We start from the raw sequence: 285,165 nt of genomic DNA, 5'->3' as shown, positions 1-285,165 counted from the left end.
CTTCATCTCCTGCCATTTATTTTACTCCGGCTTACCGTATACTTAATGAGCTCGCTCAGAATGCAGAGCATCATGGTCAGGCTCATTCTCCCAACCATACAGAACATGCAGCCTCGGGGTTTTTGTGACAGGCTTTCCCACCCTCGGCATGGAGATCTGTCGTTTCTGCCTTCCCAAAAGCATTCTTTCATGGCTCTCTCCCCATCTTCGATGTTCTGGTTATTGTGACTCCTTGGAAATCCCTACATTCATCTTCCAGCTTTCTCCTCCCTGACTAAACCCTCTCTGTCTCCTCTCAGTCCTTCTCTTTCTCTACAGGGACGGTCTCTGTGGAACTGTCTGCGTCTGGATTCTGGGATCACACACATTTGACTTCGTTCCTCCATTTCTAGTTCCTCCTCCTCCCTCACTTGTTGGCTCTATCCCTGACCTCTGACCTCTGACCTCTGACCTCTGACTGGAGCTGGTGTAGCACATATCAGACAGGCACTGGCCACTTGCTTCTCCGTTCATTCGCATGACGGCGTCATCCACTTTGTCGGGTGTAAAGTCACCATTTTTATATGATGACTTATCTGTGTCTCTCCAGCCTAGGATGCTACTTTGTCTCAGAGAATGGCCTATCCATTCTTCCAGCTTTCCAGACTACCAACTCCAATGGCGCCTTCATCCCACCCCACATTTGCTGGCAGACTCTATTGACTTTTTTTCTTCAAAAGAGATACAGAAGTAGAATTAAGTGGTGGAGAGAGATGTCTCCTAAATCCCAGCGGGCTTGCCTGGCTTACAACTTGGGTGCTCTGCAGGAAGGCTGAGTCTGTCTCTTTAAGGCATGGAGCATCTGGCCGTAGCTGTGTGGTACCCTTCTGTGGCCTCCTGGTCTTCTGTCCCCAAACTGAATACTTCTTCCTCTTCCAAAATAGTTTTCTTCTCTTAATGGTGCTTTTGAGGAATATCCTTGTACATGAATCTTTCCCAACTTGTCTGTAGATATATTTCTATAAATGAAACTTCTGGGAAAAAGAGTTTCCTAATTATCTTCCAGAGAGGGCGTTCTGGGGTGCAAGCCCACAAGCAATTTACAAGATCGCCTGCTGTCTTCTCCGCCCCAGCAACTCCAGGAATTTTCCTCCTTTTAATCTTTGCCAATCTGATAAGGGGAAACGATTATCTCACTGTTGCTTTAATTTGCATTTCTTTGATTACGAGGGAGATTGGACTCCTCTCCAGACTCTCCCTACACTTCTTCAGTCAGGTTTTGGAGCTAAACTCGGGGGCCTTACGCGTATTCCCGTTCAGTTTTATCTCACTGGGATTAACCGAGCATTCCTTTCTCTTGAGATAATTTTGGATCCCAATGTTGCAATTCCAACAGATTGGCCATCCTTCCCCGTCTGGGGCTATTTGCACAGTCGATAAGAAGCTATCTTTGGCCTCATCCAAGTTGTTGATAGAATGCTAAGGAGATTAAAGCCAAGGACAGAATTTCTTGGCATGCCACAAGAGAATTCTTTGGAATGACACTGTCCTATCTATTGGATCCCATATCACCATGCCCTAGAATTTTAGTGGTATAAAGAAGCCTTTACCTGGGACATAGGACATGGGCACAAATTCTAGTTCTGGCCCTTTTTAGCTGTGCAAAACAGTGTTTCCTTCCTTAGAGATACGCCTCGAGCTTCAGTAGGCTTTCGTCACTGTGTTTTGGTCCATCAGAGTTTCAAAAAAAAAAGTAGAAAAACCACCGTGAGCAGCTTGGATGCTCGCTGCACTCATTTTGTTTCCTAAAACTTTCAAAGGCATTCGTTAGGGAGTCAAAGTCACCTTCCTATATACCAGCCAAGCATGGGCGTGACCTCTTGCTACAGAATTCTGCCTAGAATCAACCCTAGACGTCACTGGTCTCACTCGAGATCTTAAAATCTCAGTTTGTGAGGATGTGGCTCAGTTGATAGAGTGCTCAGCTAGCATGCAGGAGGCCCTGGGTTTAATTCACAAGGCACACATTCTCAGAACTGGGGCGGCAGAGGCAGGAGGTGGAGGCAGGTTTATTGTCAGCTGTAGATGTGCTGGCTCCATTATGGCCCAAGCTATAGTCATCTAAGAGAAGGGCACTTTAATTGAGAAGATGCCTCCATAAGAACAGGCTGTAAGCAAACCTTGGAGCATTTTCTTAGTGGCTGATGAGCCAGCCCACTGTGGGCGGTGCCATCCCTAGGCTGGTGGGTCTGGATACAGTAAGAAAACAGATTGAGTAAGCCAGTAAGCAGCACCCCTCCATGGCCTCTGCATCAGCGTCTGCCTCCAGGTTCTTGCTCTTGTTTGAATTCCTGCCCTGTCTTCCTTCAATGATGGACTACAATGTGTGCCACATAAACCCTCCCCTCCTGAAATTACTTTGGTCATCATGACAATAGCAACCCTGACAAAGACAGCAGAGTTCAGGAACAACCTGAGATATATGAAATCCTGCCTCAAAAAAAAAAAATCACATAAATCCAGCTTGTTGCCTCTGGGCTTCATGGCTCATCACAGCACCCTGATGTATCAGAGGTGCTCAGGATCCCCTGTCAAAGCTTGTCTGTCCTAAGCTCCCTTTCAAGTCATGCATGAGAAAGCCTCTGGGTAGACCTCCTATCTTTCAGGCTCAGACGGGACAGTGTGATAGGAGAAAGGTTCAGAAGAAAACGGGAGTAGTGGTTCACTCTTGTAATGCCGGCACTTGAGAGGCTGAAACACAGTTGCTGTAAGTTCAAGACCAGCCTGGCTCTGTCAAATGGTTTCATCTGAGAACGAGAAAAGTGTTTTCAAGGCCAACAAACAGCAGCAACTGAAACCATGAGAAGCCAAGACAAAACAGCTTCCACAGCCCTGCAAGAGAAAGTGTCAGCCTACCCAAGGATATCACCCCAAGCACGTTACACCCTGAGTCACTTCAGAATCGAGGCCAGACACGATTATTCCCAGGAAAGAACAGATGTTCACTCCATGTAACAGACAAGAACGAAAGGGGACATTGGGTCCCCATTTAACTGATATGATGACAGGATCACCCTGATCTCTTGGCTTCTTTTTTTTTTTTTTTTTTAGATTACTTATTTCTATTTTATGTATATCAGGGTTTTGCCTGAATAAATGAATGTGCTCTGTGTGCATGCTTGGTGCCCACAGAAGCCAAACGAGGATGTCAAGTCCCCTGGCTCTTGAGTTACAGACACTTGTGAGCCACCTCGTGGGTGCTGGGAACTGAAACCAAGCCCTCTGAAGAGCAGCCAGTGTTCTTAACCACTGAGCCATCTCTCCAGCCCCCTCTTCTAGATTCTTATCCTCACACCTGGAAAACAGTTGCTGATACAGTGCCGTATCCGACCTGAGGCCACAAATGGCCCAGGATAGTTATAAGTGCTGTCTAAAGCAAAATTATTGAACTTGCTCAAAACTTTGTGCTATTTTGTGAATTTTTTTTTTTGCTTGCTTGCTTGTTTGTTTTTGTGACTCAGTTGCAGGTGGCAATGTCATGTTGCAGTGTCCCAAGACTGAGCACACCTGGTGCTGACAGTCACTTTCTGTACTTAGCCGTACAAGATGTCCAAAATTCCTTATTGCTGTGTCTGCTCTAGCTCACTGGTGGTAATGAGGTTGCCCTGCCCTGGGGGATGGTGTCCCCTATAAAACTCACATGGAATTTAATCCCAGCAATGCGGAAAGGCCTTTGGGAGGTGACCAGAGTGCCACCATTGGGAATTAGATGTTCTTAGGGACGGCCCAGAGGGTGTGAGTCAGGTGTCCTTTCCCTCCTGCCTTCTGTCCCATTAGGAAGCATAAGGAAGGCTCTCGCCAGACACCAAATGCTACACCTGACCTCTAATTCCTTGCTTCCAGAATGAGGAGAAGTAGATGGCTAGTATTTATAAATTACTCAGTCATTGCTATTTTGTCATAGCAGGACAAGCAGACTGTGGCCGAGGCTTGTCAATTTTCGGCTGTGCCCTGGAAAAGCTCTTTGTGATTGATGCATACGGATCAACCCTTTAGTCCCAAGGCACAGAGCAGGGAGAGTGAGCTGTCCTTATAAGCGGTTGAGCTGGGACTTAAACTCAAGCAGTCTAGTTCCAAGTTGTAGGCACTACTGAATGTTAGTGTCCCACTGTTCTATCTGTAAATGAGGCTATGGGAGGAATAATTAGATATTATTTCTCAGAGCTGGAGAGATAGCCCAGTGGTTAAGGGCATGGCTGCTCCTTGTAGAGAACCCAAGTTTTATTGCCAGCAGCCATGTTGGGTGGCTCTCAGCCACCCATAACTCTAGCTCCAAAGGGAGTTGGTGGCTTCTTCTGGGCTCTGGGGTTTCTTGCAGACACACACAATTTTGTTAAAAAAAAAAAAAAAACTCTTTAAAAGAAGAGAAATTATTTCTCTCCCAATGGATGAAAGCATACTGCGAGGTGACCTCATACACTGGAGTGCAGGCTCACTGTCATCTCCTGTACAAACCACACAGAATGAGCAAGGGAAATGGGGAGCACAGCTCACAGTCTCTGACTAACACCAAGGCGAGCGTGGACACTTACAGCAGGTGTCTATGACCGCAAACAGGACACGCCAACACCAGGACCCAGATCCCAGCCTGGACTGCGTCATCATGAGACAGGCCCACACCATACAGCCCCTGCCCCCGGGAACATCTGACTACTGAGACAGATGTGGCCGGGATCCGGTGTCAGCCGGTGGTTTCCCAGTACCATCTTCCAGATACTGGACTGCTCTGCCTCCCAGGATGATAGCTGGAATCTGAAAATGTAAGTAAGGCGTTTTAATACAAATCGTTTCGAGCACGGCCAGGCAATTGGCTTCCGATGAAGCTGGCAAGAGATGCTCATGAACTCATTCTGGTTGACACCCTTCGAGGGGCTCTTGCCAAGAGCAATTGGCCGCTTCGTACTCATGAAAAGATCGGAGCTGTTTCCACTCCACCAGGGTTAGGCCCGCTGGTATCTGATTCAGTGTTTACTTCATGAATGAGGTCAATTCCCAGCACAGCTGGGGCTCAGGAGCAGGGACCCCGGTCAGCAGACCATGTCCAGGTCACCATTCCACCCTCTGTGTTAGCCTTAGGGCACCCAGGTTGCGGCTCAGCTGGCTTAACCACACCCCTGGGTGTTCTCTGGGGTCTGGCTCCTCTGTCTACTCCCTGGAGAAGCAGAGCCCAGCCTGATGCAGCCTCCACACGAAGAAACCACAGCCAAGTTTCCCACATGCCTTGCTTCCTTCTGCAACCTGCCCCTTTGGTATTGCCACACTGTACTCCTGGCCACCCCCTCAGGGGCTGCAGAACTGCCAGGAAACAGGGTTTATTTTAGTCGTCACCCCCACCCCCACCCCCTGCCACCCCTCAGGATAGCTCTACATGGGTGAAATGAGAGTGACTCAATGTCTTGAAAGCCACCCTCAAAGGTGAAGACATCTCACAGGCCAGAGTGCCCTCTCTGCCTGTCCCCCACAGAGACAAGGACAAATACAAAATCTCAAAAGGTTCAAAACATGCCTTGTAAGGACACACGTTGGGCTGGGGCCGAGGCTCAGTTGGTACCGTAGCTTGCCTAATGTTGCTTGAAGCCCAAGATGGAACCCCAGTCTCAAAGTGTAGAGGCAAAAGATCAGAAATTGACTTAGCAACACAGTAAGTTTGAGACAGCCTGGGATACATAAGACCTTATCTAAATAAATAGTCGTGGACAGATGGAAACAGAGGCCCGGCTTGTCTTTTTTCTTTTCTTTTTTTTCTTTTTTTTTTTTCCTTTTGGTAGGTTCTCTTTGTAGTCCTGGCTGGTAGACATCTGCTTTCTGAGTGCCGGGATGATTTACGGTGTGTGCCACCACGCCTGGCTCCATATTCCTTCCCATTCCTTTTTAAAAAGACCCCATTCTCCCAGTGACAACAGTAATCCCTCCATGAGGGTGGGGCACTCAGGACCTAACACTCTTAAAAGGCTTAAACACTCAGAACTCAGGAGGCTGAGGCAGGAGGATTGTGTGTTTTAAGTCATCTTGGGCTACATAGGAAGAACATGTCTCAAACAAAGAAACAAACTTAAGAGTATCTCACCCTAAGACACTTCTGCATCAAAGATCAAATTTCCAATGCATGATTTTGGGGGGATTTGCTCCAAACTCTAGCAAGCCCTGGGCAAAGTTTGTACCTTTGCTCTCTTCAATCTCATGGCTAAAGCCTCCTGCCTTTGGCAATGTACATGGCCCTGCTGAAGTTCATAAAGTAGCCCGGGTCCTCCAAGACTCTAACCCACAGACGTGCGCAGGGTTCTCCCAGCAGATCTGAACTAATTTTCGTTTGAAAAAGTCTTTTAAGAGTTTTGAGTGACCCCAAAGTAACCTCTTGATTTCTGTTTTGAAGGGAGAATATTTCCAGATCTGAGTGGCCGCAGGGCCAACACTAGACATCTTGGTTTTGTGACCTTAGCCCCACCCACTAAGCCTCTGCCCCGCCTGATTGCAGAAATGGACTTGAAGCAAAGACTTGTTGCAAAAGAAAAAAAAAAAAAGAGGTCTGAGATTTGAGATTTGCCCCATCAAGTCTTTTGAAACCAAACTGTCTACATTTTTAAGGGCTTGATGTCATAACATTCCCAAGTAAGACTACATTTTGAAAAAAACAGTGGTGTTTGTGTGTGTGTGCGCGCGCGCGCGCCTCTGTGTATGTGTTTGACTGTGTGTGAGTGTCTCTGTGTATATACGTGTCTATGTGTGTGTGAGTGTGTGTGTGTGTGTGTGTGTGTGTGTGTGTGTGTGTTGGAATGTGAGACGTTTAGCATAGACCTTAGGAAATCAACTCTTGAAATTCGAAATTTGAGATTCGTGGACAGAATGGGCCACGAGGCTGTGCTTGCCTCGGTGAGCTCATGTGATGTTGAGTCGGCCTGGGATTGTCTGGAAGTTAAATGTGAGCCTTCCGAAAAAGGCCAGTCCTCCCCGTGCCAGCTGTTGTTATTCTAAGTGCACTGTAAGCTGACATCTATTTAAAGTCTTCATACCTGGTTCGGGAACACTTCTTGTGTTCCGCTGAGTGCTCTGGACCTTGGACTTCTTTTCCAGCACCAGTTCTATGTCCAGGGTGCTTCCCTCTGCATGCTGACTGGAAAGGAAGACAGATGTGTGTGTGTGTGTGTGTGTGTGTGTGTGTGTGTGTGTGTGTACATATCAAGATCACAGTCATTTGTCTATTGCTGAAACTGGTCACAGGTAGAGACTAGATGACCCTACAAAGGGTGCTGGGGCTTGCTTGGGACAGAGGGGCCAGAAGACTGGATGAAGAAAATTGCTATTGTCACACTAGAGAGAAAACTATCTACTTTACCCCCTCACCCAGTACTTTGGATCCAGCATGCCTATATTAATAAACCCACATGTATAAACCTCAGAGGCCTTTGGAGAATCAGGTCTTGAGAAAGGAAGGAAACCCCAAAATGCTTCTACAAATAAAGGCTTTCACCATCAAACCTGGAGACCCAAGTTCAATTCCCCGAATCCACCTGGTAGGAGAGAACTGAATCCCATAAGTTGTCCTCTGACCTCTACACACACCACCAGCACCAGCACCAGCACCACCACCACAACCACTAAATAAGTATACTAAAAGAAGAGGAGGAGGAGGAGGAGGAGGAGGAGGAGGAGGAGGAGGAGGACAAGGAGGACACAGGAAGGAAACTTTCAGAGATCAGTTAGCCGCTGCCGGCAGGTGTTGTATACATGGTGCCACTGGCTTATAATCCAAGCACCCAAAAAGTGGAAGCAGGAGGCTCATCCTGGGTGGCTACAGAAGAAGAGAAGGGGAGGAAGAAAAGAAGAGAGAGGAAGAGAGACATGACAGAGAAAAGGAGTCTAAAGCCTGAACTAGAGTCAGAGCAGGGAAGCACTGAAGGACTCTGGCTTAACATCCCAAGATCCCTCATTCCTCTAGCAATCTCTCCCAACCTCAGAGCCTCCCCTCCCCTCCCCTCCCCTCCCCTCCCCTCCCCTCCCCTCCCCTCCCCTCCCCTCTGTCTACCCTCTCACCCTAGGCGACTGGAAAGAACAACTCTGACTCTGAATGGCACAGTAGAGCCAGGTGCCTGGACTGGCAGCGGATCTCAGACCAGAGCAAGGCCATGACTGTGGGGTTTGTGCCGGGCTCTTCGCGGTGGTCTTGCAGAGACGGGGCCCTTGGACTGAGGGGAGCAGAGACATTCCAGAGATTTTTCACGTGCAAACAGATATTTCCTTTGTGAGTTTCTAGACTAAATAACACTCCCTGTGTCTAAGGATCGGTGTGCTCTGCTGACCTGGGCCGGTTCTCTGCCGGTGGGAGGAAAGGGGAGCCCTCCTCCTCTGCCCACAGATTTGGAGCCAGAGATGGGGAAGAAGTAAAAAAAAACAAAACAAAAAACAAAAAACAAAAAACAAAAAACAAAAAACGGTGTCCTTATAAGAAAATACCTTCTGCTGCCACATATCTCCTTCAAACACTGAGGAAGTTTGTTGGCAGACCTTGGAGACAAAATGGCAAAGACTTTTCTAAGAAAATGTACCCAGCCCTCTTTACACATCTATATAGGAACACACTTAGCCAAGTTTACTTTCTGAGGGCGAGGGGTCTCATGTATCCCAGGCTGACCTCTAATTTGATATATAGCTGAAGGTGACCCTGAACTTCTGAATCTCCTTCCTCTCTGTCTTGAGTGCTGGGGTTACAGGCATGTACCACCCCACTGCACTGGGTGGAAGTGGTGCTGGGGGTGGAGCCTAGTGGTGCTGGGGGTGGAGCCTAGAGGTGTTGGGGTGGAGCCTAGGGCTTCATGCACCCTAGGGAAGGACCCCCTCAACTAGCCTTGCCATCTAGAGCAGTTTCAGGGTCACAGTCAAATGTGCAGACAGTAGGGAGTTGAGATTACCCACCCTGCACATGAGCTCCTGGGCCATAAACATCCTGAACCCACTGGGACATCCCGTGCCCATGAAACCACGTGACCGCACTGTTATTGCCCCAAGTGTGTATATCACATTAGGGTTCATTGTCAGAGTTTCACAATCCACAAGTATACTTCTGCTTCATTGTATCCTACAAGGGAGTTTCAGTGACCAATAAATTGTGTAAGCCGAGGCTGCATCCCAACCCCAGGCCACTCGGGATCTGTTTCCTGTTTCCACAGTTGTGTCTTTTCCAGAACGTTGGAATCAGAATTAGACAGACTTCTTCCACAGCGATGTGTGTCTCCTTTCTTCTCTTCTCTTCTCTTCTCTTCTCTTCTCTTCTCTTCTCTTCTCTTCTCTTCTCTTCTCTTCTCTTTTCTTTTTTCTTCTCTTCTCTTTTCTTTTCTTTTCTTTTCTTTACTTCCTCCTTCTCTTTTTGAGACAGAGACTCACTATGTAGCCTTGGCCAACCTAGACTTAGATCATATGGACCACAGGGACCCTGAAATCATAAAGATCTGCTCAACTCTGCCTCCCAAGTTCTGAGTTCAAAGGCATGCACCATCACACCTGGCTGCACACTCACACCTGACTTTCTCTTCATATTTCCATGGCTAAACCTCTGATTTTGCTATAGTAGTGACTAATTATCTAGATGTAGTGATTTTCTTTTCTTTTTTTTTTTTTTTTTTTTTTTTAGTTTGTTAACAAGGGAAAGCATCCCAAGAATAGCAGGGGGCTGGTGATCTTAAAGTAAGAAGAAGAAAAAAAAATCCAAGAACTTAGATTCTTAGTGAGTTTCACAATTTATGAATAAATTGTATTATAATAAAGGCTGTAATAGAATAAAAGCAAATCTGGCTTAAATAGAATAACTTCTAAATGGAATTTTTAATTTATTATATGTGTAAGTGTTTGCATATGTGTGTGGGTACACACAAGCCGCCGTGCACATGTGGAGGTCAGAAGACAACTTGCAGGGCTCAGTTTTCTTCTTCCAGCACATGAGTTCCGGAAACTGAACTAGGGTTGTCAGGCTGGACCTTTATCTGCTTGCTGAGCTATCGCCCTCTCAGGCTGCAGTAAGCAAACCATGGCACCAGAGGGCGCCTGACTCACGTAGTCCATAAGAACAGCAGAGCAGGGTATCTTAGCAGGCAGCTGAGGTACAGGTGAGCTCAGCTTACACTGGCAAGCTAAGCAAAGGGTGCCCTGAAGGAGGCCTCCCTCCCTCCTCTCTCCTCTTTATGTTATTTGTGTTCTTTCTTTGTTTGTTATTGTTAGGGGGACAATGTTATGACATGGGGTTCAGAGGGCAGCTTGAGGTCATTAGTTCATTGTTACACAGATCAAGCCCAGGTGCTCAGGCTTGCAAGGCAAGAGCGTCTACCCACTGAGCCATCTCCCCTCTCTCCTGCTCCTGGGGAAGAAACTGAAGCAGGAAGGAGTGGTACAAGTTTGAGACCCGCCTGGGCTACACAGAAAGTTCCAGATCCATGTCTTAGTTTACTGCTGTGAACAGACATCATGACCGAGGCAACCCGTATAAGGACATTTAATTGGGGCTGGCTTACAGGTTCAGAGGCTCAGTCCATTATCATCAAGGCAGGAGCATGGCAGCATCCAGGCAGGCATGGTACAGGAGGAGCTGAGAGCTCTCTATCTTCATCTGAAGGCTGCTAGCAGAAGACTGACTTCCAGGTTAGAATGAGGGTCTTATAGCCCACACCCACAATGACACACCTGCTCCAACAGGGCAGGAGGGCCTTGCTCAGACAAGGGTTAGTTCAAGGGCTAGCCTGGGTTATATAAGAACTCATCAAAAAAAAAAAAAATCAAGCCTAAATAAAGCCAATCCTATCATGAACAAAAGCTACTCCTTCCTGTTCACACTCCCCCCTATAAGAATCCAGCTGGAACCAGTGCCTTGGCTCCCACTGAGCCTCACTGTCTCCAACAGTGGGAGCTGACTGGACCGCACTAGACAGTGTGTTAAACACCACCAGGGCTGCTGAAGCTGTCTCTGCCAGATTCCTAGGAGGACTGCGGGGGTTTCCTAGCCCGTGGGAAGCAGGGCCAGCCTGTGCCTGGAGGCTGAGAGGGGGGAAGTTGGGCAATGCTTCTCCCTCCCACTGCCCGCACAGCCCAGGGCTCTAACTTCCCAAGTTCCCCAGGTCCCTGTGCCAAGGCTGGGGGGTATTTATAGTGCTGGCACATGCCGGGGGAGCCAGCAGAACAGCTGTTTTCTGATATGGGAAAAGGGAGCGATCTCTACTAGGAACTGTAGGAAAATGAGCCCAAAGAGGTCTGCCACTCAATGCTGCCCTCTCTGGGGAGGGGGCTTCAAATCCTGCAGCAACAGCATTTCCCACCCTCACGGCCCAGACAGTTGGTTCAGCTGGTGGCCCCGAATGCCAGGTGCTGAGTGGGCCCTGGGGCCAGGAGCATAAGGCCTTGTTCCTTACAGTGGCCAGGAGGAACAGTGTCGTGGAAACCATGAGTGAACATCCATCCAGTCCTAGGGAGCAAGAACCCAAGAGTCAACATAAGGGATGCAGCTATTCCTGGAGAGTGATGGCGGCGGGTATCAGGAGGGAGGGGGATAATGGGGCGACCCCAGGGCCAGCCAAAGTTTACCTGGCTTTTCAGGATTCATGTGAGAAGGTCAGATAGAATGGAGATTTGTGGGTCCACCCACAGACCTACCCATCCCCTCCTGGGGATCATAGAGGTTGGATACCTCTTCTGGTAGCATCATCTACATGCAAAGATGGTGCAGCTACGCCAGCTGCCTAGCAGAGAGTTGGAAACCACACAGGCTCACACACATGTACATACATACATACACTTACAAACACACACACACACACACACACACACACAGGACTAAAATGAGGATTAGAGCTGGAATAAGGGTCAGGGTTGAGGTAAAAGGTCAAGGGCCAAGTATGTAGATTCTCCCAAGATAGAGTTCTGGGGGGGGGGGGGGGAGTAAACTCTGTACTGCAGGTGATATCCAATCCAGAACCTTCCGCTCTGCAACACACACACTGACACTTCCCACACACCCAAACATGCACACACACACACACACACACACACACACACACACACACACACTGACACTTCCCACACACCCAAACATGCACACACACACACACACACTGACACTTCCCACACACCCAAACATGCACACACACACACACACACACATACACACACACACTGACACTTCCCACACACCCAAACATGCACACACACGCACATACACACATACACACACACACACACTGACACTTCCCACACACCCAAACATGCGCACACACACACACACACACACACTGACACTTTCCACACACCCAAACATGCACACACACACACTGACACTTCCCACACACCCAAACATGCACACACGCACACTGACACTTCCCACACACCCAAACATGCACACACACACACACACACACACTGACACTTCCCACACACCCAAACATGCACACACACACACGTATGTTATATATATTTAGTTCTCCCAAATGCTCTTCTGGGCATCCTTCACTCATGGGGTCCTGTAGACAGCATGATCTGTGACTGGAGGAATTCTTTCACCAGGCCACCCTCCTCTGTCTGGTACCAATGCGGAGTAAGCCCCATCTGTGTTGGCTTAAAGGCCTTAATTGCCGTCTCCTACTTAACAACTAACAGTGACCAAAAAAGAAAACTACCTCCTAAGAGAAGGTGCCCCACTGTCGGGATGGCAGCTTGCGTCAGTCTGATTGAGAGTGGTACCCAACAGCTTTCTGCCAGGGCCATGTCTTGAGAGGCTGTTTTTGTTTTTGTTTTTTTGGAGGAGGGGGTCTTTTATCTTGTTTTAATCTCTGGCAGGTTTGGGTGTTTGTTTTATGACAGTCTCATGTAACCCAGGCTGGCCTCAAACTTGCTATGTCTTAGGATAACCTTGAACTCGTGCGCCTCCTGAGTACAGCTGCCTGGATTTCAAGCATGCACCATCGTGCCTGACCCCCAGGGAGTCTCTTAATCATGCAGAGTCCCATGCTGTCCTCGAAGGGGCTGGGGCTGGTTTTTAGACCTAAATTGAAATGGAAATACAGGAGAGAGGTCAGTTCCTGTTATACTGATATTGAGGATGTTGCCAAACTCAAAAATTGCTCATTTTCCCAAAGAAAAGTCAGTTCCCCCTAAGGAGATCATTTGGCTCTCTGGTAGGAATGGTGAAGGCTAGGCTTTGGCGTTCTGAACTGTGAGACTCACCAGTGAAGGTGTGCCTGGACAGAGGTCAGGACAGTGATAAAGGAGGGTCGTGGCGCCCTCTGGTGAGAATAGGACCAAATGCACCCAGAGGGCATCCCACTGAGGGGACCTAGCCCCACCATGGGGAAGAACAAGATCCATAGTTCCTCCTGTGGCCACTCAGAGCTCACACCTTCCCTGATGGAGCCACTTAGACATGATATAGATTCCATCCAAGAAAAGAGGGAGGTGTCCATCTTAGAGAGAGAGAGAGATGAACACACTCTACAAGGGCTGAGGCCAAAGGAAAGTCAGGAGACTGAAGGCCTCTTGTTCCCAGGAGCCGCCCACAGTCGCAGGAAAAGAGTCCCTCCTCTGTCCTACCCAGACATTGCCACAGGGGCCATGGGTTTCCTACCAAGCTGTGTCTGCACAGACATCATGGATCATCGAAGTTGAACCCATATCTCTGTACTCCCATAACAAAAGCACACAGGTTGGATGGCTGAATGGTTGGTCCCCAGAAGATTGAGAGGTTCAGAGTATCTGAGAGAGAGCATGGCTTCTACACATCAACACAGGGCTTTCCCCGGCTGCAGAGGAAATGTGCACAAAAGGCCAAAAGAGAGATTTGATCCTTTCATGACCCAGTGGGATGTCTAGAGGAAGTTCCTGGGAGTTCTGTACACATCTGTACACACGCTGCTGGAATCTCTCCAGACTCAGGTTTGCACGCCTTTCCAAATCGACTTCCATCAATGACACACCTGTTAGCACATAGCCTTGGTATGGAGTGCTCTTGGTGGGAACTGAGAGCCATTAGAGATCTGCTATACACACCGTGCAGGTGATAGGTTTCGTGGCAAACCCCACTCCCCCGGATGAGCATCCCAAGATTTCTGGATGGGTCATCCCTGGTGGCTGGAAGGGTTAGGGAAGACAGTCCTCACTATGCCCTGATGTTCACACCTGGAGGAGGCCAGCACTTCCTCCTCAGAGAGAGTCTGAAGGACCATTAGACAACTCTCAGAAATCCATGGGATTCTGCCCTAGCATAGGCTCGCTAGAAAAAACCCACAGGGTGTGTTGGCTTTCAGTATTCATACACCCAATTTTGTACATTATTTTTCTTGAAGTTTAAAAATACTGGCCATCAGACTTGAAAAGGTCTGTGGTGGTTAAATGGGAACATTCCTCAGCTGGGATTTAGAATCGCCTTGGAAATAAACCTCTGGTAAGGACTGTAAGGGAGTCTGTGTTCATCATCGGCCTTCCCTAACACGATGACTGTAATCCTCAAACTGTGAGCCAAGATGGACCCTTCCTCCTTGCATGGCTTCATGCCAAGCATCTTGTCACATCAATGAGAGAAATAACTAATACCAAATCCTTCTATATTTACTGAGAACAAGAAACGGGGCTGTGGGGAAGAGCCTTGGGAGTCTTTGTGAACTATTCCTGGGGGGACACAAACAAACATCTACCCACTCAACCCTAGAGTGGTGTGGTGGTTTGAATAGGAATGGTGTGTTTGAGTGCTTGGTCCATAGGGAGTGGCACTATTAGGACTTGTGGCCTTGCTGGAGGAAGTGTGTCACTGTGGGAGTGGCCTTTGAGGTCTTGGAAGCTCAAGTCAGTTCTCTTCCGATTGTGTACAAATCAAGATAGAGAATCTCAGCTCCTTCTCCAGCACCATGTCTACTTGTGTGCCACCATGCTGCCTGCCATGACAATAATGGACTGAACCTCTGAACTGTGAGCCAGCCGCAGTGAAATGTTTTCCTTTATAAGAGTTGCCGTGGTCATGGTAGCTCTTCACAGCAACAAAACACCGAGTTTACAGGGCTTACTTACAGACCATGAGTGAAGGGATACATACGGGACTGTGGATGACCCACACATAACCACAACAGAAACTCTCACAGGTCACGGATGGTGACTTCCCACAGCTGCATAGCTGGTGCCTCCCCTCAGCAACCTTCCACCTTTGGTATATGCTAGCATCTCAGAGAATAAGCAGAAGCTGAGGCAGAATAACACACAACTGGGAATGGCTGGCATCTCAGTGACTCGGAAGGGAAAGCCGATGGGATCTACCTTAGTGAGGGTCTCTGGCAGGTCACCCAGCTACTCTGATTACGATGGGGATGGCTGTTCTGATTACAATAGAGATGTGCATTTGGTAGATACTACACTCTGACCTTTGAGTCCTCATCTTTCCCCACGATATGATGTGTGGTAGGTAACTGTCTCTTAAGACACTGGTGGGCTAAGCCTCAGGCTGACTGCAGCTCCTCTAGAGAACCCACCGATACTCGCAGCATGCCATGTTGCTGAGCTGTGACAAATTTGTTGAACCTTTTTACTTCACATCTCTTCCACTTGGATGGGTTTGTGGGGACACAACCTCAAGGAGTGCCTTGTCACAGAGCTAAGCAAGCTCAGGACTGCCCACGCTGGCACACCTTCATCACGGCACACAGGGAAACTGCAACTTCTCTCAGCCTCAGGTCTCCTCCCACTCATCCTAGCAACCACTAATTCATGCCTTCTTGGATCTGGCCACTCCTCACACTTCATGTGACACAATCTTACCTTACTGGATGTGTCCTGGTCAGCTTTAACTGCCACCACGCCTGGTGGCCAGAGTGCTTTATCACGGACAGCATCACAAAGGAAACTAGAACAGTGTCTTCGGTGCCTGGCTTCTCTCCACTGCCACAACATCATGAAAGGTCATTCCTACTGTAGCCTGTGTCCACTCTTCCTCGTTATAATTGAGGAAGTGTCTACTGTGTGGCTACAACTCATTAGCTTATTACTTCATTGGCTGACGGGCATTGAGGTTGCCCACCACTTTCTGGCTATCATATGAATAATGTCACCATGAACACTTGTGTACACAGTCTCCTTTGCATGTCCATTGTCATCTGCCTTTAATGCACACTTAGGAGTGAAAACTCTGGGATGCTAACTCTATGTTTAACTTTCAGAGGGATGGCCAGGCTGTTAGCACTCTCTTTACTTTTTCTGATCCCTAAAAGTTGGTCAGTGATGTTGAACAAATAACAGTATTGTCAGATCTTTCCAGGAAGATTCTAAACAACACTAGTAAAATGCCAGTTCCAGCTAGAAGTCAGCAAGCCACACACAGACCTTGCTTTAAAGGCACCAAAGAAGTGCTGGAGGAAAACTACGACGTAGCCATTGCTTCTGATGGGATGGTCACTAAGTCCTGCCCTGAGCACTGGTATCTGGCCATTATAAAGCCAGCTCAGACCCAAGCATTTAAAGCAATATCCCAGTAGAGCCCTGGCCTAACATGCACAAGGCTCAAGGTTTGATCCCCAAGACTGAAATTTTTAAAATAAATTTTAAAACGCCCAGCACTCGGGATGCTGAGGCAGGAGGATGAAGGGTCTGAGGCCAGCCTGAACTATATATTGAGATCTCGCCTCCAGTTAAACTCAACAGCACTGTGATGACTAATCTTGGCTGTCAACTTGACCACATCTGGAAGCAACTGAAACCCAAGCAGCTGGGCTCACCTATGGGAGGTTTTTCTTGAACTGGATTGTCTGAGATGAGAAGACCTACCCTAAATCTGGGGCCCCCATATAAGAGGACGTGAAAGGACGAAGGTTTTGCATCTTATTGTTACCCTCACTCTTGCTGGTGAGTTCATCTGCTGTGCTGTCTTTCTCTGGTATTAGAACCTACGTCTTCAGAATTACAATGGAGAGTGAAGACCAGATGAGATGCCCAGCCTTATGGACTGACCAAGTACCAGATTTTTGACCTATCTGTCAGGAGACAACCATAGTGTGACTAGCCAAACCACAGCCTGTAAGCCATTCTAATAAATCCCCTATAAATAGGACATGTTTTCGTTCTATTTGTTCTGTTCCTGCAGAGAACCCTGACTAATACAGACTCCCGCGTATCAGCTTCGTGTGTCACCACCAGTGTGACAGGCCAGAAGGATGAGCAGGCTCTGTGTGGGGTCTCAGCCAAACAGGCGAGTCTGTTGGGAGAAGCTGTCCTCTCCGAGCTGTGTAAGAACCCACCTCCGTTCAAATATGCACAAGCCCCAGCTTCTCGAAGTTGTAGGGCTGGACTGGGGTTTCCTCTTCCCAGCTGGCTGTTTGCAGGGGTCACCCTTAGCAACTGATAGAGCTTTGATTCCTTTATCTTCAATCCGCCCATCTTCAAAGCAGGAAGGGCACCTCCACTACTCTCAACTCAAACCTCCCTGGCTTCCTCTTCTACAGCCCACCAGTAACATCTCCTTGCTCTGACAGGCTCAGACCTATAGGATGCTGTCAGCTTTCCTGTCCCATAGCACAGCACCCCTCTCTTCACAGATTAGACAGTGAGGAGAGGGATGTCTCTAGGTCTCCGTCAAGCACAGGAGATGCCCGGGATGTGGACAGAGCAGAGCTGCATATGTGCGAGTCCCGGGCTCTTTGAGGAGACGGCTGTCTAAAACTCGGGCTTCTGAAGAGCTTGATAAGAACATCACACACGTATGACTGGGAAGCTGGAAACAGCACATACTTAAGACATAACGTAAATAACTCGTGACACATACACACACTCTGGTAATAAGCCCCATTATCACAATAAGACATAGATCATTCAAACCCTCTCCCATCCTGTTTGCTCCCTCAGTTCCAAGCAGCCATAATCTGCTTTCCATTCCTATAAATATGTCTTGAGCTTTCCAGAAGTGTTTACAAGCTTAACTGTGCACTGTTGTGGGTTGGCCAGCTCCTCTGCTGCGTTCCGACCCCTGGGATCTCAGAGGATAACTGTACTTGAAGATATTCCTTGAAGTGATAGTGAAGTTGTCACAGTGTAACCTGAATCAACAGGATAGGTAGTCTTCATTTAAAGACATAATTATTTTATAACATGTATGTGTGAGTGCCTGCATGAATATCTATCTGTGTGCTTTGTGTATACCTAGAACCCACAGAGGCCAGAAGAGGATATAAATCCCCTGGAGCTGGAGTTAGAGATGATTAGGAGCTGCCAGTGGGTGCTGGGAACCGAGCCTGGGTCCTCTGAGAAGGCAACCAATGTCCTTAACCCTTCAGCCTCTAAATCTATTTTAATTAATGTTTTTTTATAGCACTGGGTATGTATAGATCAAGGTATTTGTTTTGCATATGTGTACAATTGTTCCTTGCCTACAGGAGAATTATGTCTCCTTAAACATAGGTAGAAAATATTATTAGAAGTCAAAATGCATTGAATACATCTAAAAAAAAAACTGAACCCCTGAATTTGACACTCCAGAATGCCAGATGACATCAGTTGTTTCCATTATGACTGTATGGTTGATAATGCCCAGCCATGGAAAGATGGAGGGAAGGAAGAAGGGAGGAAGTAGGAAGAGAGGGAGGGAGGGAAAGAAATAAGGAGGGAGAGAGAGGGACAGAGGAAGAGAGAAGGTGGGAGAGAAAGAGGGGGAGGGAGGGGGGAGAGAGAGGAGGGGAGGGAGGGAATTTGCAAAATCTTAGACCAATTTAAAAACTGACCACCTTTAAAAAAAAAGAATTGACCTCCTAATGGTAAATAAACATTGTAACTAAGCTATAATTTATACAGCATAAAATTCACTTTAAGATCGGTAAGATGGCTCAACCCTATACAAAAACTTTTTAAAAAGAGTCCAAAAGCTATATATGCTAAGATACCCATGACAGTATTGCTTGTATAAGTGATAAATAACAAGGAGAGCAAGAGAGATGGTTCAGCCAGTTAAGGTCTTGTCACCAAGCCTGGTGGCCTGCAGTCCATCTCTGGAACCCAAATGGAGGAAGGAGAGAACGGACTCTCTCAAGTTGTCCTGTCCTCCACAGACACACAGGTCCATGTACACACAAACACATAAATGTCATTTAAATTCTGTCAAGTTGTCATGTTCAAGTCTACAACTCAGTGGATTTCACTATAGTCACAGCCTGTAGCCAGAACACCACACACACACACACACACACACACACACAACCTCGTCCCGTCTGCAGTGGTCACTACTCACACACACCCCAATCTACCCAGCAGCTGCTAACCTCCGGTGTGTATCTGTGACTCCGCCTGCTTCAGACGTTTCATATAAACGGAGCCACCCGACCTGCAGCCTTTGTGTCTGGCTTGTTTCCCTGGGCACAGTATTTAGAGGAGCGCTGCAGGTCAGAGCAGACATCCAGACAGTATTGAGTCTACAGTGCCTTCAAACATGGACAGACAAACCAGGCGGGGCTGCCCTGCAGAAGCTGCTTTCCGACTGAAAGCTCAGAAGTCCCCTTTCATCAGACCAGCTTTAATCTTCTTCCAAATAAACTGTGACATTAAAGTCCAGGCACCTGTGGCTACAGCCAGCTGGAGTTTGGGACTGACAGCCTCCACAGAATCTGCTGCTGAGAGGTTATGCCCTGCCCTGGCTGCCCAGAGGCCAGCCTGGCCATCAGGTGTGTTGCTGTGGCCTCTACTGGCTGTGGAGTAAGGTAGCAGTTTCAAGAACTCAAGAGCTTTTACCAAAAGTTCTTTACAAATCAGGCAACTAACATTGCCCATCTCCCGCCTGACGCCCCTGGGCTGAGCAGACTAGAGAAGGGTGTTCTCTGGGATTCCTCGATGGCTGCTCCTCACACAGGAGCCTAGTCCCTGGCCCCTTTAGCTGGCTGGCTGACTCCTAGCCCATTCTATTTCATGTAGTTAAATCTCAAAGATTTCCTGATTTTTCTAAGGGCAGACAGTGAAAACTGACCATGAATCCTGGGGGCGCTTTCCTCTCTAGGGACACCCCTCCCATGACAGTGACCAACTCATTTCTCTTTGCTTGGAACATTGGGGGTTTTAGCACAGTCCTACATCTGAGACTCTGCTCAATCCCAGGCAAATCAGGATGTTTGGGCACACGGCTTCTCACTTCATGCTCTTCTCCTTTGCCTGAAACACACACACACACATTCATACTCACACACACACACAAACACATTCATACACACACATGCATGCACACTCATACACATACATACACACATGCTTATATACACACAAACACACACACACGTAAACACTCATATACACACATACACACATGCTTATATACACACAAGCACACACACATAAACACCCACATGAACATAAAATAATGCCACATCAGGGCAGAGGGGACAGGCTCAGTGTTTGCTACAAAAAAAGGTTCTGAGTTCAGATCTCCAACAGTTATATAAAGAACTGGGCACAGGGCTCCGTGCCTGTAACCCAGGCCCTGGGAATGGAGACAGGTAGGTCCCTGGGACCTGCTGGCCAGCCAGGCTAGCTGAATGAGACTTAAATGAAAGACTCTGTCTCAAAAACTAAGGGGGTGGGAGGGTCTAGAGAGAAGGTTCAGCAGTTAAGAGAGCTTGATGCTGGAGTTCACTCAATCAGAGCACACACCCACCTGCAACCCCAACTCCAGTTCCAAAGCCCTCTTCTGGCCTCTGTGGACATCAGCATGCACACACATGCATGTGTGCACACACGCACATGCAAACAATAAGATAAATCTTCAAATATATTAATAATTGAGGAAGAAACCAAGTGTCATACATACACATGTACATACACAAACGCATGTGCACATGTACACACACATAAACGCGAGTGTGCACACACTCACACACAGGCACATACACACACACACAAAACACCATAAAATATAAACTAAAAGGCAAATCTAGCTGAACTGGGATTTTTGTCTTCTGGCTGACCTGCCCGTGGGCAGCCTTTGAAGCTGCTGGCAACCGCTTTGCCAGCTTCCTCCCCACGTGAGAACGACGGGGTACTCCAGCCACTTCCAGAGCCTAGTGCGTGGACACGGGGGGTGGGGGGGTGTCTGGAATGGAAGGCACTGCACACACAGTGGGGCTGAGCCCAGTCCACAGCAGTGGCTAGCGCCTGCCTGCCAGACAGCCCTGCACTCCTCTGGTTCTGATTAGGTGACAGACGGCACTCGGAACCCAGCAAGCCGATGATGAAAGCTGTGAAGGGAACATTGTTATACGACTTTTCATAGTTTCCCAAGTAAATGTTCTACTCACTGCCGCTTGGATTACTAAGGCCTTGGAAGCAAATGCAGAGATGTGTTCCCAAACAGATGCCTCGCTTCTCCTCTGTCACCTAGGCACTGACATTGTTGTCAGATTGTTTTCCTGGGTCCGCCCATCCTCTCTGCTCAGAACATTCCCTCCGAGTGATCTCCTGGCACCTCCTCGGCCCGGCTTGCAGCCACCTCATTTCCCAGCTTGTCCATGCCAGCTCCTGATGTAGCAGGCGACTTGCCACAGGCAGGTGACCCAAAGGTCCCCTCGGTGCTGCTGCAGGAATGGTAGCAGGAGGGAGGCAGGGCAGTCCTGCCAACCTCTACAAAGGACAGTCCACCCAATGTGCCACCCCCATGCCTGTCCTATAGCATGCAGGCTCTTGCAAGGGCTGTCTGGAGAGATACGCAGAAAAAGTCTACACCCCAGTGGCCCTTGGGCCCTCACTGTCTTTATTACTGCTTATAAAACCCAGTAAACAGATGGTTTGGTTTAGAGAAAATATGCAGCCAGGATTATTTTAAAAAGAAAAGAAAGAATGAGGAGAGAACAGGAAGGCAGGGCGGCTTGTAGAGCAGCAGCCTAGAGACAACTGGTAAACCAAGCCCCATGGTCCTGCATATGTCTCCTCGTGAGGCTGTCCTCACTGAGTCTGGGTATCCCCAAAGAAATCAAGCTAGCTCCCATTCCAGGTAGGATCACATTCCACCTCCCCACCACCCCTCGTCCTACAATCCGTGTCACATATGCACATGCCATTGTGGGGAAATAAGTTCAATGGCATTTGGGGCCAGAGAAGAACATGTGTACTCTCTTTGTTTGCTTGGTTGGTTGGTTAATTTTTTGGTTTTTTTGAGACAAGGTATCTCTGTCTAGCCTTAGCTGTCCTGAAACTCACTTTGTATACCAGGCTGGCCTGGAACTCACAGAGATAAGTCTGCCTCTGCCTCCCAAGTGCTGGGATTAAAGGTGTGCACCACCACATCCACTCTACATGTGTGTTAGCTTTTGATGAGGTTGGTCACGCAGAAGATGTCCATAGAGGTAGAAGGGAAGGAAAAATCAGCAACCTTGGAGATCTCTCCAAGGAGTAAGAATCAGCATTTGGGTTTCTTTTCTTCTACTATGACAAAATATCCTTGGGGGAAGCAGTGTAGTGGGAAGAAAGGGTTAATTTGGCTTACAGTTCCAGGTTATAGTTCATTGCTTTGAGGATGTCAAGGCAGGAATTCTGGCAACAAGTTGTATAATCAAGGACAGAAAGAATCATTTCATCTTGGCTGGCTTGCTTTCAACTAGCTTTCTCCTCTCCTATACTGTTCAGAATTCCCTACCTAGGGAGTGGGACCCCCAGCATGGGCTGGGTTTTTGTGCTCAATAATTTTAATGTAAACTTAACACAAACTAGAGACATCTGTGAAGAGGAAACCTCAATTAAGAAAAGGCCTCAAATGCCGGGCGTGGTGGCGCACGCCTTTAATCCCAGCACTTGGGAGGCAGAGGCAGGCAGATTTCTGAGTTCAAGGCCAGCCTGGTCTACGAAGTGAGTTCCAGGACAGCCAGAGCTATACAGAGAAACCCTGTCTAGAAAAAAACAAACAAAACAACAACAAAAAGAAAAAGAAGAGAAAAGAAAAGAAAAGAAAAGAAAAGAAAAGAAAAGAAAAGAAAAGAAAAGAAAAGAAAAGGAAAGGAAAGGAAAAGCCTCAAATAAGAAAAGCTAAGCAGTAATAGTGCACACCTTTAAGCCCAGCCCTTGGGAAGTAGAAGCAGATGGATCTATGTGAGTTCAAGGCCAGCTTGATCTACAGAAGCTACACAAAGAAACTTGTCCCGTTGAAAAACCAAAAAGGAAGGAAGGAAGGGAGGGAGGGAGGGAGGGAGGGAGGGAAGGAGGGAGGAAGGAAGAAAGAAAGAAAGAGTCTCCATAAGATTGGGTTGTAGGCAAATCTGTATGTAAGACATTCTCCTAATTAATGATTAATTAATGGGAAAAGGTCCAGTCCATTGTGGATGGTCCCATCCCTAAGCTGACAGTCCTGGGTTCTATAAGAAAGCAGGCTGAGCAAGCCATGGGGAGCAAGCCAGTAAGCAGCACCACTCCATGGCCTGCATCAGCTCTGCCTCCAGAGCTGCCCTGCCTGAGTTCCTGCCCTCGCTGCTGTTGATGATGCACTGTTCTATGGAAGTTGAGTGAAATAAGCCCTTTCTTCTCCAAAAATTGGACATGTCATGGTATTTAATCATTACAATGATAACCCTAAGGAGGACAGAAATTCAGTACCAGAAGTGGGATAATGTGACAGACCTGGCCATGTATTTGGGGAAAGATTTTGTAAGGACTTTGGGACTTTGGGCTAGAAAAGCCATTGAGTATTCAGAGCTTGGAGAGCTCTTCTCTGGGAACTTGGAAGATAAGAAGATTGAGAGCAGTGCAGATGAAGGGGGCCTGGCTTGTGAAGTTCCAGAGGGAATTTTAAGAGTCCCTAAATGGCTTTATCAGAGCCGTTTGCTATTTTGAGCTAAGAATCTGTGGTGTCTGATCATCTGGGGCTGAAGACTAAGCTGTGATTATCAAGATATCATAACCACTGAAGTGAAACCTTTGCTTACTGGGACAATTGACACCGGTCAGCTGGAACTAAGAAACCAGCAGTGATGAAGAAGAGAGCAGTATCATTGAAGTGAAATCTTCTGGGAAGTGTTTCCTCAGAATGCTATCTTCCAGAGGCAGCAAGCATTGGACCTTGTGCTGGCAGCTGAACTTGGTAGTGTGAGAGTCACCCAGGTGGTACCAGTTTTGAAAGCATGAAGGGATCGTGGACTGGAGCTGAGGCTTGGCACTGGGAGAGGCCATTGGTGAAGGCGCAACCTCAGTAGCAGTTGAAGGCCCCCAGGTTGAAGGAGTCATGCAGAGAAGGTGAGGTTCAGCACCATGTAAATAGCCCAGAAGATGATATGAGCAAAAGTTCAGTTGCAGCCAGGGGCCCCAGCATTTTGGAGATGCCGATACCATGAAATGACCACCAAGAATGGCAGCAGCCATGGAGTGGAGCTGGCCGGAGCCTAGAAGACAAGCTGTGTATGTAGCAAAGGGCCAAGCCAGAGAAGTGACCTAGGCCTTTGGAGTAGCCCAGAAGACCATGAGTGAATCCCAGACATTGGACATTAGATGGTTTACAATGCTAGATTATACTGTTGGGTTTACTTTAATCTGATTGTGACTGTGCCCTGACTTTCCCCTCTTGAAATAAGAAAGAAATCTAACTTAATTTTTATTTTATCAGGAGCTTACAGTTGACAAAATTTTGATTTTAAAAGATATTTTGGAGTTTTTTTTTTTTTTAACTTTTCAAGTGAATTTGTGGGACTTTTTAAGTTTGTAAATGCTTTTTTGTTGTCGTTTATTTGGTTGGGTTTCTCTGTGTTACCATAGCTGTCCTAGAACACACTCTGTAGACCAGGCTGGTCTCAAACTCACAGAAATCCACCTACATCAGGTGGAATTAAAGGCATGGCACACGCCAGCTTGGAAATACTTTTTTTTGGTTTTTTTTTTTTTCGAGACAGGGTTTCTCTGTATAGCCCTGGCAGTCCTAGAGCTCACTTTGTAGACCAGGCTGGCCTCAAACTCAGAAATCCACCTGTTTCTGCCTCCCGAGTGCTGTTGGAAATACTTTAGGTTGTGATGTTTATATTAATATGTGATCTTGGGGACAAATGAGAAAAGAAAGGTTGTGGCTTTAAAGTGATATGTTTGTGTGTCAAGTTAATAAGGGGTCAAATGCACTGGCTGGTTTTATGTCAACTTAACACAAGCTAAAGTCAACCTAGAGGGGGGTAACTCAATTTTTAAATCCATACAATCAGACTACAGACAAACCTCCAGGGCATTTTCTTAGTTGGTGACTGATGTGTGGGGGTACAGCCCACAAGGAAGCAGGCTGAGCAAGCCATGAGGAGCAAGCCAGTAAGCAGCACCCCTCCATGGCCTCTGCATCAGCTGCTGCCTCCAGGTTCCTCCCTGACTGAGTTCCTGTCCTCACTGCTGGTGATGAACTGTTCTATGGAACTGTGAGTGATATAATCCCTTTCCTCCCAAGTTGCTTTGGTCCTGGTGTCTTACATTAGTAATGACACTAACCAGGACAATCTTCCTACATCAGTTAATAATCAAGACAATCCTATAGACATGCCCGTAGGCCAAAATGATCTAGATAATGCCTCGTTTAGATTCACTTCCCAGGTGACTCTAAGCTGTATCAAGTTGATAGCTAAACCAGCCAAAAGTGCCGGAGACATGGTTCTGTGGTGAAGAGCCCATACTGCCCTTTCAGAGTTCAATTCTCAGCACCCACATCAGGTGACTCACAGCCATGGACACTTGCACTCATGGGCGCATACAGACACATACACATAATTACACACAAGGACTAATTGTATAAACAAAACAGAGCAGAATAGGCAGCGAGACCATGAACGCCCTCCAGGAACAGAGGGGTTGAAGCTGCTGGCTGGCACATAAGTGAGTCTCTCTGAAGTGGGACCAAGATAACACCCCCACATCCTAGCAGGACCCCTTCCCTAACCCACAGCACCTCCCAAGGAGAAACCACGGATGTGCCGTCTTTTTTCATTTGTATTATACTCCCGAGTGGCTCATGAGGAGTAGTGCCTCATCTGAAAAGGAAAACCCACAAGAGGCTAAAGGGGGCCAAGCGCCACTCTGGACGTTCTAGAAAAAAATTCCCAAGAGCCAAGGGTATCCCTGAAGCTCCAGGCAGGGGTCCTGTCACAGCCGGACAGAGGTGCTGGTCCTCCAGCTAAGGCAGAGCAGGAGGAAATGAGACTGAGACAAGGCAATGTCAAGGAAGCGGGAGGATCATGGCACTGTAGAGTCCCCCTGGAGCAGAGCACTCTGGGAAGAAGGCTATTTGCATAAGGCTCTCTCAGTGTCCACGGTCTGTGCCAGACAGCCAGAGTTCACCACGAGCCTTCCACAGAGCACAGAAGCCTAGAGTGAGCACTGTAAAATTTTACACGTCCCCTGCTGCTGTGTCTGCCTTACTTTCTGATTTCTTAATTTATTTATGGGCATGTGAGGAGGTGTAGGCAGGAGTGCCCATGCCACAATGCGCATGTGGAGGTCAAAGGACAATGTGCGGGAGTCAGATCACAGATCATGTCGATTCTGGGAAACAAAGTCGTCAGTCTTGGCTGCGGTAGTTTGCTTGCTCCGCCATCTCTGATCTGGCATAGTGGCTTTTGGTTCGTATTTAAAATATACATATTACTTAGTCGTTGAATCTGTTGATAACGATAATAAAATCAGGACCTGTATTTTTTGCTTGTAAATGACACTCCAGGGTGTGTGTGTGTGTGTGTGTACATGTATGTGAATGTGTGTGCATTCGTGTGTATGCATATACATGTGTGCATGTATGTGTATTATGTGAATGTGCGTGTGTGCGTGTATATGTATACATTCATGCGCGCGCGCGCGTGTGTGTGTGTGTGTGTGTGTGTGTGTGTGTTTTGTATTTGTATTGGGCCTGTATTTTGGGTTTGGGTTTGGTTTTTTTGTGGGTTTTTTTTTTGAGATTGTAATTTAATTACATTTCTCCCTTCGCTTCCCTCCCTCCAAACCCCTCTGCACCCCTCCTACCCTCCTTCAAACTAAAAGCCTCTTTTCTCATCAATTATTATTGCATACATATATGTATTTGTATATTCACATATGTATTCCCAAATATAACCTATTGCATCCATACAATGATACTTTTGTGTCTGTTTTCAGGGCTGACCGTTGGCCCTGGATGCCAAACGGCGTGCTCTTCTCTGGGGAAGTCAACCACCTCTTCTGCTCTCAGAGCTCTCAGTTCCAGTAGCTCTTGGTGTGGGGATGAGGCCTTGTGGGATTGTCCCATCCTGGTTTGTATGTTTGTTGATGTACTTTGGCTTGTGTGTGGATGGTCACATAGTGAGACTTTACCCGTGTAGCTTCTGAAGTTCCTAGGAGGTACAATCTCACCACAAACTCTCTTCCTCGGGCCCTTATGATCTTTCTATCCCTCTTCCTCAATGTTCCCAAGCCTTAGGCATGGGAGTGGTTTTGTAGATTCATTCAACAGCATTGGGTTCTATAACTCTTCATTTTGATTGGTTGGTTAAGGCTTTCTGTAGTGGTCCTCATCTGTCTATAGGGCCTGTCTCATCTGTATGTTGGACCTGTGTCATGTGTCTGTAGGGTCTCTGTTGTCTGTCTATAGGGCCTGTCTTGTCTGTCTATAAGGCCCGTCTCATCTGTCTATAGGGCCTGTGTCATGTGTCTGTAGGGCCTGTCTTGTCTGTCTATAAGGCCTGTTGTCTGTCTATAGGACCTGTCTCATCGTCTGTTGGGCCTGTGTCATGTGTCTGTAGGGTCTCTGTTGTCTGTAGCGCCCGTCTTGTCTGTCTATAGGGTCTGTGTTGTCTGTCTGTAAGACCTGTGTCATCTGTAGGGTCTATATGGTCTCTATCTCCCATCTCACTTTTTAAAGTAGGCTGCTATATTTCACAATGGCTGAAGACTGTAATTATCAGAGCTTCAAAAGGCTGGTCTTTCAATTTAAACAGTTAGAGACTCCCTGGCACCATGAATAGACATCCCCTCCCCAACTATGGGACAAAGGAGCCAGAGCTGTTCTAAGGATGTACTGCCCAGACAGCGAGGAGCCACGGGGACAAAGCACGCCTTCCAGCAGCTGCTGCAGCCCTGTATTGACAAGGCATCAAAGCAAGAGTGTGAGGTTACCCTGGGCTCCTACTGGAAGCTGCAAGGACTTCTGGGAGCCTCAGGTCTTAGAAGACCCTGCCTGGGGTTGTGACTTTATCCCCCTGCATAGGTAGACACAGACCCAGGAAAGCTCAGCTGCAAGATGCATGTATAAATGATGCTTTGTCTTTCTTTCTGTGTGTGAGTGTGTGTGTGTGTGTGTGTGTGTGTGTGTAGTGTGTCTATGTATGAGTGTGTGAGTTTATATGTAGTGTATGTGTGTGAATGTGTGTGTATGTAGTGTTTCTCTGTGTGTGTCTGTGTATATTGTTTGTCTGTGTATGTATATGTGTGTATGTGTAGTGTATCTATGTATGAGTGTGTGTGTAGTGTTTCTGTGTATTAGTGTCTGTGTATATAGTATGTCTGTGTGTGTGTGAGAGTGGTATGTCTGTGTTAGTATGTCTGTGTATGTGAGTGTGTGAAGTGTGTCTGTGTATGTGTGTGTGTGAGAGAGTGTGTGTGTGTGTGAAGTATGTGTATATGCTGTGAGTGGTGTGTCTGTGTGTAGAGTGTGTGTGTGTGTGAAGTATGTGTATATGCTGTGAGTGGTGTGTCTGTGTGTGTATCTGTATGTGTGTGTGTATGAGTATGTATGTAATGTGTCTGTGTATGCATGTGTATGAGTGTGTGTGAAGTGTGTCTGTGTATGTGTGTTTGTGTGAGGGAGTTTGTGTGTGTGTGAAGTATGTCTGTGTATATGTGTGTGTAGTGTCCATGATGTGTGCATGCATGTTCACATGTAGGTGAACTCCACATAAGGAAAGTGTATGTTGAGACACAAAAGTTGATTATCGGACATTGGAAACCTTCCTCTATCAGGCTCAGTGGAACCTCTGTCTCCTCCACCTTCACCGAGAGCCATTACAGGCCAGCCACTGTGCCCACGCAGCACTTACCTTGACTCTGGTGACTCAAACTCTACTCCCTTTGCTTAGTCAGCAAGTATTTTAATGGCCAAACCATCTCCCCAGCACAGACCTGAAGCATTCCCAAAGCCATACACCCCAACACCATTTATCAGCTGAAGCAGATCCCCCACAGCCAGTGGCTCCATTTGTCCTCCAATCCCTGACCTGGAGGGAGTGAGCAGTGTGGCCGAAGCTGAGAAACACTGTTGGCTTCCACACACTTAGGACAGAGTGGATAATCCGATTCAAAACCAGGCTGTGGTGAGAAGTTAGGGTAATACTTCTTGCCCAGGGGCTCCGGCAACTCCCAAGGGTCGATCACACATTGACCCTCACAAAAATGTGCTGACTAAGCATAGGTTCTGCTGGGGAAATTCACACAATCGCCTAGAGCAGTACACTGAACAGTTTGTTCAGTTTTTGCTTGCATATTATTCTTGACAAAAAAAAAAAATTTTTTTCAAAAAGTCAACAAAGTTTAACCAGCACAGCAACAGTGAAAATGTTAACAATGAAAATGTTAATATTCTGCTGGTGTTCAGAGCATCGTGCCGAAGGACCACATGAAAAAAATAATAAAAAATAAAAAGCCAACCAGTTTCTCTGTCCGAGAAACCGAGGTTTGTTTTTTGGGTCACTGTTTTCCCAGGTGGTGTGGAGGGGGTAGGGCGTGACTCATTTTCTTGGCTCCACCCCTTTGCCCTCATCCCAACCATGTGGCTGGCTGGGGTCCAATGGCTGGGAGGTTTGGGCTGTTGCCTAGGAGATGCTTAAATATTGGCCTCGAGTTATGATGGTAAAATAAATGAGCAGGAGCTTGGGGAGCGCCAGCTCGCCTCGCCAGTGTTCCAGATCCTGGTCAAGGTCTGCGGACCAACTTGGCACAGCTGTAGTGAAGGCTGTAACCCTCTCCTTGGTGGATGGAGGGCAGGCTAGGGTTTCAAGATGCCTGGATGTTTGGGATTCCATGTTGGATGCTACATTTCCTGTCTTAGCGGGCTCTGCTAAAATTCTAGTTCAAGGTCGTAAGTAAAGACCACAAATCCACAGCCTGGGAAAAGTGTTCTCTCTCTCTTTCTCTCTCTCTCTCTCTCTCTCTCTCTCTCTCTCTCTCTCTCTCTCTCTCTCTCTCTCCCTCCCTCCCTCCCTCCCTCCCTCCCTCCCTCCCTCCCTTTCTAAGGAGAGGATATGCATTATGGCTGCCAGCAGACACCTTTACTCCCAGGTAAGAGTAACAAGGCCAGGCTCCCTGGGACCTCGCACGAGTCTCAGAAGCAGAGCACAGAGTGTGAATGAGGGTCCTGGGTCCCCACCTCAGCACTGCCAGCTGACACATCACACTCCAGGGCAGGAGCTGCAGAGACGGCTCAGCAGTGAGGAACACTTGCTGCTCTTGCAGAGGACCACAGTTTGGTTGCCAGGACCCAAGTCAAGTGGCTCACTACCACCTCTAACTCCGGTTCCAGGGGACATAACACCCTCTTCTGGCCTCTGTGGGCACTGGCGTTCGTGCACATACCCACACACATATACAACTTGAAAACAAATCAATCTTCAAAGAAAGAAAGCCAGGCGGTGTTGGCACACACCTTTAATCCTAGCACTTGGGAGGCTGAGGCAGCTGGATCTCTGAGTTTGAGGCTACAGAGCAAGTTTCAGAACAGCCAGGGCTCCATGGAGAAACACTGTCTCAAAAAACTATAAGCTAGAGAGAGAGAGAGAGAGAGAAAGAGAGAGAGAGAGAAGGAGGAAGGAAGGAAGGAAGGAAGGAAGGAAGGAAGGAAGGAAGGAAGAAAGAAAGAAAGAAAGAAAGAAAGAAAGAAAGAAAGAAAGAAAGAAAGAAAAACAGATTTTAAAACTCAAAAATCTAGAGACTGACTCCAGCCCCTCCTAGACCCAGGGCAGAGTGAGGATCCTGGCCCAGGGTTTACAGCAGACTCGGTCTCAAAATAAATTCTTAGTTTCAGACTGCTCCTATTCCAGGATGCCCTTTGGTTCAGAGATGTAGAGCCTCTGGGCCTCAGTTTCCCCATCTGTAAACCATCATTTTTTACAGGCAAGAGGCAGGAGGGACTGAGTCTTGCAAAGCTGATCCCAGAGTGCTTGCTCTTTGCAGCTGCAGCAGCTGCGTAGCTTGTATTCCAGAGTTTATGATCCCATTGCCCTCTGGGAAGTGGAAACCATTCACCTCGCCCCAAAAGCATCTAACGTCTTGGCCCAAATGTCTGCTTGTCCTGCTTGTTGGCCCGAGTGTGCAGGGGAGGGGTGGAGACAGCTCCCTCTGGGCAATGCTGAAGCACTGGGCGGTACTGGGAGGCTTGCTGAGTGTTTGACAACCAGCATGAGGTCACTGCCCGCCTCCCTCTGGGGTGTGATGTGTCAGCGATGGCCATTGGCCTACATGCCATGACTCAGGGTGGTAAGCATTCCTCCTGAAAGCCTCAACCCAACCCTGCTGCTGCCTTCCCCAGCTGCAGACTCTGCCCTCTCCCTCTGGCTCTGTCCTTCCAGGGCTCCAGCCAGGAATGCTAGGCAAAACACTATGTCAGCTTGAGTGACTACCCTTGGAGACCCAGGGTGTTCCTTGTGCTACCTGGGTCCCCTGCAGGGTCACAGGCTGTTCCCTGAAAGCTCACATAGATGCCTTGATGTTGCCCACAGTGTCCTCAGGAATGGTGGCACAGGCGATTCTGGATTTTAATGAGCATCTACTGCGTGCTCTAAGGCAAATGCTTGAGAGACAGCAATCTCCCTCTCAGGAATGCTGCCACCAATCACAAATTACCATAAACTGGGTGTCTGAAAACAACAGAAAAGTATCACTTCCCATCAAGCCAGAAGGAAAGAATCGAGGCATCAGCAGGTCTGTGTTCTTTGCGACACGCGACACTGCGGGGTTGGGAGGAAGCTATTCTGGCCTCTCCAGCCTGTGGAAGAACAATTTCCTCAGCTATATTCTCCAATCTCTGGTCTCAACTGGCCTCCTCTTCTCTCTTAGCCTCTGGGTCCAATCCTCTTCATAGGAAGACATCAGGGATGGGATGTAGAGGTCACGCAAATCCAAGATGACTGCATCCGAAGCTCTCTAGTCACATCTGCAAAAGCCCTACTCCTGAAACAGGTCATTGTCATAGACAATCTTGTGTCTTCCCTCAATATCAAAATGTATAAATAAACAAGCCAGCCACAATTTGCCAGGTGATCCCAGTCTCACTTGGTAGCTGGCTGGCAATCGCAGGTTGTCTGATTCTAATCGTAATTACTAAACTCTCAGACCACCTATCACAATATAGTCGGGATGTCTAAGAGAGGGTTAAAGAGGCAGCGTAGGTCAGACAGGCAGTGCTGAGTTGGAAGCAGAGCCAAATGCAAGCTGAACAGGTCTGGGGGCGGCGGGGGTGGGGGTGGGGGTGGGGGACAGGGGACGGTGGGATCTGCAGGGGACTGGAAGGCTCGGAGCCATCAAACACAGGGTCAGCTTGAAGAGGGCTGAGTGCTACAGGCAGGAAGCTGCATTTGAGCAGGAGACCAGGCTGCAGGCAGGAGGCCTTTGCTGCAGTAACTTTCATGGACCAGTGACTCTAGCACGCATGCACATTTGTCTCACCTCCCTCTCCCCCCCCCCAACCCCTTCTCTTATAATCCTGGCTGAGGGCTTCCATCTAGCAGGAGTGAAAAACACCTGTGGCTGTGGTTTCTAATCTGCTTAGGTGCAGCCTTGGGTGTTAGTATTTACTGGAATTACCAATCTGAGCTTCCTGGGGCTGGTGCCAGAAGCCGATGGCAGCTTACTGCTTTACAGTGCGGAGTAGGCCAGGCATGGTGGTGGTAGTGTATCCCTTTAACCCCAGCACTTGGGAGGCAGAGGCAGGTGGATTTCTCTAAGTTTGAGGCCAGCCTGGTCTACAAAGGCAGTTCTAGGACAGCCAGGGCTACACAGGGGAAACCTGTCTCAGAAAAGAAAGAAAGAGAGAGAGGGAGGGAGGGAGGGAGGGAGGGAGGGAAGTAGAGAGAGAGAGAGAGAGAGAGAGAGAGAGAGAGAGAGGTGGGGTAATTTCTTTCCTGGTACTTATACTGAAAATGTAGCTTAGACCAAGGATGATGCTTTAAAATTTAAGATTCATTTTACTTTTTTTTTTTTTGAGTTTTACGCTCAGGAATACTTTTGCTTGCATGCAATATCTGGGCACTATGTGCATGCCTGGTGCCTTTGAAGGCCAGAAGAGGGCACAAGATCCCCCTAGAAATAGAATTACAGATGGTTGTGAGACTTCATGTGGGTACAGAAAGTCAAACCCAAGACCTATGGGAGAGCAGCAAGTGCTCTTGATCATGCAGCCATCTCTCAACCCCTATTTTTATTATTTTTATTTGTGTGTGTGTATGCATGTATGTATGTGTGTGTATGTATGTGTGTATGTGTGTATGTATGTATTATGTATGTATGTATGAGTATATGTATGTGTGTATGTATGTATTGTGTATGTGTGTACGTACGTATGTATGTATGTACGTATGTGTGTATGTATATGTGTATGTATGTATGTATGTATGTATGTGTGTATGCATGTATATGTATATGTATGTATGTGTATATGTGTATGTATGTATGTGTGTATGCATGTATGTGTATATGTATGTATGTGTATGTATGTGTGCATGTATGTATGTGTGCATGTATGTATGTGTGTATGCATGTATGTGTGTATGTATGTATGTGTATGTATTTATGTATGTGTGCATGTATGTATGTATGTATGTGTGTGTGTATGTATGTATGTATGTGTGTGTATGTATGTGTGTGTTTGTGTTGTGTGTGTATGTATGCATGTATGTATGTATATGTATGTGTGTATGTGTGTGTGTATGTGTGTGTGTGTATGTATGTATGTGTATGTGAATGCCAAGTGTATGTGTGTGTATGTGTGTGTGTGTGTATGTATGTATGTATGTGTATGTGAATGCCAAGTGTGTGTGTGTGTGTGTGTGTGTGTGTGTGTGTGTGTGTGTATGTGTGTGTACGCCCAAGGGAGTCAGAAGAGCACATCAGGTCCCTTGCAGTTGGAGTTAGAGGGAACCATGGACTTCTCACTGCCAGTGCTCTGGAAGAGCAATATAAACTCTTAGTCACTGTCATCTCTCAAGCCAAAGACTGTTGCTTTATAAAGTGAATTTAGCCCAGAGTGGCCCCAGCCTACTGATACGTCATACAGTAGAGAGGAGCTGGAAGGAGGCCCAGCTCAGTCCCCCTGTCCTATCCTGAGCTTCTAAGAGGCCTTGAATTGTGGGTCACTGCAGCTGTGACTCTCCCATCCAAGTACTAACCAGGCCCGACCCTGCTTAGCTTCCGAGATCAGACGAGATCGGGCGCGTTCAGGGTGGTATGGCCGTAGACCAGCTGTGACTCTCAATACCGCTTTGACATCTAAGGAGTCAGAGGAGGAGGTGGCCCATCGAGAGTCCCTTGGCTATAGGTGGGGAGGCCAGGATTTGAACCTGGATGGGATCCTCGTTCTGTCTCCTTCAGAATCCACACCAGAGAGGGTTTCAACCCTGCCACCATCTGACAGGGCTGAAAGTGGGAGGAGCTATCAGCACCCAGAAGCTAGGGGTGGTCCCATCCCTGAATCTTCCTTTCTCTTTAGGTAGGACACAAGACCTCAAACAGATCTTATAAAGCCATAATGAGATTTTGAACCAATGTACCCTTAGCATTGTATGGTGAGGTAGGCTCAGGAATCCCAGAAGCCTCTATTGAGGTAAGACCTGAAGCTACAGCGAGCCCTCCTCCAGCTCGGAGCAGGAACCACGCACACAGTGCAGCCAAAGGGACTGTTTCCCATGCTCTCAGCAGATGAGCCCAGCACTAGCCTGCTGGGGACCAGAAGTCCTGCCTCCACCAGCTTGCGGGGAGGGAGAGAGTAGGGTTCAAACTGGATCGAAACATCCATTCCTGGAGGCATCGGTCTGCTCCTTCAGAGAGCCACCGACAGCTCTGAGTTCTGCCTAAACTCCAGTGTGCAGAATGTACACAGGCTCAGAGAATGAGGTAGACCTGTTCCCTGCAAAATTCCAGCGTGACCTTGCCCAAACCAGCCCTTTCCATGGTGGCCTCACCAAGCACCCCCAGTGCCAAGTGAGGCGGGAAACCAAAACTTCCAGTATCCCCAGCCAGCTGGAGCACTGTGGACCCTGAATAGGTACAGCCCCTCCCGGACCTAAAGCCAGAAAGAAAACAGGTACCAGTGTTTGAGTGTCCCCAGGGAAGCACAAGTGCCACCTCTCCCCTGAACAAGATGTCCTTGGCACCAAGCTGAGCCTCGCTTCACCAGATCTCATGAAAATACACGCCTCTGCCTCTGGACAAAACACCCAGGCATTTCCGTGTCCCTGCAGTGGGCAGTGACCCTGCCAGGGCCACGCCCTGCATTACCCGGAGAGTCCCCTCTGGCCAAAACCCACAGTGAATCCCAAACAGCAATCACAGAAGGAAAGAGTCACAAACCCCGTGGCCCCGGAAGGTGGTGAGCACCCCAAGATGCCTGAGATGGGGGGCAGGGAGGATGGTTTCTTTTTATTTTGTATCGAGATGATACTTGGTAATATAAAATTCACCATTTTAAAATGAGTAATTTGGGGCTGAGGGTGTGGCTCAGAAGCAGAGCACTTGCTTTGCGTTCATGAGACCCTGGATTTGATCCCCAACACAAAGAAAGACAGAAAGAAAGACAGAAAGAGAAAAACGGGCTGGAGAGATGGCTCAGTGGTTAAGAGCACTGACTGCTCTTCCAGAGGACCTGAGTTCAATTCCTAGCAACCACATGGTGGCTCACAACCATCTGTAATGGGATCTGATGCCCTCTTCTGGTGTGTCTGAAGACAGTGATAGTGTACTCACATGCATTAAATAAATAAATAAATAATAAACAAACAAATCTAAGAGAAGGAAAGAAAGAGAGAGAGAAACCTACAAGGTGAACAACTCAGTTGCGTTTGACATAATTCAGAGCACTGTGTAAACCACCACCCTACCCAGTCCTCCCAGAACTATCATCACCCCAAAAGGAAACCCCATCCTCATTAAGTGGTTACCTCATCACTATCAAGAGTCTCTCTGGAGTTTCTAGTCTGTATATCTCAGACAATCGAAACTAGAAGATGTCTCACCAGACAGCCCTGCCCCAGCCTGCTTGCACCCGCTCACACTCACTGCCGCCACCCCCCTGCTGCCCACATCGAAGCATCTTCATTTTACAATCCTTTCTCTCCGCTCACATGGCTGCCCTGCCCCCTCCCTCCAAGAGCAGCTCACACCTCACATCCTGTCAATCATCACCTTGGTCACGGAGGGGCGGGGAGAAGTTAGTGACCCAACCTCAGCCCAAAACAACCTCAGCGCCATGCCGGAAAGGCCCGGCAAGGGGCAATGTCTGGATCCCTTATCGGCAAGCTTCTTGGGGTGCTGGGACAGAACTCGGGGCATCGTACACTTGTCAGCCACCCTACCTCTGAGTATTTGTGTGCGTGCACACACTTGGGAACGCACAGTGAGCATTGCGTGGTGTACAGGTGGAGGTCAGAGGACAACTTGTAGGAGTCGGCTCTTTGGCTCTTTCCTTCTGCGGTGTGCGTGATTCGAGGGATCGAACTCGGGCCGCAGTCACCTTCATTCGCTAGCCCGGCAGACACCCACTGTTATGCACAGGGGTACCTACATCCGGCTCTGCCTGAAGTAGAACCAGCCTTTGACAGTTTACCGTGAGAAGCGTTTGCCGTCCTCTGTGTGTGTGTAAGCTACATGAAGCACGCATCTGTTGCTGGAGGAAACAGGGTGGCCGTAGTTTCCGGCCGCAGCTTTACACAGGGTTGTGAGCCCTTTTAACTGAGAGCATGCAGAAGACAGCAGAATGGCAAGGTCTAGTGCTGGATGGCCAATGCTATCTTCTAGGCTGCCTAGTGGCCATAATGCCCAAGCACATATACCGGGCCGAAAGATGGTCACTGTGCGTTTTGGTGGCATCAAATTTTCTGGAAATTTCTCCAGGAACAAGTTAAAATACCTAGGCTTTCTCCAATGGCAGATGAATACCAACCCTTCTCAGGACTCATGCGACTTCCAAGTCCTGCGTTTTCTGGCACATGGTGCAAGCAAGAAATGCTGCCCCGAAAGACCCAGTGAGGCCAGGTTGCCCTGGACAGCATCAAGGTATTGAATGGACCCCTCTACCTATGACAAGAAAAAGCAGATGGTGGTCCCCACTGCCCTCATGTTGTGCAGATGAAACCTCACCAGAAAGTTTGTTTTCTAGGGCATGTGGCTCATGAGGTCACCTGGAAGTACCAGGCCATGAGAAACAGAAGGATTCCAATTCCAAAGTACCCATTATCAGGAGAAGCAGCAGTCTAGGAAGTGATGGAAACAACAGAGAAGAACACGGACGAGAAAATCAGTAAGCTCACAGCTCACAAAGACTCTCAGGACCAATGGAGTCCCGTGAGCCTAAGACTCAGAGAAAAGGAAAGAGAAGCGCATTACCTTCTTTCAGTTTGGTGAGGCTTGAACTCATGGCCTTGCATATGCTAACACGTGCTCTGCCACCAAGTTACATCCCAGCCTTACCTGGTGTCCTTGATCTTCCCAGCATCATTCAGGCCTTATAGTCCATGCCTCTCATTTAATCTGGCACCCTCAGCTGCCAGATTCTGTGTACACTTGGCATGCATAACCACACACACACATGTACACACACCAGCACACACACATATATATATACACACACACCACACAGAAGCACACACACACACACACACACACACACACACTCTCTCTCTCTCGCGCGCGCGCACCCTTCCCTGCCTTTGGGTCTTCTTCACTCTTGTCTCCACTTCCCAGAATGCTCTTCCTATCTCCCCACAGACCCATGTGCTTACTCAGTCTTCCACCCTCCAGTCAGGCATTACCTTTCCCATAAGCCTCTCCTCTATCAGCAGCCATGGCTATGAGCTCCTCACACCCCTGCCTATGATTCAGACTCAGCCTTCCTTCATCCGTCCACATCCAGGCCCCCTTTCTCAGCCACTATAAAGGCTGCCTCTGCTGGTGCGGGGGAGGGGTGTCTCTAGCTGACAAGCTACCTTGTAGGCTTGACAGGCCGCTGGAGGACAGAGTGTCTTCCAGCTCCATCCATGTGACACGGGTACCCTGACTCCAGAGCAAACTCTGCTGAGGACTGACAGCGTTCATACAGAAAACCTTCAGGTCAGCCTGGCCCTCATGGGACCCCAACAAAGCATTCCCCTCTCTATTTACAGGCCTGTAGAAGCAGCTCCCAGAGTCACACGTGTCCCTTGGGAGCAGCGTGGTGGCTTCCCCCACCCAGCAAACAAGATTTGACACCTGTCCTTGTGTGAACAGCTTGTTCCTGAAGGGAAAACCAAAACAATGAGTCAGACTCTAGGTAAAGGGCCCGCTCATTCTACCAGCGAGAGGGAACACGGTCACAAAGAGGACAGCTCGTGGCCCTTTCATAAACAACAGGCCAGAGAGAACATTCCAGATGGGGTGGGGACCTTCTGAACTCACAGGCTTGCTCGTGACTGTTGGCTGTGATGGGAGGAGGGACTGTTGCAGCTCTAGAAGCAGAAGTGGGTCACGAGCCAAATGGTCTCTTCCCTCACACATACACAGGTGACTTCCGGGGAATGACTCCCATGGGGTCCTGACTTCTGTCTGTCTTATTCATCAAAGGATCCCCAGTATCCCAAATTTTATGTCACTGAGGGCTGGAGAGATGGCCCAGAGAGTGAAGTACTTGTCGTAGGAGCACACGGACCTGAGTTGGGGCCCCCAATACCCATAGAAAAAGCCAAGCACAGTGGCTCGTGTCTGTAGCCCCAGGGAGGAGGAGACAAGAAGATCCAAGAAGTTCACTGCTCAGCCAGACTGGCTGAATTAACTAGCTCCAGGTTCAAAGACTGACCCTGCCTTAGCAATAACTCGGAGTGAAACTGAAAAAGACACGTGTGTTGACCTCGGATGCATGCACACTTGCACACATCCATAAGAACACATGCACACACACCTAACACACATGAATATGCAAACACGCACACACACCACACAAAAGATGTCAGAAATGGTGTGCTAGGACTCGGCCAGCTGGCTCCCTTCTCAGCTGTCTGGTCCAGGCTCCCAGCTCATTGCATATTGTCACATTCAGACTAGATCGTCCCTTCAGGCAATCCTCTTCCAGAGCCTGCCTCACCTGCCTTCCAGGTGACTTTAAAGCCAGCCGTGTTGTCATGCAAGATTATCACAGATCTGAATTTGAACCATAGCACATTCAAAAAATAACTTTCCCCAACCATTAGAAACGATGTAAAATTCCCCTTCATCTTACTGCTCTCTCCAAAACCAGAAACGGGCTGAATCTGGCCTGCAAGCCGCTGCTGACTGACAATGGCCGTGGCCCAAAGGCTCTAATCCAGACCCAAGTCTCCACGTGCTCTGCCAATCAAATCAGACATCCCCCCAAACCATGAAGTCCCACTTAACATCCACAATGCTTAATTTATGTCTCTCTTGTGAGTTCTTCTAGAACATTCTTCCTCCTTCCTTTTCAAAACTGGCTTTTTTTTTTTTCCTCAAATCAAATGTCCCCAATTCTGGGAACTTCTGAGACTCCCTATGGAGTCCGAATACTCTTCTCATTTCTGCCTGAGTGCCATACAGAGGATGGCACCATGCTTGCTGCGCAGTCTGCTGATCCTCTGTTCCTTGCTCTCTTCTGTCAACCTCAAAGCTCCCTGGGGATCCTCGTACTCTACACACACAGCCTCGTCCGTGTTTGCAACATAAGAGATACTGGCAAGTGCTTGTCACATCACATCTGCTCTCTCCGGCTCCTCCCCTTCTGTGTTTCCCACACTCTGGGACTGGCCACCTGAAACCTCGAGTCTGAGAGTCTTCATCCAACTTCACCTCCTCTGAAAATCACCCCACATCAAGACCTTCATACCATCCATGGGGACAACCCCCAGATTAACATATCCAGTCCCGGCTTGAACACCAGGACCAGACTGTCATGGCTGCTCTTGGCGTCAGCTTCCTAGTGACGGCAAATACACAAAGGGTAAGACACACAGCTGTCTGATAACTACATGAGGCTGGTCAGAAACACAGACATGCCTTTACTTCACGGGGTGGGGAAGAGATTCTAGAAGTAAAAGAGCTGGCCAAGTGGGGTGCGGAGTTGTGCCGGATTGTTCTATGTCAAATTGACAGTCTAAAGTCATCGAGAGAAGCGGGGTACTTCTATTGAGGAACTGCCTTCATAAACAAACTGTGGGCAAAACTGTAGGGCATTTTCTTAATTAGTGATTGATAGGGGATGGCCCAGCCCTTTGTGGGTGGGGCCACCCCTGGGCTAATGGTCCAGGGCTCTATAAGGAAACAGGCTGAGCAAGCCATGAGGAGCAAGCCAGTAAGCAGCATCCTCCGTGGCCTCTGCATCAGCTCTGCCTCCAGGTTCCTGCCCTGCTGAGTTCCTGCCCTCGCTGCTGTTGATGATGCACTGTTCTATGGAAGCTGAGTGAAATTAATCCTTTCCTCCCAAGTTACCTTTGGTCATGGTGTCTCATCACAGCCATAGCAACCCAAACTAAGACAAGGTGGGCTCTTCTGTGGGAGCTTGGGAGTGGACTGTGGTAGTTTAAGAGAAATGTCCCTGTAGTCTTGGACATTTGAACACTTGGTGCCCAGTTGTTTGAATGGAATTCGTGTGGTGTGACTTTGCTGGAAAAAGTATGTTACTAGGCTTTGAGATCAAACTCCCCAAACCACTTCCAGTTTCCTCTGCTTCTTATCTGTGGTAAAGGAAGGGTTCTCAGCATCCTCCTGCTGCCTGTGGCCATGTTCCTCCAGCATCCTCCTGCTGCCTGCCACCATGCTCCTCCAGCATCCTCCTGCTGCCTGCCACCATGCTCCTCCAGCATCCTCCTGCTGCCTGCCACCATGCTCCTCCAGCATCCTCCTGCTGCCTGCCACCATGCTCCTCCAGCATCCTCCTGCTGCCTGCCACCATGCTCCTCCAGCATCCTCCTGCTGCCTGCCGCCATGCTCCTCCAGCATCCTCCTGCTGCCTGCCACCATGCTCCTCCAGCATCCTCCTGCTGCCTGCCGCCATGCTCCTCCAGCATCCTCCTGCTGCCTGCCGCCATGTTCCTCCAGCATCCTCCTGCTGCCTGCCGCCATGCTCCTCCAGCATCCTCCTGTTGCCTGCCGCCATGCTCCTCCAGCATCCTCCTGCTGCCTGCCACCATGCTCCTCCAGCATCCTCCTGCTGCCTGCCGCCATGTTCCTCCAGCATCCTGCCACCATGTTCCTCCAGCATCCTCCTGCTGCATGCCACCATTTTCCTCCTGCTGCCTGCTGCCATGTTCCTCCTGCTGCCTGTGGCCATGTTCCTCCAGCATCCTCCTGCTGCCTGTGGCCATGTTCCTCCAGCATCCTCCTGCTGCCTGTGGCCATGTTCCTCCAGCATCCTCCTGCTGCATGCCACCATGTTCCTCCAGCATCCTCCTGCTGCATGTCACCATGTTCCTCCAGCATCCTCCTGCTGCATGTCACCATGTTCCTCCAGCATCCTCCTGCTGCCTGCCACCATGTTCCTCCAGCATCCTCCTGCTGCTTGTGGCCATGTTCCTCCTGCTCCCTGCCACCATGTTCCTCCAGCATCCTCCTGCTGCATGCCACCATTTTCCTGCTGCCTGCTGCCATGTTCCTCCTGCTGCCTGCCGCCATGTTCCTCCAGCATCCTCCTGCTGCCTGTGGCCATGTTCCTCCAGCATCCTCCTGCTGCTTGTGGCCATGTTCCTCCTGCTACCTGCCACCATGTTCCTCCAGCATCCTCCTGCTGCATGCCACCATGTTCCTCCAGCATCCTCCTGCTGCCTGCGGCCATGTTTCTCCAGCATCCTCCTGCTGCATGTCACCATGTTCCTCCAGCATCCTCCTGCTGCATGCCACCATGTTCCTCCAGCATCCTCCTGCTGCCTGCCACCATGTTCCTCCAGCATCCTCCTGCTGCCTGCCACCATGTTTCTTCAGCATCCTCCTGCTGCCTGTGGCCATGTTTCTCCCGCACACTGGACTCACACCTCTGTAATCTCGAATAACCCTTTCTTCTGTAAATTGCCCTGGCCTTGGTGTGTTACCACAGCAGCAGAAAGTAAATAATATAAGTAGCATATACCTGTGGTCCCAGCACTCTGGATGCTGAGGCAGAAGGATGAAGAACTCATAGCAAGAATTATCCAAAAGAGAAAGGGAAGGGCCAGCCAGGTGGCTCCTTGGATAAAGGCATTTGCAGCCAAGCTCGATGACTTGAATTCCATCCCTAGAACCCGCATAAGGACGTTCTCCCACAATTGCCCTCTGACCTCCCCAAGCACGGTGGTGCATGCATACACAATTAGAATTCGATAATTTGGAAAAACATGGTGCACGCCTTTAATCCCGGCACTTGGGAGGCAAAGGCAGGCAGATTTCTTAGTTCGAGGCCAGCCTGGTCTACAGAATGAATTCCAGGACAACCAGGGCTACACAGAGAAACCCTATCTGGAAAAACCAAAAATAAGGAAAAAATGGGGAGAAAGGAAGGGGAAAAGAGGACGCAAGAACGGAGGGAAGGCAGGTAGCAAGGAACAAAAGAGTAAGTTAGGAAAGGGGGAGGGATGGGAGGATGGAGGGAAGGAATGGAGGGGGAAGAGGAGCCTAGAAGAACTGGTCAAATGCCTGTCAGTTGACTAAAGCCTTTAGTCACCCCTAGCTGGCCGTGCTGAACGCACCTCTGACCAGTGTCACCAGGCTAGAGTCCATGTATAACCTGGAGGGCCAGGCTGCAAAACCAACCAGTGCTTCCAAAAAAGCTTGAGAAGGAGGCAGTGTGTCTGGGATGAGCAGAGATGGGAGGGATGTTAGCCCCTTAGCATCTCCACAGCCCTCCTGGGGCCACTGCTCTCCTAAGCAGGCTCTGTGCCCAGAAGTCCTATCACTTCCTCTCCTAACACCTGCCAGCTCAGCTCCCCCACGCTCCCCACCCCCACCCCAGCCCCACGGCTCCTCTAAATCAATCCAGAGGCCAAGTCCTCTCATCTCGCCTCATCAGTGGGCCCTCCAGCCTCTCCATCATTTTTATTGCCTTTTCCTGGCAAAACTCCCTCCAAAATTATCAGCAAACTCCACGTGGGAAGGCCTAAGAGAAAATCCCCCTGGTAAGGACTGTCTTCTCCTCTCCCAGAGCGCTTTTCTCAACTCTAACGTTCCTCCTCAGCTGATTACAGGCGCGACTTGGGCCAGATGGGAGGACCCATGATTCCGTGATTCCCTTGGGCTTCTGCATGTCTGAGCCTGCATCCTCTCTCTCTCTTCCCCTCCTCTCAACCTGCAGCCTCCCCCCCCCCCAATCACCCTCAGCATCGCTGTGTTCCTGCACCAAGCACCTTCACCCTAGATAGCCAAGCCAGGGATCCTGAACCACGGGGCCCACCTGCTTGCTCACCAGCATCCTAGGACTCCCGTAAATGTCTGCGGATCATGCTCCACCCAGCCAGAGCGCTTTAGCACACGATCTCGTTTCATCCAGAAGGACATTCAGGGCTCCATTATAGGGAGGTAGGCACAGGTTCTGGCGGATTAAGTAACAGCAGGCCTCGATCAGCGGGGCAGGAAGTAACAAGACTGCAGACCAAGGTCTCACCTTTCCCAGGGAACCCGAAATCAATCCCTCGGTGCTGTACCGGGGCAGCACGAAGTGTGTAGTGGGGATGGGACTCTAACTACTGCTGACTCAGCAGGTAGCAACCCTGAGCTCCCAGTCGCTGGTCCAAGCTGGGTTAATTACACTTTACGGAAAGTATTCCCTGGTCTCCTTCCCATCTGACACCCTGGTTCTTACTGATTTGGGTTACAAATCTGATTCTACCTCTGGCCAAGAGAGGTTTTCTTCTTCTGGGTAGAGCTTTGCATTGCATTAACCCTTTAAAATTAGCAAGTCAAGGGCCAGCAACACGGCCCTTGGGTCTTTCTGCCAAGCCTGAGGCTCTGAGTTCAATCTCTGAGACATTTAAGGTCAAAGGAGAGAACTGACTCCTGCAAGTTGCCCTCTGACCTCCACATACGTGTCCACACGAGCGCACACAGGAAGGAAGGAGAAGTGTTGTTAAAGTTACACATCTCGGCAGGCCGGTGAAATGATCAGGGTCAAGGCCCTTGCGGCCAAGCCTGACATCCAGAGTTCAATCCCCAGGACCGACTTGGTGAAAGAAGAGAACTGACTCAAAGTCGTCCTAACGTCCTGTGGCACACTCACACACACATTTGTACAGACACACATAACATGTAAAGATATAAATGTCTCAAAGTCATTAAAATTAAACAGGTCAAGCAAAAACATGTGCAAATATTATAACGGCACTATAACTGTAAGTGATAAACAACTTAATATCCACTAATGAATGAGTGAGTACAGACCACACATACTTAGGGCATTATTCATCCTGAAAAGAGCTAATGCTCTGACACCTAACACACGGGTGAGCCTTTGAAGTCTATCTCGGAGAGGAGGAAGGCAGAAGCTGAGAGTCCCCCAATGTGTAGCCCACGGCTATGAAATGCTGAAATGCACAGGGTACACAGACCCACAGAGACAGAAGAAGGCACAGTGGTTTCTGGGGGCTGAGAAGGAAGATTCCCTAGAGGCGGGACTTCTGGGTCAGAGGTAACTCTACTCAAGTCTTTGAAGCATCCAAATCCACGGAAAACCTAGCATGGAAGGATGCAGCTGACATCCTCGAATCCCCATGTGGAGATGGCAAGAAGAGATGGCTCAGTTCCAGGAGGCTAGCACACGGGCCAGCTAACTCGCTTACACAGCGGGAACAACACAGACCCTGTCTACACAATGCATTCACGCACGCGTGCGCACACACACACACACACACACACGCACTAAAGTGTACATTTTCAATAGGTGGATTATGTGATATGTGAGTTATACCTCAACAAAAGTGTTCTCCCTCTCGCTCTTCCTTCCCCCTCCCACATGGAAACCAAAGGTTCTCAAAGTGACACTCAGAGTCAACCGCGTTTCTCAGCTCATGGCCTTGGCCCTGACTTTGCAAGCTTTTGAGCAAACGGGCCTATCCTATATGGATTAGCATGGTCTCGGGCGCCCCCTGGTGGGCAACAAGCATTTACTCCATTGCCAGATGCGGGTGCTGGTTGCCTGTGGTTGACTGAATTGCCCCTCAGTCATCTAAGCCTCTTTGAACACCAAGAACGCTAGTCCTGCCTACTACATAACATTTAAAGGTTTTTAAATTTCTGGTATATTTTTTAAAACAACTAAAATAAATTTAAAACACACACACACAACTCTAGTCTCTTTTCACCCTGATCTCTGCCATCTCCCACAACAGCGTCATCTTAAAGCTGACTCCAGAAAGCATTCTAGGCCCACTGTAACTATTTAATCACAAAAGATCAGGAAACCAAGAGACTCTTGCTGCTCTGTGAGAGGACTTAGGTTCAGTTCCCTGGGCCCACAAAATGGTGCTCGGTCACCTCTGACGCCAATTCCAGTGGGAACTGCTGGCCTCGGATCAGATGGCAACTACACTTATGCTCGTACATACACATACACACACAAGCATACACACACTACACACAAAGACACACACTACACACACACATACACACACAAGCATACACACACTACACACAGAGACACACACTACACACACACATACACACAAACACACACATAGCAACTGCATTCATTCACACACACACACACACACACACACACACACACACACACACACACACAATATAAAGAAACCTTGATACTGCCATACTTATTACTGACATTAGAGCCGGAGTCCAATACTGATACCACTGGACGGCCTCACCAGTGATAAAAATATTAGCTATTTTTTAATCTGTCTGCATCAGAATCTCCTGGTCTTTAGGGTCTCTGTCCACCTTTACTCTCTCACTTGGAACCTGTTGTTAGGATGAGAACTGTGTCTATTCTAACCCAACCTTTGTCCTCGTGAACAATGGAGCAAGCTGACTGTTTCACGGTTAAAGCCAGGGGGGTTCAATGGTCCCCAGATCTCTGTTTCTGTTACTTTTATCATTTAAAAATATTTTTTTCCAAGCAGGGCCACATGCAGCCCAGGCTAGCCTCAAATTGTCCATGTAGCCAAGGGTGACCTTGAACTTCTGACCCTATCCTCCATTTTCTGGGAGTGTAGGCTTGTACTACCATGTCTGGCTTTATGTGATCCCAGGGATGGAACTCAGGTCTCTTTACATCCTAGACAAGCCCTCCCACACCGAGATACAGTCTCCTAAGAATGGTTTTTAAAAACAGATATTGGGAGCTGGAGCAATGGCTCCGTGCTTAAGAGCCCTTGTTGTTCTTGCAGAGGACCTGGGTTGAGTTCCCAGCACCCACACAGTGGCTCACAACCACCTGTAACTCCAGTTTCAGGGGACCCAACACTGTCTTCTGGCCTCCAAGAGCAGTGGATAAATGTGGTACCCTTATATGCATGCAGGCAAAGCATTCATAACATAAAATTAAAATAAATCTTAAGTCTAAAATAAAAAACAGAAACCACACAGGTGCTGTCATAGAGAAGTTACAAGCTCCACATCTTCTTTCAAATGATGTCAACCTGACACTTGTATCTAGAGAACTCTGGGGTTTCTGGGCAGCTAAGGACTCTGTTGCTGACATATGCCTTTAACCCCAGCACTCGGGAAACAGAAACAGGAGGATCTCTGAGTTCGGGGCCAGCCTGGTCTACAGAGTGAGTTCCAGGACAGCCAGGGCTACACAGAGAAACCCTGTCTCGAAAAACAAACAAACAAACAGGGCTCTATTTTTGGACGCTTCTGGTGAGACAAAGGGGAGAAAATGGGGCAAGAAGGGGAGCCCTTCTCTGTCTCTCTCCTTCTTGCTCCCTAACTTGACCTAAGTCCTAGGAGCCCATGACCCCTTCTCACTTAACTGTCTCTCTGCCCTGATTTCAATGCTCTGGAATATTCTCTTACCCCCAACCCTTGATCACCTACCCTGTACCCTGTTTCTGGTCACACCTCGATTTCCAAGGAGACACCAATATTCTTAAATCTACACATGACCACCTCTGGATGGGTTTCTCAGTTGAGGTGTGGTCCACTCTGCTGATGTTGGTTATAGGCAGATAAAGGCATGTTCCTTTAGACTATCCCCCACATATGTCCATCAGTCTTATCCTGTGATGTGAGAGGGAAGGAGAAAGCTGAGAGAAATGCAGCCAGGGCCCTGGGGACACAGAAAAAAGCTTCCCAGACCGATGCAGTCCGGCCCTAAGTACCTCCATGGCTACCTTTCCTCTGCAGCCACCTAAGGACACAGTGGCGCCAGAAGGAGCCTCAGGGACCCATTTAGTCCTCGCTCAGTGCATGTACTGGCCTCTGGGGGCAGCTCGTGTTACCTCTGTGTTTTCAGGAAGCAGAGATAGGGGAATGGGTTTATAGTGATTCAATTTAATGAGGATCCCAGTCAGCAAGGAGTGGGCCATGCACCTTAGGTCTCAACTGCCCTGTCCAGGGGACAGAGACCACCTGTCCTTGCTTCTCAGCCACTGTCAGTCCTCTTGATTGTCCCTGTGGTGGTTTAAATAGGAATGGCTCCAATGGTCTCATGTGTTAGAATGCTTGGTTCACGGGTGTGACACTATTAGGAGATATGGCCTTGTTGGAGTCAGTGTGGACTTATTAAGGAAGTGTGTCACTCTGGGGACAGGATTAGAGATCTTCTATGCTCAAGCTATGCCTAGTGTGGCTCACAGTTTCCTTTTACTGAGGAGATGTAGAATGCTATGCTCCCTTCCCCAAGGAAAACATACAGACCTCAGGCTGCCAGACTCCAGGGCATAGGAGGACTACCATTGGCCATACATTTCCCTGTGGTATAACAGGTACCCCTTATTCTTTCCCCCCACATTCTTGGAGTAGTATATTTTCATCCCCCCAATCCTCTCTGGTCCCCTTGATACCCAGGCATCAGAAACAGCTTGGCTTTGTGACTCCCCACTCCCTTCCCCGAGCCTTCCTCTGACAGCCCAGCTACATGAATCCTCCTTCCTCCGAGATCTGTAGAAAGACGGGATCCCCACATGCCTCGTGGGCCAGAACTTTCCTCAGAGACTGTGCCAGGCTGTGTCATCTGTCTGTCTGCCCATGGAATTAGTGACCTAATAGACGGTCCACCTCAGTGTCCCCCTTGAATCCCAACCCCCAACTTTTCAGTAGTGAAGAACTAGGGTTTGGCCGGTTAGCTGACTGGTTTTGTTTGGACTTTGGGACTTTTGTTGGTTGTTCACTTGGGTTTTGGTTTTGAGACAGAGCGTGCCTATATAGCCCAGGCTGGCCTCGAACTTTTGATCCTTTGCACAGCCTCTTAGGTGCTGGGATTGCAGGCAAGCACCACCACACCAGGCTTTTCTGTTCTTTATAGACTACTTTTTCGAGGCAGTTTTAGGTTCGCAGCAGAGAGCTGAACCCTCCGGAGAAACTGCACACTTCCAGCCCCAGCACCCCACAGCCATCTGCCATGGCCACAATCTACACTGACAACATCAGTTATCTACCGAAGTCCAGAGTGCTTTGGGGCTGGCTTTTGATGTCTGTGATGAACAGTTATTTTCATCAACTTGACCCAAGCTAGGATCACCTGGGAAAGGAAACATCAATAGAGAAAATGTCTCCATCTGACCAGCCTGTAGATGAATCTGTAGAACATTTTCTTGATTGATGATTGATATGTAATGGCCCATCTCACTGTGGGTGGTGTTGCCTTTGGTCATGGTGTTTATCACAACAACAGTCAAACCAGACAAGCAGCAGGTGCTCCTGACGGCTAAGCCAGCTCCCCAGTTCCCGTCTGTAGATTTCCCTATGTGGATCTTGCACAGATCTGTATCTTAATATTTCATTTTTGAAGTTCTAATACAATTGGTAATAGTTTTAAGCTTTTTATTACATTTGTGCATAATTGGCGGGGGGAGGGGCGGTGTGTGTGCTATAGCGCACATGCGCCCATCAGAGGATAACTTGCAAGAGTCAGTTCTCTCTTTCCACCGTGTGGGTCCTGGGAATCAGATTCAGGTCACAGCCTGTCTTAGTCAGGGTTTCTACTCCTGCACAAAACATGGAGACCAAGAAGCAAGTTGGGGAGGCAAGGGTTTATTCAGCTTACACTTCCACATTGCTGTTCATCACCAAAGGAAGTCAGGACTGGAACTCAAGCAGGTCAGAAAGCAGGAGCTGATGCAGAGTCCATGGAGGGATGTTCCTTACTGGCTTGCTTCTTCTGCCTTGCTCAGCTTGCTTTCTTATAGAACCCAGGACTAACAGCCCAGGGATGGCACCACCCACAATGGGCCCTCTCCGCTTGATCACTAATTGAGAAACTGCCTTACAGCTGGATCGCATTTCCTCAGGGAGGCTCCTTTCTCTGTGCTAACTCCAGCTTGTGTCAAGTTGACACACAAAACCAGTACACAGTCTTAGCTGCAAGTGCTTTTACCCAGTGAACCATGTCGCTGACCTAGTAGTAATATGCTTTTGTTGAGGGCTCTTGGTGCCGCTTCTAGGAATTTGGCATTTGTCACTGGGCTCGAACAAGGAAGTCGGCTCAGCTAAGCATGTCAGAAACGGTGACCACGGGGCTTTGTTTACTGCTTTGCTGAATTAATGCCTTGTGTGATCTCTTTGCTGACCACTTAATCACTATCCCGTGTGATCTCTTTATTCACTACTTGGCTTGATTGCTTTGTCTTTGATCTAAGAGCTGACCATGGTTTTTGGATGTATCTAGGCTATTTCAGCCTCAGTGCAGACTGGAGTCATGCTATAATTTTGTCTAATTGTTTTTCTTCTTTTCCAATCCTCACTCCCTTGCTTTAGACCCTGTTGACTGACTGAGCTGTCTTGGCCATGCTTTTAATTTCAAATCCCACTTGTCTGATACATGCATTAGGAAGGTAATGACTTTATCTACGCGTGCTTGCAGGGAGCCAAGCCAATCCAAGACTTCCTTGGAAGCCCGCATGACAAGACAAGGGGAGCATCTCTTCCTTGGCCTTACCAGGAACGGATTTGGTGAGGCCTGCAACCTGCTGCAGCCAATGCCTCAGGGGAGTCAAGGTTGTCATGGTTTCTGGGGTCTGGACTCTTCCCCCTGGGAGGTAGTTATCCGTCCTTGGGCAGCTGTGTCTGAGGCATCCTGTGTTCTCTTTGCCAAGACTGTCTGACCTGTAGCTTGGCCGTTCTCCCCCCTGTAAGTAGTATATAAGATGTTATACTTAATCCTCCTGACCCCAGGTATTGCCTTTGTGTCTTCTCTGCTTCTTAACCTGATCCTCACACACAGCACCTCATTCGGGACCCTTATTTCTGCCGGTTTCAGGTCAAATGTTTGTCTTATAACCTTTCTATGCTCACTGTATTCAGTTTTTTGCTAGTTATAGGAACTGGAGGAGGAGGAGGATGAGGAAGAGGAAGAGGAAGAGGAGGAGGAGGAAGAGGAGGAGGAGGAAGAGGAGGAGGGGGAGGGAGGGGGAGGGGGGAGGAAGAGGAGGAAGAAGAGGAGGGGGGGAATCTTTTATGCTATTCCCTTTCTTGTCTTATTGCATTGGTTGAAACTTCCCGTACGGTGTCAGACAGTAGTGATGAGCTGGCCTTGTGCCTGCTGTCTGCAGGAGAGCCACCAGCTTCTCGTCTTCCACTCTGGGATCGGCCATGCTCTGTGGATTTTTATTATGATGTTGAAGTTCCTTTCCATCTCTTAGTTGCTGAGCATTTTACCCCATGTAGTTTGTGTTTTTGCCACATGGTGTTTTGGTTTGGGTTTTCTGTCTGTTTGTTCTTTGTTTTTGTTTTTTTTTTTTATTTGTGGTTTGGTTTTTGGTTTTTTATTATTGTTTTGTTTTGTCTTTTTCTTTCTTCAGTCTCTTCAAACAGTGAATTTTATTAATTGGCTTTCTAATACTGAGCCAGCCTTACATGCCTAGTAAACTCCCTCTTAGTTGTGGTGCTGGGTCCCTTTGCTGACACTCCTAGCCTATAATGACTTTCTAGCCTTGGGCTGAGCCTGTGACTGGAAGGATCGCCTTTTTCCCTCCACAGGCCTGTTTTCATTATTTCATTAAAGCCTAAGCCACAATGCACTGCTCTGCTGTACCTGGGCCTTGTCCCTGACTCTGCCAGCTTGAACCAGCTTGAACCAGGGCAGGTCTAATCTTCCTACTGAATCCATACCCCATACACTGTGCAATCTGGGTGCATTCCGGGCTCCATAGCAGAGCCCCCACCTCCACCCACACCCACACCTCCACCCACACACAGCCTCCTCAGAGCTTCTTATTGTTTTGTTTTTGTTTTATGAATACACACTAGCTCTCTTCAGACACACCAGAAGAGGGCATCAGATACCATTACAGATGGTTGTAGCTGGGATTTGAACTCAGGACCTCTGGAGCTCTTAACCGCTGAGCCATCTCTCCAGCCCCCCCCCCCCCTTCACGGCTTCTTACCTCTCTCTAACTCTGAGCTCTTTGAGCTCTGCTACAACCCAGAGACCACAGCAAGCGGCCTCCACAGCGCACACATTTCCTGGGAAACTGGGCTGATCCTTCATCCTGCTTCTGGGAATACAAAAAAGTAAACCAGATCCAGCCAGCCACTGTCCTCAGACCCTGCAGTGTTGTGGAAAGAGATATGAATGAGTCACAGAGGAGTCAAGGTCAGATCCGAGAGGCAGGGAAGTACAGCAGCCAATCCCAGCGCCCTTTAGCGGCTATCCTGTGCGGCTACCCAGGATGCTGCTTGCAGCTTCGATGACCTCTCCCTGGCTCCGGCGCTGATGCCAGTCAGAGCTTCCCCGCTTTCCCTTCCTTTCCATTGTAAACACATCAACGGCTGACCACTGCCCGAGACCAGTCATCACTATTCAGTTTAAAAACCCCCTGAGAGACCATGGAACCGGCTCCGTCAATGCAGCGCCTGCGGCCCAGCACGAGGACTTGCGTTCTGATGACCAATGTCCTTGTGAACACATCGGTCATGTGATGCACATCTAGAGTCCCAGGACTGCCAGAGGTCTGGTACCCGTGGACTTCTGGAACTCACTGGCAAGTCAGCCTAACAAAGTTACTAAACTTCCATGAGAGAATCTGTCTCAAAAATATGAAGACTGAGTGAAAAAAAAAAAAAACATGTACTCTTAATTTCTGCCTTCTACACACACAAACACACACACACACACTTCCCTCTGAGGCTAAGGAAAGACAGCTGCACCTGGCCCAGCCAGCTCTCCTCAGAGCTGAGAGGTCAAAAGTCTGACATTTTTTGGACCCCACACAAAAAAATTAATTCCTAGACTGGAGAGAGACTCAGCAGTTAGAACACATGGTAGGTTTACTGTTTGGTTCCCAGCACCTATAGGAATGACTCATGACCACCCGTAATGCCAGCTCTGAGAAATCTGCCCTCTTCTGGCCTCTAAGTTACCTGCATTGTGCTTTTGTGCGTGCATGCACCCCACACCCCCACACCCACCCATGCACTCAAAAATTTAAAAATAATAAATATTTTTAAAAGTTTCAACTGTATTATAAAGTCTGCCTGGGTGGTCTTTATGAAAAATAGTTCGTGATTTCTTTTGTAGAAGAGCCCCCACCCCCACCCCCCACCCGTAAATGGGAAAATCCTGGCACCATCTTGAGACGGTGCTGAAAGGCGCTTTCTCTGAGGACTTCCTTCTGACTTGTAAATTAAGAACAAAGCTCCATTCTGCCCCTGTCTAAAGAAGGACACAGTTAGGGGCAGATGTTTTAAGGGTCATCCCCCACACCATGAGCCCACGTTTGATACTCATGGTCGATATATTTGTCCCAAGGGATAGTGGGATAAAAGTCAGGCAGTGGTAAACAGATGCTGACCCATTCATTGTTTGAGCTGGGATTTGTTCAAGTGCAGATTCTCACTGAGGGGAAAGGGGCGTGGAGAGAAAAATCAGAGCATGAGACAAACAAGTCCTACCCCTGCTCAGACTCACTAACAACTAGACCTGTTGCCTAGAGTGCGTGACTGCAACAGGAACCACCCACCAACAAGAGTCCAGTGCCTCCCCCACCCCCAAGGGACTGATGGCTCCCAGGCTAGCTGGGAGGAAGGCTGGGAGCAGAGAGAGGCAGCCCCATGTGACTTCCCGGGAGCCTGTTTGTTTATTCTGGTGAGACAGGCAGACAAACTCCCAGCTGGCCTGGGAACTGTCACAAAGCTACAGTTACTTGCCTCTGACCCCTGAACTCCAGACCTGCATCTCTCTTTTCCTTTGTCATTTACCATTGTTGCTGTTGGCTTTTTGAGATGGGATCTCTCACTCACATGCAGATGGTCCCTTGTTGAAAGGAGCATGTGAGAGAAGAAGAGACAGCCGCCTAGAGCGTAAGACAGTCTATGACCTCCCAACATTACCACAGAGGACCAAAATTCCAACCACTGAGGGACACGCTCATGGCAGGGACCAGTTAACAGATGAGTTGAGGGTCACTAAATCTAGTTCTTTCCACACCCACTGGTGACAGTGAGAAGATGATACCAGGGAAGGTGCCATGCCTCACTGTGGAGGCTGCTCTACCTCAGGAGCTGTGTGGCACTTGCCTCAGATGGGCTCTGATGCTGCCAGGCTGGCTGCTTGGATCCTGTTCCTAACTCTGTAGCCGCAATAGTGTCTTCATCTGGCTGAGCCAGAGCCCTGCAGTGCTTGCTTGCAAAATTCTCTCTCTCTCTCTCTCCCTCTTTCCCTCTCCCTCTTTCCCTCTCCCTCTCCCTCTTTCCCTCTCCCTCTCCCTCTCCCTCTCCCTCTCCCTCTCCCTCTCCCTCTCCCTCTCCCTCTCCCTCTCCCTCTCCCTCTCCCTCTCCCTCTCCCTCTCCCTCTCCCTCTCCCTCTCTCTCTCCTCTGTTTGTGTGTGTGTGTGTTAGGTGGTAGGTGTCTTCCTCTCACTGTCTTCTCCTTTGAACCTAGAGCTTACCATTCATCTAGACACCATGGCCAGAAAGTTCTGCGATTGGCCTATCTCTGCCCCCCTAATCCCCAACACCCTCCTCCCAACCCAATGCAAGGATTATAGACAGGGACCATCATGCCCGGCTTTCGCATAATGTTGGGTATCTAAACTTAGGTCCCATGCTTGCCCAGTGACCATTCTACCCACTGAACCATTCCTAGTCCCTGCTTGGGTTGGTTTTTTTTTTTAACAAAACAAAACAAACAAACAAAAATCAGGGTTTTTCTTTGGCCTAGAGCCTGCCAATCATGCTAGGCTTGGCTGGCCAGCAGTCCCAGGAACCCTATCTGCACCCCCAGCACACCAGAGCACCTAGCTTTTAACCATGGGCTCTGGGGATAGAGCCCAAGTCCTCCTGCTTGCAGCAAAGGCAAGCAGTTTGCCAGCTGGGCTTTCTTGCCAGCCCTTTGCTCCCTTCTTATTCCCATGCAATCCCCTTCACCCCACAGCCTGAGACTTGGGGATACCTATGGCATGTCACTAGAGTTGCATACACACCCTTGGGTGAGCTTTCAGTAGGCCCTGTGCCAGCCGGCTGGAAGGACTCCACCCAAACTACTGTGTTCATGAAAGGGACTCAGACTCTGACTGAAGTCCTGGGGGGATTTATAGAAACACCTCTGTTATGAATAACTCTAACCTAAATGAATATTTCCTGGGGCTGGGGTATACAGCTCAGCTAGGCTTGGCTGGCCAGCAGCTCCAGGAATCCTATCCAGCATGCACACCCTAGGTATGATCCCCAGCCCCCAAAATTAATTAATTAACTAGTTAGTTAACTAATCAGAGGGTTTTGTTTGAAGTTGGGCTTTTGCTAAACAGTTTTATCGAGCTGTTATCCAGGTGCCCCACAATTCACCAGTTTCCCTTGTAGCATCCAATGCCATCAGTATCTTCATGGAGTTACACAACCTCCACAATCTATTTTCAAACATTGCATCACTCCTCAAACAAGCCATACCCCGTAGCCATCAGCCCAGCATACTGCTCCCACCCTCCCCACCCCCCATCCCCCGTCTAGCCTTTGACGCTAATCCACTTTCTGTGTCTGCGTTTGTTCACTCCGGACATAAATAGAATCAGATATTATGTGGCTTTTAGTGTCTGCTTCTTTCACTTAGCAGATATCTTCCAGGTTTCTCCCACCGTAGCAGTCTCCGGAACATCTTTCCCTTAAGCTGAGTCATGTTCCGTTGGGTGGTAACAAACCGCATCTTCTTTACCCATCTGTTCCGTTAATGGGCATTTGGGTTGCTTGGCTGTCTGGCTTTTAGGAACACCGCTGCCGTGAGCATTTCTATAGGCAAGTTTTTAAAGTACTGCTTCTCCTTTGCAATCACCAGTCAGGAATGTACCGAGGTCCTCAAGAGACTGGTTGGCTAAGGGTATAAACCCCAAAGACTTCACAGAGGGTCGGGGGGCAGCTTAAGACTCCAGGGTCCAATGTGCTTGCAAGTGTGGAACTGTGAGGAGTGCAGAGTTGCCCCTGCCCATCCTCACTGCCCCCTCCAGCTCACGCCCTCCTGTCGGGGGAACCTTGATGGTACCAGGCACTGGTGATTTGGGGATCCGCTGTATGAATGACTTTAGGTCTGGTGGCATATGGTTATGTAATTCATGGTCAGGTCTGTGTGCTACTGTTACATAGGCTTCTTAGAAGCACCCCTAGATGCCGTCTTGTTGAGAGGCAAGGACACTAGGTAGGCACAATATCACTACCTTGAACTTCATGCTCCTGTCTCCACCTCCGGAGTGCTAGGGTTAAAGGTGTGTGCCACTACTCCTGGCATATGCCATGCTGGGGATAGAATCCAGGGTCTCCTGTATGCTAGGCAAGCACTCTACCACCTGCTACATCCCCAGGCCCCAATCATCTTTGTAAAGACTTTTAACTTTATGTGTACCAGTGTTTGGTCTGTGAACCATCGGCATGCAGTGCCCAAGGAAACTAATAGTGTGTCAGAGCCTTTGGAACTGGAGCTACAGATTAGCTGCCATTTGGGTTCTGAGAATTGAACCCAGGTCCTCTGCAAGAGCAGCCAGTGCTCTTAACTGCTGAGCCCTGTCTCCAGCCCCATTTTTAAACGAGAAAATAATCATATATTTTAGCATGTTGGTGTTATACTGTTGCATAACAAACTACTTCAGGATTTAGTAGACTAGGGGCTACATAGGACACAGTGTCCCCAGAAAAACAAAAAATCGGGCTGGAGAGATGGCTCGGTGGTTAAGAGCACTGACTCTTCTTCCTGAGGTCTTGAGTTCAATTCCCAGTAACCACATGGTGGCTCACAACCATCTGTAATGGGATCTGATGCCCTCTTCTGGTGTATGTGAAGACAGCTACAATAAACATATACATAAAATAAATTTAAAAATCTAAAAAAAAAAAGGATTTAGTAGACTAAATAGTAGGTATTCTTTTTTTGTTTTGTTTTGTTTTTTGAGACAGGGTTTCTCTGTATAGCCCTGGCTGTCCTGGAACTCACTATGTAGACCAGGCTGGCCTCGAACTCAGAAATCTGCCTGCCTCTGCCTCCCAGGTGCTGGGATTAAAGGCATGTGCCACCACTGCCCAGCATAGCAGGTATTTTAACAGATGACAGATCTACAAAGTGGCAGTTCTGCTGACTGGGCTGGCTTCTGCTGTTGCCTGGCCTGGGCTGGGCTGCCTGGTCTAGGATGGGCCTGTGCTCACTTCCAAAGATGGAAGGGCAATCGTGGGGAGGGGTGGAGCTTCCTAGACCACGGGTCTGGTGTTTTCCAATGTGCGAGCCTGCTGCACAGACTTCTCTACTGAGGGGATCTGGATTCAGGTTGGAAAGGTCACTTAGAGCCGTGCGTGAAAGCAGAACATTATGACAGGTGGCGTCTGTGATAGAGAAGAGCTGTGCATGTCACAGAGGACAAAAGCAACTTCTACCCAGAACTTAAGGGTGAGCCACTGCCACCTGGCAAAACTCATTTTTTTCTTTTCTTTTTCTTTTTTTGTTTGTTTGGTTTAGGTTGGATTTGTTTATTTGTGAGACAGGGTTTCTCTGTAGCCATGGCTGTCCTGAAACTCCCTCTGTAGACCAGGCTGACCTTGAACTCAGAGATCCACCTGCCTCTGCCTCCCAAGTGCCAAGTGTCTGGATTAAAGGCATGAGCCACCACCACCATCATTATTTCATTTGTGTATATGCTTATGCCACAAGTATGCAGGAATCCTTGGGTCCAAATCCCAGGATAAACCAAGCTTGGTAGTAGCAGAGGCTATCCTTGGGTACATAGTGAGTTCAAGCCAGCCTAGACTACATAAGACCCTGTCCCAAAACAAAAACAAAAACAAAACAAAAAAACAACCTTCAAACAAAAAAAGAGTAAAGTTAAATCGAGCAGTGGTGGCGCACGCCTTTAATCCCAGCACTCAGGAGGCAGAGGCAGGTGGATCTCTGTGAGTTAAAGGCCAGCCTGGTCTATAAAGCATGCTTTAGGACAGCCAGAACTACACAGAGAAAACCCTGGGACAAAAAACAAAAAACAAAAATAAAATAAAAATAAAAATAAAAACAAAAACAAACAAACAAAAAAAGTGAAGTTGCCTAAGCATAGAACACTGAGGCCCCGCATGCGGTCCTGGCATTGCCAACTAAAAACAAACAACTCTCAGTTCTTAAGTCACTTTGAAAATGAGCGGAGACTGAGACTGGAGACAGGAAACTATTGATAAACACAGTGTTGGCTGGTGACGCCACGTTCCATGGGATCCAGAGTCCTGCACAGGTGTGCTGAGATCAAATAACAAGTGCACAGACAACCTGACCTTAGCGCTCCCTGGCTTAAGCTGGGCGGGAGGTGGGGGAGGGGGAAGGCTGGGGAGGTGGCTCAGCACACGTCAGAAGATTAGGACCTGCACCTGCCTCCTGCAAGCTGTCCTCTAACCTACCTCCACAACACGCTGTTGGACACACACACACACACACACACACACACACACACACACACATACACACACACACACACACACACACTTGATTGACAGGACTCCACAGACCCATGGCTGGATGCCAGGGGATCAGAAAATGATTGATTTCCTCCTTGAGGACACGCCCTCAGCACCATGCAAATTAAAAACAAAACAAAACAAAAATAGGGCTGGCGAGATGGTTCAGAGGTTAAGAGCACTGGCTGCTCTCCCGAAGCTTCTGAGTTCAAATCCCAGCAACCACATGGTGGCTCACAACCATCTGTAATGGGATCCGATGCCCTCTTCTGGTGTGTCTGAAGTCAGCTACAGTGTACTTAGATATAATAAATAAATAAATCTTTTTTAAAAATTTAACTTGGCACCATGGTGCAAATTTGTAATCCCAGCACTTGGGATGCTGAGGCAAGAGGACCAAGAGCTCACAGTAGGTGTTCTCAGCCTTCCCTGCACCACCCTCTAATGCCAGCCAAGTGCCGCCTCTCACTAGCCGAGCTCCAGCCAAAGGGCGGGGTGGGGGTGGGGGGTAAGTAAGGAGGTTCTCATACCATGGCTCCTACAAAGCAGACTGCCCACAAATCCAGTAGTGGTAAAGCACCCAGGAAACAACTGGCTACAAAAGCCGCTCGCTAGAGTGCGCCCTCTACTGGAGGGGAGAGGAAACCTCATCGTTACAGATCTGGTACTGTGGAAACATAGGGGACAGAATCAGGTATTGGCAGTTTCTCCACGTTCATTTGTGAGTGAATTTTTAATGCAAATGCAAGATGTAAAGCATTAATGCAAGAAAAATGTTTCAGTGAACACATTTCAACAGTTCAACTCTAGAACAATTATAAATAGACCTGTTAAATTTTTCTGGACACACACACACACACAAAAATTTTGGACAATGCCAGCATTTGGATTTTTAAAAAATAAGTAAATTTCTTATTGACGGCAGCAACTAAATGGTGTCTGTAGCATTTCTATCATCCAGTGGATTCCATACACTCACTCTACTTTTCTAACTGAGTTGTCCTTCATGCAAGTACATGTTTTTAATGTTGTCTGTCTTCTGAGCTCTTCCTGTAAGTTTGCTACTAAAATACATTAAACTATTTAAAAAATAAATAGAGCTCACAGTAGCCTTCCCTATGCAGCAAGTTAGAAGAACCTGGGTTACTTGAGAGCCTGTCTCGAAATGTCTCAAAAGGTTGACTGACTAGCATGTCACATTATAGTGGCAGCCACCTCTGGCTACAGGGAGCAAATGGTCTGTCTGTCTGGGCATGAGTGGAGCCATGAGGTTTGCACAATGCCAACATTGTGTTTCTTTGATTGAGTCCCCCTGGGTAAGTGATGAGTTTGGAGAGCTTGTTTAAGGAAGTCGTTGAAGTTAAATGCGGTCATAAAGCAAAAGAAGAAACTCCAGCAGGGCACACATCAGAAAGAAGGTCACATAAGGACGCAGAGAGAAGGCAGCCAGGAAGGAACCCCTCGCAGAATCCAGCCCTGTCCACCCTTGATCTCAGACATCAGGCCTCCAGCTCTTGGAGGAGGCACAAGGGTCAGCCACTGGAGCTCCGGTCTGGGAGAACACGTGAGCGGAATGGATGCATTATGTAACCTGCCATTTCCAGCTCTGGGGACAGTGACGTTTACATTGTTGACAGTTGTGTTCCTCAGCCAAGCTGGCTCTGGAGCTGTGAATGCAGAAATTCAGAAGCAGTTTCTGAATGTCCTGCAGCTCACCACTGTAACACAACTGTACGGTGTGAAATACTCTTTGAAGCCCCTTCCAGGCATTGAGAAACAGCATCTGCTTACAGCTTCCTGTGGGAAGCAGGCCATGGGCACTAACTGACGTGTGTAGCTCAGGTGAAGAACATATGATGCTTAGCTTGGGGTGCGGGGGCTGGTTATTCAGCCTTCCATTGTTTTGATCCTCTGAGATAATTGCTGATATCAAATATGAGTCGTAAAAAATATAAAACTTAAGTTGAAGCATCCCACCTCTCTTCCTCCTGGGAAATGATAACTAGACGTGACACCTGCTCACAGTCACTGTCCCAGATACTCTTCATAGGGGCTTGTGACCAATTCAGGAACAAAACACTTCTAAGGTATAGGTATGGGAGTGTGACCAGCGTAAGGGGCCAAGTCCCCGCCCCCTCATCTTTAACAACCAGGATAGAAATGCCAGCTTGAGTTCTCTATTCAGAGATGGGCTCATCTAGTGGTTGCCTGAGCAATGCTGGCACAGCCTCTCCTGGAAGATTATCTGACCCCCATCCCCCTTCCATCCCCAGAGGGAAAGCCCTAGAGCAAAGGACAGCTGAAGGAAGAAACATCTCCCGGGACAGCAAGTTCCCAGGAACACTTGGGGCCCAGCCAGTACAAGCCAGTCTCTCAGAGAACAACAAATGGGGTGACAAAAGCAAGTGGCACGAAGTGTATGCTCAAAAATGATGGGTGCAGCCAGGCAATGGTGGCACATGCCCTTAATCCCAGCACTCAGGAGGCAGAAGCAGGTGGATCTCTGAGTTCAAGGCCAGCGTGGTCTATAGGTCTATAGAGGTAGTTCCAGGACAGCCAGGGCTACACAGAAAAGCCCTGTCTCAGACACACACACACACACACACACACACACAGAGAGAGATTGAGAGAGAGAGAGAGAGAGAGAGAGAGAGAGAGAGAGAGAGAGAGAGGCCAAACAGCCCCACTTTTACCTGGCTGGCATCTGTTGCTAGGTAACTGTTGGGCGGAGCCAGGAGGAAATGCTAACACTGAGAGTCTATCTTTTACTCAGGATACCTATCCAAATATTGATCTCACAGGTGTGCCCAGTAGTGCGCCCAGGGCCTACTAGCTGGCAGGGCATCCTTTGACCTAGTCCAGTTGAAATTCAGTGTCACAAGAACCAAAGAGTACAGAGCCTTGTAGGTCACACAGCAGCAACCCCATCAGCAACCAGGCTTCTGGAAGATCTCAGACCTGGAGTGTAGGTCCCTCCTACTTACTGACATTGACCCCAGCTGCTTCTCTCCCCTTAGTTCTTCCCCCACCACTCTCTGTCTGCACCCCCCACCCCCACCCCGACCCCACCTCCACCCTTCAAACCCCCAACTCACCAGGCTTCAGCCACACTGGCCTCTGTCTTTCTATCTCTTACGTAATCCCAGCTTCCTTCCACCTTAGGGCCTTCACACTTCCTGTTCCCACTGGTCAGACTCCCCAGCCTCTTACCAATGTAGTTTCTCTGCATCCTCTGTGTCTCAGCCCCATGTCAGCTCTGCACTCTCCCCAAAGGGAATGTTAGCTGTTCACAGTGATTGCATCTTTACTGCCTTCCTGCCTGCGCTGAATTCAAGCATAATTTAATGAACCTTTATTCCTTTGTTAGCAGTTGATCTCTACCGCTAGATAAAACTGCATGAGGGAGTATTTCTTACTCACACCGAACACTGGGTCTGACACTGAGGAAGAATTCGGGTAGAAGCTGTGTGTATATGTATGTAGAGTGTGTGTGTGTGTGTGTGTGTGTGTGTGTGTGTGTGTGTGGTGTACGTGCAAGTACACACACCTGAGTGTTTACATGTGTACAAAGGGAAATGTTGGGTGCCCTGCTCTCTCTTTCCATGACTCCCATGAGACAGGGTCTCTCGCTGAACCTGGAGCTAGGCTGGCAGCTAGCAAGTCCCAGCGATCCTCCTGCCTCCAACCTCCCTAGAATCTAAACTCAGGTTCTCATGGTTCTTACCCACTGAGCCATCTCTCCAGCCCAATACTCCCCTACACATACATGCGCGCACGCACACAGACACACACACAGACACACACACATACACACACACACACACACACTCACACACACTTTTGCAGAGCTGGGGAATCAAATCCACTCAGAGCCTAGCACATGCTCAGTGTGAGCAGAGCTCCGCCCCTGCCCTATGGCCTACTTTATTCAGCAAAATGAAACCATGGTTTCCCAGTGTCTTTAAGGGCTGGCACTGGAGATAAGGTGCCCCTGTCCTGGTGGAACCCACAGGTCAGTGGGCAGGGCCTTGGGGCAGAGCCATGAAAGCTGCAAGGGAGGAGTGGCAGCGTCCCAAGGGAGCAGGAAAGGCCACTTCTAACCCTTAGGAGCCAAACCACACGAAGCAGGTCCTTGGTACCTCAATCCCTTCCTCTGTGAATGGGGGACTGTGATAATGTGGTTTTGTTATTGTGAGTGAATCCACATGAGACAGATATTCTCTCCATGTGACCAGATGCTGACCTGACAGGCCTGTCCCCTCCCCTTGCTTGTATCCAGAGTATCGGCTTCTTTCACATGGAAACCTCCTTACTCTGTCCTGCGTGCACTGCAGCCGTGCCAAGGCTGCGACTGGAGCCAGCTCTTTGGAAGGACACAGACACCGATCATTTCTACAAGCTAATGAATTCTTTAAATCCTTGGGACTTAGCGGCCCTGGGCAGCGTGCTTTGATCCCCTCTTTCAGAATAACTGGGTCTAGAAAAATAAATACCCATGAAGGACTAGGACCCTGTGGGGGTTTGGGGGGCACAGAGGGCTAGCGATGTAGCCCGTGAGAAGAGTGGGTTGCCTAGCATGCATGAAGCCCTGGGTTCTGTCCCTAGCACTGGATAAGCTGGTGCAATCTGTCATTTGTATGCTAGAAAGATGGAGGCAGAAGATTCAGAAATTGAAAGTCACCTTCGGCTAGATATCAAGGTTGAGCCCCGCCTGGTCTACACAAGAGCCTTTCTTAAAATAAACAAACAAGCAAGCAAATGACAATTGCTCATGGCAAAGTGTCTTGGTGAGCCTGAGGCTGTTCTGTCTCACCTACAACACAGGGACTTTTGTATGTGTCACTACCGGGGTCCCTGATTGGGACCTAGGACTTTTTACTTTGAGTGCTTGTTGGTGTCGGACACTTCAGTTCCTGGTCTGCCAGAGGGAACTCTTAAATGCCGCCCTGTGCAACTGCGGCGAAGCCACCAAGCAGACAGAGCCCTTCAGCCTTACCCACAGTCCTTACTTTCTGGTTTGCCTCTAGGCAAATGCTTAGCAGAATAAGATGAGGATACCCAGATTTCAGCACCAGTGGCTAGGAAAGCCAGCTGCCGGCAGTTGTGGATCTAGGATCGGGCACTTTGACTCTGAACCTCTAGGTTGGCCACAGCTGGAAAGTGTAACCAGGTCAGGCTTGGTTTTGGAGCCCAGCATCATCATCAGAAACTTTAGTGTTGAGGTGAAATATAAGCTGTGGCCTCTGATGACCTAGGCTCAGCTGTGATGTGCATATGGAACGCCCAGGTCAGAGCGGTCATTAGCCCTTCCCTCCTGTCTACAAGAACTATGCCCTCCCTTTCTGTGCAGGCCCCTCGCTGGTTCCCGTCAGCCATTTGTCTCCCACAGAAGCCTTGGCTATCCCATCCTCAACCTCAGCTTGTCACTTAGAGTCACTTTACAGCCAGCCATTTCCCACCATCTCAGGCCAGTGACCCTGGTCTCAGGGTTGTCCTTTCTTGTCTGCACCACCCACCTAATCTCAAGAACCCAGCCTTAGGCTAACAGATTCCTTGTCCACATGGCCTCCAAGATGGTCTGTCTTGGTCACCCCTTGATCCTTCCAGAACTGCTCAGCAGTTTCCATTGCTCTTGGGATAGAACGGTAACCCCATGTTCTCTTCCTCTCTCTTTCTGCTATTCTCCAGCCCCACAGGACTCATGACTTGCCAGCCTTTCTCTCCAGGCTCCAGGCCTTACCCCAGGATGCTCTCTATCCCTGGGTCACTATCCCAACCCTTGACAATCAATCTTCAGGTACCCCTTCCTCAGAGAGACCCTCCCAATGTCTCCCCAGAGGAATTCGATGACTTGCTGCCTTCAGACCTTTTAGGGCTTTTGCAACCTCTGAGACTCTCCATGAAGCTTGTGTTCTGGAGGTCAAGTCAGATTTGTAGTGGAGAAAGGGGGCAAATCAGCATTCATTGTGTGCAGACATGAATTAATGGGTGAATGAATGAATGAATGAATGAGATCTGTTCTGTTTCCCTGCTCCTCGGGGTTGGATGCTGCTGTGAATCTAGGTATCATTGTATCTCCAACACAAGCTAGCCATATTAATGCCCTTGCTTCAGCATCCCTCAGAACTGAAGGCAGGCAGCCAATGCTGGGTGCCAGGCTAGGGAGTAACAGGTCTTCTCCTGTGGTGGTTTGAATACGTTTGGTCCCTGTCTTAGTTAGGGCTTTACTGCTGTGAACAGATACCATGACCAAGGCAACTCTTATAAGGATAACATTTAATTGGGGCTGGCTTACAGGTTCAGAGGGTCATTCCATTATCATCAAGGCAGGAACATGGCAGCATCCAGGCAGGCATGGTACAGGAGGAGCTGAGTTCTACATCTTCATCTGAAGGCTGCTAGGAGAATACTACCTTCCAGGCACCTAGGATGAGGTTCTAAAAGCCCACACCCACAATGACATAACTACTCCAACAGGGCCACACCTTCTAATAGTGCTACTCCCTGGGCTGAGCATATACAAACCATCACCTTCCATTCCCTGGCCCCCATAGGCTTGTTCAAAATTTTGAGTCTATGGGAGCCACACCTAAACACAGCATAATGCAAAATATATTTAGTCCAACTTCAAAGGTCTCTAGCAGTCTCAACAATGTTAGAAGTCCAAAGTTCATGGTCTCTTCTGAGATTCATCTAATCACTTAACTGCAATCCCCAAAGCAAGACAGGAAACCAGCTGGGCAAACTCCAAACTTTGTGTCTCCATGTTTGATTTCAAGGCAGTCTTCACATCTCCAACTCCTTTTTCATCTTTGTCGACTGCAACAAACTTCTTTCTCCTAGGCTGGTTCCACCACTCCCTGTGCAATGTTCCTCAGCAGAGCCCACAGCTCTGGCATCTCAAACATCTTGATGTCTCCAAAGCAACTTTAATGTTACAGTTGCTTGTTTCAATATCTGGGCTCCACACATGGTCTTCTGGGCTCCTCCAAAGAGCTAGCATCACTTCTCCAGCTCTGCTGTCTGTAGCACTCTAAGCTTAGGTTGATCCACTCCAGTGCCACTGCTGTTCTTGGTGATCATCCCATGGTACTGCATCTCCAATACGCTGGGGTCTTCTGCTGCAACTAGGCTTCACCAATAGCCTCTCATAGACTCTTTTCATGGTGCCAAGCCTCAAATCCTTTGCATGATCCCTTCAGTCCTAGGCCATCAACTGTAACTGTACCTTCACCAATGGCCTTCCATGGTCTCTCAGTCCCAAGCCTCAACTGCTCTTCATGACCCCTTCATGTCTTCAAACCAGGGAGTGGCACTATTAGAAGGTGTGGCCCTGTTGGAGTACTTGTGGCCTTATTGAAGGAAGTATGTCACTGTGGAGGTGGGCTTTGAGATCTCTGTGCTCAAGCTCTGCCCAGTGTGGAATTCCAGTCTCCTCCTGACCGCCTTCAGATCGAAATGTATCCAGAACGGATTCTCCTTCAGCATCATGTCTGCCTCCATGCTGCCATGCTCCCCACCATGATGATAATGAACTGAACATCTGAAATTGTAAGCTAGCCTGATTAAATATTTGCCTTTTTAAGAGTTGACTTGGAGCTGGAGAGATGGCTCAGCTGTTAAGAGCACTGACTGCTCTTTCAGAGGTCCTGAGTTCAATTCCCAGGAACCACATGGTGGCTCACAACCATCTGTAATGGGTATCAAATGCCCTCTTCTGATCTATCTGAAGACAGTGTCAGTGTACCCACATACATGAAATAAATAAATATTTTTTTTCTTTTTGGTTTTTTGAGACAGGTTTTCTCTGTATAGCCCTGGCTGTCCTAGAACTCACTCTGTAGACCAGGCTGACCTCGAACTCAGAAATCCACCTGTCTCTGCCTCCCGAGTGCTGGGACTAAAGGTGTGTGCCACAACTGCCCAGCAAATAAATAAATCTTAAAAAAAAAAAAAGTTGCCTTGGTCATGGTGTCTCTCCACAACAATAAAACCCTAAGACATCTCATGTCAGAGCCACCATTCCTCTTGTGCTGAGGGTCCTCAAAGACCTTTTTGTCACTTGGTGTAGCAAAGATCCACGCTGAGAGCCAGGGAGCCCAAACTGGGAGAATAATGTGACTCACATTAACTGGGTGCTTCCTCTAGGAAATCCCAACAATTACTGATCGTATGTAATCCTTACTGTGCCCTAGGAAGTAGATGCTATTGTGGTCCATCTCATTATAGCTGGAGAAGCCACTGCTCAGTGGCTCAGTGGTGGGCTCAGAGTCCTCAGATGTGAACCCATGTGTCCTGACTCTCCAGGGGGTTGCTCACCCTCTATACCAGCTCAGCATCTCTCTGCAGGCCCAGACAGCTGAGTGCTGAGTTCATTTCTGACTCTGGACAGGACAATGTACTTAAATACTCTGTGTGTTACTTAAATACTCTCTCTCTCTCTCTCTCTCTCTGTGTGTGTGTGTGTGTGTGTGTGTGTGTGTGTGTGTGTGAGTGTGTGTGTCTGTCTGTCTGTCTGTCTCCCTCCTCCTTCCCTTTCCTCTTTTCACTTTCTCTCTCTTGTATGCATATTTCTTATATGAGTATGTTCGTGGGGGGGGGGGAGGGTGCAGCATGTGCATGTGTGTGCATAAGCCAGAGTTTAGAATCAAGTGTCTTTCTCACCCTTAAAAAGACAATGCCTTTCTCACCCTTAAACAGACAACAGAGTCTCTTACGGAACCTGAAGCTGATTGGTCCAGGCTGGATGGTTGATGAGCTCAAGGGCTCACCCTGTCTCCACCCCCTTGGCACTGGCACTGGGGTAGCATACACACATCATCAGCCTGGCCTCTACATGGACACTGAGAATCCAGACTCAAGTCCTCATGCAAGCAGGCACCTTAATATGACATCTCCCGGCACCTAATCTCGCTTCGGCTTGAATGAAGGAGGATAATAAGAAGCCATGGGTGGTTGGGAGGCTTGCATAGATAAGGTGTACGAAGGGCTGCTGTGCTGTCAAGACTCCAGGCACAAGACTGAGGACCTAGCTCAGTGATGGAGTGCTCACTTAGCACAGGTGAGACTCGGAGGAGAAGAGTGCTTGGGGGCGATGAGCAGGGACAGAACGTTTGCCCCGTGTGCCTGGCGTTGAGAACTCACCCACAGTCGGTGTCTGGACATCAGATGAAGTGAAACAGATTCAGAGTCCTTCTTCTGCAGTTGTAAAACCCCAAAGTCACAAAGGCGAGAGATTAACCCTGTTGGCATCAAGAGGCGACCTGGCAAGACCTCCTCTGGCAGCACACCCTGACCTTTCCTGGCCACAAAGCTGCTTAAAGCGTGCTTATAAAGTCCCTGCATGTGACTACTCAAAACACTTGCTATCTGAAAATGGAGTGCTGCCCAGAGTCAGACACATACGCTATCCGACTTCTGGAAAACCATTACAACGCAGACTTGTAAAGCACGGCCAGGCTTCTGCTGTCAGACGCTCACCCTGAGCTGTTCCCCTGACCGTAGCTTTGTGTTCATGATGCCCTTTGGACCATGGCTGGCATGCAATAGGATCTCTGTCTGTCTTTCTCTCTGTGTTGTCTGTCTGTCTGTCTCTTTCTCTCCTTCTGACTCTCTGTCTCTGTCTCTCTGTCTCTGTCTCTCTGTCTCTCTGTCTCTCTGTCTCTGTCTCTGTCTCTGTCTCTCTCTCTCTCTCTCTCATTTTCCAAAATGGTTTTTCTCTGTAGCCCTAGCTGTCCTAAAACTTGCTCTGTAGATCTGTAGACCAGGCTGGCCTTGAACTCAGAGATCCACCTGCCTCTGCTTCCTGAGTGCTGGGATTAAAGACATGCGCCACTGCTGCCTAGTCTGTCCTTTCTTCTTTTAGGACTATAACATTCTTAACATTTTTCTTCACAGCCCAGCCTAGTCTCTCCTGTTTGAAACAAAAGTTCTTTTTTAAAAAAGATGTATGGGCTGGAGAGATGGCTCTGACTATTCCTCTGTAGGTCTTGAGTTCAATTCCCAGCAACCATATGGTGACTCATAACCATCTGTAATGGGATCCGATGTCTTCTTCTGGTGTGTCTGAAGACAGCTACAATGGTGTATGCACATACATAAGATAAATAAATAAACCTCAAAAAATAAAAAATAACAAAGATTTATTTGCATGTGTGTGTGTGAGAGAGACAGAGACAGAGACGGGGGGGGGGGGGTACAACATATGCTTGCATGTGCCTGTTAAGGCCAGATGAGGATATCAGATTCTCTGGAACTGACAGTTACAAGCCACCCAATAGGTACTGGGACCAGAACCGGTTCTCTGCAAGAGCAACAATTGCTCTTAACAGCTGAGCCGTTGCTCCTTCTCTAACACGGTCATTATTAATCCTCACTCTAAAGCACCAGCTAAAGGAGCCACCTGACCCAGCAGGTGGAGAAACAGAGGCAAAGGTGACTCTGGTCACAGAGCCTTGCCTCTGCAGCCTCTCAGAAGCTGAAGCCTAGACAATAGCAGGAAGAAGAAAGGAGACCTACCCACTGGCCAGCCTACAGACATGGGCACAGAGGTGCCAGCCACTCCTTTGGGTGACCCCTGAGTTTTCAACGTCATTCAACATAATAGGAAACACAAGTACGGACTCTTAAACTTGACTTTATTCTAGAGGTAATTTCCTTCTAAGAAACAATCCGAACAGGAACAGGGAACTCTCAGAGAGCCAGGGAAAACAGGTTCCAGCCTGGCAGACAGAGGAGACTCACAGGCCGCCCTGGCTTTCCCTTGCCAAGCAAAGACAACGTTGGTCTTTCATTAACGAGAAAGCTTGGTTTGTAGAATCTCACTAGGACCACAGCAGCGGGAAATCTGGCTCAGGCTGGATCTGGTTCAAAGAAAGAGATGGGGGAGTGAAGAGGCCCAGCGTTTGTGTTTACCCCATTCACACACACACACACACACACACACACACACACACACACACTCACACTCACACTCACACACACACTCACACACACTCACTCACACACACATTCACACACACACACTCACACACCTCTGTTACTACTCTCCTTGCCCCCAGATAGAAACCATTCTCACTGGCTTTCTCTCGGTTGATTATACAGGAAGCTACCAGAAGCCTCCAGAGAAAGAAATGACCCGGCGCCCTGCCTCTGGTGCTCACAAAGCAACAATTCCTCACAACTCCCCACAAAGCAATGAAACCCCCAAGCCACTGCGGCGGTGGCGTGGCGAGTCGTTGCCTGCCTGCCTGCCTGCCTGCCTGCCTGCCTGCCCGCCCGCCCGCCTGCCTGCCTGCCTGCCTGTGCCGGCAGCTTCTGCAGGAAAACAAGAATTAGAGAATTAGAGGCTTGAGAGACAGCAGTAAGGGGAAGAAACAAGACGGAGCCTGCATCGGGTCAAGGGAAGTCACTGGCCTTGGAAACCTGATTGGGGAAGGACACTTTTCTTCTTCCACCCATCAAGTCGGGGTCAGCAAACGAATGGATGGGTAACACATACTTAGTTTGGCATCTCTGAACTTGACATGTGGTATATTGTCCATTTTGTATTTATTTATGTTAGCGGCTAAACCCAGGGCCTCGTGGGCACTAAGCACATACTGTACCACTGAGCTACACCCCACTCCTGGGCTAGTAGTACAGGTAGCTGGCCTTGCTTTTTTTTTTTTAATCTAGTCTTCACTGAGATGCAACGTACATACAATAAAATGTATCTCTCGTAAAGAGGACGTACTTGGGTGGTAGTGGGGACAGATTTCATATGGTCCAGAATAGCCGCAAAATTGCAACGTAGTCAAGCATGACCTCGGAGTCCTGATCCTCCTCTCCTGCCTCTCTGCTTCCTGAGGGCCGAGGTTAGAGGCACGATCCAGCATTCCTGGCAAATTTACACTTTCTTTCCTTTGGATACAGGGTCTTACGTATCCTAGGTTGGCCATGAACTCACTGTACAGCAGAGGATAACTCTGAACTTCTGGTCACCCTGCCTCTATCTCCCAAGTGCTGGATTGAAAGCGTGTGCCTCCATGCCCAGCCTCAGAGTGGAACTTTCTATTGCTTTTATTCTCATTAGGTTTCTACAGCTATGAATCAGAATAAAGGACATTTTTCTCGACTCTTGGAAGTTTCGTTCAGCTTCTAATACGCTGGATGGTTTTACGTCAACTTGCTACACACTGAAGCCGTCTGAGAGGAGGGAACCTCAATTGGAAAATGCCTCCATAAGATCAGGCTGTAGAAGCTGGAAGGCAGTGGAGCTCACCTTTAGTCCTAACACTCCAGAGACAGAGGCAGGCAGATCTCTGTGAGTTCAAGACCAGCTTGGTCTACAGAGCTAGTTGGACAGCCAAGGCTCTACAGAGAAACCCTGTCTCAAAAACAAAACAAAACAAAACAAAACAAAACAAAACAAAACAGATCAGGTTGCAGCAAGTTTAGAGGGCTTTTCTTAACTAATGATAGATCTGGAAGGGTGTAGCACATTGTGTGTGGTTCCACCCCTAGGCTGGCGGTCTGGGTTCTAATAAGAAAGAAGGCTGAGCAAGCCTTGAGGAGCAAGCCGGTAAGCAGCACCCCTCCCTGGCCTCTGCATCAGCTCTGCCTCTAAGCTCCTGCCCTGTTTAACTGCTTCCACTGAGAGCTGTTGTGTGGAAGTTTGAAGGGAACAATCCCTTTCCTCCCCAAGTTGCTTTTGATCGTGGTGTTTCAGCACTGCAATCGCAACCCTAAGTAAGACATGTAGTCAGCCTTTCCCATCCCCCACCCCAGGCAGCCAGCCACTCATTTGTCTAGTGGGAGTCAGTCCTCCCACCCTGCCATATTATATAAACAGAACCACGGATTCTTTTACACCTGTTTCTTCCTCATTTTCTGATTTTTCTTTTTCTCTCTCGATGCTATTATAATGAGATTTTTTTTTTCTAAGTTACGTTTGTTTGCATGTGCGTGGGCATTTGTGTGGTGTGGCACATGTTTGGGGGTGAAAGGACTGTTTGCAGGGCTGTCTCTCTCCCCACACTGTGTGGGTTCGGGATGCCGAGCTCATGCCATCAGTCTTGGTGACAAGTGCCTTAACCTGCTGAGTCATCTTGTTGGCCATAAGCCAATTATCTGCAAAAGGAAGTTTCTTTCCTACGTTGTCTTTACTTCCTGTGACCTGGCTGAATTTGCCAGTTCGTCTGAGTTGTTATAGAAATCCCCTGGGATTTCGTAAGAGTTACATCATCTGCCGCTGAAGAGACTTTTACTTCTCCCTTTGAGACAGACATGCGCAAACTCAGGCCTGTTGCACAGAAAGTCAATATCCAAGAGACCAGTGTTGAGGAAGAGACAGCAGAGCTCCCTGGGGTTGCTACATCCCTGGACTGACATCTCCAGACTGCCTTTCAGCCTTTGTAAAGGAAGAGATGTTTACAATGAGAACCGAGAACCGGGTTAGGAACTGCCTGCAGAAGCAACCTCCCTAAGAACGTGAGTCGGTAGCCTGGTGTTTTGACACCTACCGGAGGTGAAACTCTCCTGGCAATCACCATAAATACAAGTACATGTGTATGTGCATATTTATATGTGTATACATATTTGCATAGTGAAATGTGATCATATCTACCCCATTTCCCCACTCCTATGTTCCTTCAGCCCCTTTCCAACCCCCTGCCCTCCCCTCTCTCTCATGCAGTCAGTGCTGCTTATGTGTGCGCGGGTGTGAGGTCATGCTCTGGAGCATGGGAAACCTGCCAGTGGCCTCATCCTAAGAAGTGGATGAGTCTTCCTCCCCTGGCGACGACCCCACAGCCAATGGCTCCTCAGGAAAGAAGCGGAGGCTGGACACCCCATCTACGATGTCTGTGCCAGCTTGTTGGCTAGTTTGGTGCTGTGCAGGTGGGTCACCACAGATGCTGTGAGCTGACTGGGACGTCCCTGTCACATCCAGAAAACAACATTCCACGTCTCCCTCTTCCCCAACGCCCCATGGTGGTGGGGCTAATGGAGACGTGCCGTCCCGAGCTCTTCCTCTTTAGAACAAGGGACTCAGACTGCAGAGTGAAGACACACCCCGAGGATGGAAGAGAATGGGAGTAAAGCAAGATGGAGCCACAGCCACAACCTATCCTATAATCTTTGTGCCTTCCATGTGTGTTCTTAACTGACTGTACAGGCTGGGACCCTAACCCAGTGCAGCGATGGAGAAGAGTTCGAGCTCACACCTGTGCTGCTAACCTTGGGGGATGGGCGGCCACTGGCCACCATAAAGTATGACGTCAGCTGTAGGCTTGTTCCAGACAAAGTCTCATGTAGCTCAGGCTGGCTTGGAATTCCTGATCCTGTAGCCTCTACCTCCTGAGTGAAGGACCACGGGTCAGACAGGTAGGCAGGGAGGAAGGGCAGCGACGCTCTAGGTAGATTAATATGCTCTCCACTTAGACAAAAAAAGGTGGTTAGCTTTCTTGAAGACAAGGGTTTGCTGCCTGTTTTCCTGCCAGGGAGAACTTCTCAGTGGCATTTTTGAAGAAGGGTACGCTAGATTGGTTTCCTATGCTGAGGACCAATCAGCTTCTCCTTCTTTGTCTAGATTACTGGCCCTGTGCTAGCCCAAACCAGCCAGTCCTGATGCAAAAAGGGAGCCAGTACCCCCCAAACATAAGAATGTTTGTCTCTGAGATTAAACTCCGACACTACCTTAGGTCTCCTTCCCACCTAAGAAGCTGTCTCTCTATGTGCTTTGTTCTCTCTCTCTCTCTCTCTCTCTGTGTGTGTGTGTGTGTGTGTGTGTGTGTGTCTGTCTGTCTGTCTGTCTGTCTGTCTGCGCACGCACTTCTGCTTTTAATAAAACTTGGCTGGCCGGGCCGGGCAGTGGTGGCCACGCCTTTAATCCCAGCACTTGGGAGGCAGAGGCAGGTGGATTTCTGAGTTCAAGGCCAGCCTGGTCTACAGAGGGAGTTCCAGGACAGCCAAGGCTACACAGAGAAACTCTGTCTCGGGGGGCGGGAGGGAACCACTTTGGCTGAGGGAGCTGGAGAGATGGCTCCCTGGTTAACAGCACTGGCTGCTCTTGCAGAAGACCTGAATTCACTTCCCAGCCCCCACATGGTGTCTCATGACTTTCTGGGATTCCAGTTCCAGGGAGCCTGATGCTCTTTTCTGTCCTCTCAGGGGATCTGGCACACAGGTGGTACACAGATATGCATGCAAGCAGAACACCCAAACACATAAAATAATTATTTTTAATTGGCTGTGGCAAGACTTGGCTTTTCCCACTTTCTTATTTTTTACACAGACAGAGAAAAATAAGAGGTTTCTACAATCCTCGGTGACTCGCCGCGACAGCAAACAAGGGTTAGGATTATAGGTGTGTACTGCCACGCCTGGCTTAGACAGCAGGAAGATTGCTGAGTCCTTTTTATCGAGAATAGTGTGCACTCGTGACAAACACTTTCTGTGTTTATTGACACTCTCCCTTTGTTCTTCTGTTAATCTGCTATGGTATATTATTGATGCTCCCATGTTAAACCAGCTTCATGGTTCGGGATTATAAGCCATTTGCTCATATATTTTCTGTAATTGCTGAATTTAATTGTGTATTTTGTTGTTTTTAGTCTTGTTTTTGAGAAAAAGTTTTATATAGCTCAGGCTGGCATAGAACTCACTGTGTAACCAAGGATGACCGACCTCTTACATTCAGGGATTACAAACATATACCACCATGACCATTTTTATTTATCTATCTATCTACCTATCATCTATTTTTATGCATATGTGTTTTGCCTGCATACATGTCTGTGTACGACTGTGTGCCTGGTGCCTTTGGAGGCCAGAAGAGAGGGCATTGGATCCCATTGGACTGGAGTTACAGGCAGTTGTAAACATAACCTGTACATGTGGATGCTGGCAATCTAACCTGGATCCTCTGGAAGAGCAGCCAGTGCTCTTAACTGCTGAGCCAGCTCTCCAGCCCATGCTCGGGTTTTCATGCCATGCTGGATTCAATACACAATGCTTTGTGCAAGCACACTGCCACTGTCCCAAAGCGAAGGATTTGTGTCCATTTCCATCTCTGCTGTACCCAAGGAGCCTGAAGTACTGATTTAAACAGTAGATGTGTTAAACAACGGAAACCAACAGCTCTTGCCATGTGGCATTGCTGAGCCAAATAACTTATTCACAGATGTCAACAAAAATTCCCAGACTTCCCTCTGAAAATGCTGCCCGAGTTCTTCCTTCCCAGCAAGGGACACACCAGGGAGTAAATTCAAGTGGTTCACAACCTCCTGCTGTAGTTCCGTAGTACAGGTGCTGTAGTCAAATCCTTCCAGGAAACAGGAGCCAAGAGGGACTAGACACGCTTCACGAGGAGGCCAATCTCTGAGCTGGCTTAATACTTAGTCCAGGGAGGAGGAAGGAGAGGTACTGTAGGTCCAGCAGGAACCTGCGCAGTGGAGGAAGGCTGGCATCCCGGAATCAGAAACAGCTCATTCAAAAACTCTGAGGCATGACAGAGCGTTGCATCAGCCACCAATTTAGCTGTTGACCTTGGGTGGATGTGTCCTGCTTGTCTACGAGAGGGAACAAAACAACAGGGCTGCCAACAACATGGGTCTGCAGTGATAGTGGACGTGAAGGACCTTGGAAAAGCTCTCGCAGGCAAGCTGCCTTGCTGACAAGCAGGCTGGAGTCTCAGCTGTGTGTCCAGCTCAGCACTGCACTGGCAGGCCCGAGGAGAAGAAGCCAGGAGACTGGCTCTGCCGAAGGGTTAGAGCCAAGGAAAGGGGTGGGTTCCCAGGGTGGCACCTCCTCTGGTTTAAAGTCCAGTCTAGGATGGGGCATGGCGCGGTGCTTGGGTGGCTGAGGTAGGCAGGCAGAGTTCTGTGAGTTCAAGCTTAGCTTTGCCCATATAGAGAGAGTTGCAGGCTGGCCAGTGCTACATAGTGAGACCTTGTCTCTGAACAGACAGTCAGACAAATAGACAAGCAAACCCCAAAATCCTGCACAGAGAGGGACAACTCCCTTCTAGTTAACAGCCTGGCAGCACCCTGCTTAAGTTCCCCACTACCCTACAAACCTCCTTTTACTGGGGCTGGAGAGGTGGCTCAGCCTACCCTTGGAGAGGACCTGAGTTCTGTCCCCAGCACTGATGTGGTGGTTTGGGACTTTCTGTAACCCCAGATCCAGGGGATCTGACTGCCTCTTCTGGTCTTCTTGGACACTAGGCATACATGTGATATATTTATACACATAATTTTTTTTTTTATTAAAAGACTTAAAAATCAGCCGGGCAGTGGTGGCGCACACCTTTAGTCCCAGTACTTGGGAGGCAGAGACAGGCAGATTTCTGAATTCAAGGCCAGCCTGGTCTACAGAGTGAGTTCCAGGACAGCCAAGGCTACACAGAGAAACCCTGTCTCGAAAAACCAAAAAAAAAAAAAAAAAAAAAAGACTTAAAAATCTATGTCAGCTAAAGTAAGCTCTCATTTCCTAAGCAACGAAAGCGAAGGATTTGGTAGATACAAGAAAGATGAAGAATCTCACCTTTTCCTTTCCTTTGTCCAATATTAGAGTGTAGCTGGTATGGATCCTCCCACATGGAGAGCTCCGCTCTACCACTGAACTCTATGCCCAGATTTGGATCGCTGCTATGCCCAGCTCTGCCTGGCAGCAATGGCTTTACTATAGAGCAATCACTGTGTTTGCAGGTGACTGAGCCTAGCAGTTGTTTCTAAGCAATGCCCACTATCAAATACAGATCTGCCGTGTTTGCTCACAGCTCGCCTCCTACTCCAGTTTCCCTCTGTGTACACACAGGACGTCTGGCAGCTCAGCCGGTTAAAGGCGGTGCTTCTCATCAGATGTGGGAGACGGAAGACAATGGGTTGGTGTGTTCTGCATCCGAATACTCTGGAAGGTAAAGGAGCAAAGGAGTGGCCTGTGGGGACAGCTTCCTCTCAGCTGCAGAGTTGGTGGGACACACACAGACCTGGAGTCCCTAGCAGGGGAGGGGGAAGGAAGGAAGGAAAGGATGAGTTCCAAGACTTGTCAGAGCTAGAAGTGTCAGAAGCAGAAGAAGGGAGAAAGTAAGAAAGAGGGAAGAGAGGGAGGGAGGGAGGGAGGGAGGGGAAGGGAGAGAGTATGAGTCAGTTTAGAAGCTGACATTAATGGCCTTGGTGCCTGTGCAGAATATAGAGTCACTACCAGGGCAGGGAACAGAAGAGACTGAGCAGGCTTGGGGGAGGAGTAGAATGATCAGTTCAATCTAGGACATTTGTTTATTAGTTCCCTGGGCAGTACTAGGTGGCAGGTACCGTGACAGGAACAATCTGTTAAGAACAACCATGAAGTGTAAAAACAAGGCCCCCCACTCCCATGGAGCTTGCATTCCAGAATGGGACAAACAGTTTGAATAAAACAGAGTGAGTACACGAGCCCACATGGAGTCACCGAAGCCATGTGATCAGGGTGCTGCCAGGGCAACCAGGCAAAGCCCAGCCAAGAGCCAGACCTGGAGGTAAGAAGATGCCAGGCTCACTGTGGCAGTGGTCCAGGATATTTAAGGGGAGGAGCGATCTGGGTCGCTCAAGTCCGAGCATCAGCGCACACAGTACAAAATTCACACTGCAAAATACATACCAAATATAATGCTATTTATAGAAAGATCAAGAACACACAAAACACTAAGGGTAGGCTAGAGGAGGGCAGGCTGTTTAGGTGACGTGTTTTTTTTTTTTTTTTCCTATTTAAGCTCAGAGCTGTGAGATGTAATATGTAATCACCATACATGTTTATACATGGAAATATTACAGAATGAAATTCTTAAAAAGATCGGGAGCTCAGGGTAAATGTACTTGCAGCCAAATCCGACAACTTGAGTCCAATTCCTGGGACCCGTGAGGCATGGTGGCTCATGCCTTCAATCACAGCACTCAGGAGGCAGAAGCAGGTAGATCTGTGAGTTTGAGGCCAGTTTGGTCTACACAGTAAGTTCCAGAACACCTAGAACTACACAGAGAAACCCTGTCTCAAAAAACAAGTCAATTCCTGGGACCTGCATGATGAATAGGCAAAACTGACTCCTGCAAGCTGTGCTCTGGTCTTCACCATTAGACAGTGGCATGTGTGAACCCATGACATCCCTTAAAAACACACAATAAAAACCACAAAAAACAGCTGGGTAATCTCAGCACTGGAGAGGCAGAGGCAAAAGGATCAATGTGACTTCGAGGTTATCTTGGTCTACATAGAAAGTTCCAAGGTGCTGGGTAGTGGTGGCGCACGCCTTTAGGCCCAGCACTTGGGAGGCAGAGGCAGGCGGATAAAATGTGAATTTGAGGCCAAGCTTGGTCTACATGGCAAGTTCCAGGCAGTCCAGGACTGCAATGTAAGACTGTCTTAAAAAAAAACAAATCACACACACATAAACATAATTTTAAAAAGAAGAAAAAGAAGAAGAGGTTTGGAGCATAGGGCATGGTTACACACTCAGTTTCCAGCCTCTGAGAAGGACCAAGCAGCTTTGACCAGTTTGCTGGTCATCCTCTTATTATCCTGAGCAGCCCTTCGGGGCCTGATCCCGCCCCGCGTTGCACGACCGCCACGCCCACATCCACCTGCCGTCCAATAGGCGTACGGGATCCGGGCCCACACCTCCGCCGCGCCGCGCCCCGCGACGTCACGGCCCGGCCTCCGCCACGTGACGGCCGCGCGCTAGGCTCTCTGCCTAGCGGCTGGAAAGCGCCGCAGAGGCCGCTGACTGGCCGGGCGCGACGCCGCGGAGGGAGCCGGGCGCCTGGGCCTCCCGCGCGCATGGGCGCGTCGGCGGCTGCCTGAGGAAGGCAGCGAAGCCAGCGGAGCTCAAGACCTCGCGCGTCCCACGAGCGGCTGCGGCGGGCCGCGGAGCCGGCGCGGCCATGGCGACGGGCACTCAGCAGAAAGAGAACACGCTGCTTCATCTCTTCGCCGGCGGGTGAGTCTGGGGCCCGAGCTGCTCTCGCCTCAGCCCCGGCCTTCTCCCCCTGCGTGCCGTGGCCTTGGGAATCCGCGTTTCCCGTCCGTCGCGGACTGGGGTGAAGCCAGGACGGGCAGCCCAGGAGGGTCGTGGCTTCGGCGTCCCCACCGCGGGGTCAGCCGGCACGGCGGCTTTCCACCCGGCGCGTCCGCGGTCCCATCCCCCACCCACCGGCCGCCTCTCGCCGTATTCTCCTTTTGAACAATTCCTGGCTGGTGTGACTGTCACCAGGGGCGATCGCGCCGAGCCCCTGTGGCTCCGGCCTCCTGGCGTTTTCCTGATCACGCTGCGGTCACTCACCGCTGCAGAGGTGCGGATGCTGGAGGTCCCGGGGCAGCTAGCCCAGGAGGTACTGCGCTGGGTCAGAGCTGCGGGCAGGTGTCGCAGGGCAGCCCGTGGCCTGCCCTGCGGAGTATGGGGGGTTGGGGGGGAACGGATGCTGGTCTGCACCACGTGGGACGGTAAATGGGGACCTCGGAAGGTTGGTCAGTGCTAATCGATCCTAAAGCACCTTTCAGTGATTTTCAGTGGAGGAACACATCATGATAGGAGGATACAACTAGGAGCTGAATTAACCCCCTAAAAAAACGAAAGTTTGGGGTTTTCTTTTTTAAATAGTATTTTTCTTTTCCTTTTGTCATAGCTGCTAGTGGCTTGGGACCCTTTTGGTGCTGGTTTTTCAAACTATCTATGGAGCTGTGTCCCCAGCCCTGGGGTCATGAAGAGCTCTTTGAGATTTAGCCCAGCTATTTAAGTTTTACATAACATGCAGCGTTTTTCCTGTGTTATCATCTTCACTTGAGAACTATAACTGGACCTAAACAGTTCCATATACTAGAAAGTAATGGTTAATGAAAGGGTTATCCAGAAAATAACGGTGATGAAAGGGTTTCTGGTGCCTTGGTCCTTTTACCTGGCAGGCTGGCAGTACCTTTCACCCGTCAGATAGCTTTAATGGTTGTGCCTAGGCAGGAGGAATTTCTTGTTCATCCATTTCTGTCAGGCCTTCATTCCTCCTATCCATGTCTTCATTGGTATTAACCTTTGAGAGTAAGCCTTAGAAGGCACCCTCACTTTATATAAATGTGTCATCCCAGGGAACTTAAAGTCTGTTAGGCATATTTTTAAAGCCAAGAGAAATAAGTTTATACTCAATGGGTTGTTTTGTTTGTTTGTTATACTTTTTCTTTTCTTTTCTTTTTTAACTGAGTGGTCTCTTATGTTGTATGTCTGCCTGCTCTTAACTGGGGGAGTTTCAGAGTGGCCTGTGTTGAGGCTCACTACTATAGTTGATGACCCTGTCTGGATGGATTTCCCTGCACACCCTTCACAGTGCCCTCTGGCTGCCAATTCCAGCCTCTTACGTGCTGATAGAGAATACTGCAATGGGCAGTGAGGCTTGCGGGACTCATTAAGAGGCAGGGAGTTTATTAGTGCTGTGCCTGAAGCAGTGGTGTTTAACAAGTTCTGGTTCCTTCATTAGCCATTTAAGATCTCTGTGCTTGCAGATGAGAAAAGAAATGAACCCTCAAAAAGCTGCTTTCAGAGCTCTAATTGGATTTTAGCCTAAAACACCTTTTAAGGTAGAGCATGAAAGGAGTCAGTATAAAGAGGGCACAGACTATAGTTAAAAGTTGTCAGCCCAGGGGTCTGGTAAGCCCTTTCCTCTGTTGTTAGCTGGCATCTCTCCAGAGAGCTAAGTTCAATGCCTTTGAGAAGTCTGAGATCTTGCTTTTAAAATCTGTTGGTTTCCCTTGTTTGTTGAATAATCATTGAAGGCTATGTTCCCAAACAGATTTAACGATATCCCTGATTATAATAATATAAACAAGTTTTGTTTTTTGGAGACAAGGTCTAGAACTCACAGAGATCTTCTGTCTCTGCTTCTACCTCCCAAGTACCACGATTAAAGATATGTGCCACCAGGTCCTGGTAATACACTTCTACTAGCTATCAAAGGCTTATAAATTAATATAACCAGTGAAAATCTATTTTAGATCCTGGAAAAAAAACAGACTGCACCAAAACAATTCATAGTCTTTTTTGTTTGTTTGTTTGTTTATTTTTGGTTTTTGGTTTTTCCAGAGAGGGTTTCTCTGTGTAGCCCTGGCTGTCCTGGAACTCACTCTGTAGACCAGGCTGGCCTTGAACTCAGAAATCCGCCTGTCTCTGCCTCCCAAGTGCTGGGATCAAAGGTGTGTGCCACCACTGTCCGGCCAACTCATAGTCTTTAATTTTTTTTTTCTTAAAGGAACAAGTTTCTGGATTATTTCCCAAGATTATTTCCTATATTAACATATACTAGTCAGATTTTCAGTGTAGCATGTTGCCCTCAGAGAAGAGAACAGAAAGGCCACCACAGACCAAAATCTAGAAATAAGCACTTTGGGAAAGGTTCCGAGTGTATATATGCCCCAACCCAATTTTATACTAACTTTAAATATAAGATTGAGTTGTTTCTGTTTGTTTATTTTGTGTGAGCAGGTCTGGAATTCACCGTATAGCCCAGGCTAGCCTCACACTCCCAGCAATCCTGCCTTAGCCTTCTAAGTACTAGGATTCCAAGGCATGAGCCACGTTGCCTGGCTGGCTAAAGCCCCTGCCTGCTCTTCACTTTGTTTTCTTCATAGTGATGTATTGATTTCCATTGTAGTGTATTTCTGAGTACAGTTTACCTTTAGTACATCTCTGTTTAATATTCAGTCCCAAGTTTATGAAGAGACCGGTGAGGGCAAATCCAATTTTTAAGCCCATATGCGAGTGGGTATCCGTGAATAAATACACCATCACAGAGTGAACGGCATAACTTATAGCAAGCTCCTAAACACACCGATGACATCTTTCTAATCGCCACTTTGTCCCTTCTCGTGCGCTAGAAATCATACCTGTGGAGATACAGCTGCTGAGCCAAAATATCTTTTAGATTTGATTTTATGTGTATGGCTGTTTTGTCTACAGCTATATTTATGTATTACATATAAGCCCTATGCCCATCAGGGGCTAGAAGAGAGTATTGGATCCCCTTGAACTGGGTCACAGATGGTTGTGAGCGGCCATAATCAAGTCTGGTCCTCTGGAAGAGCGGCATGTACTCTTAACCACAGAGCCATCTCTCTAGTCCCAAGCGGTCTCAGCATTTTCGTTTGCCTCCTAGCGTGTGCTGCATCTGTGTGGATGAGGTTCGTTCTGGCATTAACAGTACCTATAAGGTTTGTGCTTTCCTCAGTGTCAGTGTTGTCAAAGCACTCAGACATTGTTACTCTAACAAATAAAGATAGAACTTTAATTTCTTTTGAAATCCCATTTTTTTTAATGATGATTCTTAATGTTTTAACCTTCCTTGTAACCCACCACCCACCAGAGGTAGTGGGAAAAAAAGGATTGGGGATTGGGGGTGGGGGTGGAGGGGATCTTTGGAGCAACTCTGGTCTGTGTTGTCTGGAAATCAGCAATTCATATCACAGGTTAGCAGGCAGCAGCAGCTTGATCAACTCACAAACACCTCATTGGCTACACCAGCAGTCCAGTTAGGTAGAGTCAGGTTAGCAAAGAGCAGTGACTTGACCTAGCAGAGACAGCCAGGCCTCAGCCTTGGCACAAGTCAGCAGGAGAGACCAGCAGGAACACCAGGAGAGGTTCTTGGCTGTGCCTCTCAGGGAAGTGAAGATCAGTGAAGACGTGAGACCCACAAGCATTACACAGCTACCTCTATAAGCAAGCCTAGGTTAGCCTTCACCACTGTCCATCAAGACCTATTTATACCCTTCAGTGTCCGCTCCAGTGAAACATTCCTTCATGAGTCTGCCTTAGCCTTTCACACCTGTGTCCACTTTAACTACATGTTTTTTTGGTTTTGGTTTTGGTTTTAGTTTTTTGAGACAGGGTTTCTCTGTGTAGCCCTGGCTGTCCTGGAACTCACTCTTGTAGACCAGGCTGGCCTGGAACTCAGAAATCCGCCTGTCTCTGCCTCCCAAGTGCTAGGATTAAAGGTGTGCACCACCACTGCCCAGCCTTTTAACTACATGTTTGCTCCAGCAAAACACCATCCAACCAACTTTCCAAAGAACCCTTAAGTTTCCACTTCATAAAGACTACCATTCCTTTCTGTGGTTTAAACCATCCCATTAAGAAAAAAGGACAGGTGTAGTCTACAGAGCAAGTCCAGGACAGCCAGGGCTTCTGTTACACAGAGAAACCTCATCTGGGGGGTGTTAAGGGGGAGATGGAGGGAGAGGAGGAGTCCACTAGATTTCTCCGAAGTGGCCCTTACTTGTGAATTGATTTGCTTTCAAGGGCCTGGGGGACTTGTGTTCTGGTAACAGTGGCACCCTTTGCCTGCAGTGCTACCAAAGAGTGGTGACTAGATCTGCTCTGTGCTGGAGATGACTGGACAGCTGGATTAATCTATGGTAGATTCAGAGATTGACAGTCTGCATTAGATACTTTCAGTCTTACTATTTATGGTGTGGCTTTGTGTAAATGTTATCATACTATACAATTACATGACCTTTAAAATATTTTTTAATAGGGGCCAGGAAATAACTTTATTAGTAGATTGTGTGTTTATTATGACAGTGGCCCTGGGTTCTTGGTTCAATCCCCAGCGTGCTCCAAAAAAAGGCTTTTAATGGGAATATAGTAGATCTTTAAGGTCTGAAAATGTGTAGCCCCTGATATTTTCAGAATATATTGTCTTCCCACAGATCATTGACAGCAGCTGACAGGTGCACTCGGGCACTATGTTGCTACCAGTTTAATCCTGGTTACTTTGCAGCATTACAGAGATGGCTGTTCCCTTGTCTGGGACAGTGTAGAGACCATTCAACCTTACCTGCAGTCTGAGGATAGAGCTCACTGCAAAGCAGTGCTAGCAGACACAGTCCTTGGTTGCATCCACTGTACTACCCAAGACCGACAAACAGTAACACATGCTTACAGGAATTATTAAGCAAAGATAATGAGCAATATTTTGATCAGGCTATGTATATACTATTGTGAATATAATTGATGTCCTCATTTAGTATATTTGTATATATGAAAAGTATTTTTTGTTTTGTTTTGTTTTTTAATTTGGTTGGGAAATGCCCAATAGAATGGAAGTTTCTTCTTCCTCCTCTTCCTTTTCTTCCTTCTCCTCCTCCTCTTCTTCCTCCTCTTCCTCCTCCTCCTCCTTTTTGTACAAGACAGGGTTTCTCTGTGTAGTCCTGGCTATCCTGGAACTTAACTCTGTAGATCATGCTGTCCTTGAATTCAGAGATCTACCTGCTTCTGCCTCCCTAGCATTTGGATTAAAGGCATTCGCCACTACCCCCGACCCTCACTCCTCACTCCCACCCCCAGCTAAGGATGAAAGTTTCTTGGGCCCAGCAGGTTACAACTACCAGTCAGTATTAAACAATTTAATACCGACTTATTAACTTAACTCGGGTATAAATTGTTGTGGTCTAAATAAAGAGAAATTACTTTATTGCTGTGTTACACATTAATATTTGCTGAAACTATATTGGTATAAGGTATGCTAATTTAGATTTCTCTTATTGTGGAAAGATATGATTCTTCTTTATTTGGGATGCTTTTTTTTTTCCTCCTTTTTTGGGGGGCAGGGAGGGGGGTGTTTTGAGACAGGGTTTCTCTGTATAGCCCTGGCTGTCCTGGAACTCACTTTGTAGACCAGGCTGGCCTCAAACTCAGAAATCCTCCTGCATCTGCCTCCCGGGTGCTGGGATCAAAGGCATGCACCACCATTTCCAGCTCTTTTTTTTTCCTCTTAAGATTTATGTATTTAATTCAAATGATATGTTCTCACTGATAAGTGGATATTAGCCCAGAAACTTAGAATACTCAAGATATAAGATACAATTTGCGAAACACATGAAACTCAAGAAGAACGAAGACTAAAGTGTGTAATATATACCACTTTGCCCCTTCTTAGAATTGGGAACAAAACACCCATGGAAGGAGTTACAGAGACAAAATTTGGAGCTGAGACAAAAGGATGGACCATCTAGAGACTGCCATATCCAGGGATCCATCCCATAATCAGCCTCTAAACACTGACACCATTGCATACACTAGCAAGATTTTGCTGAAAGGACCCTGATATAGCTGTCTCTTGTGAGACTATGCCGGGGCCTAGCAAACACAGAAGTGGATGCTCACAGTCAGCTATTGGATGGGTCACAGGGCCCCCAATAGAGGAGCTAGAGAAACTACCCAAGGAGCTAAAGGGAACTGCAACCCTATAGGTGGAACAACGATATGAACTAACCAGTACCCCGGAGCTCTTGTCTCTAGCTGCATATGTATCAAAAGATGGCCTAGTCGGCCATCACTGGAAAGAGAGGCCCATTGGACTTGCAAACTTTATATGCCCCAGTACAGAGGAACGCCAGGGCCAAAAAGTGGGAGTGGGGGGGTAGGGGAGTGGGGGGGAGGGTATGGGGAACTTTCGGGATAGCATTGGAAATGTAAATGAGGAAAATACCTAATAAAAAACATTAAAAAAGAAAAAAAAGATTTATGTATTTTCATTTTATGCGTATGAGTGTTTTGCTTGCCTATATGTATGTGCCCCGTGTGCATGCCTGGTGCCCACTGAGGCCAGAATGGAACAGGAGTTACAGAAACAGTTATGAGCCACCATGTGGGGGCTGGGAACTGACCCTGGGTCCTCTGCAAGAGCAAGCAAGTACTCTTTCACCACTGAGCCATCTTTCTAACCTTAAGAGAAAGTTTTCTTTCCAAATGAAATGGAATAGAGGACATATCATATAAAGGAAAACCATCTACTTCCAATTGTTTTTGCCTTCGTAAAATGAATATGCAGTTTGCTATTGGCAACTCATAAGCCTGATGTCAGATATTAAGTAAACTTACCAGAATATTGTATTGTATGCCAAAAGTAACTAATATTCTTCAAGTAATGATTATTGAAGTATCAGAGAAGAGAGAAATTCCCACAGAGTAGAGGGTTGCAGAGCACCTACTGGGATTGTTTGTTGGTAGAGTCCATTTTGTACCTACGCGTAGCACATGAGCATGGAAATCAGTTACCACGAGTTGGGTAGTGGTTTATTGTACATAGCACATTGGGGCCTAAGAGGTAGCTCAGTGGGCTTCCTGCTGAGCCCAACAACTTGAGTTCAAACCTGGAGACCCACATGGCAGGAGAGAACTGTGAGTTGTCCCTCTGACATCCATACATGCACAGCAACATGGCCACCCACCCCCACATTAAATAAGTAAGTGTGATACAAGTTTGTGGGGCAGCACAATGGTTCAGGTGACAAAGGCACTAGACCTGACAATCTGTTTAGTATCTGGGACCAACGTGGTGGAAGGAGAAAACTGACCGATTGCCACATAAGCACCACACACACACACACACACACACACACACACACACACACAGTGGAAGGAGAAAACTGACCAATTGCCACATAAGCACTACATACACACACACACACACACACACACACACACACACACGCACGCACACGGTGGAAGGAGAAAATTGACTGATTGCCACATAAGCCGTACATATACACACGCACACACCCGCACGCACACACACATACGCACGCACACGGTGGAAGGAGAAAACTGACCAATTGCCACATAAGCACTACACACACACACACACACACACACGCACACACACACACACAGGGTGGAAGGAGAAAACTGACCGATTGCCACATAAGCACTACATATACACAGGCGCGTACACACACACACATGCACACGGTGGAAGGAGAAAACTGACCGATTGCCACATAAGCACTACACACACACACAGTATTTTAAAAATAATAAACTTTTTTTAAAATAAAAAGCACTTTGGCTTTGATTTTAGTGCCAAAGTGAGTGGGTATATGCTCAGGAAGCAGCATATTTTTACTGAAAATATATATGTAAAATTTCCTGATTATTGAAATTCTGAGGTGAAAGGTAATTTATGTACATAATTTAAATTTTTTTTGCCCTCTTCGCCTGCTTTCCTTGTGGGACTGAGCAACTGCTAGATCCTTGGACTTCCATTCACCGCTGCTGCTGACCATTGTTAGGGAGTTGGACAACAGACTAAGAAAGGAATTCTAACTTCAGGAGGAGACAAGAGGAAACAGACATAGGAGAAAAGGCCTGTGAAAAACTTACCCTGTGAAAGAAATTAAATTAACATCCAGGAGGTCTCCACATAGTTATTGGAAATGTAACCTCCTCCACGGGACTGCTGACTGCCCATTGAACGTTGTCTGCAATAGTAAACTTCCTGTGAGCTTTCTTGCAAAGTTTAGGTGTAGATTTAGGACTTGTAGCTGTAAGCAAGAGGAAATCTACTCTTGGAGCAAGCTCTCCACCGTTACTATGGAGCCCTGACTGCTCTCCTCCCAGTGATAACCATGTGGTCCTCTCACCTGCATGCAGTTCCTCTGTCTCCACCACTGAGTGGGTCTTGAGTTTCAGTTATGGGACCAGCTTGAAGACACACCCATCGCTAAACCAGTCATTGCTCTAAGGGAATTTATGATGAGTATCCTGGGCCAAATCACATGCTCTTCTCTGGACGACAGTGAGGTGGCGTACATAGTATCATGTTAATGGGTTTAAGTGAGTCAGAGTTAAAAGTAGAAGTGGCCTTGGTCCCATTCCTAGTGTATGGCTTAAGAGACAGACCTGGTTAGGACCGAAGGGCCATATGCTAGGAGGCTGCCAGCAATGCCACCACCCTGTTTACACTGTCTCCAAGATGAGCTTTTTGTCTTGTTGTTTCGAATGGAGCTTTCCAGCTTTGACAGGGTGATTGCTCTCCCCTGTGCGTTTTAGGATGTTTAGCAGCCTACCAGTTTGCTAATGACATTACTTCAACAACCAAAAGTGTCTTGAGATGTGGTCAGCTGTCACTGGAGGTGGTAGCAGAATTGCCTAGGCTAGGAACCAAGTCTAAAATACTGGTCTCAGATTTTGATCACATGGCCCTAAGATTGCAATGTTCTTGCATTCCTCCATATGTTGGTATATATGTATATAAAGGTCAACTTTTTTGTTTAAAGACAATTCTGTCTTAGTTTGGGTTTTACTGCTGTGAAGAGACACCATGACCAAGGCAAGTCTTATAAAGGACAACATTTAATTGGGGCTGACTTACAGGTTCAGGGGTTTGGTCCATTACCATCAAGGTGGGAACATGGCAGCATCCAGGCAGGTATGGTGCAGGAGCTGAGAGTTCTACAGCTTTTTTTTTTTTTTTTTTTTTTGGAAACAGGCTTTCTTTGTGTAGCCCTGGCTATCTTTAAACTCACTCTGTAGACCAGGCAGTTCTCAAACTCAGAAATCTGCCTGCCTCTGCCTCCCAAGTGCTGAGATTAAAGGCATGCACCACCACTGCCCAGCCTAGAGTTCTACAGCTTTATCTGAAAGCTGCTAGCAGAATACTGGCCTCCAAGCATCTAGGATGAGGGTCTTAAAGCCACACCCACAGTGACACACCTACTCCAGCAGGACCTTCTAATAGTGCCACTCCCTGGGCTGAGCATATACGAGCCATAACACTCTCGTAGAACCTGGAACTCAACAATTTGGCTATCTTAGCTGGCCAGTGGGCTTTTTTGTAGTTCCACCTGTCTCTGCTTCTTCATTACCGTGGTTACTTGTGAGGCAAGCATTTTACACGTGGGGCCATCTTCCCGACTCTTGCCCTGTATAGTTTTAGTACCCGACTCTTGCCCTGTATAGTTTTAGTACCCTCTTTATTTTACACATATAAGATTAAGTTGTAAAAATTTAAGTAAATTTTCTCTCCATATTTTCTTTTAAGATTTATTTATTTTATGTATATGAGTACACTGTAGCTGTCTTCAGATAAACCAGAAGAGGGCATCAGATCCCATTACAGATGGTTGTGAGCCACCATGTGGTTACTGGGAATTGAACTCAGGACCTCTGGAAGAGCAGTCAGTGCTCTTAACCACTGAGCCATCTCTCCAGCCCTCTCTCCATATTTTCCTTTTAAAATTTCTATTTGTCAGTTAGGTGGTGGTAGCAAACACGTTTCTTTAATCCCACTTGAGATGCAGAGGCAGGTAGATCTCTAAATTTGAGGCAGGCCTGGTATATAGTGAGTTCTAGGACAGCCAGAACTACACTCAAAACAAAAAACAAAAACAAAACAATCTTTAAATTTTGGGAGTGTGTGTGTGTGTTAGTTACAAGTGTATGACAAATGTGTGAGTACCTGTGGAGACCTGAAAAGGGTATCAGATCCTCTGGAGCTGTTACAAGCTGCTGCATAGTGGATGCTGGGAAACTAAGTTTGGTTTTTACAGTAAAAAAAGTTACAGTTATGAAGTCATATCAACAAAGTAATTTTATGGTTAGGAGTGACACAATATGAGGAACTGGATTAAAGAGTTGTAGCATCAGGAAGGTTAAGAATCACTGACTTGGGCCGGAGAGATGGCTCAACTGGCTGCTTCCTCTTCCAGAGGTCCTGAGTTCAATTTCCAGCAACCACATGGTGGCTCACAACCATCGGTAATGAGAGCTGATGCCCTTTTCTGGTTTATCTGAAGACAGCTACAGTGTACTCTTATAATGAAATAAATAAATCTTTAAAAACAAAACAAAACAAAAACAAACAAAAAAACCCCACTGACTTAGGAGATCAGTGGTTTAAATATTCCTATCCAGCCGGATGGTTCATGTTGGATATGACTTCCTGATGTCTGAACAATGCCTGAACATGCTCTGCTGAAGGGCCGTGTGTTCCAGGGAGGAAAGTCCCTATTGTGTGGATGCTGACTTTAGATGTCTCTGTAGCCCATCCAGCATGGTTTGTAGATAGTGTCGTGGAAGAGAAGGTGGAGAGAGGAAGTTTAGGATAAACAAGTGTACTGTCTTGAAGGAAAGTGTTTAAGGTCGGTGTAGTGGCGCACACCTGTGACTCACTGCTCAGGATGCTGAGGCAGGAGAAGGTCTGTGAGTATAGCCCAGAGCATCTGCCTAGTTGAGCCTGAGATCATTCTTGTACCAAGAAGAAATGTGTTTAAAAGGAGTTCAATTTGTTGTGAAGGGCAGAAGTGAAGCTTTCATGTGTTTTCTAGACGATTCATGGCGAGTCTCATGGTGAGAGTGGATGAATATCCAACAGTGGAAATTGATTGCAATACTGTGTGGAGTTACAGAAGGATGGCACCAAACTGTTGACAAGTGGCCATGTGGCATCTGAGCTGACAGGCCATTGTGAAGTGGTTCTCTTTAGTTCTGGAGCCTCACCTAATATTTTTCAGTCCTTGAAGTTATATGAAATGCACACAGGCACTCTGTTTTAAAGAGGAAAAGACGAGATGTCAATCACATTTGCTGACAGATGTGTGCTGCCTTCTGATCCTGCTGTGGCCTCTCTCCTGCAGGTGCGGGGGCACAGTTGGTGCTATTTTCACATGTCCACTAGAAGTCATTAAGACGCGACTGCAGTCTTCGAGACTAGCTCTTCGGACGGTGTATTACCCTCAGGTTCATCTGGGGACCATTAGTGGAGCTGGAATGGTGAGACCAACGTCTGTGACGCCTGGACTCCTACAGGTTCTGAAGTAAGTGCAGCCCAGTCATGCAGGCCTTCCCTGGCGCCCGCCTGTCCACCTTATACAGCCATAGCACATGGGTGGAGGGAGGACTCTGGGGATCAGGCTCAGGTTGTCAGGCTTGGTGGCAGTTGTCCTTACTCACTGTGCCACTGTGCTGGTCAGATGGGTGTTTTGCTTGTTTGTTTTTGTTTTTAATTAATTAAGTCATTTTTAAGTGTACACTGGTGTTTCGCCTGCACTGTGGAAGGTGTTGAGTCCCCTGGAGCAGGAGTTACAAGCGGTTGTTAGCCACCGTGTGGAAGCTGCTGGGAATAGAGCCGCGGTCCTGTGGAAGAACTGCCAGTGTTCGTAACCACTGAGCCATCTCTGCAGCCCTGGTCAGATTTTTTAAAAGTTGCTGCTGAGGAGGATCAAGGTTTCAACACTGAGCGAGTGGATTCCCAAAAACAGGTGGTTAGTGACAGGCACAGGAAGGACCCAGCTGGGGTGTGTGAGGCAGCTCGGAGCTCAGTGAGGACAAACAAACAGTATCTGTGGTCCTCAGTGACTGAGAGAAAGCTTCCTGTTTGTCCACCGTGAGATGGAAGTGGGTAAGTGTTCAGAAGAACCGCTTCATATGCGGAGTTAACATTTACTCTACGTGAGAACCCGTTACCCAAATGCCCGAGCTACCCGCTGGACTAGGCCTGTAAGGTAAATGTGAATGCTTCTCTTCTGCAAGTTTTATGGGATGTGTATTCTCCGCCTCTAGATTCTCCTAGCTCCAGTAGCCCCACCTACATGAGTTTCACAGTGGAAACCAAAGGAAAAGGGCACTTTGTCATTGAAAACTCAGGAACCACTTCCACACCACACAAAAGCCAATACTTCACCACAGACCCACAGCAGTGGTTGGTTGATACAGTCAGGGGCTGTGACATCACACACTGCCACTTCCACATGAATATCCGTTTCTACTATGGTCAGGTCAAAATGTTAACCATGGAGTTAGGTCAGGTTCTTAGGACAGTGATGCTGCCCAATTAAAAAGGTTGTGCGTGCACAGTTGTCTCGCTCACTCAAGCTCTATTTCTTTAGCCTGTTGTGTATGTTTTTAGGATGCTCCTGCAGCGTGGGCTTGCTGTCAGTGCCTTTCAGGTTTTAAAAGGATTCTATTGATTTTTCACCTCAGCCTTAAAGATTAGTGTCTGGACCTCAATTACTCCCATTTTCGAGAGGAAGACGTGCAAGTTAACGATTGCAGATGCCAGAACTGTGTTTATTGCACGTCCCATTTCTAGGACAGTTTGGTGTAGCTACGAGCAAAGTAAACCAAAACCACAACAGCTCAGCTCACAGCTGGGCTATGGCCTCCTTCAGGTCCTGTGGAGATGTAGCTGGTGCTAGCCCAGAGATTCTTTTTATTATTATACATACACTGTAGCTGTCAGATGTGCCAGAAGAGGGCGTCAGATCTCATTATGGGTGGTTGTGAGCCACCATGTGGTTGCTGGGATTTGAACTCAGGACCTTTGGAAGAGCAGTCAGTGCTCTTACCCGATGAGCCATCTCACCAGCCCCTAATCCAGAGATTCTAAGAGCAGGGCCTCAGCCCTTTCGTTAGCTGCTGCTTCGGCTTTCTTAGCTGTGGCTGCTGTCATACCACCTCACCTCCTGCTGTAGCAGAGTCCCAGGGCTCCCTCAGTGACAGCTGTCCCCCAGCAGTCTCATTAGTCACCTGTGAGGAATGGGGTTTCTCACACCTACCCCCTGCTGCCTATATAGACAGCATGAATGTCTTCAACTCATACCCAACAAAAGTGCGCAGACCAGAGCTCTTGCCCTGCTGAGCCCTGGGCCTATTTGGTTAAAAGAAGCCGTATTCTTGTAGCTATAGTTCTGGGACCTTGGAGCCACTCTGGAGACTTCTCTCCACCCACAGTAAATCCTGTTAGCTCTGCTTTCAAAGTGTAGAACAGGCTAGCGCTGTCCTGATGAAGGCTACATTGCCATGGCTGTGCGGCAGTGCTAGCGCCCTAGCTGCCCTGGCCTGAGATGTAGCCATCCATACTCCTCACTCTGCTCAGCAGAGCAGCCAGAGGCCTCTGCTCACTTCCCTCCTCCAAGCAGCCCCTGGGCCTGCCGGCTCTTCACTCAGCAGTCCTGTGGCTCTACTGTTCCCCTCCAGCCTCCTTGTTACTTTAAAGGCACAGGAATGGCCATGGTGGCATACGCCTTTAATCTCGACACTCAGGAGGTAGAGGCAGGTGGCGCTGTGAGTTTGAGGCCAGCCTGGTCTATACAGAGAGTTCCAGGACAGCCAGGGCTACACGGTGGGACCCTGTCTCAAGAATAAATTATAAAAGCACAGGAACATAGCTAGCACAAGTTCCGTGTGCCAGACATTCTCTCTGGCTTTGACACCTTTGCAGGTGTATCCTGCAGTGATCTGGTTATTTAACCTGAGCTCCTCCACCCATCACCCACCCACCCACCCACCCACCACCCACTCATCACCCACTCATCCACCCACCCATTCACTCACCCACCACCCACCCACTCACCCAACCACCCACTCACCACCCACCCTGCCTTCCTCCTTCACCACAGCTCCATCCTCCACAGCACAGGTCACTTATTTCCTGTTGTTTGTCTCCTCACTCTCACCCCACCCTGGAAGGTGGGCGGTGTTTTGTTTTGAATAATAAAGTGTCCTCAGGCTCCTTAGAACGTTGTGTGTGACTGGAGGAGCACTCGGTACCAACCAAATGATTTTTAGAAGTTGGGCAGGTCAGTAAAGGTCATGGGGATGGCTTGCTGGCCTCCCTCCCTCAATGTAGACTCGTTTGTGTTGCTGTCGTTAGTGGGTGCTTTCCTATGCTCTTTAAGGTAAGGTTTGCAGCAGGGTTTCTTTGTATGGTGAGTCCTAATTCCCATCTGAAGAAAGCCTGTCCTTAGGCTGTGTGGATGTTCTTGTGGACAAGATCCCAAAGTAGTGAACAGTGTCCTGCCGTGGCAGTGAGGACAGCGAAGGTAGCTGCTTTGTAGTCAGCCATCTAAGCCAAGCCCAGGGGTGACACACTACCAGGACAAGCCCCAGACCTTTCCTGTATACCTGGGTTTAGTTCTGTTTTGTCAGGTATCTCTTTTTTTGAAAAAAATATTTTTAAGTGAGGATTTTAATTACTGAGGTACCTTATTATTTTATATTTTAAGGTCTTTTTAAAAGTTTTAATAATTTTCAAAAACTTAAATGCATGCCTGCATGTGTGTGCATACTACACATTCTTGTAGGTGGCCAGAAAAAGGTGTGGAAACTCCTGCAGCTGGAGATTTACAGGCTGTTGTAAAGTGAGCTACCTGACAGAGCTGCTGGGGACCAGCAAGAGCAGCGTGACTAACCCCTGAGCCTTCTCCAGCATCCTTTTTCAGTCTGAAAATTAATGTCCGTGTCTTTCAGAAACTGCCTCGCTCAGGTAGACACTGAGATGAGGTGCTTGTCTCTCCTGTGCAGCCGGGTCTAACCTGGGGACAGAGTGACAGACTCCATCAAGTCTCTGACCTCTTTTGACATGCTTTTCCAACATGAAAGGGCAGATGCCTGTGGGAAAGTGAGCCTGGCTCCTACATTGGTCTCTCAAAACTGTATGCTCTGTATAGTGGGAACTTGATTGTTCCAGAAGAGTTTATAAACACCCAGATAGGGCAGAAGTTCAGCTTATATAACAGGCCTGACTTGTTGCCACTGTTAAACGTGTAACTATGGAGACTGTCTTTCTTCAGCTCTTACAAGGCACAAGTCACTTGAGGACACATGCTCCGCGATGCATTATGGATGAGGGCTCCTGGCTTCCTAGAGCCAGGGGTTCCCTTAACTTTCTGAGATAGCTTCTCGGTGGCACAGGGCTCATTGCTGGAGATCAGTGAAGCCTGCACGCTGTCAGGTGGAGCAGCATTGGGATCGCTACCACTCGCTTTGTCACTGGGTGTGCTCACCCCAAGGTGCTACCAGAGACTTGTTTTGTTCAAGGAGCTTGGCCTGTAAGAAACAGTCCTCTCTTTGAGGAAGATAATAAAAATAAAGTGTTTTAATTGAAAGCATTAAGTTGTGCCTGATAGAAGCCAGAAGGCTTATTTTTGGCCTGTGACTCCAGTGAAACTCCCACGAATTTCATTTTGAAGCACTGTGTTCATGAAGGCCTAAGAACTGTTGGCTCTAGTCCTTGATTTTTATAACTTTACATGCTATCACTTCAGCCTCAGCTGTTATGGCCTGTAGAAAGAGCTGTTGGTGCTGTTGGTTTCATTTTATTTGGTTGGTTGGTTGGTTGGTTGGTTGGTTGGTTGGTTGGTTGGTTGGTTTTGGTTTCTCAAGACAGGGTTTCTCTATGTAGCACTGGCTGTCCTAGCACTCAGAGACCCACCTGCCTCTCCTCCCAAGAGCTGGGATTAAAGGTGTGTACTACTGCCCGACTGCTGCTGCTGTTGCTGCTGCTGCTGTTAAAGAACCCCTTTTGTTTTCAAATAATTTCAAATAGTAGAAGTTATAAGAGCAACACAGATGACTTGCTTGTGGCATTTTTTGGACACACCAGTTTTTAACGTGTTACTGTCTTGCTTTGTCATTTTGACCCTGTGTTCATTCATAAACTCCTCTGAACCATTTGAAAATGAGATTCAACACTCTTTTTGAATGTGCACATACATACACACTTAAAAGTAAGTTTTTTAAAAAGCAGGTTTTGGTAGACAGTGGTGGCACACGCCTTTAATCCCAGCCAGCACTCAGGAGGCAGAGACATGCAGGTCTCTGTGAGTTTGAGGCCAATCTGGTCTACAGAATGAGTTCCAGGACCACACAGCAAAACCCTTTCTCAAAAGAAAAAAAAAGGAAAGAAAGAAATGTCATCTGTTCAGTCTGAAGTATTGCACACATGTAACCCAGTACCTAGAAGCTTTACACACATGTAACCCAGTACCTAGAAGTCTTACACACATGTAACCAGTACCTAGAAGTCTTACACACATGTAGCCCAGTACCTAGAAGTCTTACACACATGTAACCCAGTACCTAGAAGCTTTACACACATGTAACCCAGTACCTAGAAGTCTTACACACATGTAACCAGTACCTAGAAGTCTTACACACATGTAACCCAGTACCTAGAAGCTTTACACACATGTAACCCAGTACCTAGAAGTCTTACACACATGTAACCCAGTACCTAGAAGTCTTACACACATGTAACCCAGTACCTAGAAGTCTTACACACATGTAACCCAGTACCTAGAAGTCTTACACACATGTAACCCAGTACCTAGAAGTCTTACACACATGTAACCCAGTACTTAGAAGGCTGAAGCAGGAGCATAGCAAGTTAGAAGCCAGCCTGGACTACGTAGTGAGACTGTTTGCAGAAATAATAAAATCATAATAATATAGTGGGGCCCAGGTTATAGAAACCTGAACCTGGAGTCTCCTGCATGCAAGGTAAGTGTGAGTGTATATCTTAAGCCAGGGGTTTGCTGCCCTGAACTCACTGTGTAGTGTGTGCAGACCTTGAACATGTGATCTTTCTGTCTCAGCCTCCTGAGAAGGCGAGATTTCAGACTGAAGTAAGAGGAACTGAGAATTCACCGGGAGTGGTGGTGCACGCCTTTAATCCCAGCACGTGGGAGGCAGAGGCAGGCGGATTTCTGAGTTCGAGGCCAGCCTGGTCCACAAAGTGAGTTCCAGGACAGCCAGGGCTATACAGAGAAACCCTGTCTCGAAAAAACAAAAACAAAAACAAAAAAGAGGAACTGAGAAACAGGATCAGAGCTTTCCTAGACAGTCTTTGTAGCATTCCTGTCTGACTCTACAACCTTCTGATGTTATATTCTACAGAGGGAAGTAAGAGTCAGGGGCCTTCTAAACAAACACTTTATTCCTTCAGGGCGACACTGTGATGCTTGGCTTCTTATTGCCCAGATAAGCCTTCCTCAGAGGTCTTGGCTTGTTTTTGAGACAGCCTCGTGTAGCCCAGCTAGCCTCAGACTCTATATAGCCAAAGATGACTCTGAACTTGTCATCTTCCCGCTCCTGCCTCCCCAGGGCTGTAATTACAGGTCTATGCCACTGCACCCTGTTTGTTCTGACGATACACTAGGGCTTCACGTTCTCCAAACACTCACCTAAGCAGCCACATCTGCAGCTATTGAAGTCAAAAAGATTCTAAAGCGATGTCTCTTTCTTACTCAGATCAATCCTGGAAAAGGAGGGACCAAAGTCACTCTTTAGAGGCCTGGGTCCAAATTTGGTTGGAGTTGCACCATCAAGGTAAGCATGTAACTGCCGAGCGAGCGAGCCCCAGTGCAGTAGAGTGACACTGCTGAATGGCTGTTTGTGTTGCCTAACCAAGTCTGACGTGAAGAAGCAGTGGCAACCGTGGGTTCCAGTCTCTGTAAGGGAGAGTTTCTTACCTTGAGTGTGCGGAGGACCAGTCCCTGGGTGTGGAAATGCCCAGGGTTAGAGTGCACACAGATCCCTGTCTTCGGCTTTCTTAGCAAGATGACTTCCTGGTGACTCATAGGAACATCAGTCTGAAGGAATTCCAAAGGCGCCTAGGGTTTACTTTCTATAACATTACATCCTTGGATTTATTTTATTTATTTATTTATTTTTGGTTTTTCGAGACAGGGTTTCTCTGTATAGCCCTGGCTATCCTGGAACTCACTTTGTAGACCAGGCTGGCCACGAACTCAGAAATCTGCCTGTCTCTGCCTCCCAAGTGCTGGGATTAAAGGCATGCACCACCACGCCCAGCTATTTTATTTTATTTTTTAAGATGTATTTATTTATTTAATATATGTACGTACCCTGTAGCTGTCTTCAGATACACCAGAAGAGGGCATCTGATCCCATTACAGATGATTGTGAGCCACCATGTGGGTGCTGGGATTTGAACTTAGGTTCTCTGGGAGAGCAGTCAGTGCTCTCAACCACTGGGCCATCTCTCCAGCTCATTGTCCTTGGTTTTTTAATTCTTTTTAAAGGCTTCATAGAATCGCGCTATCCCTGCACGGTAAGCTGTTGTCTCCATTCACCTTTTTTTTTTTTAATATTTATTTATTTATTATATGTAAGTACACTACTGTAGCTGTCTTCAGACACTCCAGAAGAGGGCATCAGATTTCGTTATGGATGGTTGTGAGCCACCATGTGGTTGCTGGGATTTGAACTCAGGGCCTTTGGAAGAGCAGTCAGCACTCTTAACCGCTGAGCCATCCATTTACCTTTTTGATGAGAATACTGGTCACTTTCCAAATGTTTATTATCCATGCATAGATAGTGTCTCTGGATGAAGTTATGGGCAGTGCTAATAGACAGGAACTGTGTGTATAAAAGGGACGAGTGGCAGTGTTGTCACGGGCCAAAGTCCTCTAATGATAGACTTTAAAGGTTTTCCTTGCCTTTTCTATTTTGAAATCTGGCCAAATTCCAGTGCTTTATTCTATAAAATAAGATTGGTATGTTTGCTTGTTTAGATAGACGATAAAGAGGTTTTCATCAAAGGTTATATATCTCAGAGTTACTCAAATGGAAGAAGAGAGAGAACAGTAGAACAACAAAGGGTTACACTGATTAGAACTTGCCCCTGTGGGAAATCTGTTACTTTTCCCTAATCCTGATTTCTTGGAAGGCCAAATGACTTGGTAACACGAATGGCAACTTCAGCACAAATGATTACTATCACCGCAGCCACCACCAGCACCACCACCGTCCCAACTCCCTTTCTGTCTTTCCTGTGGGGATATGGTACCAGAACTTAGTCCAAACCAGTGGTCTCCTGGGATCCTGTTCAGCAGTAGTCAGGATCCTTAGTTGAAATAGATTCTGTGATTGACCTGCTGTTCAGCAGAGGCAAAGAGAAGCAGCGCTCCTGCATCGCAGAGATGAAGCACACCTCCCTAGTCACTGTAGGCAGTTCACAAGATGAACACAAGATGAAAGCAGAGCTCGTTAAACAGTGCACCTGTAAAATGACAGTCCTCACTCCCACTCAGATGATTAGCATCCATCCAGAATAAAGAATGTGAAAAGAGCTAGGCAGTGGTGGCCTACACCTTCATCCCAGCACTCTGGAGGCAGAGGCTATGAGTTTGAGGCCAGCCTGGTCTACAGAGTGAGTTCTAGGACAGCCAGGGCTACACAGAGAAACTCTGTCTCAATAAACAAACAGACAGAGTGTGAAAGGACTTTTATGTGTGTTACCAAAAATCTTATTTCTCCTCTGTTATCCTGGCCATGGCTGTCAGCACTTTCTGGAATTTCTGGAAGGCATGAACATCCAGGTGCAGTGGCAGCCTGGGTGTGAGCCAGCCTCTTGTTTCCTTGCTGGCTAAGATCATTACTCTCTTCTGTGGTCTCCTCTTTGGGATAGATGGTGCAGAGGGACCTGTGTACTTTAAAGTGCAGTAATGCTTTAATGGTTTTCTCTTTTTGTCCTACCAGGGCTGTGTACTTTGCATGTTATTCCAAAGCCAAAGAGCAATTCAATGGCATCTTCGTGCCTAATAGCAATACTGTGCACATTCTCTCAGCTGGCTCTGCAGGTATGTTCCCTAGCAAGTGTTGTTTCGTTTTGCTTTCTTTTTTTTTTTTTTCTTTCCAGGAATTAGATGTTAACTCCCTGCCTCTTTTGACCCTAAAACCATTTTTAAAGCTTTGTATTGGAGTTTGTAGAACATGACTATTAGCAGTTTATAAACAAATTTTACTTTTCTGTTCTTCATCTTCCTGATTTCCCTATTGAGTTGTAATGTGGAGTGAGAGCTGCTTTCTTTCTGATTCCCCAAGGTATCTGGGGTGCATCTGCCCTGCACAGCTCACTTGCACAGCAAGAATCAGGGTTTTATGTGTTGTGTGGTACTTGAGGCTGTACCTAAGGCCTTATGCCTCCAGATGGTCTGTTTTCTTCTGAGGAAGTCCGCACTGCAGAGCTCAGGGCAGGGCTTGCCCCAGGGAGTGTTTGTGAGAAAGCACTGGCTCCTAAATTGCTAGGAGAAGCCTCTGCCCTTCTTCATAGAGGCTTCTGTCCATTTGAATCTAACAGAATTTTTAGAGAATTTAGATTAGCATTTTAGAATTTCTTCCTTCTGTTAACAGCCTGCAACGTGTCCACACCAATTTCCTTTGTTACTCTCAATAAAATTACTAACCCAGGTTATGATCTTTAGTCAGAGAAAAGCAATATTAAGCAAACTTCTTAACACAAGAACAGTGATTCCCCTTAATACTGAGCCCCGAGAAGGACAGTGTACCATTCCAAATCAGATTGAGCCATGGTGAATTAGCCGTAATCCAGACCCTGTTAATCGGCTTTGTAATGCTTGTAAAATTAACCCAGAGGCACCCTGGGTAAAGGAAGCACACCTTGAAGGAGCTTTTCAAGCCAGTGCCCTCCAGTGCCCTCATTTAATATGTAGAGGACACTAGCTGTTAGAGGAGGGCTGAGCATTGAGGTTTGGGACTGATCCAATGTGTTAAAATGCTGCTGAAGGCATACCAAAATGATTCCTGTGGGCCAATGGGCTTTTAATGTTTTTGTCCTTAAATTTCCAAGTTTGAATTCAGGTAACGGAAGATTTAACATCCTTATTCAGGGTTAGCTATAAGTACTGATGAGCATGTTTAAAAACAAATTATCTCTGGATCTGCAGCTTCTAAGTTGGAATTTCAGATAGTTTTTGCCCTAGGATTGAAATGAACCGAAGTGATAGCACCACCTAGAGGCCAGAAGGACTGTGCTTGGCGGCGGCAGCTGTGGCGCGGACAGAGAGCAATTAACCCACTGCTTCTGCGCCCAGCCGTGCGGGCCACTGCATGGGGATTGCATTCGCAAACACTGGCTATATCAGTGATGACTGTTTTTTCCCTCCAGCTTTTGTCACAAATACCTTAATGAATCCTATTTGGATGGTTAAAACGAGGATGCAGCTAGAACGCAAGTAAGTGAACAGTCCCTTCAGTACCCGGAGTCGTCCTGCTGTGCTGTGGACGGGAAATAGGAGCCCTGTATGCATATGCAGAAATGTCATTTGAGATCTATCCTGACAGCATTGTGGGGGAGGAGCCCCAGAGAGCAAGGGAAGATGGACAGAAGGGCCTCTCCATGGTCCCAGCTTCCTTCCTGGGTGTTCCTCTCTGGGGCTCTTTGTGGAGCCCCACTGTCAGGAGGGATGCTGTAAACTCCGCAGAGGCCTGGCTGTCCAGCCAGGACACCAGCGAGGGCACTTTGGACCTAGTCCCCGATGTCTCTGGTGTCTGTCCTGAATCTAACCTGGAGTTCTTGTGTTCCTTGAGTATTCTGGTGGAACCTACAAAATGTTTGGACTTTGTTTTTTGTTGAGACAGGGTCTTGCTGTGTAGTTCAGGCTGCTTCAAATTTACAGTCTTGCTGTCTCAAGCCTCCCCAGGCCTAGGCCTATTACCCTTGTCTAGAGCCAGGTTTTAAGGAAATAGAAACCAATTGAAATGAATTCATCAAATTTTAAGAACTTGTGATACAGTAATAATGATTCTTTTATATGTAAATCAGATTTCTCAGCAGGCCAGCAACACCTGTGAATTTCCAAAGAACACCAAGTATACTAAATAATGCCTTTTAACGTTCTAATGAATGTGGCAGGAAAATGTTTCTATTTGTGTAAGACCACAGCTACTATTTCTGTGGGCTGTCACCCACACTCATACTTCTTGAAGGAATGCTAATTTCCAGTAGAAATTTGGGCTCTCCCAGGCTGTTTAAGGAACTGCTTGTATTGTGCTGTGTGGCCCAGCAATGTGAACCCTGGAAACACTAGCAGGCTCATCTTCCCTCCAGCTTCCTCTGAGGGAGAGGGAAAGGCTGAGGTATACGTGGAGGGTGAAGGAGGAACCTGCCTGGTTCATCGTCCTCTTGTGCCCATGATGAGGGTTTCCTGTCACCACAGTCCATCTGCCTTCTGAAGTGCTTGCTAGAATCCTATGACAAGGGTCAGTTACTTCCAGGGTAACTCTTAAGTTCTGGCCCAAGCATTGAGACAGTTCTTTGTAGTTTCCAAAAATGCTGTGTGTGTCCTACATGTCCATGTTCCTGAGTGTCCAGTCCCTTGCCCCTCTTAACTATTGTGCTTCAGGCTTCTGGCCAGCCTGGTCTCCTGGAAGCCTGTGGCCTCACCTCAGAGCCAAGTGTTCACAGTGTTGTGATATCACTGGTGGTTAGCAACAGATAAATGCATGTGTTGACCGAGGCCCTTTCTAATGCTTAGGACGTTTTAGACCTTTATTTAGGTGAGATCTGTGAATATCTGTGAGTATATATTGTTCCAGTGGTTGCCCCGGAAATTGGTCATGCCTTCTACCTTATAGCAGTATAGCCAATCATCAAATAAGATTATAGTCTGGTGGGACAAGGGGTGTGAGTTGTCCAGCACTCTGGAGAATCCATAGTACACTGTAGGCTGGATGGAGTCGGGAGAGAATAGGAGAGCCTCTTGAGGCGGTGGCAGCTCCCACACTCTTCAAAGGAGCCAGCTGCAGGGATGGGGGGGAGGGGCGCGCAGGCACACAAAAAGGTTTGAGCAAGTAAACAGTTAATTCAAGTACAGGAGTTTAGTGGTTTAGCTTAAATCTCTCTCTCTCTGAGACAGGATTACTCTACTCTCTCTGGGGTTACAGGCATGAGCCACTCACTGTTTACACTCTCGGTTCTAGGATCAACACCACTTTACTCTGTAAAACAACTAGTCTTCCTTGCCTCTCAAGCAGAGGACACTGTGTTATCAACAAGAGGAATGTGTGTAAAAGAAACAACAAAAAGATGATTTCTGTTAATTTCCTTATAAAGTGAGCACAGAGACCTAAGAATACTAAAAAACAGAGCATCTCCGGGTTACTATTTTTTTTTAAAAGATCAAGGCAGGAGTTCTGACTGACCTTAGAAATAATAGATAAAGATACAGCATCATGGGCTGGAGAGCTATGTCAGCAGCTAAGAGTGCTCACTGCTCAGTTCCCAACACCACACCAGCCCTGTATTGTAGTTCCAGGGAAACTAATGCCTGCTGTGCATGTACACACACACACACACAAATACATAATAGATACTTAAAAGTAAACGAATGAGTAAAAGTATCAGGAAATGTACCTAGATTAAAAATTCCATACGGGGCTGAAGAGATGGCTCAGCAGGTAAGAGCACTGACTGCTCTTCCAGAGGTCCTGAGTTCAATTCCCAGCATCCACATGGTGGCTCACAACCATCTGTAATGAGATACAGTGCCCTCTTCTGGTGTGTCTGAAGACAGCAACAGTGTACTCATAGAAATAAAGTGAATAAACAAATCTTTTTTAAAAAAATCCCGTATGACAAAACTAAGAAGAAATGTATATATAAACATATGCGTGTATATAATATGTTGTTTTTCAATGCATGAGGCCCTGGGTTCAGGCCTTAGCATGCACACAAATCACACTCCAGAGAGCAGTAGAAAGAGGGAGCCATTGGCCCGGCAGATAGCTCAGTGGTAAGCTCTTGTCTACCATGCACAAGCCCTGAGTCTAATCCCCAGTAAACCAGAAGGAAGACAGCAGCAACCTTTTCCCTTGGCATTCTCTCCTGTATCATGGTGTTTGACCTTGTATCTAATTTTGTCTGCTTTCTGCTTAGCTTCCTTGTATCTTCACAGCTATCCTCATGGTGTGTATGCACCAAACGTTACGTAGCCAGTCCTGCTCTTAGATACATGGATGATTCCAAATGTTCCTCTGACAAGTGTTGTAGTGTTGTCTTCCATTAGCAGTTTCTAGAATTGGGTCAGAGGCTATAAGCCTGCTTCAGGGATTGTAGATTCAGATGCCATCTGTTATATGACCTGTCAGGTTTCTCAGCTAATTGAACTGGCCTCACAGTGGGCCAGAGGTCAGGGGGCCTCAGAACAAGGACAGGTTTCTTCTCCTGTGTGGTTTCTGTGTCATGGCTGATGCCCTTTATGACTTGGTGTGGTACGTCTCTCAGTGCGCATTGTTGATCCTCCGACAGGGTGAGGGGCTGCAAGCAGATGAACACACTCCAGTGTGCTCGGCGTGTCTACCAGACAGAAGGCGTCCGCGGCTTCTATAGAGGGCTGACCGCCTCCTACGCTGGGATCTCGGAGACAATCATCTGCTTTGCTATTTATGAGAGCTTAAAGAAGTGTTTGAAAGACGCTCCGATCGTCTCCTCCACAGATGGAGCTGAGAAAAGTTCCTCTGGCTTCTTTGGACTCATGGCAGCTGCTGCTGTTTCTAAGGGATGTGCCTCCTGCATCGCTTACCCACACGGTATGTAGTTCTCTTTTCTCCTGGAGCAGTAGAACAGTTGTTGGCTTTGTCATTTGTCACTGTGTAGACTGAAATACAAACATAGATTGGGTGTCCCTTACCTGAAACACCTGGGACAGGAAATGCAGAGATTTCCAGCGTGGGGCATGGTAAGCATGGTGAGCATGTCTGATCTGGCCAAGGTGACGTTCTGGACTTTCAGATTGGAGATGCTCATTCTGTCCCTGCAGGGCAGAGCGACACAAGTCATGTGAATGGTGGCCTACTCTACCTTGCTTGGCTCCATCTCAGTGTCACAAAGGTTCGCTGGGCCAAAATGGGGGTCACTGAACCTTTGTTTTCAAAGAAGCCTGTCTTAGTCAGGGTTTTACTGCTGTGAACAGATACCATGAACAAGGCAAGTCTTATAAAAACAACATTTAATTGGGGCTGGCTTACAGGTTCAGAGGTTCAGTCCATTATCATCAAGGTGGGAGCATGGCAGCATCCAGGCAGGCATGGTGCAGGCAGAGCTGAGAGTTCTACGTCTTCATCCAAAGGCTGCTAGTGGAAGACTGACTTCCAGGCAACTAGGGTGAGGATCTTATACCCACATCCACAGTGACACACCTATTCCAACCAGGCCACACCTATTCCAACAGGGCCACACCTCCAGATGGTGCCACTCCCTGGTCCAAGGATATACAAACCATCACATTCCACTCCCTGGTCCCCATAGACTTGTTCAAAAACATGAGTCTATGAGGGGCCATACTTAAACATAGCATAATGCAAAATGCATTTAGTCCAATTTTCAAAGTCCTCATAGTCTATAGCAGTCGCAACAATGTTAAAAGTTCAAAGTTCAAGGTCTCTTCTGAGATTCACTCAACTTAATTAACTGTAATCCCCAAAGCAAGGCAGGAAACCAGCTGGGCAAACTCCAAACTCTGCATCTCCATGGCTGATGTCAAAGTGGTCTTCAGATCTCCACTCCTTTTTCATCTTTGTTGACTGCAACAAACTGCTTTCTCCTGGGCTGGTTCCACTCCCTGTTAGCAGCTTTCCTCAACATGTATCCCATGACTCTGGCATCTTTAACATCTTTGAGTCTCCAAGGCAATTTCAATGTTACAGATTCTTGTTTCAGTGTCTGGGATTCCACTTGATCTTTTGGGCTCCTCCTAAGGGCTGGCATCACTTTTCAGCTCTGCCCTCTGTAGCACTCTAAGCTCAGGTTGATCCACTCCACTACGGCTGCAGTTCTTGGTGATCATCCCATGGTACTGACATCTCCAATATACTGGGGTGTTCCACTCCAACTAGGCTTCACCAATAGCCTCTCATAGGCTCTCTTCAGGGTGCCAAGCCTCAAATCCTTTGCATGACCCCTTCAGTCCTGGGCCATCAACTACAGCTGAGGCTTCACCTTCTCCATTGGCCTTCCCTGGCCTCTCACAGTGCTAAGCTTCAGCTTCTCTTCATGATCCCTTCATTCCTTCACAAGCAGTACCACCTGAGTGACTCTTACACATTACCAAGTCCAGCCACAGCGTGAGGTACAACACAGCTTCTTTGTGATCCCAGAAAACAATTTCCAGAAGATTTCACCTCAGTGATGCTGGTCTCTTCTTAATCACTGCTAATTCCTTAGCTCCAGCTAACCAGCATCAATTTTCCCAGTAGTTCCTTCCATTCTTAACTCTAGAGCCAGAGCCACATGGCTGAAGCTGCCGAGTTCTGCTGCTTACAGGAACTAGAACACGGTCCCCTTGTGCTATTACATTATCACTAGCTTTATGTTTTCTAAATCCTTCACTGCCTAAGCTTGGCTATCCTGGTCCTTGCTCTGTAGATTGACCTTGAATGCAGAGATCAGCAAGCCTGTCTCATGGGATTAAAGGTGTGTACCGCCATGTCTGGTTCTAAATTCAGCTGGGTAGGGTCTTGCCCCAAGGTCCCACTCCCTTAATCTGTTATTTCCTAGAACATAAGATTTTGCTCCATTTCACTTCCTGGTACTCCTTTAATACTAACAATATATTTTATATTTTGCCTTTCTAAGCTTGCTATGCTTGTTCAAACTTCTCTTCATAAGGCTTAACCAGAGAACAAAGTCTCTGCTGGGCTCTTTTGAAACTTCCTTTGTCAATGCAATTAATGCAATCAATCCAAGTCTCTTCACCTTAGCCTCAGGCAGACTTTTCAGACAAGGGTAAAAAGTAGCCACATTCTTCTCCAAAATACCACAAAAACAGTCTTTATGCCACATTCTGAAATTATTCTCCTTTGAAATCTCTTGGGCCAGGTCAACACAGTTCAAATTACTCCCAGCAACAAAGTCTTCCATATTCCTACTAGGATGACCCATTAAGCCCCATTTAAACCATTCCACTGAGTTCCAAATCCAAAGTCCAAAAATCCACATTCTTTCAAATAAAAGCATGGTCAGGCCTATCACAGCAATACCCCACTCCCAGTACCAACTTCTGTCTTAGTCAGGGTTTTACTGCTGTGAACAGACACCATGACCAAGGCAAGTCTTATAAAAACAACATTTAATTGGGGCTGGCTTACAGGTTCAGAGGTTCAGTCCATTATCATCAAGGTGGGAGCATGGCAGTATCCAGGCAGGCATGGCGCAGGCAGAGCTGAGAGTTCTACGTCTTCATCCAAAGGCTGCTAGTGGAAGACTGACTTCCAGGCAACTAGGGTGAGGATCTTATACCCACACCCACAGTGACACACCCATTCCAACCAGGTCACACCTATTCCAACAAGGCCACACCTTCAGATGGTGCCACTCCCTGGTCCAAGGATATACAAACCATCACAAAGCCCAAATTAGACTTTACTTAATATTCCCTGGCTCAAAAAGTTATACAGGAGCCAAATGAAGAATCACTAAGCCTCTTCTTTGAGTAGGTGCTGCATAAATCTACTATTTGAACCTTTTTGCTTCTTTGAATGTTCTTGTTGTTTTGTGGGGTTTGTTTGTTGTTGAGATCGTTTTTTCTATATCTAGCTGTCCTGGAACTCACTATGTAGGTCAAGCTGGTAACTCACAGAGATCCACCTGCCCTGCCTCCCAAGCCAGAACACTTTTCCTGTTGGAATGCTAGGGATTGAACATAGGGCCTTTTGAGTGTTAAACACATGCTCTGCTGCTGAACTGCACCCTTCCTTATCCAAGATGCACGGGTGAGATTGCTACTGTCCCACTAACCTACTTTAAAAACAGTTCATTAAGACTTCAAACAAGGGCTGGAGTGATGGCTCAGCAATTAAGAGCACTGAGGTCCCAGAGGTCCTGAGTTCAATTCCCAGCAACCACGTGGTGGCTCACAACCATCTGTAATGGGATCTGATGCCCTCTTCTGGTGTGTCTGAAGACAGCGACAGTGTACTCATATACATTAAATGGAAAAAAAAAAATCTGGCCGGGCGTGGTGGCGCACTCCTTTAATCCCAAAACTTGGGAGGCAGAGGCAGGCGGATTTCTGAGTTCGAGGCCAGCCTGGTCTACAGAGTGAGTTCCAGGACACAGAGAAACCCTGTCTCGAAAAACAAAAACAAAAACAAAAACAAAAAAAAAGACTTCAAACAAGTTATGTTTTCAAAAGCCTCCTGCACAGCAGTGACAGATGCACCATATCTCAGGAACAAGGGTTAGGTCCCATTGTGTGCTGGAGCACCACCAAGACACAAAGGCAGGAAGAGGGGGAGACCAGCAGTGCCTCCTGGGCTCTGAGGTCTGCTCAACAGCGGGGCTGACCAGCACTGGGCCACTGTGCTGGGAGGGAGCCCAGGTGGCTTTTCAGCTAGACAGAGTAGGGGGAGCCGAGGGACTCATGGGAGACGAACACAGTCTAAGAAGAACTTACCTTTATTTTCTTTTGCTTTTCTCAAGACAGGTCTCACTATATAGCCCTGGCTGTCCTGGTCTGTAGCTCAGGCTGGCTTCAAACTCCCAGAGCTCTGCCTGCCTGAGATTAAAGGCATTAAGGGCCATTGTGCCCTGCCAGAACTTAACCTTCCGTTGTCCTTCTTGCATATGACTGCGCCGTCAGGTTAGAGCCAAGATGCCCAGTAGACTTGGTGCCTTGACTTCTTCCCCCTGTCTCTCCTGCAGAGGTCATCAGGACGCGGCTCCGCGAGGAAGGCAGCAAGTACAGGTCGTTCGTGCAGACCGCGCGCCTGGTGTTCCGGGAGGAAGGCTACCTCGCCTTCTACCGAGGACTGTTTGCTCAGCTCATCCGGCAGATCCCCAACACTGCCATTGTCCTGTCCACCTACGAGTTCATCGTGTACCTGCTGGGAGAGCGTGCTTAGTGACAGGGCCACATGGTTGTGCTCTAGAAGAATAAAACTGAAAACCCTAGAGATTTTCTTTTCCGTTGATGTTTAGTGTTCAAAACTGAAACAGCGAAGGCCATAGAATACCTGGCTCATGTCACCTGTTGGACATTTCCTTTTGGATTCTTGTTTCTGGAAGGTTGAAATTCATTAACGTTAATAGTTAATTATAACTTTCTTTTTTAACTTAAGAGGACTGAGGATTGAGGAGCAAGTAAATTAAATCATGCTATTTAATGTAAGTTCGTGCTGGGCTGTGTTCTCCTTTGTGCTTACTGGGCTGCCCTAAGCCGGCCACGGGGTCTGGCTGGGCGTGGGGAAGTGAGAAGCGTGACTTGTGGGGACTGAGTGGTGGACAGGAAAGAGCGGTCACGCTTGGTGACAACTGTGAGCAAATGGTCCACAGCTTTCCCTCTGTACATCTCCATCTCCCCCCTCCATGGTGGTAGGTTTATCTGTAATCTGTTTCCAGACACTGAATGGGGGTGGGGGTGGGGGTGGAGTGTAACTTCCTTAACCACCCCACCCCCCACCCTTTCTGAGTCAGGGTCTTGGTGCTGTAGCCCAGACTGATCTTCACCTTTAAATCTCCTGCCTCAGCCTCCCAAGGGCTGAAAATGCAGATGTACACCCTGGGCCTGACCTAGCTGGACAATAAAAACTGCTTTTAGCTACATTATAAATATTTTCCTGCATTTATCCTCGTTCCCGAATCTGAACCCAAGGCACTTGTAAAGAGCTGCTTATCTATTGGTTTACTTGCCTCCTGGTAGCATTTCCAGAAGTGAAGCCTGAGTGAGCTCTGGCACACTCTCAAGTGTGCAGTGCCCGTTCTGCTGCTGAGCGACGCCATGAGACAAAGGAGCCATTGCCAGCCCTGGTGCAGACTTGTATTCTGACGGAGGACTGGTGGTGTATAGATACCTTCTTTTTAAAGATTTTGTTTGTTTGTTTGTTTGTTTGGGGTTTTGCTTGATGGTTTGTTTTTGTTTTTGAGACAGGGTTTCCTCTGTGTAGTTTTGGCTGCCCTGGAACTCACTAGGCTGGCCTTGAACTCAGAGATCTGCCTGCCTCTGGCCTCCAGGTTCTGGAATTAAAGGTGTGTACTACCGTGCCCAGCCAACCCTGAACTGCTGCTGCTCCTCTTCCTCACGCCCTGGTTGTTGGAATCGCTACGATGTGCCGTCGCACTCAGTGCATGCTGGACAAGCACTCTTGGCAGCAAGCTACCTCCTCATCTGCTTCCTGTTTCTAAAGGGAGGTAACCAGGATCAAAAAGACCGCCTAAGGCTAAGGCAGGGGCGTAAGTAGAAGCTCAGGGCCAGCCTGCTGGATTCCATGTAAGATCCTGCGTTCAGAAGAAGGCAGGCAGGAAAACAGCAGCAATCATCTCTCCTTCACTTTCATTGTGGAACTTGAACCTGACTTCTACAGGGGTGGTGCCTGAGGATGCACATCAGAAGATTGACAGCTGAGGCCTCCTCGTTCAAATTCCGCCGCAGATGCTCGGGAGAGGTTGAGAGGAGGAGTTTTTCATGTCCTACGGCATTGGCGTTTGTTGCCTTTCCTGTGTTTCCTGAGCTGTGTTCCCCAGCTCCCCTTTGTTTCACCAAGTGTCTAGCAGTCGAAGCAAGTGGCTACCTTTCCATGTTCCTGAAGTACATAGCAAGAGAATGGTTTCCATCCCAGACGCTTCTCACAGCCGCTTGGCAGTGGCACAAGGCAGCGGCCTCCTGTTTTTAAGATTTACTTATTTATTTTATGTATATGAGTGCACTGTAGCCATCTTCAGACACACCAGAAGAGGGCATCAGATCCCATTACAGATGGTTGTGAGCCATCATGTGGTTGCTGGGAATTGAACACAGGACCTCCGGAAAAGCAGTCAGTGATCTTAACCTCTGAGTCATCTCTCCAGCCCCAGATTCCTGTTTTTAATACTCCTAGTAAAACCTGATTAATTTATCTATCATAATGTTTAAAAATTAGGTTACTTAATTTCTTTTGGTTTTTCTCTCTGTTTTTTACTTTATGTTTGCTCAAGAGTATGTCTTTTTTTTTTTTTTTTTTTTTTTTTTTTTTTGGTTTTTCAAGACAGGGTTTCTCTGTGTAGCCCTGGCTGTCCTGGAACTCACTCTCGAACTCAGAAATCCGCCTGCCTCTGCCTCCCAAGTGCTAGGATTAAAGGCGTGCGCCACCACTGCCTGGCTCCTGGTGTGCCCTGGAGTTTAGGAGAGGGTGTGGGTTCTCCTGGGAATCAAACTCTGGTCCTCTGCAAGAATAAGTGCCCTTGAGACAAGATGTAGTCTAGGCTGGCCTCAAAGTCCTTATGGAGCCGAGGGTGACATTGGTCTGGTCCTCTTGATTCAGCCTTCCCCAGCTGCTGGGGTTGCAGGTGTGCGCGACCACACTTGGCTAGACTGCTTTGTTTTCATTTGCGGTTTTGGATAAATACATACGGTTTTATTTTTGGTTTTTTTTTTTTTTTTGCTCTGTTTTTATTTGAATATTTATAATTACTTCTACTCTCAGACATTATGCAAAGCTGATATGGAACCTAGGGCCTTCTGCGCGAATACGAGTTCAGCTGCATTACCGCTCTCTTCCCCTTTAAAGTGTCAACGCAGACGCCACACCAGTATTGGTTACATCTGGGAACGTCTTGGGCTTCCCACCTGCACTGGCTAGCTCCTATGCCTATTCCCCTCCCCGTGACCTCCCTGATCAAAAGAAGAAGAAAGGGGAAAAGAAAAAAGTCCATTTCATGTTATCCATATACTCAGGGGAGCGTGGTCACATTGTTCGTTGCCGGCTCCCGAGGCAAGGCTGAGTCTTTCTCCTTCTGCACCCAGGCTAGAAGCCACCAACTCAGGAGAACCTTGCACAGCTGGAGAGGGGTGGGACCAGCTCCCCGCACCCATGGCACCAACAACAATGCTGCCATGCAGGAGGCCAGATGATCCACAGACATCAACACAACCCCTGGCAGAATCAGGACCAGCGACCCACTCAGGACCTAAACATGGCCTTAGGTGGCTGCACGTGCCACCCACGTCCGCATACCCCCACAGCCCTGCAGCAAAGCTGGAGGACATCAGCCGCACAGACTGCCTATATCCACGTGGGTCTCAGGCTTCATTGCAGCCCAGGGCAGCAGCATGGACCACAGATACCAACGTGGCATCACAGACCACCATGGAGGAGGGCCTCCTCTCTGGCCTCTGTCGTTGACTAGAGCCAGGGGAAGCCTGTGTAAACTCCAGGCTGCTGCACAGCCTCACACCAACTTTACTGGGCAACAACATGCTGTCACCGTCGCCATCATGTTTCCAGTTGGGACTCTCTCCACAGCCTATGCACCACTCCGGTTTTTTTTCTATCTTCCCCACATCACATATTTGTTTAACATAGTAGCACCTGCCACCCAGTCACCCACCCCAAGCCACAAGGTTAGGAGTGACCTATGTGTCTTCCCAATAAATACATTTTATATGAGCTACTATAAGTAAATTTTCTGCTTTCCCTACACCAGGGCATTAAGTTAATATTTCCTCATTTCTTCCTCCTCCCTGTCCCCAAGACAGGGTTTCTCTGTGTAGCCCTGGCTGTCCTAGAACTCACTCAGTTCAGTCTCTGCCTCCCAAGTGCTGGGATTAAAGGCATGTGCCAGCACCACCAGGCTCACCAAGGTACTGAAAAAACAGAAAAACTTCAATATCCAGAATGGAAAGGGAGCAGGCTGGAGAGGAAGGGAAGGAGGCTGCTGGATTTGAAGGAGAAAAGATCACTGGAGCTGTGGGGAAAGAAATCCCATCATTCATTCATTCCCAAGTTCAGTTCACGGGGAAAATACATTTTTTTTTGAAACAGGATAGCCTCAAATTTAGAGATTTACCTGCCTCTCCCTCCTGGGTGCTGGTATTGAAGACACGTTTCACCACACCCTTCCCTACAGATTCATTTTTATAACTTTTTTAGATTTATGATTTTATGTGTATGAGTGTTTTGCCTGTTACTTGCATGAATCGAAGCTGGGCCAATCAGAGCAGCAAGGCGTCTCAGTCTGTTACCTCTAAATAGGCCTCATGTGTACATCTATGTGCGCAAGCATACAGTTCTGCCTTTAACAGCCCTCGCTTCATCCAGGCACCCGCCAAGCATGGCCCAAGGGGGCAGGTATTTCCCCATATAAGTAACTCAGGCAGCCTTGTCAGCAGTGAGGCCAACTGTACATGGCCACCTTTCAATGACTCGGCTGGCCTACAGGAATGTGTGTCCCACCCACTGGATGCATGAATTAAGGAGAGCCAGGAAGCCATAAAGCGTGGTGAATGTTCTAACTCAAGGCTGGTAGCTAATGCCTGAGGTGGTCAGTCTAAAAGGTGGAGAGGTTTGCTTTAGCTGAGTGAGTAGTTCTAGTCCATGATTGATTGAGCCATTGTTTGGGGGCCTCTGGAGACACAGCTCATGATATCAGGTATACAGCACAGCAAAGCCATCTAGTGTCCTAGAAGCAGAAATGAGAGACTAAACTCCCACAGTCCCCTGCAAGACAACCCCAGTGACTAACGACTAGGCCTTGCCTCTTAAGTTTTTACCACTTGGGGCTAGAAAAATGGCTCATATGTTAAGAACACTGGCTTTCCTTCTAGAGGATATGGGTTCAAGTTCTGAACCCCACAAGATGACTGAGAACCATCAGCCTCCAGTTCTAGGGCGGACCCAATAACTTCTCTGGCTTCAGTAGGTACCAGGCATCATAAAAGGTGAGATTTTCTGTTTTGGTGGTTTTGTGTTATTTAGTTTTAAAGTTTCTACCTGTGTCACCTTCCAGGAACTTCGCCAGCTGGACACCAAAACCTAAACACATGGGACTTGGATGAGTTCTGAGTCTGAAATCTGGATCTGAAATCATTTTTCCTTCCCTTTGCCTAAGACTTAGAGATGCCAATAGTCATGCGGTGCCTAAGATGGTGTGAGTGATGTTCAGGAAGCTCTTAGACAACAGCTATCTGCTGGAGACCTTTCCTGGAACTCAAGGCATCCGATCCAGAAAGTGAATGATGTGTGGGCGTGGCCATGCATTGTGTGAGCCAGTGCACTCTAGGCACACTCAGAGCTAATAGAAAGCAAAAGGAGGATGGGAAAGGTCTTGTCTCTGATGTACAAGCGACACCTTCCAGGCTTTTACATTGATTCCCTGCACACAACCTGCTCCTTCCTTCCTGACTGGTGACATGTGGACAGGTGAGCTGCCAACAAAAGCGAGAGATTATTACAGTGACCCTCAAGCCATCATTGCCCACAGAGAACTTGATCTTAAAGACACTCATAGGGGCTGATGAGATGGCTCAGCAGGTAAGAACACCCGACTGCTCTTCCTGAAGGTCCTGAGTTCAAATCCCAGCAACCACATGGTGGCTCACAACTATCCGTAATGAGATTTGATGCCCTCTTCTGGAGTGTCTGAAGACAGCTACAGTGTACTTACATATAATAAATAAATAAATCTTTAAAAAAAAAGAGACACTCATAAAATTGTGTGTGTGTGTGTTGGTGGGGTATTCTACAGAAACATAGTATGTAATTAGAGATAAACTTTTTTTAGATTTTTGTTTTTGTTTTGTTTTTGTTTTGTTTTTCAAAACACGGTTTTTCTGTGTATCAGAGTCCTGTCTGTCCTGGAACTTGCTCTGTAGACCAGGGTGGCCTTGAACTTACAGAGATCTGCCTTCCTCTGCCTCCCAAGTACTGAGATTAAAGGTGTGCACCACCATGCCCCATAATTTTTTGACCTTTTTTTTTTTAAAGAAATCAAAGGCTTGTGCCACAACATCTGCCCAACCTGGTATAAATATTTCTTGCTAGAGATGTTTTGTTTTATTTTGTTTTGTTTTAGGACAGGACCTACCTACTAGCCCATGGATTGCCTGATGACCTGGAACTCACTGTGTAGTCCAAGCTGACCTCAAATTTACAAAAATCCGCCTACCTCCACAGGGATTAAAGGCGTGCATCACCAAGCCTCAGTGAGTTTTTCTTGATCCCTAATTTAGCTCACGTAAATGCTGAAGCACGCCTGTAAGTGGCTCTTCCCTCCATCTCACTCCCCGAGGTAATCTATTTGAAGTGCACAGACTTCATCAAACTTGGCAACTATGAAAATCATCTACATTCGACTAAAGAAAAAAAAAAGGATAATCCCTTCAGGACCAATCCCCCCCCACACACACACACACCTTAGCCATTCACTCTAATGGCTGCATTATGTTCCGAAACATGCTATCCTGTGATTATTTAACCTCGTTTCCGTCTTTGGACGTTTGTGTTTGTGCAAGCTAATTTTCAACCACTGTGGCGTCTGAAGCGGCACAGACCGACTTTAGCCCAACGCCAGGAAAGCAGGACTAAGTGGAGAAAGCATTGGCAAGGATTAGCGTTAAGGTAGCAGCACTAGGACCTGCAAATGCATGCGTGCGCAGGCTGCAGGCGCAGGCGGGACTCCTTCCAGCTCTAGAGAGTGGCTTTGCAACTGTGGACGCTGGGGGGCGCGTCCGAGCCAGTGCCGAGGGCTTCCGTAGGCGCCCCGCCCACTCAGGCTCGCCCCGCGCCGCGATTGGCTGCGCGGCGGGAGCGCGCCGAGTCAAGGGGCGGGCTCGCGCCGGCTACAAAGCGGCGAAGGTCACGGCGCGAGCTGGAGCGCGCGGGCCGCTGGGAGTCTCTTTTGCGGCCCGCGCCCCTTGCCCACCGACTCGGCCCGGAAGCCATGGAGGGAGTGAGCGCGCTGCTGGCTAGCTGCCCCACCGCCGGCCTGGCGGGCGGCCTCGGGGTCACGGCGTGCGCTGCCGCCGGCGTGGTGCTCTACCGGATTGCGCGGAGGTGAGTGCGCGCCCCGCTGCACGCGGCCCGGGCCGCCGCCCCGCCCCCGCGAGGCCACGGCGGAGTCCTAGGGGCGGACCAGGCCTGCTCGCGAATGCGGGACGCATTCTCCGCCACCGCCTTTGCCCTCACCCCCTAAAAGCCTCGTCGGGGAGCAGCCGCCGACCGTGGCTGGGGGAGGGGGCTGCTGCTTGCTCCTCCCTTCGAGGCCCGTGCTCCTGGCTGGACTGCCCTGCTGGGCCTCTGCCGCCCATCGGTTAGGAGGATGAGAGCTGGCGCTTGATGGTCTGTATGCGATAGCAATAACATTCCTCGCGTAAGCTTTCCCCCGGAGAAGCCTTGGAGCTGAGTACTTAGAAGGCACGTGTGAGCAGTAGCAGCCTGAGGCAGGAGCCTGCGCTCCACACATTTAAGGAACTTGTCCACTCAGAGGTGTACGCTGTACTCCTTGGACACATGTCACGGATGGGCTTTGGGATCAATACCCTGGCCTGTCATGGCTCAGAGACCACGCAGACCCCAGTACTCCAAGCTTGCCGTGGTCAAACCCCAGAATGGAGTCGTTTCTCCAGCAGCGTGAAGGAATAGCTCACCTGATCACATTTCCCGAGGATAGGAACATACACGCATTCGTGGGAGCCTCTTTGGGACAGCCGGGGATGTGCAGTGCTCGGGACTTGACCCTAGTCGCTGGATGACAAGGAGCTATGGTTTGAACTGGCAATCAGGGTGATAGGTCGCCCTCCTTAACCCTGCATTTCTTCTGCAGGAGAGGGCAGGCAAAAGTTGTTAGAGGTAGGTGAGTCAGCGGCACCTAAGGAGGGGATGGATGTCAGCTGTGTTTGAAAGAGGGGGCCACATCCCGGGGGGCTGAGAGAGTGCCTGACTCTAGATCTCAACCCAAGCTTCCTGTCTTGTTCCCACCCAGTTTTTGGGAGTCAGAGGGACCGCTTAAGATCAGCCAACCCAAAGCAGTCCCTCGTTACCTGGGCCTAGGGGAGCCTGGGCAGTCTGTTCATGTGCCAAGCAGAGCTTGTCCCAAAAGCCAGGCATCTCCTGGCTGCCTCTGCCAGCTCAGGGCATTTGGCCAAAAGAGCAGAGTGGGACTTGTTGTGGCCAGGACTGGCTGCCTGTCACCCTTCCTGTCCTGCCAACGAATGCCTTGCCTCTGCTAGAGACAGGAATCTGAGTTCTTGGTGAGGTGTGTGTGGGACATGTATTTCTTTTTGTTGTTGTTTTTTTTGTTTGTTTGTTTGCTTGCTTGTTTTTTTCGAGACAGGGTTTCTCTGTGTAGCCCTGGCTGTCCTGGAACTCCCTCTGTAGACCAGGCTGGCCTCGAACTCAGAAATCCACCTCCTCTGCCTCCCAAGTGCTGGGATTAAAGGCGTGCACCACCACGCCCGGTGGGACGTGTTATTTCTTTCAGGAGCAGCCAAAAACCCCTTCATGCTTTTTTCATACTGACACCAGACTGTGAAGGTTTGGACCATGTTTGGACTACTGCTGCTGATTGGTCAGAGCACGGGGTCTCGGGTGACTGTCTTTATGAGGTCTGGGTTTCATGTGCAGGTGAATTGGCCTCTCACAGTTCTGAAGCAAGCCTCACTTAGCAAGAGGCTGCAGCTTTCTTTCCCCTTCCCTGGAGGGGAAGCTGTGGCAGGCAGGAATCAGCTGTGGTGAAGAATGGGGGTTGAATATGCCAGAGGAGGGCCTGCAGGAACTTGGTTTTGGAAAGCCTTTAGGGGAGTGGGTGTTTTCAAGCTAATCACAGAGATGGCATAGGGCCAGGCTTTGGGAGCCGTGTGAAGAAAATGTTTCTGCGTTCAGGTCAGCCCTTCCTGAGTTTTAAAACTGGCCAAAGTGGTTGCAGAGAAGTTATCTAGAGCCCAAAGCCAGCCACCCCGCCACCTTACCCATGGAGTTTTCTTGTCCCAGTTACTGTAAGAATGAGAGCAGCTGCCATTCCTGTGCAGGTGACATGCACAGAGCACCTGTCATTCAGGAGCTGCTCCAATGAGGCAGGTGCTGCTATTCTGTCCATTTCGCAGCTGGGAAAACAGAGCCTGGAGGGATGCTCTGCATCACCAGCTGTAGGTGGAGGAGCCCTGTTTCACACCCACACTGCCACACCAGCCAGAGTGGCTGCCCCGGACCTTGGGGTCTGGGGTAGAGGTCCCACATCCCACTCCTGTGCATCCACTACTCTTCATGCTGCCACTCCTGTGTGACAAGATGTCCCTTTGCACACTGCACTTTGGGTTTTAGCACCCATCACTGTCCCACTTTCACAGCCTGTGGCATCTGTGTTTATTGAGATCATAGTTTCTGCGTTTGGAGATGAGGATACATATGTATACCCTCTCTCAGGTGTAGCGCAGAGCCTGTCCCAGCACTCAGAGGCCCTCTGGTGGGTACTCCTTTGTCTAAGCTCACCTCAGCACTCGCTGGTCTGAGCTGCCTGCTCCGTTGAGTGGCCACTTGATGTGTGCATTTTAGTTGGTCCTCTCTTGCCTTCTACCCTGCTGCTGAGGGCACCTGTTTCTGGGTGGCAGCATATGCCCTGCATGTTGGTGGCCAGCCCTAATGGCATCTGTTCCCTGCCACTCCTGTGAATTGTGGTTCTTGTGTCACAGTCAGGCGGTGCATTTTGCTCAGATGTCCTCTCTGAAAGCTTTGCATGGTTCTTGATGGACTGAGTGTGTGTGATGGATGGGCATGTGTCCGTCCAGGGCTGGCTGTGTCCCCTGAGGGGTCAGTTTGGGGGTTCTCTGCTGCTGTGGATAACATTGCTGCTTTGAGATTAAGCTGGAGATGGGATCTCCTTGGTCCAGGCTGTGCAGAGTTGCACTCAGCCCTGCTGCTACCATTGAAGCCCGGGGTGTACTCTTCCTCCTAGATGAGGTCATACTTGGAAGAGCAGAGACGGAGCATCCTGTGAGGCTGAGCTTTCCCTGGACCCAGGAAACTAAGCTTGGCCGTCAGGCTCCTTAGGAAGAGATAGGCACATTGGTCCCCCACAGACTCAGCACCCCACGAACTAAGCCCACCCAGTGTCTCCTGTGTGACGTAACATGGGCCCTGATTGGTTCCTGGGCCAAAGAATTTGAAGTAGCTACCTATGCTGAGGTGTGGGGCAGGGGTTTTGCTTTTCCTAAGTGTCCTAGGCTGATGGAGAAAACATCACCAGAGACACGTGTTCCTGTTTCCTGCTGTGTGCGTTCAGATCTCATGGAGGGGATACCAGGCATGCAGTTGCCCCTGGCCCCTTCGAAGGATCAATCTATGGAGGCTCCCTTGGGTTCCCTTCAGCATCCCAAGAGTAGAACATGACAGTGACCAGTTGGAGAGATGGCTTCCAGGTCCCTCACCCACCCATGGCGATGAATATGACCTAGGCTTGGTCATGGACCAAGGTGCTGGCCTCTGCTGAGTCACCTTCTCTTTTGTTAAAACAACATGCTGTCTAATCACCTCCACTGTAGTCCCCAAATGTGATTTGTCATAGAATTGGGATTGTTGGCTTGAGGGAGAAAAGTGGACCAAGGAGTTTGCCAGGGAAGCTGCGAGGACCGTCCCTGAAACAAAACTGGGTGAGTTCTGAGGCCAGGACTGCCCAGTCTGCCCTGGGACAGTGTTGAAGTGTATGAAGTGGCTGCTGGGGCTCTTTGCATGTCCATCCCCCCTTTCTTTGGTTACATGGTACAGCAGCTGGTTGGTGCTAGAAGATCTGAGATTCTGGCCAGCCGCCCCGCTGCTCCTGCCCACGTCCCTCTTGGGGCTGTCTGTGAAGGAGGTAGCTTCTGGGGCAGGGATCCCACCTAGCCAAGGCAGACAGTGGCTGTTCTGGCCATAAAAGAACACCCCCACCACCAAGCATCCACCCTGGCAGAAATTAGCCTCTGGCCTCGGGGGAGGATGAATCCCCCGCCTTCCACTTCCAGATCAGGCCAGGAGCCATTTCCCTAGCAACGGAGCTGGAGACCCAGTGTGGAAATGATGGCTTCCTAGGTGGGCTGGGCTTCCTGGCAGACTTGCCACTCCAGAGCAACAGCCCCTGCTTGCTTGTCTTTGGTCTCTGAGCAAGCCCAGAAACGACCTTTCCCATCAAATAGACCCAGGGCTAAGGAGCCCCAGGGCAGGTGGGTGCTTTGCCTCAGACTCAGGGCAGATGAGAGTGCACACTGCTTGCTGTGAGGCACGCCTCGTGCATAATTACAAAGAGGCCTATAAAAGATGTACAAATTACCACAAAGCAAGTGGTTAATTACCCAGGAATACCAAACGCAGGCACCCCAGCAGAGCACATCTCCAACCCTGCAGCCACAGCTGGTGCCGCAGTCTCCTGTGTTCCATTTTCCACTTGGGGGCCGACGAAGCTGTCAGGTGCTGGGTCCTAGCAAAGTATGCGCAACCTATTTGAAAAGTGAGGGACTGAAGTGAAGATTCCAGCCTGTGCGGTTTTTATTGTTTTTAAACTGTGTGTGTGTGTGTGTGTGTGTGTGTGTGTGTGTGTGTGGTAAGTACATAAATGCAGGTGCCCGTGGAGGCCCATGGCATCAGATCCCCTGGAGCTAGAGTTACAGGCGATTGTGAGCCACCGGACGTGGATGCTCGGATCCACGAGAGTAGTGGGTTTTTTAACTGCCGAGCCATCCCTGCAGTACTCTTCCTGCCATTAGACCTGAACTTAGGCAGCAGGAAGTGTGAGGCTGGGCTGCTAGAGCACACCATGTCCCTGTCCCCGTTGCTGTCACCGTTGCTGTCCCCTTCGCTGTCGTGTGTTGACATGGACTCGGCCAGGACTCTGTTCAGTACTTCCCAAGAGCAAGCCCCAGTGAGGAAGGTGCTGTTTCCCCCAGCTGATAGGATACCCTTCTGCACCCGCCCACTGTACATGGAGGGAGTGGAGCTGATGGGCAGGCGGTGTGGGCTGGGCCAGGAACTAGAGCCCCACTTCCACAGCTGTCTTCCCTCCTGACTAGAAGGCCTTTTCCGTTACAAAACTCCTCGTGTCTTGTCATTGAGTCTGAGACATGCAGAAGCAGCAGGCACCGTTCCTGGTTCACTTTACAGGCCTGGCTTACACGCTGTGTGTAAGCGAGACCCTCCTGAGCACATCTGTAAGGCCCACCCTTTTAGGATGCTTTCTAAGGAGCAGGGCCATCTGTGTGTGGTGGCTCACTCTACCTAAGACTGGGCAGTGCCCCTGAACTAGACATGGCCTCTGAGTGAGGACAGGGCAAAAGGGCAAGGTCAGGACACCAGGGCTCCCAGCTGCTGCCCTTCAGTCATTTGTTTCTAGATTCCTGGGCTGGATTTGCTGGGCAGTTGCTGTGTGCCCTCTGCTGCACAGATCCCCAGTGTTTGGGCCACGATTATCCTGCAGGCCCCACCTGTTGTGTGACCAACAAAACCCACTGTGGGCCCTGGCTGCGCAGCTGTGACTTGGCCTCCTTGGCTGGCTCTCTAGGATTTTTTTTTTTTTTTTTTTTCTGGGAAGGACCGAAAGCTCCCTTAAGTCTTACAACTCTCCAAAACTTGATTTCTATAAGTGTCATCTCTATTGGCCCATTGCTTAGCTGCTGTCCCTGACCTTGTGCTGCCCCCCCCACCCCGCAGTGTTTGAGACCCAGAACAGTGGGGGCTGGAGTTCTGGGTCTCCAGGTAGATACTTTGGAGCCTACAGAGCGGTGAGTGTCTCCGAAGTTCGTTGTCGGTTCAGTCATCCTGGGAGATCGCATTTAAGAGTCCTTTCCCACTCCACACCCTGCGCCTGGGCCTTCGTTTCCATCTTGGATGCCTCTTCCTGCCCTTGCAATGCGGTCTTCCATTTCAGATGCCGAAGTCTCCCAGCCCAACTGTTGTTCTTGGTCCATAGGGTGAAGCCAACACACACAATGGTCAACTGCTGGTTCTGCAACCACGATACACTGGTGCCCTATGGGAATCGCAACTGTTGGGACTGTCCCCACTGTGAGCAGTACAATGGCTTTCAAGAGGTATGGGCTGTCAGTGGGTGGCCAGTGCTGAGGCTGCTGCTGAGCTGGTCTGAGCTCACGTTCCACGCCACTGTCTTCTAACTCTGGTCCTGGCACTGTGTCTCCCTTTGAGGAGGAAGAGCAGGTTCAGGGAACCGTGGCCACTTGTCCTGTCTCCCCACAAGAGGGTGAGATTGGGGTTAGAGTCATGAGCAGGGCAGGTCTGAGTTCAGGCCTACAGGTGCAGTATTTAGCTTTGTAGGCGGTTTGTTCTCTGTCACAGCCTTGATTGTGTAGCCACGGGCAATATGTGAGTGTCTGAGTGTAGCTTTTACTGACACTTAGTAACAGACAGCCTGCCCACAGCTTGCAGCCTGAGTGGCGGTGTGTAGTTCTAAGGGACAAGGGTGAGGGATGTGCCCTGAGGTGCATGCTGGGTAGCTTCTCAGCACCTAGATTTTTGGGGTTCTATGTTAGGCAGCATCAGAAGGAATGTTGCTGCTCTTTGTGTAGAGAAAGCCAGAGCAGAGCTGTCTGCATCTGAACCCTCCCTGAGCCGGCCTGCGCTGACCAGGGCCTCTTCCTTCCTTCCTTCCCAGAATGGAGACTACAACAAGCCAATCCCAGCACAGTACATGGAACACCTGAACCACGTGGTGAGCAGCGTGCCCAGTCCCCGGGACCCTGCACAGCCACAGCAGTGGGTGAGCAGCCAGGTCCTGCTGTGCCGAAGGTGCAGCCACCACCAGACCACCAAGATCAAGCAGCTGGCTGCTTTCACACCACGGGAGGAGGTGAGTACACATGGCTGATGGCTGGGTAGAGCCACACTGTCACCTGCCGCTCCAGGGTCCCACCCACATTCCAGGGTGCAGCTTCCTTCACAGCCGAGCTGATCTTGTGACCACTGGGAGAACAACACCATGGAAACCAGAGCCTGCCAGGATAGATGGCTCTGTCCCTGAGGAAAGGGAGGTAGAGGCCCTGGGCTCCAGCTGCAGCCTTAGAGGGCAGCCTCCTGGTCTCATTCATTAGTCAGCCCTGTTCAATGTGGCTTCCTGAGAGGAAGAGAGCCAATCCCACCTGAGGCCCAAAGATGCCTAGGAAAGATAGGGGACAGGAATGAACCAGGAGGCCAAGAGGGAGAGCCACCAAGATGGCTCAGGGGCAAAGACACTTAGCGCCAAGCTTGATTATCTGAGTTGGATTCCTGCGGTCCCCGGGGAGAACAAACTTACCCATGTTACTCTCGCCTCCGCTGGCATGGTCATACACATGCGCTACATAAGTGCGTCCATGTCGTGGTTGTTTTGTTTTGTTCTTGTTTTTTTTTTTTTTTTTTTTTAGAGATTTATTATTATAAATAGGTACACTGTAGCTGTCTTCAGATACACCAGAAGAGGGTGTCAGATCTCATTATTGGTTATTATGTGGTTGCTGGGAATTGAACTCATTACCTTTGGAAGAGCAGTCAGTGTTCTTAACCACTGAGCCATCTCACCGGCCCTGTTCTGTTTTTTTGTTTTGTTTTGTTTTTGTTGGTTTTTCGAGACAGGGTTTCTCTGTGTAGCCCTGATTGTCCTAGAACTCACTTTGTAGACCAGGCTGGCCTCGAACTCAGAAATCCGCCTGCCTCTGCCTCCCAAGTGCTGGGATTAAAGGCGTGCGCCACCACACCGGGCTGTCCATGTCATTTTTTAAAGGGCTTTACAGAGAGGCCGTGAGGGGAGCATTGATGCTAGGTGACTTCCTGTTTACCCCAACGAGAGATCACACTAACCATTCCCTCTGATGCGCTCGTTCACTCGCTTGCTGTGTTCCTTGCTTCATCTCTGAGGGAGCAAGGGATGGGACTTGTAGCCTGGGCTGCTGTGGAACTGTTGCTCTCTGGTGTGTGTTATACCTTCAGAATCAAGGAGAAGGAAGGCCCTGATGCTTGGTTGTCCTTCTGCCAGAATGCAGAGTGTCAGTTCAGTGTCCCCACTTGAGCAGGCTGTGAGCTACAGAATGTCAGTACTGTCCCTGTGTCATGGCCTCGGCTCCTAGCCCTCACTCCTGAGAGCTCGGATCACCGTTCGCACAGGCAGGGCCGGAGTCTGAACCCAGTTCCCAGCTGTGATGCAGGCCCTGTGTCCACACCCCAGGGCCGCTACGATGAGGAGATTGAGGTGTACCGCCACCACTTGGAGCAGATGTACAAGCTGTGCCGCCCGTGCCAGGCGGCCGTCGAGTACTACATCAAACACCAGAACCGCCAGCTGCGTGCCCTGCTTCTCAGCCACCAGTTCCGGCGTCGGGAGGCTGACCAGGCCCATGGGCAGGTCTGAGGCCGTGGGACATTTGGGTGTTGGGTGTCGGGGGGGAAGATGGTCTGGGAGCTGGGCCCTAGTGTGGGGCATAGTGCAGTGTGCCAAGACTCCTTTTCTGGGAAACAGCTGCCTGGTGGCCCCCTGCTGTCACCAGCTGGATGCGGTCTTCCTAAGAGTGTCTAGGATGGTGGTGTGGCTGCTACTTGCCTGCTCTGAGGCTGCCTTGCTGACCCTCTACTTTCTAGACACCCTGTATTCGTTCCTCATGGCAGCCTCACAATTCGGTAACCCGAGCACTGGGGCTCTGGTCGCGGCTGTGGGAACCAAGGGTGGGGCTGAGATGCTTGCCAGGGGCTACACACACAATGCACACCAGTGCCAGGGGTCAGACCCAGATGTGCGTTACAGCGTGTAAGTGAATGGTCTGGGCTTTTAAGCAGTAATAAAGGAGTAAGCAGGACCGCAGCCTAGCAGTGAGAAGCCTGTCTGCATGCAGAAGATCAGTCAGAACAGCGAGTGCGCAGCAGAGACTCCGCAAGGAAGCTCCTCCTCCACCCGGATGTGACTTCCTGTCAGATGTGGCCTGTGTCTGCTGGCTCTGTCATTTCCATTCTGTAGTTGGCCACTGACCGTGAGGACACACTACCTCTGTCCCTACTCTCCTGTGTCTGCTCAAAAGAACAGGTGGCTCCTGTCCTCAGACCTCAGACCTTTGGTTCTTATTCTAGCTTCTTGGGTTTTAGTCTGAATAACTTAGCAAACAAAAAAAAATTTTTTAAGATTATTTATTTATTTCATGTATGTGAGTACACTGTAGTTGTGTTCAGACACACCAGAAGAGGCCATCAGATCTCATTACAGATGGTTGTGAGCCACCATGTGGTTGCTGGGAATTGAACTCAGGACCTCTGGAAGAGCAGCCAGTGCTCTTAACCGCTGAGCCATCTCTCCAGCCCTAACAAAAAATTAATGAGCTTTTTCCAGAGTTGTCGCTATATCTTACTGGCATTCTAGTCAAGTGTAATAGGACTTTTTGATAAAAACTTGACAGAATGATTGAACGATCTAGAAGCACAAAATCCCAGTGTGTAGAAATGTTTCTCTAAAGGAGGCAGCAGAGCCCCTCCCTCTCCCACAGACCTATCATAGTGAGGCAATAGCCTGGGATGAGGCAGTGGTCCCTGAGCATCAGAGCAAGGGCATGGAAACAGGACTGGCCAGCATCCCACATGTGGGCATAGGGTAGCTGTTGGTGCCTTTCTGGCTTTTCACTGACCCATCTCTTCCCTCCCTCAGAGTTTCAGTTCCTCGGCAGTGAAGGCCCCATTCCAGGTCATCCTGCTCCGTGCCCTGGCCTTCCTGGCCTGTGCCTTCTTGTTGTTCACTACACTGTATGGGCCCAGCGAACCCTTCACCCCGGGGGCTGCCTTGCCCCCAGCCCTACCTCCTGGGGGCAACAGTTCTGCGGCCTCGGACAACACCACTTCTCAGGCGGAGGGCTGGCAGCAGCTGCTGGGTCTATTGCCTGAGCATGCCACAGAGAAGCTACATGAGGCCTGGGCCTTTGGGCAGAGCCACCAGACCAGCATTGTGGCAGTGGGCCTGCTCACCTGCCTGCTGGCCATGCTGCTGGCTGGCCGTATCAGGTGTGTTGCGGGGCCTTGGGACTGGGTGGGCAGAAGTCTGCACAAAGCATTGCTGCCTCCTTGGTGGTCCCCTACTCTGGGCTGAACTCTAGACAGGCCTGTTCAAGTTCTCCAGGGGCCAGGAGGACAGCGCAGAAGTACAGATGACAGTGACACTGAGCCGGTTGCTGCTGGCATCTGCGGCTGGGCCCAGTCACCTCACACATGTCTAAAGTCAGAGTAACAGAGGCTGTGGAAGCTCAAATGAGGGCAGTGCCCACCTTGGTCCCAGGCCAAGTGATGGGCGTAGGAGCACTGACCTGCTTAGTGCTGGGCAGCCTGTGACTCAGAGGGTGGTCTCAGACCCTCCTCTGGCCTCACTGGCCTCTCATCTCTGAGCTGGGTCCAATGGAGATAGGGCGTGGCACGGGAACTGACAGGGAGGCTCTGTACTGTCCTCTGGGCACACACTTACCTTGCTCTCTCCCACAGGCTCCGGCGGATCGATGCCTTCTCCACCTGCCTCTGGGCCCTGCTGCTGGGGCTGCACCTGGCAGAGCATTATCTACAGGCTGCCTCACCCGGCTGGCTAGACACACTCAAGTTCAGTACCACGTCCCTGTGCTGCCTGGTGGGCTTCACCGCAGCTGTGGCTACGAGGAAATCGACAGGCCCACGGAGGTTCCGGCCCCGAAGGTCAGAGAAGCAGCAGTGACTGCAGGGGGGAGGACAGGTGGCAGATGGGCCGGGCTCGGCCCCGCCCCCTGAAGCTGGCAACAACTTGTCTTAGCCATCCCACTCCCACCCTCTTAGCACAGCTTTGAGTTCATGCTCATCCCCTCCGCTCGCTGTCTTAGCCATCCCGCTCCCCCAGTCTCGGTGCTCCCCAGGTGGCCTGTACTGGCTCACCACTGCCACCGCTTCTGGCCTGAGACCCTGTCATAGCCCCATAGCTTCCTGCCAGCTCTAGGCACCCAGTCTTGTCATTGCTTCCCCCTGGCTCCTAGTCCACAGGCGAGGGTGTAGACTGCTGCTGTACCCTTGTAATTTGCTTGACACCGGCCAGTTTACAAGCCATGGCCTCTGAGCATGGTGAGCTAGGACTAGAGCAGCCCGCTCATCCCCCGAACCTCCTGGTCCCTCTTTCCTGAGACTCATGGTCCCTCAGGGTCCTTCCCTGGAGTAGCAAGGGTCGTCCTTGGGTCCAGCCTGCCCTGGCTGTGTCTGTGAGGCAGGCTCCTCTCGGGTGGGCAGTAGAAAGCCCCGCAGTTCCTTATGGTCAGCAAGTTCCAATGGTCTGCCAGGTAGGAGGAGGATGGATCATCCTAGATCAGTAGCCGCTCCGCACAAACAGGACCCAACAGACTGTTGGTGACACCGGGTCATTGTCCCTTGTACCTCTCTAGCATTGGTGGCTTCCTTGAAATAATTTTTGGAGGGTGCCAAGGCTTCTGCCCTCGGTTTCTCTGGGGGCAGCTGCTGGCCCCATGTGGTCTCAGCCTCACCCTCCTCCCAGGCACAGCTTCCCCCAAAATTTGACTCAGCTCAGGCCCCTGCTAACTGATGGGTTTTTGACAAATCCCTGTTGTCTCAGCCATCCGGAGTGGGAAGTGCTGGGTCCTCTTATAAGGCTCTGAGGTGCTGGCCTCAGTGGATTTGAGGACCACGAGAGGTGACACACTGGCAGTGAAGGTAATGGCCATGGGAAGAAGTCATTCATTGTCTAAGGATCCATCTGGACCATAGGCCCATGCTCCGCCCACCTGGCATGCTGCCCTCTGGTGGCTCCCGGTTGACTCACACTGGTGGTGTTGCTACTGCCGCTTGTCTGCTAACTTAAATCCCTCTAAGTGCGGCTCTTTCACCCTCTGCACTGGAGCCCAGGGAGGGCAGAGGAAGATTTCACACGAGTGAGTGTCACATCAGACCTGACCATCCACTGGGGTCTTTGTGAGGTGGCTGGTCAGTCCTCCTTGGAACCCCATAGGGAGCTTGAGAGGCAAGCAGGCCCCACTGTGGTAAAGCTGTTTGAGGCCTCTATCCTCTGACCCTCCGTTATCAGATAGCAACCCGGGATTACTCAGCGTCCATGTGGTGGCCTGCCAGTGTCAGGAGAGCAGGCGTTGCTTCAGGCATCGCAGGGCTCAGCTTGCTCTGGGTGAGGGTGTGGAAGGTCTCTGACGTGTAGGTGAGGCCCTGGTTGATGTGGGCTAGTTGCTGCTGACCTTGTGGGGTACAGCTGTCTGAGAGGACGAGGAACGCCTTCCTGTCTCTTTCCTCCAAGGAACTGGCCTACGGGAAAAAAGATGTAACAGGCGGTGGGGCTGTTGTCTGCGCGTCCTCTCCTGTGTATTGTGGATCTCAAAGAAGCTGACAATATGGTGTTAATTTCTGCATTTTTGGCATTAGATAGAAGCCGGTGTGTGCGTGCGTGCGTGTGTGCATGTGTGTGTTTAAATTATTTATGATACACAGAGCCAGCTCTGAGCAGCCAGAATCCCTGCTGAGCCTGTCACCCTGCCTGTTGGTGGGAGTAGACAGCATGATGGGTCGGGATTGCTGGCCTTTTAAAGCGTTCCTGCTACTTTTTAACATTAATGGTCCTTTAACGTTTTGTTAGTTGGAGAAAGCGTGTTCTGGGGTCGCTGGCAGAAGCTGAGGAAACTCAGGCACCCTTGGGTTGTGGCTCATTGACTGGGACAACCACTGGGCCGTCCCCGTTCAGAGTGGGATCATCCCAGGTACATAGAGGTGGTGTCCCTGAGAAAGGAGGGAGGGAGACTGCTCACGTCTGCGTCTGGGGCCCACGCTGGCCCGAGCAGAGCAGACTCCAGTAACCCTTGCCCTGGAGCAGGCCACCCTCCATCCCCAGGCAGCCTGTCCATCCCGCCCGCCGTGCCCTCTGTCTGCGCCCAGTGCAAGCCCGTGTCATGTAGTAGATTGTGATTGTCCAGCGACCCTAACAACTGTAACCACCACTGGCCATAGCTGCCATGTTTTGAATGCTGTGTTTTCAATAAATGCCTCCTGGGTCCTGCTCATTCCGGTTGGCACCAGGTACCGCGTCTTTTTTTCTTTCATGTTCTTCAGAAGGGCTTCTGTTCCACAAGGGAGGTGGGTTGGTTTGGGGTACTGCATTTGGGGTTGGGAGCAGGATGGGGATCTGGCGATGAGGAGGAGTGCTTACGGGCCCAGCTGCTCCTCTGTCCTGTGGGTGAGCTGCTGCCTGAGCAGCTCCACTCTGGATGGCGCGGTGAGGGGGAAGGCTTGAGCCTCCCTCGGGGTTGGATTAGTGCGCGTCGGCCTGCTGGCCTTCTTCACAGGAACAGGAAGGAGACTCGCGGGTGGGGATTGAGCATGCAGATATTTGGGGACCTCTCACTGAAGAAGCATTGCGCCCTTACAGAAGAGACTGCCTCAGGAACTGCCCAGGGCAGAGCAGAGCAGAGCAGAGCCCAGCCCCTGCCAAGCTTCCCCACCTTTGGAATTCACTCCTCTGCTGACGGTACTCTGTGTCACAGCAAGAGGGAGACAGACCTCCACAGCCCTCTCACAGTGCAGCCTGAGAGAGGCTTCAAACCTGGCAGCAGTTCCTGTGCTTAGTGGCTAGGACTCCCAGGGTTAACCATGGCTGTGGCCCAAGAGCGAGCAGGGCTGGAGAGAGTGGGGATACACTAGCAACGCCCAGCATAGCTTTAGGTGCCGGCCTAAGGGGCCAGGACAGCGGGATCCCCGCCTGGCTAGGACCTTCCATGCACTGCATCCCCCGTTGCTTGCTGGTCCTTGGGGGCTGCCCTTTCCAGGATCACCCTTGGCTCCTGGGTATGTCAGGAATGGACACAGGAGACCTAGTGTAGCATCCTATGCTGCCACCTGCTGGAAGGGCTTGGCCATGCCTTTGCACCTGCTGACACCTGACTGACACCTGCTGCAACTTCACCAATAAATTCTCAGCAGTGCCCAGTGTCCTCCCAGAGGCTCATACACAGTCAAGCATGTGGTACCAGGTTCCAGCCTCGCCTCTGCTGGCCCTAAAGTGCCTGGACATGTTCCCCCTGGAACATTCACTGAGATCCAGCCAGACTCAGTTGTAATCCTGAAACGAAAAGGCAAAACAGCACACTTTGGGGCGGGGGGGGGGGGGGGGCATTTTGCTAGAAATCAAACCCAGACACACACACCTGACAGATAAACTACCACTGAGGTCAACCCCATTCCACAAAAAAAATCAACTTAAGACAGGGATGGTATTCCTCCTCAGTCTTTGATCAAGGAGTAGGGTTTCTAACAGCCCCCAAAAGACAGCTCTGGGAGCAAAGTTAGGGTACATCCAAGAATGCCCCTCTGCAATTTTGCTGGGCCCTGATTTCCTATGTCCCCCAGACACTGAGCTGGAAGTACTGGTGGCTTCACGGTCCTTTGCAAGAGACTGGGAAGGTCATCTGGTTCTCTGGACATTCACCATCTGGCTACATACACCTCTCTTATAAAATTGAAAAGTGGGGAAAGAGGTGGGGCAGAGCTTGGCTAGCAGTAGCCCCCCAAGCACTCGGCCACGCTAGCATGAGTACCTTACCCCTGCTCACCACGGGGCCCGGCCCTGCCAGCCCGGTTCGTCGGCACATTGTCTGCTGGGCTCGTTTGTCCCTTGGGACCGAGGTAAGGCTGGATAGCAGAAGCTCCTTCCAGATGGCAGACTAATATATTAACTGCCTCTGTCCCTCTCCCCTCTGTAATTGGGTGCCTTAATCGGAAGCATGGTTGACATTCTGGCCTGTGGCCATCAGGTTCTGTTGTGTGATTTGTCCTGTTCTCAAGTTAAAGAGACACTGTCACCTGTCTTTCGGGCAGCTTGGTGGCGGTTTTGGGTCTTCTCTAAGTTTGAGTTTGGCAAGTAAAGTGTAAGAGCCTCTTCTGGGGACCCAAGGCCTGGCTGCCTCCCCCTGTGCTGCAGGAGACAGGCTCATTATCATTAGCACAGCCCCATGGAGATATGACAGCACCTTCTGAAGCTCCAGTCCAGTTGGAGATCATCCCGAGTGTCTCTGAGCCCAGCTGCTCTGTTGGGAACTTGTAGGCAAAGAATGGGAGGTGGCCAGAAGAACCCCAGGTCTGCTGAGCCTAGCGGAGTGCCTGGTCTGGGGATAGGAACGTTTGCTTCAGGGCCAAGGGTGGATTGGCATGAAGCTGGCCAGGGTAACAGTGTCGCTTTAATGCCGAGACTCCCGGTAGACGTAGATTGCAGTGAGCCTGAGGGGCTGGAGGGGGCATGTGGGGTGGGGTGAGTCACGTTGGCATTTCCCAGCCACCTGCTCCTAATCAGTGGACAGTTGCCTCTTTGCTTCGACTAACGCACGCCTCCTGTGGGACCCTGACTCAGGCCCACCTCATACCCTGGGAGGGGCCGGGCCCATTGTGCAGGGGCTTCCTCCAGAACCTTCCTGATGCAGTCTCCTCTCTTTGTGTCCCACGGGCCCTTGCAGGTACTTCTCCGGAGACTCTGCCAGCCTTTTTCCTTCCAGCCCCAGCCTGGCTGTGCCCTACCCAAGTGTCACATCCTCGCCAGCATCCCTGTTCATCCCCACCCCACCTGGCTTCCTGCCTCTCACCAAGCAGCAGCTGTTCCGATCTCCCCGTCGGGTCTCCCCCTCCTCACTGCCAGGCCGCCTCAGTCGGGCCCTCTCGCTGGGAACCATACCTCCTCTGACCCGGACTGGTAAGACCTTGGAGCATTGATGACGGAATCGAGCTGGGGACAGCTGGCCTGGGATCTTGTGAGGGAGGAATCTTGTGATGGGGCACTACCAAAAAGGTAGTTGAACTCTGGCTGAGGAGATGGTCAGGGCCAGGCTCAGATCCAGGTGAACCCACTCAGCAGCCACAGTGACAAATCTCTTGTTTGCCTACCCAAACCATGGGTCTGTAGGAGAATGCTCCTCGTGGGTGGTTGTGTTATTTGGAAATGATACTTAAAGGGCTCAGAAGAGGACTAGAGATGTAACTCAATTGGTAGAGTACTTGCCTGGCATTTTCAAGGTCCTGGGTTCGATCCCCGATACTATATAAATGAGGCATGGTGGTATGTACCTGTAAGTCCAGCATGCTGAAGGAAGAGAGATAGGAGGGTCAGAAGTTCAAGGTCCTGTTCAGCTACATAGCCAGTTTGATGCCAGCCTGGGTCATGTGACACCACCCCCATACCTGTACCCCAGTATCTGTTGAGTCTCAGTAAATGAATGTTCTCTGAGGGTTACCATTTTCTACCTACCTACCTTTCTTATTTTGCTTTTTCTTTTTCCAACATATTTTTGCTGATTCTTTGGGGATTTCACATCACACTCACTGCCCAGTCAAGCCCTCAAGTCTTGTCACCTCACTCAGAAAAAAAAATTAAATTAAAAAATTTATATTTGAAGAATAGAGAAAAACAAGTTGACCCTGGAGCACGGTCAAGCCACTGGCCTGCCTGCCGTTAAGTAGAGCTGAGCCCTTCCCTCCCACACACCTGCTGGAAGCCATCAGCTGTGGAGAGCGGCACTTCAGCATCCTATCACGCTGCTTAAGAGTTCCCTTCCACGGCTTCCTGTTTAGAGTGCTACTCTTTTGAGGAGGCGGGGGAGGAGGGTTGTCACAGATGCCTTCCATGTCCCTCTTTATCACCTGTGCGTCTGCAGCCATTGATGTCACTGCCTTGGTCATTACAGTCACAGGAGCTTGGTAGGGTTTGTTGGGGGGGGGGGGCGCTTCAGGGTTTCTCTGTGCACTCCTTGCTGTTCTGGAATTTACTGTATAGACCCAGGCTAGCCTCGAACTCAGATCCGCCTGCCTCTCATTTCCTGTTTGTCTTACTGGAAAATGTGTGCCTGAAGAACAGAGATTTTGTTTGGGTCAGTTGTATTTGATGGCTGCTTGCTCCTCAGAGCCTGAAGAGACTAAGGCCCAGCCCTTTCTGGGGCCTCTGTCTTGCCCCTCATCTTCCTGGTAAACCCCAGAGTTCAATGCCATCCCAGGCTACCTATGAGTTCAAGACCAGTCTTGGCTACATAGCAGAGTCTTACAGGTAGGCAGGTAGACAGATACACAGATACATATATCCATACTTATATACATACATATGCAGATACATACACAGATAGATACATACATAGACAGACAGACAGACAGACAGACAGACAGACAGGTAATAAGAATTGGTAGAGCAGTGACTCAGCGGTTAAGAGCGCATATTGTGCTCCAAGGACCCTGGATCTGTCCCCAGCTCCCTTGACCTTCAGTTTATCACCTCGTGTTACTGCAGCTTCAGCATCTCCAACATCAGGGAGAGAGGCAGGACTTGCTCTGTGCAGGAGCAGTTCCCGGTCTGGTCCCCTAGCTGCAGGCTCTGCCTACCACTCACCCAGCTGCCAGCGCTTCTCCCCGACTCACGTCAACTGTGACGCGCTGTGTCCTATGGTGTTCCCTTCCCTGTCTGACAGGAGAGTCATGTACACTTTCTGGGGTTGTAAGGATTTACTCTATGCGGGAAGCTAAAGAATCAACTGGTTGCTGCTACCATGTGCCTTATTCTCATCAGGGTACAGAAAGAGGCCTTGAGTTCAGACTGGGTGTACAACTCAGTGTTAGAGCACTTACCTAGGGGACACAGCCCTGGGTTCTCCTCAGCATCTGACATAACAATAGCAACAGAAGGAGGCATTGTGTCTGGGACTGTGCTGAGAGCACATAGGACTAGTTGGCCAAGCACTCGCAGTGGCAGAAGTGTCTGCTTGTCTTAGAGACAGCCTAGACCCTGTGTCTTCTGCAGCCCCAGGCTGGCAGCTGACTCCTCCCCAGGCCCAGGGCACAATGACTGGGAGCAGCTGGGTTAACAGGTTCTGTCTCAAGCTCTTTGGGAGAGGAAGGTAGCAGTCCCAGTGACAGTTAGGGACAGCAGATCTCTCTGTTGAAGCGTGCGGTAGCAGCAGAGTTCATAGATTCCGTTCATAACTGATTGACTCCAGTTCCAGACAGACTGGCACCCTCTTCTGGCCTCTTGGGGTACTGTACTCAGTGCACATGCGTACCTGCCTGCAAGCTAAACACTCATAGGCCTAAAATTAAAATGGCACATTGTGTGGAAAGAAGGCAATGAGGCAAAGACCGAGACACCACTGCTGACTTCCTGTGACCCACTGGAGGCTTCCGTGTCTTCATTGGCAGAGTGGGAATGTCCCTTGTGTCCTGGGTGACAGTACTTATTTTTATGAAAGCATTGAAGTTAACTGTGGCAGGGATGTGGGGACAGAGGGTGCTGGCTCGTCACCCTTAGGTCTGTATGTTGCATTTCTCTTTCTGCGCAGACTCAGGATACCTGTTCAGCGGGAGCCGGCCACCGTCTCGGGTGTCTCCAGCAGGGGAGGTTTCTCTTTCAGGTAAGGAGACAGAGCTGGCAGAGGGGACTGGAAAACTGTTTCCAGGCAACCCTGAGGCCACAGGCATCTGTATAATGCTAACTGTGAGTTTAGGGGCAGTGGGCCTGTGTTCAAACCCCAGCCCATGGCAAGAGACAAATAAAATGTACCTAGGCTTCCTCTGATGTGAGGTAGGAGGACCATTGCGGGTTGGACACTGTCATGCTGTGTCCGTGGATAGAGCCAGGCGCAGGCTGCAGCCCTAGCTCATCAGGCCAGCTGACCTCAGACCAGATATGAGTCTGCAGCTGCCAAAACCCAGCTCTCAGCCCAGGGAGGTGTAAGGGGCTAGCCCCACCCTCACCCCCTGCTCAGTTCCCGGTGGGGCCCGGCCCTTCCTCCCTCAGGTTCCTGCTTGGCTTTCTGCTCTCCCCAGCCTACACCTACCCTTCCTTCGTGAGCTGAGGGAATGCACCAGGTCCCAGTGGTGGGTGGCGAATGTCAGTGTTGGTGCAGGTGCCAGTGTGCCTGCTGCTGTCACCACTCTCTCTCTCTCTCTCTCTCTCTCTCTCTGTCCTCTCTCTGCAGATTACTTTTCTCTGCTGTCCAGCAGCTTCCCTGCTTCTCCCCTCCCTTCCCCAGCACCTTCCGTGGCCAGCTCCGTGGCCTCCAGCTCTGGCTCCTTGCGCCACCGCAGGCCCCTCATCAGCCCTGCACGGCTCAACCTGAAAGGACAGAAACTGCTGCTGTTCTCATCCCCTGGGGAAGCACCAAATACCCCCAGCAGCTCAGAGGAGTTCTCGCCACCCAACGGCAGCCTCTTCATTGAGTCTCCCCAGCTGCCACAGAGGAATCACACTCGGGACACAAAGCACACCATGGGTATGTGTGGGGCTGAAGCACGCAGTAGGTACTGCCATGGGAGCTCTTGGCCCATCTTGGAGGTCATTTGGTACTGTGGTAGGAACGTACTCCTCAGCACTAGACTGGTGGATAGCTGTATCCTTTCAGAGCCTGGAAACCTGTGGGGCATTGTCAGCCTGTACATCATGGATGCTCTCGTTTTGCCCGCACCCTTCTACACTGACAAGCGTTTTTAAAAGTTAGTTGGACTCTGTTAAAACTCAGACTTTCACATGGGGTGTGTGGCTCTCTGCTCTGGGCTGTAAGTGTGCGTAGATTTGGCCACACGGGCTCAGTGATGCTCGCTGCCCAGAGGACATGCTGGTACCGCTCAGTGCTCATTTGCTGCCCTGACCCTGTGCCGCTCCGAGAGGTGAGCAGTGTGACCTTGTCCAGGGCCTGGAGCAGAGCTGCAGGGAAGCCCGTGGGGTCGAGCTGCAGCACAGCAGGATGCTCACTCTTCTGTCCACAGAGATGAGGTCGATGCTGGCCAGAGACAGCGCCCGCAGTAGCCACTCCATCAAGAAAGAGGACGAGTCGTCTCAGTCCTCCACCTGCGTCGTAGACACCACCACCAAAGGGTGCTCAGAGGAGACCACTCCCTGGAAAGGTCTGTGACCCAGGGTGGGAGAGCCAGTCCCAAGCCCCCTTCTGGGGACAATGATAAAGCTACTCCCTGTGGTGGTTCTTCTGGTTCATCTCCCCAGCTGCCCCAGCCCCACGTCAGATGTTCGGTAGCCATGGGTAGCCCAGGGCTCCTGTGCTTAGAGCAGACACTGGGGATGCCTAGGTTGGCCCCACTAGGGAGAGTCTGAGCCTGCTGGGGTATGGGCCTGGGCCTTCCAAATGCTTCATGGTTGGGCAAGAGTGCTACCAGCCCCTGGGTAGACTCTGGCTCCTTTCTTGCTGGACTACTGACAGGCAGCATATGAGACCATCAGTCAATCCCAGTGACATCCCCTGGGTGAGAAGGAAGGCAGGACACTGGATGGAGGGACAGGTCAGCCGGTGAGGTTTCCTGACTGGGGGTCTCAGTGCTGCCTGGGTCAGGTCTAGACTGTGTCTTGTGGCTTTGATGAGAAGACCTGGGCCTCGTTCCACCCTTGCTCATGTTGGTTTAAGCAAGGTCTCCTTATAGCCCAGGCTGGCCTCAGCCTCCCTAAACTGAGCATCCTTTGGCCTCTGCTAGGATGAAGGAAGGATGACTGACCATCATCCTGGTTTCTATGCACCCTTTAATCTCTGACACTTGAGCAGGGTAGCTTCCCACCAACTCCCATTTCTTCCTTTGTAACATTGATATCTTGGTAACCCTGTTGTTGCTGGGTGCAGGCAGACACAGGCCGCCTGACCTAGGCCCATGTAGTCACATTGGTTCTGAAAAGAGGCCTTCAGAGAAGCGGACCCCAGCTCCTCCATGCAGAGAGAACGTTCCTGGAGGGATACTGGGTGTGGCCTGGCCAGCTGGAGCAGGCAGTTTGCCCTGGGGGTAGGCCCTGCCTGAGGATTAGGATGCCAGCCATGCTGCCTCTGACTTGTGTCCTGCTTTCAGCTCGTGTCAGTCCCTCCCTGGTCCGGGGCCTCCTGGCTGTGAGTTTGGCAGTCAATGCTCTCTTCACCTCGGCCTACCTGTACCAGAGCCTGCGCTGACCTCCGAGTGCCCTTCCCGAGGGCAGTGCCAGGTGCATGCTGCTTCCGACACTGGCGCTGAGATCCCTCCCCGAGGGGCTCTGTCTCTGCCTTGACCTCCTGGGTCAAGTCCCTGACCTCAGGATACCTGCTGTCCACCCAACAGACTGCAAACATCAACTGTGTTTGGTGCTGACACTCTGAACCCAAAACCAGGGATCTCTGACAGGCTTGCCTGGCCCCAGGGACACTACTGCTACTGTAGCTGTGGCAGGGACCAACCAGGCTGCCTGTGCCCGTCTGCTGCCTCCGAGACACCAGAGGTCTGCTGCAGAGCCCCACCAAGAACCAAGATGAAGAAAGCCCCTGAGAGATGCACATGGAGCCTGGATCACTTCATCCTCACACCTGTTCCCTCCAGAGGGCCCGGCTCCCTGCATCAGGCAGCAGCCGCCCATCTCGCCCCAACTGTTGGCTCCAGGCAGGGCTGGGCAGCAGGGAGCCTGGGACTGAACAATAAACCCATGATCTCCTGCCTCACACACCTGTTTGTGACTTTCCCAGCAAGTAGCTCTGTTACCCTGAGAACACCAGAGCTCCCCTTGTCTCCCTCTCTCTCTCATCCAGGGTCCCTGCCTGACCCACCAGTTGCTCGTGAGCTGCACAGTTCAGATGAGACTGGACCCTCCCTTACTTACTCCTGAGCCCTGCTCTCCTCTCCTCCATCCTGTCCCAATCTGTGTCCCCCTTGACCTGTGGCTCCAGGCCATCGGCATTGGTGCCTACGTGTCCAGCCACTGCCTGCTGAGGGCACTGCAGGCTTGCTGGAGCACGCTGGAGCACATCCTGTCCCATGAGGGAGGAGGAGGAGCGTTGGCCTAACACTGGCTGTTTCGATAGTGTGGGGGCTACATGTGCCTGTAGGGGTCAGGCCTTGGCCCTGTGTGCGTGTGAGCCTGTGTGTGTATGAGTGTGTGTGTGAGTGTGTGTGTGTGTGTGTGTGTGTGTATGTGTATTTGTATTATACCCCTGGGGATTCTTGTGGGGGAGGGGCATGGGGAAGGGAAGGGTCTTCACTGTCATTCAGGGATAAAATTTAACTTTATTTTTCTACACATCTGTTGCCAGGTGAGGCACGTGCTTTGAAGCAGATGCCTTCAGCCCTCCCTGCTGGGAGGTGGTCTCTCAAGCTCTGGGTGCTTTTAGTACTTTTTTTTTTTTTTAACTGTAGGGAAGCAGCCCTGACCTTACCTCTCCACTCCTGTCCCGGGAGCTCTCAATGCTATCCTGGATTGCCTCGTACCAGTCAGAGGTCAGGACTCCATGAGTCCAGCTGCCACAAAGGGTTCAGCTTGGAGGTGACACCTCTTTGGTCTACATTTGTACAATGGATGCATCAAGTTTCTAAATTTTATTTCCTGCCTAAAGAAACCAAATTGTCCCTCAGCATCCTTGTCTCCAGCCCTGAGGAAACACCTAAAGAGAAGCAATGGCTCCTCCCAGCAGGGCAGCCTGGCACCCTGCGCACCCAGGAGGGCCTTTTATGTTTTGATTCATATATAAACACGATGTTATTTTTCTTTACAAAAGCAAAAAAATAAAAACCGTACCAACCTTTGACTTGTATCAGGCTGTGTTTTCTTTGTTTGCTGGGCTAGCCCTCTGGGGGAAAAATTACCCATTCGATGGGGGAAGAGCTGTGTGATGGGGTCCAGAGGATCTGTGGAGCCTGAATCTTGAAGGAGTGAGCTGATGGATGTATTGTCTGATTCTACACCCTGGGGGCCTGGTGGCCAACAGGAAACCCAATAGACGGACAACCTGACAATGGTATCACCTCCGCCTCCCCTGCCGCATGCTGGAGAGATGGCCTATGTTCTTTCTGTTGCTGTGATAAAACACCCCGACAAAGCAGCAGAGGGCAGAAAAGCTATCATTTCAGGTCTTGAGGGGCATCAAGACCTGAGCTTGAAGACAGAACTGCACGTTAGCCCGCATAGCCATTACCTCTGACCAAGGAAGTATGGGAATGGTGCGAGCTGACTGACAGGAAGGCTCATGCTCAGCTTTATACAGTTCAGGAACCCCCAGCCTAGGGAATTGTGTTGCCCACAGTGGGCTGGGGTTACATAAGTTAAGACAAACCACAGACCTGCTCACGGGTCAGGTCAACCTGATCTAGCCATTTCCTCAGTTGAAATTGTGATTCCAGATCAATTCTAGGCTACATCAAGTTGACAGTTAACCAGGACCAGAGGTCAGCAAGAGACAAACACTTGATTCCCAAGGCCTCACAATAAATAGCCCTGTAGATCTGGCCACTAAGCTCAGAACCCAAAGGCACAGAGCAGAGCTGCCTAAACAGGTGGGAGGGCTACCTCAATGCCCCTGTCGGCTCTGACTCCCCTTGAAAAGCCCATGCCTGGGGCTGAAGAGATGGCTCAGAGCACCGGCTGCTCTTCCAGAGTAGGGAGCTGTATGTACCCTTGTCAGCTCAAGTCAGGCCATCAGAGTCCCTTTCCCCGCTGAGGTCTCAGCCAAATTATACATGCCATCCAAGCATATAGTGATGAGACGGCTGCCTGAGCTCAGGGTGTAGGAAGGAAGGGGAATCCTCAGGTCACTAGAGTTCCCAGCTCTTTGGTCTCCCCGCCCTGCTGAGACATCTACCGCAGAGCTCAGGGGCCAGACAGAGGCTCCAGCTCAGGCCCGGAGCTGCCTGCTCTCCAAGTGCAGAGATGGATCCAGAAGCCGCACCCCTGCCCTGCCCCCACTGCATACTGTACACACATACCTCGAACAAAAACACACCACAAATAGACACCAAAGTCTGAGAAAAGAGTAGGGAGCCCTGACCCCGCTGTGGAAAAAGCTGGCCAACCCCTGGCCAGTCATGAGCGTCTCTGGTCTGTTCTGCATACTGGGCGGCTGCGTGTGGCTGAAAGAAGACGTAGTAAGACTAAGGTGCTTGCGTGATATGTGGTCCCCAAATAAAGGCCCTCACCACAGGGCTTTGCCTAACCCCACTGCACACCCACGGTCAGACTCCGGCTGACCCCCAGCTCTCTCTCCTATGGGGCTGTGGTAAGGGAGGTGGAGACACAGTCACCTGGGAACTCCTGGACCCCTGCTGTGGCCTCCTCTTCCCGTTTCTCTCCCCTCAACGGGTTTTGCCCCCAGTTCTTTAATCAAGGGTGGAAAGTGAAGGTGAAGGCCACTAGGGACGAAGCCTAGGGCTCAGAGAAGCCAGACCATCACAAAGCTGGCTAGAGAGGCTACTGGGCTTCCCTCCACGGCCTCTCTCTAAAGCTATGTCTCCTTGATTTGAGAACAGAGCTAGGGATGCACTGTTGCAGACCCTTCTCTGGTGACAACAGGCTGAGTGAGGGAGCACCGTGAAAAGCATTGAGAAGGCCGGGTGGCGGGAGATGGCTCGTTTGGTAAAGTGCTTTCAGAGATACATGAATTCCAAACCCACATAAAATGCCGGGTTCCACAGGCCTCAGTAATGCCAGTAGGAAGGAGGCAGAGACAGACAGATCCTCGAGGCTCCGTGGTTGTCTGGCCCGCTTGACTGAATTGGAGAATCCCATGTTTAGGGAGAGTTCTCATCTCTCCCTGAGGTAAAGCTAAGGTAAGGAGAGACAGAGAGAGAGAGAGAGAGGGAGGGAAGGAGGGAGGGAGGGAGGGAGGGAGGGAGGGAGGGAGAGAGAGAGAATGATGTCTGACACTGACATCTCTACATGCACACACACACATACACACATACACATGTACACACACACATGCCCTCACATATACACACGCACACATGCACACACACACACATGCAGGCACACATACACGCACTCCATGCACACAGAAGCAAATTCAGCCTCCTAGCTTTCAGGGGTATCAGGCCCCATCATCACCGAGTGTAAATTCCAGCTTGAAGGACAGAATTATCCCTGCAATGGCTAGAGGTGGCCTTTAATCTTCATATTCGTTAGCTACTGTCCCCAACCGGCCTATTCAAAATTACATCATTCATTCATCCATCCATCCACTCATTCACTCATCCATTCCATGGCATTCCTACACACTCACTTCCAGTACTATCGGCAGGCAGAGAGCAAGTGACTAAGGACCGCACCCTGATGGGTGTAGAGGCCATGTTCCTAGAGGGCAGCTGAGTCCGACACAGAGCTGCTCAGAGGACAGAGTGCTGCAAAGCAAGGATACAACCAAGGACAAAGTGGAGTCCCTCTGGGGCAAGGGGCCAGCTGGGTAACATCTATGCCGGGGGGGGGGGGGTCTAATTCTTCCGAGTAGCCAGATGCAGAGTCGGGGTACTGCAAACCACACATTGATCCTGGGAAGATCTGGACCTGCAGGTTCCCTGTCAGGGCAGCATCAAGAGCAGTAAGGGCAGATGGGGTGAGAGTTCCTGAGGGACTGACTGTGTGAGCCTGCCTCATTTCTACCTTATTCTCAACTGCGGCCTCACTCGATACACCATCCACAGTCTGCTTCCCAGACCACAGTCAGAAACCAGCCCTTTAACTGGGACGGAAAAGGGGACTTTGTAGTAGGTAACCTTGTCCCCAAAGTTGTTTTCCCTGTTTTTGGATGACTGTTGATAAAGCCCAGTTCCCACGACCCCCCTGTCAGGCTCCGCTAACTTGCTGGAGCCCCTCTGAGAACTCTGGGAACTGTTCCCTGGCTCTTTCTGACTTGTAATAAAGGACTAGACGTGACAGAGACAGTGGAGAGAGGAATGAATGGCCCAGGTCAGGGAGGGCACGGGGCACCCTGGCTGCACTGACCAGAAAGCGCTCAGAACACTGCCCTCTTGAGGTACAGTGTTGCCTAGCACCCAGGAAGCCCCAGCATCCCAGAAAGCCAGGGGCCTGTAATCCTAGCACTTCAGAGGCCTGGGCAGGAGGATCAGTGTCCGCCTCAGCTCTGTAGTGAGTTTGGGGCCAGTCTAGGATCCATGAGATTTTTTTCTCAAAACAAACGACAAAGATCCCCCTGTTCTCTTGAGGATTTATGTGGGAGCGGCTGGTGACATCTAGACCTTCTTCCCCTCTCAGTAAGCTGGAGGGAGGGCAGGGCTGAAAGTTCCCACCCTCTCCACACAGCTAGTTAGTTTCCCTTAGCAGCCAGCCCCATCCTCAGACTGTCCAGCAGCCCTCAGGCCTGGTCAGCCCTGGCCACAGAAAGACACCACTGCAGAATTTTCCAGGACGTTAGGAGCTGAGTGCAGGCGACTGGACAAAGGTCAAATATGCATGTGACAGCATTACAGGTACTGGCAGCTCTGGTGAGAGCCAGAGACTGAGGCACCCTCACCTGTCCCCACTTGCGACACCCACCTAGCTGACCTATCCTGGGTCTCTTCAACAGGTCCCAAGTCTACTTTTCTGGGAAGGACTTGATTGGCCTCGCTGGAATCCGAGCCTCCATTCTGGTCCAGTAAGTTATGGCCATGAGTCAAGTTTGTCTGCTGGTTGCCCACCTTCTTGATTACAAAGGGGAAGAGTTGCCAAAAACAGGCCAGACTAACAGGCTAGAAGCTAACTGTGTCCATGTGAGTTCATCCTGTTTTGGTCTTGCTTAACACACACATACATACAACACACAAACAGACACACACATATCATCCACAATACACACACATATACAACGTGCACACCAATACAAGACAAGACACATATATACACAAACATAACACACACACTTAATATACCAACAGACATACACAAATACACATATATACACATATATAAAATGTATAAAATGCACAACATGAAAAACAGACACATACACCATATACAATACAGAGCCACATACAGAAACACACAGCACACACAACACAGAGAAACACAAACATAAGAGAGACAAGCACATACACACACACAAACACAGCACACAAGCAAGCACATGCACACATATACACAGAAACACACACACACAGCACACAAGCAAGCACATGCACGCTTGTTCAATCTCTTTAGATTTCCTTTATTTTTTATTTATTTTTTATTTTTTGATTGAACTCACGTCCTCTGGAAGATCAGTCAGTGCTCTTAACTGCTGAGCCACCTACCTGTCCAGCCCCTCCTCTGCTTTTCTAAGACATCCTCATTCCTGTTGCCCTCTTTAATGGTTCTGTCCTCAGCCCTACCTTCTGCCCCTCTCCTGTTTTGCTGTCCCTCCTCTAGGTGGCTCCCTAGGACTCCTCAGTGTATGAACGATCAGTCAGTTAACCACACCAGACTCTGTAGAGCAGAGGCACAGAAGCGATGTGGAAAGCTGTGCTCTGATGTTAGCTTGTCTGGGCTTACCCGTGTAAGGAAGCAAGGCTGCCCCAGGCTCCGCCCACAGGGAAGTTAGCCATTGTGGGACTCTCTTCTAGCCCTGCCTGAGAATTTCTTGGCCAGGCTTTTTCTTGTAGAGCTGTGATGGCCATGGCCATTCCCTGCCTGGTGCCGGGACTTTGGCAGAGCCATGTCCCTAAGGATGGGATGACACAGTTTGCTTCTCAGATCTCCATCCATCATAAAGCCCTAGTGGATTACCTGAAATTTATACTTTGCTTAGTTATGTGTACAGGGCTCTGGTAGAACATGGTGGTATTCTTTTTGTTGTGGTTGTTGTTGTTTTTGGTTTTTTGTTGTTTTGTTTTGTTTGTTTTTTAAAGATTTATTTATTTATTATATGTAAGTACACTGTAGTTGTCTTCAGATACACCAGAAGAGGGCATCAGATCTCATTATGGGTGGTTGTGAGCCACCATGTGGTTGCTGGAATTTGAACTTCGGACCTTCGGAAGAGCAGTTGGGTGCCCTTACCCACTGAGCCATCTCACCAGCCCCTGTTTTTGTTTTTTGAGGCAGGGTTTCTCTGTGTATCCCTTCCTGTCCTGGAACTCACTTTGTAGACCAGGCTGGCCTCGAACTCAGAGATCCGCCTGCCTCTACCTCCTGAGTGCTGGGATTAAAGATGAACACCACTGCCAGGCAGTGTTGGCACACGCCTTTGATCCCAGCACTTGGGAGGCAGAGGCAGGCGAATTTCTGAGTTCCAGGGCAGCCTGGTCTACGAAGTGAGTTCCAGAACAGCCAGGGCTACACAGAGAAACCCTGTCTCGAAAAAAACAAAACAAAACAAAACAGGAGACAGAGGCAGGTGGATCTCTCTCTGAGTTTGAGGCCAGTCTGGATTTCAGAGCAAGGTCCAGGAGCTACACGGAGAAACCCTGTCTAAAATAAAATAAAATGTGTATAGGGGCTGGAGAAATTCAGTGGCTAAGAGCACTGACTGCTCTTGCAAAGGACCCAGGTTTGGTTCCCAGCATCTACATGGTGACTCACAACCACCTGTAACTCTAGTTGCGGTCTTCTGACCTCCATGTTTATCAGGCACACATGTGGTGTGTGTGTGTGTGTGTGTGTGTGTGTGTGTGTGTGTGTGTGTGTGCAAGCAGGCAAAACACTCATAGCCAGAAGAATAAAATAAATACATATACTAAGATGAAAAATTACGTGTATATATGTGTCTATGTAGCAATCCCTGCAAAGGCCATAGGAGAACATCAGATCCCCTGGAGCTGAAGTTACAAGCAGCTGTGGACTGCTCAATGGGAGAAGCAAACTTGAGTCCTCTGCAAAAACAAACAGAACCAGCTCCTAAGGTCAGCATTGTCTCTCCAGCCCCATCTCTGCAATGTTTATTTGGAGTCATACCTCTTGTCTAGGCCAATGCCTTGAAATCCTGTCCACTTGAATCTTTAGCCTTAAAGTGGGCAGGCCCCAGGGTGTGGGCTTCCAAGCAGTAGAGGAAGAGTTGTCAGCTCAAGGGTGGGATGGGGAAACCATTTTCCAGATGGGCGTGGAAGGCTTTCTCTTTCATTTCTTGGAAGATGACTTCCCCTCCAGCAGTTTCCAGAAGGCCCCAGGCTTGCTGTCTAACAGGAGGAGATAGTTTACAGGGACCAGTGGTCAGAGTCATCAGCCCGATGATGGCTCTTCTTAAAGAAATCTGTTCCCTTGCCGGGAGCAGTGTGCCAGTTTAGGGTTCCACATAGGGTGTGTCTTCTGCCATGTATTTGAGCCTTAGTAGTCTTTGACTCTAGGCGGGGAAAAAAGAATATACCTTTACAAAGTTAAATATAAACTGGCCAGTGGTGGTGGACTCCTTTAATCCCCACATCAGGGAGGTAGAAGCAGGTGCTGGGGTCTTGGGCTTACTCCACAAGCACTGTATAAGACCTACACCCCAGCTCTCTTTCTTTTTCTTGAACAGACAGAATAATCCTGAACCTAGTCTTACAGCACCTAGGAAGGCTGGTAGACATAAGTACAAGCCTGCCTATCTTGTTACTAAGTTTCTTAATGGTTGTCCCAACCTGGAAGTCACAGGAGGCCAATGATCCTAGCAGAGCCGGTCTGGTACCATGTAATACGGGTGGCCAGCCTCCAAGCCAAGAACAGAGAATTCCCTACTTCCCCTTGCCTGGCCTCAAGTCAGCTAATTTCCTATTTTCTTTGGTTCTCATAGCATTCCCTGGGAAATTACAGATGGACTCCCGTCTCAGTTTGGGCTTTATTGCTGTGAAGAGACAGTATGACCATGGCAACTCTTATAAAGAAAAACATTTAATTTAACCTAATCAGAGGTTTGGTCCATTATTAGTCCATTATGTCAGGAAGCATGGCAGCCTGCAGGCCAACATGGTGCTGGAGAAGGAGCTGAGAGTTCTACATCTTGATCTGAAGGCAGGAGAAGGAGACTGTGTCTAGATGTGGCTACAGCATAGAAGACAAAGCCCGAGCCCACAGTGACACATATCCTTCAACATATCCTACCTCCTAATAACGCTACTCCCTGTGGGCAAGTATCCAAACACATGAGTCTACAGGGGCCAGTCCTCTGTCAACCATCACATCCCACTCCCCAGCCTCCATAGGCTTGTAGCCATAGCAAAATGCAAAATGTGTTTAGTCCAACTTCCAAGTCCCCATAGTCTACCACAGTTTCAACAATGTTTAAAATTCTCTTCTGAGATTCATGGCAGTCTCTTAACTGTCACCCCCTATAAAATCAAAATCACAGAACAGATCCTGTGCTTCCAAACTATAACGGCCCCGGGGTAGACATTGCCATTCCAAAACGCAGGGACGGGACCACAGTGGGGAAAACCCTGGACCAAAGAAGACCAAGCCCAACTGGGCAAACGCCAAGCTTTTCATCTCCGTGCCCTGACGTCATGTCTCACACTCCTTTCAGCTTTGTCGTCTGCAATATACGTCTTTCTCTTGGGCCAGTTCCACTCCCTGTCAGCAGCTCTCCTTGACAGGAGCCCACAACTCCAGCATCTCTAACCTCTTGGGGGTCCTCAAGGCAATCCAGGCTCCACCTTCACAGCTTCATGCAATGACCTCCATGCAGAGACAGCCCTGCCACACAAGCCTGGCCTCTGCGGCTTTCCTTAGTCTCAGAGATTCCACATTCTCCTTTTTCTATCATTGACTCTAAGGCCAGAACCACATGGCCAAAACTGCCGCGTTCTGCAGCTTGCTGGGGCTGGACCATGGCCCCCTTGTTCAATGACATCATCACCAGCTTTCTGCTTCGGATAGTTTCCTTCACTGCCTGAGCTTGTCGGTTCCTCTGTAGACCAGGCTAGCCTTAAACTCAGAGATCTGCCTGCCTCTGTCTTCGGAGTGCTGGGACTAAAGCCGTGTACCACTGTGCCTAACATGTTCTTTAATTCCTTTTCACAGGATGGAAGCTTAGTTGCATGGAGTCTTCCCTGAGGTCATCATCTCCTTAATTCCATTTAAGATCTATTTTTAAAAAATATTTATTTATTTTATGTCTGTGAATACACTGTTGCTCTCTTCAGACACCTGAAGAGGACATTGGATCCCACTACAGATGGTTGTGAGCCACCATGTGGTTGCTGGGAATCGAATTCAGACCCTTTGGAAGAGCAGACAATGCTCTTAACTGCTGAGCCATCTCTCCAGCCCCCCATTTAATATCTTTAATCTGTTTATCTCCTTGAACAAAGGATTTAGCTCTCTTCCACTTCCTGTTGTCCCTTTAATCCCTGAACCACCATTTTCTTTCTTTCTCTCTACTCTCTGTCTTGTTCTCAGTCTCTGTCTCTGTCTCTGTCTCTGCCTCTCTCTTTTCTGAGACAGGGTTTGCCTGTGTAACAGTCCCGCCTGTCCTGGAACTCGCTTTTTGTAAACCAGGCTGGCCTTGAACTCACAGAGACATGCCTGCCTCTGCCTCTGCCTCCCGAGTGCTGAGATAAAGGCGAGAGGCACCATGGCTAATTTGAAGAACATTTCATCAAAATGATCTTCCTAAGAGTTCAGACAAGGGCGGAAGCTCTAGGCCACACGCTATCATTCCTCGCCTCGGAAACCTCTTGAGCCAGGCCCTACAGTTCTAATCACCCTCAGCACCACTGTCTCCCATGGTTCTGCTGGGATGGCCCCTTAAACCCAGTTTAAAAATTCCACTGCTGCTGGGCAGTGGTGGCATACCCCTTTAATCCCAGCACTCGGGAGGCAGAGGCAGGCGGATTTTTGAGTTCGAGGCCAAACCCTGTCTCGGAAAAAAAAAAAAAAAAAAAAAAAAAAAAAAAAAAAAAACCAGGGTCTCACCATGTAGCTCTGGCCTGGAATTCACTCAGAGATCCACTTGCCTCTGCCTCCCTAGTGCGGGGATTGAAGGTGCGTGCTGTCATGCCTGGCTAGAGAAGTTTCTTGTACAAAAGAAATCTGAATAATTCCTGTGATATGCGTTGGCCTCAGAGAGCCTAACTGTGTGAGTGCGTGCGTGCGTGTGTATGTGTGTGTGCGCGTGTGTGCCTGCATGCTTGTGGCAGGGGTGGGGGAAGGACCTAGTGACTTCCTTATAGAAACTACAGTAGAGGCAAAATACAAAGAACATGCAAAAGAATAATAAAAATTAGAGAGAGAAAAAAAGAAAAAACAGATAGAGATAAGAAAGGAAGGAAAATAAATAAAGGAAAACAGAAATAGAAATCTTGGCCAGGAGCCTTGATGCACACCTTTAATCTCAGCAGTTGGGAGGCCAGCCTCGTCTCAGAGTGAGTTCCAGGACAGCCAGGGCTACACAGAGAAACCCTGTCACAATAAACAAACAAACATATAAACTTTTTTCTTTTAAGAAAAAAAAAAGGAAAGAAGGAAGAAAAGGAGTCAGGGAGGAAGAAAGGCTAAGCCCTCCTCCCCCAGGTCAGTGAATCCTCTGACCGTGCTCCTCCCCCAGGTCAGTGAATCCTCTGACCGTGCTCCTCCCCCAGGTCAGTGAATCCTCTGACCGTGCTCCTTCCAGGGCCTTGCAAGAGCCATGGCTGAAGCAATCTGGGCTCTGATCGAATTGGGTTGCCACTGGACGTTCATTTGTTGGCTTCCTTATCTGACACGGTGACACACCCTGTACAGGGATGAGAGTGTAAGCACTGTGTGTGGGCATGGCCAGATTCTTTCTTGGGGACACTCCTTCTGCACTGGCATGCCGATGTCACAGTCCCAACTCTGCTCTGTTCACTTTCAGTATCCCTGAGCTCTCCTGCCTAAGTTGATATAGCCCTTGGGTCACCTGGGAGCTGTGCTGGTTTAAATAGGAATGGCCCCCACAGACTCGAATACTTGAATGCTTGTTCATAGTTCATAGGAAGGGGCACTCTTAGGAGTTGTGGCCTCGTTGGAGGAAGTGTCTCACTGTAAAGGTGGGATTTGAGCTCTCCCTATGCTCTAGCTATGTCCAGACACAGTCTCTCTCACGCCCGGCGAGACCCTGTCTTAAACAGAGCATCCGACAACAACAAGAGAGAGAGAAAGAGAGAGAGAGAGAGAGAGAGAGAGAGAGAGCAAGCCAGGCATAGTGGCACGTTTTAAGTTTAGCTCTTGTAGGGCAGATGCAGGCAAATCTCTGTGAGCTCAAAGCCAGTCTGAACTACAAAGTAAGAATTAAGAAAGAAAGAGAGAGAGAGAGAGAGAGAGAGAGAGAGAAAGAAAGAAAGAAAGAAAGAAAGAAAGAAAGAAAGAAAGAAAGAAAGAAAGAAAGAGCTAAGTGTGGTGGCGCACACCTTTGATCCCAGCACTTGGGAGGCAGAGGAAGGTTAATTTCTGAGTTTGAGGCCAGCCTGGTCTACAGAGTGAGTTCCAGGACGGCCAGGGCTACACAGAGAAACCCTGTCTCTGTGTAGGAAAACAAACAAACAAACAAAGAAAAAGTAACACCTTTCTTGTTGTTACTATTTTGTTTTTTTAAAGTCCTTACTTCAGAGTGACCCCAAAGGGCCCTCTGGACTCCTCAGCCTACACAGCTAGACACTTTATCGTTTTGGTCTTCATGGTTTCTTTTTTTCTCTTAGCATGCAGCCCAGCACAGCTACAGAGTGGCCAAAGGCATCAGCATTAAACATCCGGGGTCAGCCCTGGGGTGTGCAGCGGCCTGGCTCTGATTCTGGAACTCTGCATTAGTCTCTCACCCCACCCCACGTGTGTGTGCCCCAATTCCTGGACGAAGGAAACTGTAACAAGGTTTTTCAAAACTAACTGCTGGTGCCTGGCCTCAGGGCCAAGGGCAGGGAGGAGTTAGCCAGTGCTTGCCCAACCCTAGCACAGCTTTGGTCTTCAAGGGGTAGATGGGGAAACTAAGGCTGAAGAACTTTTCCATGGCCACAGAGTGGCAAATGGTGGCCACTCCGGGTGGCCTGGGATTTCAGAGTGTGTGTAGATCTTTTCATTTTCATTTTGTTTTTACCATAGTGAGAACTGTGGTGGGGGTGGGGCCGAGTGTGCTAGGCAAGGGGTCGATCATCAGCTCTGTCCTCACCCCCACCCTTTTTTATTTCATATTTTTAGACAATGTCACTCTGCCTAAATTGCCCAAGCTGCCCTTGAGCTCACTCTGTAGCCCAAACAGGTCTCGAGCTTGTAATCCTCCTGCCTCAGCCTCTTAAGGAGCTACTATGGTAGGCCTAGACAACCAGGCTTTGTTGCTATTTTGCTTAAAACCTACCGAACAGATGATGTGTGGAGAAAAAGAACCAATGGAGAGCAGAGCTGTCCAACCCTGCAATGTCCGAAGATTGTTCTAGAATAGCTAAGGTAATAATAATCACTCAAAATTAATCATATCCTGGGGGTTCACTCTGCCTCACAGAAGGGTGTTCTTAAATATTTGTGTCTGTTGGGGGCACACACATGCCATGTCACACATGAGGAGGTCAGAGGACAACTGCAGATGTCTGTCAGTGTCTTTCATCTTGTTTAGAGACAGTCTCTTGTTCACTGCGGTGTCGCCCAGGCTAGCTGACCCATGAGCACTTGGAGTTCTCCCGTATCTACCTCCCATCTCATCTCGTGAACACGGAGGTTACAGATGTGCGCTTCGGTGTCTGATTTTTATGTGGGTTCTTGGGATTTGAACTCAGATCCTCGTGCATCACTGAGCCATCTCCCCAGCCTACAGTGTAAGTATTCTATACATATTAATTTAATCCTGCCGGGTGGTGGTGGCGCACGCCTTTAATCCCAGCACTCAGGAGGCAGAGGAAGGTAAATTTCTGAGTTTGAGGCCAGCCTGGTCTACAAAGTGAGTTCCAGGACAGCCAGAGCTACACAGAGAAATCCTGTCTCAAAAAACCAAAAAAAAAAAAAAAAAAGAAAAAAAAGAAAAAAAAAATCCTATGGAGTATTCTAAAAGTAAAACCGTATCATTAGCATTGCCAAATAACAGAAAGGAAGACCAAAGCACAGAGAGGTTAAGTCACTTGCCTGAAGTTGCACAGCGCCACAACTGCAGTTGGCTCTACAGGAGGTTCTTGTTCTGGACCAAAATGCAGCTATGCTTGCCCATGCTTTCCTTGCTCACAGGGTAGGGACACTGGGTAGTTTCTGTCCTGCCTGGAAGAACGGGATGGGATGTGGGACTTCTCACTCTTGCGCTACCTCTGTGCTCAGCTCATAGTAGCTGCCCTGAGGTAACCCTGCCTGTGGGCATGTGTGGGTGTCGTGGCGAAGCCGCCGGCCGTTGAGCAGAACAAAGATACTTGCTGTTTGCTGCACCCAAGAGATGCTACGGAAGTTGGCTGTCTGCAGAGGGGAAGTTCTGCTGGAGAAGGCTCTTGGGAACCAAGGGTTGCAGGCCTTTGCCAGCAGGCTCTCCACGGGGCAGCCCCCACCCTTCCGGGCTAGGACTTCTTTCCTCTCCCATCAAATGGGGCCAGAGTGCTTCCGGTGGTATCCACCTCCAGAGAGAAGGACCCACGTGAGCTCCGAGGGTGGCTTTGCTATGGCAAGTCCTTTTTGGGTTGCTTCAGATGACCCGCCATGAGCAGTTCGTTTTATTTACAGTTCAAAGGGAACCTGAGGTAGCTTCCTCTACCACACACATGACAACAGTTAAAAATAGAGAGAGAGATCAGAAACCAGAGAGGGGAAGAAGGCCGGAGGCCATGCTATCGGGAACTTGAGGAATGAGGACGGCTCTACTCAAATGTCAGATTTAGGTTTTTTTTGTTTTTTTGTTTTTTTTGGGGGGGGGGAGTGGGTACTCCGAGTGAAAAGGAGGGAGACCCTAAGTTCCTGGGGTTAAGCTCGTACTTGGGATTTTAGGAAGGTGGAATTTTCTTAGGCAAAGAAACTCACAGAGACAGCAAAGCAAGGTAGCAGGCTGGAGGAGCTGGGGAAAGTTGGCTGCTTGTTGACTGTGGTTCCTTAAAGTGACCGAGTGTCCTTTTTAATGATGAGACTTAATGATGAAGCTGATTGTCCTGGGCTGCTGTGGGGATCAAAGAGGACAATGCAAAAGCGCGGGACTGGCGCGTGGCAGCATCTTGTACGGTAAAGGCGTAAATTAGATCAGTCACCCTTTCGTACCCATTCGAAAAGGTTTTGGTATGTTTGTTTGTACATGTGTGTGAGTTTATACACGAGTGTGAGAGATGACGGTGATGATGATGGTGATGGTGATACAAACGTGAAGTTCAGAGGACAGCTTTGGGGAGTCGGTTCTCTCCACCATGAGAGTTTGGGGGGTTGGACTCAGATCTCCAGGGTTGGTAACAAACACGTTCATCCACTCCAGTTCCTAGCCAGCTTTTTGTTTGTTTGTGGCTTTTTGGGTTTTTTTGTTTTTTGTTTTTGGTTTTTTTGAAACAAGGTGTTCTGGTTAGTTTTATGTCAACTTGACACAAGCTAGTGCCATCAGAGAAGAGGGAGCCTCAATAGAGAAAATGCCTTTATAAAATCTGATTCTAGGCAAGCCTGCGGAGCATTGTCTCAATTAGTGATTGGTGTGGGAGTGCCCCGCCCCTTGTGGGTGTGGCCTATCTTGAGCGGTAAGAAAGCAGGCCCAGCCAGCCAGTCAGCAGCATTCCTCCGAGGTCTCTGCATCAACTCCTGCCCTGTGTGAGTGTCTGTCCTGACTTCCTAAGAAGACGAACAGTGATGTAGAAGTGTAAGCCAAACCAATCCTTTCCTCTTTTGTTTTTTTCTTTTGGTTTTTCCAGACAGGGTTTCTCTGTGGCTGTCCTGGAACTCACTCTGTAGACCAGGCTGGCCTCGAACTCAGAAATCCACCTGCCTCTGCAACCCTTTCCTCTTTAAGTCACTTTGGCCCTGATATTTCATCATAGCAGTAGTAACCCTGACTAAGATTAGTTGGTACCAGGATAGTGGGGTGTTGCCTTGACAGACCTGACCGTGCTTTGGGGAGGACTGTGGAAGGTCTTCACTGAGAGCCCTGTGGAACCATGGAAGTTGAGAATGTTGAGAGCACTGCCGCCGATGGAGGCCTGGCTTGTGGAATTTCAGAGGAAAGTTTAAAGGCTCTATCGGGGCTGTTTGGTGTTTTCAATGAAGATTCAGCTCTCCTGCCTAACTGGGGCTGAAGGGTCAGCTGTGGTTAAGGAGAAACTGGCAGCACTGAAGTGAAACCTTTGTGTTCCTGGGACAAAAGATGCTGGTCAGCTGGAGCTAAGAAGTGAGCATGATTAAGAAGAGGCCAGCATCCTTGAGATGAAATCTTCTGGGAACCGTTTCCTGAGAGCATAGAGAAGCTGTGGTTCAGAGTCAACCAAGGTTATACCTTGTACTGGCAGCCAAACATGGTCGTGGGAGAGTCACCCGGGTGGTACGGGTTTTGAAGGCATGGAGGGGCCGGGGAGAGCAGCTGAGGCTTGGCACTGTGAGAGGCCAAGAGAGGCCATTGGTGAAGCGCAGCCTCAATAGCAACTGAAGGCTGGGGATTAAATAGGTCATACAAGCCAGTTAGCAGCGCCCCTCCAAGGCGTTGGCATCAGTTGTCTGCCTCCAGATTCCTGTCCTGTTTTAAGTGTCTGTCCAGGCTTCCCTCGGTGATGAACAGTGATGTGGAAGTGTAAGCCATATTAAAAGCCTTTGGTCGTGGTGTTTCATTACATCAGCGGTAACCCTAAGACACAGGTTGTCATGAAGCCCACGCTAGCCTTGAACTTGGACTTGCTCTACAGCTGAGGATGGCTTTGTACTTCTGATCCTCCTGTCTCCGCCTCCTGAGTGCTAGGACGATAGGCACCTGCCACAGTGTTCAGTTTACAGTGCTGGGATAGAACCCAGGACTTTGTGCATGCCCTGCAAGCCCTCTACCAGCGGAGCCACATCCCCAGCTCCCAGCAAGGCATGTTGGAAGGAGCAAATGTATTCCTCATCTGACTGTCTGATGAAGAGTTCTGTCAGGAGCATTGTTTAAACTGCAGCCTAGCCAAAAGCAGTCCCGGGACTGGTGCTGGCACAGTCTGTGGTCTTGGCTAGCACATTCCCTGCGGTGTTCTTTTCCCGTGGCTTTGCCAGGTTCTCCTTGACTGGGGTAGAAATCTCTGACATCATCAGATCCCATAGGGTGAAAGTCAGGCTGTGAGCCTGGATGTCCTAGTGAGAAGGACATCTTGGAATAGACCAGACAGTCCCCTGAATGGGACCTGTCCCTCCACTCAACTCCTTTGGAGTCTCCAGTTATGTCCAGAGACTGCAGCCTCCATCTGAGACAGCTGGGCCCATACAATAACTTGCATCAAATCCTCTTTCCTTCCTAGACAGAAATGGAGTAGTTTCTGATGGTCCTGGTCCTGACCCTTCAGTCTCAAGAGAGGCTGGGAGCAAGGACCTGCCAGCCTCCGACCATATCACACTGTGTCTTGTGGACCTTTCTAGAAAGCTCTAGAAAAAGCCCATTCCCAAATACCCTCTGAGACTCAGGCTGGCGGTCCTATTTGTTCATAGGAGCGATCATAGCTACATCATGGGAGTGGGCTTGCTTCGTGGTGGAGCTGATTCTTAAGCATGTTGAAGGCAAAATAAGTATAATAGCAAGAACTTTCTCTGGGCATGGCGGCTCTGGCCTTTAAACATATCATTTGAAAGCTAGACACAGGTGGATCTCTGAGTTCGAGGCCAGCCTGGTCTACATAATGAGTTCAAGGAATACATAGTAAGTTTTTTTGTTTTAAAGTGCTTTAGTTCCCGGCCTGGGCTGAAAAAGATCTTGTGAGTTGAGCTAGCCTCACCCTCCCCAGGTGATTGAGAAAGGTAGGAAGCTCTGGTGATTGCAGGGAAGTCTAGTTGTCCACTCCATTTGTTTGATTATTGGAGACAGGCTCACTATGTAGCCCTGGCTGGTCTAGAAGTCACTCTGTAGAACAGGATGCCTCAAACACACAGAGATCTGCTTGGCTCTTTGTCTCCCTAGTGCTGGGATTAAAGATTGTCCCAGTACACCCAGCCAACCACTAGATATTCTTGTTTGTTTGTTTGGTTTTTGTTTTTTTTTGAGACAGGGTTTCTCTGTGTAGCCCTGGCTGTCCTAGAACTCACTCTGTAGACCAGGCTGGCTTTGAACTCAGAGACCTACGAGCCTCTGCCCAAGTGCTGAGATTCAAAGCTAGAGCAACCATGCCTGGCTAATGTTTTTAAAGGACCTTTGAGACTTGTAGGCTGTCTCTGTAAATCTTCTACACTGGCCTCTAGAGCTCCTAAGACAGTAGCCACTCACCCTGTAGTACTCTTAGCTTGTCTAGGTTTTGGTTTTGCTTTGTTGTTGTTTTCTGAGTGACTGTGGCGATGCTCAGGGCTCTCCAGACCTTTATTTGGCAGTGTGCCTTTGCATCAAGGGAAGACTTTGTTTTTGAACAGAGCTGGGGTTCGAAGGCACCTGCTGGTGCTACCCTCGCAGGGCCCGCTGGGCTTGGGGCGGGGCTGGAGAGGCGTAGAGGATCAGTTGTTTTTCCTGTTATCTGTAGAAAGGAAACAAAGTGGGAAGTGGAGTGTGCGGACTGTCAGTAGGCGGGCTGTCCCGCTGCGCGCCCCGCCTCTGGCTCACTCGCGCCTAGCCTTGGGGCTGCCAGCTCCGCCGACCCAGCTGCTGGACCGGTAAGTGCTCTCCACAGGATTTATCGCAGAAGTGTGGAGAAGACTGGATCGGAAGGTGGCGAGGAGGTTCGGGGCCGTTCTCCCACACGCTCCCAGCAGGCACAGCCAGTGCGCCTTGACTTTGGGCGCCTCCTGGCGTCTGGCAAGGGGACAGTGGATCCCTCCAAGCCAGTCTGCGGGGACCCAGGCCTGAGCTACCCTGGGGTTTAAGATGTCCTCTGTACCAGCATCTCTCTTACACCTGTCTCTGTGCGCCCCGATCTCCGGACAGGGGCTCTCCAGCGGGCAGTGAGGTCCGTATTATGTTCTAGGCGTAGTGCGGTGAGGCTGAGCCGGAGCAGGATCACCGGGTTTGGCAGTCCAGGCGTGGGGACAGGGGAGCGTCAAGATCCTCTGCACCCTGGCCTGCGGTCCTCTCAGCCTCTTCAGGAAGGGTCAGGACTGGCTAGGAGCAGACACTGACGTTTCTGGGCCCTCCTTCTCTCTCTCTCTCCTCTCTCCCCACTGCCTGTGCAGCTTGCCGCAGAGTTTTGGACCCAGGCGAGGGCTAGATCACTACAGATCTGTGGCTGAGCCTGGGTTACGGCGGCAAAACCGCCTCCAGCTTTGCATTTCCGGACTTTTTAAAAAAAAAAATACTCTTGCCGGTAAATCAGCCTGAATGGGGCTTCTTTTTTTTTTTTTTTTTTTTTTTTTTTTTAAGTTTAGTTTCCTGTTCTTATTTATACTTCCTCCTCTGCACTTCATCTTTAAGAGATAGGGAGACCAACATGACCTTATGTAGGCCCCGGGATAGGGGCATTTCCAAGGTGGCCGTCCACTTTCCTGGCGGACAGGTAGAGAATCCAGAACCCAGGATGGGGACTAATGGCAGAGGAGGTCATGGGTACTCTGGGGTGGGAGTAGAGGCTGGGGATAGGCTTTGCAATGTCAGGGTGTGAAGCGTCCACATCCCAGGGCCTTATCTAGCTCCCTTAAAAATCCCTCCAGTTTGCAGATGGAATGTGGGGTCCTCTGAGCAGCCCATTGGGTTCAGGCTCTGCCAGGAGCAGGGACCTGCCAGCTTGCAGCCTCACCAGTCAGTGGAACTTGAAGCATCAGGACTTAAAGAAGCCCTCCCCCCCTCCCCCCCCAGTGCCCTCTAAGACTTGGGACACAGTCTTCGGTGTATAGGTGTATATGGGATGAGTTGGGGGGAGGGGAGAGAGAGAGAGTTGAGAGAGAGATTGAGGTTGAGATTCCCCAGTCAGGAGTGGCTCTCTCCCTCCAAAGGGACTTGCAAAGTAAGGACGTAATCTCCGTAATCTCCGTTCTCATCCCTGACACCACAGGTTCCCAGCAGTGCTGGTTCTTGGCTGTAGAATCCTACCATAGGGACTTTCTCCTACAAACTTGCCCCATTGACACAAAAATCTGCGGGTTCCATCCCTTCTCTGCTCAGCTGCATCGGAACTGACGCTCACTAAGGTCCCACCAGAACTAGAGGCTATGCTAAGAACAAGGCAGGTAGGGAGACTACAGGCTTCTGGGGATGGGCGCGGGAGGGACTGGGGTCCACGAATAGAGGATCCTGAGTGGTTCTGGTTGCAGGGGGTTTGCGTCCTGCTTTTCTGTGTTTTTCTTCAACTGCACAGTAGGAGAGGGAAGTGAATGTACAATGTATGAAGCAATTCTCCCTTTGGCTGCTCTTTTCAAAATTACTGTTGTTTGGAGCAGTTCCTCAGTTCACCTCTGTGGGTGCAGCGCCCCAGCAAATGTCTCATTTAGATGGGACCATAAGAAAGCTTCCGTGACTCCCCAGGGAACCAGTGCTTCCCATGAGGTCTGATCCGGAAGGCGAGTGCCCCTGGAGGATGGGCAAGGAGAGGCCTGGACAGGGCACGTGTTACAGTAATGAATGACTAGCCTGGAGGAGAGCAGGAGCCTGGCTTGTTTTGGCAGTGAGAAAAACACCAGCTTTATCTGGAATCCGGCGCTCACTGCAGATCTCTGCTCAGTCCTGCTGCTCAGTCCTGCTGTTCAATGATCAGACTGAATGGTCATTGAAGTGGCTGGTGGAATTCCCCAGCCATCATAACAGAAACGCTGCCATTTTCAAGGTGGAAAAAAAACATCAACCGGGAACCTCCCTGAGCTCTCTTTGCACCCAAACACCGCGTGTGACTTTCTGTGGGGTGCGCCAGAATACAGCTCACTCTGCTCTCCCCCCAGGGCCAGGGCCGTCCCTGGGGCCTAAGAAAGTTCCCCTTCCGGTTGAATATGCATGCGAACCCTCAAGGCTTTGAGGATGGGTGAGGGTCAGGCTGCTGCTGGAGAAGGGTGCTTGGGAAGGTGCTGGCTGTGCTCTGTATGTGGCACACAACCAGGAGCTCCACTCCAGAGGGGAAAATTAATTCCATTTTCAGAGAACTGGAGGAGGAGGAGGGTAGGGAGTACTGGGAGTGGGGAACGGAGGAGAGACCCAGAAGGGGAGCACCTTGCTTGGGGTTCAGGTCCTATTGGGATGCTGTGTTGGTTCCTGTGGCAGCTGTACCAAAGGATCAACCGTTTGAATCCTTAAAAACAACAGATTTTGGTTCTCCTGGCTGCTGTGTCCCTATGTGCCTTTTGTGCGTTCTAGCCTCAGTATCCATATTAATAACAGGAACGTTCGCTCACAATCATCTATTGACCTGTTAGTTAAATTGCACACAGCCAGCGGTGGTGGTGCGGGCCTCCTTGTACTTGGGAGGGTGAGGCAGGCTGATCATTGAGAGTTCAAGGCCAGCCTGGTCTACAAAGTGAGTCCCAGGACCACCAGGGCTATACAGAGAAACCCTGTCTCAAAAACAAACAAACAAACAGATTTCTGTTCAGGAACCAGAAGTTTGAAGTCAGAGTCCCAGCAGGTCCGTGTCTCCTCCAGGACCTTAGTAGGGTAGATCTTGCCTCTCTGAGCTGCCAATGGTTCCAAGAGGCCCCGGCTCATAGGCCTCTGTCCTCATATGGCTATCTCCTCCCGTATGTGTGGTTTGTTGTGTCTCTTGTAAGAACCCTTGCAGCAGGAAGTCATTTTGAATTTCATTAGTTAAAGTCCTTTAATTAAAGTCAATAGTCATAAAGTCATTCATTAACTTATATATGCAAAAATCCTCTCTCAAGAGCTGGGGAGATGGTTTGGTGGAACACACTTTACCTGAGTACTAGCCAAAGAGCCCGTGTTTAGAAACAACAATGAAAATCACCCTAGGTGTGTAACAGTCCCAACAGTGGGAATAAATACAAAGACTGGTGATAGATAAATACCTAGCTGGTGAGCTCTAGGCCAAGGAGAAACCCTGTCTTGGTCTGGCATGAAGGCTCGGCAGGAGAAGGGGCTTGCTGCTCAAAGATGCAAGCGTGATGACCCAGAACCCAGATAAATGGAGAAGGAGAAAACTGTCTCCACAAAGTTGTATTCTGACCTCCATGTCTGTGTTGCGGCACGCCCCACACCATGCACATATGTAATAATAATAATAAACAATAATAATAAATAGGGCTGGAGAGATGGGTCAGTGAAGCATAGCACCTATTGCTTTTCCAGAGAACCAGAGTTTAGTTTCCAGCACCCACCTGGGCAGCTCATAGAATCCTGTAACTACCCCCTCCAGAGGAGCCAACGCCCCTTCTGGCTTCTACAGGCCCAGAACTCATGGCATATTCTCTCAGACACATCCATATCAATTTAAAACAAAATCTTCTGGTTTTTCATTTCTTTTTTTGTTGGTTGTTGTTTGTTTTTCGTTTTTCGAGACAGGGTTTCTCTGTGTAGCCCTGGAACTCACTCTGTAGACCAGGCTGGCCTCCAACTTCGAGATCCACCTGCCTCTGCCTCCCAAGTGCTAGAATGAAAGTTGTACATCATTTCTACCCAGCCAAAAATTTTTAAAATATTAAATAATAATACCCTGTCTGCCAGGTGGTGGTGGTGGTGCCCACTTTTAATCCCAGTATCCTGGAGGCAGAGGCAGGTGGATCTATGTGAGTTCAAGGCCAGCCTGGTCTGCAAAGTGAGTTCCAGGGTATCCGAGGCTATACAGAGAAACCTTGTTTGGAAAAACCAAAAATAAATAAATAAATAATGCCCTGTCTTAAAATAAGGTGGACAGTGTCGCTGAGGATTAGTAGTACCGGGGTCTTTGTCCAGCACACACACACACAGACACACACACACACACACACACACACACACAGACACAGACACACACACACACAGACACACACACACACACACAGACGCACACACACACACACACACAGACACACACACACACACACACACAGACACACAGACACACACACACACACACAGACACACACACACACACACACACACACACACACACACACTTGTACTTCCAAACACAAACTTTTTTTTTTTCAATCAATGGCGAGATTCGAGGGCAAAGGCACCCTTGAGAGCCACCGGCCAGCTCACCAGAGCAAAGGGAGTATTCTGTATAACTTTTCCGAGGAAGAAGCTGGTGTCCTCTTCCTACTCCTGCCCTGCCCTGTCTCTTCTCCAGGGTGACCTTAGGCTGGTATTTCTGTTCCCAGTGATCTCTGCTGAGCTACTGTCCCAAGTATCCCTCCTGCTTCCCTTTCCCTGGCTTTGTGACCGGCATCAGCTTTCTAGTGTTCCCTTCCGTCCTTCTCTTTCCTGTACCCCTCTCAGTCTCAGCACCTGCTGGCTTGGTGCCTTCTCTATGGCCAGAGGAGGTGACAGTAGCCCCTCTCTTTGCCGCTGAGTCCCCCCATGTCCTCCTTGGGGACTGTAATTTGCCTGATAGAGATTTCATGAGATGTGGCTTGTGGTGTTTGAAGGGAATTGAGGAGCCCCTGTTACTGAAGCCTGCAGGAAGCAAGAGGGACCATGATGACATCAGAGGCTCTCTCCGCTCTACATGGGACATTGCTTTTCTTGTTGTGGAGGCTGGAGCAGTGTGTTCATAACAGGGGAGGGAAAGCATACCCTGTCGTTGACACTTTGGGAGGGGATGACAGCCCCACCAGGGTGAGGATGCAGCAGTCCCCATGCAGGGCAGGGCAGGGCAGGGCAGGGCAGGGCAGGGCAGGATAGGGCAGGATAGGATTACTCCATAGTGTGGAGCCCAGGCTTTTCCTGGGAGCCAAGCTACCTTGCTGAGAGTGGCAGCCTCCAGCACAGAACTAGGTTTCAGCTTCATCTGCTCTTTAAGAATAATTTTGCTGGACCCGGCAGTGGTGGCACACACCTTTAATCCCAGCACCTGACAGAGACAGGTAGATCTCTGAGTTCAAGGTCAGCCTGGTTTAACAGAGTGAGTTCCAGGACAGCCAGGGCTACACAGAGAAACCCTGTCTCGAAAACAAACAAACAAACAAACAAACACCCAAAACAACAACAAAAAAGTTCTTCTTGTTTTTAAGTTATTTGTATGTGTATGTGTGGATGGGTAGTGCTGGCACGGTATCCCCTGTAGAGCTAGTGTTAAGGTGATGTGAGCTGCCCTGTGTGGGTGCTCAGACCTGACCAGTTCCCTCCAAGAGTGGTATGTGCCCTTAACCACTGAGCCATCTTTCCAGTCTTTTCTTGCTGAGTAACCTTGGGCTAACTGCCTAACCTGAGCCTCAGAGGCAATATCAGTTTTTAGAATTTCATGAATGGGTAAAGGAACCAGACATAGCAAGACAGATGGTATCTGAAATGGAGCCAGGAGAGACCTTTCTACCCCAAACGTGAACTCCCCCTTCCCTACCCACTTTAGCCCCTGATAACTGCTCTCTTGTCTTTAAGACCTTGACAACTCCAGCTACCTCATGTAATTCAATAATATCGAGTAATAGGGCCTCGTCTTTTAGACAGGGTCTCTGGGAGCTCAGGTTGGCTTCGAACTGACTACATAGCCAAGGGTGGCCTTGAATTCCTGATCTCCTTGATGACAGGCTTCACTCACCATGCCCAACTAGGCATGTGGTTTAGTGTTTGGCTCTGTGTGTGTGTGTCTGCATGTGTATTTAGGTGGACACTTGTGGAGGCCAGAAGACAACACAGCTGTCTATCATTCTTTCTCCTTTATTCCCTTAAAATAGTATCTCAGCCAGGCAGTGTTGGCGCACACCTTTAATCCCAGCACTAGGGAGACAGAGGCAGGCGGATCTCTGAGTTCGAGGCTAGCCTGGTCTACAGAGGGACAGGCAGGGTCTCTAGATGAACTTGAGACTGGGCCTTTCTATTAGACTCCCTGGCCATTGAGCTCATGAAATTCACATCTCTCCCCACGAACAGCAGACTTGCAAGCACTCTTACCCGTGGCCGGCTTTGACGTGGCAGCTGGGAATTCGAGCTCAGGTGCTCCTATTTGCACAGTGAGCACTTGTACCCACTGAGAGCCACCTTCCTAATCCCCTGTAATTGATTTTTTGCATTTAGTAGCCTAATGGTGTTCCAGGTTACTTCCTACCCTAGTGATCCTTTGTGTGGTTTGTGTCTCTAAAGCAGGGATGCTGGAGGCTCTGACAAGACCTTCAGGGAGAGGGGCTCATGCCGCTTCCAGACCCGTCCACCCACCCCAAAGTCCCTATCCTCAAATCTGCAGCTAACATTTTCAGGCACATGGCCTTTCTCATACTCTGAAATGATTACATCAGAGACAACGTGTTTCTGTCTCTAGAAGCTAAGTAGATATACAACAGCTCCAAGACCCTCTCTATCCCTGAATATCAAGGAGAGACTTGTCTCGCTAACCCTCTTACAGGTAGTCATTTACGGTGAATTTCTGTATTGCTGACTAGTTTAAGGAGCTTGCCTTCTGGAGTGGGTTGAGTTCACATTCCAGCCTTGTCCTCTCTGTTCCTGGCTGGGTGGCCTCTGGAAGCTTGCTCGACTCCTCGGGTGTTCTGTTTCCTCTGTAAAATAAAGCTGATGGGATCAGCTCCAAGGTAGAGTAAGTAAGTGAGGCGAATTAGGTTAGAATCAATCGCCTAGCACACAGTGTCTGTCAGCTGTTCCTAATTATCATTTGCTTCAAGTCGCCGGTTTGCTCCCAAGATTCCTCTTGCTCGAACAAGGAGAAATGGTAGACCCTTAAGCCAAAGGGAGACTGACTGACTTCCACAGAGACATCAGCTGCCAAGGAGGTCCATGATCTTAGAAGACAGGCCGGCAAAGCCTTTCTGTCCAAATGGACTATCCCCTTGGTTCGTCCTTGGCTGCCTGGCTGGACTTGGGTGGTGGTGGTGGTGGTTCTGGGCCATGGAAACATGCCTGTGGTGGGGCAATGTGTGCCTTTTAGAGTAGATGAAGGCTTCTGCTGGAGCCTGGGTCCCCCTGTGGTCTTGCAGCCTCTGAGGTGTGGAAAGTACAGATAAGGGATATGACTGGCTCTTGTCAGGAGCAGAATTCATCTCGGGAACTGTTCTACTCTTGGCACGCACACACCTCATTGTGCGGTTTGAGAAACCCAGGTCAGGGCCGGGATGTTAGTAGGTGGGGTGTCTGCCTAGCACGCCAGAAGCCCTGCGTTTCTTCTTCCCACCACTGCATAAGCCTGGCACGGTGGCGCACTCCTGTAATGCCAGAACTTGGGGCATGGACACACAGGAGGATCAGAATTTCAAGGTCACCCTTGGCTACATAGCCAGTTTGAAGCTGTCTTAGGTTACAGGAAACCCTGTCTCAAGATAAAAACAGAACAGATAAACTAAAGCAGCCCTAGGAATGACCCAGGGACTTCAGAAACCAGAACCTGGGTCGTGGGCACCTGGCTTTTTGCCCACAGTGCTGTTTACTGAAGGACCCACCACCCCCACACTTTTTTGTTTGTTTGTTTTGTTTTGTCTTCTGTTTTCATTGCTAGGGACAGACCTCAGGGCTTTTTGCACATTCTAGGCAAGCTGTCTACTACCGAGCCACACCCCTAGCTCTCCTAAAGCCCTTTATTTTATGTTCAAAAGATCTTACTTTTTAACTGTGGTTGTGTGGGTGGGTGGATGAGTGGGTATGTGTCCTGAAAGGCCAGAGGCATCAGAGGTGGAGCTCCAAGACAACTGGGAGCTGCCCGACACAGTTTCTGTGGACTGAACTCTGGTCCTCTGCAAAAGCAATATGTACTCCTAACTACTGAGCCATCTCTCCAGCCAACTGAAGCCTTCTTATGGCCCCTGATTTCATCTCAAGTGGGCCAGGGCAGCCTCAAGTGGGCAGGGCGTACCACACGATGTATGCGCAGGTGTTCCTCTTTGAGGCTGACCTGTTGCAATTAAAGGAAGTGCATAAAGCCAGGATCTTGTTCTCAGATAATCTGCTTCATGAGAAATTTCTTCACGGGGAAACCCACCAAATTCCCCTACTTCCCCCACTTACTTCTCCATGTAAAAGCATTCCAAACAAATAAACAAAATAATCGACTTTCAGAGTCGATAAAAGGACAGTGTGTGCCTCTGCTTCTGAGGGCTCCTGATTCAGGGGTGAATCACCCTCGGGAGCTTTACCCCCTGTTGTGTGCCATGACTGATATTTGAATGAGACAACTCATCTGTCATTTGGAAACCAGTGAAGTGTGATTTGTCTTCTTCAGCCAAGTAAAGAGTGGTCATGGCCTAAGATACTCAAGGTTTCAGGTGTCTGGTGGGCTTGGTGGGCTGTGCTTGGCGGAAGTGGATGGAAACAGCTTCTCGCCAGTAGTGTTTAGAGCAAGGACCTCGGAATTAAACACATGAAGGCTAGCAATTTAGCTCAGTGGGACAGAGCATTTGCTAAGCATGTCTGAGAGAGAGAGAGAGAGAGAGAGAGAGAGAGAGAATATTAGAGCTGGTGGAATTGCTCAGTGGGTTAGGGGTGCTTGCTGCCAAGTCTTTTTTGTTTTTAAAGATTTATTTATTATTAAATCTAAGTACACTGTAGCTGTCTTCAGACACACCAGAAGAGGGCGTCAGATCTCATTACAGATGGTTGTGAGCCACCATGTGGTTGCTGGGATTTGAACTCAGGACCTTTGGAAGAGCAGTCGGTGCTCTTAACCACTGAGCCATCTCTCCAGCCCTCTGCCAAGTCTTATGACCTGATTTGTTCCCTAGAAATGCATGATGGGAAGAGAGGATGTTTTCCCATAAGTTTTCCTCTGACTTCCTCTGGGTCGGTGGCATTCTCATGTCTGTACACACACACACACACACACACACATAGATAACTATAATCTTAAAAAAAAAAAATTGGACTGGTGGGCTGGGTATAGCAGCAAACACCTGTAGTCCTGACACTCTAGTGGCCGAGGCAAGAGGATCGCAAGTTCAATGCTAACCTAGGCTAGTTGGCAAGAAGCAGGTGGTTCCTACACTTAGATAGTTAACACCTTATGTGATCTTGATGAGTGTGAAAACAAGGTTTCATCTGAAAAGCTGGGACTCACAGGGCTCCACTGGTCTGTCCTGAGGATCAGACCTAAGTGAACCTTGTGCAGCTTCCGGACCCATGAAAAGCTCGAAATTTTCCGCTATTGTGAACTCTGAATCTTAGCGGCCCACGCTGTGGGAAGGAGTGGCGTTCTATTATCAGCCTTTTGCAACTCGATTGAGTGCCTGAGACGTTGTCTGCCTCTGTAGCTGTAAAGCATGGACGGACTGTTTCAGAAACGGCCACCTGGGACCCCCCGAGCACGAACGAGGCTGTGGGAAGAAGCTGGGGTAATGGCGGAGCAGCCGGCAGGAACCTTGATCCCGATGGACCAGTCTTCTCTGACTTTCCCAGCCGCTCCTCCGGCCAGAGGAGATGTTCTGTGTAACCCCAGTCCCTGACCGAATTCCACCCTCACCGTGACCTTGCTTTGAAGCTTCCAGCCCTATTTTAAAACTGACATTAATTTTACATTCTCTTCCATGATACGTGTATGTTTATTTTACTATAGAGAATATTTCTCTCTACTTTGAGGCAAATTGCTACTCCAGAGAGATGTTTATGCGTTCTTCTGTGGCTTCCTCTGCTCCCAGCAAGTGACTCTAATCTTAGTTTGAGAACATGAGGATTATGAATGGGAGGCAGAATTTTGACAAAATATATATATATATATATATATATATATATATATAGTTTTTTTTTCTCTCGTGTGTATGCGTGTGGGATGTGTGCACATGTATATACACGAGTTCTCACGGATTAGGGTGGGGCTGTATGCATGTGCAAATATGTGAGAGCCTCTGTGGCAACCTGGGGTTTCTTTCGGGAGTATTCTCAAATGCTTTTCACTTAGTCACATTGTAACAGGCTCTCTCAATGGAACCCAGAGCTCGTCTGCTGGGCAGTCTGCTTGCTGTGGGGGAATCTCCTGCATTTGCCTTTTGGCCACTGAAATTACAAGGTAGCCTGTGATGCTGGCCCGCCATTTACATGGCCTCTAGAACCCAAACTCTGGTCTTTGAACTTGTGAGGCAAACTCTTTACTTGCTGATCCATCTCCTTAGTCCAAGAAACCCAGCTTACTTATTTATTTTAAGATTTATTTCTTTTATGTGTATTGTGTGTGTTTCCACATGGGTTTGTCTGCACCATACATGTGCTGGGTGCTGGAGGAGCCCTGAGGGCATTCATTGTATCCCCTAAGCTGGAATTACAGGTGGTTGTGAGTGACTTTGATCAGGCCCTGGTGATGAGGTTGGCCACTGTGGCCCTACAGCCCCAGCGTAATCAGTGGGAAACAGAGGCACACAGAAACTGACCTGATCTTATAGGTTCTGGGGTCCTAAATGGCTTAGAGACCTGCTTAGGGGAAGGAAGGAGACATGGAATGCTTGCCAGGGAGAGTCAGGCATTGATGGTAAATGATAGATGACAGATGCAGAGAGCCCTGTGTCCCCAAGACTTTTCTTCCTTTGGTCCAGAGAGTGTAAAGTTGTATACAGAGGGTCTCAGGAGACTACGAGGAAGGGACCGTGTAAGACAGATGGAGGAAGAAGTGACTGAGTGTGGATAGCCAGCCTCGGGTCAAGGAACTGAAGCCCTTGGTAATGGGACCTATGCTCACTACCGAAGAGAGGGGGAAGAAGTAGAGAGTTTGGGAATTTGTGGGATTTGTGGATTGTGGGCGGAGGAATTTGGGGATTGTGGGCGGTGGGATTGAGACAAGTTCTCACTGTGTAGCCTCAGCCAGCCGGGACCTTTCCATGTAGGTCAGTTTGGGCCCCAAACTCATGCCACCAAGCCTGGCTTGAGAATTAGAAGTTTTTTGTTTTGGTTTTTCAAGACAGGGTTTCTCTGTGTAGCCCTGGCTGTCCTGGAACTCACTTTGTAGACCAGGCTGGCCTCGAACTCAGAAATCCGCCTGCCTCTGCCTCCCAAGTGCTGGGATTAAAAGCGGAAAATTAGAAGTTTTAAAAGATACTAAATACTGCAAGGATATGGATAGAGGTTGGAGTGGTCACATCTTCTAAGCATTATGGACTTGGGTGCGCCACCATGCCTGGCGGTATATATTTTTACATAGATTTTTGATTCAAGTTACTAATAAAAACTTGGAGCATACAAATAAGAAAAAAAAAGTACAAAATAAAGATAGATATAGGCTTGATTCCCCAGGTAGGTACTACAGAGAAACGTGACTCTCTCACATGGGAAATAGCCCAGGAGATGGTCCAGGAAACACCAGGATTGTTCTAGAAGTGGCTACCCTGCTACCTCTGTGCCAGCTGAGGACCATCCAGCCACTCTGTGTCCCCCCTTCTGTCTTTAAACCTGGGTGACTGATCCCTCTGTACCGCCGGGGAGCTGAGGCAGCCTCTAGCCTCTTTCCACAAGGGCATCTTCTCTACTAGGATTCCAGGGGCCACACCCCTCTCTAGATGTCTGTGGATTTTATTTTCCTTTAAACTGAGCTGAAGAGCCAGGTTGGACATTTCATTTTCGTTATCCATAATAATGTTTGGAATGAGCCTTCCTAGTGGGTAAGGAGGTTGGTAGCTCCTACTGCAGCCCTGAGTTGCTGGGATATTATGAAGTGGTCCCCCCCCCCTTCCTTCTGTCTTGTCACACAACTTCTAAAAATCTTTGGAATCTGCAAATTAGTACATTTCTTTTTGCATCTCCTTAGTTGACTGCTAGCTGCTTCCCTAAAGTGACTTAGGACTGGGGCTAGTCACTGGAAAGACTTTAAGTATAATCAGTTGTTTGGTTTGTTTTTTACAAACCTTGAGCTGTGACTGTCTCAACAAGCTAGGTGAAGCCACCCATCCCCCATCACAACAATTGAGGAGTTCAGGGTGGCTACACCAGGGAAAGAAACAGACAGAGGCTTCCAGGACCCCATGTCCATTCATCTTGAAGGCACTGATGCACACTTTCTGTTTAAATGGGAAGGGTGCACACAGTAAGAAGTCCTGGCCAGGTGTGGACTTCAGGGCCATTGTGTCAGCTCCTGTCTTGCAAGGTGGTCCGATGAGGTCTTTATTGCCCAAGGGGACAGTCGGCTCTCAGAGGATAGCCCTCTAGGGCACAGCCTCACTCTCATGGGTAATTGCCCTCATCTAGAGGGTGCAGGACGGAAACGAGGAGACCTGTCTGAGGTTTTGCTTCTCCTGGAATCCAAGGTGACTGCAGCTTTAGGACTTTTAGCTCTGTCTTCAGCCAAAGAAAAGAATGCACAGGGACACAAAAAAAAAACGAGGCCTAGATGCCGGGCTTTCCTTTAGACAACACTTTTTTTTTTTTTTTTGGTTTTTCGAGACAGGGTTTCTCTGTGTAGCCCTGGCTGTCCTGGAACTCACTTTGTAGACCAGGCTGGCCTCGAACTCAGAAATCCGCCTGCCTCTGCCTCCCAAGTGCTGGGATTAAAGGCGTGGACCACCACCGCCTGGCTTTTTTTTTTAAACAGCAGTTTCTAAACACAAGTTCCAGGCTAACCTGGGCTAGGCAGTAAGACCCTGTGTTGAAAACAAACAAACAAAAAACACCAAACAAACAAACAAACAAAAAAAGCCAAAACCAAACCAAAAAAAACAAAAAACAAAAAACCCAAAACCAAAAGCCCCCAACCCCATAAACAAAGACTAAAACCCTAAAGTACAGTGTTTGCTTCTAGATGGCTGAGAATGGCCAATCCTGGGGTGTGGCATCCCCATTCGGGTGTGAAATTCCACACCTCTCTGTTCCCTACTCTCTCAGGCACTCATTGGAAGCCTCTGGAATGTCATTGGCCATAAACTGAGAAATTTAGGTAAGAGTTTCCTGAGTACTGAAGTCACTCTAGGAGGGGCTGCAATCGAAGGAAGGGTCGTGGGAACCCCTCTTTAAGGATGGCTAAAACAAGCCGCAGCATCACACCTGTCTAGAAGTGCAGGAGAGGTCCTGTGGGTCACCTCCAGACGGACTGCTGGACTAGAGGATGACCAGCTGCGGGGCTACCGCAGAATCCATTGGCTGGCTGGGGTGTGGGCAAACTCATCACACCTCAAAAGTCAGGAGCTTGATGTGACCGTGGTGTGGGGGAGACAGTCTGTTCACCCCTTTAAACCCAGTCAACCTTGAAGTGGGTCATACCATGCCACAGAGGTTGCAAGGGCCATCTGCTCTCCTTGGGTGGTCCATGAGGCTGTCCTGAGAGGATACAGTCTCTCACAGAACCGTCATATGTTGTACGTAAAACCAGCGCCAGTAAAACTTGCTGAAGCTTTGGTGGTTGAGTTTGAGTTGATTTGATTACTTATTAGTTTTTGGATTTATTTATTTTCTGTGCATGTATGTATTTTGAGTACATATATTGCAACATGTGTGTGAAGGAGGTGCCCACAGAGGCAAGAATTACAGGCAGTTGTGAGCCATCATGGGGGGAGTGTGTGTGTGAGAGAGAGAGAGAGAAAGAAAGAAAGAGGGAGAGAGAGGGAGAGGGAGAGAGAGGGAGAGGAAGAGAGAGGGAGAGGAAGAGAGAGGAAGGAGGAGAGAGGAAGGGGAGGAGGAGGAAGAGGAGGAGGAAGGGATATTTAGATGATAGCACCAGGCTAAGATCAGGTTTTTAACTCAGGTCTGACCCATAGCACTCCCTGCTGTCTGGTATTAACAGCAGGTTCTTTCTGTTATTCCGCAAGTCACCTGCTCTCTAAGGACAGCTTTGTTTCCTGTGTTTAGCTTAATTTTTTTCTAGGTTCTTCTTCTTCTTCTTCTTCTTCTTCTTCTTCTTCTTCTTCTTCTTCTTCTTCTTCTTCTTCTTCTTCTTCTTCTTTAATCACCTCTCACTTGGTCCTCAGCAGTTGCCACAACACATCTCTAAGATGATTCTAGAAAATTAGGTCCAGAAACCCACCCCAGTGCCTTTTGGGGAGGAACTCGCAACATTATTCAGCGATTTATTCTGGCTTTTCCCTCAGTAGGAATCACAGCAGGCTCTTCCCCCAAACAGAGCACTTCTTCCATTCATAGCTGACAAGAAACTCGGGTTCACAGGCTCCCGGTGGGAACCTGAGCCTCCCCTGTGAATACCTGCGGAAGCTGTTTGAGTGAGCCATTGATCCTTCCTCCTGAGCCCAAGGTCACTCCCTTGTGCTGTTTGCTGTTCCTGTCCTGGGCCAGGCAATGAGCAGTGAATTGCTTAGCAGGTGTCTTCAAAGCCAGGCCTATTCCAGAGCCGAGTTCCTGGAAACACTCGTGGGGTTTTGGGTTTTGGGTTTTGTTTTTGTTTTTTTTTTTTTGGTAGAATTGTGACAGGATGAACAACGCCAACACAAGCATCATTTTCCCTGGCCTGCCCACCCACTTCCTTGCCCTGAGTCACAAACTCTGGGAGTCTCAATTAAGACAGACCTGTGGTCAGAGCTTAGGGACTTTACCCCAGAGGAGAGGGAAACTTCAGGTCCTAATTAATGGCTTTTTTAACTACAGTTGAGTGACTTTTTGAATTAACCGGAGGGTGAGAATTCAAAGCTTAATGAAACTGTGTGAAGTGGAAGGAGAGAGAGGACTCTTGTAATTAGGTAAAAAGATCAAGAGAAGAGAGCACTGGGTGGGCAGGCCCCCCTGGTCCCAGGTACTCCGAGAGCTGCTATAGCAGGATCAGGATCGCTGACACTCAGACATTAGAAACCAGCCTGGGAAAGGCTGCAAAGACCCTGTTTCTAAACAAACAAAACAAAATAAAACAATACATCAAGGGCACAAAGCTATAGTGAGATTATGTGAATAAATGTAAAAAAGCTTGTCCCTTTTTTGGGGGATGGGGGGCGTGGACCGGGGTTTTGTGTCACCTTGACATAAGGTAGGGTCATCAGAGAGGAAGGAGCTTCAGGTGAGGAAATGCCTCCATGAGATCCAGCTGTAGGGCTGTTACTGAATTAGTGATCAATGGGGGAGGGCCCTGCCCATGGTGGGTGGTGCCATCCCTGGGCTGGTGATCCTGGGTTCTATAAGAAAGCAGGCTGAACGAGGCAGGGGAAGCAAGCCAGTACACTCCTCTGTGGTCTCACCATTGCCGGCTCCTGCCTCCAGTTCCTGTCCTGTTTGAGTTCCTGTCCTGGTTTCCTTCAGTGCTGGACTACAATGTAGAAGTGTAAGCTGAATAAACCCTTTCTTCCCTAATTTGTTTTTTTTTTTTTGTGATGGTGTTTATTGCAGCAATAGAAACCCTAAGACAAGCTGGTACCAGGAATGTGACAGACTTGACCGTGTTGTTTTGAGGAGGACTGTGATAGGGCTTTGGAACTTTGAGCTAGGGAAGTCACTAGTGCAGATGATGGAGGCACGGCTTGTGATATTTCAGAGGGAAGCAAAGATTCCACCAGGCTTTTGTGTGAAGAATTTGTGATTCTGGGCATCTGGGGCTGAAAAATTACCTGTGTTTAACAAGATACCAGCACTTGTAAAGTGAAACCTTTGCTTTGCTGGGATACTCGGTGCTGGTCAGCTGGAGCTGAGAAATTCGCAGGGATTAAGAGACCAAGGACTGGAGAGATGGCTCAGCGGTTAAGAGCACTGACTACTCTTCCAGAGGTCCTTAGTTCAAATCCCAGCAACCACATGGTGGTTCACAACCATCCATAATGAGATCTGATGCCCTCTTCTGGGATGTCTGAAGACAGCTACAGTGTACTTACATAAAATAAATAAATAAATTTTAAAAATGTAAAAAAGAAGAAGAGACCGGCATCACTAAGGTAAAATCTTCTGGGAGGTGTTTCCTGAGAGTCCGTAAACAGAAGCTCTGCTCCAGAGGCTGGCAGCCGAACTTGGAGAGTAAGAATCCCCCAGGTGGTGCTAATTTTGAAGGTGTGAAGGGGTCCTGGAGAGCAGCTGAGGCTCAGCACTGTGAAAGGCCTGGAGAGGCCTTTGATGAAGGTGCAGGATTGAAGGGGTCATACCGAGAAACTGAGGCTAGGCACCAGGAAGAGACCCTATGAGAGGCTATTGGTGAAACTGGAGCCCAGTTGCAGCATGGGACCACAGCAGTTTTGGAGATGCCAGTACCATGGGATAACCACCAAGAGCATCAGCAGCAGTGGAGTGAGCTGGAGCCTAGAAAATAAAGCAGTGTGGGCTGTGGGGGTGGGGGTCGGGGGGCCAAGGGGAGGACTGGAGAAGTGACTCAAGCCCTTTGGAGGAGCCGAGAAGATGGTGACTGGATCCCTGACATTGGATGGTTGGAGATTGGTTTTGTTTTGATTTGATTGTGACTGTGCCCTGATTTTTTTTTCCCCTCTTGAAATAAGAAGGTATTTTACTGAAGCCTACAGTTGAAAGAATTAAATACAGTTGAATTAAAAAAAAAAATCTAGCCGGGCGTGGTGGCGCATACCTTTAATCCCAGCATTTGGGAGGCAGAGGCAGGCGGATTTCTGAGTTTGAGGCCAGCCTGGTTTACAAAGTGAGTTCCAGGGCAGCCAGGGCTATACAGAGAAACCCTGTCTCGAAAAAACAAACAAAAAGATTGGATATTTTTAAAGGGACTGAAATTTTAGAGTGTTTGAATTTGTAAAGACTAGGACTTTAAACTTTGGGATGAATAAGAAAGGAGGGGTTGTGTCTTAGGGTCTGTCAGGTTGATAAGGGGTCAGTTGTACTGGCTTTTTTTTTTTTTTTCCAATTCAAACTAGAGTCAACTGAGAGGAACGAGTCTCCATTGGGGAAATGCCTGAGATCCAGCTGTAAGGCATTTTCTCATAGTGATCAATGGGGGAGGGCCCAGCCCATTGTGGATGGTCCTAGGTTCTATAAGAAAGCAGGTTGAGCTGGGCAGTGGTGGTGCACGCCTTTAATCCAGCACTCGGGAGGCAGAGGCAGGCGGATTTCTGAGTTCGAGGCCAGCCTGGTCTACAGAGTGAGTTCCAGAACAGCCAGGGCTACATAGAGAAACCCTGTCTTGAAAACCAAACCAAACAAACAAAAAAAGAGAGCAGGTTGAGCAAGCCTGGGAGAGCAAGCCAGTAAGCAGCCCCCACCCCCGCCTCTGCATTGGCTCCTGCCTCCAGGGTCCTGCCCTGTCTGAGTTTCTGTCCTGACTTTTTAATGACAGACTACAGTGTAGAAGTGTAAACTGAGTAAGCCCTTTCTTCCCTAACTTGGTTTTGGTCATGGTGTTCCATTGCAGCAAGAGAAACCATGACTTTTCTGATTAGAGTTTATAGCACGCATTTAACAGGTTTTATGGTAGCTGTATCTGCTTCCCTTTGCCCTGCCCCTGACTTTAGTCCTGTGGTGCTTTCATTCTGTTGCTGTGACAAACGCCATGACCAAAAACCACTTAAGGAAAGAATGGGCTTCTTTCATCTTAGAGGGTGAAGTCTGTGGTGGTTTGAGTAAGAATGGCCCCCGGAGGTGCATATATTTTAATGATTGGTTACCAGGGAAGTCTATTAGTCAGGGTTCTCTAGATTAACAGAATTTATAGAATATATATGTGTGTGTGTGTGTATGTGTATATATACAAACATATATACATATGTGTGTATGTGTGTGTATATATATATATTTGTGTGTGTGTGTGTGTATATATATATATATATATATATATATATATATATATATGATTTATTAAAGTGATTTATGGGCTGTACTCCAGCTAACCCAACAATGGTTGGCTGTGAACAGAAAGTCTAACAATCCAGTAGTTGTTGCTCAGTCCACAAGGCTGATGTCTAGCTAGTTTTCAGCATATGCTGGAATCCCAAAGAAGTAGGCTCTGATTTAGTGGATCTCAACCTGTAGGTTGTAACCCTTTGGGTGATCAAATGACCCTTTCACAGGGGTCACCTAAGACCATTGGAAAACAAATACTTACATTACTATTCATAACAGTAGCAAAATTTCATTTATGAAGTAGCAACAAAGACAAAAATAAATTTTACGGTTGAGGGTCAGCACAACATGAGAAACTGTGTTAGGGAGGTTGAGAATCTCCGCTCTAACTTGAAGCGAATGGACTATGAAGGAATGGACTTTCTAGCAAGACAAGAACAAATGGGCAAAGAAACTTCTTTCTTCCATGTCCTTACATAGGCTTCCAGCAGAAGGTGTACCCCAGATTAAAGGAGTGTCTTCAGCTGAAGATGCAGTCAAGCTGACATCCAAGAATAGTCATCACATAGTCCCTCCCTGAGGGGAGGTCAGGGCAGGAAGTAAGGCAAGAACCATGGGAAAATGCTACTAGCTGTTTTCCCCTCTCTGGTTTGATTACTCACAGGCCTATGCCTAGCTAATTTCCTAATACAGCCCAAGGGCTACCTGCCTAGGGAATGGTGCCGCCTGTACTGGGCTGGGTACCATCTAGAAAATCCACCATGCACATATCTACCCCCTTCTCAGGTGACCCTAGGCTGTGTCAGGTTGACAAAGCTAAAGAGGATAAATAGCCTCTCCTCTCATCTTATCCTCTTATAGAGCACACCTAGGAATGCACAGGATGCTTTGAGCAGGCTGGATTCCCCCAGGGAATGCAGGGCGGATAACAGGCAGCCTACTGAGAGAGGTTAGATTGTGTCAGAGTTTGGTGACCCGGAAGTGTCAGGACAGAGACCAGGAGGAGTGATGGATGGAGCAGATAAACTGCTTGAGTGGAACAAGGGCTCCCACGAGTGGGAGTATTTGGTTTCCTGTTCTTAGACTGGGATATTTGCGGAGAAGTGGCTCCTTTCGGCTGTAGCAAACAGGGGAGGAACCGAATTTCTTGTTTACGATTGAGTTTTGACAGTAGTGAAACTCCTAGATATGTGTGTGTGTGTGTGTAAGTCAGAGGTTAACAATGGATATCTTCCACATCTTTCAAGTTTTATAGGCATGTACTTCCGAGCCTGGCTTCTCTCCAAACATTGTTTTTCAACTTTATTGTATTATTATTGTTGGGAGCAGGGCACGTGTCACTATGCACGTGTGGAAGTCACAGAACCACTTTGTAAAGCTTGCTTTCTCCTTCCACCATTACAAGGGCCCCAGGACAAACACAGGGTGTCGGGCTTGCAAGGCAACCACCTTTACCCATTGAGCCATCTCTCTAGACTTGGACTTTTTAATTTTTTTTTAATTGTTCCTATCTTTCCTGTATTTGCCAACATAGCTTGAACACTTTTGTGTATGTGTGTGTATGTGTGTGATACAGGTATGTCACCTTTCTGTGGGTTTTGCTGTTTCAAAGAAATCCTGTATTTTCCTCTAATTAGTATCTTACTGCCCAAACTAGTCTCTGGCTTCCATTGTTAAAGGACATCTTCGTCTTTGAGATTGACATTCACTCAGACCTGTGCTTTGGTGGGGGACCTGAATTGGGGAGAGGACTTGGCTCCTGTGGGGGTGGGGCCTCCTTCCCTCCCTGTCTACTTGTTCAAGGTAGAGTCGTGACTTTTCTTAGTCTGGGTGGCCAGGGCTCCAAGGGTGGGGGAGGGGGGCTAGGACTTCAGGTTACCCACAACCAGTGGTCCTGGTTCCAAAGATCCCAGAAGTTGGCTTGTGAATAGCACAGCTGGATGCTTGAGGCAGTTTGTGCCTTCCCTGTTTATGTTAATATTGCCCAGGGAGATGTCTTGTTTTTATTGTTTGCTGTTTTGAGACTAGGTATCACTGTGTACTTCTGGCTGTATTGGAACTCCCTGTGTTGGCCAGGCTGGTCTCGAACTCACAGAGATCCACCTGCCTCTGCCTCCCTGCTCGAGTGCTGGGATTAATAGCCTGACATCATGAGGCCCAGCCTGTGATATCTTTTTTTTTTTTAAAGACATCTAGACATGGCACTGAAGATATATGGAGATCCAGACTTGGAACTGGAAACAAACTACATCCTGTCCTGCCTAACTCTCTTCCTAGGGTGCTCCAGCACCAAGGCTCCAGGCAGAGCTGCTGGGGGCCGTGGGAAGCTCCTGGCCTGGGCTTTGTGAGTCTTGCTTGGGGACCTCCCACATCCTGGCCCTCTCAGCAGCCTGGTCCTCCCATGCTGGGCTTAGTGATTCCTGGGAACTTCTGCCCAGCTTTTATCCTTTTCCCTCTTTGCTAACTCTAGGATGTTCCTAGGACTCTCAGTCATGAGGACCAGTGGGGAGAGGACTGGCCTCCTCTGGGGCAGCTGTGGGCCTAGAGCCCCTCCCTCCTCTGAGCTCCACTTTTCACAAAGGTTTAAGTCTAAGAACATTGCAAGAGGACAGGACAAAGCAAGTGGTTCATGGGACCAGCACAAAATCAAACTGGTTCCATGCTAGCTCTGCTATCAAAAGCTGTGAACTGAGTCTGTAGCCCCAGCTGCTGAAGAGGCTGAGGGTTTCAAGGTCAGGGTTTCAAGGTCAGGCTGGGCAACTTGGTGAGACTATCTCAAAACTTGGACGGTAGCAGCAAGCAGACTTCTGTGAGTTCGAGGCTAGCTTGGTCTGCATAGTTAGTAGTCATACTGGTCTCAAACAGTGAACTCCTGTTTTTAAAAAAAAGTATATATTATATATTATATATTATATATTATATATTATATATTATATATTATATATTATATATTATATATTATATATTATATATTATATATTATATATTATATATTATATATTATATATTATATATATGGGATGGCTCAGCGGTTGAGAGCACTGACTGCTCTTCCAGAGGTCCTGAGTTCAATTCCCAGCAACCACATGGTGGCTCACAACCATCTGTAATGGGATCCTATGCCCTCTTCTGGTGTGTCTGAAGACAGCAACAGTGTACTCGTATACACACACAAAAATTAAAAAAAAAAAAAACCGTGGGGCTGGGGGTATAACTCAGTGATAGAGTGCTTGCTCAGCACTCAAGCCCAGTACTGAAGCAAAGCAAAACAGCAAGGGTTAAAGTGAAGCCAAGCAGAACAGCCATGAGGATTGTCTGGGATGTAAGGGTGCCCTGTATGGGTTCATGGATGGAACTTAGATGTGCTGAGTAAAAGTCTGGGAGAAATCATTTGTTTCTAATTCCATGTGGGGAACTCCCATGGACTAGGAACAACCAGCACGCTGGATCTGAACCCAGAACCAAGACACAGGGACGACCTGATACTTGAGGACAACTCCAGGCCTGACAGGGGCCTGAATGTTTTCCCAGGGGGCCAAATCCTGGTTAATTTTCTTTTCTTTCTTTCTTTCTTTTTTTTTTTTTTTAAGATTTCTTTATTATTATATCTAAGTACACTGTAGTTGTCTTCAGATGCACCAGAAAAGGGCATTGGATCCCATTACAGATGGTTGTGAGTCACCATGTCGTTGCTGGGATTTGAACTCAGGACCTTCGGAAGAGCAGTCGGTGCTCTTAACCACTGAGCCATCTCTCCAGCCCCCCTGGTTGATTTTTGTTGTTTTGTTTTCCCCCCTCAACTTGACACTACTCAGAGACACTACTGTGGAAGTATTTTCTTGATTTATGATTGATGGGGCCCAGCTCAGTAGGGGCAGTGACACCCTTGGGTAGGTGGTTCCAGGCGGTCCTGAGAAAACAGGCTGAGTTAGCCAGTAAGAGCATTTCTCTGTGGCCTCAGCTTCTGTGCCTGCCTCTAGGTTCCTGCCTTGGTTTCCCTTAATGGACTGTGCCCAGGCATATGTAAGCCAAATAAACCCTCTCCCCAAATTGCTTTTTGTCATGGTGTTTTATCAGAGCAATAGAAAGCAAACTAAGACAGAAGCTGGGTAGATGACTAGATCACGCTTTATAAATAGTGCTTAATATCTGCTGGTTTTTAAGAGATCCAGGACTAGACTGCGTTTGTCATCCTGAATCACTCGGCAGTTCTGAGACTCCAGGATGGGGAGATGGGGAGAACCCTTAAGGCTCCGGCCTTAGCCCCTGGCTAAAATGTGTCTATCTCCTAGCGCCCCGCGGCTATTCCTTCTGCCACGTTGTGTCAGACCTGGGGTATTAAGAGGAGTGGACAGTGCAATGGTGAGGCGGGCTCTGCTCCCGCCCCATTCCTGGGATGCTCCGCCTCCGACCGGGCCCCGCCTCGCCCCACCCGGCCGCCCTCTCTTGCCCGTTGTTCAGCCCCGCCCCGAGCCGCGCCCCTCCGCCGATGCTCGCTCGCGCACCGCCACCTCAAGCGGGGCCTGCCCTCAGGCCCGGCCGGCTGCACACGGCCGCCGGGAGGCTGGCGCCCTCCGGTCACTTCGGGACCCTCCCGCCGTGTCCCCCGGGCAACTGTCTCCAGGGAGACGGAGCCCGCCCCTGCCACCGACACCGGGTACGAAACCCACCTGTGCGGGAGTCTGTGGGATCCCTGTGTCTCCTCTAACTGGCCAGATGCTCTGCCCCGCCTAACACCGGGCTTTGTCGGCCTGGGTTTGGGTGGACAGGGTGGGAGGGAGTTCATTAGGGTTCCAGGGTGGCGGAGCATCCAGAGGCGATAGCACCCCACTGGAGAGGCCGATTCATACACAGGGTTGAGCCTGCTTGGAATTCCCTGGTGTGTGTGTGTGTGATGGGGGAAGTGCTGAGTTGCATCTTTTTGTGACACTCTAAGGATGAAATCTGGGTGTGTCTCCTGCCGCCCTTGATGCCAGACCCTCAGTGGGCTCCCAAGGAGGACGCGCTTTGCTTAGGAGGACGAGCTGTTTACTTCTCTGGAACCGAAGCAGTTCGGTGCGCGCTCCCCGTCCACCCCCTCCCCCTGTCCCCGATTCCCTTACCCATCAGTCGGCTCGCTCCCGCTCCATCCCTAGCTTTGCCCTTGAACCAAGAGGGGCTAACCGAAGTCATACCCAGGCTCGGAGGTCCTACTGGTCTTCCGCCATGGGACTTAGCCCTGCCTGAATAATCCCGGGTGCATTTTTTCCTGGCTCCTTATCTCCCGTCCTGAATTCCTGAGGATGCAATCTTCTGGGCTCCATCATGCTTTCTGCTTTGTCTTTCCCCTTTTCAAAGCGCTTTCTTTCAGCACTTAACTTCTTGCTTCCCTGGCTCTGTCCTGCAGCTGTTTGCCTTGCTTTCTTAGTATTGTTATTTTCACTGGACAGCGTGTAAGTTATTTCCTTTAGTCCTTGACCCAAGCCTCGGGTGGCTCTGCTGATAGTTTTCTTGGAAAGCCCTAGTGGTCCTCCCTGGTTGCTAAACCAAAGGGTGTATCCACACCCACCTGCCCAGGCTCCTGCTGCAGGGTTGCTGAGCTTGCTTTTTGGGTCTGGTCTGGCCGGTTAGAGGAATTCAGCTTGGACCCAGGGAAATGTGTGTCTATAGTATACACTTTCCAGGGGACTCCTGAGGGCTTTGCTTTTGTCTCATGGAGAAGCCAGTAATTAATGGATTGCCTTGTGCGTCTTCAGCAGCCTCTCCTACTCAACCTAACGGAATCGAGGCTCAAGTCGCCCCACTGTGCAGGAGTAGGGTGTCCGTTATTTCTCTCTCAGGGAGTAGGTTATTTCTAGGTGTGCCCAAGGTGGAGAGGAAACACCGCTCTTCTCACAGCTGACCTTCTCATCTCTAACCCAGCAGTTGAATTTTACTTCGACTTGGCTTTGGGGAATGAAGGTCTGAAGTGCACGAGGATCTGAGCCTAAATCTGAATTCCATTCTCCTTTTACCTTTTCAGCCACGCAATGGAATTCAAACTTAGGCATGGCTCCGATCAACTAACTGTACTTAAAAAACCAACCAGCAGCAATAAAAGACCATCTGTGTATACCCTTGCGTCAGGTCTGGGGATACCCCTGTGGTGTATACTACTTCTATGCTACCAACGGGAACTGGGCTGGGGTTGACACAGGTATCGAGAAAGGCCTACCCAGCAAAGTGGGGTTGTCTTACAAGAAGGGAATCTGAGATGAAATGGCCCTTCCTTCAGTGCTGGGGGCTTTTTGCATGTTAGGCAGGCACGGCCACTGAGCCCTGAGATATATCATCAGCATGTACTGGATTCTGAAATTCTGTGTTTAAAGCGTTCTTTCCTCTTTGCTTTCTTTCAGACATCTAAGGAGCTGAGAGCCAGGCAGAAGTGGGATGAAGCCCGCTGATGCCAAAGTACCTTTAATCTCCCAGGCAGAGGGGCCTTGGCTGGTGGTCCTTCTTGGCCCATACCAAACAGGTAGGTTGGGGGAATGGAGAGATACGTCGAGGAAGGAAGAGGTACTGTGTTACAGATAGGAATTTTGAAGAAAATCTACCATCTCTGACTTGTCCATGGGATGTGTGTTCTCAGGGGAAGAGATCTTGTTGGAAGAATGTGTCACTGGGGGAGCTGAAGTTCCAGAAGACTCAGGCCATTCCTAGTGTCCCTTTCCACTGCTTCATGGTTATATATTAAGATGTATGCCCTCAGCTTCTCCAGTACCATGTTTTCCTGCCTGCCACCATGTTCCCCACCATCATGGTCATGGACTCTAACCCTCTAAAATCGTGAGCCCCAAATAAACTCTTTCTTCTATGACGTCTTGCCACAGCGATAGTAAAGTACCTATGGCACTTTACTATCCCCATCCAGGCAGTCAGCAGCTGGGTGGGTATTGAGCTGTGTGATGGGGAAGTCTGGGGTCCCCTTGCAGCTTTTGTGTGTGCATGGAGAACACACTGCCTGAACAGCTGTTGTCTTTTCAGGTAGAACAGGGCAGGGCCCAGTGTCATCTGTGAAGTTTTCCCAGTCTCTTTCTCATCATCTCTAGGTCTTTCTTGGTGCTTGCTAAACCTCTTGGTTGTAGATCTCTTTCAAAATAAAAATATTAAGCACATTTTTTTCATTCTTTCTTCCTCTTCTTCCCCTTCCTCCTCCTCTTTTTCTTTAGTTTTTCAAAATAAGGTTTCTCTGTGTAGTTCTGGCTGTCTTGGAACTCCCTTTGTAGACCAGGCTAGCCTTGAACTCATGGAGCTCTATCCTCCTCTGCCTTCTGCGTGCTGAAATTAAAGGTGTATGCCATCACCACCCAGCTTTAAGCAAAGTGTTAATGTTGGAAATAGGTAGAAACAGAACTCATCATAATGAAAACTTAGCTTTCAAAATGCCTTACATTTTTTATATTTATTGTTGTGTGTGAGTTCCAGGACAGCCAGGGCTATTTAGAGAAACCCTGTCTCAAAAAAACAAAACAAAACAAAACAAAACAAAACAAAACAAAACAAAAAGCAAAACAGACACACTTATGCCCTGGTGGTGTATGTACAGAGGTCAGAGGACAATTTTGTGGAGTTGTTTTTCATTTCCTCTTTATGTAGATTGAGAGGGGTGAACTCAGGTGGCCAACCTGTTACACAGCAAACACTTTTACGCATCTCCGTGGCTCTGGAAATACCCTTTAATGATAGCTTTAGCCTTTATTCGTAAGGAATTTGGATTTTTTTAAAAAAAACTTTATTTTTACTTCATGTGTATGAGTGTTTGGCCGCATATATGTATGTGCACCGTGTGCTTGCAAATGCATGGGGAGGTCGGAAGAGGGCAGTGGATTCCCTGAAACTGGAGTTGTTCATCTGGGAACTCTACAGTCATTAACTTACAACAGCAGTTGTGGATGCCCCCAAGAATGAGCCTGACCGTGGTTAAGCATGGCTGGGGGAGAGGCTCAGGGCTTCTACCTCTCACTGTTGGACTCTTTGCTTCTGATAGATGTAGGGACCACCAGACTCCAAGGTGTAGTATGGTCCTGGCTAAATTAAATGGGTCAGGAAACAAAACCGAGTCATGAATCAGGGAAAAGGTCTGGCAGGGAGGAAGAGAGTTGATAGAAATTGGAGGGAGATTTTAAAAAGTTGATGGATGGGTGGGAAGGAACCTAGACGCCTGCACACGGAATGATGGACACTTGGTGGCTCGGCTTCCACCCAGTCACCAGGCAGGGCCTTGCAAAAGCTTCTCTCCGAGGAAACTGATCTCACAAGAGCATCCACCATCAGTCCTGACGCTGATTGCTGGCTTGTGTAGTCCTGTACGCAGTGAGCCCTTCCAGTGTGCAAATGGGGTTAGTTAGTGGCTGTGGTGGTGTGACTCTGAAATGTCACACTCGGTATTGTGTTTCAAATGTTTGTCCCCAAGTGGTGGTACACTTCTGGGAGGCTGCTTGAAGCTTTGGTAAAGTAAGGTGTGGCGAGCAGAAGTAGGTCATTAGGGGTGAGGGTGGTACCCCTGAGTTTTACTGTGCTGTCTGCTTCTTGGTCAGCCGTGATATGAACAGCCTCTGCTACAGACCCCTGCAAGCCATGAACTAGCTGATCATGACCATGCCTGCCTGGCAGTGGTAGACTGAGACCCCCTGAAACTGTGAGCCAAAGTAAGTCTCTCCTTCCTAAGTCATTTCTATGAGTTATTTTGTTACAGGGAAGTAGAAGTAGCTGACACAGTACCCTTACATTTGACCTGGCAGCCCTGGATGGGCTTACATAGTTAGGGGCTTAGTAGGAATGACCCAGACAGACAGACAGAAAAAGGAAACCAGAAGTTGCCACATTTGTTTTTGGTTTCTGGGTTTTGTTGTTGTTCTTGTTGTTGTTGTTGTTTGTTTGTTTTTCGAGACAGGGTTTCTCTGTGTAGCCCTGGCTGTCCTGGAACTCACTCTGTAGACCAGGCTGGCCTCGAACTCAGAAATCTGCCTGCCTCTGCCTCCCAAGTGCTGGGATTAAAGGCGTGCGCCACCACTGCCCCGAACCACATTTGTTTTTAAAGGAGAGACAAAATGTGCTTGTGCATTAAAACTAAGTTAACAGGGCCTGAGATATAGTTCAGTTGGCAGAGTACTTGCCTAGCATGCACAAAGCCCTGGTTCAACCCCCAACACTGCGTAAGAAAGGTGTGTGTGGGGTGGGGGTGGGGCGGCTCCCGGAACTTGGGAGGCAGGAGGATCAGAAGTTCAAAGTCATTCTTAGCTACACAGTGAGTTCAAGGTTACCTTGAGATTCTGTCTCAAACAAACCCCAGTGGGATCAGAAATAATGGTTTTCTTTTCTTTTTTTTTTTAAGATTAATTTATTATTATATCTAAGTACATTGTAGCTGTCTTCAGATGCACCAGAAGAGGGCGTCAGATCTCATTATGGGTGGTTGTGAGCCACCGTGTGGTTGCTGGGATTCGAACTCAGGACCTTCGGAAGAGCAGTCGGTGCTCTTAACCACTGAACCATCTCTCCAGCCCAATGGTTTTTTTTAGGGCTCTGGTTGGTTGTCTTTGAACTGTCTATGCAGTCTAAGATAGCCTCAAACTCACAGAGATCCACACACCTCCCAAGTGCTGGAATTAAGGCATGCACAGCCACTGCTTGGCTCTGTTATTATTTTTAGACTTTGTGTGTGTGTGTGCGTGCGTGCGTGTGTATACGTGAGTGTGATGTCCTTTGATCCAGGTCAGAAGCTTCAGATCCTATGGGTCTGGAGTTAAGGTGGTTGCGAGCCACCCAAATATGTGTTCTGGAAGCCAAACTCCGCTCCTTTGCAAGAGCAGCGAGGACTCTAACCACGGGGCTATTTCTCTAGTCTCTGGTTTGGGTTTCTTGAAAGAGGGTCTGGCTGGTCTAGGAATCTTTATGTATATCAGTTAGCCTTGAACTTGGGACAGTCCTCCTACCTCTGTTTCTGGACGGCTAGGATTTGCAGCTGTGCATCTCTGTGCATAGGTGTCTCACAATATAGCCCAGGCTGGCCTTGAACTCATGAACTTCCTACTTCTGCCTCTTTGGTGTTAGGGTTACAGGTATGTAAATTTTCAAAAATATGACACAGAACTTTTTATGTCTTTTTGAGGAAATGGTGGAAGAAAGTCTTCCAGGAATGTAAGAAACAGAGATGGTGAGCCAGGTACCATGCCTGTATCTCTGTACTGAGTAGGCTGAGACTAGAGGTCAACCTGAGCCACAAAGCAAGCAGAAAAACTGAAACCAAAGTGGATACAATGTACAACTGGGTCTATTTCTCATTTGGCTTTGTCTGCCAAATCACTTTCAGTGTTTCAAGTGCTCTCTCTGAGCCTTGGGAATGTCTGGAAAACAACACTATGTTAAGTTTTGTTTTCAATTACTATAACTAAATGCCTGTGGTCGGCTACTTACAAAGAAAAGATGTTTATTCAGTCTGTAGTCTTGGGGGCCAAAAGTCCAGGGTCCAGTGACTCAGTTGTTGGTTTGGTCTCCAAACCTATTGCTTTGTGGGAGGAACAAGAGAGATCCTAGCACTAAACTGGAGGCCAGAGGTGGGCGGGAGCTACACTCACCTTTCCCAAGTCATTTCCCTCCCAGAGGATCTGGGACTGGTCACCTGGTTTCCTGCCTCAGGGTTTTCACACTTGTCCTGCCTCCTTCTCACTACCTGGTCCCTGTGGGGCCCGTCTTTGCTGGATCCTTCACTCCCTGGAGCCTTTGCTTCAGTGTGGCCTCCTTCATCCATGGACGGTATCCACCACTACCATCCTCCATCCACAAGACACCTCCCTACAAGTCCTTTTTGTTTCAATCCAGCTCTTTGGCTTTATGAAATCATCTTGTTCATTCTATTTCCTTTCGATTTTCTGTCTTCTTCTCTCATTAGACTAAAAATTCCTAAGAGCAAGGGAGACTGATGCCTGTGGGCTTCCTGCTGACCGTATTGGTCAGTGGTTAGTGCGAGGAACCGAGGAACATGGCTCTTCACGGCACCCTTCTGGGGAACCTCCAGGGTTGTGTCTTGGGGGCTTTGCACTTTTGTTGGCATCCAGGGCAGGATGACAGTCTTAAGAATGTCCTTTCTTGGAGAACATCCCTAGAGATTTGCTGTGAGGTTACCCTTTGGCTAAAGCACCTTTGGGCTCTGTGTACCCTGAAGTCCCCATCTGTGTTGGTTTCCCTCCTCGGCTGATTGCACCTTTATTCGAAGGGCTGCCTGAGGTTGAGGGGCTTCTGCCAATAGCCCTCTTTGAAAGCCGTGCGAGGTTCAGCATCTACTCCAGGTCACTGTTCACATGCTCCACAAATGCTTTTGCTCGGTGCTCTCCCTATTCACCATTGAGACGGAGACCAGTCTTAGGTCTTCCAGCCTGAGTTTATGGACTCTTAGATTTTGCATAGTCACCCTCTGGAAGTTTCTGTGACTCAGACTCTCTTGGACTAATTAAATTGTCATGTTGACTCTGAAATCCAGGCTTTAGACAGATGGCTTCTCTGCGGGCTATAGCATGAATGTTCTGACGCTCCACAGACATGTAGAGATGGCTCCCAGGGGACCTTGATGCTCCTCTTCTGGAGTGACTCTGGGTCCCCTTTAGAGCAAGCAGCATGAGGGAGTATGACGTAGCTTTCCCAGGGGTCCAGGCCTCAGGGATAACGATGGTTATCATCCAGACAAGGGGGACACAACTTCCCTTCTCGTTCTTGTTGCCTGTCCCCAGTGTGTCCTGCCAAAGTGACTCATATGTTTCCATAGGAGGCCACTTCCCAGGACTCAGGACTACAGGACCCCAAAGATTGCCTTTGTTGACAAAGGCCGGGGAGCTAGCCTGTTCAGAATTAGCCATATTTGCCATGGACCCCAGAAAAAGGTGGAGTTTATTAGTTCAGAGATTGTGGCCACTGAGAGCCTAGACAGAGGCTCAGCAGAAAGGCAAAGAACTCCTGGGGAACCCAGAGTTTGGAGCAAGACTCCAGCCAGTGGGGACCCTAGCTCAGGGTTTTCCTGGCTTGCTTGCAGGCCTCTCCCAAGTCTCATAGGGCCCTGAAGCATTCCTGGATGCCGATGGTAGCTCAGCATGTTTGTTGAAGTCTTTGGAGAAGTTCTCCTCTGGGTCTATGAGTGTGTCCATACACATGTACACAGATGTGCGCAGAAGTCAGGACAATCGCAGGTCTTCTTCCTCGGGAAGGCTTCCATATTTTTGTTTGAGATAGAGCCTTTCATTGACCTGCTAATCACCACCTAAGCTTTGCTAGCTGACCAGTGAGTTCCAGGTTTCACTGTCTCCTCCTCCTGTCCCGTGGTATTACAAGCGTATACCATTGTACCCAGCTTTTTTTGTTTGTTTGTTTTCTTTGTGTGGTCCTGGCTGTCCTGGAACTCACTCTGTAGACCAGGTTGGCCTCAAACTCAGAAATCTGTCTGCCTCTGCCTCTCAAGTGCTGGGATTAAAGGCGTGTGCCACCACTGCCCAGCTTGTACCTAGCTTTTTATGTGGGTTCTGAGGACACCCCAGGCTTGCAAGGCAAGTGCTTTCCTGGCTGAGCTGTCTCAGGCTAAAGAAAGCTGGCTGGGGACATTCCAGAATTTGGTAAAAGGGTTGATAGGAGACTCCTAAATCTACCACAATGTGGTCCGATAGCTGATTTTGTGGATCATGTTCAAAACTTAAGGGACTGAGCTGTGTCCTGTGGCACCTTCTCAGACACTTTCTGGATAATATAGGTGCAGACAGCAAAGCCAGGATGAGTGCCTGAGATACAGGTATTGCTCACAGTCCTGGCCTTCACTGACCTTCTAAGTCATTAGAAGCTGCACTCCTGGCTTATCACTTGATGGCGGCCCAGAGGGCAGATATTGGCTGTCAGAGACAGCCAATCTGCAAGGAAAGAACTTTCTAAACAAGAAGTGTCTGAAAGGCTATTGCTTCATTCGTGGAAAAGGACGCTGTCTGTGGGAGACGGCAGAAAACCCAACTTGATGCACGTTATTGGGATGGTTTAGTGGGCAAGAGTGAGAGCCAGGCAAGCCGGCATCTGGAGTTTGGGTCCCTAGAGCCCATGTAAAAAGTTCCATGCAGTGGGAGATGGAAAGATGGGGCTAGGGACAACGTGGCTGGGAGCTCGCTGGCCAGCTAGTTTGGAGTATGAGTGACACAAACAAGACCAGATAAGTAAATGTAACATTTTCATCATTTATTTTTATTTGTCTATTATTTTGCTCATTGGTGTTTTGTCTGCATGTATGCTTGTGTGAGGAGTGTCAGGTCCCCCGGGACAGAAGTTAGAGATATGTGTGAGCTATCATGTGGTTGCTGGGAATTGAACCTGGGTTCTCTGAAAGAGGAGCCAGCGCTCTTAAATACTGAGCCATCTCTCTAGCCCCAATTTTTTTTTTTTTAAGACACAGAATATCTTTGTATCTACCTGGCTGGGTCAGAACTCACTATGTCAACCAGACTGGCTTTGAATGCTCAGAGATTCACCCACCTCTACCTTCCAGCTAATTAAAAATTAAAAAAGAAAAATCAAAGCCAGGCGTGGTGGCGCACTCCTTTAATCCCAGCACTCGGGAGACAGAGGTAGGCTAATTTCTGAGTTCGAGACCAGCCTGGTCTACAAAGTGAGTTCCAGGACAGCCAGGGCTATAAAGAGAAACCCTGTCTCAAAAAACCCAAAAAAAAAAAAAAAAAAAAAAAGAAAAGAAAAGAAAGAAAGATCAAACCTGATTCAAATGCTGTAAATTAAAACAAAATCCCTGTAGAAGCCCAGGGAATAGATATGGCTGCTGGTGTGGCTGGATCCAGGTGCCCTGGGGGGTTGGGGGACTTGGTGCTGGAGAGGTAGAGAGCTGACCAGCAGTTAAGAGTGGTTACTGCTCTTAGAGAGGTTCAAGTTGAGTTTCCATGTGGGATGTTCACTACTGCTTGTAACTCCACTTCTCAGGATTTTGGTGGCTCTGCCCTCTAAGGGGAGGTGGTCCTCGTGTGTTTTTACCTACATACCATAGCCATGCTCAGCATACCCATATATATGGATATATATATATCCATATATATATATATATATATATATATATGGATATATATATATATATATATATATATATGCATTTTTTTTTCGAGACAGGGTTTCTCTGTGTAGTCCTGGCTGTCCTGAACTCACTCTGTAGACCAGGCTGGCCTTGAACTCAGAAATCCGCCTGCCTCTGCCTCTCAAGTGCTGGGATCAAAGGCGTGCGCTACCATTGCCAGGCCATATTTTTAAAATAATATTAAGAGAGAGAGAGAGAGAGAGAGAGAGAGAGAGAGAGAGAGACACCTTCAGTGCCCTCCCCATCGCTATAGAAACCAGGAAGGATGGTGGTGCCTGAGGAAGTGGAGAGGAGGCAGAACTCCAGGGAAGGACAAGGCTGCCTGCGTCATGAGGGAATCTTTTCTTTTGAGACAATGTTTCTTGTGCCCTAGGTTGGCCTTGAACTTGTATGTATTGGCTTTCATTCCCGCTTCCGTTGCTCTGCTCTGTCCATGAGATTGGTTGTTCTCACCAGATGTCTGTAGAGTCTTCCTTCCTCCTTGCTTCCACCTGACAGTCAGTGGGAAGAATAGAGTGCGTCCTGCTGCTGGCTTCCACCTGACAAGTGTCCACGTGGTTGACTACAATGCTTTAAACTCTCCTAATTGTGTCTTCGGCTGTGTCTGTGTTGGAGGTCTGTTGGAGGTCTGTTGGGTATGTGCCTGGGTAGGGACTATGATTGTCTTGGTTCCAGGGCACATGCATGTTCCACTCTGGATAGAGCCAACAGTTTACCTCCGTGGCTGTACCAGTGTGCAATTTGGGGGTCACCCTGAGTCCCTGCACCTGCTTTTCTCTCTCTTTTGTATCTTACTGGAAATGGAAGGTTCTAGACTTCTTCCAGGAAAGAGAGAAGTGGTTCCCTTTCTCTGGGCTTGATGGTCTATGCACACCATGGGGTCTTCCCCATGGTTAAGTGAAGTTGTTTATAGACATAATTTTCTGCCACCAGATGGGTAAATGCAGCTGTGACCTTCCTTTTCACGGGACTGAAAGACAAGAACACAAAACATCTGCTTGCCTCAGACCCAGACCTTTGGGTAGGGTTCCTCAGAAGCCCAAGCCTGTATTCATGTGACCGAAGGTACCCCTGAATTCCCAAGCTTGGAAAGAATGCATTGTAGATGCAACCCTCCAGATTCCTGCCTATTCCCCTGCCCGAATTTTAAATTAAAAAAGGAAAACTTTGGCCTTAGAAAGAGGAACCCCAAGTAGGACGTGGTTTCACACTCAGAGGAAGTAGGTACCAGCAGCTACTGGGGGTGGGGGCGGGGAGGTGAGAGGTGGGGGCACAGGAGGCATGCCCGGAGCAGCTGCTGCCCAGTGAGTCAGGCCCAGCCCAGTTGGTACCACCACCAATAGGGACATCTCTCATAAACCAAATATGTCATTTAAATCCAGGAGAATGTGACCTTGTGGTAGGCATGGACATTTTCTGTTATGTTTTGGTGTTGGGCTCCAATTCAGAGCCTCAAGCATGCTGAGCTGTCCTTGAGCTACGCACCCCAATTCACAAGTCTTTTTGTCTGTCTTTCTTTCTTTCTTTCTTTTCCTCCTCTTTTTTTTTTTTTTTTGAGATAGGGTCTTATGTAGTCGAGGCTGGTCTTGAACTTGCAATGTAGTAGAAGATGGCATTGAACTTCTGATCCTCCTGTCTCTGCCTGCTATGAGCAGGGATTACAGATGTGCAGAGCCGTACCCAATGTGTTTATGTGGTGTTGGCAAGTGAATGCAGAGGGGTGTGTGTGTGTGTGTGTGTGTGTGTGTGTGTGTGTGTGTGTTGGTAAGTACTCTACCAACTGACCCACACACCCTCAGCCTAGAATTCTGGTTTTTTTTAAAGAATTAAAATAGGGCAGGCACAGTGGTGCACTCCTTTAATCCCAGCATTTGGGAGGTTGAGGTTTCACAGAGTTTGAGGCCAACCTGGCCTACATAGTAGAGACTCTATTTCAAAAACAAAACCAAAAAACTAATCAAAATAATAAAGCATAAAGTAGACAAATTTGATTATATGAACATTAAAGCTTCTTTCAGCACTAAATGGGAAATCTGTGTGCCCCCCCCCCCTGTCTCCCCCTCCTCCAAGTCTGTGCAGTTGGGGGAGGGGGGGAGGGGGAGGGGGGGAGGCAGAAAGAATGCGGAAGCCCAAGGCTGGTGAGGAGGGTTGCAAGCAAGTGATGTTTTCTTGATATGATGTGGCTGTTGCATCCAGGGACTCACAGAGGCAGTAGGCTCCTTGCAAAGGACCTACCTGCACAAGCCTGGGTCTGTGGGTGTCCCACAGCTCGGCTCTGAAGAGTCACTAGGCAGGCAGGTTTTCAAAGCTCACTGAAAATACTAGGAATTGCTCATGAACGCACACTAGTAATAAGAGTATGAAAACATGCCTACAGTTGATTAAGTGGCTAGATTCCAGGTTGCAGTGACCTGGAAGGGGGAAGCTGGTGGCGACGGGGAGGGATTTGGTGACTGGGAGTGTGGGTGGTGAACACACCCTGTGTCCTGTGATCTGTTATGTTTTGTTATTGCTGTGGTGCTGTGGAGGGGGCAAGGGGTGGCTGAGGGTTGGCATGACCGATATCGTAACTCCTTAGATAAAGTCATGTATTCTTTCTCCGTGCGTGCGTGCGTGCGTGCGTGCGTGCGTGCGTGCGTGAGAGAGAGAGAGAGAGAGAGAGAGAGAGAGAGAGATCTCACGGTCATCAAGCTGGTTTTGAACTTACTATATAACCGAGGCTGGCTTTGCTCTCCTCCTGATCAGCCCCCTTCACCTCCCAACTATTGGAATTGTAAGCAGGTGCCACTGTGCTGTGGCCAGCTCGTCAGCGCTGGTTTTAAGCTAATTGGTCTCTGGCCAGAACATTTTTAAGAACTGAAGAGTTTTATCTTTGGTTTTCAAGCATCTACCTGTTCTTGTTTCCCACTGTGGGTCACCTGTCGGCCACAGTGCGGTCTTTTGGCCTATGGCATGTCCACCTGTAATAAGAAGCACCTCGGCCTATAGGGTGGCTTAAATTGGTGGGAGTCACAAGCCACCTAGGCAGGATGCTGCCTCATGTGTAGCAAGCTTTGCATGTCCTCCTGTGGCCCAGATCTGGCCGTCCCATTGGCCAAAGCCTTAGTTCATCATGCCTTTGCCTTTCCCACAGGAAAACAGACCTCAGAGAAGTAACACAACAGGATGCCCCCTGGGGTGGACTGCCCCATGGAGTTCTGGACCAAAGAGGAGAGCCAGAGCGTGGTTGTTGACTTCTTGCTGCCCACAGGGGTCTACTTGAACTTCCCCGTGTCCCGCAATGCCAACCTCAGCACCATCAAGCAGGTAGAGCCATGGCCGCTTCTCACACCTTGATGCTCAGGGAGACACTGTTCACAGACACAGAATTTCAGGGCAAAAACTGTGTGTGGGAACTGACCAGAGGCAGGCAGCCTTGGCTGCCATTTCTCAGGAGCAGGGCACCTTATTTTCCTTTCCCCCTCCCCTCCCCTCCCCTCCCCCTCCCGTCCCCCTCCTGTCTCCTCCTCCTCCTCCTTCTCCTCCTCCTCCTCCTTCTTCTTCTTCTCTCTCTCTCTCTCTCTCTCTCTCTCTCTCTCTCTCTCTCTCTCTCTCTCTCTCGATATAGGATCTCACTGGAGTAGGCTATACTATCTGGCCAGCAAGTCAACCTTTCTCCACCTCTTCCATACTGGGATTGCAAAAGAGTGCTATTATCCCCAGCCACTTGTTTTGTTTATAATTTACTTATTTTTATTTCATGCATATAGGTATCCACCATATGTGTGTCTGGTGTGCAACAGGGGCCACAATAGGGCTTTGGGTCCCCTGAAACCAGAGTTACAGATGGCTTTGAGCCACCATATTCTGCCGAGAATTGAACAGAGGCAGCCAGTGCTCTTAACTGCTGTGTCATCTGTCCAGTCCCCCTCTGCCTCTAAAATGTGGATTCCGAGGAACTGACTCTGTCCTGATGCTTACAAAGCACATGTCCTACCCGCTGAGCGCTTACCCTCAGCTCTTACCCTCAGCCCTTAGATGTGAAGTCTACAAGATACAATTTCTAAGAATTGTCTCAAAACCTGTGGTTTAAACTCCACTTATCATTCCAAAGTCAGCTTCCCCTTTAACAGTATGCATTTCCCTTTACTAGATTGCTAGATTGCGAGCCAGCTTTGGGGCTGCCTCTGGCTGGGCTCGCATCCCGCTCATGACTGGGCGGTCATTTTCGGAACCACTCTGTCCACAGAGCAAGGGCCTTGCAAGCCAACTCGTCTTTAGAGTTGTCACCCCGGCAGTAAACACCATTGTTAGAAAGAGGTTTGGGGTTTGCTGAATCATTTTCAGGGTGATTTACTGAGTGAGCATCGCACACATCTGGATGGCATTTGGTGGTTTCTGTCTATGACTTAGACAGGGCTCTGCAACCCACTAAGTGTGGGATCTACTGGATTGTGTTTTGAGCGGGCGAAGGATGAGACCTTACCTCGGAATTTTAAAAGCCATAAATGGAAATAGGAAAACCAACTGCAGGAACAAGAATCATCTTTGTGCCCACCCTAGATTTCCTTTAATACTATTTTTTTCCCACTATGGAAGCAATATAGACTCACTAAAATTTAGGAAGATAAGAAAAAGGCAATTAGGAGTATAGCTCAGTCAGTAGAGGGCTTGCCTACAACACATGGCTCGCCTACAACACATGGCTCACCTACAACACATGGCTTGCCTACAACACATGCTACCCTGGGTTCTATACCCAGCACATCATAAACTGGGTGTGGCCATCCACACATGGAATCCTGGCACTGGGAGACTGGAGGGTCAGGAGTTCTGGGTTCTCCTAAGCTACACAGTGAGTTCAAGGATATTCTGGGCTCTTGTCTCAAAAAAGGAGAGGAAGGCAGGCTGGCGAGATGGCTCAGCAGGTAAGGGTGCTTCCAAGCCCACAACCTGAGTGTGATCCCCAAAACCAACATGGTAGAAGGAGAAAGCCAACTCCTCAGCTGTCCACTGACCTCTGCACGGGCACCAGTAGATATGTCCTCCCTCTACCACAATAAGTCAACAAGTGTTGAAAAACAGAGAAAGAAGGAAAACCATTTGTGATTGGGCTACGTGAGATAATATAGTCAATACCTCCACTAGTTCCTGGTTTTGGTTTGGTTTGGTTTGGTTTGGTTTGGTTTTTTGAGACAGGGTTTCTCTGTGTAGCCCTGGCTGTCCTGGAAGTCACTTTGCAGACCAGGCTGGCCTCGAAATCAGAAATCCCCCTGCCTCTGCTTCCCGAGTGCTGGGATTAAAGGCATGGGCCACCACGCCCGGCGGTTTTGTTTTTTAATAAGAATTTTTATATTTATTTATTCACCTGTGTATGCCGTGGCATGGTTTGGAGATCAGGGGACAACTTGGAGGAGTCTGGCACCCCCTTCTGTCGCTTAGGGATCAAGTTCAGATGGTCAGGCTTGGTTACCTGTGCGTGTGTACCTGCTGGGCCATCTTGCTGGGGCTCCCAGCACATTTCATACCTGCACTTTAGTCTCGGGATAAATCTGACGGTGAACTTTTATGCCTCTTTTTTTTTTTTTTTAAGAAAAAAAATTTTTTTTGAAAATGTGTATGAGCACTTTATCTGCAAATGTGGTCGGGAGAGGGTGTGACTTTCACAAGAAACTCCAGTTTCAGGGCATCTTGAGCTGCCACGTGGGTGCTAGCAGCTGAAGCCAGGTCCTCTGCAAGAGCAACATGTGCTCTGAACCTCAGAGCCGTCCCTCCAGCCCCCCTGTATCTCTCAGAATGGACAATGTAACACTTGATCTCGGCTATAAGCTTTATATAGATATACTCCATGTTGGTAGTTCATGCCTGTGGTCCCAGCACTTAGGAAGCAGGGGCAGAACAAAGATGGGTCCAGCCTGGTCTACAAAGGGAGTAATGATAGTGGTACCCATAGTGATCATCTGGCGGGGGGGGGGGGGGGGTTCAAAGGTCACATATGGCCATCCTTCTCGGTAGTCAAAGGTCATCCACAAACTCCATAGAGGAGATAAAGGGCCCATTGCCCTGCCCCCACAATCGCCCCCTGTCTCAGCAACGCCCCCCCCCCACGATGAACTGAGGGCAGAGACAGGAAGTTTATCGACATGGCTAGTCTTCCGGTGTGCGAGCTTTTGTCTTCTCGGGGTCTCCCTCTGCCCCTGTGGGAGCCCTGTAAGGGCTAACTGTGACCCTCTCTCCCAGGTGCTGTGGCACCGTGCACAGTATGAGCCACTCTTCCACATGCTCAGTGACCCCGAGGCCTATGTGTTCACCTGTGTGAACCAGACGGCGGAGCAGCAGGAGTTGGAGGATGAGCAGCGGAGGCTGTGCGACATCCAGCCCTTCCTGCCCGTGCTGCGCCTCGTGGCCCGAGAGGGGGACCGCGTGAAGAAGCTCATTAACTCCCAGATCAGCCTCCTCATTGGCAAAGGTATACTTACCGGGAGCAGGAGGCTGGCCCCACGTGCCTTGACATTGTCCTGATCTCTTCCTCTCGTCCCCTCGAAAAGGTCTCCATGAGTTTGATTCCCTGCGGGACCCGGAAGTAAACGACTTCCGCACTAAGATGCGCCAGTTTTGTGAAGAGGCTGCTGCTCACCGCCAGCAGCTGGGCTGGGTGGAATGGCTGCAGTACAGCTTCCCCCTGCAGCTGGAGCCCTCAGCAAGGGGTTGGCGGGCCGGCTTATTGCGTGTCAGCAACCGAGCCCTGCTGGTCAACGTGAAGTTCGAGGGCAGTGAGGTGAGCCCCTCCCCCATTCCTTCTCCCAGTAGCATATGAGGGCATCTGCCAGGTCCCTGTGCATGCCAATGGGCTTAGCTAATTGTCTCATCGGGCAAATCTGGATTTATTTTTAGTTTACTTTATTCTATGTGTATGAATGTTTTGCTTGTGTGTATGTAAGTGTCTAGTGTCTACAGAAGTCAGAAGAGGATGTCAGATCCCGTAGAACTGGAGTTAGAGACGGCTGTGAGCCACCATGTGGGTGCTGGGAACCCACCCAAGTCCTCTGCAAGGGAAGCAAACAATCAGAACCGCCAACCATCAGGCAGATCTGACACTGCAGAGTGCCTCCCTCCCTCCCTCCCTCCCTCCCTCCCTCCCTCCCTCCCTCCCTCCCTCCCTCCCAGTGTTTCCTGGATGTTGGTTGCATCCCTTGATTAGCAAACACCTAGACATGACTTGGAGATGCGGCTATCTCTCATAGGCAGCCTTACCTTACCTCTGTGCCCTAGAGGCCTCTCGGACTGCAGAGCAGAAGGCTGACCTCCTTCTTCCTACAGGAGAGCTTCACCTTCCAGGTATCCACCAAGGACATGCCCCTGGCACTGATGGCCTGTGCCCTCCGAAAAAAGGCCACAGTGTTCCGGCAGCCTCTGGTGGAGCAGCCTGAGGAATATGCCCTGCAGGTGAACGGGAGGCACGAATACCTCTACGGCAACTACCCGCTCTGCCACTTTCAGGTAAGCCTTCCCGTCTGCCCGAATGTGGTCCCGGGAACATCAAGGGAACCGACTTAGGGAATGAGCGGGTGCCCCCCCATCAGCAGCTCACCCAGCCCCTCTCTTCCAGTACATCTGCAGCTGCCTACACAGCGGGCTGACCCCTCATCTGACCATGGTCCACTCCTCCTCCATCCTTGCTATGCGGGATGAGCAGAGCAATCCTGCCCCCCAAGTACAGAAACCACGTGCCAAACCTCCCCCGATCCCTGCCAAGAAGGTGAGGTGGTGTATTCTTGGTCTGCTGGGATGAAAGCAGGAGACCCATGGGTTCAGGGGCCTGTGATTGGGTGACCAGGGGCCTGTTGGGATCTGTGTGAACTACAGGGCAGCCTCCACTGTCCTCTTGTGGCTCTTAGGGGTATTGGGGACCCTTGTGCATGTGCACAACAGGTTTTCTGATAAAAAGAGGAGAGGTATCTTATTCTTTGCCACTCACTCCGTCTCCCTACTTCCCCAGCCCTCCTCTGTGTCCCTGTGGTCCCTGGAACAGCCATTCTCCATTGAGCTGATCGAGGGCCGAAAAGTGAATGCTGACGAGCGGATGAAGGTAGGGGGCTCCCCGGTCAGATGAGGGAGCCACTGTTTTCTATACAAACAAGGTGGCTGTGGCCAGGAGGGGTGGCAGCGGAAGGAGAGTGGGAAGATGTCACACGAAAGCCACCTGACCACATTACCCAGCCTCCCTGCCTGGAGTGGTTGTAAGCTGCTTCAAAACAGGAAGGGGGAGTGGGGTGGGCCAGCCAGCCAGAGACTGATTCGTGGAAACCCGGGCAGAGCAGATTTCTGTGTATTTGACTTTGGTGGAGGTTGTGGGGATGAAAGAGGCATCCGGGGAGGTGTGAGAGGTGCAAGGAAGAGCCTGCTGCAGCTGGTCTGGGTATGGCTGCAGCCTAGATGGGTAGCTGCCTTATCCCCTGGGGTCTGAAGACAGTGGGCGGGAGTGAGGAGGCACATGGTACCCTTTGGTTTCTTTAAAAACACTTCCACACGCATCACATCTGCCTTCCAGGTGCAGGTGTTATTGTTCCATCTGTGGAACAGGAAGCCCACAGACAGTCTGGCTAACTAACTCCATAACTTTACAAACTTGGAGGGTTGGGTACTTGGGTATGGGATGATGGGTAAGGTTCAAAAAAGGGCAGGCAGTCTTAGGTAGAGCCAGGGAGTTGTGGAATTACCATCTTCTATTGAAGAAACTGAGGTCTGGATGGGAAGGGGCATGCCTTGGGCTATCAATGCACTGTGGCCTCCCCTGCCCCATGGCTTCTTGTCCTACTTGACTAGTGGCTTTCCCTCTAAGAAACACACACACACACACACACACACATCACGAGAAAGTAGATTCAGACCCATTTAAGAATTAGGACACTTGAGGAGAAAATTGTTGTGAGTAGCCTGGTGAGAAGAGAGAAGGGATGGAGCCAGGGGCCTCTCCTCCCATTAATCCACCCCGACCCCCAGCTGGTTGTTCAGGCCGGGCTCTTCCATGGCAATGAGATGCTGTGCAAGACTGTGTCAAGCTCGGAGGTGAATGTATGCTCAGAGCCCGTGTGGAAGCAGCGACTGGAGTTCGATATCAGCGTCTGTGACCTCCCGCGCATGGCTCGACTCTGTTTTGCTCTCTATGCCGTCGTGGAGAAGGCTAAGAAGGCACGCTCCACAAAGAAGAAGTCTAAGAAGGCGGTGAGTATTGGCTGGCTGGGAGGGCCTCCCTTCAGTGCCCCAAGCCACAGGCAGGCGGGCAGGTTGAGGACAGGGGTCCTGGGGGACCCTAAACCCCAAGCTTCTCCACCATCTTGGATCCCTACTCACTCTAGGGATAGCCTGTGAACGGCCTGCTTGGGCTATCTGCTCTAGACCTGTAGGCCAGTAGGCTTTTGTAGGCAGCTCCCTGGGTAGAAAGTATCCTCAGAGGGACTAAAGGGCCTGGGCCAGCGGCTGTCTTGAGTGGCTGGGCCCCTAGTCACCAATTCCAGTATTTAAAGTGGCTCTCACTCTCACTCTGCTGATGCATACTGGGTGTGAGCCAGGAGCCGAGATGCAGCCTGGGCTCGTTTTGTCACTAGGGCAAGGCAGTTGGTCCTCCCTCTTCTCAAACAGGGTCTTCCCTTGAGTCTATCTGGGAGTCTACCCTTGAAGCCCAGATCCCCTCCCCAATTGGCCTTCCCTCCGAGGTCAGCAAATGGGGCTTTTGTGCCTGGCCCTAACCCGCTGGTGTCCTTCCCCAGGACTGCCCCATCGCTTGGGCCAACCTCATGCTATTCGACTACAAAGATCAGCTCAAGACGGGGGAGCGCTGCCTCTACATGTGGCCCTCTGTCCCAGGTGGGCCCAGCCCCAGGGGAGCAGCTAGCAGGGGGTAGAGGTCCCCAAGCAAGTGACTTGACACACACCGCTGCATCTGTCCCTGTGTCCAGATGAGAAGGGAGAGCTGCTGAATCCTGCGGGTACAGTGCGCGGGAACCCCAACACGGAGAGTGCCGCTGCCCTGGTCATCTACCTGCCTGAGGTGGCCCCCCACCCTGTGTACTTCCCCGCTCTGGAGAAGGTCAGTGAAGACCCTTTCCTTCTAGTCCCCTGGGTCTCAATCCTAATGCTGCGACCCTTTAGTACATGTGGTGGTCACCCCCACCATAGATTATTTTTATTGCTACTTCATAAATGTCATTTTGCTAATTTTTTTAAGAATTAAAAAAAAAAAAGATTTATGTATATGAGTACACTGTATCTGCCTTCAGACACACCAGAAGAGGGCATCAGCTCCTATTACAGATGGTTGTGAGCCACCATGTGGGTGCTGGGAATTGAACTCGGGACCTCTGGAAGAGCAGTGAGTGCTCTTAACCACTGAGCCATCTCTCCAGCCCCATTTTGCTATTGTTACGAATCGTCATGTAAATACTCTATATTTTCAGATGGTCTTAGGTGACCCCTGTGAAAGGTGTGTTGGACATCCCCCAGAGGGCTCCTGACCCAGGTTGAGAGCCATGGTTCTAGACTTTTCCTAGTAGACCCTGGCCACCCTGGGATTCGCCTGCTGCTAGGGTAATGTCGTTCTGCCAATTCAGGGTTTTCTAAGAGCCCTTTGAGCTGCCATTCGGTAACGTTTGGTGTGGAAAGGATGTTCCTGGTATGTTGTAGCTTCAAGCTAGGATGCTGGTAAAGACTGTGCAAAATACCCAAAATACATCCTCCAGTGAGGATGACATGTTAGGTCTGAGGTGTAGCTTCCTGCTTTGGGGCCTGACAGGGACTGCCCTACGCCCAGGATAAGTGAGAGCCTCATCCATTCTGCAGATCCTGGAGCTGGGGCGTCACGGGGAGCGTGGGCGCATCACGGAGGAGGAGGTGAGCTCCGGTCTTGGAATGGGGGAGCTGGGATTGGGCGTGGAGCTTGGAGGCCTCACCCTGTCTGCGCCCCTCAGCAGCTGCAGCTGCGGGAGATCCTGGAACGGCGGGGATCCGGGGAACTGTACGAACATGAGAAGGACCTGGTGTGGAAGATGCGCCACGAAGTCCAGGAGCATTTCCCAGAGGCGCTGGCCCGCCTGCTGCTGGTCACCAAGTGGAATAAACACGAGGATGTGGCCCAGGTGAGTAGAGAGGGGGGTTCGGGAAGACAGCCCCGGGGCAGATGGACAGTTCCCGCCCACCCCTACCTGACCACCAAGCTGTCCCAGATGCTCTATTTGCTGTGCTCCTGGCCCGAGCTGCCTGTGCTGAGCGCCCTGGAACTTCTGGACTTTAGCTTTCCCGACTGCTACGTGGGCTCCTTCGCCATCAAGTCCCTTCGGAAGCTGACGTGAGTCCCAGCTGGTGCTACCCCTGGGGCCCACAGACTCCCTGCTCTTCCGGAAGGCAGCTTTGCCCCAAGCATTTGGAAGTGGGTGCTGGGTTGGGATGAACCTGGCCTCTACCTCTTACTCTGCCACCGCCCAGCTGTAGACCACCGACTTTCCTTCTCTTCAGGGACGATGAGCTCTTCCAGTACCTTCTGCAGCTGGTGCAAGTGCTCAAATATGAGTCCTACCTGGACTGCGAGCTGACCAAATTCTTGCTGGGCCGAGCCCTGGCTAACCGCAAGATCGGACACTTCCTGTTCTGGCACCTCCGGTAGTTGAACACACAACAGCCTATTCCTTGGAAATCCTATGAGGGTCACGGTGAAGTGAGAACTCAGGATTCTGAGATCTTGCTGAACTCCTGTTTCCAGCAGGCTCAGATGTCCTGATGCTCTGGGTCCCACCTAGGCTGCAGGCAGGGGGTGTGAGACCCTGACTGGCAAGACTCAGTACCATTTTTTCCCCCCAGCTCTGAGATGCACGTACCATCAGTGGCTCTGCGGTTTGGTCTCATCATGGAAGCCTACTGCAGAGGCAGCACCCACCACATGAAGGTGCTGATGAAGCAGGTAAGGCTTGGTCAGTTTCTGCTTACAAGCTTTAGAAGGCTCTCCCTGGACCATCCTCCCACCTGTGGCTGGTACCCACCACCACTTATCACCACCACCCATTATCACCACCAGGGGGAAGCACTGAGCAAGCTTAAGGCACTGAATGACTTTGTGAAGGTGAGTTCCCAGAAGACCACCAAGCCCCAAACCAAGGAGATGATGCATATGTGCATGCGCCAGGAGACCTACATGGAGGCCCTGTCCCACCTGCAGTCTCCACTCGACCCCAGCACCCTGCTGGAGGAAGTCTGGTGAGCCCCATGCCTGACCCCACCAGGGCTCCTCCCAGCCTCCCTGGCCTGCGGAGGAGCCCCTGTCGACCCTACTCTCTGGCCAGCAGTGTGGAGCAGTGCACCTTCATGGACTCCAAAATGAAGCCCCTGTGGATCATGTACAGCAGCGAGGAGGCGGGCAGTGCTGGCAACGTGGGCATCATCTTTAAGAACGGGGATGGTGAGCAGGCGGGCTAGGGAGTCTGCAGAGGCCTAACCGTCCCTGTGCCATCCTGAGGGGTGGTCCTGGGACCTAAGAACGGATACCCAGTGGGAGAAGAGAACCCACCAGACACTGGTCTCCTTCCCACACTGCAGACCTCCGCCAGGACATGCTGACTCTGCAGATGATCCAGCTCATGGACGTCCTGTGGAAGCAGGAGGGCCTGGACCTGAGGTTGGGGCCCATCCTGTAACTGTTGTGCTCTGGGTCAGCCCTTAGAACTGTGCTTTGGAAGGGGAGCCAAACTATCCTCCTCGTGTGGGTGGGAAAGGGCTGATCCCGGGAGAGACGAGGGTAGGGAGGGCAGCCAAGCATTTGTCTTGTTCCCTTCTGTATTTCCCGGCCCCTTGTGTAGAGGAAGCAGCAGCAGCTTCCCCAAACCCTGGTTATCTTGGGTACCAGGAGCCTCCGAGTCCTTCCTCCTCCTCCTCAGCCACTTGAGTGTGGCATCTCCAGGAACAGCCTTTGATCGTGACGTTCTGCTGGCCTTTCTTTCACCTAGGATGACGCCCTACGGCTGCCTCCCCACCGGGGACCGCACAGGTCTCATCGAGGTGGTCCTCCACTCGGACACCATCGCCAACATCCAGCTGAACAAAAGCAACATGGCGGCCACAGCTGCCTTCAACAAGGACGCCCTGCTCAACTGGCTCAAGTCCAAGAACCCTGGGTAGGTTTCAAGCCTTCTCCTCCTGGGAGGTGTGACGTGGGAAGGGTTGGCCTATCAGAGACAAGATGAGAGGGAAGGGCTGTGATCTACTCTGACTAGTTGGCTCTGCTGTGGGGCCGGCCTGAATCTGAATCAGCATAGCGGTTCTTGTGTGTCAGTTGCCAGTGGTTGTGTGTGATACCACTCAAAGCTTCCGACCTTAGACATCTGCTGCTGTGAATCTCGGGATACTATACATGCCTTGCTTGGGACAACTCAAGTCATCTGGGACTTCTCCCAAACCTGGAGGGTCTAAGATTGAGTCCACTGAATGCCCAGAGCCTGAAGTCAGCTATACCTCTCTTCTTGGCCTCTGCTTGTGCAGGCTGGTCCTCAGCCTTTCCCCACGGTGCGCCTAGGTGGTGGGGACAGGCTCCAGATCAGAGAGGTATTTTAGGCCTAAGCTCTGGGACTATATACTTTACATTCTGTTGAGTAAAGCACGCCAAAAGGCTAGACTCAGAGAAAGAGAGGCAGACCCCCTTCTGGTAAAGGGTTGCAGTCTGGTGTACCATGACCTCCAATCTTCCCCCTCAGGGAGGCCCTGGATCGGGCCATTGAGGAATTCACCCTCTCCTGTGCTGGCTACTGTGTGGCCACATATGTTCTGGGCATCGGTGACCGGCACAGCGACAACATCATGATCAGAGAGAGTGGGCAGGTAGGGGCGTGTGGCTGGGTGGCTTTGCTATAGGGCTGACGTCCCGTCTGGCCTGCTGGCCCCTTTGCTCTGGGTTTGGTGGCCCCGAGAACGCTGTGAGCCCTGCTGGTGTCTTCTTCGCCTGGGTCTCTCAAGGGGCATGGAAGCTCCCTGTTCTCTGCTTTCTCTTCCTCCCTGCGGCTCCCGGGGTTGGATCCCTGCTCACTCGAGGCTAAGGGCTCCACTTCGTCCCCGTCAGCTCTTCCACATTGATTTTGGCCACTTTCTGGGGAACTTCAAGACCAAGTTTGGAATCAACCGAGAGCGCGTCCCCTTCATTCTCACCTACGACTTTGTCCACGTGATCCAGCAGGGGAAGACTAACAACAGTGAGAAGTTTGAAAGGTGAGGGCTCTGCCCTTGATTATCTGTCCGGGATGCCAGGAACTCTGGGTTCAAGAACGAGGCTTGAGACGGTGGTCGGCCCTGCTCCTGCCCCCTCCCCTGGATGTTGATGGATTGGGATGAGTGACCTCCAAACCTGTTTGGCCTCCTTGGGCCATGGGGGAGGAGGTTTGTGTCTCCAGCAGGAGGCAGAGGGAGGTCATCTTGAAGAACTAGCCAACGGTGGATAACCTTCAACAACAACCTTAAGCAACAGCTCGGGGGAGGTGGGGGTGGGGTGGGAAGGTGAACACCCAGGACCTCACCTGCCCCGCCTCCCTCACCTGCAGGTTCCGCGGCTACTGTGAACGAGCCTATACCATCCTGCGGCGCCACGGGCTGCTTTTCCTCCATCTCTTCGCCCTGATGCGGGCCGCAGGTCTGCCTGAGCTTAGCTGCTCCAAAGATATCCAGTATCTCAAGGTAAGTGTCCCCGTGGGGGTCCCTTCTGCTATAAAAGCCATCAAAAGCAGCGTGGGCAGAAAAGGGTTTAATTCAACTTGTGGTCGCAGCAGTCACATCATGAAGGGGGATCAAGGGCAGGCACTGAACCAGAAGCAATGGTTTGTTCAGACTACCTTCTTTTACAACCCAGGACCACTTGCCTAGGGGATGGCACCACCCACAGTGGGCTGGACCCTTCTTTATCAGTCATTGATCCAAAAAATAAAATGCCCCAAGGGCTTAACTACAGGCAATCTGATGAAGGCGTTTCCTCAGTTGAGGAAATTTCCTTTTTCCCAGATGACTCCAGTTTGTATTAAGTTGGCAGAAAACCACCAACACAGTAGGTCAAGCCAGGGCCGAGTCAGGGCTGACCCCATGGCTGTATACTTCCTACAGCCTGCCTGGGAGGTCTGGATCCTAGTAGGGCCCCATCTGGTAGACTTTCAGGGGTACTGATGGTTGTGGGGTCCTCATGGCATCCTTGTCCTAGCAGTGGGCAGGGCCAGAGTGGTCCAGTTTGCTGGGCCTACTTATGCTGGGTGGCAGATACGTGGTAACCTTCCTTAGTCAATCCATGTGTCCCTCATAGGTGTCCACACATGCACACATGCGCGCGCGCGCGCGCGCGCACACACACACACACACACACACACACACACACACACACACGTTCCTGCTCAGTCTGTGTGAGCTAAGCTTCCTTGCACATTGTGTAAATGCTTTCATCCCACGTCCTCCATCTGTGATAACTGGAGCAGAGAGTGACAGGCCACCAGCCTAACCAGGGCATCCCCTGAAGGTCACATGACACTCTAAGGCCTCTGACATTTGAGTCAACGGGTGGACCATCTGGGTTTGGGGGTCTGAATACAGAGAGAATTTAGCATCCTATTGGGCTTCATTCTGGATTGCGTAACAGAGCAAAGTCCCTCAGTGTCACTCTGCTGTGTGTGGTTTGTCCAGGACTCTCTGGCACTGGGGAAGACGGAGGAAGAGGCGCTAAAGCACTTCCGGGTGAAGTTCAACGAAGCTCTCCGAGAAAGCTGGAAAACCAAAGTCAACTGGCTGGCGCACAATGTGTCCAAGGATAACCGACAGTAGGAGGCGCCCCCTGGTGGTCATACGGCGGTTCCCTCCTGGCTTTCAGCCCTAGAGGTAAAAGGACAGTCCTGGAGACCAGGCATGTCCAGTGGTCACCAAAGGGACCCCAGAGCCTGAACTGTCCCTCATGGGGAAGAACCACACCACTGCTTCTTGTTTACACTGGTAATTTATTTATGACTCGAAATGTTTAAGGAACAGAATAGCCATAAATGGAAGTGCATTTCTGTGCAGGGGAGGGGTGATGTCCTCATGATGTCATCCCCGGTCAGCACTGTAACAGCACCTTGAGGATCGAACCCCTAGTCTTCCAACCTGTGGGTCTTGGCCCAGCAAGGACAGTTCTTGGGGCCTTCTTCCCAGGCTCCCAGCAGGCTGCCTGGAACAAGCCTGGCGGTCACCTGGTGCCTCCATCCTCAGCTCACCTCCGGCCACCGTTGTGTGGCCTACCCAACCAAGCCTCCGGCAGCTCTTGAGGAAGCCAGGAGCTTCCCTCTAGACTCAGGCACACTTGCTCGGCACTGCTGAAGCGACCTCTTGGGTTTGGGTACGGGAACGCCCTCACCTCTCATTTGCGGGTAAGAACACGATATGTAGACTCTGTCCCTTACCCCGATGGCTGGGGTAAGGGACCTGGCCTCCACTACAGTTAGTGTATTCCAGGCCTTGAAGCACTCAGACCGGTGCCCCATTTAGCTCCGTGTGGTCACGAATCAAGACGAAGGGCCAGCCAGAATTGAAGTCCTCTTCGAAGTTCGTGTGAGGGGCACACAAGGCAGCTTTATGGACGGACAGGACTGATCTCTTCCAGAGCTGAAATCGCAGAAGGCAGCTGGGGAGCTAGGCTCGAAAAGTGTGAGCAAGGACGAGAACGGAATTCAGTGTAGTCTGGGCAGTCAGAGGAACTCGAGAAACGCAGTCTCGGCCTCCTCCCAGGGATCCAAACGCCAGCCACCCGCCCGGCTTTTAGAGAGCCCAGCTCAGGGGTCGCACATGCTTATCGTCCCACCCCAAGCACATCTCCATGTATCAGCTGCCACCTCAGGACCTGGATCTCCCGGTAGCATTCTGAGACTTTGAGAACCATCACCGCTGTCTCGCCAGCAGCCCAGAACATGGCTCAAGGAGCCCCTTCATGTTGATGAGCCCAGGGTCCAGCAGTGAGCGGTGGTGCCTCCGCAGCACCCGCTGAACCCCTAGTCTGCCCCACCAACTCTGAAATAGGAAACGTGTCTGTGTGTGTGTATGTATGTATGCCATGTTATTTATTGAAAAGAGTCTAGGTGCTCTCTGGTGTGGCTGCAGATTCTGCACAGGCTCGGCCTTTCTGGGTTGGGTGTGTACTTGGCTGGAAGACGGGTTTTTTGTTAAGTTTTTTCCTCTCATTGATGGGGGCTGAGACCAGTTTGTGCAACCTTGACACAACAGGTAAAGACAGGTGAAAAGAAATAAAAACGTTTTTATGTTCTTAAGTTCTTGGCTCAAATAACAAGGGGACTTGGGGGGATACAGTGTACTGGTTGAGCCCTTGTCTGCGAAGTGCAAAGCTTCAGGTACATTCCTTAGTACCATAAAAATTAATAATCCTTGCCCGGCATGGTGGACATCTGTAATCCCAGCACTGAGCAGGCAGAGGCAGGAGGATTGCTTTAAGTTTGAGCCCAGCCTATCTTCATAAATCCCTCAACCCCTGCCCCAACCCGTACCCAACAAACATGACAGAATGGACCCCACTCAGGCTGGAGTTAGAACCAGAACTTTATTATAACGCATACACTTTCTGACCTAGTGTCGATATACACATCTTAAAGGGGACCCTGCGGCTACTGACACGACAGTGTCCCTCTCTTCGTTAGCCTGTTTCCATCTAAGAAAGCAGCTACAGGGGACAGGACATGGGAGGGCGGCCACAGACAGCACGGCGGCATCCTTCGAACTAGCAGCAACAGCAGCGAGGACTGGATGTCCCAGCTGGAGCAGTCTAAACTCTTGACTGTGAATGAAGAGCTGTGCTGTGTGGGTGGTACCTGCTGTCTCCTATCTGCTGGGTCTTAGATCTTAGCCCAAACCCAACAGCACGCGGCATCCCATGGGGCCTCTGGGGAGGAGAGAAAAGATTGTTCTGGAGCATTGTAGCAGTTTATCTTTGGGCCTCGGGGTCTCCTTTTGGTGCTGTTGTGCAGACTTGCTCAGAACCGTGGTCTTCCAAGCGAGGAGCCTGACCGCCTGCACCTTTGCTGTCCGTTCCCAGCTACACCATTTCACCAACAGGGAGGCTCACGTTAATAAGCAGAAACCATGTGGCTGCCAGTCACAGGCGTGTACAGGAAAGGCCAGGGGCTTTGGCAACATCCTGGCTGTTCCCAGCCTCTAATGTGGTTGGAGGCTCGTGGGGCTGGCCCCCCCAGACAGCACTTGAAAGCCATGGCCCCGGCCACGTGGCTGTACGGAAACCCTAGCAAGGGTGGGCCCCAGTGACTTGGGCCTCTCCAACCTGGTTTCTTGGGAGGGAAGAGGGAGGAAGAGGCCCTCCTGGCCCCGCATTCTGACTTTACATTCCTGTCCTGGACTACTAGCACAGAGGACACACAGAATCCCAATTTATTTACAAAATATTAAAAAGTCGGTTGGCCATCTACATATTAACCCCCTCTGCTCTCCCACTTTATACATGCACTAGTTTGGGAAAAAAAAATAAAAAAACTTTTAAAAATAAGAGAAATGGTTACTGACTGCGTGGGAGTAATTTTTCACCCTCTGTCGACAAGTCCGCTCAGTGCGGCTTCTCTGGAGGTCCCAGGTGCTGGTGTCCTCTCCCTGGCCGACAGGGAACTCCAGACACACTTGGGGTCTGAGGTGCTGTGGGGCCCCTGCCCTGGGGAGGAAGCGCCAGCTTCTAGCAAAACTGCAATGGTGATGGGCGGGGAGGGTGGAGCCGGTGGTCCCACACACCAAGCACGGGAGGACTTTGAGCAGTGGGGGAAGGGTCTGCAGACCTGCTGGTCAAAATGATTTTGTACATCGTGGACCCGTGGGGCTGGGAGAGAGTCTGGAGAGCAGGCGCTGAGTGCGGGTTTAGTAGCTGAGTGTGGAGTCATCCCATTCCAGCTGTCGGGTGGCATTCTGGCCGTCTCCGGGGCCTCCTTCCTCCTCCTCACTGCTCTCAGACTCGGCACTGGTGATGTCTTCCTCTTCCTCCCCATCTTCGCTCTCCTCCTCCTCCTCCTCCTCTTCCTCCTCCTCACTGCTGTGCTGGTCCTCATATGTCTGGCAAAGAGACGACGGCGTAAATCTAGCCTGTAGCCCCATCGCCCAGTGTCTATCTACTAAAAGCCACAAAGGAAAACACAGCCAACCCCACAGTGACAGAAGGGCCTGAGTGGTACTGGGAGTCGCCTCGCCAAAGTGACCCGGCAGGTGACGCTCTCATTAGCAACATGGATACCACTCACATGGGATGGGGTGCTCAATGCAGAGGGGCGGAGCTTAGTCCTGTCATACCACGGACATCTTGGGGTAAAGAAGCCAAGAGCGTCAGTTGCCTGCCTATGCTACTCACGGAGGCCTTCAGCAAGGGCTTCCTCATCTGAAGGTGACCCCCCTAATCTAATCTCACTGACCCAACCTGCAAGCACATGACCAGGGTCTGGGTCTCCGTGGCGCTTTGTGGTTGGCCCTTCTGTGCCTACCTCCATGGGGTTGACGGTGATGGTCAAGGCAGAGTCATCCCAGTCCATCTCATTCTCCTTCCCCGTGTCCTGGTCCCGCATCGTTCGCTGATGTGCAGCCCGGATCCGAAACACCCCCAGGATGATCATGAAAACCAGGAAGCTGACACACACCACAATCACCACTGTCGCCGTGCTGGGGACAACTGCCATGGGGTTTGAAGACCAGACACACAGCTTTTGTGACGCTGCTTACACCCAAAGAGCTCCCCCCATCCCATCCCTCCTTGGCCTCCTCAACTACTCTAGGTAGGTCAAATGGAATGTGTCAGAGTGCTTCCTGACTCCTAAACCCTAGGAGGAAGCCCTAAGCCTGCCTTCGCTCACTGGCTGCTCTGTGGCAGTGGTGAGCGAGCTTCCTTGTGTAAGTGACAGCATTGGGGTAGTTGATGGGCAGTAGTTGTGAGCTACGCTTGCTACCAGGTTTGTGTGTATGTGTGTGTGTGTGTGTGTGTGTGTGTGTCTGTCTGTCTGTCTATCCATCTGGACCCTACATACCACAGCATCCTGACCCACGTGCTTTCCCCCGTCCTACCTGCAAACGGGTGAGGATTGGCCAGGTTGTGACCAGACAGGTCCACAAAGGATCGATGTTCAGGGTGGACGAACTGTGGCTGGGCAGCCATGTGGTTGGCATGTTCCACGGGGTTGGCTGTGTGGATCACATTCACCTACAGCAGAGAGAGTGTCACTAGGCACCCCAAGTGTACCTGACAGGTGAATAGACGGTCGGCAGTGCTGCTTCCCAGTCTCCCAGCTCCAGGCTGGGGGCAAACAGTGACCAGAAAAACATCACCTGTTTACAACAGTGTGACAGTGTCACATATCCCAGAAACAGTGTGTCCGATGGCTCATTTGTAGTGTAGCTTACAAAAGAAGGCATTCACATCAGAGTAGGAAGCCACCCTGGCCTTAGGCGACAGCTCAGATCACCTCTTCCCATTCTTCTCACCAGCCACCCTTTGGCTCGAGTACATTTAGTCTCCTCCGCCCACCACTTGGATCAAGGTGGAGATGGCGGGCGGGTTGCTCAGAATTTATTTCTTCAGACCTCGGAGGCGCTGGCCCATGAAGTCAGCTGCGGCAGAGGCCACTGAAGGTGTCAGGGCAGAGTGTACTGTCCTTTAGCTGCTGTGGCCTCAGAGTGACTGTGGCAGTGTTGGCACTCAACAACCCGGGACCCAAATGTCCCTGTCAACGGGGCCGGTGGTCTGACACAGCCACCAAGACCACTTGGTTTCCTGGGGGCTCGTTCACAGACACTCTGTCGTCACACTCCAACTCTGCTCCTCAAGGCCTGTATGTCTACCCTGTGGACACAGCCAGCCAGCCCTGCTCTGAGCCTAAATAAGTCGCCGCCATGAACATCTGAAACCTTGGGAGCCCGAGTCAGGACATCTGATTACTTAATGTTCGCCCTTTGCGGTGGGCGCCCTGGACTCACCTCCACCTTGAACTCATTGCTGAGGTAGCGACCATTTAGTTCTGAGCAAATGAGCTTGAACTTGCGATCCAGCAGGGACCTGGTGTGCCAATTCCGATAGCGAAGGAGGTGCAAAACCTCCTCGTAGCTTGCCATGGTCTCCACGCCTGTAGGGTGTTGAGGGTGAGCAGCTTAAGTCTGGAGCCCAGGTGGGCCCTTGGGTCAGCCAAGCTGAGGGCTACAACTCTGTGACTTTCAGAGTCAGGGAACTAAAGCAAAGCAAGCAGGCATTTCTCCATCCTGGGGCATGAGCTGTTTGTTATGTGCCCAGCCCCACCCTGCACAAAGCACTGCCCGTGCCCCCTCCATGTGCAGAAGGGTGCCAGTGTGAGGCGGATGCACCAGTGCGCATTTGTAGGCAATGGGCAGGCCGAAGCCTTCCCCTCACCTGTGAAGACCACACCCAGGTCAGAGTGGCTTGCTTCGATGCCCTTCTGCTGGAGGCGGGTCACGTCTACCTCCAGGCTCTCCTGCTCTGCGTTCAGCTCATCCCCTTCCACTGTGACCTCACAGGTGTCCAGGTCATGCACAATTTCCTCTGACACCAGGGATTCTTGCACTGCAAAAAAAAAAAAGAGAGAGACCAGAAATAGCAGAGGCTGCAGGTGACATAAATACCCCACCCACCCACCCCCCACCCCCACCCCACCCACCCACCGTGCTGCCACATTTCAAAACCACAGTCAAGTGTAAGGACCAAGCATGGGAGAGTCATCTTCAAGACTTGGGGGCTGAGAGTGTAGTCAGTGGTAGAGTATATGATTAGCATGTTGAAGGCCCAGGCCCAGTCCCAGCTCAGTCAATAAATATCACTTAGTAAGTTCCCGGTAAGAATGGAGGGATACTTCCTTTGAGCTGGCCCTCAAGCTAAATCTTAAAACCCAACACCAGCTACAGCCAAGTTCCAGACACAGACTCAAGTGTTAAAACATTAAAACCTCCAAAACCAGCCGAGCAGTGGTGGCGCACGCCTTTAATCCCAGCACTTGGGAGGCAGAGGCAGGTGGATCTCGAAGTTTGAGGCCAGCCTGGTCTACAGAGTGAGTTCCAGGACAGCCAGAGCTATACAGAGAAACCCTGTCTTGAAAAACCAATCCAAACAAACAAACAAGCAAACAAAAAAAAAAAAAAAAAAAAAACAAAAACCCCTCCAAAAACTTAAAGGAAAAAGGGCCCAAGAGGAGGCTGCCAGTCAAGACAGAAGAGGCAGGCCCTGGGGGCAGCTGTTACCTGTGGGGTCCTCGGACCCATCTGCCTCGGGCTCCACCTCTCTGGTGATGGTGCTGATGATTCTCAGCTCAGGGAAGAGGGAAATACCCTCCGCGCTCTCAAACTCAGAAGCTGCGCGGGCAAAGTGGTGGACGCCACTCAGGCTGATCTTAGGCTCCTCCGGCTGCAAAACCATCACGTAGCCTTCCACCGGGGGCACCTCGATGCAAGCCGCCTCGTTGAAACACCTGTCAGAGAGGCAGGAAGAGGAGGGAGAGGCCGTGAGAGCCTTGTGCGAGACTCACTGGGGACAGCGGGTGGCTACTCCGGGAATGCTGTGGTCAGTACATATCCCACGCCTCATTCAGCTTCCCCAGATCAAGTGATGACCCACCTTCCCGAGCAGGGGACGCAAACAGGCTAAAGACCTAAAGGCACACCCATTTCCCGCCCAGGGGTAGGTGACAGAGATGGATGCTCTGCGACCTACTTGACGGTGCTGGTGATTTTGAGCCTGCGGATGCCTGGTGTGGGGAACTGCCTTGAGTTAAGGTAGGAAATGTGCTGCATAGCCTTATCCAGCTCTCCAACGTTGTCTCCCTCCAAGGTCAAGACCGCCTGGCTGGAGCTTGCTTGGATCTGAAATCAACATACCAGAGAGAGGAGAGGGGAACCAGGTCCCAACTGAGAGCGGCCAAAACTGAGAGGCAGTGGAGTCATCAGCCGGGGCTGAGTCTCGGAGAAGCTGTTTAGTCCCCAAGAACAAGATGCTCACATAGGGTAAAGTCCAGGACCCCGTGTCCGCCCTACCCTGCTGGCCCCACTCTCAGAGGGCGAGGCTAGGAGTAAGGTCAGGGGAGCTCTCACCTGCACGCCTCTGTTGGCATCTTCAGGGACCTGCAGGTCCAGCCCCTCCTTGCAGGTGTAGAGACAGTCAATCACCTTCTTATCCGCCAGTTTCCCAGAACGGACTGTGAGGCCAGCCAGGTTACCTCGGAAAAACTGTGTCATGTGCAGGTCGCCACCTTAGGGAGGGAAGGAAGCGAGAGGTTCGTTGGGCTTGCGGCCCACAGGCTCCTGGTTATGTCTCATGGCCGTGTTACCAGTGGTGGTGGCTTGATGGATGGACATGCAAGTTAGTTCAGAACAAACCCTGTTGTTAGCCTTGTAGTTTACATGGAAGCGCAATGAAAAATTAAATTGTTTATGATCATGCACATGGCCTGAAGAAGAGAGGAGCGGGAGAGGGGTCCCTCACCCACACCCTGAATGCTCAGAGGCCCCTCCAAGGTCCTTATACACCTGGCCATTCCTTGACGACAGCGGCCAAGGCAGTGCCATCACCGAGGTGCACAGACACTGCCTCCCTCCTCTCTACCTGCTCAACAACTGGCACCTATTGGCCAAGTACACTGTGGGACGCTCTTCCTGGCTCTGAGGACTTAGGAGCTGGGCGTGGGGGAAAGCCTGGCTCATCACACAGCAGGAACTCTGGATGCTTAGATTCTCCACATAAAACCCTCTGGGGCCTTCTACATGTCTACGTGTACAGTACTCACAAGTGTATGCGTGTTCACACATTTGTGCATGTATGTAGGCGTGTGTGCGATGCATACATGAACAGTATGTATGTTCATATATGTTTGGGTACATGTGTGTGTGTGCATGTGAGTCAACCTGAGGTTGACTCTGGAAATCTTACTCACTGAGTTAGGCCTCTTGGTGAACCCAGAGTTTGCCCATATAGCTGGTCTAACTAGCCAGCTTGTTCAGGAAGTCCCTGTCTTTGACTTCTGATCACTAGAATTACAAGTGAGCCACTGGGGTCACTCGCTGTTCAGGTATGTGGTAGGGATCTGAACTCCGGGCTCCATGCTTGCAGAGCAAGCAAGTCATGCATTGAGCTATCTTGGCTTCCCGGAAGCTCTGTTGAGTTCTATCTCTGAGGATAACAGTCAGGGAAGACAGAATGAAGAAAGCGAAACCCTAGAGGACAGACTTGACAGACCACAATAACCAGCCACAAACTACAGCTCGCCTTTATGTTAATGAAGGCCAGGGCCTTGTCACGTCAAGTCATCCCTAGGGAATTGCTATTTCTGTTTAGAATTTCTGTCCACTAGGACAAAAAAATGTAGAAACTGCTCTTCTGTCCTGTGGCTCAGCTAACTGATCACCATGAAGGGGCCTCCCAAACCCAGCCTGGGTAATTTTAGTGGGAGCCTCATGCAGTGGGCCTGGGGAACTCAAGGCACTAGGATCCCCACAAACGCAGCATACAGGGGTGTGATCTGCCCGCCTCTGCAGGGTTGATGGGGCAGGAAGGGAAGGAAGTCCCAGGAGGCAATGGGGAAGCTCAATGCAGGCAAGCAGCTGAAATGGTGTCTGGGGTCGAAATGCAATCTGCTCATCTCATGCGACATGTGGAATGGATCAACGTCTCATCTTTAAAGGAAACGCTATAGTGAATGGGGAATGCGGGTGGGGGTGGGGTGATCCATCAACCTGCAGAGGCCATCGTCGCAGGCTCAGTCTCATTGCCACTCTCCACTCCTGAATACTCTGGAAAGGCAAGACAGACGGCAGAAAGGACCAAGAGGTTAGGGCCTTCACACTGTGCTTTCAAGGAGCAGCCGAACATGGGCCCCAGAGACCAAAGTCCCCCTTGACTGCTGGGACACAGTTCACCTGCATACAAGCTTGCACTTGGTGACCTTTCCCCAGAGGTCACCAAGTGCAATCCCCCAATGCTTCATTTGGGGTTTCTCTTTTATACAGGCACTTCTTCTTGCAGAAACACAAATCGGTTTAAAGTAAGATAAAGACGCAGGCACACCAAATTCGCTGTTTAGCTGACATGACAGTGCATTCCTGGAGGTCTGGTTGAGCGTGGCACTGGAGCAGACGTAAATAAACTTTCAGCTCCTGGACAGGGTCTTCTTCCCTCCAGACAGGAAGCAGAATGCACGGACAAAACGGGAGGGGCTCATACCAGGTCCAGAATGTGGCACATGAAACACGTGAGTCTGTACTGTCTGGGTTTTAAGTACCAGAGGAAGGACGACGTTAAGAGGGACACTGGCTGACTGCCTACGGACCTCACGGCAGGCCTGGGCACTCACAGAGCACAGTCTCTACAGCTGCAGATCAGGGTAGAGAATTCAAAGCTTCCCTGGTGATTAGACACCCATGGCTGAGCACAGAACCCACTCCTTCTGTACTGTGTTTCGGGGAAGTGCCTCCCCTTGTCACACTGGCCACTATGCTGTGCTCGTTACTCCATGCAACCAGTGTAGAGATGCCCTGGGATGAGGCCAGACGTGTGAAGCGGGTTATACCTCCATGTCCACCCACCAGGATCTACAGTTAGGGGTGAAGCAGCTGCCAATGGCCCATCCTCCCCACTGTGATCTATCGGGGAGAGGGGTTCCACATTCACTGAAAGGCAAAGGGCAGCTTTTCCCGTGTGAACTGAATTTTAAACAGCATGTGTTGGTAAGGGCTAGAGAGATGGGTCAGTGGGTTAGAGCATGGGCTATTCTTTCAGAGGATCCGGGTTCAGTTCCCTGCACCCACATGGTGGCTCACAACCATCTGTAACTCTGGTTCCAGGGGATCTGATGCTCTCTTCTGGCTTCCACAGGCACAAGGCACACACATGGTGCACAGATATACATACACTCGGAAATACTGTAACACGTGGAGTTTTAAAAATTAGAAAAGGGCTGGCGAGATGGCTCAGTGGTTAAGAGTGCCGACTGCTCTTCCAAAGGTCCTGAGTTCAAATCCCAGCAACCACATGGTGGCTCACAACCATCCTTAACGAAATCTGATGCCCTCTTCTGGAGTATCTGAGGACAGCTACAGTGTACTTACATATAATACATACATACATACATACATACATACATACATAAAAATTTTTTTAAAAATTAGAAAAAAAAATTGTGTTGGTTTGGTGTGCAAGTCGCTGTCAGGCTGAGACAGCTGAGGTCACGAGGAAGGATGTGAAGTACCTGGTGTTTGATGGCAGTGACCCCGAAGCCAAAGGTGGCAGGACAGCCCAAGGTGGCCCACTTCACCAACATGATGGAACTGCCAGAGTGGAGTTTCCTTCAGGTTTATGCGTGTGTGTGCGTGTGTGTGTGTGTGTGTGTGTGTGTGTGTGTGGTTTTGTTTTTAGTTTTTGTTTTTCCTTACAACACATTTGAATATAAACCTAAAAGACATCTTATTTCCTCACAGGGAGTTGCACACACCGACAATGAACCTGAAGCGGTTCACTCAGTGTGCTCTCTTACTCCTTTGTATCCGAAAGAATTTCGTGAAAAACTGTGAAATTCAGCAGGGTGTGGTGGCGCATGCCTTTAATCCCAGCACTCGGGAGGCAGAGGCAGGCGGATTTCTGAGTTCGGGCCAGACTGGTCTACAAAGTGAGTTCCAGGACAGCCAGGGCTACACAGAGAAACCGTCTCAGAAAAACCAAAAAAAAAAAAAAAAAAAAAAAAAAAAAAAAAACGTGAAATTCAAATTCTCCTAAAATAAACAGATTTGTCTTGGGAATTAGATTCATTCATAGTTTTCTAACTAAAGTCAAGGCACTGTCTTCCTATGGGGAGAAAAATCCTATCTAAAGTCTCTTCACCCAGCACACACAGTGATGGTGCCTGGATTTGGGTAGGAGGCTGTCAGGCACACGGGTCACAGTGGGCGCGTGACCCTCCGAGGCCAGAGCAGGGCTCTGTGAATTTGAACAAGAACAGTTAATGCTTACTTCTAATAACTTATTTCCTTTGGCTATAAAGATAGACTATAAACCACAGCAGTGTGGGTGGTCACTGTGACCCTGTCACCAGGAGAATCATGGGTGTTTTTGTATCACTGCACAGTAGAGCAGGGATCAGCAAACTGTCCCCCCAAGTCCTTCACTAGTTTCAAATTACACTGTCTTCTGGTCCTGCCATTAAACCTTTTTCTCCCCTCTTAATGGGGCATCATGGGTATCACTACCACAAATCCACAGAGTCGATCCTTCTGTATGCTAGCCACTATCTCATCTTAGTTGGCTACCTAAGATCCCACAAGTAACCAATGTATCGTTTAAGGGGTTCAGAGGTTTCGCCAAACCAGGAAGGCTTCACCTCTCAGGGAATGAGCAAAGCCGCCTCTGATGAGTCACAGCATTTAGGTTCAAATCGCAGCTCTGTGCTGATCACCTGGATAATCTTGGGTTGCTCCTTCCCTGGGTCTCAGTTTGTCCCGCTCTATGAGAGGACTATGAAGCTCACCTGAGATAACACATAAGAGGAAAAAGGCAGACAGCCTGCCCCGGGGCAAACACAGGTGTCAAGGGTTTGCTCTGGCCTCGGGGGGGGGGGGGGGGGGGGATCATTCCTCCAGCAGAGCTTTCCAGAGTCCTCTCCAAATGTCCCCTCACTTGCAGGTTCCTAGCAAGCTCTTGACAGCTTGCTAAAGGGCTAAATACCACAGAAGAGACCTGCCAGCCATAGACATCTACATCTTTTATATTTCTGTATCTATGGTTCACTCTTTCCTCCAGCTTTGCAGACACCAATAATTAATAAACAGGTTTATATGCTGGTTTCCTAACCATACTTTCTGTGTGTGTGTGTGTGTGTGTTCTCAGGTTCAGGAAAGGTGATGTGTCTGTCGTACAAACACACCTTTAGTAAACAACAATCGATGACATGACTAGTGTTCCCTAAAAGGCTACGCACAGATAAAGGAGTCATGGATAAAAAGGCTCTGACACAGTGAGGACACGGTAAGGAGCTGTTATTTAATCCCCGAGGCCGTTCGTTACCTTGCCAGCAAGCTCCGACCACAAGCTGAGTCTCTATTTTGGTTGGATGAAGCGGGTAGTCCTCTGTCACAGAGAAGGGCTCATGAGGGATGCCGTCCACGTAGAGAGTCACACTTGGAACTTCCACATTGAGGACAAAGTGGTGCCAGTCCTCATCACAGACCTAGCCAAGGCAATGGAAGCATGACATGTCAACCAGCTGCTTAGCCAAAGACACAACCCCAGCTGCAGCAGGACAGGACCCAGAAGATGAGTCACGCGTAGGAATGACTTCCTAAAAAGAAAAGGATTTTAAAAGTCTGTGGAGAAAGTATTTCACAAACACATCCCACTGGACAGAAGGCCGACTTCCTCATCTCTCCGGCATTAGCTAACCAGCAGCAGCAGCAGCACAGGCCAGGGACTCAGCCAGGGGCTGTGCAGTTCTCCAGAAGTTTCTCCAACGGCAGGTTAGACATTTATCTCCTAAAAACTGAGGTAGCCCTGGCTGTCTTGGGACTGGACTTGGAGTCAGTAGTCCGTCAACTTTTACCTCCCAAATACTAGTCCTTTATTTTCGGACCAAAATAGCAGTATCACCAGTCAAGTTGTATGACAGAGCACATACATGTTCTCTGCTGAAATCCTCATCCAAACAGGAACATACAGGCTGAGGCCAGCTGGTGAATACCCACACATAAGGCCTGGGGGTCAAATCCCCAGGACCATGCATAACCATGCCATGGTGCCTGGCTGCAATCTCTCAGCAGCTGGAGAGTAGAGTTTGAGGCCAACCTGAACTATGTGAATCCCCGTCAGAGGAGAGGAGAGGAGAGGACGGGAGGGGAGGGGAGGGGAGGGGAGGGGATGGGAGGGGAGAGGACAGGAGAGGAGGGAAGGGAGAGGAGGGAAGGGAGGGAAGGAGAAAGGCAAAGCAAAGGGCAGCACCTCTGTGAGTTCAAGGCCAGCCTGGTCTACACAGCAAGTTCAGCCAGGTCTACAGAGACCCTGCCTCAAAAAAAAAAAAAAAAAAAAAAAAAAAAAAAAGACCAAATAAACAAATAAAAACATGTAACTCAGACTGCATGCCAAATTAAACTGAATTCCTTTACAGTAGTTAACAGGCATTATGAATAGACCAACTTAACGCAATGTCTGACTCCGTATGGAATCCTTATTTAAACAAACTGTAAAGAGACTCTGGTTCAATAAGATACATCTTTAAAACAGCTTGAAATTTGAACACTTACTGGATATTTGATTATCCTAAGAATTACTGTTACCTTTTCCTCTGTTTCCCTTTTTGGGGGTGGGAATGAGGGTGCTCATACTGGACCCAGGGTCTCAGCTCTGCCCAGCATGTGTAGTCACTAAGCCACGCCCCCAGCCTCCTTAATGAATGTGAGGGCTATGTTACAACTTAGAGACACAATGTCTATATTGAATGCAGCACTCTGTTCCGAATTTCTTGGGAGTTACTGAGTCACTTGGGGATGGGTAATATAAATTATTAACAGAGCACAGGTATAGTCAAGGAACAAAGCTGACAAGGGCTGCTCACTACAGAGGCCGGGCAGAGGCCCAGGAACGGCCCTTACCCTCACCTGTCTTCCTTATAAATCTGAAGTTTTAACAAATGTGAAACCACGGGACCCTACATGAGTCACCTCAGTAGGCACAGCCTGCAGCATCCACATGGAATTTTTTCCATGGCACACTTTCCTTAGCTTCTTGGGAACATATAGTAAAAGCTTTGGAGAAAGGATTATTTACATAAATAAAAACCACAACAGAAAGACTGGCATACCACAGGCTCTGTTCCCCTCTCATGGATACCTTGGTTTCTGGATCTCGCAACTGTTTCACAGAAAGTTGTTACATTTTAGCAAGCCCAGGCCCACCTAACCTAATGACCTGGCCCTCCTTTGCCCACTGACTCCACGAACCAAGTAACTCAGCTAAGCCAGAGCTTCCCCCTTCACAAGCTGTGTGAGTCTGGGTTTGCAGCATGCGCTGACTTCATTTCCTTAACGGAGATATTTCAACAGCCTTCCTCCTCCCTTATCACAGGAATGATGGGAAATCAGACCCCCAAAGACATCACCAAGAGGGGTGCTCTGTGGTCTCACCAGACATACATCTCCAGCTAGCAGTTTGTATGGCATCTGAAAGACACCAAGATGGCTGCCACTTGAACGTTTAAGGCAGCTTTGGTGCCTCTGAAGGGCTGAGTCAGTCTAGCACTCCCTGGTACAGTCTGGGACGCCAAGCCTTAGACTCAGGTGACCAGGCGATAATCCAGTCAACCATAACGGCACTTTCACTTTAAAACACAGATTCTTTTTTTTTTTTTCTTTTGGTTTTGCTACTTTTTTATTTTTTTGGTTTTTCAAGACAGGATTTCTCTGTATAGCCCTGGCTGTCCTGGAACTCACTTTGTAGACCAGGCTGCCCTCGAACTCAGAAATCTGCCTGCCTCTGCCTCTGCCTCCCAAGCGCTGGAATTAAAGGTGTGCGCCACCATTGCCCAGCACATTTGTGGCACATGGCACATGGGCCACAACACGTGTACACGTCAGAGGACAACTTGTAAGAGGTAGTTCTTTCCTTCCATCGTGGGCATGAGTTCTAGGGACCAAGCTCAGATTGTCAGCCCTGGGCGTGGTGGCGCACGCCTTTAATCCCAGCACTTGGGAGGCAGAGACAGGCGGATTTCTGAGTTTGAGGTCAGCCTGGTCTACAAAGTGAGTTTCAGGACAGCCAGGGCTATACAGAGAAACCGTCTCAAACAAACAAACAAACAAACAAAACAACAACAACAACAACAAAACCCAAATCAGATTGTCAGGCCTGGTGATAAGTCCCTTTACTTGGGGAGCCATCTCTTAGGCCCCAAAAGAACATACTATTTATGTTAGTATTTTATGTATAAAATGCACACATGGGAAAGGAGCTTAAAGAGTCTGATATGCCATCCTGTGACCGACGGATACACAGACCACAGTGTCCCTCAGGCTGTCACATCCAGAGAGATGAGACCTGGCCAGGTTCAGCTACTCACTTGGTTCAGCTTCCAGTGGAACTCCGCAGGCCTGTATTTCTTCTCCTCAGACGGGTCCTGACGGAGGAGGAAAACTAGCCTGCACCCGTGGACGTAGAGCGAATAATGGTGTCGGTTCATATCTGCAAAGACAGACAGTGTCTGTGGGTAAACTGCCAACTTCAGGCCCAAGGGGAGAGTAAGGACTGGCTCCTTAATGGATTTAAAGATTTGATCTGTACAAATGAACCCTCCAGTCGGGCCAAGACAGGGGTTAGAAACGGATACACGGGCACTTTACTGAGTAATCTACTGAGTAAAACTGATAAACCCCCAGGCTAGGTCTTGTCTCTCTTGAGGACAAAGTGTCCCCAGCATAGAACGAAGAGCAGCCAGAGGACCCAGTCCCTGTGAGGAGACTCTGAAGAACACTAGCCAGTCCAGGGACCCAACAAACCTGTCTTATCCGAACTGCAGAGAATTGTCTCCTTCTTCCGGCCAAACGGCCCATGCCGCATCCACACGGAGATTGTAAAGGGTTCTTTAGGGTCAAGGGTCACAACGCCGTCTGGAATCCTCACGGCCTGCGTGCCGTTGAACTCAAAGACCTGGTCACTGTCATGGCCGTTGTCGGTGGGGAGGCCCACAGTCCAGTTGAAGGAGCTACTGGGGGACGGGAGCAGCTCTGAGGTGCCGGCAGCAGCCCCTGAAACCACAGGGACAGGACTTGTGAGTTCCACGGAAAACAGGGAGCCTGGGAGTGGTTCAGTGCCTCACTAAGGGGTTGGAATGCTTGCGGATTTGGTTTTGCTTTTCCTGAAAAGTAAGGCATTTTTCTTGTCTTAATGGAAATGTAATTAATAGTACACAGATAGTAACCTCAGTACTTGAGAGGCAGAGGCAGGGCTGCCACGTTCAAAGCCTGCCTGGGCTACAAGTGAGTCTTTGGCTACAGAGTGAGTGAGACAAAATATCAACACCAAGTCACACTCTCTCTCTCTCTCTCTCTCTCTCTCTCTCTCTCTCTTTCTCTCATACACACACTAATGCACACACTCACACAGGCACATTCTCACACACACATGGACACTCTCTCTCATATGCACACCCACACACACTCTCACACACACACAAACTGTGGATTTTCTGTTTTAAGGAGAAGAATGAAGAAGATAAAACCTAGCCAGGCATGGTACACAGGCCTATGGAGGCAGAGACAAAGACAGACATCTCTGTGCATTCAGATTGCCTGGATTACAGAGTGAGAGTCAGGCTAGCCAAAGCTATGCAGTGAGACCCTATCTCAAAACAAACAACCACAAAATTACTTTAGATGTTCCCGCCCAAATATACACTTTTGTGTGTAAACACTTCTATCCCTTTTTATGAATATATAAAAGAGTGGTGTGTGCATGTGTGTCCATGTTTGCATGTATGTGGGCATGCATGTGTATGGGTATGCACATATATGGACAGCCTTTAAAAGGCTGTGGGAAGGAACCCTGAAAACATGAGTTGAAAAAAAAATATATTTATATAATTTCCTAAGAGCCCAGGCCTAACCTCGCTCTTCCTAGGCGTGGTAGGACTAGCAGCCTCAGAGCCGGATGCCATCTAGCTGGTTTACTGTCTGTGCTTGCATCTGTAGGCAGACCTCTGAATTCACTTGCAATGTTTAAAGAAAAAGTGCTTGCTGTCTCTTTCTAAGAATCAAGGGGCTGGGGTCCTGGAATACTGACTTGTGAGATAATCAGGAGTAAACCTGGAGTAAATGATTGAATTGATATGGGCTTTGGCCAGGGAGAGATCGAGCAAACCCAGGGAAAGAACTGCTTTGAGAGCTAACACAACTGTTTTTAGATTTTTTTCTCTGGCTTTCTGATATTTTTTGGTCAGAAAACCTGAGAATTACTTTTAGAATTTCTCTTAACAGGATTTCTGCCTTAGCTGGAAAATCCAGGGATTTTTTTTTTTTCTGGCAGCTTTTCTGACTTTGATTGTAAAACCTATGATCTATCCAGAGAGCTTTTAGCATTTTTTTTTTCTAGCACCAGAGAGCTGTCTTGTAAAGAAAGCTGTGCCTAAGAGAGCTGTCTCAAGCAGAAATCTACCTGGAAAGCTGTCTCAAGCGGAACACAGGCTGTCAGCTTGTGACCCACGATTTAACTTAGAGTTGTTTCTTTCTCTGTTCCCACACACCCCTTCCTCAGTACCCCTCTCCAAGCCGAGGCTGGTCCCTGGCACACCTCCAGCCCACAATGTGCTTATTAAACTGGAATCCTGCTGTATCTGCAATACATACGTACCTGCTTCTTATGCTTCTATAGCACAGCTTAAAGTGGCTGCATAGCAGTTCACTGCACAGATACGATGTAACTTACTTAGTCCTCTCTCTGGGACAGGGACTGAGCATCTATGTGTCTGATGATTCTGACCTAAGGATAAATTTCTAGAACTGGAACTACTGCACCAAAGAACGGGGGAGAGAAGAGAAGGCAATGAGGTGACTCAGCACAGGTGACTCAGCAATGAGGTGACTCAGCACAGATGACCTAACTCAGCACAGTCCCCAGAACCTGAGGAGTGTTGGAAGGAGAAAACCCACTAACACGAGACATCCTCTGACTTCTGCATGAACACCACGCCACACATGCCCCCCACACACGTAAAATTAAAAAAAAAAATCTAATTTAAAAAAGAGCAGAGGGAAGATTTACAACCATCAGGACATACCGTCAGGGTAAACTTTTTGTCCTCCCTTCTCGAGCTGGGATTGAACTCAGCCTCATGCATTAGGTAAAGCACGTGCCTTTCCAACAGTATGCCCTATGTGGCCTAGGCGGAACCAGAACTCATGGCTCAAAGGATCCCCTGCCTTTAGAATAGCTAGATTACAGAGCACATCCCCAGACCTGGTTCCTTGTTCTTATGTCACCCATCCCTGATGACTCTGAATATACGTTACTTTATTTGAAACACAGGCTCTTCAGTGCGGACACATACGTAATTCTGAATTGATTCTGCAGGGTCTGTATACTCCCCATGCCCGTCCGGAATGAAAACCAGACAGCAAGGAAGCCAAAGCCACTTCAGAACACTGCGTCTGTTCTACCCATCAGTTTACTGACCAAGTCACAGGGGCTGGGATCCTAAGGAACTCGCCTCCCTGAGACAGAGGGCTTCAGACAGCAGACCTCCTTACCACAGAGCCGGTGAAGGGACTTCTCAGAGTAGGTATCTCGGTCGCAGCCTTTCCCTATGTGGCTGGTCTCCAGCTCCACCGTGGCCTGCACAGAGGCGACAGGCTCGTCACAGGTCTCCAAGTGGATGCTCGGGAAGACAGCCAAAGCACCCGTGCCGGGCTCATACTCAATTCTGCTGCTCCAGCCTGCGTTGGCCCATGGATGGGTGTGAGAGAAAGAAAGGAAGCTCGCAACCACGTTTTCTATGGCGCGTTCGTTTCAGAATGGATGTAAGAGCTAAAGGGACGGCAGCTCACCTTGCCACCCGGGGCTGCAGGTGGGCTTGACGCTTATCTTCACTAGGACGTCCTCGGTGGCTCTTTTCTTCCCACAGTCGTAGGCTGTGACTGTGAGCTTATACTGATGCTCTTTGCCATAGTTTAGCTTCTCTGTGTTCTTAATATAACCTGGCAGAAAAGGGAAGCAACGATGAGAACCATCTTTACTTGGGCTGTGAGGGAGGGACAGACAGAGCTTGAAGTAAACCGAGTCCCGAGATCACAGCACTCTGCCTTCCTGCCAGAGCCGAAGAACACAGGGAATCCAGGCTTGAGAATGCCAGGACTGTTTGAACCCACACAGCCCGTCCCCCGCTTATTCTTGTATTCTTTCTACACTAGTCTTAACTGTGTAGCTCTGGCTGTCCTGGATCTCATATTATACAGGCCAGGCTAGACCTTGGCCTCCCACGTGACAGGATTAAGGACATGTACCATTCACCCAATGTTTGTTTGTTTGTTTGTTTGTTTGAGGCAGGGTTTCTCTGTATAGCCCTGGCTGTCCTGGAGCTCACTCTGTAGACCAGGCTGGCCTCGAACTCAGAAATTTGCCTGCCTCTGCCTCTCAAGTGCTGGGATTAAAGGCGTGTGCCACCACTCCTGGCCACCCAACTTTTTAAGAACCCTTTCATTTGGTGTATGGGTAACTGAGCTCCAGGCTAACCTGACTGCAGAGTGAGTTCCAGGACAGACAGGGCCTTTAACTTAAATGAGTTTGTTTTTATTTCACATATGTGTGAGTGCCTGCATGCATGTATATACACCACACACATGGCTGGTGCCTTTAGATACCAGAAGAGAGTGTTGGATTCTCCTGAAGCTACATTTATCGGTAGCTGTGAGCAGCCTGATTTGCCTGCTGAAGACTGAAGGCAGGTCCTCTGTCCTGGGTCTGTGGAGCCGTCTCTCCCGACCCGACAAAGTCTCACATATGAAAGGCACGGTTCTACCAGAGACTGCAGTGTGCATCAGCTTATGAGGGAGACACCATGTTATCATCGAGAAGTTATTTCACGAGCTACAAAGAAGCTGAGTCCTTGTGTTTCTCCCATCAGTTACTCAGGAGCCCAGGTTCTGGCAGGGGTAAGAGGATATAAACCCCATCCTAGCTACAATCCCAGCAGTTAGCAGGCTGAGGCAGGAGGATAACAGATGTGAGACCACCTTAGGCTACACAGGAAGACTCTGGCTCAGTTAAGAGCACACTGCTCTTCCAGCAGACCCATCCCAGCACCCACAGCGCATGACTCACAACTGCCTGCACCTCCAGATGCAGGGGATCCAACACCTCTGGGCTCCCAATGTACCTGCACACCCATGCATGGACCTACACAGAGGCATGTAATTACCTGTACTCCTGTGCACGGACCTACACAGAGGCATGTAATTACCTGTACTCCCGTGCACGGACCTACAACAGAGCCTGGCAGTGATGGCGCACACCGTTAGTCCTAGTACTCGGGAGGGAGGCAGAGACAGGCCGATCTCTAGAGAGTTTGAGGCCAGCCAAGTCTACAGAGTGAGTTCAGAATAGCTGGGGATACACAGAGAAACCCTGTCTTTAAAAACTACATAAGAGCCGGTCGGTGGTGGCAGACACCTTTAATCCCAGCACTCAGGAGGCAGAAGCAGGTGAATTTCTGAGTTCGAGGCCAGCTGGTCTACAGAGTGAGTTCCAGGACAGCCAGGGCTACCCAGAGAAACCCTGTATCAAAAAACCAAAAAAACAAAAAAACAAAAAAAAAAAAAACAAAAAAACAAAGAAAAGAAAAACTAAATAAATAAATGTTCATTTATATAATACACATATTAAAATAAATTTTATTAGTTTATGTTATTTAATATGCTTAATAACATTACATTATTTTATGTAAAAATAAAATAATTTTAGAAAGAGAGGAAGGAAGGAAGGAAGGAAGGAAGGATGGATGGATGAACGAACCCTCCCCTATAGGATGAGGCAAAAGGAGCGATAGCGTGGTCCGGTACGAGAACATTTGCCTAGCAAGCACAAAGCCCTGCACTGGATACTCAGCATTACCACAAGTGTGTGTAAAAGGTAACCGCTACAGGGACACCATGCCCAGCTGCAGGCGGACGGAACCGAGAAGACAGACATTAAATGAGGACTTTACTGGACTTGGCTTGGAGACGGAGAGGCCCGAAGAGCCCAGGCTTGAGAGCGGCTTCAGACCAGCGAGTTAAGTCAAACCCGAGGGACTGGAGCTAAGTGGACTGCAGGCAGCCTGCAAGCTCCCCTCCCATGCTTGGCCAGCACCGGGAAGTCAGGTCAGCCTCTGATCTCACCGGAGGGGCCAGGCCTCACGAGGCTCCTCCGTCCTTACCGTCTTTGTCCACAGTGAACGGCACGTCTGGGGTGAGAATCTCGTAGCTGCAGATCTGGCTGAACTGCGGGGAGCAGTCTGCGTCCACAGCCTCCACCCTGAGGATGCTGCTGTGCTGCTTGCCCTCCACCACGGCCGCCTTGTACGACTTCTCCTTGAACACGGGGGCGTACTCGTTCACGTCGTTCACCTGGATGTGCACGGTCGCTCTGGACAAGAAGAGGGAAGGCTGTTGTGGGGGGTTCTGTCCTGCCTTTTACCCAAAAAGCAACAATTCTTTCCCTGATATTGTTTTGTGAGCTCTCTACAATGAAGCCAGAATATAAACGCTCTGGACAAGAAGAGGGAAGGCTGTTGTGGGGGGTTCTGTCCTGCCTTTTACCCAAAAAGCAACAATTCTTTCCCTGATATTGTTTTGTGAGCTCTCTACAATGAAGCCAGAATATAAACGGAGTTGCATTCCGTTTAGTTTGGCACAGAGACACGGGAAGTTAAAACCCGGACATGAGCTGATTGTTCCGAGCCCTAAGAGCCCAGGCGGCTGACTCAGAAAACCGGTGTAACTAAAGAGGCAGGATTTTCTTTCAGTGTGGGGGCAAGATGTGAAGGGAGATGAATTCATCAAACAGGGACGCACTTTCTCTGGCCATGAAATTAAGATGCATTACTACAGAATCTTATAAACATACAGCCAAAGGAAGAAGGGTGAGAAAATAGAGAAAAAATTTCAGTATATGAGCTAAAATAAATTCTAAGGTAGAGAAGTGGCTCAGTGAATGACGCGCTTCCCACGAAAGTATGAAGGCAGGAGCATTGAGCCCCAGCACCCACAGATATGGCCATTCATCTGTAATGCCCTGAATGGGACTGCAGGACAAGCTGGCAAGCTGGGCTGGCCAAACCGTGAGGTGAGCGCCACCTGCAGGGAGAGACTGAGCATCTCCACACAGAAAGCTGAGAGCAGCTGAGAAACGCACGCACCCCGGGATATCCACGCAGTTTGTGAACACACATTACACACACATGTAAAAACAAAGAAACTCTGCCCTCCTCTGAAGGAGGCTGTCACTACTGGGATGTCATCCAGATTATGCAAGTACAGGCCTATAGCAGAGGCACCCCTTCCCTCCCCGCCCTATAACTGGGTACCGCCAAATCAGTCTCCAAACGATGACACTACGGGCTTCAAGGACTTCTCGCTTACCAGGTATCTATCGTCTTTTGGGAGGGCAAATCTGTAGCTGAGAGCCCATGTAATGCACAGGCCCATCCTTAGCACACACTCAAACTCTTCTCAATGAATAAAACGTCACTGTGTGAGCCGGCCACACATTACTCTCACCACTGCAACACACCATGCTGTTCACCTGTAAGCGTCCCGACCCACGCTCATCTATGTCGAGTGCCCTTACCATGTCCTGTGACAGACAGAATGTGGCCCACACAGTGTAGACACTGAGGGGACTCAGCGCTCAGCAACATTAAATCTGGTGTTGAAGGGCTGGTGAGAAAAGTCTAGGGTATTAAACCTGTCTCTTCTAGAGCCCTCTCTGTTGGAGTACACCCTCTGCTCGCGGGAGACATGTGAACTCAACGCAGGATGGAGGAGGCCTGTCTGCTTCTTTCACAAGCTAGCTAGCTTACGCGCTGAGGGTTTACAGGAAATAATAAAAATAACAGAACCATTTCCTCAGGGAAAACGTCAATACAGGACCTCGTGTGTGTGTGTCTGTCTGTCTGTCTGTCTGTCTATCTGTCTGTCAGTCATCTGTCCATTCCTGCCTCCACCCTCCTCCAAGAACAGGCACGAGCCACTATTCCCAGTGGGACTTTAGTTTCTTTACCAAGAACACTCAGTGGGATAAACCATTCATTCTCTTTTCAAAACCTGTTTCCAACAGGTTCTTTCCAGAAGCTGGACACAAAAGGGAACATGCAGGCTGGAGGCCGCCCTTTGCGACCGACCCAACTGATTCCCCACAGAACTCTTCCTGCTCCTTTTCAGAACACAGAGAAGAACCCAGGGGCCAGCTCCTGACTGCTCCTCCCCCATGTACACTCATCTCCTGGGTGGCTCTTTTTGGACACTGTCCGGCCCACTTACTTGTGAGACTTTTTCACACCGGTGCCATCGGGGCCCTTCCCGCAGTCGTAGGCCTGGATGGTGAATGTGTAGTCTTTCTGTAGTTCACAGTCCAGTTTCTCTTTTGACCGGATTATTCCCTCACCCGTGGACTTATCCACTACCACGGCATCAAAGGGGACATTCTGCCCGTGAATTTTAAAGCCACAAATCTCACCTGGGGAATAAACCAGACCGGGTTAGTACATCTGCCCCTCGAACCGTCTGCACATTGCCCTCCGCCCCCAAAGAAAATAGGCGACAACAACTTAGCAGCCAGGGGGTTTAGAGGGTCCGTGGACAAAGCGGGGACGTTGTGCTTCAGCACGGGTGAGTTCTGGGGCTTTATTAGATAGAAGCGGTCTGGCTTTCCAAGCAACTGGTTTACTTTGCATCCATTCATGCAGGGATACAAGAGAGAGGACAAAGGCAGGCATTCCACAGGAGCACTTAGATGGCTGAAAGGTAAAAGGAGTCTCCTGAGTGACAGCCAAGGCCAGGCTGGCCAGGCGACCCGAACGAGCTCGCTCGGCAGCTCTTCGGGTTTGGGAAAGGATAAAATACAGAGTTAAGCATCGAGAGAAGATGTGGAATCAGCATCATAATTACAGAAATTCTGTCAAGAAAAAAAAAAAAAGAAGAAGAAGAAGAAAAAGTCTTCCTGTGCAATGAGCCTGGCTAAAATTAGGGAATCAAAACAAACCGCTAAATCAGAGTAGTAGAAATACCAAGTTTTCAGGCATCCATTTCAACGGCTGGCATCACTGTCTGTTACAGGAGGGGTGTTAGGGTTCCTTAGCTCTGGGCATCACACTATGGAACCTAAGAGGGGCGCCAGCCTGGGAACTTCGCTACTGCGAAACTGTCCTAGTTAGAAAGGTCCAAGGTTCCACGCCTGCCCGTGGGAGAACAGATTTAATGTCTGATGCATATGTGAATCTACAAAATGTATTTCATATAAAAATAAGACTGTGCTCTTTCACAAGTCCAATGAATAGGAGAAAAACAGTGCTAAACAAGAAAGCCCAAGTAAACAAAACCATGTGGTCCTGAACATGTAGTTCAAATGGATGTCTGAGTTCTAGATATTTCTAACCAAGGGTCTGGTTACATACAATTTCCATAAATACACTTAAAAAAAAAAGAACAAACTAGGAGGATAAATAGGGAGAAACGGCATGGCAGTTGCTTCTGTTTAATGGCTGATTCCCAATTTTATAAACAAGTTAGTGGGTTAATATTCATAAAAGGGAGACAAAGAACCCTTTATCACCTTCTTTGGTGACTGTCACCTCAAAACTCTCTAAAGGGAAAAAAGACAAACCCATGTCAGTAATTCAGGAAAGAAACGACTAGGGAATTACAAGGAAACAGTCAGAGCTGCGACACAAAAGCTGGACAGGTCACTTAACACAGGCTAATCAGACAGCTGCTACACTCTTACGAGAGAATCCTTCGCACCAATTGCTACTTTGAATCCTACTTACCATAAACTATGTAACTTCACAACTGAACTCTCTCAGGGATGAGACATTCAAAGCTGTTAAGGTTTCCCTTCCCAATAACCCAATACAGCCCCAACCCCACCTCCTACCCCTCCATCCCCCCACCCCTGTCATTAGGACTTTCCCTTTTATGACTATTAATAAGGAAACCTAAGTGTTCTTATTTGCTTGTTTTAGAGATAGGGTCGCACTATGTAGCCCAGAATGGCCCAGGCTAGCCTGGAACTCACAGAAATCCCCTTGCCTCTGCCTTCTGAGTATAGGGATTAAAAGTGTGAGCCACCACGCCTGAACTATGTTCCTATTTTTAAGCTAAGTTCTCTAATTACAACTCTAGAAGCATTCAATTCATCATTAGATTTACTGAAACAAAAATCTGGAGCTAATGGACTTGAGCCTTTGTTCCCACGAACACACTGTGTCTAAAGTACCCGATCAGAGCAGCAGACAGAAGTGCCTGCTAAGGAAACAGAAGCCAGGTCACAACAACCATCCCAAGACAGCTCTCTGGTGGTGACCACTCTGTTGACTAGATATCACCTCGTCAGTGCCAACCCAGCAGGCCACCCCATGCCCACCATGGAGAAGATGCCACTCTAGGACTGCAGCATTGCACAAATTCCCCTCCTTTTAAGTGGCTTTACCATACATCTCCATAAAGAAGAAACACTGCTTCATTTTGCTTGTCTTTAAGGCTTTAAGCATAGTATTAACATGGAACGAAGGTTTTGTGCCTTTCACCCAACCTCACGATCTAAAGCTCAATTGTCCCACTGATGCCTGAGTCAGCGGCTTAACTCATCTGCCTAGCAAGCCCTTAACATTCACGGTTACTAAAACCACTTTCCAGTCTGCCTACAGCGCAGTCTCAGGCCCTTTGCTGCCTGTGAACAGTTGGCAGGAAGCATTTGTTTCCATCTTTTCTTTTCTTTTTTTAAAAAAAAAATTATTGATTTTATGTATAGGAGTACACTGTTGCTGTCTTCAGACACACCAGACGAGGACATCATCTCGCTACAGATGGTTGTGAGCCAATATGTGGTTGCTGGGAATTGAACTCAGGACCTCTGGAAGAGCAGTCAGTGCTCTTAACCACTGAGCCATCTCTCCAGCCCCGTAAATGGTTTTTCATAACATGAGAATATGCTACTAAAGTACAAACATCAGTCTTCATAAGTAATGTTTGGCTGGACCACAAACATGCTCACTGGCTCAGTCCCCAGCCGTATTCTCACGATGATGGCTAGGTTCCCTGTCAGTTTATACCTCTGCAAGAGACCTTATGGACTACAGAACCTAAAGCATTCCCTGTCGAGATCTTTAAGGAAAAAAATTATCTGAGATAGAAGAGCCAGGTGACATGTGATTCCAAATAGTATCCTAGGACATGCTAATAAACCGTGTTATAAATATACTCTACCAGCATTGGTTTTACAACTTTTAATTTGTGTATAGATATGCACATATGAGTAACAGTACCAGGGAAGCCACAGACATCAGATCCCATGGGAGCTGGAGTTATAGGTGGCTGTGTTTGCCCGGCACAGTTTCTGGGAACTGTGTACACTCTTAACCAATAAGCCATCTCTCTAGCACTATAAAATACATTGAATCCTAGTTGCCAAACGTCCCAATTCCTTTTTTTTTTAAAGATTTATTTATTATTATATGTAAGTACACTGTAGTTGTCTTCAGACACACCAGAAGAGGGCATCAGATCTCATTATAGGTGGTTGTGAGCCACTATGTGGTCGCTGGGATTTGAACTCAGGACCTTTGGAAGAGCAGTCAGCACTCTTAACCGCTGAGCCATATCTCTCCAGCCCACGTCCCAATTTCTGACTGAAGTTCACTCTTCTGGCAAGAGAGGCAGCTCTGTATCGAGTGAGCTGGTGTTCCTGACAAGAGCTGTGTGTTCCTGCTGATGAGCACAGACCAGGACCGTGGCAGGAGAATTTGGGTACCTCCACTAGTGCCACACATTCAAATGAGAGGGTGAAGATGCTTGATGCCAAGCAACGACAGACAAGTCAGGGCCTGAGCTGCTCTGGAATGCCTGGGCTCTACTGGTCCTCTTGACTCAGCCTCCACAGTGGCAATACTGTGCCACCCACTCAGAGAGGAGTCAGCAGATGGTTGGTTGGATGAATGGGACTTCAGTTCTAAAGGACCCTTTGCTCTGTTAAAACAAGTCTGTCTGGGTAAACATGGTCACCAGGCTACCCCAGCATGAGAGGCCAGGGGCCAGACCCAGCAGGTCACTTTGGTTTTTAGAATAATTTTATTTATGCATATGTAGATTTGCCTGGAAAGCTCATGTGTGCCTCATGTGCACTGCCTGTGGAGGCCAGCAAAGTGCTGCACGCGCAGAACTGGGGTTCCATCAGGTTGTGAGCCACCATGGAGGTGCTGGGGAACTGAACTCAGGTCCTCTGCAAGAATAGCAGGTGCTCTTAACCTGAGCCATCTCCCCAGCCCCTCAGGAGCTATTTTAGGGGAGATCAGCTCTAGACTTGGGAGGAACTTTAAAGGCAAGGGAGCTGTGGTCGAGTGTAAGTGAGAAACTAAGCCTGTGTGTCTCTCTGTGTATGTGTCTGTGTGTCTGTGTGTCTCTCTGTGTATGCGTCTGTGTGTCTGTGTGTCTCTCTGTGTATGTGTCTGTGTGCCTGTGTGTCTCTTTGTGTATGCGTCTGTGTGCCTGTGTGTCTCTGTGTATGTGTCTGTGTGCCTGTGTGTCTCTTTGTGTATGTGTCTGTGTGCCTGTGTGTCTTTCTGTGTATGTGTCTGTGTGCCTGTGTGTCTCTCTGTGTATGTGTCTGTGTGCCTGTGTGTCTCTCTGTGTATGTCTGTGTGCCTGTGTGTCTCTCTGTGTATGTGTCTGTGTGCCTGTGTGTCTCTCTGTGTATGTGTCTGTGTGTCTGTGTGTCTCTCTGTGTATGTGTCTGTGTGCCTGTGTGTCTCTCTGTGTATGTGTCTGTGTGCCTGTGTGTCTCTCTGTGTATGTGTCTGTGTGCCTGTGTTTCTCTGTGTCTGTGTGTCTGTGTGTGTATCATCTGTGTGTATCTTTCTGTATATGTGGTATGAAACCTGTGTGTGTGTTGGGGGGGGTGCCTGTGTACATCTCTCTGTGTATGCAGTGTGTATCTGTGTGTGTATGTGTGTCTATGTGTCTGCATGTATGTGTCTGTGTGTGGGGTGTGTGTCTTTGTGAGTCTCTGTGTATATGGTGTGAACCTGTGTGTGTGGTGTGTGTGTGTATGGGGTGGGTGTCCATGTGGTGTATCTGTGTGTGTGCACATGCATGCATATGTGTGTGTGTGTGTGTGTGTGTGTGCGTGTGTGTGCATGTTGTAGTCACTGCCCCTCACCATCTTTGGGCTTGCATGGAGACTTTTTTTTTTAAGATTTATTTATTTATTATATGTTAAATACACTGTAGCTGTCTTCTGACACTCCAGAAGAGGGAGTTAGATCTCATTACAGATAGTTGTGAGCCACCATGTGGTTGCTGGGAATTGAACTCAGGACCTTTGGAAGAGCAGTCAGTGCTCTTAACTGCTAAGCCATCTCTCCAGCCCCGCGTGGAGACTTTCATAGCAAACCCCAGGCATGACATGGTTTTGTTCACAACACTCCAGCGTCTATCTCTGTTTAACACAACCACAACAGTCCATCACAGCCAAATGAACAATAATCTTTTAGAATCTTCCTCCCCTACACAGATTTATGTCACTCATATCCACTCTCCCAGGAGCTAATACATAGATACACACACATGTATACATACATAATACATACTTACATGCATATGCACTGATTTATTTCAGTGGCTCTCACCCTTCCTAATGCTGCGACCCTTTAATACAGTTCCTCATGGTGTGGTGACTCCACCCACCATAACATTGTTTTTGTTGGTACTTCATAATTGTAATTTTGATACTTTTTTTCAACCCTAGTGTAAACACCTGCTCTTCAGGATATCTGATAGGGAACAACTGGCTCATTTATTTACTGTCCCCGCTGACATTGGCTTCTCCCTACCCCGAGTTAATGTACAATTCACACCAAGTTATCAGCATTGCATGGATTCACACTGGCATCTCTACCCCTCAGCCATTATGATTTCTGTCTTGTTCCCTGAGTCCCACACACTGAGAAGAGAAGAACCTCTCAGAATCACCTTCTATACCATTTCCTCCTTGTCCGTCCTTCCTGCTCCATGCTGACTCCACACAACTGCCCTGTAGCAGGAAAGCTCCTAAAATACTGTCCTCATGAAAACCAGAATCCCAGTACCCCTGCCTGGGACGGAGTCAGAACTGTCCCACCCTGTCACTTCCCCAGAGTTACTTGTGCCCTTCCCCCATAGGCTAAACAAACCTCTAGTTGGAGTCCCTGCTTTGAGCTTTGAGGAGTTGACTGCCTACTGAGCCTGCTTTGCAATTCAATCCAGCTGAAACAAAGGATGGGTCTGTGGGTTTTGCCTATATAAGTGCAGGGCTGAAAATTAAACTTTGAGCCTTGATCAGAAACCTCTGTCCTGGCTTCATTTTTTTCTCGCCCGCCCATCCTTTTTCATTCCCAGCCTCCCTTTCAGGTGTACCCAGTTCTCTATGGCTGCTGGACAGCTACAGTTACTTCTGTCCGCCAACCTCTTCCTCTCCAACCTAAGACTGGATCTAAAATGGCCAAGGGTATTTCCCCCCTAAAGAAATCATTAAAGACAAAATATAAAAAGAGAAACCCAACAGAATCTAGATTTGACTTCCCATGATCCAAAGTTATATATAAGTATAGTTTCAGACTGACCCCCCCTTCCAGGACCCCTCCCTATCTGGAGGGTATACTACCCCTCTTCCAGCAGCCTCCAAGCCCTGGGGGCTCCTGCTTTCAGGCTCCAACTGACCCTCCACTCTTCATGGAAGGCAGGGATCCCAGCTTTGGGCTTCCAAATCTGCAAGCAAGGGAATCCATTCTACCTAATGTAAGAGGACTGGTTGGACTGTGAACCAGAGAAGGAGACCTGAGAACAGCCAGAAAACACCGCAGCTCACACAGGAAAAAGGACCACCGTCCACAGCAGAACCACCTCCTCAGGTGGGACCACAGATCCCATCACCTTTGTTGGCCACCATGTTCAACGGTCAGCCTCACTCAGTTTAGGTGGACCAGTGCTCAGCAAGGGGAGCGTGGGGGAAGAGACATTAAGAAAAAAAAGCCTGTTCTCTGAGCCCTGCATTGCCAGTCTGAGCCCAAAGTCAGTTGCACAACCCACTCATCCTTGAAGCACCCTGACCATTTGCAGGAGATTAGAACTGCCCGAGATCTGGCTGAAGCAGTCCTAGGGTCAAGTGGCTGCCATCACAGCTCCGAGGGGCTATGGCTCATTCTTGGTTTCCTGTCCTACAATTTTCTTCCATCAGCACAGACTAGAGAATCCTTTTGCACAGGGACTTATAAACAGCAACTGAACTACTCTTCCGGGACAGGACAGCCTTTATGTCTGGGATTGAACCCGGGCCTGGGACTCACTAGGCAAGTGCTTTATCACTGAGCTACGTCCCAACGGCTGTCTTAGGAAGCTGACAGTGACCTATGGGGACCTGTGCTGCCCCATGCCCATGTGTGCTGCACCCGTGCAGTGCCTTCCTGGCTGTGCTCATTCACCAGCACCCGGATCTGGTAGGCGTCACAAAGAAAGGCTTTCCTCGTTCACTCTTCTGCCTCACCAGTCTTGATGGCTGAGCTTCTGAAATTTGACCCTAAGCTACTTGTGAAGTAAAAAATGTTCAATTGAACAGAAGAATTCGGGCTGGCAGGGGGGTGGGGGGTGGGGGGTGGGGAGATATCTCACTGGTTAAGAGCACTGCCTGCTCTTCCAGAGATCCTGAGTTCAATTCCCAGCAACCACATGGTGGCTCACAACCATCTGTAATGGGATCTGATGTCCTCTTCTGGTGTGACTGAAGACAGCTACAATGTTCTCATATACATTAATACAAAATTAAAAAAAAAAAAAAAGTTAAGAGCACTGGCCTGCTCTTGCAAAAGACTCAAAATTAATTCCAAGCATCAATGTGGTGGCTCCCAAGCACCTACAGCTTTTTTTTTTTTTAAAGATTTATTTATTTATTTATTATATGTAAGTACACTGTAGCTGTCTTCAGACACTCCAGAAGAGGGAGTCAGATCTCGTGATCAGATGGTTGTGAGCCACCATGTGGTTGCTGGGATTTGAACTCCTGACCTTCGGAAGAGCAGTCGGGTGCTCTTACCCACTGAGCCATCTCACCAGCCCGCACCTACAGCTTTTTATTATTTTTTATTATCAGAGACCTGATTCCCTCTCCTAACCTCTGAGGGCACCAGACAGCAGGTGGTGTTCATATATGCAGGTAGGCAAAATGTTCACACTTGACTATGGACCCGAGAAAGAGACTTGAAAACAGCCAGGAAACATAATAATAACACTAACAATAATAAATCTTGAAAAAATATAAGAATAAAGGTTGAGAGGGGAGTCATCGCTTCAGGCTCATCTATGAAGGGGGATACCTGCAGCAGATTCCCTCAACAAACTCCCTGGCACATTTTCTTGCAGCACACCAAGAAAACAACTAGACTTGGCCATGTGTCCCCTAAGAGTCAGACATTGGGTGTCAGGGACAGAAAGCTCAATACCACAAATGTGTCTGCTTCAGAGCTCTGTCAAGTGAGCTCGGTCAGCACTTACCTACACACACACACCCCATGAGGGATGGGAACACAAAGCAGACTGTTCTCAACTTTGAAATGTCATGTCTCAGAGAGCTGCAGCCAGAGAGCCTGGTTCAAAGGCAACATACTTAGTAAAGCTTGTGGTCTTAGCCAAACTCATCTGTCCTTCCACATACAAGTATGGAGTCCTGGTGTGTCCCAAGCACTGAACTAACCAGGGCACTAGGGAGAGAAATGGACGAGACCACCATTCCCGACAGCATGCAGCTGACATGCTCTGAACTAGTTTCCCCACCTGGGATACTATGGTGAGACTAGAAGCCAAGGACAGGTGGCCATAAAGAGCCCAGGACAAGTTGGGACACTGACAGTTCACTGAGAGTGAGCTACTGCCACCTCACAAGACATCTCCAATCTTGTCACCACAGCAGACTCAGTACCATTGCAAAAACAACCTCAGAATAAGTTTCCAGAATAAGCCTTGCTCAACACAAAAATAATCTGAAGTGTGAGGGAATTGAATAACAACTTACGTAAATAGACACATATTTCCCACAGAATATTAAATTTAAGGCCATACATTAACATTTTTAAACATTACATTTATTGTTGGGTGTAGTGGCTCATGTCTTTAATGCCAGCACAGGATGCAGAGGCAGGTGGATTTCTGAGTTCCAGGCCAGCCTGGTCTCTAGAGTTCTAGGACAGCCAGGGCTAAGTAGTAAGACTCTGTCTTGAAAAAACAAAAGCAAAACAAAACTAAACTAAACTGAATTTTAAAAAATCTATTTGGGGAGGGGAAACACAGCTTACAGGAGGCCATTTTTTCCTTCCTCCTGGGATCAGGGATCATGCTGGGGAGTAGGTGCCTTTACCCACCACACCATCTTGCTGGGTCATGAAAACATATTTTTAAACATGCTACATATGATTTCACTGTTTATATGGAAACAGCAGACATTCCATACAAGACTCTGAACCAATCACTGTTTTACTCCTTCAGATGATGTTTTTATTTTGTGTTTATTTTAATTATTATTGCTGAGGGTGGGGCTTGGGGTGTAGCTTGCAACCCACAGCCTTATGCACGGCAGACAGGTGCTCTACCACTGAGCAACATCCCCAGTCTTCAAGAGTGAATTTAAGCTCTTCAACTCATATAGACAAACAAATATGCCCAAGCCTTAGGAAGGGCATTGGAATTCTTCTGTTTACAGATGATGAAACTGAGGGGTAAAGCTGACCTTGGTGGTTCAAGCCTTTAATCCCAGTGCTCAGGTGGCAGGTGAATCTCTGAGTTCAAGGCCAGCCTGGTCTACAGAGTGAGTTCCAGGACAGGCAGAGCTACACAGAGAAACCCTGTCTCAAAAACAAAACAAAAATACTTCATTTTTATTTATGTGTGATGTTTCTTTGCATATAAGTCAGTGTACCATATGAGTGCCTGGGACTCATAGAGGCTGAAAGAGAGCATCAGTTCCCTAGGAACTGCAGTAATAGTTGGTGGTCATGAGCCACTATGTGGGTACCTGAGAACAAACTTTTGTCCCCTGAAGAGCAGCCAGTGTTCTTAACCACCAAGCCATCTCTTCAGATCCTAGTTCCTCTCTTTAAAATGTGGCTGGCAAAATGCATCCTTGCTTCAAGTGATGGAGAATTAAATACAAATTTTTATTTATAAAGCATTTGGAAAAGTGCCTGGCCTTTCTTCTTGATGCTCAGGAGCAAATGCATTATTCGCTGTGAGGTGGGTTCTGAGCGCCGCATACTGTACACAGCTGGTGCTTTGTAAATCAAAGCTGGGGGCAGTGACCCCAGAATCCTGGACCACAGTCATTCTTTGCCTCCTTGTGTTTTAAGAAAGGGTCTCAAGTAGCTCAGTCTGATCTTCCTCAAACTGACTCTGTCACAGAGGATGAGCCTGACTGTTTAATCCCTCTGCTTCCACCTCACAAATGCTGAGGGGACTAAAAGTTTGTACTTCCTCAACATGTGACATGGGTCTGAGCTCCGAATGCAAGGTTTGTGGTGCCAGGCTAGTACATTCCCAGCCTGAGTTACTACTCTCCTTTTAAATATTTATTCTTATTTTATTCAAAACATTTTATTTTTAGGTATAAGGGTGTTTCGCCTACATGTATGTCTGTGTCCCACCGTATGCATGCCTGGTGCCCACAGAGGTCAGAAGAGGGCATTGTACTTCCTGGAATTGGAGTTTCAGTTCTGATCCACCATGTGAGTCCTGGGAGTTGAACCCTGGTCCTCCACAAGGGCAGCAGAGTGTTTTTAATTACTGAGCTGCCTCCCCAAGCCTCTAAATCACTTCTTAAAATGCAGGAATGTATATAAACCCACTGGCAACATATCCTCGGCAACCTCACTAAAACTGTGATGTAGCTCTAAATGTCACACAGGAGGAGCAATGATAAATACTTACAAAATAAAAAAGACTGGACACTTAGAGCTAGCTTCAAAGAACAAGGCCCTCTCCTGGCCTCTGCAGCTACCTGCACTTGTGCATGTGCGTATGCTTGTGTGTGTCCATGTGTCCATGTGTGGCATGTTCGTATGTGTGTGATATGTGTGTATGCATTTACATGTGTATGTGCAGTGTGTACAGTGTATGTTTGCATGTGTATTAGTGGTGTGGTGTGCATGTATGTTTCTGTGTATATGTATAGTATGTGCAGCATGTGTGTGTGTATGCATACACACGTGTATGTGTCTGTGCATGTGTAACAAAGGTAATAGAAATAAATCTTTGTTGTTGTTGTTGTTGTTTTTTCGAGACGGGGTTTCTCTGTATAGCCCTGGCTGTCCTGGAACTCACTTTGTAGACCAGGCTGGCCTCAAACTCAGAAATCCGCCAGCCTCTGCCTCCCGAGTGCTGGGATTAAAGGCGTGCGCCACCACACCCGGCTGAAATAAATCTTTATAAAAACTGAGTTGAGCTGGAGAGATGGCTCAGAGTGTGGGAGCACTGACTGTTCTTTCAGAGGTTCTGAGTTCAATTCTCAGCATCTACATGGTGGCTCACAACCATCTGTAATGGGATCTGACATCCTCTTATCGTGTGTCTGAAGAGAGCGACAGTGTACACACATACATAAAATAAATAAATCTTTAAAAAACTGAGTCAAGGGGCTGGCGAGATGGCTCAGTGTTTAAGAGCGCCGTCTGCTCTTCCGAAGGTCCCGAGTTCAAATCCCAGCAACCACATGGTGGCTCACAACCATCTGTAACAAAATCTGATGCTCTCTTCTGGAGTATCTGAGGACAGCTAAAGAAAAAAAAAAGAAAAAAGAAAAAAAAAACTGAGTCAAACTAAATCCTATCTCAAAAATAAAAAGTTGTTTTGGGCTGGGGAATGGTTCCATTGGTAAAGAACCTGACAAAGCCTGACTGCCCGAGGTTTGGATTCTCAGAACCTACATTAAAGGCTGGACCCAGGCTGGAGGGATGATCCACGGGTTAAGAGCATCTGTTTCTCCTGCAGAGAACCTGGGTCAACTCTCTGCACTCACATGACTTCACAACAGGAGATATGATGGCCTTTTCTGACCTCCTAACAAACCTGCACACGTACAGGTAAAACACATTCATAAACTTTAAAAAACTAGAAAAAAAGAAAAAAGAAAGAAAAATTTAAAACCTGGACACAGCCACATGCATGTGTGTGTGTTATCCCAGTGTTTGCTCTCACTCTGGGACTGAGAAAGCAGAGCCCTCCAGCAGTCAGGGCAGATCTGCCTGGCAAACACCACTAAATGTCAGCGATGTAGGAAAATCACCATATGATCAAAATCTATGACACTGTCCTAAAGGGTTTTTCTCTGCAAAGGCACAGGGTGCAATCTTATAAAATAACTCATATCAAACATTTAATAACTTTATTAAGAAGGCTGAGGCAAGAGAATGAGAATTTTGATGCCAGCTAGCATTAACATAGCAAAACTTTCTCTAACAAAGAAAGATCTGAGGATATGACTCAGTGGTTAGAGCCCCGGCTGATTTCCCAGAGGACCGGGCTTTGGTTCCCAGCACCCACAAGGTCATGCATAACTATTAACTCAGTTCCAGGGAATCTTGTGCCCTCTTCTGGTCTCTGTGGGTACTGCATGCACATGGTGCACAAGCACATGCAGGCAAAACACCCATACACACAAAAAGGAAAATAAAAATTAAATTCATTAAATTGGGCATGGTAGTACATGCCTATAAAAATAAATACAAGTTGACAATGTGCTCAGCATGCAATGTATACTTCTTAAATAACGCAACACCATACATGATTTTAAACCACAAAATGAGAGACTGGAGAGACAGCTCAATGTTTAAGAGCACTGGCTGCCTTTGCAAAGGACCTGGGTTCGACTCCCAGTATCCACACAGCTCTGGCTCCAAGGGATATGATGCTCTCTTCTGACCTCTGTGGACATCAGACATTCACACGGTGCACATATGCAAAATAAAACTATAGAAAAAGATTTAGCTAAATAAAAGTTAAAGATTGAAAAAAAAAAAAGGAAATCTAGGCCAAAACTTATTCCCCCACAAAGACTGCTCAATGTTTCTGAAGTCTGTGCAGGTGAATGTAAGGAACTAAGAGTTGCTGGAGTGACGTGAAACAGGCATTTGAACACCCAGACAGAACAGGCAGAACACTGGTTCCCAAGCCCATCACACTAACTGTGTCCTGAACAGTGGTCACTTAGTCCATGTGTGCTCCATCTCTGCTGTGTGTGTCTAGACAGTATCTGCCTATCTGCACAAGGCACAGCACATAATGATGCAATTAGGCTAAGCAATTCTCCCTTTGACCAGCAACACAGCTCACTGTCAGCTACCTCGAGTATTACAAGAAGAACATGTGCCTGGAGCCATAAAAGCTCTCGGCTACCAGAACACTTCCTGAGAGGTCCAGTCACCCAGCCAGACTTAAGTTGCTTTCTTTCCAGGCCAGATTTGCAGATAGTGAACAGCTGGCCTGCATACCTGCAAAGCGGAGCGGTGAATCTTTATCCAGGGCGATGAGGGGAGGGTCGAGCAGCACCGTGTTATCGTTCTCGGTGACTATCCCATGGTAGGTGGGCTCGAGCCATGGCTTGTGCTTGTTAACTGGTGGGAGAAAAAGGGAAGCAACAGTAAGATGCAGATCACTGCTTCAGCGTCCTGCTGCCTTTGAAGATGAACATGTGTCGTCTGGCTTCCACACAAGTGCACATGCACACAGGAAAGCAAAGCCAGAGGCACATAAATCAAAGAGAGCAAAGAGACTGATCATCTGAAAAGGGCGAACTGTGGTTTGATTATGGGAGTGCCCCATGTAAAATCTAACCCAGATCATGAAGACAGAAATTGACTCCTTCCCTCCACAAGAGACTCCTGCGACATGAGCTCTGACAGAGCGACATCAGGAGGGTCATCATTCCTACCCTCTGTCCCCAAGGAGGCAGAATGGGATGGCATAATAGCAGGGATGCCTGAGGGCATTGACGGAATCCAGTAAAGCTCACAGCAGCAAGGGCCAACCTTCATCAAAGGTTCATGGAACATAAGACACCTCTACTATGCAATTGGAGATGGGCAACTCATCCACTGCTGAGACCCCAGTATATTTTATATGAACCACACTAAGAAGGAAGCTGGGACAACTCGGGGGATCAGCCCGATGCAAACTGCTCACAAACAATGAAGACTCAGACACATCTCACCATGCTCTAGTTTTAGGGTTCTGTCTCTCTGTCTGTTTGTCTCTATCCCTTTCTCTGTGTGTGTCTCTGTCTTTCTGTCTCTTTCTCTGTGTGTGTCTCTGTCTCTGTCTTTCTCTCTCTCTCTCTCTCTCTCTCTCTAACATAAATACCCTAGGCTGGCTTCAAATTTAACCTTCCTGCTTCTGCCTCCCAAACTGCTGGGATCACAGCTGCACACCACTGAATCCAACCACAATCATTCATTTTACAAGGCAAACTATTAATTTGGCTTGTAACTAATAGCAACATTTGATACAAACTTGTATTGATGCTTTGTTTTGCTAATAAAATTACAAGTATAATAAAATAAAATTGAATTTTATTCCAACATTTGAGTCCATAAGACTCTTAGTTCAACATGGTGTCACCTTGTTTTTTCCAGAACCACAGGGATATAAAAATAGTAAGCATAGTGAAGTGTGGGGCACCTGCACTGTCCTAACACAGAATGGGCAGGCTCACCATAACAGAAAGGCTACAGCTGAAAATGGTTAACAAATCTCAGAGCAGAAAATAACTTTATGGTGCTTCACTTCACTACCATTCCAGGATTCTAATTTTGTAATTCACAATTTCTCAATTGCTCCTTTAAGATGGCAGTATAAGGAGAAATATGGCCATTTTCAGAGGCTGAACTTTTCAATAATTAATGAATGATATTTTTAATATTTCATCACATTCAATTTGCATTATGAAACATTTATAGAAACAAGTGACTGATGTTTCTGTAATCATCTTCTCTCCAACCACCAGATTATGGGCTGAAAGTCAAGGACCCCATTGGCCATCTCGAAGCCCTAGGGCCTCACTCCACTGCATGCCAGAACATCAAAGCCAGCTACATTCCTAACAGCAAACCTAGCGATCACACCTGTTAGAGTGTGGGTTTTCTGGGGTTACTCTCAGGCAAAAATGATCTTTGTGACCTCCGATCTTAATGATTAAAAACTTGATTTTAGAATCTATGAATGCCAGGAGGTGGTGGTGCATGCCTTAATCCCAATACTTGTGAGGCAGAGGCAGGTGGATTTCTTAGTTTGAGGCCAGCCTGGTCTTCCGAGCAAGTTCTAATATAGCCAGGGTCACTCAAGAAAACCTTGTCTCAGAAAAACAAAAACAATCAGTAAGAACAGTGAAGCTCAGGGTTAACTTCAAATAGGAAAGTTTATCCCAGCACATCCTAGTTTTGTGGGCTAAAGAAGGCTGCTCTCCTGCCCAAGTCTCACGAGCAAGAGATTCTGCCAGGTTATTTTCAGATCCACTCTGTGCCACAGAGCCCAACACCAAACACACTGGTCACATCTTCCTCTTCTGCTTTATACCTTTTATGTGTAGAAATCCATTGGCTGATAGAAAGAATTTGACATATGCTTCCTATATCAGAACACCTATGCTGGCCATACTGTAAGTTTCAACCATCTTTGATGCATTTCGACTATAAGTGAACCTATAAAATATAAGTGAACCTATAAAATCCAAGACAAACTGAATCTTGGTCCATCAAAAGACTCTGCAATCCTGGGATACTGCCACCAGGTGGCAGCAGGTGCTCGGGTGTGCATGCTTGAAATTATGCTTTGATTGAAAAATAACCTCTAGCCCACCCCCTGGCTACTAAAGGAGTATCGGCAGCCCGCATTGAGATGCTCTGAGTGGCAAAGTACCTGCGACTATGTTCTAAATTCCTACTTAGCATAGTGTCACATGCCCACAATCTTCTGCAAACTCAGGAGGCAGAGGTAAGAGGATCACAAGTTCCAGGGCAGCAAGGGCTTTGAAGCGAGTCTAGTCAAAAATAAGTGAGTACATGTAAAGTCTCTAGCTGACTCTATCTTTCCCCAAATACACTGGAACAGGGCAGGGGCTGGAGAGTCAGCTCAGCGGTTAGGAGCATTTGCTGTTCTTGAAGAGGACCCAGGTTTAGTTCTCAGCACCCACATGGTGGCTCATCCTCTGCGTGGGCACCAGGCACACACATGGTATGCAGAATGCATTCAGGCAACACACATGAGAGCTCGCGCATGTGTACACACACACACACACACACAGATATATATATATATATATATATATATCCAAAACCAAAGCTGAACACTAAAACAGGTTGGTACAGTTTGGAGAGCGTGTGTCCCCTTCTAAGGCCTGGATGCTCTAACTTGCTCACCAGCCTGTGGTACCATTGGGAGGTGGCAAAACCTTCAGGAATTGGGACCAGGTGGTAATTTGGGGGTGTGGTCTCGAACAGAATAGTGGCCCACTCACTCTGTGTCCTTCTCACTGTTTCCTCTCCGCTTCCCAACCCTTGTGTGTGAGGGGTCACTTCAGATATCCTGCTGATGTATCAGTTATTTACAGTATGGTTCATAACAGCAAAATTACAGTTATGAGGTAGCAACTAAAGTTTTATGGCTGTAAGTCACCACACCATGAGGAACTGTATTAAAGGGTGACAGCATTAGGAAGGTTGAAAACCACAGCCCTAGAAGGTCAGTGGCCTCCAGGACACGCCCCAGGCAGTGATACACTCTGCAAAGCCCAGAAACAAGAGCCAATGGACTGAGGACCGCAACTCTGAACTTATATGCCAGCGCACCTTTCCTTATTTAGGGTGATTTTCTCACACACTTTCCACAGCAACAGAAAGCTGACAGAAGGGGGGCTGGAGAGATCCAAACTGGAAATGCAAAAGGCACACTCTTGGGGCTGGAGATGGCTCAGCCATAAGGATCAGGTATTGCTTTTGCAGAGGACCTGAGTTTGGTTCGAAGCATTTTCTGTCCCAGCACATACCCACATACAAACACACACAGAGACATAATTTATAATAATAAAACCAAACCTTTAAAAGGAAAACACATTCTCAGGCCACCAACATAGTTTAGCAGATAGAAGCACTTGCTGCCAAGCCTGACAGCCTGAGTCTCAGCCCAGGAACCCACAGTGGAGGAGGGGACCAACCCCAGCAAGCTATCCTTTGAACTCTACATGCACACTGGGGTGTGTACTCATATGCACTTGCACACACGCACACCAATAATAACCTTAAGTATAAAATGTAAAAATAAAAAAAACACTGGGCTGGAGAGATAGCTCAGCAGTTAAGAGCACTGACTGCTCTTCCAGAGGTCCTGAGTTCAAATCCATCATCTGTAATGGGATCTGATGCCCTCTTCTGGAGTGTCTAAAGACAGTGACAGTGTACTCATATACATAAAAATAAATAATTATTTTTTAAAAAATAAAAAGTAAGGAAAAATTAAAAGACACACCCTCAGACTGAGTACTGTCTCCATGTATAAATTCTGTCCAGTTCAGACCTTGTGGTCTTCTAGCAAGCTGAGTGTCAAAGGTCCTTAACTTCTCATAGCTGTGTGCTGCAGGCAATCTTCCACCTCCTGTGCAGAAGGAAAGCTACTAGGTGTTGGGCTCTCAGAACACCTGGGTAGAACCCAAACATCAACTCCAAATGTGCTCCAAACCACGTGAGCTCTGCTCATCAGTGCCTCTGCCACCAGTGTGGTAGTGAGCCTGCACCCAGTGAGGGTTACTTCACAGTGAGGACCAACACACACAGGCAGCTGCCAACACAAACGTGCCTGCTCCAATGCCAAGGTCAAGCAGAGCAAAGCAAGATCTCCCTCTCTAGAGAAGCACTGGCTGTGGGTTTGTGGCTAGCCTGATCTGAGCGTGAGCTCCAGGCCAGCCAGAATGGCACAGTGAATGCTGGGACTAAAGGCAAATACTACCACACCAGAACTAAAACATTAGAAAGAGGAGGAGGTCAGAAGAAGCAGGAGCCCTGGGGTAGGAATGGATGGGTTTGTGACAGCATTCTGCTCAGCCTGGTGGAACTTCATGGAGTGGGGTGTGGAGGGAAGGGTGCCAGCTTTTTTCCTCCTCTTTCTTTCTGCAGACGTGATTTGGTACCCGGGGCCTCATGCACACTAGGCAGTGCTGGGTGTAGGTGATGAGGTGGTTACCAAGGTAACCACCACAGACCTGAGGGCTGGGAGCAAGCCAACTATCTCAAGTAGCTGTGAAGGCGGGCGGTGGGCCAGACTTCTTAGGCACAAGCCCATGACCACCACCACCCCTGCATCAGCAATTCCTCACACCCCAACCAGTACAACTCCCGCTAAAAAGGATCCCACTCTCAAACCTTTGGAGGACAGAACCTGGGCCTTTAAGGAGAGAGAAACTTCAACTAACTGAAGCAAAATGCAACTCGGCACCGCTGCTCAGCTTATCCCCAGCCACGAGCTTGGTCAGGACACCCGTTCCCTCACTGTAAAGTGTTTTCAATTTATTCCGAGTGATTTCCCCCTAAAAGCCAGGACTGGGCAAGCAGCTCTGGGCTACGCGCTCTGTGGGCCTCTGTGGGCACACACACACACAGCACACGCCTGGTGCACTCACACCCGTGCAGGCCATACACTCATAAAATGAAAATAAGCTGGAGAGATGGCTCAAAAACTAAGAGCACTGACTGTTCCCCCAGAGGTCCTGAGTTCAATTCCCAGCAACCACATGGCAGCTTACATCCATCTGTAATGGGATCTGGTGCCCTCTTCTGGTGTGTCTGAAAACAGCCACAGTATACTCACAGGTCTTTTTGGAAAAGAAAAAATGAAAATAGGCAAATGTTTAAAAGGAACAAGTTAACTAGCTAGATGTAAGTACAATATTAGCCCTCCAAATACTGGATGGCCCTAGCATCTTCCCTGGTCAAGTCAAGTTGTTTGTGTCCAGGCAGCCATAGTCATAAACTCTCTAAGACAAATTCTAGCCCTGTTTCCTCGAGAGATGACTTGGACCAACCTCACTCAGAACACTGTAGTGAAGCATCAGCTGCTCAACAACTTTAATCCCAGACGAGGAGGAGCGCAGGAGGGCTGAGGAACTCAGAAATCTCTGAGTTCCATGGGAGGCTGGGAGGGGCCAGGTCAAGGTGGTCCTCATGTCACAGGAATGAAGGAGTCACACCCTGAGCTACAGTATCCCTGGGATCAAAACAGGTTCGCTCCTGAGTCCGGAATACCTAGAGAGGGCACATAAGACAGCGTCTGACTCAGATGGGGGTGGGGTGGGGGTGGGGTAGGTGTGGGGTGGGGGTGGGGGTGGGTGGCAGGGTCTCTGAGTCAGGTGGGTGGGGTCCAGTTTCCTCTGAACTCCTGCCTCAGGCGGCGACTGTAGACTAGTCTGAGAGCAGGGGTTTCTGGGAACTAAGGTGTGAGGTGTGACTCGGAGACAGGGCGACTGGAGTTGAGACAGGAATGTGTCTCTCTCAGGTGTCTGTTTCTGGAACTGGCAAATGGGGGACTGGGGGACGGGGGGACGGGACGGGACTGGAAAACTCACTCATTCCTGAAGAGGAGGGCATGGGAGATCAAACCTTAGAAGGCAAAGAGCCACCGTGCTCTGACCACCACAGAGCAGCAGGAAAGAAAGGCTGTCCATTGCCCCGGTGCACTTCCACTGGGCGGCACAGCTCGCGACCTCACCCTGGAGGCTGATCCTGCTGCAGCACTGGCTGGGCCTTCTCTAGGTGGCTGTCACATACTTCCCAATCACTGGTGTCACAGGACGCTCAGGGGCAGAGGCCACCCAGGGAAAACCGCAAGGTTCCTCAGCCAGAGTGGGTGGTCCTTCTCTGAAGTGCCCTCTGAACACTCCCACCTTGGGAGGGACCCAAACCGCAGCAGCTGTGACCACCCGCTCCTTGCTTTGCTTTGGCACAGTCCCCCTGCTCACGATCATCTTGTGGATGAACGCTAAGTCTCCGAGGGGTAGCACAGAATCTCCATGCAGGGCTGCCAAGCGTCTCTTTCTATGCATACCACTCCTGGGTGCTTTAGGGCAGGCCAGGGTTTCCAAATCTCCCAATTGCTTCCTCAGAATCAGCTTATCTGTCCCAGCTTCCCATCTGCATCATGTGCATTCCGGGTGCCCTTGGAGACCAGAGGAGGGCATCGGATCCCCTGGAATTGGAGTTATAGAAAATGGCTGAGCCACCATGTGGGTACCAGAAACCAAACCCAGGTCCCCTGCAAAAGCAGCCAGTGCTCTTAACAGCTGAACCCTCGCTATAGCACCTACATGCAGTTTCCTATAGAATTAAATGCGTAACAGGCGAGGGGCAGATCCCCCCCCCCCCCAGAGTAACCACCTGGGAACAGGTCTGCGCAAGTGCTTATCATCTGGCGGGTGGGAAGGGCTTACAGTGCTGACTATAAACCTAGTTATCCCACAGGACACAAGTCATGACTTCCTTCATTTCCTATTTCAGTGCTATCAGAAAATACAGGCCAGGATTTGACCTTTCCCTCCTCCTTTATCACCGCCACATTTGTCTTGAATTTAAATAGGGCAGGGCACTGTCTCGAGCCCGGTAACTAATAGTCCAGCGGCATTTCCAAGTCCTGTTGTGTTTTTGGTCTCTGACCTTCACGCACAATAGAAAACTTTTATCACACGCGGTTCCAAAAAGGCCACGAGGTACTGAAAACCTGCTGACATTCATTATCGATGCAAAACCCTTACCAGCTGCTTCCCTGAGTGCGACCAAAGGCTGGCTCTGAGCATCTATGAAGCCAGATAGCCTGGTCACCAAATCAGGAGCCTGCTTTTCTTCCCTCTCTCTCCTTTGTTATCTGTGTTCCTATCATACTGACAATGAGACTAGTGGTCTGACAAGCCCTTGTATTATTTATAAATGTAATACTCTTATGATAAACAGAAAATTAAATTTCTCTGTCGTATTCTGCCATGGGGGGGGGTCTCTCAAAAAGCGCATTTATTTTCCTGGAAAGAACAGAACCAATGTAATGGTGAACTAGACCCCAAGGTAAGAGAACATGAAAAAGAAAGGGATTCTCATATAATAACAATGCCTGAGTTATTCTGAGTGTTCTAAGTCCCGGGACTCTAAGCTCCACCATAGCTGCTCTTTAAGGGACCTATGTACGGTGCCCACAAAGACGGATTTGCACAACGAGACGGAGATGGACCATCTGATGGTTGCTGCTGCGGAGCAACCACATCCCCGGCTGAGTCCTGTGCCTCTAGAGACCGAGGAACTGCAGGAGCTGACAGCCAGGATTCACATGGACAAGCTCTCTGGATGCTTCAGGCAACGGCTGGGAGGAAAACTTCAGCTCCAGCTCGCTCAGTGCCAAGCACGGGTCTGGGCCTCACTGCCTCGCTCAGCTGAGATCCTGAACACATGACGAGGCTTCCCGAGAACACGTGACAAGGCTCCCCCCAAACACGTGACAAGGCTCCCTCCCCTCCCCCAACACGTGACGAGCCCCCCCCACCCCACCCCCGTATGCCAGGACTGAGAACAGGAGGACTTACCATGATCAGGAACCCACGGGAACCCAGACCACCCTCCAGCCACCTTTCAAAGCCTCTGTCCTCACTAGGCTCTCTCCAATCCACCTGTTTGTCAAACTGGAGATGACACGAGGCCAGAACGAAAAGATGGGATGTGTGGTGATTAATCAGCAAATTAGAGCGAGGCTCAGGCAGCAAGATGGATGAAATGGAGGAAGAACAAAGGCTCGCACCAGAACAGAGAGAGCATGGTGCCGACAGAAAAGGGTAGCTGGCTACACAGATACTGACAGGTATGGGGACCTTCATCAAACCCTCAGCCTGAAAGGCAGCATCCACACCGTTGGAGGTGCCCAGAAAGAAACCAGGCTGGCTCTGGAAATTTGAGACACAATGTCACCTGAAGAACAGCTGAGAGAATCGAGGCTGCTTGGCTTGGAGACAGGCAAAGCTGACCTGCCCTCAAAGACAAAGCACACGGTTCCCTTGGCTATGGACATCTTTCTGCTGGGGCGGGATGTTTCTCAGGGTCAAGGGACACACTGCTTTGCAGAAGACCTGAGTTCAGTATCCAGCGCTGACTTCAGGTACCTCACAACTGCCTCTAACTTCAGCTCTGTGGGATCCAATGTCATCTATCTTTTGGCCTCCTTTAGCACCCGCTATGTACATGGGATGCATACATACACACACACACACACACACACGCGCGCGCGCGCACACACACACACACACACACACACACACGGACACGGACACACACTAATAAAGATTAACTAAATCTTTCAGCCCTGTCTACAGAGCAAGCTCCAGGACAGCCAAGATTACACAGCAAATAAGACCAACTTAGTAGGTACCCCAAAAGAGAAAGATCCCCTAAAGCAGAGGCTCCCAACCTGTGGGTCGTAACCCCCACAGGGGTTACATATCAGATATTCTGCACATAAGTATTTACATTGTGATTCATAATAGTAGCAAAATTACAGTTATGAGGTAGCAAAATAATTCTGCCCTTGGGAGGCACACCATGAGGAACTGTAATAAAGGGTAAGAGTCAGGAAGGCTTAGAACCACTGCCCTAAAACAAAGATATAAAAGTAGTTAGGAATCAAAACAAAAATTGGAGCTACATCAGCAACATCAATAGAATAATCGACAAAAATCAAAGTTGGTTCTCTGAAAAAGATGAAACAAACAAAAAAAAGACAAACTTCTAGACGGCTAAGAAAAAGGAGATTCCTGGAAATGGGACTGGAGAGATGGCTCAGCAGTTAAGAGCACTGGCTGCTCATACAGAGGACCCAGGTTCCATTCCCAGCACCTACATGGCTGCTCACAGTCTTCAGTCATTCCAGTTCCAGAGGATCCAGCGCCCTCTTCTGGCCTCCAAGGGCACTGCATACATGTGGTGCACAGACATACATGCAGGCAAAACACAAAATAAATATATGAAAAACTAATAATAAAAATAAAACTAGAGGGCTGGAGAGATGGCTCAGCAGATAAGAGCACTGACTGCTCTTCCGAAGGTTCTGAGTTCAAATCCCAGCAATCACATGGTGGCTCACAACCATCTGTAATGAGATCTACTGCCGTCTTCTGGGGTGTCTAAAGACAGCTACAGTGTATGCACATATAATTAATAAATAACTCTTTAAGAATAAATAAAACTAGAAACATTTTTAAAAGGATGAAGAATTTATAGACATTAGAATAAAGGAATAATACAAACAATTTGATTAACTAAAAGAAACGGATCAACTCCTTGGAAGGCAAAGTCTGCCAAAACTTAAAGAAGGAATACACAAACCAAACAGATATAAAGAAGAAAATTCCAGTGGATTTTTTTTTCCATATCAATAAGCTGTTAAAACCCACAATTCTGCTGTATAAAAACACTGTGTGGAGAGATGCCTCAGCAGATAAGAGCACTGGCTGCTCTTCCAGAGGTTCTGAGTTCAACTCCCAGCATCCACATGGTGGCTCACAACCATCTGTAATGGAATCTGACGCCCTCTTCTGGCATGCAGGTGTATATGCAGATCACATACATAAAGTAAATACTTAAAAAAAAAAGACAGGAAGACAAGCCACAGGCCAGTAAGGCACATTACATTACAGAAGGTGTCTTGCATAAAGGATTGTCATGTCACCCACAATACATAAAGGACTCATATGCCTCAATAAAGAGCCAGGTGAAGCCAGGCATAGTGGTGCACATATTTAATCCCAGAGTTTAGGAGGCAGAGGCAGGAGGATATCTGTGAGTGCGAGGCCAGCCTGGTCTACATGGTAAGTTCTAAGACAGCCAGGGGTACACAGTGAGAACCTGTTGACAGATGGGTGGATGGGGAGAGGGAGAGGGAGAGGGAGAGGGAGAGGGAGAGGGAGAGGGAGAGGGAGAGGGAGAGGGAGAGGGAGAGGGAGAGGGAGAGGGAGAGGGAGAGAAAAAGCCAGACACACCTGTAGCCAGAGCTCCTCAAAAGACTTAGGCATGAGGATCACTGAGGTCAGCCTGGGCAACAAACTACAAGTTCTCACCTCAAAAGAGGGTAAGGGCAGGAGCCCAAGGGCAAGAAGATAACTCTGTGAGCACATGAATGATCTCTTTATTTTTGTTATTATTATTACTTTTATTTCATGTGCATTGGTGTCTTGCATGCATGTATGTCCGTGCGAGGGTGTGAGTTACAGTTTTAAGCTGCCATGTGGTTGCCGGGAATTGAACCCAGGTCCTCTGGAAGAGCAGCCAGTGCTCTTAACCACTGGGCCATCTGTCCAGCCCCTAAGATAAACAATCTTAACATAGGCAAAAGACAGACAGAATCCTCTACAGACGATAAGATGAGTCAATGTGTGACTAGATGTTCCCCATACACGCTGTCGGCCTGAACAGTGAGAGTCCACTAACCAGGCCAGCAGTCATAGAAAGGCAAATGCTGGGGAGGGTACAAACAGGGACTCTCAATCACACTGCTGTGGAGGCAAAATGCTACCCCGAAGACACCGGCAGCTTCAGATGAGAGACACCCTTACTCACTGTCCTTGGTCCTTACCCACTGTCCTTGGTCCTTACCCTTGTAAATTAAAGATTTATGTCCTCATAAACACCTGGGCTGGCAGGGAAACACACTTGCCACCAAAACTGGAAACCCAAGTTCAATCCCTAGAGATCCACACAATGCAGAGTGAGACCCAACCTCTTCAAGTTGTCCTCTGACCTCTGCATTTGTGGCATGGCACACATGAGCACACATGCGCACGCGCACACACACACACACACACACACACACACACAAGTGAATGTAGTAAAAAAAGAAAAAGTCAATTGTCCACATTACATTGTATAAATTTTGTCTCAATTTTAAAAAGGAGGTGCAGGCAATTTACATGGAATTAATAAAACAATATATACACTTATTCTAATGCCCAAAACACTCCACAAGGTTCATTCACTCTCCCACAACCCTAGGTAGCTACTGTCACTACGCTCATTTCAGAGATTTAAAAAAAAAAAATCTAGGTCACAGAGAAGTTAAATAACCCGTGCAAGAGCTCACAGTAGGGAATGGCCACACCCAAACTCACCCCATGGGATGCTCAGGCAGAATGCAGCTGACGCTAAGGGGGAGGGCTCCCCTGGAGGCAGGTGAGCGAGCTGGGCTCACACTGAAGATACCACACACTTAGCAAAGCCACAGCAGATCCTCTAGGCACTCGCCCACGCTGCAGCCACGGGTGAGGGAGCACAGTCCAAGTTTTTGAGCTGTTTACACATGTAAATGCTGCAGAGGTTAACAAATACAATGGGCTAATTATACAAAATACTTGGGGGGTGTGCTGAGGATGGAACCCAGGCCCTTGCTCTACACTGCACTCGAACTTTTTGCTTAAGACTTTTTAAAATTTTACATACATGAATTTACCTGCACCACATACATGCAAGAGCCAGGAGACCAGAGGGAGTCGGATCTCCTGAAACTGGAGTTACAGGCGGGTGGTTGTGAGCCACCACGTAGGTGCTGGGAACGGAACCCAGGTCTACAGCCAGGGCAGTTGGTGCTCCTAACCTCTGAGTCATCTCCCCACTATTCAATCTTACCTGCTAGTCCTGAGCTATAAAAGCCAGTGACAGAGGTACAGCCCCGGTTACTTTCCCTTTGGTAAAATGTGTAAGCAATGTGACTTCTGAAGTCCCTTTACTTCTAGAATCCCAGCTTCGAAATTCAGAAGCTGAGGGGCTTTTTTGTTTTTTTGTTTTTATTGCTGTTGTTTTTAGGATAAATTAGTAGATTTTTTTTTCTTTTATAGCTTAAGGGTTTTAAGTACCTAACATCCTAATGCAATACAATTCCAGGCTCTAGACTCTAGAGCCTGTTTAAGTGGACAGGCAGGCTGCCAACTTTACAAGTAAAGGCGCTCTCTCTCTCTCTCTCTCTCTCTCACACACACACACACACACACACACACACACACACACACGAGGGCAGAGGGGACTGGGGCAGATGGGGCAGAGCACCGTCAGGGGAGCCAGATGTAAGGAATGTTGTCTAAGCAAAACCAAGTCACTGGCCTTATCAAGGATAACACCAAAGCACAAGCCCTGGGGTCAGCAGTTCACAGCCTTTCCCACGGGCACTGGGCAGGTCCCGAGGGTGGAACTGTCCCCGGGTAAAGCCTGATGCCGGAGAAATCCCAACAGTTTCCTCAGGAACATGAAGCAGACAGCAAACACAGGCTTCATTCACCACAGCTTAATAAAAGGCAGGCACTTTACAAGGTCAGCACTACATCACGGGCTTGCAAGGGCTGTCTTGGGAGGGTACACAAAGGTGATAATTTGTTGTTATTGTTAACAACTGAAGTTCAAAAGAGAAGGCCAACTTGGTGGTATTTGCAGAGCATATGTGAGGTTTGAACCCCAGTATCAACCACCTCCCAAGAAAACTCAGAAGTGTGCTGGAGAGGTGGCTCAGTGATTAAGAGCACTGGCTGCTCTTGCAGAGGACCAGGCTTGGTTCCCAGGAGCCACAGGATGGTTACAAATTCCTGTAACTCCAGTTCCAGAGGGCCCTCCAACATCCCCTTCTGGCATACATAGGCACTACATGTGTGTGCTGCACATACATATACATACACACACATACATGGAAAACACTCATACATTAAAAATAAAAATTAATAGATCTTTAGAAGAAAAGAAATGGAAGCATGATAGTGCACTTCTGTAATCTCAATACTTGAGAGATGAAGGTAGGAAGGTCGTGAGTTCAAGGTCATGCTCTGTAAGGCAAGTGGACAGAAGGACTGGTAAGGCCGAGCAAGCCTAAACCCCGGGAACTCTCAGAATTGAGAACAGTAGGCGTGAGGCCAGCTCCCTGCCAAAGACCTGCTCTGGAACATGTAACCAAGACAGCCCAGTGCGAGGACCATGACAACTGGTCATGTAGCATAAACCCTGGAGTTCTCCTTGTTAATGAGGTATCTAGATAGGTCCCGAGTGTTTAGCCAATGAGCTTACCTTCCCGGGCATTCCTTCCACAAAAGTATTTAATTCCTGGTTCACCCTGAGTAAGATGAATGCATTCACATCTGCCATCAAATAAAGCAGTTTGGACCAGCAAGGACAGGCTCCTCTATCAAGGACCATGGCTGAGTGAGGCCTTCATCGTGAAGAGCATGCCTAAGTCTCCTGGAGCAGTCCCTCTCTCTTCCAGCCCCTCCACACTCCATACTGGATCCCGCCCACTTCCTGGGCTCAGCCATCCCCTTCCTGCCTGGCCTGTAGGGACCCAGTTCCTAACTCCCCGATGTCACCAGCAACATCTGGGTACACAGGAGGCCAGGAACCTTAGCATCCATCCCAGCCCCCACTGTTTCTCACCTGGGACCCCTATCACAGACTGTGTTCTGCCTCCCCTGAGCGGCTTGCTGGAGGAGCTCAGAGACCCCAGTGACGAAAAAGACACTCAGCCCCAACAACTACACTCAACTATACAATTTAGTTTGAGGTCAGCATCCCCTACATGAGATCCTGCCCACCCCCAAAAAATTATTTTTAAAGAAAGCAAAGTAGGGTCCAGCACAGTAGCACATCCTTTAAATCCCAGCACTCAGGATGCAGAGGCAGGAGGTTCTCTGTGAGCTGGACATCAGCCTGGTCTACAGAGTGAGTTCCAGGGCAGCCAGGGCTACACTGAGAAACCCTGTCTTAAAAAACCAAATCAAACCAGACCAGACCAGACCAGACCAGACCAGACCAAACCAAGCAAAGTATTGTAGCTCAAAAGCACATAGCTAACCCAATACCACGCTGAGGGCTCCAACTGTGACAATGCCTCCCTGGGCTAGGGTGGCTTGTATTGTACCACAAGCAATGCCAGGCCAGAGGGCCAGAACCCCACTCCAGGGAGCCCCTCACGGTTAATGAGGCTCATAGCAAGAGGAAACAAGTAAATCTCTGTGCTGTGGTAAAGCCATTCCTGCTGTGTACGCGTGTGCGTGTGCGTGGTGTCCTCATTGTCTTTTCACTCTTTTCTCTCTACTTTGTTGAAATACTTCGACAAGAGAGTAAAACCTGATTCTTATAGATTAAATAATTTGGAAAGCCCAAGGGGGCAGTTTCAAACAGCAATTCTTAAGTTAAATTCTTTAATACAAACTCTTAGGTACATTTGATCAGTCATGGCTTTATGTAATGCACATTAATAAATAGTTCCTGAAAGGCAGGTGAAATGGCCCAGGCTGAGAAACCCAGCACTGGGAGCTGGAGACAGCAAGAGTAAGTTTCAGAAAGGGTCAGACAGTCCCCATGGTAGACACACCACCTGACCTGACCCAGGGGCACCAGGAGGCTCTTCCATTCTCTTCCCTTCTGGCTCCATTCTTCTCCCTTGAGACCACAACAGACAGGCCGGTGTCTACCTTCTTACCCACCCTGGTGCAGAACTCAAGAAACTGGAAATCTCTCTCCACCTTCTCAACTCTTCATCCCATCTCCTCAGCATACACGTGACTCAGGGAGTTACAGGCCATGATTCCCCATGCGGTGGTGTCTGTGTGTGACTACACTGTCTTCCTAACCCACTCACGCTTACTGCGGGCTGAGTAAACTTCCTGTGGTCACAGAGTTTCTAACATTTCCAAGCAGAAAATATTACTTGAGTTTCAAGTTGCTGTCCTTTAAACTGTGACCCGACGTGTGACCTCTAGATCATCTTGGAATCACACATGACTGTGGTCCGAGAAAACACTGTCAGAACCAAGCTGGCTCTTAGCTGCTGCACAGCTCAGAAGATACCAGAGGTCAGAGTGTGCTGAGGGCCAGTTTACGACAACAGGATCTGAGTGGGGAGAGAGAAAATACCTCCTGCACCAGCCGCCTCAGTTTACCAGTGTATATTTGAATTTTTATTTATTTATTTATTTTATGTATATGAGTATGCCATTGCTCTCTTCAGACACACCACAGGAGGGCATCAGATCCCATTACAGATGGTTGTGAGGTACTATGTGGTTGCTGGGGATTGAACTCAGGACCTCTGGAAGAACAGTCAGTGCTCTTAACCACTGAGCCATCTCTTTAGCCCTTGATTTTCTAAAAGAAAATTCACTCAGCTTGTAGTTCCAGTTATTCAAGAGGCTGAGGTAGGAGGGTTGCGTGAGGCTAAAAGTTCAAGACCAACCCCAGATAACATAGTGTGACTCCCTCTTAAAATGAAAAGTCAAGACTGTTGGGGCTGCATAGTGGCGCACGTCTTTAACCCAGCACTTGGGAGACAGGCAGGCAGATCTCTGTGCATTCTACGACAGCCAAAGCTACACAGAGAAACCTTGTCTCAAAAAACAAAATAAAGACTTTTGCTCCATGTCCTTACGTGCTTACTGCCTTGAGGTTCAACTTGAAACGCAAACTCAGACTGTCTCTCGAAGCCACCTATTAAGCCTGCGCCACACGTGCCCAGCCCAAGAGTGAAGCTTGCCTTCACACTGTCCCTGGCTCTGCTCCACCTACCAGGGTTGAGAATCCCTCAAGCAGGAGGCAGTCACTCATCCACGCTGAGGGGCGGAGTCTTCAGGATCTCTCTGCCATTGCTTCATGTCAGGCTCAGAGCCAGGACCCTGTACTGTGACGTTTTCCCTCTGCATAGTGCCCAGTCTCCTCCTTGAGAAGACACAGGATGAGACAATGTCCGTAGGGGACTTGAACTGCCAGAGGTCTGGTCACACTGAGCCAATATCAGAGAGAGCAACTGAGCTCACCCATGTTCTGCATTCCCAGTCCTAACCAGCTCTGGACAGGCCACTTCCACCTCTGCAGTCTGGCTGCTGCCACCTCTGCCATCGCCAGCCTGGTCCTTCCTGTTCTCAGTGGCTCACTGCTCCCCCCAAAACAGGGTGCTGGCGACATCCGCTGGATGGCTCACTCCACACAGTTCCTGCCATCTTCCCCTCTGTCTCTGGTCACTGCTCTGATACCTAAGGCCCTGACATCACCTGAAGACACAGGGATACCTCCTATAAGAAGAGAAAAGCAGCGAAGACTGGCCACTCAGCTCCACTCACCATTGGCAGTACACTTTTATTTTATTTTGTGTATGCATGTTTTACCTGCCTTTACATCCCTGGACTACTTGTGTGCCTGATGGAAATGGAAGAAGACATCAGACCCCTAGAGTTACAGTGAGTTGTGAGCATCTGTGGGTGTTGGGAATCGAACCAGAGTTATATACAAGAACAACAAATGCTCTTAACCACTGAGCCATCTGCCTACAGAGCCACCTGTCTAGCCCCACTTGTATTTTTTGTTTGTTTGTTTGTTTAAAGTAGCAAAAAATACTTTTAAGAAGAGTCAGGATACCTTTTTTTTTTTTTTAACACAGTCAGTAAACTCAATCAGTTAGATAAGCAACTATGTATCACTGGCCTTGAGTGGCCTCTAAAACATCTCACTGAAACAAATATTGATACTGTAGCTCTTGTTACTAAAGGCCCCAGAAGTGGAGCGACATGACACTGTCCAGGGCTGGGGATAGCCTGATGGCAGTATGCATGCCTGCGATGCACACCTGATTCATAAAGAAAAGGCACCTATGATTTTATTTGTAATTTTTTTTCTTCTTCTTCTTTTTCTTTTTTTTTTTTTTTTTTTTTTTGAGACAGGGTTTCTCTGTGTAGCCTTGGCTGTCCTGGAACTCACTCTGTAGACCAGGCTGGCCTCCAACTCAGAAATCCGCCTGCCTCTGCCTCCCGAGTGCTGGGATTAAAGGCGTGCACCACCACACCCCGCTTATTTGTATTTATTATGTGTAGTGGACAGGATTACAAGTTCATGCACCGGAGCACACAGTGAAGTCTGCAGAGCAACATTCAGGGCTCTGTTCTCTCCTTCCACCAGGGGCTCAGGGGTCTCAGGCTTGTGCGACAAGCACCTTTACCCACTGAGCTGTACCTGCCTGCCCAGCAGTCAAGGTCTCTACGGCTGTACTCTGTTTTAATGTTACTTCATTTTGCGTGTATGAGTGTTTTGCATGCGTGCACTGCCTGCCGAGGGCTGAGGGCATTGGATACCTTGGAACTGGAGTTATGGATGGAGGTGAGCTGCCATGTGGGTGCTGGGAACCCAACCTGAGCATGTGTTCTTAGCCCGAGCCACCTCCCCAGCCCCCTGGGTGCCTTTGGCTTTTGCAATAGGAGAGAGCAAGCACACAGAAAGAGCAAGCACACAGAAAGAGCACGGGCTCTAGCATTAAGCACACAGATTGACAGAGCACGGGCTCTAGCATTAAGCCACGCTCCTAACCACAGGTCAATTTATTTAAGTGTATGTGCACGCCACAGGAGTGCTGGCCCTGAGGAGGTCAGGGGAGAGCCTCGGACCCCTTGAAGCGAGAATTACAGGTGGTTGTGAGCTGCCTGGTAAGAATGCTAGGAACCAACTCAGGTCCTCTGCAAGAGCAGCAACATGTCTTAACTGCTGGGCCAGCTCTGTAGCCACAGGATATTTATTTTATATTTGAAGTACTGACGATGTGTCCTAATCACCCCTTTGCTAAGAGAGCCCACATACTCCTGGGCAGGGCCTTTGTAAACCTTTGCCAAACCAAAAACACACACACACACAAACAAACAAACAACCAGCTTTACTTAGTAATCACACGTAGGGGTGTTGCCTTAGTCAGGGTTTCTATTCCTGCACAAACATCAGACCAAGAAGCAAGTTGGGGAGGCAAGGGTTTATTCAGCTTACACTTCCACAGTGCTGTTCATCACCAGAGGAAGTCAGGACAGGAACTCAAGCAGGTCAGGAAGCAGGAGCTGATGCAGAGGCCATGGAGGGATGTTACTTAACTGGCTTGCTCCCTCTAGCTTGCTCAGCTTGCTTTCTTATAGAACTGGAGACCACCAGCCCAGGGATGGCAACACCCACAAGGGGCCCTACCCCCTTGATCGCTAATTGAGAAACTGCCTTACAGCTGGATCTCATGGAGGCATTTCCTCAAGGGAGGCTCCTTTCTCTGAGATAACTCCAGCTTGTATCAAGTTGACACAAAACCAGCCAGTCCAGGTATGAAGATATTTACAAACACTCAGAAGCAACGTCAGCCCTCCGCAACTCCGGCTTATAACCTTCCCTCAGGATTTCCGAGAAGCTCAGCCATTAATGCAGCACTGTAACAGGGCTCAGGCACAAAGCTGGCTGCGGCCCTCCTGCCAGCCCCCACCCTACTGTTCTTCCACAGTTTTTACCCAGAGGACACCAGGAAAGAAAAATCATAGTCAAGTCTGTGTACACTGTTTTTCTTTTACTTGTGATAATGTTTGAAATGCATGGCAGGAAAAAGAGATGAGGGATTAGCCGTGAATTTTAATGACTGCTGTCCTAGGTACTCATTCCATATCCAACACAAAACTGGCAGGAATTAGTCAACATATTCTAAAAGTAAACACAATCTGTTTGACACAGGGTTTTAATCCCCCTAATCACGCAGCCACCCACTTGCTCTCACTGTCTCTGATGGACTTAGAATGACAAGTCTCTGGCAAGGTGTTGTGCACACAAAGAAGGGGCGGCCTTCATCCTGAGGCTGTTAGAAAAGAGAAGACTGGAGTCTCCCAGGAGGCCAGAGGCGAGCATCAGCTGGGAGGGTGGACAAGCACTGGCTAGTTCATTTGGAAGGCTGCAGAAGAAGGCCTGCGGAAAGTTAAGGGCTGGATCCAGTGACAGAGTGAGTTCTAATCCGGTCTTGGACATAGGGTAACACCCTGTTCCTCACACCAGTGTGGCTTGGCCTTAGAGTACTATCCTACAGTCCTAGAATGCAAGATGCCACATTTGAGTGTGAATGTGTTAATGAGTGTGTGTGTGTGTGTGTGTGTGTGTGTGTGTGTGTGTGTGTGTGTGTGTATCTGATGCCCAAACCCCATAACTGGGTATGACAACACACGCCAGTGGTCCCAGCACACGGATGTGGAGGCAGAAGGATCAGAAGTCCGAAAGGGCATTCTCAGCTTCGTATGGAATTGGAATTTTTATTTTTAAGTATTGGAGGATCTCAGAATAAATACCTTTGTTTCTTTTATTTTAAGGAGGTATTAAAAATGGCAGTTTTTTTTTTTTTTTTTTTTTGGCCGGGCGATGGTGGAGCACGCCTTTAATCCCAGCACTTGGGAGGCAGAGGCAGGCGGATTTCTGAGTTCGAGGCCAGAGCTACACAGAGAAACCCTGTCTCTAAAAACCAAAAAAAAGAAAAAAAAGAAAAAAAAAGGCAGTTTTTACCAAGTTTTAGAATGCATTTGAATCTAAAAACGTATCTCTAAGTGCTCTGTACTAGGATTAAAGGCTGGGTAAATAAGGATCACTGATTAAAGAATGAAATCAAAAGGCCAGACAAGATAATCATCTAATTTTTAAACCCTGCTCTTTGATTAGCATAACAGAAATATAATGAATGAGCCACCGACGTCTTCTCAAGCTAGCTGGAGCCCAGGACTTCACGTGTCACTTCCGGCGCCCTCGTGAAGCTCGCCCTGCTCAGAAGCCTAGACCTACAATCTGCATGTGTCCCTCACCCCTCACATGAGCTGGCTCCACCTCAGATCACCAAGCATCAGAACTTGGGAGATTCTGGGCCACAAAGCGTTGCAGGCCTCTCAGAGTGAAAGGTGACAAAGAGCCGAAGGCTGTGATGACGCCAAGATAGGAAAGAGTGATAGGACTCAATAGGATTCATTGCAAAGGAAATCGGAGCAAGAGAAAAGGCGGCTTTGTGTCCAGAGGCCCGTGGGGCAGGCGGGGGGGGGGGGGGGGGGGGGAATGGACGGATGACACAGGAGGGAACCGGTTAGGTGAAATACTTCTTTGCCCCAGTAGGAAAAAATGAGCAACCTATGACTTAAGGACAGACTGCTGTGAATGTGGTGTTTGAGCAGAAAAATCCTACCCTGGGCGCCTGTGAAGGCTGCAGGATGGTGAAGGCCTTCTGGTTAAACCCAAAGTAGCCAGGATTGGTGGCACAAGCCTAGGGTCTCTCTTCTTGGCAGCAGGATCAGAGAACCAATGAGAGACTCAGCTACTCAAACAGTTCAGGCTGGGCTATGTGGGATTTGAAGAAGAAGGAGGAAGGAGGAAGAAGGAAGAAGGAAGGAAGGAAGAAGGGAGGAGGAGGGGGAAGAGGAGGAGGAGAAAGGAGAAAGAGAGGAGGAGGAGGAAGAAGGAGGAGAAGGAGGAGGAGGAGGAGAAGAAGAGGAGGAGGAGGAGGGAGAAGAAGGAAGAGAAGGAGAAAAAGAGGAGGAAGAAGAGAAAGGAGGAGGAAAAAGAAGAGGAGGAGGAGGAAGAAAGAAAAAGGGAAGAAAAGGAAGAGGAGGAGGAAGAAGTTACCATAAGACTTACAAATTAAGAAGAGAAAGAAGAGGAGGAAGAAGAAGAGGAGGAGGAGGAGGAGGAAGAAGGAGGGAGTTACCATAAGACCTACAAATCAAGAAGAGGAGGAGGAGGAGGAGGAAGAGTTACCATAAGACCTACAACTCCCACCCCTACATACACACTCATGAGATCTTACAACTCACCCTCAAAATCTTGTGCATAAATGTTCATAATATAGAAAAGGCACTAAGTGGACGTAGCCCAAGGTCTCCCAGCTGATGAATGAATACATAATTTTATGGTTTGTGAATTCTACCTCCTTAGTGTTGTTTCAAAGGGAGTGTCAGGATGTAGCTTGGTGGCAGGGCACTTGCTTACTATACACAGGGCCCTGGGCTCCAGCTACAACGTCATTACGAGGTAATTATTTTTTAACATGGATATGGGAAGCACTGGCTTTCTTTTGACCTCAACAGCGAGTTCGGAAGCTGACTGTTTACCTAACACGCATGAGATGGAGAATGGGTTAAACAGAGAAGCTGGGAGGAGACTCAACAGGGGCCCTTGGGAGCTGACCTGAGGCAGATGACTGAGACAATATCCACCTCTGACTGACGGAAAAGGTACAAAGGAAAACACAGACCTTCTTTTGGTACACTGCCTGCCACGCTCTTCCCGCTGGGGTTCCGAGTGGAAGGAAGCTGACCTTCAGATGCACTTACAGGTTTTTACTTATATATCTATATATTCAGTTACTTTGAAGTCATTGAATCTTTGCCGAGAACCTTTTTTTTTTTTTTTAAAGCACTCAGCTCTGGATCCTTTGAAAATGTCTGCTCTAATAATACCATCATAAATGATAAGATGAGCAAAATCACAGCTAAAATGCTGGAGACAAAGGCCAGGACAATTCTGAGCCAGCCATCTCAGTGCAGTGTCTCGTCGGTGATGGCTCTTGGAGAGATTGTGTTCAGGGAGGGGCTGCCACAGCACACCAGCTCCCACCAGTGACTCTCCATAGCCTCTGCTTGTGTCTAAAGGGCACTGTGGCGTTTGGGTTTTTAAACAATGAAGAGAACATGACTACTGCACATGACTGTATAAACCATCTCCAGTCCACAGCACACACTCCCCCCTTTCTGTATAAGCTGCATTTTAAAGAATCGACATCTTAAATTTCTGTTGGCAAAGATGGAATTCCTCTTGAGAAACTCTGCTCCCACCAAATCAAGACCACAGGAAAAGCAAGCTAGAATGTTCTGCAGCCTCAACCAGAGTATGTGAGGTACACAGGTTTCTAGCACTGGCCTGGAACTCACTGCAGGGCGGAGGCTGGCTTCGAACTTGTGGCAGTCCTCCTGCTTCAACCTCCTCAGTGCTCTAATTACAGGTATATATGCCATCATCATGCCTGGTTCGTTTCAATCTTAAAGAAGATTTTTTTTTCAGCTTTAATTTTTATGTGTGTTTCTCCTGCATGTATGTCTGTGCATTACATGTGTGCAGTATCCCTGGAGACCAGAAGAGGGCACCAGATCCACTGGAAGTGGAATTCCTGGTGGTTATAAGCCTCTGGGAACCAGACCTAGGCAATTGTGAGAGTTGGTTCTATTTTTAAGTGTTTAATACATACACATATTATGTGTGTGTATTTTGCATTATATGTATGTATTTTGGTGGGGAAGCTTGCATTTGTCATGGCACATGTATGGAGATCAGAGTACACAACTTGTGGGAGTCTGTTCTATCATGTGGGTCCCCAAGACGCACCTTATGACAAGTCGTAATGAAAAGTGCCTTACCCATTAAGCCATCCCACCAGCCCGGTTTCAGTTCTTTTAAATGAAAATTCTATCAAGAAAAAAAAAATCACATTTTCCTGTGATACAAAGCCATTGAGAAAATAATGCAACCTGTTTATTTGATCGAAACTCGGTCTCCTATGGCCCAAGCTAGCCTGTAACTTTCTGTGTAGTCAAGAATGATCCCAAACCTGGTTCTTCTGCCTCCATCTCTCAGGGAATTCATAATTACCTGAGTTGTAATATTTTTTCAGTTTTGTTGAAAAACAAACAAACAAACCCTTATTTCAGGTTTATCATTTTAAACCTTTAGACTTGAAACTTACCCAGCTACTGAAACTTGTTAAAAATATAGCATTTTCTGATTTCAATTTTTAAAAAGCTATATTTATTTCCCCAAAAATATATTATATCAGGCCATATTCTCATAAACGAGTTGTTCTTGTTGACTTAAAAAATAAAATTACAGGCCTGGTGATGGTGGCGCACGCCTTTAATCTCAGCACTTAGGAGGCAGAGGCAGGTGGACCTCTATGAGCCCGAAGCAAGTTCCAAAACAGCCAGAGCTACACAGAGAAACCCTGTCCCCACAAAAAATTATGAGCTGGAGAGATGGCTCAGCAGTTAGGAACACTGGCTGCTCTTCCAGGGGACCTGAGTTCAATTCCCAGCACTGTCATGACAGCTAAGAATTAATAACATTTTATTAATTCTTCTGCATTTACAGGTCCAAATAAATAAAATGTTTGACTAAAGATAATATTAAATTCTGTATTTAAATAATCCCCCCACCTCAAAGTTATTTCTAAGAACCTATTTAACAGGGGCTAGCAAGATGGCCAGATGGCATGCTCCCCTCTCCCCAAATTAAAAAAAAAAAGTAAAAAAAAAATTAATAGGGGCTGGAGAGATGGCTCAGTGGTTAAAAGCACTGATTGCTCTTCTGAAGGTCCTGAATTCAGATCCCTGCAACTACATGGTGGCTCACAACCATCTGTAATGAGATCTGGCGCCCTCTTCTGGAGTGGCTGAATGTGTAACAGTGAATAAATATTTAAAATAAAAATTTAATGGAGTAAACACTATGCAAAAATGAGCAAGTGAGATAGAGAAAGGGAGAATAGGGGGTTCACAGAGAGAGGGGAGAATATGTCAAATAGAGGGGTGAGGGGCAGGAGATGTAGCTCAGGGTGTGTTTCTTCAGCCACATGCAAGACCCTGGGCTAAATCCCCAAGTCAGCACCTGTCTCTAGAGAAACTTTAGCTGTCAAACAGGACAAGGAGGAGGGCTTAGGTGCTTCTAATATATGGTTTACTGTGGCATTTTGACTTTGAAGACAAAAACAAAGAACAGAAACAAACAAACAAACAAACAAACAACAACAACAACAACAAAACCCTTAGTATTTCAATTTTAGGCTGTGAGAAGTCTGTGTGAAAATTTTGCCAGGCAGGGGTGATGCACACCTTTGAGCTCAACACTCAGGAGGCATAAATAGAAGGATCTCTGAATTAGAGGCAGCCTGGTCTACAAAGCTGGTTCCAGGACAGCCAGGGCTGCTACACAGAGAAACCCTGTCTCAAAAAAATAAAATAAAATAAAATAAAATAAAATAAAATAAAATAGCAAGCAAGCATAAAACCAGCAGATCTCACATTCATGTAGCTTTCAACTTCTGCACTCAATTTGTTTCCTGACCGTATTTTCCAATCTCCTTGGACAGAAGATAAGCTGCTGCAGACATGACCATCCAGGACATGCAGAGGAGACTTCTAATATTTTGATGTACGTATTTTGATTTTTTAAATTAAAGTGAAATTCTATAGTACACTTAAAAACAACAACAAAACAAACAAACAACGGAATTAGCCAAACAGGAGGTGCGATATATGTAAGCTCAGCAATGGGGAAAGAGCCCAGGCAATCACAAGTTCAGGGCCAGCCTGGCCCACATAGCAAGTTCCTGGCTACAGAGTGAGACTATCTCAAAGATAGGGGGGAAAACAAAACAAAACAAACAACAGCTAATTAATAGTCCAGTGCAATTTTATATTAGGATAGCTGTCATTCTCACTATAAGTCCGCATATGACCTTTATCTCACTCATCATCACTGAAGGCATATGGAGGCTGACCAACAAACAGTTTATGCCATTCCATCTTGCAACAAGAAACAAACGGGAATGCTGAAGGGGCAGTGTGGCTCAGGAGCAGATGCCTGTCCAGCCTTCGGGCCCTGGGCTCCGTCCCCAGCACCAACGTTGCAGGGAGGACTCAGATGTTCACTGGAATAATGAGCCCAGGGAAAGTGCCTCCAGAAACCGCATATTTACATATAAAACTCATTTGTAACATTTCAAACTGAAATTGTTTTATTAGCATGTCATGGAATATTCATGACCATGCAAGCTGGAAAAAAAACGGTAAATGCAAAAGAAAAACTGATGTTCAAACATTTTTACTTTGTAAGACGTTGGAAATTTCACATTCCTCTCAGCCATAATGAGGGTAATCAGGTGAGCCTGACCATGGTTTACCCAAGTAACTAAAAGATGAGCAGTACTGTAGGTAGATGCAGGAAGACACCTTAAAAGCAGTAATTCAAGCAGGCGATGCTATTACCAACTCAACTAAACATTACTTGAACTGTTTCCAAAATACCCAACCCAGCCCTCCCCTCCTTTCATGTATGGGCTGGTTTTTTTTTCCAAAAGAAGCAAAACCAAGTTTTCTTCCTCTTAAATAGACCAGGCTTCAAACCTCATTTCATACTTGGTTTGCTGAAACTTTTCAAAAAAAAAAATCAAATGCACGGTAATTAGATACTTAGTGGCAAGGAGCTGAATTTGACAAGAATGGACAGAATGTTCTAGATGGAATAAAAGAAGTTTTCAGTTTATCACCCTCTGTGTGGCACGCTGGAACAAAGGATGCTTTGCCCTCTTCTGCCCTTTTTTGTGAACACAACTTTCCTAAGTCAGGCCAAGCAGAAAAGGCAATCTTTTTTTAAAGCTTGCAAAGTTATTACGTGACCATCTCACCCAGACTTCTATCAATCCTCCTCCCACAAAGCTCTTTTGATTTCCAAAATATACACTTGAAGAAAATAGATTCGAGCACTCTCTACAGACTATCTACCTAGACTACTTTAAGACCAGGAAAAATGTTTACGGTTTCAAGTTCCATTCAGAAGGCTTTATCTGCAATGCGTAAGCAGTTTTGGTGGCAAGCTCGGTCAATATCAGAAGGCAGGTACAATGTTTAGATGAAGTGGATGAAGATTTAAAACAGCAAAATCCTATTTGCCTCCCACACTCCTAAGGAATTAGCGGGGCTGGCTGGTCTCTGTGGTGGTCATACAAGTCCGGTACACTACTCTGAGTAAAGGTGCAGCGGACGAGCGCTTTGTTCACACTGGTGGATGAAAAGTGATCACAAACACCTTCTCAATTTCGTCTTTGGGCAAAAGGGTGGGAAGGAAGAGGAGTTTTCGCCTCTGTTACTTCCGAAACCGCGTTTAAAGGACGCGGAGAGGAGGCGAAAAGGGGCGAAGTCGTGGTGTCCACCTAGCCGCAGCAGAGAACCGGGATCTTGGGAAAGTGATGCGGAGGAGTGGAATCTTATGTAAGCACACACCAAAATCCTTGCGTGCATCCCTGGGCTGATCATCCAACACACGTACACTGCATCCCACCCAGGGGCGCACCCCCCAGGCTGCATGCGCTACTGGAAAGTGGGCTAACTCCCACCGCGTGTCCCCAGATCTCCCCAGACCAGCACCTCAAGCACCCTGGGGCTACAACTAGGGCAGTCATGGCCCAGGTGCCCCGCCCGGGTACAAAATTGGCTTCCCCAGGCATCTGCAGCGCGCGCCTAGGTTCTCCGGAGCTCTTCTCTGAGCGCCTGAACCTGAATCTCACGTAGCGAGCGGGCTCGATGTTCCGCACTCAGCCCAGAGCCCCGCTCCCAGGCAATCAGTCACACAGTCGGGTCGGAACCCCGCGCCCCAGCAACACTACCTCACTCGGCACCGATCCCTGTGCGCTGACACTATTCCTGCACTGGGTCCTGTACCTGTGCACCTGATACGATCTGGGCCCCGAACCTTGCTGGAGACGATCTGCGCACCGGGATCCGAGCCTCGCCCAATACGACGCGCGCACTCGGACCTGAACCCTCAGCCCTGGCACAATTCCCACACTCGGACCCAAATTCCGCGGCCCTGCACGACTCCTGCACTCTGCCCACCTCCTTGCACCCGGTTACTATGCCCGAACTCGGACCCAACCTTGCCCAATATGACTCGCGCACTCGTATCCGAACCCTGGGCCTCGGCACGATCCCCACACTCGGACCCGAACCTTGCCTGATACAATGCGCGCACTAGGACCCGAACCCTGGGCTCTGGCACGAGTCCCGCACTCGGCCCAGAACCCAGAGGCCCTACAGGACTGCAGCACTTGCCCATAACCCCGCCGCCCCGCATGACCCTCGCACTCAGCCCCCCACCTTGCACCCGAGCACGGTTCCCGCACCCGGCCCCGACCCGAACCCCGCGGCCCCGCATGACTTCTGCATTCGGCCCAACCTTGCACTCGGTTCTGACTCCCGCACCCGGCTCACCGCGCCCCGTCGCTTACCTCGCGCGGCCCAGACCCCGCCGCCGCACAGCAGCCCCGCCAGCAGCAGCCGGACGGCCGGGGCCAGCGCGGGCGCAGGGCGGCGCAGCATCGCTCGGGCTCGGGGCGCCACGGCCGGCCCGACGCGGAAGCAGCAGGGAGTCGCGCGGGACGCCGAGAGGGGCGCGGGCAGCCGGGGGCCGGCGGCTGGGCGGCGCGGCGAGCACCGGGATGGGAACGGCAGCCGCCGTGCTGCTGGGCCGCGCGCGCCCTCCCCTCGTCGGCAGCGCTGCGCTGGAGGCGGCGGCGGCTAAGATGGCGGCGGCGCTCTCTCTCGGGTCCGGCGAGGGTACCCGGCCGGGGGCGGGGTGGCGGCGGGCGGGGCGGGGAGGGAGAGCGCGCGCGCACGCTCCCCGCTCCGCGGGTGCGCGAGCCCACAGGCTGAGCCCTGGGTGCGCGCCTGCGGGGACGCGCCGAGGAAGATTGGCCCGGGAGCAACCGGGAGGGACCCGCTGGACGCGCCCCCTGCCCGCGGCCAACCCGGAGCATCCACTCCTCCTCCTCGCGCGCGCCCCTGGACGCTGCACCTGGAAGCCCCCCAAGGCACCTGGGGATCCGCTCCTTGGTTTCCGAACCTAAGGACTTGTCCTACTGCAGATCCTAGGGCCTCAGAGCTCCAGCACCCGGCCACTTCATCCAAGCGGTGTCACCTCCAAGCACCTCGGTGACCTCCTCTGCCGAGTGGAGGTGATGAGCAAAGCTTGTGGGCTCAGGAAAGGTTGCAGGGACACAACTCATCCCAGTGAGTTTGGTAAAAGCCTAGGGTGGCTGTACTTGTTCTCCAGCTCCAGTCTGGGGGTTTGGAAAGGGACTTTTGTCTCCAGGGACTCCTGATTTACCGTAGAAACCTTTTGTCGCTTATTTATAGCCTTGTAGCGCGATAAAGAAGATGCTAAGTACCCTTTAGGAATATGGAGAGTCAAAAGAAGGGCCCTTTCTGGGGTTCTCTGCAGGGTTCTCTGGAGTCTGTCCCTTTTCCTTGTATGTCTCCTGTAATCTGGATGGACAAACAGACACACACACACACACACACACACACTGCCCTATTCTAGAGGAGAGGGCTGACAGAGTCACGGTGGGCTTCGGTGAGCACACTGTGTTGCAGCTGAGGAAAGTGAAATGCCTTCTCAGGTCAAACAACTGAGAGTCATCAGCCCTGGAGGGCAGGGTGGCCTCATTAGGGAGACACCCACAACACAAACCTCAACAGCCCTGCAACAGTTATTTCGGCCACTGTTGGAAGAGTCGCCAGCGATGTCCAGGGCGTGTTTGAGAGAGGATGGGGTGCTGGTGGGCCAGCTTGGGGAGAGGGTGAGGAAGGCGGACAGCCCTCCAGGCTGGGTGGAGTATGGCCTGTGGAGAGAGAGCATTGTTTAGGAAAGTTTGGGCAAGAAGCCCACAGAGGTAGACTGAGGTGCCTGGACACGGCAGGACAGAGGATTTGGACTTGACGCTACAGGAAGACCTTCAACAGCTGTGAGGAGAGGTACGGTGACCTGTGCGCAGACCAACCGACCTACCGAGACAGGGTCAAAGCAAACTGTAACGGAAACTCTCCTCTCTGTCCTTTGTTTCCTGACCTGTCCCCACCTCTAGACCACGCCCCAGCACTCCTCCCAAAGATGTCTGACTGCGGCTGCACCTGCCAACCAACGTTGTTGTTGACTCTTGAGAGACTTCCTTTGGCCACCTCAGCTGCTCTAGGAAGTTCTGGGAAGACTTCCCACCTCAGCTGGGCCCTACACAGCATAGAGTATGCTGTTGGTGTCTTCACCCAAATCCATTCCTACCCAAAGCCAGCAGCCCCTGACCCAGCCTCCTTTACCCCTGCCCTGAGAATGTCAGGACTGCCTCCCTCAAGAAGTCCTCCTGGAATGTTCCTGCCCCACCCACTGAAACCATATAGTCCCCAGTCAAGCTGCTTGCTATCTCAAACTCCCCGTCACTAATCCAGAGTGGGAAAGGACTGGACTGGATAGTACAAGCCGACAGGACTGCACTGGAATTCTCCTCTCCCTCTGCAAGTGGCCGTGCGCAGATCATGAAACTTTCCGACTCTCTTGCCTCCCCTGTGAAATCCAGTAGCAAAACCCACATCTTTAGAGTCTGGAGATCTATGCCACATGATGAAATCAAAGTGTCTCACAGGGGGCTGGGGATGCAGCTCAGTCAGCAGGGTGCACGCCTGGCATCCAGGAGAGCCTGGCTCTCCATGCACTGGGCAGGATGGCCCATGCTTGCACTCTCAGAACTCCGGAGGTGGAAGCTGGAAGAGCAGAAATTTAGATCGTCCTCAGCTACATAGGGAATTTGAGGCCAGTCTGAGATACAAGAGATCCTGTCTCAAACAAACAAACAAAAACAAATAAACAGACCTTGGCTGAGAGAGATGACTCAGGGAACAAAGGCCCTAAAGGCTCTTGCCACCAAACCTAATGACTGCATTCAATCCCCAGAACCCACAAGCTGGGAGAGATCAAACTCCTGCAAGTTGCTTTCTGACTCCCAGATGTGTGCTGTGTCTACACACACACACACACACACACACACACACACACAGGAACACACAGGAATGCACAAAATAATAAAATAATAAAGTTTTATTAAATTATTTTATTATCTTATGTGCATGGGTATTTGCCTACATGCATATTTATGTACCATGAGGAGGTGCCCATGGAAGCCAGAAGAAGGCATAGCATGTCCTGGAACTGGAATTACAGATGGGTGTTAGCAGCCATGCGGGTAGGCCCTGGGAATCAAACCCAGGTCTTCTGCAAGAGTAGCCAGTGCTTTTAAACCATTGATTCCATCGCTATAAATAATAATAATAATAATAATAATATGTTTCATAGAGTCTGACATACAATGCATGTAAATAGATGGTACATGCATTTTCCTTTGGGAGTTGAAGGCTTCTGAGGCTTGGCACACTGTCAGGAACATAGTAGATACTTGGTAAATATCCTACTGTGAATTGAGTGAATTTCTGTGTCCATTTTAGTAGTAGTAGTAGTGATAGTCTGGAACTCACCAGTTTAAAAAAAAAAGAAGAAGAAGAAGAAGAAGAAGAAGAAGAAGAAGAAGAAGAAGAAGAAGAAGAAGAAGAAGAAGAAGAAGAAGAAGAAGAAGGAGAAGACTCTGCAGGTTTCTCAGAAACCTTTGAGATTTGCAGAACATGAAACCAAGGTCTCATCTCAGAACTGACTGGTGTCAACAGACCGGTGCCACAGGGAAATTTTAATGTATTCAGTTCTATTAAAGACAGAAACAAAGATCTTCCCTGTGTGGAGTCCCAAGCCCCTTATCTCTCCTCCTCATGGTCCCTTCGAAACAAAGCAGTAGATGGAAAGGGCTGGCAGCGGACGGTGTGGACTGGTGAGCTGGGCAACCTGCCCATGCTGAGACTCTGCCCATAGTATAGTCTGTCGGCTGCAAAGGTTAATATGAAAGTCTTAGGAGCCAGGAAACTTGATTTCTGACTGCCCGACGAGAGCTTCTGCCATAATGGCACTTTTCAAAGGGACAGTTAGTGTGGAAAGGGATCGATCGGGATTAGGAGGCCAGCAGAGTCTAGGGTTCTGGGAGGAGCCATCTCCCAGGCCTGCCTGCAGGACCGAGAATAAGTAGGGGCTTTGTTAGTTGGTCAAGGAAGACTTGAACTCTAGCTGTTAGGCAGTGCTTGGTGAGGACAAAGTTCCCAAATCACTGAGTTCTGAGAAAGTACTTGGTAACAGTAGGAGCCTCTGTTCCTTGTTCTTACCTGCAGTGACACTTACAGTGTCTCCAGGACTCTTTCCAGAAGATACTTTTGTTTCTGTTTCGCAGAGGAGGAAAATGTCAAATTTGCTTAAAGGTAGATTGCTAGAGCATAGGACTCTTGGGGTTCAATTCTGTGACGGACTCTAAAACAGTAGCCTAGATATGAAGCACACACAAGCATGTGCACAGGTGTGTGTACACAAGTGCACACACACGCACACACACATACACACACACACACACACACACACACACACACACACACGAACACATGCACACACACCAAGATTCCACAGCTGGCTCCATTGCCTCAAAAGATACAGCATTGGGCTGGAGAGATGGCTCAGAGGTTAAGAGCACTGACTGCTCTTCCAAAGGTCCTGAGTTCAAATCCCAGCAACCACATGGTGGCTCACAACCATCTGTAATGAGATCTTCTGGTGTGTCTGAAGACAGCTACAGTGTACTTACATATAATAAATAAATAAATCTTTTTTTAAAAAACAAGGAAGATACAGCATTAGAGCTGGCATAGTGAGGCATGCCTTTAAACCCAACACTCTAGGCAAGCAGTTCTCTGTGAATTCAAGACCAGCCGAGTCTACATATTGGATTCCAGGTACCACCCTGTCTCAAGAAATAAATAAAATAAATAGACAGATGGACAGACAGATGGATAGAAGGAAGGAAGGAAGGAAGGAAGGAAGGAAGGAAGGAAGGAAGGAAAGAAAGAAAGAAGAGAGAGAGAGAAAGAGAGAGGAGGAGGAGAAGACTCCAGCTTTAGGGTCCCCTCCAGTTGGAGAAGGCACTGAAGGGCAGATCTCAGGGATCCTGGGCTTCCTGGCTGGATGTGTGAGTCCTAAATCCAGAACAGCAGTGAGGGTGAACTGAGGTCACCTGAAGGATGGCCCAACGATGCAGAGCCAGCTCACAGGTAGGCACATTATTACTGGTTTGCACCGTATATGCTTGGCAAGTGTCTGCAGAAGGGAGTCTGGACCAGTAAGCAGTTATTATGGGTACTTGCCTAACCATATACCAGGGAAACAAAGCCACTCAGAGGCTGCAGCCAGAGAAGGTTAGACAAGTTTCCATGCTGAATATAATGCCTGTGAATCCTAAAGCCACAGCCAAGAAACCACCAGAAACCATTAGGACCCAGAGTACAAGGTCTAGCCTGATTTCTGCCTTTGGGTAGCATCATCAGGTCACTTGATTGCTGTTAAAAGATTTTTTCCCCATTTGATGTCTCTATATGTTTCTCAGGCTGGCCTTGAAATTTCTTTCTGTAAGTTACGTTTTGTGTGTGTAAGTGCACGTGCATGCTCGAACATACGTAAAGAGGCCAGAAGAGAATGTTTGTTGGAGCCCCTGTAACTGAAATTACAGATGGTTGCAAGTCCTGACATGGGTGCTGGTAAAATCCTTTGAAAGATCAGAAGTTGAGCCATCTCTCCAGCTCCTGTCCCACTCCCACTCTCCATGAGCCGTACGTACTTCAGTTCTTTCAATGCTGTTTTAACCTTTTTCTGCTCCTAGTTGTTCCTCTGTTTATTGGCAGTGTGGTGCATTGAGCTCATGACTTTGGGTCTCCACAAGCATTCTACCTCTGAGCTAAGTTCTCAGATACAATGTATAATAAAGTTGGAGGCTGGACACACTTAGATTCAAACACATTTCTATACATCTCTTCTGTAAAACTTCAAATTAATTGTTTTGTAGTTATATTAAAGTCAGAGCAATTTTGGGGGTGGAGGTGGGGAACTTTCTGAGACAAAGTTTCTCTATATAGCCCTGGCTGTCCTGGAACTAGCTCTATAGACCAGGTGGGCTCGAACTGAGAAATCCACCTGCCTCTGCCTCCCGAGTGCTGGGATTAAAGGTGTGCGCCACTGCCATCACCACGAAAGCTAAATATTTTTAAAGTCCTTTTCTGCTCCTTTCCCCTATTCCTCCTTACTTGTACGGATAGTTATAGGTTTTGTCTACTCTGGCTATCTACTACTTTGGGGGTTGTTTGCAAGGTTTATTTGTCTTTTGTTGTAGCTCGAGACAGAGGCTTATGTAGCTCAGTAGGACTTCAAACTTGCTATATATCAGAGAGTGACCTTGAACTCTCCCCCTCCTCTTCTTCCTCCTCCCTAGGGCTAGTATTGCACATGCACACACACACACACACACACACGCGCGCGCGCGCGCGCGCACGTGCGCCTATGCCCAGTCTGCTTTCTGGTTTTATTTTGATATTCTGCTCTGCTTTCTGAGATAAAAGGCAGCAGCTCACACCTACTGTTCTGCATTTTGCTTTTTTTTTCACTTAAGAAAATATCCCAGGGCCGGGCATAGCTCAGTGAAGGGGCACGTATGAAGCCCTGAGGAAGGAAAAAGACAGACAGATGGATAGGCAGATGGATGGATGGATGGATGGATGAACAAAGAGACCAAGGCTGAGATTTCCATGGTATATGGGCATATTCATTTTCCCAGCTGCATAGTACTCAGTTATGTGAATAAGTGAACAACGTACAGGAGCCTCTTAATCTGGCCCCTAATAAAGACTCCTCCTTATTAAAGGATTGTTTCCAGTCTTCTGTGTTTGCAATGAGCGGGCCTTTTCTACCCCTAAATCCTATGATCTTGAATGAGGTCCTTAGTTAGCACCCCTCATGGGAGATTATTGTGTTGTCATAGAGAACAGCTGGCCCAACAGCAGGACACAGAGCACAGTGCTGTCCATCCCTGCTACAGTGTGAGACACTGTTGCATTATTTATTTGGTTCCTAGCTTTGACTGTTTTGTTTTGTTTTGTTTTGGAGACAGGGTTTTTCTCTGTAGCCCTGGTTGTTCTGCAACTTGCTCTATGGACCAGGCTGGCCTTGAACTCACAGAAATCCACCTGCTTTCTCTGCCTCCCGAGTGTTGCCAGTGCTCAACCACAGCCTAGAAGGTTTTTGTTTGTTTGTTTGGTTGGTTGGTTGGTTGGTTGGTTTTGTTTTCTGAAATGGGGTCTCCTATCTTAGACTGTCCTGGAATTCAAAACAAAAGATGACCTTGAACTCCTGATTCTCTTGAGTTCTGAGATTACAAGCATATGCCACCTACCCTGGGAAATTGAACCCAAGGCCTTCAGCACTCTACCCACTGATTATATGTGTGTGTGTGTGTGTACATGTATGTATATGTGTATGTATGTAAGTATATGTGTATGTATATGTATGTATATGTGTATATATAGAGAATATATATATATATGGAGAGAGAGAAGGAGAGAGAGAGAGGAGAGAGAGTCTCAAGTATAGGCTGATCTCGAACTTGATATCTAACAGAACAGAAGAGGACCTTGAATCCCGGCTCCTCACATCTTCATCTCAGCACTAGGATTACCGACTGGCATAAGCCACTGTATCTTGCTTTCTGTTTCTGACTCTTTCTAGTTCCTCCCATGGCTATGCGTCTATATGGGAAAAGAAAAGCGCCAGGTATAATACAGCAACTGCCCTTCAGTGATCAAGTGTGTCAGGAAGGAAAAAAGTCACCTTTTTATAATCCCTTCTGTATTGTGCTTCGCCCCTCTCACCAGGAACCAAAGGCAGTGGGCAGTGTCTCCTGATCCCGCCCTTGGATGGGCAGCAGGGGAGGTACAAGTCGCACTTTTACTGTTTTAAAAGCCTTTAGATCTGGACTCAAGTTGTCAGCTTGCTCATCAAGTGCTTTTACCCACTGAGCAAGTGCCCAGTTCCTCTTTGGTCTTTTATCCCCACCCCCTACTCCCACTGAGTTTTTTCCTTTGGCCTTGAAGCTCAACCATCAATTTCCAGGCAGGCTACCAAGAGCCAAACCCTGGGCTTCCCAAGCCTCCATTTCACTATGTTGCTTGGGGCTACCTCCTCCCTCCTTCCTCTTCTGTGTCGCCCGGATTAATCACGCCTCTAGAGATGGAGACATAACCAGCTCTGCTCCCACGTCGTTAGCGGTGGGACAGCCTTCCACAAAGGATGCTGTGTGCCTTGACTGAGTCTACACTGGCAGCGATCCCACACAATTAATATAATTATGATCCCTCTCACACAGAGGAGGACACTAGTATTCAGAGATGTTAAGTGGTTTGCCCAAAATTACACAGCTAAGTCTGACAGCCTGTCTTTGCAGCTATGAAGAGTCAAAGCAGGTATACATGTGTGCTGAGAGGGCAGAGTAAGAAAGGACAGGAGTCTGATCTATGCTTCTGAAGGGGGCTTGCAACCTCCCTTCACCAGCCAGCTATCTGTCCCTGGACCAACATTCTACCCCCACCAATGACCTGGCATTGAAAATTCTGTAAAGCCATAAAGATCGGTCTGCCTGCTACAGTCTGGCTTCCCACCCCAGCTCTGAGGGCTCGTGTCATGATGTCAGGATGCAGCCAAATGCTGGGATAGAGCAACGAGAGGTGTCTGACTGTGCCCTTTCAGATCACTCCCTCACAGGCTGCAGGCTCGGCGTTGGCACACCCCCCTGGCAGGTTTCCAAACACTTCTGAGGGGTCTCTTCTCATGTAACCCTGGCTCTGCCACGTCCTTCGGTCCTGTGGTGTCTGACCCTCCATTTGTTCATCTACAGAAGCAGGGAGATGATGATGTGTGTGCCTCTCAAGGGATGCTGTGGGAGTGTGGCCCTCCAGAGGACTCCGTAAACGATGCTCGTCATTCTGGGCAGGCTTATTATCCCTCATCGCACACCCACAGGTGTGAACAGGCTGGGGATATGTGACACCCCCACCCTCTGTATGGCTAATTTCTACTGGTTCTTGGGTTTATCGTTTGTGAGAGAGCCTTGCTATCTAGCCTTGGCTGGCCTAAATGCACGATCCTCTTGTCTTAGCCTCCTGAACCCTGGCATTGGAGGCATGATTGACTATGCCTGACTCTGCTGGTTTCTGAAGGGTCCCTTAAGTTCTGGGCATGGTGATGCTTGTCTTTAATCTCAGCACCGATGAGCCAGATGCAGGCAGATCTCTGTGAGTTCAAGCCCAGACTAGTTTACATTCTGATTTAAGGCCAATCAGAGCTAACTACATAATGAGACTCAGTCCTTAAAAAAAAAAAGGCCATGCAAATGAATGGGGTCTAAGCCACGTGCCTCCTTCCAGACTCCATGGTCCTGACATCTTTGGGTACTGGAACCAGGGGCTTAGGACATCATAGCGAGCCCTGACCATAAAGCCCAGTACTGGCTGTCCTTGCTTCCTGTAAAGCCCGTGAGTAGAGCCTTGAAAAGGGAGCACCTGTCTGGAGGTAAAGGGAGCACCTGTACCTACCCCTTGAAGCTTCCTCCCGCCTCCCCTCCCCTGGTGGCTCCCAATGGCTCCCAAGAGCCTCCAGTTTCTAGATCTCTTTAGACCACCAGCAGCCAGCACCAGGACTGTCCCTTTCCCTTTCTTCTGTCTCCCTGGCCCTGTTTTCTCAGTGTCCCACCCACCTCAGCAGCCAGGTTGTCAGTGCTGGGCCTCTGGTCACTGATTTAGATGGTGCAAATGAGAAGCTGCCTGCCTGGGGATGGCAGGCCGTCTCCAGCAGCCAGCTACAGAGCTCAGAGAATTCTCAATGAGCCTCCCTGAGCAGGAGGAGCCAGGAGGAGGCCCACAGAGACCTGGGAAAGGCAAGAAGCCAGCCAGCACGTCAGGTCCTTGCTGCCTTTAAGGTTGGGGGTGGGGAAAGACAAACTAGGGGCCTGCAAAAGAGAAGGGGGGGCCACTGAAGAGTCTGTAAATGATTCTCCCTGACAGCACTGGTCCAGCCAGGAGCTGTGATGGATGGAAGCATTGTGACTGCCTGAGCCAGAGGCTGGATGCACGGTCCTTCCCTGGTGTGCTTTGATGAGACCAGGGAGTTAGAGGAAGGGGCAGATGGGAGGCCAGAGCAAAGAGTTCCAGACATGTGGAGGCAGAGGTAACGAGGCTGTGGCTGGCCCCAGAGATGTGGAGGTGCTGCCTCTCATAAGACTGACAAGCCTTCCAGCATCCAGGCCTGAGCAGGGCACCTTCCTGAGGGGAGGAGGCAAGGTGAGCAGACAGCCAGTACCATGGTCCTGGCAACACACAGCAGGGCAGGGAGAGGCTGAGGGGAGGGAAGAGAGGAGGAAGAAACAGGGGTCCTAACCTGTGTCTCTGAGGGGGGCTTGCCACTCCTCTTCCTCAATCAGCCATCTGCCCCTGGACTTAACCTCTACTCCAGAGATGGAGAGGCCGCAGCCCTGAGCTTCCGATTCCCCCACGCCACTCAGACCTGTCTCGGGGCCCCAACTGCCTTCCCCTGTGTGTGAGTTCCCCCCAGTACAGCAGAGAATAAATCACACTTTCCCAGTCACCTGGCACTCCAGCCCCCAGCACTAGCAGGTGCCTGCCAAAACCCCTGTTTAGGTTTGTGATGGCTTCAGGATTCATGGAGGAGTCTGGATACATTTTATCGCATGCAGAGCGATAAATACACTGACCCCCTCACCTTGCCCACTGACTCAAAGGCTGGGCTTAGGTGCCTGGCATAGGATCCAACTAGGGTACCAATTAGCCATCTCTACCCCTAAGGTGCCCCTCCAGCTCCCCAAGAGCAGAGCGAAGGGGAAATGGATGTTAATTTGTTCATCTTTGCTAATTCGAAATGGAGCATAAACACCGGGGCTCAGCAGCGCGGCTCTGCCGAGGGTGTAGCTGAAGTCCAATTAGGAGTCATTAGTGCATTTGCTCTTTGTTCTAAAGGCATATTAATTGCAGATGTGGTTTTGTGGCAATTAACACGATTATGGGCTCACTTTCTCTTCCAGCAGACCACAAGTCATGAGCTTCTGGCTACAGTGTTACGCTAGTGAAATGGAGGGAGGGGATTCCTGCCGCAGAGAATACCCACCACTGTGGGTTTGACCATGCCCCCTAAAATGTGTATGTTGAGTTCTTAATCTCCAGATGTGACCTTAACTGGGTCTGCACAGTGGTCATCAAGTTAAAATGAGGTCATCAGGGTGAGGCCGTACCTAATTCTGTATGTCCGACATCTAAAGAGAAGATGGTGATTCAAGGTAGGCTAGAGTGAGTTCAAGGCCAGCCTAGGCAGCTTAGGAAGATGCTGTCTCTAAACTAGAAGGTTAAACAAAAAAGGCAGAGGAGGAACAGGGAGGGGTTAGAGCCATATGTGGTGGCACATACCTGTAATCCCAGGTGACACAGTGACAAGAGGTTCTGGTGCCCAAGGCCAGCTTCAGCTATATAGTGACTTTGAGGCCAGCCTGGGCTAAAAGCAAATAAGCAAACAAAACACAGGAAGGTAGGGAAGGATGCTTTGCAGTCGTTTGGCTTTTGTTTTTATTTAAGATGTCTTTGCCTTAGGGCTTCTCAAAGCACAGTAAGTCTCTGGCAGGCAAGGCCACATGTCACTACAGTACCACTCTGAGGATACCACAGATCTACTTGTAAAAGGGGCCATTTTTCCCTTTTATTAATTCTTTGACAATTTCTTCCATGTGTACAATGTATCCACACAAACTCCTAACTCCCACTCCCCCAGGACAACCCCCCCCAAGACCTCCTTCCCACCTTCATATCCTCACCTTTATTTATTTAATTACCCATTATTCCAGTTAGTGCTGGCTGCTGGAAAGCTCACTGAACTTGCCGGCTTGGTCTTGTGCAGGAGACCATAGCAGCAGTAGGTCCGTGACTATAGTGATCATGTTATGTCGGAAGATGCGTTTCACACACCCCTCCCTGTCCTTCCAATGCTTTCTTCCATGATGTCCTCTGAGCTTTGGAGGTGCTAGTATAGAGATCCTATTTGGGGCTAAGCACTTAATGGTGGCTTATTCTGAGGACTTTGATGAGTTGTGCATCCCTGAAATAATAACTGCAGAAGAAGCCTGTCTGGCCAAGGCTGGGAGCAGCCCAGCCTATGGGTGTATACATACATACTTAGAAGGTGGTTTGAAAGCATGGAAGACTTTGGTCATATCTCCGTGGTTCTCATCTCTGCGGCAGGCTGACTGAGCCATGATTTTCTCACCCTGGGGACTCAGCCAGCGTCAGAGATCTGTAGCAGACATTCCTATTCGAAGCACTCAACATCCTTCTTAGGAACCAACATGGGCTCTCCCCTCTGTGTGTCTCTCGTGGTGATGTCCCTTTTCAATAGGATGCTCCACCCCAGTCATTTAGTCAATGGAAATAGAACTAAATCTCCAGCCATCGTGATTGGCCCAGCAGGTGACACGTGACCCAAGCACACTCGGTCAGAGTCGGCCTTGGGAATCCTTTGGGATCCGGAGGAAGCAGCTTTCTTTCCACCAGCACTGCCAGGAGCTATGTCACTGTGGCAGGGAAAGAAGGCCAGTCTGTGTGGGAGCAGATGAGAACCCTAAAGCACGAGCGCATCGAGGAGTCGCCAGGGCTCCAGGACCCGTCTGCGAGGCCGTGGTTCCTACAGTCATTGCCTTAGTCCTTTGCTGACTGTGCGCATGCCTTCTAACCCCCACCTCGTCAGTAGCCCAAAATCAATTTATCAACAAGACAGGCCTAATGGGACCAAAAGGCATGGAGAGCCATTTGGGGCCAAGGCCAGCACCCCTAGATATCCCATGGGAATTTGAGCCAGTGTTGCAGGCAGAACATCTTCCTCTCTGCACAGAAAAGAGTCACTGTACACGTGGCCCACAGGGGCCCAGCAGAGGAGCCTCTCAAAGTCAAAGTTATCCAGTCACTTAAGACTTAAGAGAATTCAGGGCATGGCAGTACACTCTAATCCCAGCACTCAGGAGGCAGAGGCAGGTGGATCTCTGTGAGTTTGAGGCCAGCCTGGCCTACAGAAAGAGTTCCAGGATAGCCAGGGCTATCTCAAAAAACTAAAACAAAACAAAACAAAACAAAACACTTTGTGGAGAGCCATGCCTTGCCAGGTACTGGGGACACAGTTAAGGATCCAAATCACTTAGCAGGAAGAAGTAAGCAAGTAGACAAAGAGATCCAAACATTTTATAAAGCCAAAGGTGTCAGTATTTGTAGAAAGAAAGAAAAAAAAAGGGGTGATTGGTGAATCCTAATGTGAGGGAGACAGTCTCATGTAACCCAGGCTAACCTCAAACTTACCAGGTAGCCAAGGATGACCCTGAACTTTTCTTTTTCCTTCTAGACAAGGTTTCTCCAGGTAGTCCTGGTTGTCCTGGAACTCTCTCTGTAGATCAAGGTGGCCTTGAACTCACAAAGGTCCATGTGCCTCTTGCCTCCTGAGTACTGGGATTAAAGTCGTATGCTACTTAGGAACCAACTTTGAATTTCTGATCCTTCTGCTTCTAGTTCCCAAGTGCTGGGGTTGTGGAAGGCACCACTAACAGGAGATCAAGCCCAGGGCTTCCTGCCTGTCTCACGAGGACTCTACCAACCGAGCTCCGTCCCCAGTTCTAACAAGAGAGGATTGAGGTTCAGTTAGCTATGTGGGGAGAGCATTAACAACAACAACAACAACAACAACAACAAGCCCTAAAATGAGAGCAAGCTCAGAGTGTTTGGAAGAGAGAGGTCAGGATGCCAGAGACTGGAGGGAGCGAGCAGGGGTAATGGGAAGAGGATCAGAGGTTCAAAGGAGCTGACTACCAAGGGCAGCACTGGGCCAGAAGGGAATGTTCAATTCTAATGGGCTCCCAGGGCACCGGATGGAGGTCTGCATGGCCTTACTTGTGTAACTACAGGCACCAGAAGAAGCAAATGGCTGTCCAGCCTTGGAGAGCCATTGGAACTGGAGACCAGCTCACTCTTTGTTAGATCAGGCATAGGCCTGCCTCCTAGACTTCAACCGCTTAAAAGACGCCAAAGGCAACTCAAGCAGAGGGTTGTTCTGCAGAAACAAACAAGGCCGAGCCACCCAGAGCCTGAAGCACCGTGGTTCCTTCCTCATACATGGAGAAGGAGGGAACTCTGCCAGGACACAGGCTGACCGGGCAGCCGCCTCTGGAATGCTACAGAGTGGCTTGCAAAGCTGCCACCCAGAGTGGCTCTTCAGCGTATTGCGTATATTTCATTATCTAGATAAGGCAAGTTAGGGCCAGACTTAAAGGGAGCAGAGAAATACAATCTATATGGCTAGAAGTTACTTAAATAGGAATGTTAAAGAGGAATTGGCAATAATGTGTCTTACGGGCTCCCTGAGGCTCAGACGAAAGGAAAGGTATGGGAAGGAGGGGGAGGTACAAACCCAGCCCTGACTCCCGGTGAGTCTGATGCTCTCCTTGGTGCCCCAGTCTTCCCCGTGTGGCCCCCTGCTGACCTCCAGAGAGTAATCCCCTAAGCCTTTCTGCCTCCTGGCACATAAGCCTCAGCTCCTGAGGAGGACTGGGTAAATCCTCAATGCCAGCCAACACAACTGGGCGGGACAGTCCTTCTCAGCCTCCTCCTCTTCCCTAGGGGCCTAGAAAAACACAGCTTCACAGCTTGGGGCTTGGGGGACGGGGGTGGTGGTGTGTACGACGGGGGGGGGGGGGGGGGGGGGGGGCGGAGCTGGAAAAAAAATCAAGCCTGAACGGGTGCTGGTTGCTGCTCTCCAACATATTGGGGAACCCCCGACTGGGACTGGGATGGTGGTGGAACAGAGCTGGCTTTTCCACAAAACTTCTGGGCTAGTCTGGACAAATCAGTTTCTGTGGGGTTTCCACTCCTGAAGCCTTCTGGGCCAGGGACCATCAGACTCACAGGCCTCCGTACCTTCCCTGACTTTCCCAATCAGCCAAGGGAAAAGTAGAGAAAGTCCCCTTGGGCATGTGCAGAGGTTCCAAAGGGACAGTGTCCCTCCCTGCTGGCAAGCCTGGTTCTGCTTGTCATGACATGCCATCCTCCGGGTGATGAGGATTTTTCTGTCTCCAGCAACTTCAGCAACTCAAGGGCAGGGCTGGATCTTACACTTCTGCCCTTTCAGCCGAGAGCAGGTCCTGACCAGCTCTGACCTGGCAGGAGCCCAGTTCGCTCAGAGTGGGTTGGGTTAACTCTCCAGGATTCCAGGGGAGTCCTGGGTGCCTGCCAAAGGCTTGGGGCTCACCTCGGTAGGTAGCTGCATGCTTTGGGGAATTTCCCGAAAGATCTGGAGGAAGGTTCTAGACAGAAGCCCTTAGAGACAGACTCTAGGCTGCCTGTACCAGGTCAGCGCTTCTTGGCAGACAGCTTCAGCACTTCCTGGGTAGGTGTGTCAGCTTGAAATGAGCTCACAGATTACCGAGTCCCCTAGGATAATGCAATATCCCTGGGAACAGGCAGCCTAAGCTAAGAAGAGGAAAAGGGGAAGGAGCAGTCATGACCTACGGGGCCCTTCAAGAGTCCAGGGCTTGGGCTGGAAGCAAGGTCTCTCTAAGGGGCCACACAAAAGTCCTTTGCCATGAAGGTAACCTAGGAGGCTACTTGGGATCCTGCAAGGGTGTATGTACCCACTCCTGCCCAGCTAGGCTCTCCTGCACTGTAGCCTGAACCCCTTCCACCAAGACTCATCCCGGAGTCTCCAGTCTCGTGGCTGTGGTTTCTGTTTCATGCAAGGACACACAAGGATGTGGACTACGTAAACAAAGGACTATTTTTACTACCTCATTGTTTTCTCACCCCACTTCCTAGCTCCTGAGCCAAGGTACACCCTGGTGCTGCCTGGGGCACACCACGTGCATCACAGATCCTCCTGCACTGCCAGGTTAGAGCAACAGCAGCCACCACCATCCAGGCCGACAGGATTCTTCTTCAGTGTGAAGATGATACATCCCTCTGACTGTTGTTCTGAGGCTGGGTGCAGAAATTAGAGGTGCCTGGACTGGGGGCACTGCCCATCCTGGAGGGAAGTTTCACCAAGCTGTCCTCTGTCCCAGACCATGAGTAGGGCCATCAGCCAGGGTTGTCCTCCCTAAAGGGGACAAGGAGGAGAAAAAGGTTGGGGATGGCTTTTTTTCAGGCTCAGAGTCAGAGCAGCTCCTGCATAGAGCAAGCATGGGGAGAAGATTAAGTTATCATTTGTTTATTGTTTTGTTTTTTTAAGATATTTATTTATTGTATATATGTGAGTACACCATTGCTCTCTTCATGCACACCAGAAGAGGGCGTCTGATCCCGTTATAGATGGTTGTGAGCCACCATGTGGTTGCTGGGAATTGACCTCAGGACCTCTGGAAGAACAGCCAGTGCTCTTAACTGCTGAGCCATCTCTCCAGCCCAGACCTTTACTTCCTATCATCTTGAAAATCTCTCCAGTCACCGTGGCCTGAGCCCCAAGGCAGGTTGCTCCCCACGCTGTACCACATGATCCCACTGTTGGCACACCGTGGCTGATAAATGCAGACAACAGCTGCTGAGGTAAGTGTCACTGTTGTTCGTACATTCCAGATTAAGAAACATGGACCCAGAGACCTATGTTCTGCTCCTAATGTGTGCCTCTGGGGCTACCCTAATGTGAGTTCCCATCTTCAGTAAGCCTGGGGCTCCCAGTCTAGGAACAGAGTAGCAGCCTGGGCCTTGGGTCCCTTTGGGTGGTAGAAGAAAGCAGGAGGGTGCTGGGCACACAGGGTGCCACTCAGCTCTCCTCTTCCTCTTCTTCTTCCTCCTCCTCCTTCTCCTGCTTGCTGAGAGCAGAGCAGAGCTGGCTGCACTGGGAAGTGGGAGGAAGCCTCTGGCTGCCATGGCTTATTTTAACCACTTGATCATGATCAAGGATTTAATTTTATCCCCTCCCCTGGCTGGCTGTGATTGTGTTTAGAGTTTAAAGGACAGGGGAGAAGGAAGGTCCCCAGAAGGCAGAGCTGCTGTGCCCAGGCTCCGCTTGCCTTACCATATGGGGGACCCCTCTCGGCCCCACTGGCTGGGGATGTCCAAGGGACGTTAAAGCATTTAGCACCCCTCACCCCCCACCCAAGGCAAGAGGCTTCTTAGGTGAGCCAGAGGCTCGGTGGAGGGGAAGGCAGCTGGCCTTGGTGTCTATTCGGGGATCATCCCAGATTGTCTAGCCTCATCAGAAAGCATTTAGGAGGCACCTAATTGGACTTGGGGCTGGGCTGCTCCTCCCCAAGTACTGCAGATAAGTCTGTGTTCTGTGTGACCTATGAGCGGGTGGGGGTGGAGGGACACCTGCCAGGATGACTTCATGGTGACCATATGTCCTGACCAACCCACTGTACATAGGTCACAGAGCTGAGCATGTCCTACCAATTGTCATGATTCCTCCAAAGCAGCCTCATGGGATAGATGCTTCCCTTGTCTCCAGAGCACTCACTTTAAGTAATGACTTCCTAGACCCTGGCTATGGCTATGTGGACATAAAGATTTATCTTGTGGGAGCAAGCAATGTTCTAAATCCAAGAGGCTTAAAGCAGCGGAATCGAAATTTCTAGAAAAACCAGTTTGGCTCAGCAGTGAACTGCCATGTCTGCTCAGTGTGATAGCTAAGAAAATGGAGTTCAGATGGATGCTCAGGGGTAGACTAGGAATACACAGGCATCACCCCTTCCTGAGGCTGGCGTCCCGAGGCTGGCGCGTGCAGATCATTAGCATCTAACACCTACCAGCTGTGTCATCAAGACAAGGACATTCAAGATACCCAATATCTTGGTCTGTTTTCTGTTGCTGTATCAAGATACCTAAGACTGGGCAAGTCAGAACGTTTATTTGGCTCATGGATTTGGAGGCCTGTGAAGGGTATGGTGTGGGAGTCTAGTGGATTCTTGCTGCAGTGGGGCATGGTGAATGGCGACACTTGGTGATGCAGAGTAAGCCAGGCACGGGTCCCTTCCTCTGATAAAGGCACCAGTGTCGTCATGGGGATCCCACCCTATGACATCATGCAATTCTAATGACCTCTGCAAAGCCCCATTCAGATATCATGGACATATGGATTGAGGGATTAAGTTTTTCACACAAGAACTTTAGGGGGCCACACTTAAATTGTAACATATGTTTAAAGGAATCAAAGGGGTCTGCAAATGATCACCTTCTCCTGCGGGAAACAAGGCCAGGAAGGGGGAAGTCTTTGAGATTCTGGGTCGGATGTTACCTCTTAGGGCTGTGCAGGGTGGGTGGGGCTCCCACAGGTGTGTAAACAGACGCTTCACAGGTGTGTAAACAGAAGCTCCTTCCCGGAGCCTTGAGAAGAACCCCAGGCAGAGGCTGGAAGGAGGGTGGAGCTTGCAACAAGTAGCTAACCATCTCTCCTGACACCCTTCTCTGAAGGATGGATACCGGTGGCCTTCTGGAAAGTAGCCAGGTTGTCCAGGTGGAGACAAGACACTAGCTGATATTAAGGCACACGTGCAGGCTGAGAGTGAAGCTTAATTAGCACAGTGCTTGCTTAGCATGCACAACACTGGTTTTATCCCCAGCACTGCATGTACCCTGCCCATACTTGTAATTCCAGTACACAAGAAGTCGAGGCAGGAGGATCGGAAATTCAAGGCCATCCTTGGATACATAATGTGAAGCCAGCCTGGGATACACGAGACCCTGTTTTGTTTTGATTTTATGTGTATGAATATTTTGCCTGCATGACCAGATACGTGCACCACATGTGTGCCCGGTGCGCTGGATCCTAAGAACTGGAGTTATGGACTTTGTGAGCTGCCATGTAGGTGCTGGGAATTGAACCTGGGTCCTCTAAAGGAGCAGCTAGGGCTCTTAACTGCTGAGCCATCTCTTGAATCCCCACCCCATGCCCTTTCAGGCATTTATCTCACCGACTTCAGCCGTCTCCCAGAATATCACATTATCTCAAAGGACAGCATAAAAGGTAAATGGGGCCCCCAGAGTTAGTTGGAGTCTAGTTCATCTTGTGGGGAAGGTGCAGGGGTCCTGCTCACAGGACTGCTGGGGGGTGTAGTGTGGTGTTGACGTCCCCTGGAGTCCAGAGCTGCCCCATTCAGAAGTTGGCTCCTGCCTCCATCAACTAGATCAGGTGCTACAAAAGGGACTGAGTTCTCTGAGACAAAGGACCCTGTTCAAAGGCTGAGGGCAGCCTGGAAGCCCACAGCTGCTACTTACCTATAGGGATTGAGAACCACTTAATCCACTCTCAATTGCATCCGACTCTGGGAACGGGAGGGGAGACACCAACAAAGGACAGGGTGTTCTGCCTCCCTGCCCTCCAGGTCCCTAGGCCCCTGCAGGCTGTGTACCCTCCACATCCCATCTTCATCCCAGTCCTGCCTCTGAGCTCATTATCAGCAGCAACGCGCATCTGTGCCTAGGAAGGCAGCGCCCTGAGGGTGCCTGCTGCAGGGCCAGAGGCCCTGGGAGACCCTTTTGCTTCAATTGCTCAAGTGACCTGCCTCTTCTTAAGTGACCTACTTCCTTTTACAGACTCCTGAGTTAGACAGTTCAAGGTGAGTGACTGGCAGCTCCACCCAGGCTCTGCTGGAGGCTGAACCAGAGCCAGCCGGCCCCTCCCCCTCCCTCTGAGCGATTAGCTAGATAAACTACAAGGCTGGCCCCAGGAGCTTAGAACCTCCGGGAGAGGGTAGACTCTGTACACATCTTTTTTTTCTTCTTCTTCTTCTAAAAGCCAGAGCCCCTGAATAGACAAGCACAGTAGCAACTGAGCTACACCCCCAGTACCCCCCCTTTTTGTTTTTTTTTCGAGACAGGGTTTCTCTGTATAGCCCTGGCTGTCCTGGAGCTCACTTTGTAGACCAGGCTGGCCTCAAACTCAGAAATCCGCCTGCCTCTGCCTCCCGAGTGCTGGGATTAAAGGCATGTGCCACCACGCCTGGCCCTCCCTCGTTTTTTGAGACAGGGTCTTACTTCGTAGTCCTGGCTGTCCTAGAACTGTCTATGTAAACCAGGCTGGCTTCACACTCCCAGAGATCTACCTGCCTCTGCCTCTAGAGTGCTGGGATTAAAGGTGTACACCACCTCCACTCAGACCCCCCCTTTTATTTAGGATTTATTTATGTATCTCATGTATGTGGGTACACTGTCGCTGTCTTCAGACACACAAGAAGAGGGCATCGGA

The 285,165-nt window shown here is 49.1% G+C and overlaps 4 protein-coding genes, 2 long non-coding RNA genes and 1 other non-coding gene across 43 annotated transcripts; 5 read left to right on the top strand and 2 right to left on the bottom strand.

The window, feature by feature from the left end:
* Positions 1 to 49,633: 49,633 nt before the first annotated feature.
* On the bottom strand, positions 49,634 to 61,472 carry Gm42354. Its single transcript, XR_881588.1, has 3 exons — positions 61,423 to 61,472; positions 51,690 to 51,851; positions 49,634 to 50,432 (listed from the first exon to the last, which is right to left on the bottom strand). It is a non-coding gene; the product is annotated as a predicted gene, 42354 (long non-coding RNA).
* Positions 61,473 to 71,225: 9,753 nt separating this feature from the next.
* Gm13073 lies at positions 71,226 to 73,783 on the top strand. The gene is made up of 2 exons (XR_881587.3): positions 71,226 to 71,682; positions 71,888 to 73,783. It is a non-coding gene; the product is annotated as a predicted gene 13073 (long non-coding RNA).
* Positions 73,784 to 77,895: 4,112 nt separating this feature from the next.
* Positions 77,896 to 108,127, top strand: Slc25a33 (solute carrier family 25, member 33). Its single transcript, NM_027460.2, has 7 exons — positions 77,896 to 78,163; positions 89,617 to 89,796; positions 96,011 to 96,088; positions 98,264 to 98,364; positions 99,693 to 99,759; positions 102,834 to 103,114; positions 107,226 to 108,127. The coding sequence occupies exons 1-7, from the start codon at positions 78,108 to 78,110 to the stop codon at positions 107,423 to 107,425; spliced, it is 963 nt and encodes a 320-aa protein (NP_081736.2). The 5' UTR covers positions 77,896 to 78,107; the 3' UTR covers positions 107,426 to 108,127.
* Positions 108,128 to 114,090: 5,963 nt separating this feature from the next.
* Tmem201 (transmembrane protein 201) lies at positions 114,091 to 136,788 on the top strand. Of its 8 annotated transcripts, none has more exons than XM_006538820.4 (11): positions 114,092 to 114,328; positions 120,207 to 120,327; positions 120,906 to 121,100; positions 122,451 to 122,627; positions 123,912 to 124,261; positions 124,733 to 124,936; positions 129,724 to 129,956; positions 132,580 to 132,651; positions 133,273 to 133,512; positions 134,006 to 134,143; positions 135,086 to 136,788. In XM_006538820.4, exons 1-11 carry the CDS (start codon positions 114,216 to 114,218, stop codon positions 135,181 to 135,183), a joined length of 1,941 nt encoding a protein of 646 aa, XP_006538883.1. In that variant the 5' UTR covers positions 114,092 to 114,215; the 3' UTR covers positions 135,184 to 136,788. The 8 variants fall into 8 exon arrangements, 7 of the variants coding, with proteins under 7 accessions (XP_006538885.1, XP_006538883.1, XP_006538886.1 ...); NM_001284270.1 differs by having other exon boundaries at positions 114,095 to 114,328; positions 133,219 to 133,512; XM_006538821.4 differs by lacking the exon at positions 114,092 to 114,328 and adding an exon at positions 114,352 to 114,613 and having other exon boundaries at positions 133,219 to 133,512.
* A 12,808-nt stretch (positions 136,789 to 149,596) lies between these two features.
* Pik3cd (phosphatidylinositol-4,5-bisphosphate 3-kinase catalytic subunit delta) lies at positions 149,597 to 202,995 on the top strand. Of its 25 annotated transcripts, NM_008840.3 has the most exons (25): positions 153,455 to 153,608; positions 154,940 to 155,114; positions 177,969 to 178,087; positions 188,847 to 189,019; positions 191,933 to 192,161; positions 192,241 to 192,470; positions 193,013 to 193,192; positions 193,302 to 193,451; positions 193,692 to 193,781; positions 194,696 to 194,917; positions 195,463 to 195,559; positions 195,652 to 195,782; positions 196,532 to 196,582; positions 196,660 to 196,827; positions 196,915 to 197,036; positions 197,204 to 197,347; positions 197,546 to 197,645; positions 197,760 to 197,938; positions 198,028 to 198,140; positions 198,278 to 198,356; positions 198,685 to 198,852; positions 199,429 to 199,552; positions 199,791 to 199,936; positions 200,266 to 200,398; positions 201,386 to 202,995. In NM_008840.3, the coding sequence occupies exons 4-25, from the start codon at positions 188,879 to 188,881 to the stop codon at positions 201,521 to 201,523; spliced, it is 3,135 nt and encodes a 1,044-aa protein (NP_032866.2). In that variant the 5' UTR covers positions 153,455 to 153,608; positions 154,940 to 155,114; positions 177,969 to 178,087; positions 188,847 to 188,878; the 3' UTR covers positions 201,524 to 202,995. The 25 variants fall into 25 exon arrangements, with proteins under 25 accessions (XP_006538709.1, NP_001025008.2, XP_030109172.1 ...); NM_001029837.2 differs by lacking the exons at positions 153,455 to 153,608; positions 154,940 to 155,114 and adding an exon at positions 150,534 to 150,660 and having other exon boundaries at positions 196,906 to 197,036; XM_030253312.1 differs by lacking the exons at positions 153,455 to 153,608; positions 154,940 to 155,114 and adding an exon at positions 150,539 to 150,660 and having other exon boundaries at positions 201,386 to 202,962.
* On the top strand, positions 196,596 to 196,659 carry Mir7023 (microRNA 7023). The gene has a single exon (NR_105990.1). It is a non-coding gene; the product is annotated as a microRNA 7023 (primary transcript).
* Positions 202,996 to 203,263: 268 nt separating the features above from the next.
* On the bottom strand, positions 203,264 to 267,052 carry Clstn1 (calsyntenin 1). 6 transcript variants are annotated; one of them, NM_023051.5, is made up of 19 exons: positions 265,391 to 265,695; positions 237,991 to 238,113; positions 226,047 to 226,076; positions 224,756 to 224,951; positions 222,652 to 222,860; positions 220,286 to 220,435; positions 219,989 to 220,174; positions 217,244 to 217,492; positions 216,808 to 216,929; positions 213,768 to 213,930; positions 210,449 to 210,505; positions 208,811 to 208,968; positions 208,434 to 208,582; positions 207,965 to 208,191; positions 207,123 to 207,293; positions 206,696 to 206,841; positions 205,787 to 205,922; positions 205,213 to 205,397; positions 203,264 to 204,790 (listed from the first exon to the last, which is right to left on the bottom strand). In NM_023051.5, exons 1-19 carry the CDS (start codon positions 265,479 to 265,481, stop codon positions 204,599 to 204,601), a joined length of 2,940 nt encoding a protein of 979 aa, NP_075538.1. In that variant the 5' UTR covers positions 265,482 to 265,695; the 3' UTR covers positions 203,264 to 204,598. The 6 variants fall into 6 exon arrangements, with proteins under 6 accessions (NP_075538.1, XP_030109553.1, NP_001277918.1 ...); XM_030253693.1 differs by lacking the exons at positions 226,047 to 226,076; positions 265,391 to 265,695 and adding an exon at positions 265,977 to 267,052; NM_001290989.1 differs by lacking the exon at positions 226,047 to 226,076.
* Positions 267,053 to 285,165: the final 18,113 nt, after the last annotated feature.

This window comes from Mus musculus, chromosome 4 (genome assembly GCF_000001635.26).
Source record: "Mus musculus strain C57BL/6J chromosome 4, GRCm38.p6 C57BL/6J".
Taxonomy (NCBI): domain Eukaryota; kingdom Metazoa; phylum Chordata; class Mammalia; order Rodentia; family Muridae; genus Mus; species Mus musculus.
The sequence above is the reverse complement of the archived record's forward strand: the minus strand, read 5'-3'. Positions and strand labels throughout refer to the sequence as shown.

What these genes read in the sequence shown, in the direction of transcription:
- Clstn1 (NM_023051.5), bottom strand. Translation starts at nt 265,481, where the DNA reads ATGCTGCGCCGCCCTGCGCCCGCGCTGGCCCCGGCCGTCCGGCTGCTG. An exon ending in CGGGGTCTGGGCCGCGCGAG is followed by an intron (nt 238,114 to 265,390) that starts GTAAGCGACGGG and finishes TTCTCCCACCAG; the next exon opens with TTAACAAGCACAAGCCATGG. An exon ending in CTGCAGTTCGGATAAGACAG is followed by an intron (nt 216,930 to 217,243) that starts GTTTGTTGGGTC and finishes CTGTCTTTGCAG; the next exon opens with ATATGAACCGACACCATTAT.
- Pik3cd (XM_006538646.1), top strand. Translation starts at nt 188,879, where the DNA reads ATGCCCCCTGGGGTGGACTGCCCCATGGAGTTCTGGACCAAAGAGGAG. An exon ending in ACTTCCCCGCTCTGGAGAAG is followed by an intron (nt 195,783 to 196,531) that starts GTCAGTGAAGAC and finishes TCCATTCTGCAG; the next exon opens with ATCCTGGAGCTGGGGCGTCA. An exon ending in CTCAAGTCCAAGAACCCTGG is followed by an intron (nt 198,853 to 199,428) that starts GTAGGTTTCAAG and finishes CTTCCCCCTCAG; the next exon opens with GGAGGCCCTGGATCGGGCCA.
- Tmem201 (NM_001284270.1), top strand. Translation starts at nt 114,216, where the DNA reads ATGGAGGGAGTGAGCGCGCTGCTGGCTAGCTGCCCCACCGCCGGCCTG. An exon ending in CTTTCACACCACGGGAGGAG is followed by an intron (nt 121,101 to 122,450) that starts GTGAGTACACAT and finishes TCCACACCCCAG; the next exon opens with GGCCGCTACGATGAGGAGAT. An exon ending in ACCTCCTCTGACCCGGACTG is followed by an intron (nt 129,957 to 132,579) that starts GTAAGACCTTGG and finishes CTTTCTGCGCAG; the next exon opens with ACTCAGGATACCTGTTCAGC.
- Slc25a33 (NM_027460.2), top strand. Translation starts at nt 78,108, where the DNA reads ATGGCGACGGGCACTCAGCAGAAAGAGAACACGCTGCTTCATCTCTTC. An exon ending in GTTGGAGTTGCACCATCAAG is followed by an intron (nt 96,089 to 98,263) that starts GTAAGCATGTAA and finishes TTGTCCTACCAG; the next exon opens with GGCTGTGTACTTTGCATGTT. An exon ending in TCTCTCAGCTGGCTCTGCAG is followed by an intron (nt 98,365 to 99,692) that starts GTATGTTCCCTA and finishes TTTTCCCTCCAG; the next exon opens with CTTTTGTCACAAATACCTTA.